The 288,358-nt window shown below is 44.3% G+C and overlaps 1 protein-coding gene across 2 annotated transcripts; it reads left to right on the top strand.

Annotated features, from left to right (window-relative positions):
- The first annotated feature begins 50,054 nt into the window (after window positions 1–50,054).
- On the top strand, window positions 50,055–203,593 carry LOC141087505 (Krueppel-like factor 5). Of its 2 annotated transcripts, none has more exons than XM_073573046.1 (4): window positions 50,055–50,309; window positions 126,478–127,366; window positions 183,852–183,911; window positions 202,554–203,593. In XM_073573046.1, exons 1-4 carry the CDS (start codon window positions 50,160–50,162, stop codon window positions 202,730–202,732), a joined length of 1,278 nt encoding a protein of 425 aa, XP_073429147.1. In that variant the 5' UTR covers window positions 50,055–50,159; the 3' UTR covers window positions 202,733–203,593. The 2 variants fall into 2 exon arrangements, with proteins under 2 accessions (XP_073429147.1, XP_073429148.1); XM_073573047.1 differs by lacking the exon at window positions 50,055–50,309 and adding an exon at window positions 125,708–125,832.
- Window positions 203,594–288,358: the final 84,765 nt, after the last annotated feature.

Genomic DNA, 288,358 nt, shown 5'->3' with positions numbered 1-288,358 from the left:
GGGCCATGAACCGGGTCACCGCCGCTGTGACACTGCTCCTTTAAGAAGCGGCCCGGTCCCGAGTATTCCCCACTGCCCTGGCGGGTGCTCCAATGTAGCGGGAAGGAAAAATGGAAAAGCCAGAATTACGCTTTTTTGGTCACTGTAATATTGCAATAAAATGCAATAACTCTACACCAAAATAGTATCAATTAAAACGTCAGATCGGCACACAAAAATAAGCCTTCACCCAGCTCCAGATCCTGAAAAATGGAGACTCTATGGGTATCGGAAAATTACATTTTTTTTCTTACAAACTTAGATAAAAAAGAAACTAGACATGTTTGGTATTTATGAACTCGTAATGACCTGGAGAATCATAATGGCAGGTCAATTTTAGCATTTAGTGAACCTAGTAAAAAAGCCAAACAAAAAAACAGTGTGGGATTGCACTTTTTTTGCAATTTCACCGCACTTGGAATTTTTTCCCATTTTCTAGTACATGACATAGTAAAATCAATGATGTTGTTCAAAGTTCAATTTGTCCCACAAAAAGCAAGCCCTCACATTGCCATTTTGACTAAAAAGTAAAAAAAAGTTATGGCTCTGCAAACAAAAGGAGCAAAAAATGAAAATGCAAAACCAAGAATACCTTAAGGGGTTAATAATGAGGTTAAAAAGAATTGGTCCTAGCACTGATCCCTGCGGTCCTCACTGCTCCCAGTACAGATCCCTGCGGTCCCCACTGCTCCCAGTACAGATCCCTGAGGTCCCCACTGCTCCCAGTACAGATCTCTGCGTCCCCACTGCTTACTATATCCCATGTAGAGAATGTATGACAACTTTGTTTCCTGTCATTTAGCCAATTCCTTACCCATCTGCATTTATTTTCCCTCAGTCTCGGCTTATAGAGCTTTAGTATAAGGCCACATGTACACATTCAGTATTTGGTGAGTTTTTTACCCCTGTATTTGTAAGCCAAAACCAGGAGTGGAACAGTCAAAGGAAAAGCATAATAGAAACATTTGCACCCCTTCTGCTTTTATCACCCACTCCTGGTTTTGGCTTACAAATACTGGGGTAGAAAAATCACCAAGTACTGAATGTGTGCATGTGGCCTTAGGCTGATATATCTTCTATAAGGGCAGTTTCACACGTCAGTGTCTCCGGTACGTGTAATGACAGTTTTCTCATGTACCGGAAACACTGACACACGTATACACATTTTCATGAATGTGTCTATGCAGATGTCAGCGTGTTTTCACGGACCGTGTGTCCATGTGCATGACGCGCTGACATGTCCGTTTTTGTGCAACAGCATGGATCACACGGACCCATACAAGTCAATGGGTCCATGTAAACACGTACCGCACACGGATGCTGTCCGTGTGCTGTCCGTGTGCGATCCGTGTGCGTTTTTAAAAGTCAAAGGGTTAACATTAAAAATCATTTTTCAAAAGCACGGACACGGACACACGGACAGCATACGGACAGCACACGGATGGTACACACGGACATACGGATAGCACACGGACGTCACATGGATGACCTCCGTATGCACACGGACACACGGACAGCTCCGGTACCGTTTTTTCCGGTACGGCTGGGGTCACACTAACCGACGCAAAATACGGTCTGTAGTTTACAGGCGTAATACGGATGAATGACCCCTAAATAGTGCTCCATATGTCATCTGTAAGCAAGGTGCGGTCGCGTATTTTGCGCATGTCAGCATCCGTATGTAATCCGTATGGCATCCGTATGGACTCCGTATGGCGAGATTTTCTCGCAGCCTTGCAAAATGGACATTTAACGGTTTTGAGGCCTGCCAACTATTTAAATCATTAGCCTGCACCCTATTTATTGGCTCAGGAACAGGTGGCTGCCTCCATTCTGTCCATTTGTGACCTTGCCTTCACTAGGTGTGTTGGGGTTGTATGTGCAGCATGGCAGACAGTCTGACTTTCAACACAACTGAGCAGGTTCTCTTCAACTGGCTTTTGTCACGCCGCTTTGGCCAACCATACCCAGTGATAGTGGATCCGCGGAGGAGGAGATGCATGTGGGTACATCCACTTTTGAGGCAACGACTCACAAGAGGTCATTTTCACCGCCTCTATTCTTCTCTGCGGGAGCATATGGCTAAATTCTACCAATACTGTCGCATGAGCCTTGCGACATTTGATAGATTCTTGGAGACAGTGCGCCCTGGGATAACCTTTCAGGACACAAGGATGCGCAAAGCTATATCTGCAGAGGAGCGACTTCTACTCATAATACGGTATGTACTACACAACCATATTCTCTATGTTCATGATGTGTTGGCCAAAGTATGTATTTTTTGCTTCTTGGAGTAACTTTTATGCCCTCATCTTATTCCACATATGTGTCAACTTACAGACCAGAATGTTATGTGTAATACGTACTGAATATCACTAACTCATTGTGCAAACAAAGATGTGTGTGTTATTTGCTCTGAAATCCTACCAAGTTTGTTATGTATGGACCTGTTTGTTTTGTAAATGTGTGCATTCTAAAATATTACTTTTCTGTTGTTCTTCAGCTTCCTGGCCACTGGCCTGTCTTATGCTGCCCTACACCATGAGTTTCTGATTGGAAGATCTACCATTTTTGGCATAGTCAGGTCAACATGTAGTGAAATCTGGACAAGACTACATCAAGTCGTCATGCCCGAGCCCAGGATGGAAGATTGGTTGAGGATATCAAGGGACTTTGAGGAGGAATGCCAGTTTCCAAATTGTATTGTGGCCCTTGATGGCAAACATATCCGGGTGCGTAAGCCGCCGAACTCTGGCTCCCAATTCTTCAATTATAAACAATACTTTTTTCTGTTGTATTGTTGGCTCTGGCCGACCCTCAATACAAGTTTATAATTGTTGACATTGGGGCCTATGGAAGGACGGGAGACTCTAGAGTCTTCAATACTTCCATTATGGCTCGGCGGCAACGCACCAACCAGTTGGATCTACCACCACCACGCCAGCTACCAGGCTCCACTCAAGAATCTGTCCCTTATGTTCATGTGGCAGATGAGGCATTTCAGTTAACACGCAATGTCATGAGGCCATATCCCCGGCGCAACCTTGACCACAGGCGCAGAATTTTTAACTTGCGCCTATCACGTGCTCGGCGACTGGTGGAGTGTTCCTTTGGCATTCTTTGTACCAAATGGCGTGTACTTCAGTCTGCCATTCAGCTGAGTGAACAAAATGTTAATGAAGTAGTGAAAGCCTGTGTGGTTCTTCATAACTTCATCAGGATACATGATTGTTCCTCCTCTGCTGGTGTTGTGCGTAGGCCGAACAATGTGCGTAGGGTGAGACCACCTATCAACCCTCAACGTAGACCACTCTCTGGCCTCAAAGTGCGTGATATTTTCACTAATTACTTTCTGGCATCTGAGGGGGAAACTTCTTGGCAAGAGCATGCTGTCTCTATGTTGTAAATTTTGGTTTGATGTGTGTCCAAAAATATATATTTCTACCCCTTCTGAATCTATGACTGTTTAATTGCATTGGTAAGCGAATGTTGATACGGTTTTTGAGAATTGAGACAGAGACTTAAAGTGTAGTAGACAAATTTTTACTTTTGCCTTTTTTTTAGTGTTTTTTTTTCTTAAAGGCAAACATATTCTTGCCCTATGTAAAACTTGGGAAATGGGCCAAATTGGCCATTTTGCAGATTTGAACATTGTTGCAAAATAAACTTTACAAACATATCCAACAAAAGATATAATGCAATAACAACATTGCAACATCAGACAATTGGATTCCAAAGTCAAAAAGAGGAGGTCTCCATCATCAAAATGATATAAAAAATATAATACAAACATTTATTATGAATGATTTCAAATCATATTAATAAGCCACCATGACAGGCAAGGCTACCTTACGCGTTTCTGAGACATATTACATGTCTGCAAAAAAGACAATATTTCAGCGCACTATACAGGGAAACTCAAAGGATCACATTACAATACTCACTTGATAATACATAGAGAGAGCGTGATGTTCTTGAGGCTGTTTGCCTTGATTTAGAAAGAAAGTTAGCTGCCCACAAATTTACGAATTTTATATGGACAGCACGCCTTTTCTATGTATTATCAAGTGAGTAGTCTATTTTGATCCTTTGACTTTACCAGTATAGCACGGTGAAATATTGTATTTCTTACAGACATGTAATATGTCTCAGAAACGCGTAAGGTAGCTTTGCCTGTCATGGTGGTTTATTAATATGCTTTGAAAACCTACATGATAAATGTTCGTTTTATAGTTTTTACATCATTTTGATGATGAAGAGCACCTCTTTTTTACTTAGGATTGTGATTTTTAGAACCAGTTGTAACACACAGTCAGCTTATGGACACTGATGTACAGTATGCATCAACAATTTGCATGTTTGTAGCCACTTATAAATTGTGGAATGTTGGGGAAGGAGAAGGCGGAAGAGCAGCCTGTGGTTGCTGCTGACTATTTTGAGCAACATCGCCCTGTGTGGGGGCATACTGTTGCCCATGATGTTGGTACTGACCTTCCTCCTGTGATTGTTGGGGGTAGTGGCCAGAGTAATACTGCTGAGGGGCTTCTTGTTGGGGCGGGTAGGCCCATGTCTCATACCCACCAATATAGCCATGTCGTCCCCAACCAGGTTGGAACCAGCCTCCAACACTGGGTGGGAAAAAGTGGCCATATTGGTGGGGTTAGCTAGAGGCAGACATATGTTGCTGCTGTAGGGAAGGTTGGGTAGGGGGAGGAAGGGGGTGAGGTGTAGGGCCACGTATTTGAGGATGTTCAGACCCTGCTTGAGCAAGCATCTGTGTGGGTGATCTCATGCGCATAACATTTCTGGGGGAAAGCTGCCACCTCTCCAGATTTTCAAAAAGCTCATATGGAGTATTGGGGGGTGTGCTTGCATCAAGCAGGATCTGAAAACATCCTCGAATACGGAGCCTCACCTCACGGGAAAGGACACGGAGATAAAGGGCAAGGCTACGTGAGTAGGCCTCCTCCCCATCATCTGCATTGACTCTAGATAGGTAATTTAGGACCCCAGTGTCCACATTGGTCCTGGTATCTTGAACAGCCATCTGCCGCCTTCTTTGTCCTCGCTGGGATGTTACAGCAGCCTGTGGGGAGCCCCGGATCTGGACAGTTGGGCTGCTGCTCATGTTGCCCTGCTCCTCCAGTATGGGTGATGGGCCAGCAGCAGACGGTCCTGGTGGTGGTGTTTATTGGGCAGGCAATGGGTTCTCGTGTGATGACTCTTCACCCATGCGTCTTGTTGGGGGAGAAGATGGGCCAGCCACCTCATCCCCTACAGGATCAATTATGGCCTCTGTCTCTGAGCCCGTTCCTCGATCCATAAGGTTGGATTGAGTTCTGTTATGAAATAGAACAGAGACAAAAATACATCAATATTTTTGGCCCTGTAAAGTATGGGTGCAATGTGGTGTGAGGTATCTACTTACGGTCTCAGATCCAGAATTGGGGCGAGGAAGGAGAGGCGGTCATAATATACGTATTTTCTTTTTACGTAGCCCGCATCCCCACTCCTGGACCGCTGCTGACATTCCCGCCGGTACTGATCCCGGATGCTGCGCCAGCGTTTCATAACATCTTCCACTGCAATGTGACAGGAACTATTATCAATTTCACATATTTGATCGGTCACATTTGCTACCAGTAGTCTAGGCATGTGGCCTTCTGGGGTGTGCTTTCTAGCCAGGGTGGCATATCTAATTGGCCCATCCAGGCCAGAAACACAGGGTCTGAATAGTTCACGTATCAAGTAACTACACTTAATAACTTGGTTGGCTAAGAGGATGAGGAGCTTGTGGCCTGGGCAAAATTATGGCAGTGTGAAACTATGTGTCACATCAAAATCTACCCGCCTCATGAGGAAAAAAGTAGAAGTACAGGAAGGGGAGGGGGGCACAATCTGTATGCATTTTTGGTTGTGAGGTAATTTTAATCATTTTTGGGCCTTGTACTTACTCAGTTTCTGCTGCTCCTCACGTGGCAGATCACAAAAGTCATGGAACATCTGGCGACATATGCGCCTCCATGATGCCTCCTTTCTTGCCCGGTTTGCATAATTGGCATCCCGTTGGTCCCAGAGTTCTGGCCGCTCCTGTACCAGTACAATGAGCATCTCCTCATTTAGGAAATATGGCGCCATGACGCTGCTGTACTCCGTGGAGGCTGACTTCCTGGATGTCTGGAGCACTGTTTGAGGTGATTTGCATGTCCAGGCTTCCTGGTGATGGATTGGGCCATTTCCTGCCCCCCCCGAGGAAGCTGACGCGAAACGCACGTCGGGGCATCGTCCCACCCCAGGTATGCACATGGCAGTTTGCCATTTATATTTTTTGACTATGGGCCTCCATATTAGCGGCTAACATGCGGTCATGGGTGATTTCACCTTATACATGGGCATTGATGCAATCATATTTATATGTGCAATCTTATTAGATACCAACTTTTATACATGTGTGCATCTATCCCTCCATAGCTATTTTGTGCACACACACATGTTTTGGATGGCTGCTATATAATATGTATCTTACCTTTTGCTGCTATATTGGTATAAAGATGATTATGCACTATATATCTTACTGCATATGGCACTTTACTTTATATTCTTTGTAGTCCATCATAATAGTGGCTGTTTTGTCTCGATTTGGGAGAGGTTATAGCTGCAACTTTGCACATATTATTTATAGGTTTTAATACTTTTTTTGCCTATTTCTTCTCTCTTTTGAGATTTACAGCCGCTGTTTGCGAACTTGCCCTTATACTATATTGATATTGATGGGCTATATCGAGCATCTGTGCCCTATTTGTGTCTCTTTCATGTTGCCCATCCATATGTGCAGTTGTGTATACCTACAGGGTGGTGTACACACCTGTTTGTTTCTTCTCTTTGTATATGCTATATGAGCTTAATAAAATTTATTGCATTTATTTCTATTGTGATGCACCTTATTCTTTGCTTTTTGGGTATTTATGTTATTTAAGAAGGGCGAGAGTTAGAGAACGTTTTTTGGACTCACCAGCCAAAAGAACTGCGTATTTCTCGCAAGTCACACGTGTGGTCCGTGTGTAATCCGTATTTTTTGCGCACCCATAGACTTGCATTGGCGTATTACGGGAGTAGTACGCTGACAATCGCAGCATGCTGCGATTGGTACGGAACGTAGAATACGCCCGAGAAATATACGGCTGTTGGGAGCAAACCCATAGAGAATCATTTGTCCGTGTGTAATGCGTGCTTTTAACGCCTCTCACTCGTCCGTATTCCTCGCCAGTGTGACCCCGGCCTACCGGAATTATCTGGACGTGTGAAACTTCCCTTATATCTTGAAATGATTACCTGAATTTATCTTTTTATGTTACTACTCAAGATTGTTAAAAACAATGTGGTCTGTACCTTGTTTGTGTGATCCTGTGTAATCATGCTTTAATAAAATATATTCTTTCTAATATTTGGAATTTATTCATGGTGATCCTGGCCATTTTTTGTACACACTTCTTTTTTCTTGAGTATTAACATATTCATGTTTTAGGTGTGGGGCTAGTGATCCCAAGTATTATTTTGTGGTGCCCTCAGACTTCTTTTATGTGATTTTATCTTTTTCCTACTACAGTCATACTTACCAGTTCTGTCAGCCAAAAAACTGAGCTGACGTTATAGTGCCATTCTACAGTATGTGGACAAACTGCGTAAAGATAACCTATACCGGTCAGTTATGGTAACACAGCAGTAAGTCCCACGTACACCTGGACAGCATGAATTTTAGTGTTTCTTTTAGCTGCCTTTTTATTTCTTTACATTCCAGCAGCAGTTAAACTGGTTAAACTGGTAAATGGGGAGGGGGAGAAAAAAGAAGAGAACTGAGGTGAAAAGAATTTGTCAGAACATTCAATTCAGCAGAAAAACAAACATTTGTGGTTTAGAATTTCGCCTGAAGCCACCTCCCTATGCCTATTTTTTGCCGCCTTACTTATATTACCTCATATAATATTATTGCAGGTTGCTTTAGAGAACAATTAATACAAATGTAGCGAATTTCACTGATTGGTATTAAGAAGACTTTCACTACTCTGCTAGGGCATGACTTTTGGATATGGGACTCCACTCCATCGTAAAACAACCATAACTACAGTAAAGCTAGACACTGGAATAAATACACAAAACACATTATTTTGGTTGTCGAAATGGCCACAGCTTTATTTAAATCACAGGATTAAAACAATCACAGTAGGAGTCAGGTGAAGTGGATTGGGATTCACCAGTAGTGTGATCTCCTTGGCTGTCTGACATACGGCACCAGGACAGACAGCCATAAAGGGGCGGCACGCGCTGGGTACCATTCATGTGATATTTCAGTTTTTCACTTGTAATAAATTTGCAATAATTTCTACATTTCTATTTTTTCAGTCAAGATGGGGTGCAGAGTGTACACTAATGAGAAAAAAATGACCTTTTTTGAATTTATCAAATGGCTGCAATGAAACAAAGAGTGAAAAATTTAAAGGGGTCTGAATACTTTCCGTACCCACTGTTTAAAGAGAAAGATATTATAAATAGAGAGTACTTAAAAACTATACACAATAAAGCATCAACATTATAACCGACCATTAAATAACTTTTATACTATTTGGACATAGGAATTGAAATAAACCTACAGCAGAAAAAGTCTATCAAGGCATTATTATTAACCGTGCCACTCCTTAGCCAATCATTTTTCGAACACTTGATGACATTTACCCTTAGCGGCTCCTTGATTCAAGGACACCCAGATGAGGTACATTGCTCTTCATTTGAATGCACTAGATTACAGCATTGTCCTGAATAACAACCTATTTTTCTTCTCCCCTCCAGCTGCTGCTTCTAGCTTGGAGGAGCCAATTTACTCTGTAGGCATGTAAAATATGACTGCCATGACCCCATGGACTTTACCCTAACATGGTCTTATAAAAGATATATTCTTCTGGAAACCAGGGGAGCATACCATGATGGTCACACCTCCACACAAGGGGGCCATACCTGAGATGGTTACCCCTCCACACCAGGGGGCCATTCCGGAGGTGGTAACCCATCCACACCAGAGACCATACTGTAATGGTCATCCCGCCACACTAGGAGGTCATGCCTGAGATGGTTACCCCTCCTCACCAGGAGGCTATACTGTGATGGTCACCCATCCACACCAGGGAGCTATACCTGAGATGGTTACCACTCCACACCAGGGGGCTATACCTGGATGGTTACCCCTCCATACCAGGGAGCCGTACTTTAGATAGTTACCCTTCCATACCAAGGTGCCATACCTGAGACGGTTACTCCTACTGACCAAATTATATGTTACTTCAATGACTCACCACAAAGGAAAACCAAATAGCTGCTTCTTTTTTTGTTAATATTGTGACAGAGTCACTGGTAATGTATTAGAGGGGAGATATGTTTCACTACGCCTAATAGCTTCAGTGATATAAAATTCAGTGTTATTTCCTCCAGCACAGTAAGTGTTGCGAGGGTTAAGTTATGTTGGGCTGGTATTAAGGGAGACATTCATAGAGTGGGTGGGAGAGTGTCCCCCAATATCTACCCCTATAGAGCTAGCACCACTGTGTGCTGACAGGAACTTGGAGAAGTCACAGACATGTGATCAGTCATATAGTGGAGGAGTCACATAGTCTAAGCTTAAATGGCTGAAGGAAGGAACTTTCAGTGTTCAGTGTGTGGGCCTGGAGAAGAAGCACTGCAGGAGAGTGCTCTATGGACTAGATAACCTGATCCATGTGTGTTCTGTCAGCCGTGAGTGGGAGGAACAGCGCTCACAGAAGGACTATGTTTGTTCTTCCACCATTTTGTTTTGTTTTTCCGTTTTGCCCAATGGGCTGTGTTTTCTTTACTACCCCCCTTGGTTTATGCTGCCTTTAATAAACCAAAGGAAGTTTTTAAAGCCGCAGTGTACCCATGCCTACCTCCGTGTGCAGCCGAGTGAGCAGCTCTACCACAATATGTATTATATAGATTGGTATAATGGCATGTGACAGTGTATCCATATGACAGCTTATTCTGAAGTTTAATTGAAAAGTCGGTGCTAGGAGTGTGGTCAAGATCCTCAGGAAGCAAGTGTGACGACTGTGGACAAACTGCATGTCCTGGGTGAAGCCGGTTATAGGGATGGAACAATGGTCAGACAAAATGGAGGATCTCATCAAGCACCTGATCCAATGGCAGCAGCACCAGAAGCAACTCCATCAGCAGCAGCAGCAGCAGTAAGTCCAGCAGGAGACAAAAATTCCTGATGCTGCAGATCCAACATCAGCAACGACAGATGGAACTCCTGTCCCCCAAAAACATCCACCACTAAGCGTATTGTGGTGAGAAGCCGCCTCACTCCCAAATGTTCGACTTTCTACATCTGTTATGGAAGTGGTTGCAACTGGAGTCTTCCATCCCAGTCTAGATGGTCGAGCGAGTTGTTATGGACAGATTCATCCACTCCCTTCCTAAGCCAGTGCAGACCATGGTTGCAGATGGAGACCCTGGAATGCGTATACCTGGTAGGCCTAGCGGTTCCAGGTGGTCGAGAAGTCCTTAAGTAAAACCGAGTGGTGTTGGTGTGGGGAGTATGAAGTCCCAAAGGTCATTGAGGGGTTGTCAAGGCTGCTGGAAATGACTTAATTTGTTGGATATGTCATGGTCCTTTTCATATAGCCGTCCATTGTCCAATGTCCACCGAACATATGGACAGCAGCATAGGAAGATGCTGTTTGTATTATGCCTATCCAGCCTGCAGTGTGGACGATCAGCCTGGTGAGGGACCATAGGCATCTCCTGTGACAATAAATGGGGTCCTGATGTCTGGACTCTTGGACTTGAGGAGTTTGTTGACCCTGGCAATGGCCACGTTCTCCCATCAGTTGATCCCCAGAAAACTCATGGGTGTCCACTGTATTTACAGGGATGCTAAGGACTACCCCACTGCTAGAGTGACTTTGGTATCCGTAATGCTAGTTCCCTTGGCACCACTCCACAGGCTCCAAGTTGCCAGTAAATTCAGAGACAAATTGTTTCCAAGGCACCAGAGAGAAGTTACCACTGAGAAACTCCTCTGCCAAGAGTATAGCTCGAAAGCTAGTTCATATTTTCTCCTGGACAGCTTGCCAAAGGAGATCCCGATGGACCAAGGAAAGCAGTTCATTTCCAAGGTAATGGGAGATTTATATAAGGATCTCCAGATTACACAAATCAGGACGTCAGTGTACCATCAGCAGATGGACGGCCTGGTGGATAGGTTCATCAAGACCCTGAAGTCCATCCTTAAAAAGCTCATGGAGAGGGATGGATGAGATTGGGATTGCCTATTCCCATTCCTGCTGTTCTCTATTAAGGAAGTTCCACAGGCCTCTATGGAGTTCTCACCATTCGAGCTGTTATATGGAAGGCACCTTCGGTGACTACTGATATTGCAAAGAAGACCTGGGAAGCAGAGGTTACACCCCACCTGTGCGTCATCGAGCATGTGGCCCAGATGCAGGACAAGATTGCAAGGGTGATGTCGATTGTGAGGAAGAGCGTCCTTCAAACACAAGAGGCCCAGGCAATTGGACAGCAAACCAGCACTCTGAAGTCCAGGTGTTGGTGTTGATACCCATGGTCGAAAGTAAATTCAAGGTCAAGTGGCAAAGCTTCTTTTGAGGCACAGTGCAGAGCTCAGAAGGGAAGAAGCGCCATATTGGAGTTAAGATTTTGCTGGACTGGTTTGAGGGTGGCATGTCACATTGGCAGAGCCACTAATGTGGCAGAACAGCAGAAGCCCCCATAAGAGACACGATTTTACAAGCTACATCCTTCAATTAATTTATCTAGGGCTGTAGTGATCATATTGACACCGCAGGTGGGTCACAGAATTTTATAACAGTGGGCAGTGAAGAAAAAAAATTATATTTTTACCACCAAAATTTTGTTTTAGCACCTAGCCCCAGATTTTATAGAATTCTACCCCTTTGGGAATTTATCTGCATGTGTACTGACAATTTTGACTCTATGGGTGTTTTCCAGAAACAAGCAGTAGTGGATGTTTCTGAGTGAAAATTGCAAACTGTCATTATAGTGACCAGTACGATGTAGTATAGTGACCAATATGTTGTAGTGACCAGTATGTTATGCCAAACTCATGCTTCTGGAGAAATGCATCTGTAAATTGGGTGGGCTCTCATCGCTACAGAAATGCCAAACATGTAGACACTAAATATGCTTTAGGCTCAGAAGTGAGGGGGTATTTGGATTCGTGAGTGCAGAATTTGCTGAATTTCTTTTAGTGGAAGTAGCCATTTTGTTTTTCCAGAGCCTTTGTGCTATCAGTAACATGGAAACCCCCTATATTCCCATTGACAGATGATGAACCTGATTGGGGACTTTTTTTGTGGATTGAGTAGAAGTGTCACACTCATGCCTTGGCTGATTGGCGCGAGCCGGGGGGTTGTGGCCCCACTGTGCCACAGACCAGACTACCCTGGAAGGGGCGTGAGTAAGATCGCTGCCTTGGTCTTCTCTGAAGCCTTCAATGGTGAGGTCAGGGTTGTGCGGCAGGCAGCTGCCAGGTGCCACTCCAGGGAGGTGTCTGGCTGTGACTGCTGATCCCACTCGGGGACAGGACACCTGGTCACGTGCGAGTGACAGGCAGGCTGAGACACAGGGCAAGCAGGCACGGCTGAGACACAGGGCAAGCAGGCATGGCTGAGACACAGGGCAAGCAGGCACGGCTTGATACACTGGCAGGCAGGCACGGCTTGGAGACACAGGGCAGGTTGACATGGATGAGACACAGGGCAGGCTGGCACGGACGAGACACAGGGCAGGCTGGCACGGATGAGACCCAGGGCAGGCTGGCATGGATGAGACACAGGGCAGGCTGGCACGGACGAGACACAGGGCAGGCTGGCACGGCTTGAGACACAGGGCAGGCAGGTACAGCTTGAAACAAAGGGCAGGCAGGCGTGGTGTACAAAGGAACAGGTAGGGACCTGTTCACACAGCAGGAGCGGGTACTGGCCAGATGGAATGGTATGTGGAGGAACAGGTAGGGTCCTGTTCACACAGGAGGCGCAGGTACAGGTACTGATAGGAGGGAGTGGAATATGACGGGACAGGTTTGGACCTGTTCACATGGGAGGAGCAGGTATAGATACAGGTAGGAGTGCGGAGTAGGTGGGGCCGCAGGAATGTGGAGTAGGCGGAGCTGCGGGAGTGCGGAGTAGGCGGAGGTTGCAAGAGTGCAGAGTAGGCAGAGCTTGCAAGAGTGCAGAGTACAGACAGGGTGGACACAGGGAAAGACACAGCAGGGAAAGGAACCACAGACAAGGAGACAGACAGAGGTAGGACAGAGTACAGACAGGGAAACAGTACGAGACAAGGAACAGGGACCGAAGTATACACAGATACAAAGCTAGGTTTAGACCAAGACAAGACAAGGAGTAGTGGCACAGGGACCAGGAAATACTGCCTCCTGGAGGCAGCAAGACAGGTGCAAGACAAAGCTGAGACAAGACAGAGACCAGGATATTCAGCCTCCTGGAGGGCAGACAGAAGTACTAGGCAAGGTACCAAGACACAGAGATTAGGCACAAAGCTTCCACAGAAGGCAAGACATAGAACAGGGCCTGGCTAACTGAGCAGCAAGAAGCTAACTGAGTTGAGACATTGCACAAGCAATGTTCTAGTGGATGGGGCAGGCTTAAATAGTAGAGGGCTCTAGGTAATTAGTTAAGGACACATTAGCCAGGTGCACCCTGACTCCATAAGAAGCAGAGAGCTCAAGCGCCGCCCCCTCTACATATACAGCCAGGAAGCATTCAGGAGAGCAGAGGAACAGAGCACAGAGCATAGGGCTGGCAGCAGACAGAATTCACAGCATGGCTTGGTGCAGTGAGCAAATTGGTGTGTGGGGGATGGGAGGCCATGCAGCGATGCCAGCAGGGTTGTTACAGTACCCCCCCTTTACGGCCCCTCTTCTTCAAGCCCACCAGAATAACTTGTAGAAGAAGGATTGGAGCACACATAGTTAGAGCCATCACGACATTCCTCGGGTAGGCAGAGGTAGGTATGACATTAGTGATCTCAGGTTGCCAAGTCTCTTTGAGTCCAGCAAGGTCAGCATCCCACACTGCAGATACAAGGACCAGGACTCCTTTCCTCTGGTTGACAGAAAGCAGGGACTTTGAAGCTTCTGTTTTGACCTCAACATCAACCAGCTCCCTGGGAACTGAAGACACTTTCACTGAATCCAACTTCAGCCCATTATGCCAAGAAAATTGGACCTCCTCCTCAAGGTTGGTGAGGAACGGAGATACGTAGGCCACAGTTCCAACGTCTTCAACCACCTGCTACATGGACGCTGGAGGCATACATACAGGGAGCATCTTCAGCCTGGTACCCTGAAAAAACTGGTCCTCCTCTTCCAGGTTAGAGGGTGAGTAAACCTATGTCTTGGTATCTTCACTCACTTGCCACATGGGAGCTGAAGGCATACCCTTAGGACCCATCTTCAGACCGTTATCCAGGGGAAGCCAATGCACCATATACCCTTCTTGCAGCGGGTTTTGGTCTGCTGCTTAGCCAGCCCATTCACACCAACATTCTTAGGTTTCACTTGGGTAGCTGCCTTAGCAGGTAGAGGAACTGGAGGGTTACAGACGGTTGTGTTCTGGCGTGACGGTTTCTTCACAGGTTTCGCCCGTCTGGAGCGCCTCTCGGATCTAGACAGGGAAGACTTCACCGGAGCAGCTGGACGATGCACATCAAAGACTCTATGGAAGGCCATCAGGAAGGCCCCTAGGTTCATGACAATAGGATCCCCTGCTTCCCAGAGGGGACAGATCCATAGTAAAGCATCTCCTGCTAGGTAGGACATGATGTATCCCACCTTGACCCGGTCAGAGGGGAAACAAGCTGCATTCTGCAGGATGTAGCGCAAGCACTTCTCCAGGAACCCTTGGCACTCAATAGTAGAGTTGAGCGACTTTTGGTTTTTTAGGGTCGCGTTTCATTTCGTGAAACCCGACTTTTCCAAAAGTCGGGTCGAGCAAGATCGTCCGATTATAGGGAAAAGTCGGGGTCGTCCCGAAACACGAAACCCAATGTAAGTCAATGGGGAATAAAAGTCGGCAGTGAGAGGAGGACAGGAAACACACCAACAGTGCCCATTTGAATGCCAAAAGCATCAATTCTTCTTACTTAAGCTTGTCAACCTTAATTAACTTCATAATACAAGTTACGCACTGAAAAATGGGGGTTATTTGGCTACAGACTGTGGGGGGGGGGGAGGGCTGGCTCCAGGTTTTCATGTGCCCTGGGCGAAAGAGCGACCCTTTAACACATACCACAACTCATCATGCTCCGATACGGCAGAGAAATAGCGGTATAGTACAATGAAAAATACCTCACTTTTTACATCTCATGACGAGGCCCATCTATTTCTCCATACAGAATCATTGGTCCCATATAATGTTTGAAACAGTATATGATGAGCTCCACATAATGCTACAGTATATGTTGGTCCCCATGGATGAAGCTCTACTGTCTTATGGGCCCAAATAATGCTCCAAACATAATGGGCCCCATTTCTAATGCTCTAGTGTATAATGGGCCCTGTAAATGCTGCTCCAGTGTCTGATGTCCACCTTTGGAATGTTCCAGTGTATGGTGGGCCCCATCTATCATTCTCCAGAGTATAGTGCTCCCCAAAAATTGCTGTCACAACATTGAAAACAATCAAATAAGTCTCCTCGCTAGGGAATCCCTGAACTTGTCTGGACAGGTGCTGTAGCTTGCTTAACAGCTCGCCAGCCATTCTCACGCCCAGTATGGATTGCACGTGATTGCACAAAGGTTAGAAAGGGTACCGTATCCCTGGATAACATGTATGGATAGCGTACACATTCAAAATATATGTCTCAGGAGGCAGGCTCAGACGGTGTTAGGCCCAGTATGGATTGCACGTGATTGCACAAAGGTTAGAAAGGGTACCGTATCCCCGGATAACATGTATGGATAGCGTACACATTCAAAATATATGTCTCAGGAGGCAGGCTCAGATGGTGTTAGGCCCAGTATGGATTGCACGTGATTGCACAAAGGTTAGAAAGGGTACCGTATCCCCGGATAACATGTATGGATAGCGTACACATTCAAAATATATGTCTCAGGAGGCAGGCTCAGACGGTGTTAGGCCCAGTATGGATTGCACGTGATTGCACAAAGGTTAGAAAGGGTACCGTATCCCCGGATAACATGTATGGATAGCGTACACATTCAAAATATATGTCTCAGGAGGCAGGCTCAGACGGTGTTAGGCCCAGTATGGATTGCACGTGATTGCACAAAGGTTAGAAAGGGTACCGTATCCCCGGATAACATGTATGGATAGCGTACACATTCAAAATATATGTCTCAGGAGGCAGGCTCAGACGGTGTTAGGCCCAGTATGGATTGCACGTGATTGCACAAAGGTTAGAAAGGGTACCGTATCCCCGGATAACATGTATGGATAGCGTACACATTCAAAATATATGTCTCAGGAGGCAGGCTCAGACGGTGTCAGGCACAGTATGGATTTGACGGCCCAGATTACACAGCGGAGGAGCAGGGAGAGGTAAAGATTGCAAATGCTGGGGCCCTGCCCAAGCAAGGGGGGCCCACTCGTGGGCGTCGGTACTGGCACTGGGCCCCTCATAGTACAGCGGTGTGTCTGACGGCGGGTGTGCACCACCACCGTCAGAGACACTTGATTGCACTATGAGGGACCCTGTGCCAGTGCCCGCGCCCAAGAGTCGGCCTACCCACCTGTCCAGGGCAACGGCACTCGCACGGTGTCGTGCGCTAGGTGGTGACCCCGGCCATGGGGGGGGAGGCAGCACAGTTAGGGAGTTTTAGAAAGTGGCATATGTTGATGTTGGACATTCAGCTGATGCAAAAGGCGAAATAGGTGAAGTACCAGGAAGAGGTGGACCAAAGCAAGCCATTTTTCTGTCACCCTATGTGTCATCAGGGGAAGGTGGGACAAAATCCTTGGAAACCCATGCGTGGTTCATTTTAATGAAGGTTAGATCATCCACATTTTGGGTTGACAGACGGGTCCTTTTTTCTGTCAGGATTGATCCAGCTGCACTGAAGACTCTTTCCGATAGCACACTTGCAGCTGGGCAAGCGAGCTCCTGTAAGGCATATTGGGCCAATTCAGGCCAGGTGTCCAGTTTAGCGGCCCAATAGTCAAAGGGGAATGACCTGTGTGGGAGAACATCGATATGGGAGGAAAAGTAGTTTGTAACCATAGTTGACAACTGCTGTCTCCTGTCACTTTCCATCGATGCAGTATTACCAGTTGTGTGAGCGGTATTTGAAAAATCAGTCCACAACATTGTCATGAAACCCCTGTCTCCAACGCCACTTCTGCTGTGTGCACCACAAACACCTCTGCCAAGCTGCCCCCGGCCCGTACGGCTCGTGTGAGAACCATCACCGCTGCTGTGTGCTGGGAATGCCTCAAGCAACCGATTTACCAGAGTTGCTTGTTTATTAGCCAATATTAGGTCAAGGTTCTCCTGTGGCATGATGTTTTGTAATTTGCCTTTATAGCGTGGATCCAGGATGCTGGCCAACCAGTAGTCGTCATCGTTCATCATTTTGGCAATGTGGGGGTCCCTTTTTAGGATCCGCAAGGCATAATCTGACATGCGGGCCAATGTTCCCGGTGTCAATGATGCACTGCGAGTGCTGGGTGGAGGAGCACTTTCTGGCAAATCCACATCCCTCCAGTCACGCACAAACCCTGTACCAGACCTTGCCACGCCAACATTTTCACTTGCCCCACGAGATGCATCCTCCTCCCCTAAGTAATCATCCCCATCATCCTCCTCCTCCTCTTCTTCCTCCACCTCGTCCAGGAGAGGTCCCTGAGCAGACAATGCTGAATGTCATCAAGGATTCCCTCCTCCTCTTCCTCCTCATCAACATTGGCTGCAGACGCCTGCTCGTTAAGGTGCGTCAAAGTTTGCATGAGCAGACGCATAAGTGGGATGCTCATGCTTAGGATGGCGTCGTCTGCGCTTACCAGCCGTGTGCATTCCTCAAAACACTGAAGGACTTTACAAAGGTCTTTCAGCTTCGACCACTGCACGCCTGTCAACTCCATGTCTGCTCTCAAAGTGCCTGGCCGTGTATCCTCCCACAAATGCATTATGGCCTGCCTCTGCTCGCACAGCCGCTCCACCATGTGCAGGGTGGAGTTCCACCTTGTTGCAATGTCGATAATGAGGCGGTGGTTGGGAAGGTGGAGCAATCGCTGCAGCTTCTGCATACGAACGGAGTGTACAGGCGACCGGCGGATGTGCGCGCACAGTCTTCGCACCTTCTGGAGCAGGGCTGTTAACTCCGGATAATTTTTGAGGAAGCACTGCACCACCAGGTTCAAGGTGTGAGCCAAGCAAGGTATGTGGCTGAGTTTTGAAAGGGCTATGGCTGCCACAAAATTACGCCCGTTATCACTAACTACCTTGCCTGCCTCAAGATGTACACTGCCCAGCCATGACTCAGTTTGTCGCTTCAAGTACTCGGCCAGCAGCTCGGCGGTGTGTCTGTCGCCCAAACACATCATCTGCAACACAGCCTGCTGACGCTTTCCACTAGCTGCTCGATAGGGGGACACATCGTGTGCAACAGTGGCAGCTGCAGATGGAGTGCTCGTACGACTGCGCTCTGTGGACGAGCTTTCGCTTCTGGAGGAGGAGGAGGAGGAGGGTCGAACGCCTACAGCCAACTGTTTCCTATACCGTGGGCTAGGCAGCACTGTCCCACCACCGCTGTCCCCTGTGGACCCTGCATCCACCACATTAACCCAGTGCGCAGTGATGGACACGTAACGGCCCTGGCCATGCCGACTGGACCATGCATCAGTTGTGAGGTGCACCTTTCCGCTCACTGACTGCTTGAGTGCATGGACAATGCGGTCTTTCACATGATGGTGGAGGGCTGGGTGGCTTTGCGAGAGAAGAAGTGGCGACTGGGTAGGTCATAGCGTGGTACTGCATAGGCCATGAGTTCGCGGAAAGCTGTGCTTTCCACCAACCGAAAGGGCATCATCTCAAACGAGATTAGTTTGGCAATGTGGGCGTTCAAACCCAGTGTACGCGGATGAGAGACTGAGTACTTTCTTGACCTACTCATAGTGTCTGGGAGGGTGAGCTGGACTTGAGAGCTGCATATTGTGGAAGTAGCGGTGGACAGGGCGGACTGAGAGAGGGTTGATGATGGTGATGGAGTTGGTGTTCTTTCTGATGGCCTAGAATCAGTCTTTCGTTGATATAACAGTGGGATTCCCTGACTGCTGTGGCCTTGCAACGACACCTCAACATTTGCTGCTGTGCTAACCGGTGGGCTTACAGTGGGGGAAACAATGTAGCGTTGCTGACTACCTTCGTTGTGATCAGTTGCACATGTGGCACTTGAGGTTTGGTGTTGTGTCCACGCTTGCAAGTGCATGCTGGTTAAATGTCTAAGCATGCAACTGGTATTCAAATTTTTCAGATTTTTCCCTCGGCTAAAGGTCTTTGCGCACTTCTTAGAGATAACCTTGGCCTGATCATGAGGATTTTGTTCAAAAAAGTGCCACACTGCACTCTTCCTACTTTGGCAGACATTTTGCGGCCTAGCACGCTGTGATCTTTTGACCCTCTGGACAAGCTGTCCAGCAACTCTTTTGATGTTTGGAACCTGTCTTTGGAGTGCTCCGGGCCTGCCAGATAACAGCTGTTGCGATGTCGATGTCTGCTGTGGATGCTCCTCATCTGAGCTATTGGAAGCAGCACCCTCTTCCCCCAATGGATGCCAATCTGGGTCAACAACTGGGTCATCCATCACCTCCTCTTCTATGTCATGTGCACCTTTCTCTGTGTCACCGTGTATGGTGGTATAGTGTGCGGGAAGGGGCACCTGAGTCTCATCAGGGTCAAAATCTGGCTCTGTACACTGCGAGGACAATGTAGTGCTCTGAGTGAATGTACCAGCAGAATCATCCATCAGCGGCTGTGCATCAGTGCACTCCATGTCAGATTCATCTTGGCCTGGGTAATTCACCATTTGACTTGATAATCCAGGCATGGTATGTGAAAACAGCTCCATGGAGTAATCAGTAGTATGGCCTGCGTCATCCTTCAATCTTGGTTGGGGTGAAGGACACAAGGAAAGGTGTGGTTCATGAACATGAGCCTCCAATGACGACTCAGTGCTTTTACTTTTTACAACTGAAGAAGAGGAGGCGATAGAGTTGGAGGCTGAGTCAGCAATGTAAGACAAAACTTTTTCCTGATGCTCTGCCTTTAAAAGCGGTTTGCCAACTCCTAGAAAACTAAGCGTTCGAGGCCTTATGTAGACAGACGATGACGCAGGGTCAGCACCTCCTGCATTCGGTCCTATTTTGCTCTTGCCACTACCATCAGATCCACCACCAACACCATCATTACCAGCTGCCAACCCCCGCCCAATTCCACGGCCTCTTCCACCAGCCTTCCTCATTTTTGGTAGAAATGTAGACAAAATCCAACAAACTATATAGTAATGTAAAACAAGGTACAAGGTGTATATAGGACAGGGGAGATTTAGAATTTCTGCACACACTTGTGGACAGTGGACACTTTTGGATTGTGTGAGGCCCACTGATATCTGAGCGCTATGTGACACGCTCGATGGCACAGCTGCCTGTGACCAAAGTGACGAGAGGATAATGGAGATTTTGAATCTCTGCGCACACTTTTGGACACTGGACACTTGTGGATTGTGTGAGGCCCACTGATATCTGAGCGCTATGTGACACGCTCGAAGGCACAGCTGCCTGTGACCAAAGTGACGAGAGGATAATGGAGATTTTGAATCTCTGCGCACAGGAGGTGCTGACCCTGCATCATCGTCTGTCTACATAAGGGCTCGAACGCTTAGTTTTCTAGGAGTTGGCAAACCGCTTTTAAAGGCAGAGCATCAGGAAAAAGTTTTGTCTTACATTGCTGACTCAGCCTCCAACTCTATCGCCTCCTCTTCTTCAGTTGTAAAAAGTAAAAGCACTGAGTCGTCATTGGAGGCTCATGTTCATGAACCACACCTTTCCTTGTGTCCTTCACCCCAACCAAGATTGAAGGATGACGCAGGCCATACTACTGATTACTCCATGGAGCTGTTTTCACATACCATGCCTGGATTATCAAGTCAAATGGTGAATTACCCAGGCCAAGATGAATCTGACATGGAGTGCACTGATGCACAGCCGCTGATGGATGATTCTGCTGGTACATTCACTCAGAGCACTACATTGTCCTCGCAGTGTACAGAGCCAGATTTTGACCCTGATGAGACTCAGGTGCCCCTTCCCGCACACTATACCACCATACACGGTGACACAGAGAAAGGTGCACATGACATAGAAGAGGAGGTGATGGATGACCTAGTTGTTGACCCAGATTGGCATCCATTGGGGGAAGAGGGTGCTGCTTCCAATAGCTCAGATGAGGAGCATCCACAGCAGACATCGACATCGCAACAGCTGTTATCTGGCAGGCCCGGAGCACTCCAAAGACAGGTTTCAAACATCAAAAGAGTTGCTGGACAGCTTGTCCAGAGGGTCAAAAGATCACAGCGTGCTAGGCCGCAAAATGTCTGCCTAAGTAGGAAGAGTGCAGTGTGGCACTTTTTTGAACAAAATCCTCATGATCAGGCCAAGGTTATCTGTAAGAAGTGCGCAAAGACCTTTAGCCGAGGGAAAAATCTGAAAAATTTGAATACCAGTTGCATGCTTAGACATTTAACCAGCATGCACTTGCAAGCGTGGACACAACACCAAACCTCAAGTGCCACATGTGCAACTGATCACAACGAAGGTAGTCAGCAACGCTACATTGTTTCCCCCACTGTAAGCCCACCGGTTAGCACAGCAGCAAATGTTGAGGTGTCGTTGCAAGGCCACAGCAGTCAGGGAATCCCACTGTTATATCAACGAAAGACTGATTCTAGGCCATCAGAAAGAACACCAACTCCATCACCATCATCAACCCTCTCTCAGTCCGCCCTGTCCACCGCTACTTCCACCATATGCAGCTCTCAAGTCCAGCTCACCCTCCCAGACACTATGAGTAGGTCAAGAAAGTACTCAGTCTCTCATCCGCGTACACTGGGTTTGAACGCCCACATTGCCAAACTAATCTCGTTTGAGATGATGCCCTTTCGGTTGGTGGAAAGCACAGCTTTCCGCGAACTCATGGCCTATGCAGTACCACGCTATGACCTACCCAGTCGCCACTTCTTCTCTCGCAAAGCCATCCCAGCCCTCCACCATCATGTGAAAGACCGCATTGTCCATGCACTCAAGCAGTCAGTGAGCGGAAAGGTGCACCTCACAACTGATGCATGGTCCAGTCGGCATGGCCAGGGCCGTTACGTGTCCATCACTGCGCACTGGGTTAATGTGGTGGATGCAGGGTCCACAGGGGACAGCGGTGGTGGGACAGTGCTGCCTAGCCCACGGTATAGGAAACAGTTGGCTGTAGGCGTTCGACCCTCCTCCTCCTCCAGAAGCGAAAGCTCGTCCACAGAGCGCAGTCGTACGAGCACTCCATCTGCAGCTGCCACTGTTGCACACGATGTGTCCCCCTATCGAGCAGCTAGTGGAAAGCGTCAGCAGGCTGTGTTGCAGATGATGTGTTTGGGCGACAGACACACCGCCGAGGTGCTGGCCGAGTACTTGAAGCGACAAACTGAGTCATGGCTGGGCAGTGTACATCTTGAGGCAGGCAAGGTAGTTAGTGATAACGGGCGTAATTTTGTGGCAGCCATAGCCCTTTCAAAACTCAGCCACATACCTTGCTTGGCTCACACCTTGAACTTGGTGGTGCAGTGCTTCCTCAAAAATTATCCGGAGTTAACAGCCCTGCTCCAGAAGGTGCGAAGGCTGTGCGCGCACATCCGCCGGTCGCCTGTACACTCCGTTCGTATGCAGAAGCTGCAGCGATTGCTCCACCTTCCCAACCACCGCCTCATTATCGACATTGCAACAAGGTGGAACTCCACCCTGCACATGGTGGAGCGGCTGTGCGAGCAGAGGCAGGCCATAATGCATTTGTGGGAGGATACACGGCCAGGCACTTTGAGAGCAGACATGGAGTTGACAGGCGTGCAGTGGTCGAAGCTGAAAGACCTTTGTAAAGTCCTTCAGTGTTTTGAGGAATGCACACGGCTGGTAAGCGCAGACGACGCCATCCTAAGCATGAGCATCCCACTTATGCGTCTGCTCATGCAAACTTTGACGCACCTTAAGGAGCAGGCGTCTGCAGCCAATGTTGATGAGGAGGAAGAGGAGGAGGGAATCCTTGATGACATTCAGCCATTGTCTGCTCAGGGACCTCTCCTGGACGAAGTGGAGGAAGAAGAGGAGGAGGAGGAGGAGGATGATGGGGATGATTACTTAGGGGAGGAGGATGCATCTCGTGGGGCAAGTGAAAATGTTGGCGTGGCAAGGTCTGGTACAGGGTTTGTGCGTGACTGGAGGGATGTGGATTTGCCAGAAAGTGCTCCTCCACCCAGCACTCGCAGTGCATCATTGACACCGGGAACATTGGCCCACATGTCAGATTATGCCTTGCGGATCCTAAAAAGGGACCCCCTCATTGCCAAAATGATGAACGATGACAACTACTGGTTGGCCAGCATCCTGGATCCACGCTATAAAGGCAAATTACAAAACATCATGCCACAGGAGAACCTTGACCTAATATTGGCTAATAAACAAGCAACTCTGGTAAATCGGTTGCTTGAGGCATTCCCAGCACACAGCAGCGGTGATGGTTCTCACACGAGCCGTACGGGCCGGGGGCAGCTTGGCAGAGGTGTTCGTGGTGCACACAGCAGAAGTGGCGTTGGAGACAGGGGTTTCATGACAATGTTGTGGACTGATTTTTCAAATACCGCTCACACAACTGGTAATACTGCATCGATGGAAAGTGACAGGAGACAGCAGTTGTCAACTATGGTTACAAACTACTTTTCCTCCCATATCGATGTTCTCCCACACAGGTCATTCCCCTTTGACTATTGGGCTGCTAAACTGGACACCTGGCCTGAATTGGCCCAATATGCCTTACAGGAGCTCGCTTGCCCAGCTGCAAGTGTGCTATCGGAAAGAGTCTTCAGTGCAGCTGGATCAATCCTGACAGAAAAAAGGACCCGTCTGTCAACCCAAAATGTGGATGATCTAACCTTCATTAAAATGAACCACGCATGGGTTTCCAAGGATTTTGTCCCACCTTCCCCTGATGACACATAGGGTGACAGAAAAATGGCTTGCTTTGGTCCACCTCTTCCTGGTACTTCACCTATTTCGCCTTTTGCATCAGCTGAATGTCCAACATCAACATATGCCACTTTCTAAAACTCCCTAACTGTGCTGCCTCCCCACCCATGGCCGGGGTCACCACCTAGCGCACGACACCGTGCGAGTGCCGTTGCCCTGGACAGGTGGGTAGGCCGACTCTTGGGTGCGGGCACTGGCACAGGGTCCCTCATAGTGCAATCAAGTGTCTCTGACGGTGGTGGTGCACACCCGCCGTCAGACACACCGCTGTACTATGAGGGGCCCAGTGCCAGTACCGACGCCCACGAGTGGGCCCCCCTTGCTTGGGCAGGGACCCAGCATTTGCAATCTTTACCTCTCCCTGCTCCTCCGCTGTGTAATCTGGGCCGTCAAATCCATACTGTGCCTGACACCGTCTGAGCCTGCCTCCTGAGACATATATTTTGAATGTGTACGCTATCCATACATGATATCCGGGGATACGGTACCCTTTCTAACCTTTGTGCAATCACGTGCAATCCATACTGGGCCTAACACCGTCTGAGCCTGCCTCCTGAGACATATATTTTGAATGTGTACGCTATCCATACATGTTAACCGGGGGATACGGTACCCTTTCTAACCTTTGTGCAATCACGTGCAATCCATACTGGGCCTAACACCGTCTGAGCCTGCCTCCTGAGACATATATTTTGAATGTGTACGCTATCCATACATGTTATCCGGGGATACGGTACCCTTTCTAACCTTTGTGCAATCACGTGCAATCCATACTGGGCCTAACACCGTCTGAGCCTGCCTCCTGAGACATATATTTTGAATGTGTACGCTATCCATACATGTTATCCGGGGATACGGTACCCTTTCTAACCTTTGTGCAATCACGTGCAATCCATACTGGGCCTAACACCGTCTGAGCCTGCCTCCTGAGACATATATTTTGAATGTGTACGCTATCCATACATGTTATCCGGGGATACGGTACCCTTTCTAACCTTTGTGCAATCACGTGCAATCCATACTGGGCCTAACATCGTCTGAGCCTGCCTCCTGAGACATATATTTTGAATGTGTACGCTATCCATACATGTTATCCGTGGATACGGTACCCTTTCTAACCTTTGTGCAATCACGTGCAATCCATACTGGGCCTAACACCATCTGAGCCTGCCTCCTGAGACATATATTTTGAATGTGTACGCTATCCATACATGTTATCCGGGGATACGGTACCCTTTCTAACCTTTGTGCAATCACGTGCAATCCATACTGGGCCTAACACCGTCTCAGCTTGCCTCCTGAGACATATATTTTGAATGTGTACGCTATCCATACATGTTATCCGGGGATACGGTACCCTTTCTAACCTTTGTGCAATCACGTGCAATCCATACTGGGCCTAACACCGTCTGAGCCTGCCTCCTGAGACATATATTTTGAATGTGTACGCTATCCATACATGTTATCCGGGGATATGGTACCCTTTCTAACCTTTGTGCAATCACGTGCAATCCATACTGGGCCTAACACCGTCTGAGCCTGCCTCCTGAGACATATATTTTGAATGTGTACGCTATCCATACATGTTATCCAGGGATACGGTACCCTTTCTAACCTTTGTGCAATCACGTGCAATCCATACTGGGCCTAACACCGTCTGAGCCTGCCTCCTGAGACATATATTTTGAATGTGTACGCTATCAATACATGTTATCCGGGGATACGGTACCCTTTCTAACCTTTGTGCAATCACGTGCAATCCATACTGGGCCTAACACCGTCTGAGCCTGCCTCCTGAGACATATATTTTGAATGTGTACGCTATCCATACATGTTATCCGGGGATACGGTACCCTTTCTAACTTTTGTGCAATCACGTGCAATCCATACTGGGCCTAACACCGTCTGAGCCTGCCTCCTGAGACATATATTTTGAATGTGTACGCTATCCATACATGTTATCCGGGGATACGGTACCCTTTCTAACCTTTGTGCAATCACGTGCAATCCATACTGGGCCTAACACCGTCTGAGCCTGCCTCCTGAGACATATATTTTGAATGTGTACGCTATCCATACATGTTATCCGGGGATACGGTACCCTTTCTAACCTTTGTGCAATCACGTGCAATCCATACTGGGCCTAACACCGTCTGAGCCTGCCTCCTGAAACATATATTTTGAATGTGTACGCTATCCATACATGTTATCCGGGGATACGGTACCCTTTCTAACCTTTGTGCAATCACGTGCAATCCATACTGGGCCTAACACCGTCTGAGCCTGCCTCCTGAGACATATATTTTGAATGTGTACGCTATCAATACATGTTATCCGGGGATACGGTACCCTTTCTAACCTTTGTGCAATCACGTGCAATCCATACTGGGCCTAACACCGTCTGAGCCTGCCTCCTGAGACATATATTTTGAATGTGTACGCTATCCATACATGTTATCCGGGGATACGGTACCCTTTCTAACTTTTGTGCAATCACGTGCAATCCATACTGGGCCTAACACCATCTGAGCCTGCCTCCTGAGACATATATTTTGAATGTGTACGCTATCCATACATGTTATCCGGGGATACGGTACCCTTTCTAACCTTTGTGCAATCACGTGCAATCCATACTGGGCCTAACACCGTCTGAGCCTGCCTCCTGAGACATATATTTTGAATGTGTACGCTATCCATACATGTTATCCGGGGATACGGTACCCTTTCTAACCTTTGTGCAATCACGTGCAATCCATACTGGGCCTAACACCGTCTGAGCCTGCCTCCTGAAACATATATTTTGAATGTGTACGCTATCCATACATGTTATCCGGGGATACGGTACCCTTTCTAACCTTTGTGCAATCACGTGCAATCCATACTGGGCCTAACACCGTCTCAGCCTGCCTCCTGAGACATATATTTTGAATGTGTACGCTATCCATACATGTTATCCGGGGATACGGTACCCTTTCTAACCTTTGTGCAATCACGTGCAATCCATACTGGGCCTAACACCGTCTGAGCCTGCCTCCTGAGACATATATTTTGAATGTGTACGCTATCCATACATGTTATCCGGGGATACGGTACCCTTTCTAACCTTTGTGCAATCACGTGCAATCCATACTGGGCCTAACACCGTCTGAGCCTGCCTCCTGAGACATATATTTTGAATGTGTACGCTATCCATACATGTTTTCCGGGGATACGGTACCCTTTCTAACCTTTGTGCAATCACGTGCAATCCATACTGGGCCTAACACCGTCTGAGCCTGCCTCCTGAGACATATATTTTGAATGTGTACGCTATCCATACATGTTATCCGGGGATACGGTACCCTTTCTAACCTTTGTGCAATCGCGTGCAATCCATACTGTGCCTGACACCGTCTGAGCCTGCCTCCTGAGACATATATTTTGAATGTGTACGCTATCCATACATGTTATCCAGGGATACGGTACCCTTTCAAACCTTTGTGCAATCACGTGCAATCCATACTGGGCCTGACACCGTCTGAGCCTGCCTCCTGAGACATATATTTTGAATGTGTACGCTATCAATACATGTTATCCAGGGATACGGTACCCTTTCTAACCTTTGTGCAATCACGTGCAATCCATACTGGGCGTGAGAACGGCTGGCGAGCTGTTAAGCAAGCTACAGCACCTGTCCAGACAAGTACAGGGATTCCCTAGCGAGGAGACTTATTTGATTGTTTTCAATGTTGGGACAGCAATTTTTGGGGAGCAGTATACTCTGGAGAATGATAGATGGGGCCCACCATAAACTGGAACATTCCAAAGGTGGACATCAGACACTGGAGCAGCATTTACAGGGCCCATTATACACTAGAGCATTAGAAATGGGGCCCATTATGTTTGGAGCATTATTTGGGCCCATAAGACAGTGGAGCTTCATCCATGGGGACCAACATATACTGTAGCATTATGTGGAGCTCATCATATACTGTTTCAAACATTATATGGGACCAATGATTCTGTATGGAGAAATAGATGGGCCTCGTCATGAGATGTAAAAAGTGAGGTATTTTTCATTCTACTATACCGCTATTTATCTGCCGTATCGGAGCATGATGAGTTGTGGTATGTGTTAAAGGGGCGCTCTTTCGCCCAGGGCACATGAAAACCTGCAGCCAGCCCTCCCCCCCCACAACTTTAGCCAAATAACCCCCATTTTTCAGTGCGTAACTTATATTATGAAGTTAATTAAGGTTGACAAGCTTAAGTAAGAAGAATTGATGCTTTTGGCATTCAAATGGGCACTGTAGGTGTGTTTCCTGTCCTCCTCTCACTGCCGACTTTTATTCCCCATTGACTTACATTGGGTTTCGTGTTTCGGGACGACCCCGACTTTTCCCTATAATCGGACGATCTTGCTCGACCCGACTTTTGGAAAAGCCGGGTTTCACGAAACGAAACGCGACCCTAAAAAACCAAAAGTCGCTCAACTCTAGTGAGGCCCACTGATATCTGAGCGCTATGTGACACGCTCGATGGCACAGCTGCCTGTGACCAAAGTGACGAGAGGATCATGGAGATTTTGAATCTCTGCGCACACTTTTGGACACTGGACACATGTGGATTGTGTGAGGCCCACTGATATCTGAGCGCTATGTGACACGCTCGATGGCACAGCTGCCTGTGACCAAAGTGACGAGAGGATAATGGAGATTTTGAATCTCTGCGCACACTTTTGGACACTGGACACTTGTGGATTGTGTGAGGCCCACTAATATCTGAGCGCTATGTGACACGCTCGATGGCACAGCTGCCTGTGACCAAAGTGACGAGAGGATAATGGAGATTTTGAATCTCTGCGCACACTTTTGGACACTGGACACTTGTGGAATGTGTGAGTTCCACTGATATCTGTGCGCTATGTGACACGCTCGATGGCACAGCTGCCTGTGACCAAAGTGACGAGAGGATAATGGAGATTTTGAATCTCTGCGCACACTTTTGGACACTGGACACTTGTGGATTGTGTGAGGCCCACTGATATCTGAGCGCTATGTGACACGCTCGATGGCACAGCTGCCTGTGACCAAAGTGACGAGAGGATAATGGAGATTTTGAATCTCTGCGCACACTTTTGGACACTGGACACTTGTGGATTGTGTGAGGCCCACTGATATCTGAGCGCTATGTGACACGCTCGATGGCACAGCTGCCTGTGACCAAAGTGACGAGAGGATAATGGAGATTTTGAATCTCTGCGCACACTTTTGGACACTGGACACTTGTGGATTGTGTGAGGCCCACTGATATCTGAACGCTATGTGACACGCTCGATGGCACAGCTGCCGGTGACCAAAGTGACGAGAGGATAATGGAGATTTTGAATCTCTGCGCACACTTTTGGACACTGGACACTTGTGGATTGTGTGAGGCCCACTGATATCTGAGCGCTATGTGACACGCTCGATGGCACAGCTGCCTGTGACCAAAGTGACGAGAGGATAATGGAGATTTTGAATCTCTGCGCACACTTTTGGACACTGGACACTTGTGGATTGTGTGAGGCCCACTGATATCTGAGCGCTATGTGACACGCTTGATGGCACAGCTGTGACAAAAGTGACTAGAGGATAAGGGAGATTGGATTGCTTTTAAAAAAGCAGTTTGCGGAGCAGTGGGTAAACAGCAATGCCAGCGTGTCAGGAAGCCTTAAAAGGCAGCCCAACAACCAACACCACTGATACACCACTATATAGCCTCCCCTTGCACTGCACACACAGTGACTTGTGTGTTGTGCAGGCCAAATCGCTAGCAGCAGAAGCAGTTTTTTTGTCTTCTTCCCTGCCTAACGCTCTCCCTACAGAATCAGCAGCAACCTCTCCCTATACTAAGATCGGCAGAAGTAAGATGGCGGTCGGCGTGCACGCCCTTTTATACCCCCTGTGACGCCCACCAAAGCAAGCCAATCACTTGCATGCCCTTCTGAAAGATGGTGGTGACCCGTGCCTAGGTCATCACGTTGCCCACAGTGTCCGTGGATCCTGATTGGCTGAAAAAGAGCGCAAAACAAACTTTTGAAACGCGACTTTGGCACGTAAGTCGCCGACCTCGTGGCCGACCTCATCCTAGGGTCGGGTTTCGTTTCATGAAACCCGACTTTGCCAAAAGTCGGCGACTTTTGAATTTTTTCGACCCGTTTCGCTCAACTCTACTCAATAGGATTCCCATAGAACCCAGGCGGGTCTGCTGGGTCGTGCTCCTCATAAGCCAGGAGTTGATTGTAGAGGGCATTGGAGACAATGATGGGTTCGGAAGTCTCAACAATCGGAACCACGCAGAGCGGAGCAAATTCTTCCAGATGCTCATACTGGCAGAGAGAAAGTTCATCATGCTCTGCGAGCGGAAGGACTTGGGACTCAGCGGGGACCATGGCCTGTGCAAACTGTCATGCTCACGCCTTGGCTGATTGGCGGGAGCCAGGGGGTTGTGGCCCCACTGTGCCACAGACCAGCCTACCCTGGAAGAGGCATGACTAAGACCTCGTTCTTCTCTGGAGCCTCCAATGGTGAGGTCAGGGTTGTGCAGCAGGCAGCTGCCAGATGCCACTCCAGGGTGGTGTCTTGCTGTGACTGCTGATCCCACTCGGGGACAGGACACCTGGTCACATGTGAGTGACAGGCAGGCTGAGACACAGGGCAAGCAGGCACGGCTGAGACACAGGGCAAGCAGGCATGGCTTGATACACTGGCAGGCAGGCACGGCTTGGAGACACAGGGCAGGCTGGCACAGACGAAACACAAGGCAGGCAGGCATGGATGAGACACAGGGCAGGCTGACGTGGACGAGACACAGGGCAGGCTGGCATGGACGAGACACTGGGCAGGCAGGCACGGCTTGAGACACAGGGCAGGCAGGCATGGTGTATGAAGGAACAGGTAGAGACCTGTTCACACAGCAGGAGTGGATACTGGCCGGAAGAAATGGTATGTGGAGGAACAGGTAGGGTCCTGTTCACACAGGAGGTGCAGGTACAGGTACTGATAGGAGGGAGTGGAATATGATGGGACAGGTTTGGACCTGTTCACACGGGATGAGGAGGTATAGATACAGACAGGAGTGTGGAGTACGCGGAGCCGCAGGAGTGCAGAGTAGGCGCAGCCGCAGGAGTGCGGAATGGGCGGAGCCGCGGGAGTGCGGAGTAGGCGGAGGTTGCAAGAGTGCAGAGTAGGCGGAGCTTGCAAGAGTGCAGAGTACAGACAGGGAGGACACAGGGAAAGACACAGCAAGGAAAGGAACCACAGACAAGGAGACAGACAGAGGTAGGACAGAGTACAGACAGGGAAACAGTACGAGACAAGGTACAGGGACCGAAGTATACACAGATACAAAGCTAGGCTTAGACCAAGAGAAGACAAGGAGTAATGGCACAGGGACCAGGAAATACTGCCTCCTGGAGGCAGCAAGACAGGTGCAAGACAAAGCTGAGACAAGACAGAGACCAGGATATTCAGCCTCCTGGAGGGCAGACAGAAGTACTAGGCAAGGTACCAAGACACAGAGATTAGGCACAAAGCTTCCACAGAAGGCAAGACATAGGACAGGGCCTGGCTAACTGAGCAGCAAGAAGCTAACTGAATTGAGACATTGCACAGGCAATGTTCCAGTGGATGGGGCAGGCTTAAATAGTAGAGGGCTCTAGGTAATTGGTCAGGGACACATTAGCCAGGTGCACCCTGACTCCATAAGAAGCAGAGAGTTCAGGCGCTGCCCCCCTATACACACATACTGCCAGGAAGCATGCAAGTTGGTGAGTGGGGGATAGGAGGCCATGCAGCGATGCCAGCAGGGTTGTTACAAGAAGCTTTTATTGGGAACATTTTACATAATGTTTGGGATCACATTTATCTGGCACTCTATGCTGAGCACTTACTTTGGTGTTTCAATCTAAATCTCCAGGTGACAGGATTGAGATGCAGCAGAGTTACTCTGAACTCTATCTGGCCTCTGTTTAGTGATGTCCTTTTTGTCAGAAGTGCACAAAGTAGTGGCTGACCGCACTTTTAGGCATGCCTAAAAAGACTGACACCGCCAGACCATAGGCGAGACGGCGTCCACAGTGCCTCCATCTGGCTCATTATAGGGAATCTTCTGCCTAGGGTTCCATTTGAATCACATATTTCAGAGATTTACACAGAAACCCCAATGTAAGTGCTCAGCGCAGCGCATAGGATAAACATGGGAGGCAGAATGAACAAATCAACAGCAGGTGACAAATTGGTTTTATTTATTTTTATGCTGTTCCTCGTGTGGTATGACTTATTAGATGACTATTGTTCGAGTCGGTGCGATTACAGCGATACCAGATTTATATATTTTTTTTCTGTTTGGCTGCAGTCACACGCTAAAAAGCGCTTTTTTTGCAAAAACTAGTTTTTGCATCGCCATATTTTGAGATATACAATTTTTTAATAATTCGGCTAACTGAGTTATGTGAAGTCTTGTTTTTTGAGGGACAAATTAACATTTTTATTGGGACCATTTTTGGACACATGACAATTTTTGATCACTTTCTATCCTGATTTTTGGCAGGCACAATGAACAAAAACCTGCAATTCAGGAACTGTTTTTTTTTTTTATTACCTTCTGCATGAAGTAAAATTTATAAGGCACCTTTATTATTCAGGTCCATACAATTACAGCGATACCACATTTATATATTTTTTAAGTTTTGGTTCTTTTACACAATAAAAACTATTTTATAGAAAAAATAATTATTTTTTATTTGCTTTATTCTGAGAGCTATAACTTTTATATTTTCCACTGATGGAGCTGTATGGTGGCTTGCTTTTTGCAGGACAAGATGATGTTTTCAGTGATACAATTTTTATTTAAATTCATCTTTTTTATTGTGTTTTTTTATACTTTTTGTTCACCGGCATGATGATAAAGCATCGTTTTTTGCCTTGTTTTTTTATTTATTTATTTTTCGTGTGGTGTTCACTAAGGGAGTTAACTAGTGGGACAGTTGTATAGGTTCAGTCGTCTTGGATGCGGCGATACCAAATATGTGTCCTTTTTTTCATAACCATATTTATTTATTTGTACAATATATATATTTAAATTATTTTGTGATTTTTTTATTTTTGTATTTTTAGAATTTTTTTTCACTTTTTTCTTTGTGCCAATATGGGACTTTCACTTTTCGCAGTCTGATCGCTGTAAAGTAGGAGAAGCTTTACTGTGCTGTACAAGCTGTCATTGCTGCACTGACAGACAAACTTGCTACAGCATGCCATGAGCATGTTGTAGCGAGTTTGCTACTTTTGGTGACCCAGATGTCATCATCACGACATCGGATCACCATGGCAGCGATTGGCCCCTTGCGATGACATCGCGAGGGCACTGATCGGAGAGTAAAGGGGGTGCCCTCCCTCTGCTTGCCTGCTAAATACTGCAATCGATATTAGTCATAGTATTTAGGGGGTTAAAGTGCCAGGAGTGGTGTGGGACCAACTCCTGGCACTAAGTGCTGAGTGTCATCTGTCAGAATCAACTAACACCTGTGGCCTCTGTTCACACGGGATGCATTATAGTTAGCACTGGGCAGCCCCCCTATATGGTGTTACTAAGAGGCTGTGAACTATATGCTCTGCATTCCCTGTGTGAACACTGCCACATACGGATTATTTTTTTGCACTGGTGTGCCACACGGCCAATCCCTGATTGTAGGCTGGCTGTTTCATTAGGTATTGCACCTGTGCAGTTGCCATTTTACTTGGGTCCGCTGCACCCTGTTAGTGCATTTGTATTGAGGCCTGTCTATACAAGTAAGCATCTCTGCCTGCTTTGGTTTTTCCTCAACTAACACCTAGTAGCGATCGCCCATGCAAATCCATACATCAAAAGTTAGTAAGTAGCAGCCGATCTTGAAATTGATAGTAAAAAATTGGAAATTTCAATGTAATTTATGAAGGAAGCAAGAACTGCCAAAATGTTTTGTAAGAGGGACTCAGATACACCTTGTATTAGATATAACAGAGAACCTCATACACGTTATATTCAAATTGTAATGTAGTGGTACTGTACTTCTAGACTCATAAAGACTATGCACTGAGGGCAAAGCCTTCAAAAAACTACAAGCAGGGTTATCCATACAATCTTAAAGGCACCAACTGTAGCACCTCATTCAAATGTGGTGTTGTGAGCAAAATATAGTTGTGGTACTTCTTCACTTATAAAACTTCTGCACAGTGCAAAACCTGACAGAAATTACAAGCAGGGTGATCCATACAACCTTGAAGGCACCAATTGTAGTACCTCATTCAAATATTGTGAGCAAAGTATAGTTGTGGTACTTCTCCACTCATAAAAGTTCTACACAGTGCATAGCCTGTCGAAAATTACAAGCAGGATCATCCATACAACCTTGAAGGCACAAATTGTAGTACCTCATTCAAATATTGTGATCAAAGAATAGTTGTGGTATTCCTCCAATAATAAAAGTCCAACACAGTGCAAAGCCTGACAAAAATTACAAGCAGGGTCATCTATACAATATTGATGTCACCAATTGAAGTACCTTATTCAAATATTGTGAGCAAAATATAGTTGCAATACTCCTCCACTCATAAAAATTCTGCACTGTGCAAATCCTTCCAAAAATTACAAGCAGGGTCATCTATACACCCTTTAAGGTAACAACTGGACACCCTCATTAAAATATTAAGAAATTGTACACCTGTAGCAGGATAATTTTGGCTTTTATTTCAAACAAATACAATTTCACACAAAGCAGGTTCCATTGTATATATAACAATAGTAATTTTTTTACCAAAATATTTTGTGAACTGTACCAGGCCAAGTGTTTTTTTGATTTTAACCAACTGTAATTTTACACAAATAATGTTAAACTGTATGGATGAATCACTGAATCCATAAAAAGGCTGGAAGTTTTTTTAGTGTTTAATATACCAGCAAAATGTAACTACAGGGTGGGCCATGGGCCATTTATATGGATAAACCTAAATAAAATGGGAATGGTTGGTGATATCAACTTCCTGTTTGTGGCATATTAGTATATGGGAGGGGGAAAACTTTTCAAGATGGGTGGTGACCATGGCGGCCATTTTGAAGTCAGCCATTTTGGATCCAACTTTATAAATGGCCCAATCAGGTGTATCCATATAAATGGCCCACCCTGTAGAACTGCATTACAGTATATGGATGAATTATTGAATCTATAAAAACTTTGGAAGGTTTTTTAGAGTTTAAAAATTGCAGCGAAATGTAATAAGAACCACGTTACAGTATATGGATTAATCATCAATAAATCCATAAAAAGTTTTGGAAGCTTTTTTTAGAGTTTAATATACCAACAAAATGTAACAAGAATCACATTATAGAGTATGGGTGAATCATTCAATCCATAAACATTTTTTCAAGGTTCTTGTTGATTTTTATACAATAAAATGTAACAGAAAGCACGTAAAATTGTATGGATGAATAATAGAATCCAGAGAAATTTCTCGCTGCTTTTTTGTAGTGTGATATACCAACAGAATTTACCACAGAGCACGGAATACAGTATGGATCAGTAATTTAATCCAGACAAATATTTCAACACTTTTGTATAGCATTATAAACCACCGCAATGTACCACATAGCACGTAATACTGTATGGATGAGTAATTCAATCAAGAATAATTTTACAATGCTTTTTGTGAGTGTTATATACCAACAAAATGTAACCCAGAATACGTAATGTTCAGAGCAATATGAGCAATATAATATCGAAACATTTTTGTACAATTTTTTGGAGGCTTAGATACCACTGAAATCTACCCAAGAAGACATAATACTCTATGGATGAGGAATATAATATCGAAAAAAATTAGATGACTTGTTTTGAGGGTTATATCTCATCGAAATCTACCCAAGAAGAAGTAATACTCTATGGATGAGCAATATAATACCGATACATTTTTGAACAAATGTTGGAGGGTTACATGCCACCAAAATGTACTCCACAGGATGTAATATGCTATGGATGAGTACGAGAATTCAGATAACTTATTCAACACTTTTTTGGAGGGTTAGATACCACTGTATGGATGAGAAATTGAGCCAAGATAAATTTTGCAACGTTTTTTGAAGGGTTTAATACCACTGAAATTTACCCCAGAGTACATAATACTCAATAGATGAGGAATTGAAACCAGAAAAATTTTTAAACCCTTTTTTGCAGTGTTAGCTATCACAGAAATTGACCCCACACCACGGAATACTGGGAATACTGTATTGGTGAGTAATATAAACCAGAAGAAAATGTAAACTCTTTTTTTTGTAGTGTTAAATATCACAGAAATGTACTCCAAACCCCAGAATACTGAATGGGTGAGTAATTTAATCCAGAAAATTTTTTAAATGCTTTTTGGAAATGTTTTATAACACCAAAATGTACAACAGACCATGTACAAAATGCCATATAATACTGTATGAATGAGGAATTGAAGCCAGATATTTTTTTAAACGCATTTTGGAAGAGTTTTATGGCACTGAAATGTACAACAGACCACGTAATACTGTATGGATGAGGAATTGAAGCTAAAACAATGTCTAAACTATTTTTTGTAGTGTTAGATATCACAGAAATGTACCACACACCACGGAATATTGTATGGGTGAGTAATTTAACCCAAAAAAGTTTTTAAATGCCTTTTTGTATTGTTAGATATCACAGAAATGTGATATGGGTGAATAATTCAACCCAGAAAAAATTTTAAATGTTTTTTGGAAGTATTTTATAACCCTGAAATATACAACAGGTCACGTAATACTGTATGGATGAGAAATTGAAGCCAGTACTTTTTTTAAACACTTCTTTTGTAGTGTTAGATATTACTGAAATGTACCGCAGACCATGGAATACTGTATGGGTGAGTAACTGAACCCAGAAGTGTTTTATAACATCAAAATGTACCACAGTGCATGTGATACTATATGGATTACTAATTGAATCCAGATTTTTTTTAAAGATCTTGAAAGTGTTTTAAATAACACCAAAATGGACCACAGAGCATGTGCTACCATATGGGTGAGTAACTGATCAATAAAATATTTTAAACACTTTTTGGAAGTGTTTTATAACACCAAAAGGTAGCACAAAACATGTAATACTCTATTGATGACAATATAGTCAATTTTTGTACCCCCAAAAAAATCTGGTCACGTGCGGCACTTTTATATTTAGCAATGGACTGTGAAGCACACTGCCCTGCCTTGAGTCTGTATTCTACCACTCTCCCTACTCCTGAAACTGTCCCTAGGCTAAATGCAGAATGTATCTGATATAAACAGCAAAGCACTTTAACCCCTTAACGACCAGGGGTATTTTAGTTTTTGCATTTTCAATTTTTGTTCCCCTTCTTCCCAGAGCAGTAACTTTTTTATTTTTCTGTCAATATGGCCATGTGAGGGCTTGTTTTTTGCAGGACAAGTTGTACTTTCGAACAAAATCTGTTATGATTGAGTCACCATAGGAGGCAAAAATAGTAATGCTAGCTAAGTCCAGAAAACCAGAGAAGTTGGCAGCTATCAGATTGCAGACCCCTGAACACAACTAGCAGTAGCCGTGGGGGGCTCCTACGATGCCCTAGGCCCCTCGATCACAGCCGGAGGACTACATAGCCTAAAGACAGAAAGGGAAATCTAAACTGCCCCAGAGTAGACCCCAAAGTAAAAGGCAGCCCCCCACATATAATGACAGTGAAGCAAGAAGAAAGAACAAAACACAGACAGAACGATAGACTGAGCAAAGATGGGGCCCACGCTAGCTTAGATAGGAAAGGACAGGAAGGCTGCTGTCTGCAATCCGTGAAAAACCCTATGAAAATAAGAGCCAACAAACTGACAGTAAAAAAGGCCCTGAAGACGCTAGGCTTCAAAAAAGCTATGTCAGTACTCAGGAATATTCTGAAGACAGAGCAACAGGCAAAAGGAGATTCAGCTCACGCCAGCAGGGAATGGCAGAATCCAGAAAAGCAAGGAAAACAAAACACTAATGCAAAAAGGCAAAGCAGAAATCTTAGCTTTAGATGAGCAGGAATCAGACTGGTTTCCTAGAAGTCCACAGAGAAATCACCCACAGGCCAGAAGGGCGTCGGCAGCCTTATATCCAGTCATTAACTCCACTCAGCCAGTCATCATCATCAGCCCCAGGTGTTTGACAATCAGGCTCACTACCTTTCTTCACCAGAAGAGGGAGTTCCTCGGGCCTCAGTAGTGAAGGGGAAAATGAACTCACAACAAACATCATTGGTTTTAACCCCTTTCTGACATCAGAGGTAATATTTCATCCATGTGATCTGGGCCAATTTGACCATGCACGGAATATTACGTCATCGCGATCGGCCGCGCTCATGGGGGGGGGTGATATTCCACACCAGACCTCCATATCCCGGCTTCCTTTGACCTTCATTATGTTGTAGGATTCCTGTTTTCCCATCTCCATTATGGGGAACTGCCCTCAAGACCCGTACTCCTCCTACGTCCACAGCATTGTATACTGGTAGGATAAGAATGCTGTGCAGACCAGGGAATTCCATCTGCCTCAAGGCTCCTGATCCTCAGGTGACAGAAGAAGAAAAATTGGAGGAAGACGTCCAAAAAATTACATAAAAATATGTAAGTTTATTACAGAAAATTTTGTTCATATAAACAATTTACTTTTACATACCATTACAATTTGCAAACAGTACAAGATTGAGATCAGGTGTGTGGTGACATGTGCAACCCTAACACATCAGGTAATTATATAGTAAAGTGCATAGTGCCGTTTTAAACCTGAGGAGTCTGCTGGGGTAGATATTATTACAAAATACAGGTAATGTGTAGAGTAAATACTGCCCCAAAAATATATGAACAATCCATGCCCTCCAGGTTCTTACGCATTGTCTGATGTTTAAGGTGCCATGACACAAAGCCCCAACATGGGTTTCTCGTTGGCTTCCTCAGGGGGCCTATTAGGGGGACCACCCTCCAGACCCATACTCCTGCGTCCACAGCATACTATACTGGTAGGTTAAGCGTGTTGTGCAGACCAGGTAATTCCATCTGCCTCAAGGCTCCAAGTCCTCAAGAGATCCTACAGGTTTCCTCTGGTCAGTCCATCACTATTTGGCCCAATGGAAAGGGGAAAAATATAATCCTCTCACATTTTTAATGGTTGGATCACTGGCTGGTGACTGTATTCTGAGGCGCTCACTGACTGGTGACTGTACTCTGAGGCGCTCACTGACTTCTAACTATACTCTGAGGTGCTCACTGGAACTCTTATTGGAATATGGGTTACAGCTATTTTTAGTTCACCCAGAGGCTCCACCTACCAAACTATCTGTCTAACAAGTGCCTCAGTGGGGAGTCTAACTCCTACTTGCGCTGCTGTACTAAATGCTGCCATACAGTGACCATAAGACAAATCCTTACATGAAATAATACTAAACTTCAATAATAAATAAAAGTACACAGAGTTATAGTAATACTCAACTCTGGGGTACTACATATATTTGCATCACATGCTGAATTACAGGATATTTCTCATTGCTGATAAACATGAACATTGTGCCTTACAGCTGTCTGTCCATGTTCTACTGCTAGAAAGAAATGATGATCTTCTTCCTGTGGTTGAACTTTTGAAGGGGAACAGGAGATCCACCCTTCCCAAACTACGGGCAGCATGACTTTGTAGAGGTCAGCCAGGGCCGTAGTCGTGGTTGAATTCATTGGGCCTTGTGTGCCCTGGCCTTCCAATACATGAATATCACGCTTCACTGTCAGCTTAGGCCTCTTTCACACTTCCGTTTTTTACAATCAGTCACAATCCGCCAGGTTTTGGAAAAAACGGATCCGAAATTTTCTTTTGAGGATCCGTTTTTTTCCCCATTGAATTTCATTAGTGGCGGATCCTGACGGATTGCTGTCCGTTGCATCCGTTTTTGTGAGGATCCGCCGTGATGTTGCTGTCCGTTTCCATCCTCAAAGATTTTGAAACGGAGCTTGTAACGTTTTTTTTCCCAGCGGATCCTCCAGACACTGAATTAACCCGAAATTCTGTCTGGGTGCCGGACAAAAAAAAAAAAAATCTCTCTCTCTCTCTCTCTCTCTCTCTCTCCTTCCCAGCCAGCGTTTCCTTTAAACTTCCTCATTTTCAGGATCCGTCTGAAAACGGATCCTGTGCCATCCGTTCACATCAGTTAAGAACGGATCCGCTTTTCTAACTTTTTGGCGGATTTGAACTGATGCAAAAAAACTGAAGTGTGAAAGAGGCCTTACTTGCCTCTCCATCCCCTGCTTCGTCAGAGTCTGTTCTCAATTCTTTATGGTCACCTCAGGCCACTTCTGAATAAACAGAGACACAGTCCAGGTGAAACTCAAAGCACAAAACATTACTTTCATGACTTTGCAGCACATCCAGATTCGTTACATCATTATCAACAGCTTGTATGTTACACGTTACTTCATCTTTCTCTGCACTCCTCTCCCTGTTACACTGCATGCTCCTGGGTTGGACCATTACCAGCGGCTCCTCAGCGTCCTTCCTCGCCAGATTCACTACGTATGGGTGTTCCCGCAGCCGTTTCGCCCCAGTTCTGAGGGCATCAGCCAAAGCAATGACCTGCCACATGGTGAGCGACCTGCTCTGCAGGGTCCCTGCACCACGATACATGCCGCCAGCCAATCAGAGACTGACATCACCATGCAAGTCACTGGCTACAATGGCACTGATATAAAGTGTTGCCCATCGCTTCCATGTTGAAGTCAGCTGCTGGCTTCTTAGGGTAAGTTCACACTAGCATATGTCTGGTCAGCGGATGGCTGTGTACGTCTTTCCTTAAGCTGTGCCTATGCTCCGCCTACTTCTGCATGCGTCCTGCATTGTCTTGCGTACCTATCTTTAACATTAGGTATGCAGGGACATGCGTTGTATCCGGATGCGTCTGCATACGGCGTTTTGATGTGCCTGCCAACCACACGGGAATGCAACATGTTGCATTTCTGTATGGTTGGCGGGCACATCAAAACACCGCATTTGGACGCATACACATACAACGCAGGTCACTGCATACCCAATGTTAAAGATAGGTACGCAGGACAATGCAGGACACATGCAGAAGTAGGTGGAGCGTAGGTAGAGCTTAAGGGAGAACATATGCAGCCATCCACAGACCAGCCATATGCAAGTGAGAACTTAGTCTTAGCTGACAACAGAAGATGGTGTAATGGGGAGTGGGAGCGGAGGGAGGTGAAGTAGAATCACTTTTTTTTGTGCGTTAAAGAACAGTGGCAGAATAGGGGACATATATACCAGGATGGGGTTCAAATACACCAGGATGGGAGAAATAAATATCAGAATGGGATATATATATATATTGCAAGGAGGCTATTGGCCACATAATCAATGGGAGGTATGTATCACAGAGATGGCTGCTCTCTGTGATGTAACCTGGAGTATTTTCTTTAGTGCATGTAAGCACTAAGGTGCCATTTGGTGTACCTGGGTCCGGGTTGCGGGTAGATACGAGAGATGGGTGGGTCTGGCTACCCACATACCTCACATCTGGGTGTGGTTACAGCCTATATAGTGGAGGCTGTTGTTTGGCACATGTTCGGTGTGTTGAGAGGGAGAAGCCCTCCTGAGTATGTGGCTCCAGACCGAGCCTGAGTGCTGGACATTACCCCAGCCTGTGTGCCCACAGGCCTAGCAGAGCAGAGCCCTGCTATGGACATTTATGTTTTGCTTTTTCCTGATCTAAAGTCTGTTTACTTTTTGTTTGTGCTTCTGGGTTTATGAAGCAATAAACCCACATGAAGTTCTAAAGGAACGTGCCTCCTGTTTTCCTCCTGTCACACCCGAGTGAATACAACCCCTACTATATATATTGAGTACAACCCCTACTATATATATATATACATATATACCAGGATGGTGACATATATACCAGGATGTGCCCAAGATGGGAGAAGTATATATCAGGATGGGCCCAGAATGGGAGACATATATACCAGGATGGGCCCAGTGTAGGGGACATAAGCACATGGTTGGGGGACATATATACCAGGAACTGGCCCAGGATGGGAGACGTATATACCCGAATGGGGACATTTTTACCAGGATGGGCCCAAGATGGGAGACATATATACCAGGACTGGCCTGGGTCCAGGATAGGGGACATAAACAACAGGATGGGGCACATATATACCAGGAACTGGCCCAGGATTGGAGACGTACAGTTGTGGCCAAAAGTATTGACACCCCTGCAATTCCGTCAGATAATACTCAGTTTCTTCCTGAAAATGATTGCAAACACAAAGTCTTTGGTATTATTATCTTCATTTAATTTGTCTTAAATGAAAAAACACAAAAGAGAATGAAGCAAAAATCAAAGCATTGATCATTTCACACAAAACTCCAAAAATGGGCCAGACAAAAGTATTGGCACCCTCAGCCTAATACTTGGTTGCACAACCTTAACCAAAATAACTACGACCAACCGCTTCCGGTAACCATCAATGAGTTTCTTACAATGCTCTGCTGGAATTTTAGACCATTCTTCTTTGGCAAACTGCTCCAGGTCCCTGATATTTGAAGGGTGCCTTCTCCAAACTTCCATTTTTAGATCTCTCCACAGGTGTTCTATGGGATTCAGGTCTGGACTCATTGCTGGCCACCTTAGAAGTCTCCAGTGCTTTCTCTCAAACCATTTTCTAGTGCTTTTTGAAGTGTGTTTTGGGTCATTGTCCTGCTGGAAGACCCATGACCTCTGAGGGAGACCCAGCTTTCTCACACTGGGCCCTACATTATGCTGCAAAATTTGTTGGTAGTCTTCAGACTTCATAAAGCCATGCACACGGTCAAGCAGTCCAGTGCCAGAGGCAGCAAAGCAACACAAAACATCAGGGAACCTCCGCCATGTTTGACTGTAGGGACCGTGTTTTTTTCTTTGAATGCCTCAATTTTTCTCCTGTAAACTTAATGTTGATGCCTTTGCCCAAAAAGCTCTACTTTTGTCTCATCTGACCAGAGAACATTCTTCCAAAACGTTTTAGGCTTTTTCAGGTAAGTTTTGGCAAACTCCAGCCTGGCTTTTTTATGTCTCGGGGTAAGAAGTGGGGTCTTCCTGGGTCTTTTCATTCAGACGCCGGCGGATTGTATGGGTTGACACTGATGTACCCTCGGACTGCAGGGCAGCTTGAACTTGTTTGGATGTTAGTTGAGGTTCTTTATCCAGCATCCGCACAATCTTGCGTTGAAATCTCTTGTCAATTTTTCTTTTCCATCCACATCTAGGGAGGTTAGCCACAGTGCCATGGGCTTTAAACTTCTTGATGACACTGCGCACGGTAGACACAGGAACATTCAGGTCTTTGGAGATGGACTTGTAGCCTTGAGATTGCTCATGCTTCCTCACAATTTGGTTTCTCAAGTCCTCAGACAGTTCTTTTGTCTTTTTTCTTTTCTCCATGCTCAATGTGGTACACACAAGGACATAGGACAGAGGTTGAGTCAACTTTAATCCATGTCAACTGGCTGCAAGTGTGATTTAGTTATTGCCAACACCTGTTAGGTGCCACAGGTAAGTTACAGGTGCTGTTAATTACACAAATTAGAGAAGCATCACATGATTTTTCCAACAGTGCCAATACTTTTGTCCACCCTCTTTTTTATGTTTGGTGTGGAATTATATCCAATTTGGCTTTAGGACAATTCTTTTTGTGTTTTTTCATTTAAGACAAATTAAATGAAGATAATAATACCAAAGAATTTGTGTTTGCAATCATTTTCAGGAAGAAACTGAGTATTATCTGACAGAATTGCAGGGTGTCAATACTTTTGGCCACAACTGTATATACCAAAATGGGGACATATATACCAGAATTGGCCCAGGATAGGGGACATAAACAGGATGGGGAACATATTTACCAGGAACTGGCCCAGGATGGGAGGCATATATATCAGAATGGGGACATATATACCAGGATGGACCCAAGATGGGAGACATATATACCAGGATGGGCCCAGGATAGGGGACATAAACAGTATGGGTAACATATTTACCAGGAACTGGCCCAGGATGGGAGACGTATATACCAGAATGGGGACATATATACCAGGATGGACCCAAGATGGGAGACATACAGTATATACCAGGATGGGCCCAGGATAGGGGACATAAACACCAGGATGGGGGACAAAATACCAGGAAGGGGCACATATATTTCTTTAATGGGGGGACTTATATACCAGGATGAAGGACATACATGCCAGGATGGGCCCATGATGAGGGACATATACACTGATAAACAAAAGGTAGCAATGTTTTGAACTTCTGACTTTCAGGCTCCATATTTCACCATCCACTGTTACTTTGAACGTGAGACTACCAACATTTAATAGACAATCACCTTGGCTATTTCATATATGAATTTGACTTGCAACTATTTAGCATATGATTAGTTATGCAGATTCTTGTTATGATGCTGCATTGTTAGTTCTGTTCTGGCATGACAAATATAGCAGTGGAAGTGGCTCATATGCTTCGCAATAGTGAGATCACAAACATCCATGCAAGCACCATGCAGTGCATGTTACACAAGTTCTGGAACGGTGGCCCGAAAAAAGGTGAAGAAGCCTCGACTTCAATATCAACTTAAGATGCATTGGCTTAAGTTTGTAAAAAAAAGTCCGAAAAGTGGCCAGTAGAAGAAGATTGGAAACGGGTGATTTCGAGCAATGAGACAAAAGTAAAAAAAACTAGGCTCTGATGGATGCAAATGGGCCTGGAAGAAACAAGATAAAAAAGCGGATAACGGATGGAGAAATTGAAAGAACTGACAATTTCAGTGATGGAAGACTGATGATATTGGCATGTTTCACAGCCAAAGACATTGAATACTTTACCAGGATCCATGGTGTTTTCCATGCTGAGCTATAGGTGAGTATCCTACAAGATGATTTACTTCGTACAAAGCATATGTTGAGACTGACGAAGAAGTGGCTCAATGACATTGAAATAGAGGTGCTGGATTGTCCCCCGCAGTCCCCAGACCTCAACCCAATCAAATACTTGTGGGTAGAAGTGAAGAAAACTCTGTATACATACTGAAGTGAGGCGACCAGTATGTACCAACTTTGGGAGCATGGAGAAGAGACCTGAGATCAGATTTCAGTCGAGACATGCTTGAATTTGATTGAGAGCTGCCCAGAAGGATTCAGGAAGCGTTGAAAGCCAAAGGTGGATTTACAAAATAATGACAAAATAATACAAATTAAAATTTTTAGGACCAAAACAGTAATAATGCAGTGACATGACAAGAATCTGCATAACTAATCATATGTTAAATATTTGCAAGTCAAATTTATCTATGAGATATCCAAGATGATTGTTTATAAAATGATGGCAGTCTGAAGTTCAAAGCAGAAGTGGATGCTGAGATATGGAGCCTGAAGGACAAGCATTGTTACTCTATTGCTCGTCAGTGTATATCAGGATGAGGGACATATGTACTAGGATGGGCCCAAGATGGGAGACATACAGTGGGGCAAAAAAGTATTTAGTCAGTCAGCAATAGTGCAAGTTCCACCACTTAAAAAGATGAGAGGCGTCTGTAATTTACATCATAGGTAGACCTCAACTATGGGAGACAAACTGAGAAAAAAAAATCCAGAAAATCACATTGTCTGTTTTTTTTTCATTTTATTTGCATATTATGGTGGAAAATAAGTACTTGGTCAGAAACAAGCAATCAAGATTTCTGGCTCTCACAGACCTGTAACTTCTTCTTTAAGAGTCTCCTCTTTCCTCCACTCATTACCTGTAGTAATGGCACCTGTTTAAACTTGTTATCAGTATAAAAAGACACCTGTGCACACCCTCAAACAGTCTGACTCCAAACTCCACTATGGTGAAGACCAAAGAGCTGTCAAAGGACACCAGAAACAAAATTGTAGCCCTGCACCAGGCTGGGAAGACTGAATCTGCAATAGCCAACCAGCTTGGAGTGAAGAAATCAACTGTGGGAGCAATAATTAGAAAATGGAAGACATACAAGACCACTGATAATCTCCCTCGATCTGGTGCTCCACGCAAAATCCCACCCCGTGGGGTCAGAATGATCACAAGAACGGTGAGCAAAAATCCCAGAACCACGCGGGGGGACCTAGTGAATGAACTGCAGAGAGCTGGGACCAATGTAACAAGGCCTACCATAAGTAACACACTACGCCACCATGGACTCAGATCCTGCAGTGCCAGACGTGTCCCACTGCTTAAGCCTGTACATGTCCGGGCCCGTCTGAAGTTTGCTAGAGAGCATTTGGATGATCCAGAGGAGTTTTGGGAGAATGTCCTATGGTCTGATGAAACCAAACTGGAACTGTTTGGTAGAAACACAACTTGTCGTGTTTGGAGGAAAAAGAATACTGAGTTGCATCCATCAAACACCATACCTACTGTAAAGCATGGTGGTGGAAACATCATGCTTTGGGGCTGTTTCTCTGCAAAGGGGCCAGGACGACTGATCCGGGTACATGAAAGAATGAATGGGGCCATGTATCGTGAGATTTTGAGTGCAAACCTCCTTCCATCAGCAAGGGCATTGATGATGAAACGTGGCTGGGTCTTTCAACATGACAATGATCCAAAGCACACCGCCAGGGCAACGAAGGAGTGGCTTCGTAAGAAGCATTTCAAGGTCCTGGAGTGGCCTAGCCAGTCTCCAGATCTCAACCCTATAGAAAACCTTTGGAGGGAGTTGAAAGTCCGTGTTGCCAAGCGAAAAGCCAAAAACATCACTGCTCTAGTGGAGATCTGCATGGAGGAATGGGCCAACATACCAACAACAGTGTGTGGCAACCTTGTGAAGACTTACAGAAAACGTTTGACCTCTGTCATTGCCAACAAAGGATATATCACAAAGTATTGAGATGTAATTTTGTTTCTGACCAAATACTTATTTTCCACCATAATATGCAAATAAAATGAAAAAAAAACAGACAATGTGATTTTCTGGATTTTTTTTTCTCAGTTTGTCTCCCATAGTTGAGGTCTACCTATGATGTAAACTACAGACGCCTCTCATCTTTTTAAGTGGTGGAACTTGCACTATTGCTAACTGACTAAATACTTTTTTGCCCCACTGTATATACCAGGATGGGGGACATATATACAAGTACAAAGATGGGCCCAACATCAAAGACCTATATACCAGGATGAGCCCAGGATGGGGGACATACTGTATATACAGTGTACATATATATATATATATATATACAGTTAGGTCCATATATATTTGGACAGAGACAACATTTTTCTTATTTTGGTTCTAGACATTACCACAATGAATTTTAAACAAAACAATTCAGATGCAGTTGAAGTTCAGACTTTAAGCTTTCATTTGAAGGTACCCACATTAAAATTGGATGAAGGGCTTAGGAGTTTCAGCTCCTTAACATATGCCACCCTGTTTTTAAAGGGACCAAAAGTAATTGGACAATTGACTCCAAGGCTATTTCATGGACAGGTGTGGGCAATCCCTTCGTTATGTCATTCTCAATTAAGCAGATAAAAGGCCTGGAGTTGAGGTGTGGTGCTTGCATTTGGAAGGTTTTGCTGTGAAGGAAATAATCGGTCAAAGGAGCTCTCCATGCAGGTAAAACAAGCCATCCTTAAGCTGCAAAAACAGAAAAAACCATCCGAGAAATTGCTACAACATTAGGAGTGGCAAAATCTACAGTTTGGTACATCCTGAGAAAGAAAGAAAGCACTGGTGAACTCATGAATGCAAAAAGACCTGGGCGCTCACGGAAGACAACAGTGGTGGATGATCGCAGAATAATCTCCATGGTGAAGAGAAATCCCTTCACAACAGCCAACCAAGTGAACAACACTCTCCAGGAGGTAGGCGTATCAATATCCAAATCTACCATAAAGAGAAGACTGCATGAAAGTAAATACAGAGGGTTCACTGCACGGTGCAAGCCACTCATAAGCATCAAGAATCAAAAGGCTAGACTGGACTTTGCTAAAAAACATCTAAAAAAGCCAGCACAGTTCTGGAAGAACATTCTTTGGGCAGATGAAGCCAAGATCAACCTCTATCAGAATGATGGAAACATGGAAACAGAAAAGTATGGCGAAGGCCTGGTACAGCTCATGATCCAAAGCAAACCACATCATCTGTAAAACACGGCGGAGGCAGTGTGATGGCTTGGGCATGCATGGCTGCCAGTGGCACTGGGTCACTAGTCTTTATTGATGATGTGACACAGGACAGAAGCAGCCGAGTGAATTCTGAGGTATTCAGAGCCATACTGTGTGCTCAGATCCAGCCAAATGCAGCCAAATTGATTGGTCGTCGTTTCATACTACAGATAGACAATGACCCAAAACATAAACCCAAAGCAACCCAGAATTTTATTAAAGCAAAGAAGTGGAATATTCTTGAATGGCCAAGACAGTCACCTGAACTCAACCCAATTGAGCATGCATTTCACTTGTTAAAGACTAAACTTCAGACAGAAAGGCCCACAAACAAACAGCAACTGAAAACCACCGCAGTGAAGGCCTGGCAGAGCATCAAAAAGGAGGAAACACAGTGTCTGGTGATGTCCATGAGTTCAAGACTTCAGGCAGTCATTGCCAGCAAAGGGTTTTCAACCAAGTACTAGAAAAGAACATTTTATTTACATTTTTTTTTAATCTGTCCAATTACTTTTGGCCCCTTTAAAAACGGGGTGGCACATGTTAAGGAGCTGAAACTCCTAAACCCTTCATCCAATTTTAATGTGGATACCCTCAAATGAAAGCTGAAAGTCTGAACTTCCACTGCATTTGAATTGTTTTGTTGAAAATTCATTGTGGTAAAGTCTAGAACCAAAATTAGAAAAAAGGTTGTCTCTGTCCAATTATATATGGACCTAACTGTATTTATATAGATGGGGAACATAAAGCGAAAGAAGGATGAGGGACATATACACCAGCATGTACCCTGAATTGGGGACATATATGCCTGGAAGGGGCCCAGGATGGTGGACTTTAGTGCAGGATTGGAGACATTACTACATAATGGGGAAGAGGGGGCAACATATACCTGTATGTCCTTATAGGATTTACTGTAGAATGTTATAAGGGGCCATACATTTGACCAACATGCAGGTGATATTCCAGGCCCAAATTGTGCATTGGGGCCCATTGGACACTAGTTACATCAATGAGTAATAGTAAATCTCCCTTTTAACTTCTGAGCTTTCATTTGGATATTTTACATATATTTCTGTCTGCACATGTGAATATAGCCTAAAGGGCATAAAACATAAACGTAAGCAATGATCTGCAGAGTAATGTTTTCCCTGCATCTTTAGAGTAATGTGCAAAAGGTCAAGGCTTCACTCTAGAAATCATGACATGAATTGTAGATTTGTCTGGTGAGGTGACTTCTACCATCGCAGCCTCTGCACTCAGACAGGTAGACCTGCAAGCATTAGAAATACCTGAACTATTCTTCACGCTCATTGGCCGTACAAGACTAACCGGATCTCTCCATTGGCTTCTCATACCTGTCACTATGTCTTCATCCAACCCCTCATCAACTCCTCCCTCTCCAGGTAAAGGAAAGAAACCCTACACAGCTCGCTAATCCTCTAATTTCCACCCAAGGATCTAACTAAGGAAAAATACAGATTTTCTCAATCTCTTTCTATCCCTACATAGAGGGTCCAGGTATGACCCTGCAGACCAGTCCTAGCAACAGTGCTGTGTATTCCCAACTAAAGCCAGTGAATATGTCTGGAGAAAGCGTGGAAGACAATGCTGTGTTCGAGGATATCAAGCCTTCTATAAGGATGCTGGAAACCCAACCTGAGATCAGCCAGGTGAGAGTAATACGAACACACAAGTGCTGGACTGCTTGTTTCTTTAAGGTTCTGTTATTTCCTGTTGAAATTACTTTAGCAGCGTTCCTTTTATTGTCTTTCTTCTGTATTTTCTCTTACTTTCATTTCTCTTGAATTCAGGTTTATTATGTATAATGAAATGTGTAAATCTATCTCAATTGGCTTACACAGATCCTCTAAACTAGCTATTATCTATCTACAGTCTATCTATCTATCTATCTATCCCATATCTATCTACAGTCCATATATCTATCTATCTATCTTTCTATCTCTATATCTATCTCTATATCTATCTACAGTCTATCTATCTATCTATCTATCTATCTATTTATCTATCTATCCCATATCTATCTATTATCTATCTATCTAATCTATCTATTATCGAGCTATTAACTATCATCTATCCCATATCTATCTATCTATCTATCTATCTATCTATCTATCTATCTATCTATCTATTTATCATCTATCTATCTATTATCTATCTATGTATCTATCTAGTATCTATCTATCTATTTATCATCTATCTTTCTATCTATCTATCTATCTATCTATCTATCTATCTATCTATCTATCTATCTATCTATCTATGTATTACATATCTATTATCATCTATATATCTACCTATGTATTATCTATCTATCTATCTATCTATCTATCTATCTATCTATCTGTCTGTCTGTCTGTCTGTCTATCTATCATCTATATATGGAAGAAATGTATTGGGGTAAAGGTTTTTGCTATTTACGCTTCCTTTTACTTCTCTACATATTGACACATGTACTATACACATATATAAAGGTATACATGTATACACAACTTTCTGAAAGGTTTGCAGGTTGTGTTAGTGCTAGGAAAATGATAACAATTCTCAAACAGTTAAACCGCTGAAGAGTTTCTTTCTTTAATAGAATTTGACCCTTTAGACTCTTATATATAAATGTATTTTCTATGCCAGCTATGATGTACTTGATGGTGACTTTGGGATTGTAAAGGGAGCGGTTCATCCGAATTCTACGATGTAATGTCTGGAGTGACGTGCACATATTGTAGACTATTCCATGTGCCTGCGGCCGGTATCACAATGTACAGATTCCTTTTATTTAATAAATGCCTGAGGACAAGATAATGCATTTTTACCAGGGAGTGGAGACAAAAGCAGCATCTGGACAGGACGGCCCTCCGCCCTACCTGTTCAACTAGATTCTTCATGCACATGCAATAGCGTAAATCTATTTGGTCATATACGGAAGAAACGTTTTTACGTGATTTTAACTCTTTTGGACAATTTACTTAGCTCAGTTGAAAAAAGAAAATATCGATTTCAGGACCACAAGAATATACAGGCGGGATATACACTGATCCATCACTGATACCTATCCATGAATCCTAAGAAAACACATTAGTTTAATGGAGGAAGTACATAAATGTAGACACGGCTGAGACGATAGGGTACATCCTGTATATACAGAATTGCAATATGCCGTGCCTTTATATAATTAGTTTCTATACATTGATTCCTGTATACATTGATTCCTATATACGGCCCCAACACTGCAGACGCTCCGCATTGGCGTTCAGCCTGCAGTCCCCGGTGTGTAAGAGGGCATGCACGCGGGAGTGGCCGGTTAATGATTAAACCTCTTCCTATTGTAATATCACAATTTTACCTCATTCCTTATTGAAGATAAGAATTATTGCAGTTACGTGTCTGTGTAGAAAAATGAAAACATGTTCAGGTGCCATATATAAGCCTGACTACGTGCCTATGAAATGGTGGCTGGATAACACAATGGTTCTGGATAGCTGATGTGCAAGATCCAATGATGTCAAGTATAGCGTGGCACTACCACAAGGTGCACAAGTAGGTTACCCAGACCGAAGTGAATAATAAAGTAACTTGCCAAGTTACTTTATTATTCACCAAGATCCAATGATGGCCTGGAAGAGTTACCCCCGGTCTCGTGCAGCCGGGATCGTTATATTATTAGATCAAATTCTAATTTTTCAAGGGAACGATTAGAGGAGAAGTTAGAGAAAATCAGATATTTACGTGAAAAACATGGACCGTAATGGGCTTTTAAAAGGATTCTGACTACTGATCCACACTGCCCGAACCATGGGGAGCATGAGTCAGTCATTGGCTGTAGTGCAGCCATGAAACGCTCCAGAGAGCCTTGAAGGGCCGTCCCAGGGGTATGCTCCTTGAGTGACTAGTCCTAGACACAACTTTCTGGCATCTTCTCCCACCTGGTTCCCTATGACTGACAGGTCTCTCCTCATACAGATACATACAGGAGCGATACCTGTCAGTCATAGAAGAATAGGGCAGGGAGACGCCATGGACAAACCATTGGTGCAACCTGTGCAGGCATACAGGGGCCAAAGAGGCAAAAAGGGCTCACCTTCACCTATTGGACTTCAATAGTCGCACACCCTGTCCTTGCACAGGGGCAGTCTTTTGTCTATTATGGCCCCTGACCCAATGTCTGATTCTTATGGCCTGTGGTTGTGACACCATGAATACATGGTCTGGTTTCTCCTTATAGACAGGCCAGAGATTTACTTTGTCTTTATGGAGTATGAAGGCTTTGCTACAGCAATGTAAGCTCCATGCAGATTTCTATACTATAATTATGCTTACTTATTACGCTTTGCTCATATAGCGCTATCATATTCCACAGCACTGTGCAGACATCATCATTGCTGTCCCCGTTACTGCTCACCATCTACCTTCCCTATCAGTATACATGCATACTCCTTGCAGATGTTCTTCTTGGTGGAATTTAGATCCAAGCGCTCCAAAGCAACAGTGCTAACCACTGAGCCACCATACAATGCTATCCACTGAGCCACCGTACAGTGCCAACCATTGAGCCACCATACAATGCTATCCACTGAGCCACCGTACAGTGCCAACCATTGAGCCACCATACAATGCTATCCACTGAGCCACCGTACAGTGCTAAGCACTGAGCCACCATACAATGCTACACACTGAGCCACCGTACAGTGCTAATCATTGAGCCACCATACAATCCTATCCACTGAGCCACCGTACAGTGCTGAGCACTGAGCCACCATACAATGCTATCCACTGAGCCACCGTACAGTGCTAAGCACTGAGCCACCATACAATGCTAACCACTGAGCCACAAATACACCTAACAAGCCCATAGAAGTCTGTGGGTAATGGATTACGTGTTCTGCATAAATATTGGCTTATCTGAAATTCAATGCCTTAGATTGATTTTCTTTGTGTGGATTACCCGGGTTTTGTGATTGCTGTATTGTCACCAAGCCTATCTTGACTTGTACTGGTAGTAGTGCAAAATGTGGAGAAAGCCATGGAGCTTTGCTGCATATTCTTTCAGTTATTCTAGAAAAGGTTTCAAGACACGGGAAAGATAATTTATAAGATAACTTAAAAACACAACTTCTATTTTATAGATTCTCTTAAATTGAGTAAAAAAACATGAAACCTGCAAAATATATTTGCGATATTCCATAATTAACATCGGTCCAGACAGTTAAAATTCCTTAAAAACAATTTTATGTACATATTGTATATTTCTTCAATTGCTTTTAAAGATGTTATTTATACATACGGATTTATTCCAATTCTGCCCCATATAGGTACAAGGCTGCAATGTCATAGTGAGAGCCAAGCGTCGTATATGTACGCCATAGCTGGTGGCATCTAAGCGGTTCAACAGAGGGAGGCTAGCCACCCTGTAACACTAAGAGGAGGCATAGATGGCACGAGCCGCTGCGCTCAGTGATTGACAGCTGCAGTCGTGTGCTCTAGTCTTGATATTCATCCCTGCAGTCTGTAAACCAGCAATGCAGCAGCCAAACCGATAGTAATAGCTGCACCATTTTGTCCAAAGCAGCCGTTCTCCTGTAAAATCAAATCATTATTGAATGTGTAGCTAAGAAAAAAGTGGCATATGGGCTCCTTGGCACAGTTTGGCATTAGCATTATATGTGTAAATTTCACTTTGAATTTCAGCTAAATTCTAAACATTTTTTCACTTTTTTTTTTTTTTTTTACACTTTTTCTTGTATCTCTTATGTGCTATAAAGATTCTTTTAGGGAGAATGCCAAAAAAGGTATGACAAACACCACAAATAAAATGCTTTGTATGTAATATGCTTTTTTTCTCTTTCGCTACAGCATTAAATATCTCTTTTATGTTATGTTTCTTTGTGCCAATAACAATTCAATGAAAAATATATTTTTCAGCAAAATTTACATATTCGATCACATCAGTTACTCCATTCCATTTATGGTTTTATGACCTGTTTGCTGCTTTTGCTGCATTATCTTAAAGTGAACCTGACAGCTGATTCATGATGTGTGAACTATGGGTAACATGAAATAAAGTCCCGGGCCGTCACTCAAGCAGGTAGGATTTATTGTGAAACTAAAAAATAAAATTCAATTAAAAGCCGTCTGGAGACCATAAAATTCAAATGACTGGCCTAAAGAGACAATCTGCAGCAGTTTCTCCCCATCCCACTCCTCTCCAGTAACCCACGGTCACTCACCGGAAGAGGGGTGGAAAAACACATTTTCTTGAAATTAACTTTTCTGTTCTGTTAAAGAAAATTGATAAAAGAAAGTTGCCTAATACAGTACATGGAATCGGTAAGGTATACCATGTTTACAAAGGATGATCACAGCACACCAAATAAGCTGATTAATATATAAAGGGAATCTGTCAGCAGGATTTCACCCCCAAACTATTTGCATGTGCACATAGCTCTTTCAAAGACAAGTGCAGCAATATTCTTACATAGCCAGTCCGTTCCTCCATTACTGGGAAATAGTTAATATGCAAATGGTTATAGTAGATATCAATCCTCCGTCACTCCAGTTCTATTCTGTGCCCATTGCTGACTCCTCGTGCTTGACTGACCGCCTCTATACTGTGTGACTTCAGGTAAAGGAGTTGTCAGTCAAGCAAGAGGAGGCAGAGCTGAGTGGAGAATAGAACTGGAATGACAGACGCTTCAGATCTACCATAGCCCTTCAGCTTCATTTGCATATCAATTCATATATTGATTTCTCAGTAATGGAGGAATGGACTGACCATGTAAAGGTATTGCTGAACTTGTCTTTGAAAGAGCTATATGTGCATATAAGTAGTTTGCGGGGTGAAATCCTGCTGACGGATTCCCTTTAAAATACCACTTTGGTGTTTTTTCATTTCACCATTGGTTGGGTATTAGTAATATATGCTCAGAGCATGTTGTACAATACTACTGTATAGTACCGTCCTGTAATGTTTCCAGAGCCGCTTTGGTCCCCCTCTGCCATCTTGTGACCGCAGTTCTGAGTTGCCAGAGATCACTGCCAACCATTACTTTCTCTCTTATTGTAAGTTTATGAGAGCTATGTCTGACACTCTTAGACTTACATTGAGAAGTGACTTCCGATCTGCACAGCAAACAATGGAGTGATCCAGCTGGTCATAACTGAGGTCATGTGGTCCAGAATAAGACCAGAAGGAAATGGCAGAGGATGCCACCAGTAAGTACATTACTACATACGCAGAACATGCATCATTTATAGCAAACTAGTGGTGAAATGTAAAAAATTTAAAAACCGAGTTATTAATTCCTAAATGTGCATGAAGTTTTCAAAGAACTGGTACATTTATATAATGTGAATGCTGTGACTTTCATTCTGGGGTGAAGATGGTGGAAAACTTAGCCTTGGGCAATAGATTAAAATACTTATAACTTGATTATACTTAATACATTCTGCTAGCGAGAGTATTTTTGATTACAGGGCAAAAAAAAGTTATTCGATTATGCAGTTAAAAAGGCTTCGGGCAACATTCCAGATCTATGATGTATGCAAGCTAGCAACATGCAAAACAAAGTATACCATAAAAAGGGAGCTGTAGTCTGCTTCACGACCAAAGCCAGGCTGCTAATGTGTATGGAGCACTTCATTTATTGGGGTCCTTCACTTAAATTGGGCTTCTCATCAACTCCAGAAAAAGTTGATGTTGCTTGCACCTTTTAAAAGGAACCTGTCACCAGTTTTGTCCTGTGTCAACTAAAACTATTATCTTAATCAGTGCCTGTGCTGCAGTCCATCAGTGGTTAAATAACCCCAGAATCCCTCCAAATAACCCCCTAAAAAAATTTTTTTTGAAGATATCTCACACTGAATGTTATTCTTGTTGGGCCACTCCAAAGAGAGGCATTTCTACGGTCTCCATCTCTCCTCCTGGCTTGTCCATCTCTCCTCCTTGCTCCTCTATCCCTCCTTCCGGGTTCTCTATCCATCCTCCCAGCTTCTCCATCCATCCTCCGGATTTCTCCATCCCTCCTCCCGGCTTCTCTATCCCTCCTCCCGGCTTCCCAAACCCACCTCCCAGGTTCTCCATCCCTCCTCCTGACTTCTCCATCTCTCCCCCCGGTCTCTCCATTCTTCCTCCCGACTTCTCTATTCATCCTCCCGGGTTCTCTAGCCATCCTCCCGCCTTCTCCATCCCTCCTCCCAGCTTCTCTATCCCTCTTCTAGGCTTCTCCAATCCTCCTCACAGCTTCTCTATCCCTCCTTCCTGTTTCTCAATCCATCCTCCCGGCTTCTCCATCTCTCATCCCGATTTCTCCATCCCTCCTCTTGGCATCTCTATCCTTCCTCCCGGCTTCCCAAACCCACCTCCCAGCTCCTCTATCCCTGCTCCCGACTTTTCCATCTCTCCTCCTGGTCTCTCCATCCCTCCTCCCGGCGTCTCTATCCATGCTCCCTGATTCTCCAACCCTCGTCTCGGCTTCTCCATCTCTCCTCCCGGCTTTTTCATCCCTCCTCTCTATCGCTCCTTCCAGCTTCTCCATCTCTCCTCTCTATTACTCCATCCCTACTCCCGGCTTCTCTATCCCTCCTCACAGCTTCTCTGTCCCTCCTCACAGCTTCTCTGTCTCTTCTCCTGGCTTCTCATCCTTCCTCCCTGCTTCTCTATCCCTCCTCCCAGCTTCTCTATCCCTCCTCACAGCTTCTCCATCCCTCCTCCTGGCTTCTCTATCCCTCCTCCTGGCTTCTCTATCCTTCCTCCTGGCTGCTGATAGCCATCCGTCTGCTGTAATTAACATAGATGACGCTTTTTGCATCATCCACATACCAGGATGAAATTTCGCGCCTGCGCAGAGATATCGCCGGCTCGTGCCTGTGCACTGTGCTCTGCTCTATTGCAAGCAGAGCCTAAGTCTTAATGGCGCATGCACATATCTGAACCTTGCATCCAAATACCTGCCTTACTGTTACTGGCTAATACCTTCTGCACACTGTCATATTTACTAGGCAGGCACATATTTACACATCTAATTTTATGTATAGAATTATAATAAAATACTAAGCTTTTACAATGCCAGCATAGTAGCAGTATATAATATACTATATATATTATAATATACATATACAATACTGTGAAAACTTTTAAGGCAGGTAAAGAAAAAAATGCTATTAAGTAAGAATGCTACCAAATATAGAATTGATAATAGTTTTTTTGATCAATTAACAAAATGCAAAGTGAATGAACAAAACAGAAATGTAAATCCCATCAATATTTGGTGTCACCTCCCTTGTGCCTTCAAAACAGCATTGATTCTTCCAGGTACACTTGTACAAATTCTACCAAATATGTGATAATTCTCATCATTTTTCTATGTATGTTAAGACACAATCATGAACTGAAACTGGAACAAATTTGGATTCTGAAAAGTATAATACACCATGGCAAGACTAAACACACAATGTAGTTATACTGCATCAGCAAGGTGTCTCCCAGGAAATAATTATGAAGCAGACTGGGGATTCAAAATGTGCTGTTCAAGCTCTTTTGAAGATGCTCTAAGAAAGGGAAAACATTGCGTACCATAGTAGCAGTGGTTAGCCAGATAAATTGTTATGGCTAAACTCCAGGGATCGAGCCCATTACCTCTAGCTGTGTGGTCGGTTTCTCTCTCTGTTGGACCATAGCCTGTGTTGTTTCTTTTTTACTTTTGCTTTGCTTTTCGGTGTTGCTTCTGTGCAGGTATTTTCACTTTCTCCTTGGTTTGTCCTAACACATCTTGGTAGGGGTTATTTATACCCTCCTAGCACATGCAGTCATGCAGTGAGTGTCTGCGGGCAACACTGAAGAACGATGGAAGTTCTTTGTAAGTTTGTGGCTGCATTTCTAAAGATGGAGTTGGGAATTTGGTCAAGAATAAAGGTGTCTTCATGCTGAGAAAAACAGTCAGTTACTGAACCGTCATGCAAGACCATCAGGGAGGTGTCTGAATGGCTCCAAATTTGTTCTGCAACAGAACAGCGACCCCAAACATCCAGCCAATGTCATTTAAGAACGATTTTCTGTGTAAGGCCGGTGTCCCACTTGCAATTGCAATGTGAGAAACTTGCGCAAGTCTCTAGCCTCAATACCCGGCACTGTCGCCGGCGGTTCGGACCGGAGCGTTCAGCTGCATGAAAATACATGCAGCTGCACACTCCGGTCATGAGTGACAAAGGGCGGTCACCAAATATTCATCTGATTTAAATTTCACTCTTGTTCATTGTCTTTGCATTTTATTGATAAAAGAGATCTATGAACACTTCTCTTGTAAAATCATTCTTTCTTTGCATTTTTTTACTCAAAACCTACATTTACACAGTATAATATATATATATATACACTCACTGGCCACTTTATTAGGTACACCATGCTAGTAAGGGGTTGGACCCCCTTTTGCCTTCAGAACTGCCTCAATTCTTCGTGTCAGAGATTCAACAAGGTGCTGGAAGCATTCCTCAGAGATTTTGGACCATATTGACATGATGGCATCACACAGTTGGCGCAGATTTGTCGGCTGCACATCCCTGATGCGAATCTCCCGTTCCACCACATCCCAAAGATGCTCTATTGGATTGAGATCTGGTGACTGAGGAGGCCATTTGAGTACAGTGAACTCATTGTCATGTTCAAGAAACCAATCTGAGATGATTCGAGCTTTATGACATGGCGCATTATCCTGCTGAAAGTAGCCATCAGATGTTGGGTACATTGTGGTCATAAAGGGATGGACATGGTCAGCAACAATACTCAGGTAGGCTGTGGCGTTGCAACGATGCTCAATTGGTACCAAGGGGCCCAAAGAGTGCCAAGAAAAAATTCCCCACACCATGACACCACCACCACCAGCCTGAACCGTTGATACAAGGCAGGATGGATCCATGCTTTCATGTTGTTTACGCCAAATTCTGACCCTACCATCCGAATGTCGCAGCAGAAATCGAGACTCATCAGACCAGGCAACGTTTTTCCAATCTTCTACTGTCCAATTTCGATGAGCTTGTGCAAATTGTAGCCTCAGTTTCCTGTTCTTAGCTGAGAGGAGTGGTACCCGGTGTGGTCTTCTGCTGCTGTAGCCCATCTGCCTCAAAGTTCGACGCACTGTGCGTTCAGAGATGCTCTTCTGCCTACCTTGGTTGTAACGGGTGGCAATTTGAGTCACTGTTGCCTTTCTATCAGCTCGAACCAGTCTGCCCATTCTCCTCTGACCTCTGGCATCAACAAGGCATTTCCGGCCACAGAACTGCCGCTCACTGGATTTTTTTTCTTTTTCGGACCATTCTCTGTAAACCCTAGAGATGGTTGTGCGTGAAAATCCCAGTAGATCAGCAGTTTCTGAAATACTCAGACCAGCCCTTCTGGCACCAACAATCATGCCATGTTCAAAGGCACTCAAATCACCTTTCTTCCCCATACTGATGCTCGGTTTGAACTGCAGGAGATTGTCTTGACCATGTCTACATGCCTAAATGCACTGAGTTGCCGCCATGTGATTGGCTGATTAGAAATTAAGTCTTAACACACAGTTGGACAGGTGTACCTAATAAAGTGGCCAGTGAGTGTATATATATATACTGTATATATAAATCGTGTTTCAGCATTCATAAGCTTTTATCATGTGTGTATATATTAAAACCTGCATGGCAACAAAAAGAGAATACAAATTTGATACACAATAGAAAAGAAATTCGGAGTATTCATCTGCAAATATGCAGACGTGGAACATGACTAGGTTTCACAATCTCACTTACCACCATTTACACCTATTGCACTGTCGCATTTACATGTTGTTTTCCTTTCCTATTTGGTCCATCACGGTTTCAGAAGAGTATTGATTGCTAGGTAATAGGGATACTGGAAACATCATATACGTCTGTGACATTATACAAAGTGGAGACACCTTCTTTCCTTATCAGTTTGACTTAACAAAATTAGACAACTTGTTTTGTTTTCTCTATATGTTACAATACAGTGGTTTATATACAGTATATATATATATATATATATATATATATATACACACATATACAGATACATAGATATATACTGTATTTGGACACACCTTCTCATTCAAAGAGTTTTCTTTATTTTCATGACTATGAAAATTGTAGATTCACTCTGAAGGCATCAAAACTATGAATTAATACATGTGGAATTATATAATTAACAAAAAAGTGTGAAACAACTGAAAATATGTCTTATATTCTAGGTTCTTCAAAGTAGCCACCTTTTGCTTTGATTACTGCTTTGCACACTCTTGGCATTCTCTTGAAGCAGCTTGCTTCTCATAAATTTTGAAGGAGTCACACTTAAATGCAACATAGTTTTTTAAGCTGGTCAGTGATGCCAGAGCAGTGTTTAGACTGAGTTTTGCGTGTTGTAGAGTTTTACTAGTAGCTACTGTTCTTTGCAGGATATCATTCCAGAAGGTGATGTTAATACCAATTTCAATCTGATTCATTTGTCTTAACAGTCCTTCTGCTTCACACTGTACACAGCTTTTTTCTTCAAAGTCATCAGCAATCTGTTTAAGTACATCTTTAATCTGCTGATAGTCATGCTTAAGGGCCTTAGTAGTATCAGCTCTGCAGGACCAACACGTTGTTGTGACATGTTTGAGAGTCAATGCTGTTGCTGAGTCAATATTTTTCCAAGCCTCAGTCAGGAGATGATGCCGATGCATTGAAACTGTGAAGAAGAGGAACAGCTTTTCAAGGAAGTCAAAAAATGTACTGCACTCGAGCAGCTTTCTACAGCATTTTTAGCAACCAGATTTAAAGAGTGTGCTGTACAAGGAATCCAGGATGCAAGATTTTTCTTCTCTCTGACTTTGGCTTGCAGGCCATTGTATTTGCCACTCAATGCAGATGCATTGTCATAACTTTGACCGCGGCAATTTCCCGGGTCTAAATCATGTCTCTTCAAAAATTCCAAGGCATTGAACATGTCTTGAGCGCCGTGGCCTTTGTTTGCCATGAATGTTGCAAAGCATTCCACAGGGCCATCTTTCTCCATATACCTCAATACAAGAATCATAGAATCATAGAATCGTAGAGTTGGAAGGGACCTCCTGGGCCATCTGGTCCAACCCCCTGCTCAAAGCAGGATTCGCTAAATCATCCCAGTCAGATGTCTGTCCAGCCTCTGTTTGAAGACTTCCATTGAAGGAGAACTCACCACTTCTCGTGGCAGCTTGTTCCACTCATTGATCACTCTAACTGTCAAAAAGTTTTTTCTAATATCTAATCTGTGTCTCCTCCCATTCAGTTTCATCCCATTGCTTCTAGTCTTTCCTTGTGCAAATGAGAATAAAGTTGATCCTTCTACAATGTGACAGCCCTTTAGGTATTTGTAGACAGCTATTAAGTCTCCTCTCAGTCTTCTCTTTTGCAAACTAAACAATCCCAAATCCTGCAACCTTTCCTCATAAGACAGGGTTTGCAGACCGGTCACCATTCTGGTTGCTCTTTTCTGAACTTGCTCCAGTTTGTTGATGTCTTTTTTAAAATGTGGTGCCCAAAACTGGACACAATATTCCAGATGAGGTCAGACCAAAGAGGAGTAGAGGGAAATAATGACTTCATGTGATCTAGACTGTATGCTTCTGTTAATACATCCTAGAATTACATCCAAAGGTTAGTTGGTCAACGTGAGCTGCATTGGGTGTGGAATACAAAGAGATGGAGTAGTATTTTGATTTGTTAACTCGAGAAATAATTTCTCTGAGGACTTGTTCACCCATTACATTGATAATTTCTTCCATAATTGTAGATGACAGGTAGTTTGTATGAATCTTGCTACGATTGGCTTGAGTTTTGATATGCTGTGCAAGAAAGTCGTCGTACTGGGCGATGAGTTCAAGAATGCCCAGAAAGTTTCCATTTCTAGGTGATCCAACCAATTCGTTATCTCCTCTAAATGCTAAGCCACGCTCTGCAATAAACTGAATAACATTTACTACTCGTTTCAATACTGACCTCCAATAATGCTCCTGAGCCTCGACCTGTCGTGTTAGCTCCGTATCAATTCGCCTAATCGCTTTTAAACTCATATTGAAAGCAATTGTAGAGTTCAGATGCTCTGCTGACTGCTCATGACTTTTTATACGTTCTTGTGAATGTTCCCAATCACAGAATCCATTAGAGACGAAAGCTGAGAAGACTCAGATGCTGTAATAAAGCACATAAATCTGAACGTGAAGCAGTAAATGCATCCTTTAGAGGGAGAGAAGCATAACCAATTCCTCGTTATGACTTCTTCATTATGATTTTGACGATGGAAAAGCCCAAGTGTGCACATTCTTGGAATATTGCGGTCCTTTCTAGTTTGCTGAACCGAGTGTGCAATGAACAAACTTTCATCACAGTGCTGGATTGTTGATACACCCCTTTTCAGCCAGTAATCTCGCATCTGTTCCGAAATAATGGATGGCCAAAGTCCAATGTCATTGCCCCCTGGTGGACCTTCAACTTTACCTTCTTCATAAGATGTGCCACTATCAGTCTCCTTTTCTTTATGTTCTTCAGTTGTACACGTTACTACTTCAGCCTTTCCTTTGCCAGGATCAACAACCATTTCCACTGAAGCATTGTCAGGTTGATCAGATTCTACAAGGTCATTACTCCTTTCTGACACTTGCCTTGAATGAACAGTGAAGAACTCGTCCAATTTTTTTTGTCTTCGCTATCTCTTCTGTTGATTTAATTGTTGCTTCTTTTGCCTTACGTCTTTTAGAAGCCACAGACTCAGACTCCCAAATTCTTGTGCGATGTCTGTGCCTATCTCCTCCACAATTGTCCATGATGGTAATCTAAAAGTAACAAAATTACCTTGTCAACCCTTGAAGTCCTGAAAGGGAGCTAAAGATTAAAATATGTACATATGTATATTGTAGAAATGTGGGCTGTCTATATCAAAGACTGCTGCTGGGATCTATGTGTCAGAGGCTGCTGCTGCTGGGCTGTATATGTATGAGAGGCTTCTGCTGGGCTGTATATGTATGAGAGGCAAGCTTTTGCTGGGCTGTATATGTATGAGAGGATTCTGCTGGGCTGTATATATATGAGGGGATGCTGCTGGGCTGTATATATATATATATATATAGTAAGGTAGCGCTGTCATTGAAGGTTGGGGACACTCGCTTGGCAGCCGAATAATCACGTCCGGCACGGGTTTTCCATAAAACAATAACAATCCAGGCGGTTTATTCAGGCATCATAAACCCGCAGCAGCAACATAAAGTTCATATAATCAGCATAGCGTTCATGACAGAGCTTCCCTCTGTTATCCCTGTGGTCACACAGGTTACGCAATGTCCCGCACACAGGCTCTTCTTAGCCTCACAGTTATATCCCCTCTCTGGGTTTACCTCATGGCTGCTTCAGCTTACTGCAGACAACCATTCCCTCCAGGGAACTATCAGGCATGTGCAACCATTAAACACAACACTTGCTGTCAGGAAGACAGCCCCATCTCTCTCAGACGGGACCTTCCAAAACGGACCAACCAGGTCCCAGCATTCACTCGATGTGACCTACCCTGGCCACCTTATATGGTCCGTAGCCATGCCCACCGGGACACATGGCTATGACCTCATCACAGGTCCTTCAACTACTCATACACACTTTACAATAGCGTTCTTAAACACACCCCCTGGGTGGGTTTGTAGGTAACTGGTCCTGCACATCTCACCAGCTACCTGGAGATTTCTCACTGACACATTGGAATAAAAGATCAGCTCTGCTGATCAGCACATAAGCAAGCCTCCATCCCAAGGCCACCAACCTTGAGATACATATCGATCCTTTAGCATCAAACTTGTGGGGTTGAACAGACAACATTACACCAGGATCTCATGACCGGGCACTCATTACACCCTGCCCCACAGGTCGAGAGAACCGTCTCCATCTGTCATACGGCCTCATCCCTACGTTAGGCCTCCCCCGCCCCCAGCGGTCAGAATATCGGTCATTGTCTTTGACCCTCCAGTCACGGTCTGTCTGTATTGTCAGTCACTGTTTAGCCACCATCCTTTCTCTATCTACACGTCTTGTAAAAAATGCTATCCCACCACGTCTAAGTTTGCTTTTCAGTGCATTAACCTCACGGTTCATTGCACCTGCTGTCTCTGTAACATCCTCCAGTTCACACTGTAATCTACGGTGCAACGTATTGGCACGTTGAGCCTCTTTCTCTGCTTCTTCCACCTGGCGTTTCAGCTGTTTCAGACGCACATCATTTCCCTCTGCCAGGTCTTTGTACTGCTCAGAACTATGCCTTTCATAAACCATTTGCCTTAGTACAACCTTCAGTTTTTTTCTCCGTACGACGTACTTGTTTGCTTGCAGATTGTCGCACTTTAATTTCCGCATCAAGCTGTTCCTCCAGTAGTGCAACCTTTGCCTTTAACTCCTTATTCTGGCAAACTAATTGCTGACAGGCACTCTCATTCTTCTGAGCATTACTACTTTCTGTCTTCAGATCAGCATTCATCTGGTCAACCTGAAGTGTGGCCTTTCTCAGCCTGTCATTGGCTAATTCAACGTTGCCGTGTTCTTCCTCCACTTCTTCCAGCTGAACAATGCGAGACTCTAACCACCTCTTTTCTTCCAAAGCCAGAGCATCTTTACCACTGTTGTTGGCAATCACATCAGCCAGTTCATCTCTTTACTGCTGTGCTTGCCTTTTAGCATGCTCTGCAGCAGCAAGCTTCTCTTGCATATGGATCATCTCTGCTTCCATACTCTCCAGTTTCTTCTTGTCTTCACTCTGTTCATCACTCAGGCCTGGCCGCTGTAAGTCTTCGTCCCACTTCTCCCGCAGAAGACCTCTTACAGTTTCTGTGAGTACTCCTACCTCTTCTCTGAGGGACTTATTCAGACCTTGCCACAATGCCAGGTGACCTTTGAGCTCGAAGACGTCTTTCTCTAGCTCTTCTAGTCTGTGCTCCCTCTCTCTCTCAGAGCCACAGTCACCCCTAGAGTCTGAGTCACGCCGATCATCCAAGAGAACCCTCCAGTTACCCTCTGACCGTGTGTCCACTCCAGTCATCTCATCTCCCAGCCCACCATCCGTCATGTCACGAGACGTCAGGTCCGTAAGTTGGGCAGATGTACCCCTTCTTCCGGTCACTTCTACAAATGACCTGTCCAGTTTAGCAGGCGTCATCGTCACAATGTCTGCTAACCCAACAGTAGGAACGTCTCCATCCTCCTGCCATATATCATCAAACAAGACAAAGTCCCGACCCCTCTCAAAGGCATGCACTAAGTTTGGTGGCATGCTACCACCTTGGCAGTTAACCCCCTTTGTCATCTCAATCAGGACTCTGTCCACCGTATAGTTCTCAATGGCCCCATGTTCACAGCGAACTCTGACGTTTTTCTCAGTCAGAGATAAAACGAGCGGAGTTCCTGTCAGAGTCACCTGACTCTTTGAGTCCAGTCTACCAGACACTCCTTCCCAGTGCAGCATCACGGTACACACCTGTGGCCCATCGTTATCTTGAAATTACATGCCGCACTCCTCAAAAGACATACACACACACTGCGGTTCCCCAGACAAGTCCACTGAGGTACCCAGTGCTGCCCCTTTTGAAAACTCGGCCCCTTTCTGGACCACCATCCCAATTTGGGTCACCGCCTCCCTCTGGGACTCCACCCCTTTTTGGGTTACCACCCCAATTTGGGTCACTGCCCCCTTCTGGGACTCCACCCCCTTTTGGGCTACCACCCCGATTTAGGCCACCACCCCCTTTCGGGATTTCCCCATGTCCATTCTGCAAGTCTTCTTAGACCACAGTTCGCACAACACAGTTTATGTCTCTTACGATACCACACAAGTCCTTGCTGGCACCACCACAGCTCCTGCTGTCACCGATCTCCGACACCTCCGGCTACAGCTCACATGCAGCTGCTGGTGTCACCTTCGTAACCCCGCCAAGTTACCGGAAGCCGCTTGTCCCCTACGTAACTCCGCCGAGTTACAGAGAGCCGCTTGTCACCTTCTTGACTCCCACTGAGCCACTGCAGCTGAGTTGAGACAAGAGAAAAAAAAACACACCACCAAAACTCACGTGTCCTGTCTGTGTGCTACTCAGGACGTTCCATCTCCACCTGAGACCGTCCAATATACAGGGTGTACCGGGTGCTATTCAGTGAGCCGACCCTCCTCCCAGGGTTTCCCAACACACTGGCCTCACCAGGTCCAGGGGCTCAGCGAGTGCTCTTCAGGACATCCATCTCCTCCTGAGACTGCCCAACACTCACGCCTCACCAGGTCCAAGGTCATACCACGTGCTCCAGGGATCCGATTCTTCTCCCAGAACCTCCCAACTCTGACCCTCCAGGACCTTGCTCACTGAACCCTCCAGGTACACAGTTTTTCCCACTGACCCCAGTCAGTACAACACGAACACCTGTCCGTTACCTGTGTTGGCCACACAGGTCCTCGGGTACCTCTCATCCACAGAGGCACCCTATCACAATCCACAGTCTCTTTCTCTGACCCCGGTCAGCATATCACATGGCTTTCACGACCGTCACCTGCTGGCTGCGCAGGTTCTCGGACCCCTCTGCCGCAGAGGTGTCCTACCTATAAGTCTTTTCCACTGACCCCGGTCAGCATGTCACACAGCTTTCACAACCGTCAGCCCTCCTGGCTCAGTGTTGCCAGCACTGCACCATGTGCTTTTGGAAACCGTTGCCCTTAGCAACCAAATTTTGCAGTCCTCTTCCGTTGCTCCTAGCAACAAGGCTACAACACTGCCCTTTGCATTTCTCCACCAATTGTAAGGTAGCGCTATCATTCAAAGTTGGGGACACTCGCTTGGCAGCCAAATAATCATGTCCGACACGGGTTTTCCATAAAACAATAACAATCCATGCGGTTTATTCAGGCATCATAAACCCACAGCAGCAACATAAAGTTCATATAATCAGCATAGCGTTCATGACAGAGCTTCCCTCTGTTATCCCTGTGGTCACACAGGTTACGCAATGTCCCACACACAGGCTCTTCTTAGCCTCACAGTTATAGCCCCTCTCTGGGTTTACCTCATGGCTGCTTCAGCTTACTGCAGACATCCATTCCCTCCAGGGAACTATCAGGCACGTGCAGCCATTAAACACAGCATTCACTTGCTGTCAGGAAGACAGCCCCATCTCTCTCAGATGGGACCTTCCAAAACGGACCAACCAGGTCCCAGCATTCACTCCATGTGACCTACCTTGGCCACCTTATATGGTCCGTAGCCATGCCCACTGGGTCACATGGCTATGACCTTATCATAGGTCCTTCAACCACTCATACACACTTTACAATAGCGTTCTTAAACACACCCCCTGGGTGGATTTGTAGGTAACTGGTCCAGCCCATCTCACCAGCTACCTGGAGACTTCTCCCTGACACATTGGAATGAAAGATCAGCTCTGCTGATCAGCACATAAGCAAGCCTCAATCCCAAGGCCACCCACCTTGAGATACATAATGATCCTTTAGCACCCTGCTCCTGTTACCACTCTGGACAAGGTTATCTGTTCATGCTGGGACACCCACACAGCGCCCCCTAGCGGACACAGTGGTCACTACACCACAACATATATATATATATATATATATATACACTCACTGGCCACTTTATTAGGTACACCTGTCCAACTGTGTGTTAAGACTTAATTTCTAATCAGCCAATCACATGGCGGCAACTCAGTGCATTTAGGCATGTAGACATGGTCAAGACAATCTCCTGCAGTTCAAACCGAGCATCAGTATGGGGAAGAAAGGTGATTTGAGTGCCTTTGAACGTGGCATGATTGTTGGTGCCAGAAGGGCTGGTCTGAGTATTTCAGAAACTGCTGATCTACTGGGATTTTCACGCACAACCATCTCTAGGGTTTACAGAGAATGGTCCGAAAAAGAAAAAAAATCCAGTGAGCGGCAGTTCTGTGGGCGGAAATGCCTTGTTGATGCCAGAGGTCAGAGGAGAATGGGCATACTGGTTCGAGCTGATAGAAAGGCAACAGTGACTCAAATTGCCACCCGTTACAACCAAGGTAGGCAGAAGAGCATCTCTGAACGCACAGTGCGTCGAACTTTGAGGCAGATGGGCTACAGCAGCAGAAGACCACACTGGGTACCACTCCTCTCAGCTAAGAACAGGAAACTGAGGCTACAATTTGCACAAGCTCATCGAAATTGGACAGTAGAAGATTGGAAAAACGTTGCCTGGTCTGATGAGTCTCGATTTCTGCTGCGACATTCGGATGGTAGGGTCAGAATTTGGCGTAAACAACATGAAAGCATGGATCCATCCAGCCTTGTATCAACGGTTCAGGCTGGTGGTGGTGGTGTCATGGTGTGGGGAATTTTTTCTTGGCACTCTTTGGGCCCCTTGGTACCAATTGAGCATCGTTGCAACGCCACAGCCTACCTGAGTATTGTTGCTGACCATGTCCATCCCTTTATGACCACAATGTACCCAACATCTGATGGCTACTTTCAGCAGGATAATGCGCCATGTCATAAAGCTCGAATCATCTCAGATTGGTTTCTTGAACATGACAATGAGTTCACTGTACTCAAATGGCCTCCTCAGTCACCAGATCTCAATCCAATAGAGCATCTTTGGGATGTGGTGGAACGGGAGATTCGCATCAGGGATGAGCAGCCGACAAATCTGCGCCAACTGTGTGATGCCATCATGTCAATATGGTCCAAAATCTCTGAGGAATGCTTCCAGCACCTTGTTGAATCTCTGCCACGAAGAATTGAGGCAGTTCTGAAGGCAAAAGGGGGTCCAACCCGTTACTAGCATGGTGTACCTAATAAAGTGGCCAGTGAGTGTATATATACTGTATATGGGGCTGCTGCTGGGCTGTATATATTAGGAGCTGCTACGGGGCTGTATATACAGTGGGGCAAAAAAGTATTTAGTCAGTCAGCAATAGTACAAGTTCCACCACTTAAAAAGATGAGAGGCGTCTGTAATTTACATCATAGGTAGACCTCAACTATGGGAGACAAACTGAGAAAAAAAAATCCAGAAAATCACATTGTCTGTTTTTTTTTCATTTTATTTGCATATTATGGTGGAAAATAAGTATTTGGTCAGAAACAAGCAATCAAGATTTCTGGCTCTCACAGACCTGTAACTTCTTCTTTAAGAGTCTCCTCTTTCCTCCACTCATTACCTGTAGTAATGGCACCTGTTTAAACTTGTTATCAGTATAAAAAGACACCTGTGCACACCCTCAAACAGTCTGACTCCAAACTCCACTATGGTGAAGACCAAAGAGCTGTCAAAGGACACCAGAAACAAAATTGTAGCCCTGCACCAGGCTGGGAAGACTGAATCTGCAATAGCCAACCAGCTTGGAGTGAAGAAATCAACTGTGGGAGCAATAATTAGAAAATGGAAGACATACAAGACCACTGATAATCTCCCTCGATCTGGTGCTCCACGCAAAATCCCACCCCGTGGGGTCAGAATGATCACAAGAACGGTGAGCAAAAATCCCAGAACCACGCGGGGGGACCTAGTGAATGAACTGCAGAGAGCTGGGACCAATGTAACAAGGCCTACCATAAGTAACACACTACGCCACCATGGACTCAGATCCTGCAGTGCCAGACGTGTCCCACTGCTTAAGCCTGTACATGTCCGGGCCCGTCTGAAGTTTGCTAGAGAGCATTTGGATGATCCAGAGGAGTTTTGGGAGAATGTCCTATGGTCTGATGAAACCAAACTGGAACTGTTTGGTAGAAACACAACTTGTCGTGTTTGGAGGAAAAAGAATACTGAGTTGCATCCATCAAACACCATACCTACTGTAAAGCATGGTGGTGGAAACATCATGCTTTGGGGCTGTTTCTCTGCAAAGGGGCCAGGACGACTGATCCGGGTACATGAAAGAATGAATGGGGCCATGTATCGTGAGATTTTGAGTGCAAACCTCCTTCCATCAGCAAGGGCATTGATGATGAAACGTGGCTGGGTCTTTCAACATGACAATGATCCAAAGCACACCGCCAGGGCAACGAAGGAGTGGCTTCGTAAGAAGCATTTCAAGGTCCTGGAGTGGCCTAGCCAGTCTCCAGATCTCAACCCTATAGAAAACCTTTGGAGGGAGTTGAAAGTCCGTGTTGCCAAGCGAAAAGCCAAAAACATCACTTCTCTAGAGGAGATCTGCATGGAGGAATGGGCCAACATACCAACAACAGTGTGTGGCAACCTTGTGAAGACTTACAGAAAACGTTTGACCTCTGTCATTGCCAACAAAGGATATATCACAAAGTATTGAGATGAAATTTTGTTTCTGACCAAATACTTATTTTCCACCATAATATGCAAATAAAATGAAAAAAAAACAGACAATGTGATTTTCTGGATTTTTTTTTCTCAGTTTGTCTCCCATAGTTGAGGTCTACCTATGATGTAAATTACAGACGCCTCTCATCTTTTTAAGTGGTGGAACTTGCACTATTGCTGACTGACTAAATACTTTTTTGCCCCACTGTATATATAAGGGGCTGCTGCCGGGCTGTATATATCACTGGATGTTTACCTGGCTGTATATATCAGAGGCTGTTGCTGTGCTGGCTGTATATAGAATAGAGGCTGAGGGGCTGTATTAAGTGTATACACAGCACTATACTGTAAACAGGTCCACACTATATACATACAGTATACACAGACACACTATAATGCAGGATATAGTGTGGACCTGTATATACAGTATGGTACTGTGTAGTACAGGAGCTGCAAGAAAGATACACAGACAGACACACACAGACACACACACGGACAGACACACACACACACAGACAGAGATCATACTCACCCACTGCGACACTGTGAAGACTGAACCATTTCACTCTGGATCTTCAATAACTGAAGATCCATAGTGAAGTCCTGCCGCGCTCAGCGGTGGAGAATCCTCTTCTTGCGCTGACATCGTGGCTCTGCCTCCTTCCTTGAAGGTAGCTGAACTGAACAAACTCTCATCTGATCTAATCCAAGATTCAGGGAGCGATATAGCTGAATAGGTAGCGCGGCGCACCTAGAAGCTTCTGTTGAGATTGGAGAAGGCTGCCGCATGCCATAAGCTAAGCATTAGGTACAGGTACTAAGGAAGTCTGGCTAGACAGGTCAGTGGATGCTGACGCAGGTGCCATGACTCTGCCACTCTGCGCCAGCCATGTAGGACCGTAGCCAGGTCCCTACACTTTCAATAATTTCTCTTTTGTTAAATGTTCCTTATCATTAGAAACGGGTCACAGCAAAGAGAGACGTGTACTTTACATGTTTTAACATATTTATCCCTATATTGATGGGAGGCCCCCGCTTGGTGGGTGGCCCAGGGTCCGGGCCCCTTGGGCCCCCCAAAATCCGGGCCTGCTTCTGAACCCCCCATAGTGTACCTAAACCACATATATCATCCACATGTTTGGCATTTCTGTAGTGATGAGAGCCCACCTAATGTATGGGTGTTAGGAACGGCGGAATGCACTAAATAAAAATAATAAAGTGCGTTCGCCGCTCGGGGTCCACCGTGCAGTAGGTGTTACAACCACTGCTGAGTAATAGCAGACGAGCAATATGGCGATATAATGCGCACGGATTCAACTTCACCCGAAGTGCGCAGAGCGGACTCTGTTCACACACAGAGGCGTCACAACAAAAACATACAGAAACGGTGAACCTGTTAGAGTCACAGGCCTCAGGTAAATGCACACACGGTATAAGGTCACAGGAGCAGGAGCTAAGACAGAGAGGCTGTGTCCCTCTAGACCTACCGTGTGTGTGGTGTCGCTACTGCGAACGCCAAGAAGGGCTGCAACTGCAGCGCGGCGCAGGACACTGCCGCTGGACAACACAGCTACAAAGCAGGTGCTATGTTGGACGCTAGCGCAGAGGTGCGGTGTGCACAGTGGCCTAAGGCTTGCCACAGACTGGCGCAGACTACTGAACTAATTCCCTAACCACATGCGTAATATCAGAGGGAAGGGGTTTCATAATAAGTCAGCCACCAGAATCATACATCCGTCACCATTCACACATAGCAGTATAGTCTATACTAGCGCATGGTGGAACGGCAGCCAGGACCTTCCGGAAGCTTCCAGATCTCCGAGATGAACCAATGAGATCTGGAGCAGGACCTGAGCACATGACTCCCGATCTCCAATGGGAAACCAACCGTCTCACGAGCATGCTCAGTAGGAGGACAGAGGGACTTAGCCCCTGGAGAGATTTGCTGCAAGGCAATCTCCTCTGCGGAAGATAAAGAGCAAGAGACCGCAGAATGTAAGGGTCTGGATCCCTGCAGAGCAGACACAGGAACCTGACTCCTAACAATGGGTGCATGTATCCAGAAGTATGGGCTGGGCATAACGTACTGGTGACTGCAAGGTACTGACTGGTCACTGCAATGGCAGGAGCTAACGTGTTGGAGTGTATATAATACTAATATACTGTACTTTATTTAAATTGCTTAAAACCAGGGGAGATAAAGTGCACGTGCAAAAGACAAACAAACATGAATACCAGTGAGTACTACACATCATCCAAAATGGCAATCCCCCCAAAAAAGAAAAAAACCTTTGAAGGTACATGTATATTTGAATTGATGACGTAATGGATCAAGAATGCTGTGTCATGAAGGATAGCCAATATCATAGTATCTATCTGTCATATAACTGAAACAGCTTATTCAATAAAGTGTGTGTAGTCCACATAAGTACCAATGCAAAAAAGCAGCAATTGTGGCCACTATGCCTTCAAAATAAATTCACAATTATGCGTCTGATGATGTGTGGAGCATTGGTACTTGAGATAACCTTGTGCAGTATGAACATGCAAAAGCATATATATCATATCCAATATTGCACATTTATAAGACCAGGTGACCAGATTGCCCATAAGTAAAGGGTCTCAACCCCATATTCACTTGGTCATAAAGCAGCACATGGCAAAAGAGTAGGGTTAAAGCAACAGTTACAGAATAACAATTGTATGCATCAATTCTGTCTTTTCAAACAAACTCTTTATCACCTTGTCATTTAACAGCACATGACAAATACTTAGAGTTGTGGCAGTGATTGCAGCCTTACAATTGTATGTATTAATTTTATCTATACATATGCATTGCATATGGCGAATGGCATTGCAATACAGGGCATCACTGCACATATCCCTGGAAACTTCCCTGAAGAGCGATTACGAAATGCATTGGCAGAAGGGAGAACACAGGGCATTTGAGTCCACTGACGATCCATAGAAGGGGCTTGATCTATACCCCTTACAATCGGGTGAAACCGTTCCTGTTGTCACACACAAAAAAAATGCCGCACTGATTTTGCCAAACATATGATTCTACATATAGGGTTTGTCTGTATAGATAAAATTAATTGTTGATCCATTACGTCATCCATTCAAATATACCTTCAAAGGCTTTTTTTCTTTATTTCGGGATGGCCATTTTGGATGATGTGTAGTAACCACTGGTATTCATGTTTGCTTGTCTTTTGCACCTGCACTTTATATACCCTGGTTTTAAGCAATTTAAATAAAGCATATTAGTTTTATATACACTCCAACACGCCAGCTCCTATTGTTGCATTTAATTGGACAAACCATCTGCTATATATCTCTCACTACAATGGCAGTTTCCAATTTTCACTCAGAAACATCCACTACTGCCTGTTTCTAGAAAACACTTATGGAGTCAAAATCATCACGACACTTGTAGATAAATTCCCAAAGGGGTGTAATTTCCAAACTGGGGTCATTTGGGGGGGATTCTGCTTTTCTGGCATTTAAGGGCTCTGTATATAGAGTCCAGAAACTAATTTGTTCTCCCAGAGTTAAATAGCGCTCCGTCCCTCCCGAGTCTCGCTGTGTGGCTAAGCAGTACTGTACAGTAACATATGGGGTATTGCCAAGTTCAGCAGAAATTGTGTAACACATTTTGGCACCATTTTTACCCATTTCCCAGTGTGAAAATGTAAAATCTGGGGTTAAAACAATTTTTTTGTGGTAAAAATGTAATTATTTTTTCTTCACTGCCCAACGGTATAAAATTCTGTGACACACTTGTGGCGTCAATATGATCACTGCACCCCTAGATGAACTAATTGAGAGGTGTGGTTTGTATAATGGGGTCACTTTCGGAAGTTTCTGCTGTTCTGGCACCTCAGGGGCTCTGCCAATATGACATGGACCCCTCAAACCAATGCAGCAAAACCTTCACTATAATATGGCGCTCCTTCCTGTCTGAGGTTTGCACAGTGCCTTAAAAGTAGTTTTTGACCACTTATAGGGTATTGCTGTACTCAGGAGAAATTGCATAGGAAATTATACTGTTCGTTTTCTCCTATTACCCCTTTTGAAAACTGCAAACTTGGGGTCAAAGTGACATTTTAGTGGAAAAAATAATAATATTTAACTTACTCAGCCCAGTTTTATACAAGTTTGTGAAATACCTGAGGGTTAAAATACTCACTACTCCCCTAGATGAATTCTTTGAGAGGTATAGTTTACAAAATGGGATCACCTGTGGGGGTTTCTGCTGTTATGGCATGTCAGGGGCACATCAAATGTGACATGGTATCCACAACCTATTGCAGCCAAAATAGCGCTCATTCTCTTTCCAGCCCTACCATGCGCCCAAGCAGTCATTTTTCAACAAACATGGGGTACCTACGTTCTTTGGAAAACAACAGTTTTGTTGGGAAAATGTGCTTTTTTATTTTCACGGCTCAACATTATAAAATTCTGTGAAGCCCATGAGTATTCAAGGTGCTCACCACACATCTAGATAAAGTCCTTGAGGGGTCTAGTTTCCAAAATGGGGTCTTTTGTGGGGGGTTCTACTGTTTAGGCACATAAGGGGCTCTCCGACATGGGGTTGGCTATTGATTCAGAGCCAATTTTGTATTCCAAAAGTCAAATAGCGCTCCTTCCCTTCCAAGCTCTGCTGTGCACCCAAACAGTAGTATTCCCACACATATGGGGTACTGGCGTACTCAGGAGAAATTGCACAACAAATTCTATGGAGCAATTTCTCCTGTTACCCTTATGAAAATGCAAAATATGGAGCTAAACAAGATTTATTTTGGAAAAATTGGATTTTTTTATTTCCATGTCTCTACTTTATAAACTTCTATGAAGCACCTGTGGGTTCAAGGTGCTCAATACACATCTAGATAAGTTACCTAAGGAGTCTAGTTTCCAAAATAGTGTCACTTGTGGGTGGTATCCACTGTTTAGGCACATCAGGGGCTCTTCAAATGTGACATAGTGTCCGCTAATTATTCCATCAAATTTTGCATTCCAAAAGTCAAATGGTGCTCCTCCCCTTCCAAGCCCTGCCGTGCGCCCAAACTGTTGTTTTCCTCCACATATTAGGTATCGGCGTATAGTGCAATTTCTCCTTTTACCCTTATGTAAATGCAAAATTTGGAGCTTTTATTTTTTTTTATTTTCACAGCTATATGTTATAAACTTCTGTGAAGCACCTGTGGGTTCAAGATGCTCAATACACATCTACATAAGTTCCTTAAGGGGTCTAGTTTCCAAAATGGTGTCATTTGTTCGGGGTTTCTACTGTTTAGGCACATCAGGGGCTCTGCAAACATGACATGGCAACCGCTAATTATACCAGCATATTTTACATTCAAAAAGTCAAATGGCGCTCCTTCCCTTCCGAGCCCTGCCGTGTGCCCAAACAGTAGATTTCACCCACATATAGGGTATTGGCATGCTCAGGAGAAATTTCACAACAAAATGTATGGTCCATTTTCTCTTGTTCCCCTTACGAAAGTAAAAAAAATAGGTCAAAAGGAAAATTTTTGTAAAAGAAAATTAAATGTTTATTTTTTCCTTTCACATTCCAAAAATTCCTGTGAAGCACCTGAAGGGTTAATAAACTTCTTGAATCTTGTTTTGAGCACCTTGTGGGGTGCAGTTTTTAGATTGGTGTCATTTTGGGGTATTTTCTGCCATATAGGCCCCTCAAAGTCACTTCAACTGTGAGGTGGTCCGTAAGAAAAATGGATTTACAAATTTTGATGTACAAATGAGAAATCGCTGGTCAACTTTTAAACCTTATAACTTCCTAACAAAAATATATGTTTCCAAAATTGCGCTGATGTAAAGTAGACATGTGGGAAATGTTATTTATTTGTCAGAGACACCGCACTGCACTTGCTCATAGAGCCAGTGCACGTGTCCTGAGTACAGAAGCAGTGCTAAGAGTTACCTGGGGAGCAGGGCAGCAGAGGTGACCAGGCGTGCTTCAGGCTAATAATGTCAGGGTCCAGTCAGTGCTGGAAAGTAAAGATGCATAGGACCTGCGGACACTGAAACTGAATAGTCTGCACGGGACCTATGGTCATGTGACTGCAAGGGGGCGGGGCTTAGTGTCCTGTATTCAGATAGGACAGGACACCATACAACAACTCAGAGTCAGGCAAAACAGAGGTCACAGCAGTATGGGCAAACGAGGCACAGGAGCGACAAACAGACGGGTAGTCAGACAGAGCCAAAGGTCATACACAAGAGGGCAACGTGGTACCAAGGGGACGAGCAGAGAGGAGTCGGGTCACAAGCAGAGAGTCATACACGAGAGGTAGCGCAGTACAAGAGGGTCAGGCAGAACTCGTAACAGGGACAGAACCAGATCACAACCGAACAAGCAAGCAAGATATCAGGCACAAGGCACACGTATACAAGAGTTCACTTAACTCAGCCGAGGGCAGGAGTATAACTGACACCGGACCCAGGTCCAGTGAGCACTAAATAGCCTCCTGCTGCCAGAGAGAGGCAGCACAATTAACCCATAGTCTAACCAGGACGGGTCAAAGCGAAATCCCGTCCTGGATCATGACAGTACCCTCCTCTCAATGGGGGGCCACCGGACCCCCAGGTCTCTCAGTGTACTTGGCGTGAAAGGCTCGGATCAACCGATCCGCATGAACTGATCGAGCAGGAACCCACGAGCGTTCCTCAGGACCATAGCCCTTCCAATGTATCAGATACTGAAGGGCGCGACGGACCAACCTGGAGTCGACAATTCGTTCCACCTCGTACTCAGCCTGCCCATCTACCAGAACCGGTGTCGGGGAAGATGATGATCCCTCCCCACTGGACCTCACAGGTTTCAAAAGGGCCTTATGGAAAACATTAGGGATCCTTAGAGATGGCGGAAGACTCAACCGAAAAGCCACCGGGTTAACTGCTTCGGTAATTACATAGGGACCTATAAACTTGGGTCCACGCTTCGTAGAGGGGACCTTGAGCCTTATATTTTTGGTGGATAACCATACCTTGTTGTGATGCCGATGGATCGGCATCACAACAAGAGGTTTGCAGCAAACCTCCATGGTTGTCATTGCCAGATTGCTATGAGCGCCGCCTCCATTTCTGCTACACACGGGCGATCTGATCATCGCCTGGGAGTAGCAGAGGCGATCAAAGTATTGCAGTCTCTAGTCTTCCATAGAGACTATTGAAGCATGCAAAAAGTAAAAAAAAGTTTTAAAAAAATAAATAAAAATAAAAGTTCAAATCACCCCCCTTTCGCCCGATTCAAAATAAAACAATAAAAAAAATCAAATATAAAGTACACATATTTGGTATCGACATGTTCAGAATCACCCGATTTATCAATATAAAAAAAGAATAAACCCAATCGTTAAATGGCGTAACGAGAAAAAAATTAAAAATGCCAGAATTACAATCTTTTTTGGTCGCCACTACATTGCAATAAAATACAATAACGGGCGATGAAAAGATCATATCTGCACCAAAATGGTATCACTAAAAACCATAAAAATAAGCCATCATTCTTTCCCAGATCACAAAAAATGGAGACGCTACAGGTCTCGGAAAATGGTGCCATTTTTTTTAAACCAATGGTTTTCTTAAAAAGTACAACTTGTCCCACAAAAAACAAGCCCTCACACAAAACGGATATTCAAAAACTATTAACTATTCAAAAACTGAAATACGCCATAATCATTAAGGGGCTAAAGATGCAAAGTTTCTTAAAGTGTCCATAGTAAAGTGAAAAAATTAAATAAAATTATATATATATACTGTGTATATATATATATATACAGTGGGGAAAAAAAGTATTTAGTCAGTCAGCAATAGTGCAAGTTCCACCACTTTAAAAGATGAGAGGCGTCTGTAATTTACATGATAGGTAGACCTCAACTATGGGAGACAAACTGAGAAAAAAAATCTAGAAAATCACATTGTCTGTTTTTTTTTCATTTTATTTGCATATTATGGTGGAAAATAAGTATTTGGTCAGAAACAAAATTTCATCTCAATACTTTGTGATATATCCTTTGTTGGCAATGACAGAGGTCAAACGTTTTCTGTAAGTCTTCACAAGGTTGCCACACACTGTTGTTGGTATGTTGGCCCATTCCTCCATGCAGATCTCCTCTAGAGCAGTGATGTTTTTGGCTTTTCGCTTGGCAACATGGACTTTCAACTCCCTCCAAAGGTTTTCTATAGGGTTGAGATCTGGAGACTGGCTAGGCCACTCGAGGACCTTGAAATGCTTCTTACGAAGCCACTCCTTCATTGCCCTGGCGGTGTGCTTTGGATCATTGTCATGTTGAAAGACCCAGCCACATTTCATCTTCAATGCCCTTGCTGATGGAAGGAGGTTTGCACTCAAAATCTCACGATACATGGCCCCATTCATTCTTTCATGTACCCGGATCAGTCGTCCTGGCCCCTTTGCAGAGAAACAGCCCCAAAGCATGATGTTTCCACCACCATGCTTTACAGTAGGTATGGTGTTTGATGGATGCAACTCAGTATTCTTTTTCCTCCAAACACGACAAGTTGTGTTTCTACCAAACAGTTCCAGTTTGGTTTCATCAGACCATAGGACATTCTCCCAAAACTCCTCTGGATCATCCAAATGCTCTCTAGCAAACTTCAGACGGGCCCGGACATGTACAGGCTTAAGCAGTGGGACACGTCTGGCACTGCAGGATCTGAGTCCATGGTGGCGTAGTGTGTTACTTATGGTAGGCCTTGTTACATTGGTCCCAGCTCTCTGCAGTTCATTCACTAGGTCCCCCCCGCGTGGTTCTGGGATTTTTGCTCACCGTTCTTGTGATCATTCTGACCCCACGGGGTGGGATTTTGCGTGGAGCACCAGATCGAGGGAGATTATCAGTGGTCTTGTATGTCTTCCATTTTCTAATTATTGCTCCCACAGTTGATTTCTTCACTCCAAGCTGGTTGGCTATTGCAGATTCAGTCTTCCCAGCCTGGTGCAGGGCTACAATTTTGTTTCTGGTGTCCTTTGACAGCTCTTTGGTCTTCACCATAGTGGAGTTTGGAGTCAGACTGTTTGAGGGTGTGCACAGGTGTCTTTTTATACTGATAACAAGTTTAAACAGGTGCCATTACTACAGGTAATGAGTGGAGGAAAGAGGAGACTCTTAAAGAAGAAGTTACAGGTCTGTGAGAGCCAGAAATCTTGATTGCTTGTTTCTGACCAAATACTTATTTTCCACCATAATATGCAAATAAAATGAAAAAAAAAGCAGACAATGTGATTTTCTGGATTTTTTTTTCTCAGTTTGTCTCCCATAGTTGAGGTCTACCTATGATGTAAATTACAGACATCTCTCATCTTTTTAAGTGGTGGAACTTGCACTATTGCTGACTGACTAAATACTTTTTTTCCCCACTGTATATATATATGCATACATATATATATTGTTGTACAGTAAAGGGTGTTTTACTGGATGGGAGATACATTTCTCCCAGCAGATTAATGTTTGGCCCGGTTTTTCCCTAAAGACAGGACTTGCGATGATGTCATGGTCACGTGATCAGCCCATGTGATGTCTACCTCACCGGTGGGAGGGGTTATGGGCTATGTAATGGAGGTTGGTTTTTGGCACATGGTGAGTGTGTGTCTGGAAGTTAAAGGAACTTGGCTGGACTTAGCCTGAACTTATACACAGGATCCCTGTGCTGCAGGACTATAGCAGCAAGACTCTCAACAACCCTGGGAATGGCACCTTGTGGATGCCACAGGACATGGCAGCCGCTTAGTTAAGCCCGTCCCGTGCAAGGGGTGAGTCGGGGACCAGTGGTTCTCCAATCTGGAGTACATTTATATTTTTCCCTTATTTTCTGTTAACCTACTGTTTGCAAAGTGATATTAAACCACTGAAATTAGGCTTTGAGCCTGTGTGTTGCCTCATTACTGCAGCCCTGCCATTACCTACCAGAGCGAATCCCTAAAATTGGTGGAGAATCCGGGCACGTCTTGGGGTAAATGTGTTAATTCAGGCCCAGCGGGTACACCAGTGGGAGTTTACCCCCTCCAAGCCGGCTCGGTCACAGTATTACGACCTTTTGCACCTGTTACGAAAATGGTTGCAGCCTGAGGTGTTGTCCCCCACGGCCATGCTGGACCGCATAGTGACTGATAAGTTTGGGAGGGCTTTGCCCCACTCCCTCCAGACATGGGTCGGACAGTCATCCCCTACTAATGCCATGCAGATGGTAGACCTCATAGAGAGGTATGGGGCTACCAAAGAGCTACAGGGAGGGACACCCCGGAAGGTAACAGGAAGGTTCCCTAAGTTTCCACCCCTGGTTCGGTGAGCGGAGCCCAAGAAAGCCGCTCAGGACTTATCTGGGGAAGTAAGGAGCCCCATAATCTGCTGGCGGTGCCAGGAACCAGGGCATATGAGAGCTGATTGCCCCCACCTGGCTGAGCCCATGGACACCAACTTTGGGTACCGCCAGTCTCACTATGCCGAACCGATGTGTGCAATGGGCACCCCAAAAGGTCCCAATATGGAACATTTGTGCCAGGTTGAGGTGGAGGGCACCCCGGCTGTGGCCCTATTGGACTCAGGGAGTCTTGTAACCCTGGTACGAGCTAGCTGGATACAAACCAGCGAGTATACGGGTCGGAAAATTTGCGTATTGTGTATACATGGAGACTTAAAAGAGTATCCCACCGCACTTGTGGTGGTCAGCACGCCAGCGGGGAGGTGGTGCCACGAGGTGGGGGTTGTGACTAATTTGCATTATGAGGTGATAATTGGAAGAGACTTTCCTTTATTTTCTATGCTGTGGCCATCTGTTGTCTCACCCACGGAGCAACTGTCGGCACCAGAGGCAACCAGGTTACATTCTCCAGAAGTAGGGCATGAACCTGGTGGCCTGGAGGAAGAAGTGCTGGCGGTAGGGGTTACCTTCCCTTTGGTGGACGAGGGGAAGAATTCTCCCATAGAAGTTTTGGCTGGAGAGGTGGAAGACTTGCCGCCGGGACCTGAGTTGTCAGACTTGAATGTGACAGGTGACAACTTTGGTATGGCGCAACTCCGAGACCCTACTTTGGCCCGGGCCAGAGAAAATGTATTGTTTGTCAATGGGGAACCCCAAAGACCTGGGGCAGCTACAGTGCTGCCACGCTTTGAGCTATACCAAGATTTGTTGTACCGAGTGGAGAAAATACGTGGGGAACTGGTAGAACAGTTACTCGTACCTCAGACATATCGTAGGCTGGTAATAGAGTTAGCGCATGCGCATGTACTTGGTGGGCATTTGGGCCAAAAGAAAACCCTAGACCGAATTCTGCAGCGGTTCTACTGGCTAGGGGTCCATGAAGAAGCTAAACGGTACTGTAATTCTTGTCCAGTGGGCCAGGTAACCAGTCCTCAGCCTCACTTTCGGAGTCCTTTGGTGCCTTTGCCAATTATAGAGGTACCATTTGAGAGAGTGGCAATGGATCTGGTGGGGCCTCTCAATAAGTCAGCAAGGGGACACCAACACATCCTGGTAGTTCTAGATTATGCTACCCGATATCCTGAGGCCATTCCTCTGTGCCACACATCAGCTAAGTTTATAGCAAAGGAACTCTTGGGTATGTTTTTGCGGGTGGGAATTCCTCAAGAGATTTTAACAGACCAGGGAACCCCCTTTATGTCAAAAATTATGAAGGAACTCTGCCATTTGCTAAATGTTAAGCAGGTGTGCACATCCGTCTATCATCCCCAAACAAGTTCATTTAATTCACCGCACACTCAAACAGACTTTATGCAAATAGGTATTCATTTTATTACATGTGGGAGCCAAACAGGAATATAGCACACAGTGGAATTGGCTCATTACTGCAGCCCTGCCATTACCTACCAGAGTGAATCCCTACAATATATATTGTATATATATATATACTGTATATAATATATATATATATATATATATATACAGGGTGGGCCATTTATATGGATACAACTAAGCAAAACGTTAATGGTTGGTGATATCAACTTCCTGCTTGTGGCACATTAGTATATGGGAGGGGGAAACTTTTCAAGATGGGCGTTGACCATGGCGGCCATTTTAAAGTTGGCAATTTTGGATCTATCCCACTTTATAAATGGCCCACCCAGATCTATCCATATAAATGGCCCACCCTCTATATACGCGTATATACAGTTGTGTGATGAAGTGTTTGCCCCCTTCCTGATTTCCTATTCTTCTGCATGTTTGTCACACTTAAATGTTTCAAACAAATGTAAATATCAGACAAAGATAACACAAGTAATCACAAAATGCAGTTTTTAAATGAAGGTAATTATTATTATTAAGGGAAAAAGAATTCCAAACCTACATGGCTCCAGGTGAAAAAGTGATTGCCCACTAAACCTAATAACTTGTCGGGCTGCCCTTAGCAGCAATAACTGCAATCAAGCATTTGCGATAACTTGCAATGAGTCTTTTACAACATTCTGATGAAATTTTGGCCACTCATCTTTGCAGAATTATTGTAGTTCAGCCACATTGGAAGGTTTCCGAGCATGAACCACCTGTTTAAGGTCATGTCACAACTTCTCAATCGGATTAAGGTCAGGACTTTGACTATGACACTCCGATGTCTTAATTTTTCCATTAAGAGGTGGACTTGCTGGGGCATTGTGGATCTTTGCTATCCTGCTAAATAACCCAAGTGCACTTCAGCTTAAAGGGAATCTGTCACCCTTTTTTGTCCTATCAGTTGCCGGCATTGACATCAGGGGCTTATCTACAGCATTCTGTAGTGCTGTTGATAAGCCCCCGATGTAACCTGAAAGATAAGAAAAACACGTTAGATTATACTCACCGGATGGGGTGGTCTGGTCCGATGGGTGTCGCAGGCCGGTCCGGCTCCTGCCATCTTCATACGATGCCGTCCTCTTCTTCCCTTCCTCTAGTAGCTCCGGCGCAGGCGCACTGCTCTGCCCTGTTGAGGGCAGAGCAGAATACTGCAATGCGCAGGTGCCAGACCTCTACCGACGCCTGCGCACTGCATCATATGAAGGTGGGAGGAGCCGAACCGGACTGTGACACCCATCGGACCGGACCGCCCCCTCCAGTGAGTATAATCTAACTTGTTTTCCTTATCTTTCAGGTTACATCGGGGGCTTATCTACAGCATTACAAAATGCTGTAGATAAGCCCCTGATGTCAATGCCGGCCAGATGGACGGACATTCTCCTTCAGGATTTTTATGGTAGTCAGCAGAATTTATGGTTCCATTTACCACAGTATATCTTCCAGATCCTGAAGCAGCAAAACAGCCCCTGACTATCACAGTACCACCTCCATATTTTGCTGTTAGTATGATGTTCCTTTTCTGAAATGCTGTGATACTTCTATGCCAGATGTAAGGGGGCATACACCTTCCAAAAAGTTTAACTTTTGTCTTATCAGTCCACAGAGTATTCTTCCAAAAGTCTTGAGATCATCAAAATGTTTTCTGGCAAAACTGAGATGAGCCTTTACGTTCTTACTGCACACCAGTGTTTATTTTTTTAGTTTTGGAACTCGGCCATTCAGTTCATTTTTGTCCAGTCTCTTTCTTATGGTGGAGTCATGAATACTGACCTTAACTGAGGCAAGTGAGGTCTGCAGTTCTTTGGATTTTGTTGTGGTGGCTTTTGTGACCTCTTGTATGAGTTGCCGCTGTACTCTTGGGGTAATTTTGGTTTTGCTGGCTAGCCACTCCTGGCCGTTCTGTTCACAACCGTTCCATGTTTTCACAATTTCTGGATAATGGCTCTCACTGTGGTTCGCTGGAGTCCCAAAGCTTGAGAAATGGCTTTATCACCTTTTCCAGACTGATAGATGTCAATTACTTTGTTTCTCATTTGGTTCAGAATTTATTTGGATTGTGGCATGATGTCTAGCTTGTGAGGATCTTTTGGTTTACTTTACTTTGTCAGGCTGGTCCTACATGAGTGATTTCTTGATTGAGAACAGGTGTGGCAGTAATCAGGCCTGCATGTGGCTAGAGAATTTGAAATCCGCTTCCCAAAGATGTGATAAACTACAGTTCATTTATGTTTTAGGGGAGGGGGAGGCAATCACTTTTTCACACAGGGCACTGTAGGTTTGGATCTCTTTTTCCCTTAAAAATAAAGACCTTCATTTAAAAGCTGCATTTTCTGTTTACTTGTGTTATCTTTGTCTAATATTTAAATTTATTTGGTGATCTGAAACATTTAAGTGGGACAATTATGCAAAAGAATAGGAAATCAGAAAGGGGAAAACACTTTTTCACATAACTATACAGTTGAAACCAGAAGTTTCCATACACTATATGAAAAGACACATATCCATGTTTTTCTCAATATCTTACATGAAATCTGAATAAACCATTCCAATTTTTCCTGAATTAGGATTACCATAATTATTAATATTTGCTAAATGCCAGAAAAATGAGAGAGACAGAGAGAATTTTTAAGGTGTTTCTATTACTGCAAAGTCAAAAGTTTCCATACATTTCATTAGTATTTGGTACCATTGCCTTAAAACTGAATGACTTGGGTGAGATGTTTGGGATATCCTTCCATAAGCTTCTCACAATAGTTGCTAAGAATTTGGACCCATTGTTCCTGACAAAACTTGTGGAACTGATGCAGGTTTGTAGGTCACTTTGCTCACAACGGCCTTTTCAGCTTGGCCCATAAATTTTCAGGAGCTCAAACTGCTTTATACTATGAAGGTGCTGGCTATATAGCTGACATCTGCCTGTAACTTCAGTAATCTAAACCAGATTCCATTGCTACAGTTTAACTATTTAAATGCCGCAATCAATCACTGCCGGTGATTGACCGCGGCATTTATATGACTTTATTGCCTTTGCACATGAGCACTGGCTTCCATTGGCCCCCTGCAATGCAATCTCAGGGAACCGATGGGTTACAATGGCAGCTTTGGGTCTACTTAAGGCCCTTGCAACCGTCATGTTAGTCCTTCTCTGAAGCTCATCTACAGGCTGGGCTACATAGGAAAAGCATGATTTCGCTATGTACAGCAATACTGCGGTATTGCAGTACATAATGTAAATGATTAAATACTCTGTCTTTCAGTGCCCTGTGGGGACTAAAAAATAAAGTAAGAATTAAAAAAAAGTCACTCCACTTTCCCTCTTCACAAATAAAGAAAAAAAAAAATCATATTTATCTTTCAAAACCTAAAATGATTTAAACTATACTTTAAATGCTGAAAAGAAAAAGCAAATTAAATCTTCAGAATTGACATTTTTCAGTCACCACACTTCTATCAAAAATTGCAATAAAAAGCGATCAAAATCTGATATATACCTGAAAATGGTGTCAATAAATGGTTCGCAGAAAATAGTCAACGGTCTCGGAAAAGGGCGACAGAAACAATATATTAACAATTTTGTGAATTTTTTCCATACTACTTTTTTCTCAACTATTGAAAACTGAATATTTTTGGTATATTCATAATTGTACTGAGAATCAAATTGTTAGGTCATTTATACCACTCAATGAACACAAAGCCCAAATACCAAAGGCGGAATTGAGGGGTTTTTTTTACAATGTCACCGCACTTGGAATTTTTTCCAATTTCCAATACTTTATATGGTAAAATGAATCTTGCTATTCAAAATTTCAACTTGTCCCACAAAAAGCAAGCCCTCACATTGGTAGGTCCTCAGAAATATTAAAAAGTTATGGCTCTTGGAAAAAGGGGAGGAAAAAATGAAAGCGCAAAAATGAATAATTCCCTGGTCATTAAAAGGCTAAATACAATCTAAGTCATGGCTTTATAAATACTCTTTCAATTTGCCTCAATAATAAAGACAAGATACATTTCCCAACGGTAGCTAAACTTAAGCTGATATAAAGATGAAATGGAATCTCCCTATTTAGCGTGCTTACTTAAAGCATTTATAAATGAGACTTATGAACAAAATTGAGTTACTCTCTAATTAATTTTGCCCCCTTTCTGACATGGACATACCGGTACATCCTATTTTGCAGTGTGTTTGCTCGCTCATGTCACCTACACCTCAAAAACATCTTTTAAATTCAACGTTTTCTTACCTTGACTCTGCAAAAACTCTTATTATCGCTTTTATTCATCCTCATTTAGGCTACTGCATCTCTCTACTGATCGGTCAACCTCTTACTAAACTCTCCCCCCTCCGATCGTCCTGAATGTAGCAGCCAGGATCGTATTCATTTCCAACCGCTACACCGATGCCTCCACCCTATGCCAGTAAATTTATCATTCTCACACCGAAAGCGCTTCACTGTTCAGCACCACCCTACATCTCCTCTCTCATCTCAGTCTACCACCCTACCAGAGCCCTCAGCTCCGGTAATGACCCAACAATAACATTCTCAATAATCAGAATCTCCCACTCCCATTTCCAAGACTTCTCACGAGCTGCACCAGTTCTCTGGAATGTACTACCCCTAACAATTAGAGTAATTCACAATACGAACAATTTTAAGTGTGCCCTAAAATGCACTTTTTCAGACTGGCCTATCACATCACCTGAATTATGTAACTTTTCCTGTTCTAAAATTTTCTTCCAAATCTGGTCCCATGCAGCATCTGTTCACACAGCCCTCCTTGCACTTAATAGTCCTATGTGTCTGTAGTGTACACATTCTGGTTGGTTAACGGTTCATGCAGCAATATGCGAATACCGTATTGTTAAGATTGACTAGAAATAAGCCTAATGCTATCGCATCGGGAGCGTGGTGAAATTAACATCTGTGTATGCTTAGTGGTGCTTGACAGGAGCAGCGGACATGTCTCACACCGTTTGCGCTTTCCAAAATATCTGTTTTATATCATCCCTCTGCATTTTTGTATTGTATCGTAAGTAAGCATGCGTGGGTACACTGCACAGTTATGGCTGTTACTGGGAATAGCGGTGACATATAGATGACACTTGCGCAGGCGCAGTTCGTGGCCGTAAGGCTGTTACTGCGGCTGCACAAGTAAAACATAGACGTCACAGCTATTCCCCACGCAGGCGCAGTAACAGCAGCGTCATTATCGCACATGCTCGGGTAGAGCAGCTAGAGCACACAGTTGTCGCTGTTACTACGAACTGCGCCTGCGCAAGTGACACTGCCGCAGTGCCTTATGGGATTCGGGGACAGCAGCCAGAAGTCCCAACTGACAATTAGTATTATGTAGAAGGCTGGACTGTACAATAGAAGCAATTATTACCATCCATCTTTCATGTCTCTCTTATTTTCTCATCGATTGTAGGTTGTGAGCAGCAGGGCCCTTTTTTCCTCTTAGTATCTGTTGAACTATGTGTTACTCTGTGATGTCTTAATTGTCTGTAAAAGTCCCCTCTGTTGATGCTATAGAAATAAAATTATTATTATTATTATTACTAAATGGACGTACCAGTACATCTTGGCAACTATGCAGCCACGGGAGCTTTTCCTTTACACTCGCTGCCAAGAGCCCAGCTTAACTGACAGCTGAGCTCCTGCTGTAACAGCTAGGGCTGGTGCTTGCGCTGTTCCTGGCTTTTTAACCCCCTAAATTCTATGATCAATAGTTGTTGCAGCTTTTAAAAGGTTGAGAGAGGGATGGGGTTTTCGTTCTCGCACCATCAGTACCCCTGCTATGTGATCATGGGGAGCCAATGGTTTGTCACGGTCACTTCAAAAGTGAAGTGGTCCCTTAAATTATAGGTTTCGTAAATGTCATTGAAAAATGAAAAATTGCCACTAAACATTTAACCCTTCTAACATCTTAACAGCAAATGTTTTTTCAAGAATGATGTAGATGTAAAAAAGACATGTGGCAAATGTTATTTTTTAACTATGATGTGTGGAATCTGGTTTATAAGGCTGTGTGCACACGCTGCGGATTCTGCGGCGGATCCGCAGCCGATTTGGCCGCTGCGGATCCGCAGCAGTTTTTGCTGCGGTGTACAGTAGCATAATATCCTATGGAAAAAAAAAACCGCTGTGCAGACGCTGCGGAATTTTCCGCGTGGATTTGCTGCGGATTCCGCTGCGGTTTGCCATCTCCTCCATTGGGGAGATGAAAAACCGCAGGGCAAGGCCGCAGGCTAATCCGCAGGTAAAACCGCAGGTATTTTGACCTGCAGATTGACCTGCGGATTTTACAAAATCCACACAGCCAAATCCGCAGAGCATTCCGCAGCGTGTGCACGTAGCCTAAGTCTAAAAAAGTAAAGTCCAAATATTGCAATTTTTTGAAATTTATGTAAAAGTTTGATATTCTCATAAATACATGCAATTCATATCAATATAAATGTATTACTTTCATGAATTCCAATGTATCATACAAATCTCAGAATCATTAGGATATATAGAAGCATTCCAGAGTTATTACTACAGAAAATGACACATGTTAGAGTTGAAAAGTTTGGCATGGTAAGGAAGGTGAAAATAGGCTTCAGAGGGAAGGGAATAATATGTGACATATCTGTGCATAATGCAGTCAAAAAGTGTCAGGAGTCCTTGTGGTGATGATGTTACCTAAGTTGCCCCCTGTGTATGTCTGCAATGTGATACACATATACTGTAATTCATGCTATAGTATACTGTAAGTTATGAAAAAATTTCCGACAAATCTACTGAAGTGCCACATGTGAGATATGAGGGACTGGTGATGTGTGCGCCTGGAAAGAATTTGGGAGAAACACCCCAATTGTATTTTCAAAGTCAATATGTGTCCAGACAATGTGTCATTGAGTAAAAGTACTGATGTCTGAAGTGCTGAATGCAAATCAAGAAGAGTTACTAAACCACTCTTGTTGTGTGTAATGCTACGTCATAGGGAGGAGTGTGTGGTCAGCATACTAATGCCATACTAATGCCTGCCCACAGAGGGCTCAAAAGCTCCTATGTACAGCAGTACAGAACTGTCTTTGTTGCTTGCTGCAGACAGATCAGTGATGTGAAACTGCAAATTCTGTTGCATTGATGCTTATAGCAGAGGATATTCCTCTGTCATATGTATCAAAAGAGAGTCATTTGCCTTTTCATATCACTGAATTATTAGCAGCAGGCAACTAACGCTGCTAATGATGCAGACCATCCTGCATCATATATCTCCTTTCTGTCCCCTGTATCAGCCCCTTCCTGCAGTATAGCTCTTCTCTCAGCCTCTGTACTAGGAGCCCCATAGAGTAGTATACTTCTCCTTTTAGCCCCTACATCTAGTCCATCCTGCAATATATGTCTCATCTGTATACAGCCCATTAAGCAGTATGTCTCTACTTTGTGTCCTCTCTACGAATAGCCCATCCTGTAGAATATCTCTTCTTTTGGTCTCCTCTCTCTATATCCCATCCTTCGATATATATATCCTCTCAGCCCCTTGCTTACCACTCATTCTACATGTATAAATACAGCCCCATCCTGCAGTACATAGCTCCTATTAGTTACTGGCCATCAGGGACACTTGTTTCATGGTATGAGCTCTGCATTGTAATAAATGAATCTCTGCCCCTTTTTCGTGACTTCATCCTTCACAGTAGAAACTCTCTTCTAGACATTACCCAGATCACATCTGAGTGCTGATGCTTGAGTGTCAACAGCGCTTCCACATCAGAGTCCCCCACAGACCAGTGTGAGAGTATGTGCGAGAGACTAATGTATAGAACTGATTAAGGTATATCCCTGCATCAAGCGGAAATATTATGTGCATGAACTAGATGTTTTCTTGCCGTTTACTGCTATTTTATTTTTATAAAAAAGTCATAAAATTGAAGAAATCAGAACTGTCAGAAACAAAACAGAAAAGCACAAAAACGGGAAAAAAATGAAATCTCTCTTCCTTAAGTCTTCCATGTTATATCTTCATGATTTTCTTCAGGTAGTATTTGTATTCAGATGATCTATTTACAACGAAAAGTATCCAATATGGAGGTTACAACAGAAAAGAGAGTTTTTAAAAACCATTCTGCCCATCAAGGGCCAGTGTAATCATAGTACTTGTCGGGCACAATACATCCTTTACTTGATACTCCAGATGAGCTCCTCAAAATAGTTTTCATAAGTCAAAAAAATTCACTTTCCCTGTTTAATCGCAAGTGGTTAAAAAACACTATCTATTTAGATGGTTGGACTTTTTGGCATATCATATTGTAATTGAGAGCCCTACAAGATGGACCAGATGGATACAGCAACATTTAGACCACGTTCACACTTTCAGCATTTGGTCAGTAGTTTATATCAAAATTTGGAAGCTAAAATCAGGAGAGGGTGATAAATCCAGAAGTGGTGACGTGTTTCTATTATACTTTTCCTCTCATTGTTCGTCACCCGGTTTTGGCTACAAACACTTAGGCAAAATACTGACCAAATACTGACCATGTGAACATGGCCGAATAGGTGTTTAAAAGCTGATGCTACATTGAGGCCATAAATTACTAATGACTGAAAGGTTACAAAAAACGGATCCTGTATATGAAACAAGTGATACATTTGTAAACTCAAACAAACCTTCCCTAAAGTAAAGACACATTAAAACTGATGTGATGTTTCTTTGTGAAGATCTGTTCATGGCGTTGGCCAGCTGGTCTCTAGATAGAGACCGGAGGTTGAAGTAGAGTAATGTAGGTTGAAATGGAGGTCTGTCCTCTTCGGTGATGACTTCCTCTTTTTTCTTGGATGCAACACTAGCTGTAAATTTGCTCAGAGACCTTGTATTGTAAGAAGTGCAATGATGAGGCCTCCATGAGGGAACGACACATCAGTCCTACTGCTGGAATGAATGTATAGCAGCAGGACCCCTTTAATCTTCACTCCAGGAAAACTAATATCTCAGAATTAAATTTCATTAATTTGGTGGTTCAACTAGTGGTGTATCCGTTTTTGCAAAGTGTCCCAGAAGCCATATTCAACACAAAAAGAACAGAAATGTTGCTACTGTGACCATCCTGCAAAGCCTAAATGTGCCACTATGGCATGAAGCGTCTCCGGACTTGTCTCCCATTGAGCACATCTGGGATATTGTTGATCCTCAAGTGCAAAAGAAGCTGCCAGCAGTGGATTTTAATGATTTGTATGAGTGCATTTAGCACAGTAGAACATTCCTCAGACAATGATTATTAATCCCACTGACAACATGCCAAAGCATTTAGGTGCATGTAATTCTACACGTAGCACTCTTAACCCATACTGAATAAATCAAGATGTTTTGATCATTTTGTTTCTGTTTTTTCATCCTTTGAATATAAATAACACGTTTCCATTCTGTGATTTCCACTTTTTCTTCTTGGTGTTACAATTTCAATGTTAAGGATGGTATATTCATTCTATGCTTCCAGAGCCAGAAACCTACGGGTATCACATTTCAGAATTGTGGTTTACCAGCCTTCACGTATGGTCCAGTAAACATTTTGCTGTTTTAATAGCATTCTATAAATTGAAAGATTGTCATTTTTTTACTATGAAAGCACAATCTTACCCAGTGGACAAACAGAATTATTGGACATACATGACCACTGCTCCAGACCTAAATTATTGGTGTAAATCTATTGAATTGTCGCAGACTTTGCTCCCAGTAAGAGGGCTGAAAATGGTTTTGCTCCCACTTGTCAGAGGCTGTGGCTATAAGGAGCCATGTTACCACCTGATTTACTATCCCAGTCAGTGTTATTGCCATCGTAATGGTAATATCTGTTGTATGTGTTATACTATTCTATGTGCTGCAGGTATGTGCGATAGATCCAGAGCAGCGTGTGAAAGATTGTGCTGTGTCCATTACTACATTTAAAGGAGACATGACACAGGACTAACATGCCCAGACAGTGCTGAGCAGCGGGACTGATGTGTGAAGTGATGGATTCGGAGCCAAAAGAGTTAACACACTGAGGTTGTGCGTGAAGTGCTGAATCATGTTGAGCTTAGAGCCAGCGTCAGCCCCGACAACACCCTCCAAATGTTTTACACATGATTATGTGCATGATCATTATGCAAGTGAGTGTTTTGACCATATCATCGTTTTTATGCATTTTTATGTATAAACTTGAATGCTGATTGGATGAAGCAGATCATGTGATGTGTGTTTGCGCATTGTGTGTGCAGCCTAAGGCTACTTTCACACATCAGGTTTTCGGCGTCAGGCGCATTCTGGCGTCGTGCCGGAGCGCCGGATCCGGCAAATGTTTAGTAAAACTGGATGTGATGGATCCGGTTTTCTGCCGGATCCATGTTGCGTTTGTCAGCCAAAACCGGATCCGTCTCATCCGGTTCATCTGGTTTTCGATCCGTTTTTCGACGGATTACGCCGGATCCGGTTTTTAAAATCGCCCCTTGTGGCCTTCCGAAAGGGATTGGCTACTGAAAAACTATATATAGCGTGTTCCTACAGCCCTTCTTTGACAGGTTGTAGAGGAGAAAGTGCAGGTTGGAGAGAAGAGCAAGTTACTGGCGAAGATGGATGTTGTGATTGGAAATATTTTGAAGAATTTGGCGGATTTTACAGCGGAGGCGAATCGTTTGAGGGTGATTGTTCTGGAGAAGGAGAGAGCGAGACAGCAGCGCATCAGGCATCGTAGACGACGTTTGTGGATCCACCCCATCACAGCCAAGAGAATGACGCGTGGGGTCTATTCTACACTCTGCATGGACCTTCGACGAAACCCGGATAAATTTTTTGGATATGTTCGGATGAAAATGGAGAATTTTGATTACTTGGTGGAGCGCATTGCACACCTCATAAGAAAAGCGGACACCTATTGCCGCTTCTCTGTTTCACCCGCAGAGCGTCTGATGGTGACTTTAAGGTAAGCCACATTTATTGGATATGCTCGCATCAGAGCACACTTTCACTGCAATCTTGTTGGTGGTAGTTTGCAGCTCCAAGTGTTATAGCTGACTTTTGTTATGTAATGCTGTGATTTTAAACTAATTGATTGTTTTTTAATTCCCCACAGATTTCTTGCAACTGGAGAATCCCTTTCGTCACTGCATTTCCAGTACAGACTCGGGATTTCCACCATATCTGGAATAGTGAAGTACACATGCCATGCACTGTGGGACTCCTTAGCTGAAGCGTTTTTACCAGAGCCCACAACAGAGAGGTGGATTGAAATTTCAGAAAAGTTTCAACAGATATGTCAGTTTCCGAACTGCTTGGGCGCTGTGGACGGGAAACATATCCACATTGTAAAGCCAGCCGGATCGGGATCGGAATATTTCAATTACAAGAAATATTTTTCAATTGTCCTCATGGCCATCGCTGACGCGGAATACAAATTTATTGCTGTTGATATTGGGGCCTATGGCCGCTCCAATGACTCTCAAGTTTTCAAACTGTCTGCCATGGGGCGTAAACTGTATGGAAACACCTTCCACTTCCCACCCCCTAGACCGCTGCCGCAAACATCTGGTCCACCTATGCCATTTGTCTGTGTAGGGGATGAAGCCTTCCAGCTGTCAGAACACCTTTTGAAACCGTACGGTAGCAGAGGATTGTCAAGAACAAAACGCATTTTTAATTACCGCCTCACAAGAGCAAGAAGAATGGTTGAATGTACCTTTGGTATTCTGACAGCCAAATGGCGTGTCCTATTGACTGCGATCAACCTCAAGACAGAAACTGTGGACGAGGTGATCAAAGCTTGCGTGGTACTCCACAATTTTGTTATCTGCAAGGAACCCATTTCCATTGAGGACACCTCTGAAGAAACCACCTTGCAAGATTACCATGACATTACCACTAGAAGTTCTGTGACGGTTTCAGTAATGAGGGACAATTTTGCACTATACTTTATGTCACCTCAAGGCAGAGTACACTGGCAGGATGACAGAGTGTGAAAGATTTGTGCCCTTAACCAAACTTGTGTACCTTCTGTACCAACAGTATATACCTTTGCCAACCAAAGTTGGCTATCTTGTCATGGTCTTACTATTTTTACCTTTAGGCCACAGGTGTGTACCTGGTTGTGTTTTATGCAAAGTATTTCACCTTTTAACAAAAGTTGTGTACATTGTTAGGAAATCACCAACAATAAACACAACTTTTTAGGTGAAATACTTTGCTTCAAACACAACCAGGAACACAACTGTGGCAAAAAGCTAAAATTTACCCACAGTTATATACCTGGTTTTGAATACCTTTTTACCTTTGAAATACCCTGTATTTAACCTTTTTTTTAAACATAGTTCGCCGCAGAAAGAAATGACAGACAACCAGTGTAAACGATAATTTAACTTTTATTTAAAATATTGTTTTTTTTGTAAAATGTTTTTAAAGTGAAAAAAACTTTTTTAATAAATGTTTTAAACCAAATGACCATTTTTATTAAAAAACACACATTATAAATCTGTGTAGTGTGGGGTGGAAATACTGCTGGATGGGCTGCGGGACACTTCGACACTGGGAGTGTGGAGAGAAGACTGGGATCGTGGTGGGGAAGGAACAGTTAGAGGTGAAGGTGTGGAAAAAGCTACAGAATGGGTGGACATGTGGGAGGCAGAAGAGGTGGTGGGCGGTGGAGTGGAGGGTTGGGCAGGGACTGTAGGAGCAGATGATGTTGATGGCAAGTTGTATGGGGAAGGAGTTTGGTACGGGGAAGGAGTTTGGTATGGGGCAGGTTGCTGGAAGTGGGGAGATGTCTGGTACTGGGGAGGTTGCTGGTACTGGGGAGGTGGCTGGTATGTAATAGGAGGGGGAGGATGGAAAGTGGCTGGAGGGGGTGCAGGTGGAGGAACTACTGGGGTGGGAGGAGGAGGTTGGGAGGTAACGTGCTGGAGAGCACCGTGGCATGACTGCATTACATGCATCTGCTGGGTAGGAGAGAGCGTTTCCATGCGCTCCACAACAGACCTGAAAAAGGTGTGGTTTGGCGAAGATCTTGCTTCTGAATGCATGGTTTGCAGAAGTGTCTTCACCTCCAGAATGCTGGAGTTGATCTGCTGAAAGCCTGCGGAGATTTGCTCTGACAAGACTTTTAGACAGTTCTGGAAAGATGCATTCAGATGCAAGAACTCTGGCGCATAAGTCTTTTCCTGACCCCTCTGCCGCTGCCGCCCAGTACCCGCAGGTGTACTAGAGGTGGCAGGGGCAGAAGGGTGGGGTAAAGAGAAAGCGATCTCCTCACCAGCAGCTTCATGTAATGTAGGTGGCCACGATGCTCCTGTGCTGGTGGATGGGACAGATGGGTCGAATGTGTGGGAAGGCTGGGAAGGTGCAGATGTACCGGGGCGGTCGAAGTGTCCCTCGGTGCCGGTCTCCTCAGGGATCACCTCAGAAGGGTCCAATCGTGCAGGCTCCCGAGTGCTGCTCACCGTGCTGTGGAAGAAAGAGAAAAAAAAACAATTAAAATAGTGACATGGCATGGCCCTGGCTGAAAAAAAATTGTTACATCTAAACATTTTTTTTTCACATGTGGTCTGTAATATTTACCTTCTGGTGACCATTGTATCCCGGAGGAACGACAGGGCTCATGCGTACTTGTACTTGCTCCTGCGTCCTCCAGATCCACTCGGGGCCCGCATCTCTTTATTGAACTCCTTCTTGAAACGATCCCTCACAGACCGCCACCGCTTCACAATTCTGTCCCCTGAAACGAGAAAGGACAAAGTGGTTAGTATACAACATCAGTGTTTCCCAAACTCCAGTCCTCATGGTCCCCAGTGGTCATGTTTTCAGGATTTCCATAGTAAATAGAAATCCTGAACACATGATCCGTGGGGACCAGAGGACTGGAGTTCGGGAAACACTGGTTTACATCAAGCAACCGGTACTGTATATACTTACGCTCTTTAATCTGGGCCCGAGCATCGAGGTCCTCCCAGCGGGCCACAAGGAGCAAACAGATTTCCTCCCAGAGTCGTCAGGTAACGATCAGGTCAGCATGGCGGCGGTCAGCCATATTCCATAGCGGCTCCCTTTCTCTGACGAGATCGATGAGGTGGTCCACATCTATTCCTCCATCCTCACCGTCTGAGTCGGGAGCACGCTGTGAAGGCTGTTAAAGTAAAAGAGAAAAATAGCAAAATTAGTCACCACACTTAAGACATGAAATAAAAAGTGTACCAAAATTTCACTTAAATATTATACTTACACGCTGGTGACCGCCGCGTTGCTGTCGCCGACGACCCTGGGAGGCACTGCGAGGACCTCTTGGCCAAGCACCAGATTGGGAAGACTAGAGAAGAAAAGAAAAAAATTTATGTGTTTGGATGTTGGCATTTGTTTGCTGTGTGTGGTCTGCAGAACATTGTTCTCTATGTGTTGTGTGTAGTGTGATGTTGTGTTTCTGCGTTTGATGCAAAAAACTTACCAATTGTGAGCCCACTCCAGGTGTCTGTCCACCCCTTCCTTCTTCTTCTGAGAGCTCCTCTTCAGCTTGTGATTCCTGTTTTGAAATAAAAGGCAATGAATAGACATATATTACAGAGATGATGGATTTTGGAAATAAAAACTTACCGTCAAACGCTGACGATGCGAGGGAGGGCTCCCAGGAGAAGATGTGCTGTCCTCTTGCTGGCCAGACTCCATGGCTGTGGGTGGTGCTGTTGCTGCTGCCAGTGCTGCCACTGCTGCTGCTGCATCTCTTGGGCGGCTGTTGAATAAAGAGAAACAAAGGGCCAATGAATATCTTGATATTCCATGGCCCTAGTTTTGAGGAATGGGGGATTTGATAATTACCGTCTCTCATCTGCTGCTGGCCTCCCCTCCTCAGCATGTTCCCTTTGCTGCTCCATTTGGGGTGGTGGTGGTGCTGATGGTGCTGCAGTGGTCTCCTGCCTTCTCCTGCGCCTGGTTGCTGTCTTGGGTGGCATGTTGGGTGTGGCTGAGGGTCCCACTGTCATGCTTTTATATATGTGTCTTGTGGGCAGAGCTACTGAGCATGCTCAGACCCAAAAAACCGGATCCGGCGCATTGCGGCGCTCATAGGCTTTCATTGTGTGAAAAAGCCGGACACGCCGGATCCGGCGTGTCCGACTTTTTCGCCAGAGCCAAAAAACGTTACAGTAGCCGTTTTTTCCAGACGCCGGATTGCGACACATTGCCGGATCCGGCGAAAACTGGATGAAACGCATGGCCATCCGGCCCGATCCGGCGCAAATGCAAGTCAATGGGGGGGAAACCGGATCCGGCATTGCATTTCGCCGGATCTGGTTTTTGTCAAAAGTGCCGGATCGCGCCTGACGGCGAAAACCTGATGTGTGAAAGAGGACTAAGGATAAAATGTCCTTTATCATGGTCAGAATTATTAGGAGCTTGTTTTCCTCAGGCAAAATGGGCCAAAAAAGAGATTTACCTGACACTGAAAAGTAAAAAAATTATTAAGTCTTACAGAGGATGCAGCTCCTGGAATTGGTGTGTGATAACAGATCCATCAAAAGTTTTGTGGCAAATAGTCATCAGGGAGCAAGAAACCCCCCCCACACATTAGACCACATTATCTGCCAAAGATGTGAGAAAAATCAAATGTGAAGCGACCAGGAGCCCATTATCCTCCGGTTCCACCATATTCAAGGACAACAGAAGTACAAGGTGTTCAGTGCTCAGAGTCACGGCCGAGATGAGGAGGCTGAACTTGACCACCACTGAGCAAGACACAGAAGTACCAGTTGCTTAGTCTCAGAGACACGGCCGAGGTGAGGAGGCTGAGCCCGACCACCACTGAGCAAAACACAGAAGTACCAGGTGCTCAGCCTCAGAGACATGGCCAATGTGAGGATGTTGAGCCCGACCACCACCGAACAAGACATAGAACTACCCGGTGCTCAGAGTCATGGCTGAGGTGAGGAGGCTGAGCCCGACCACCACTGAGCAAGACACAGAAGTACCAGGTGCTCAGAGACATGGCCGAGGTGAGGAGGCTGAACCCGACCACCACTGAGCAAGACACAGAATTGCAAGATGCAATTGTATAACGTGTAAGGGCGCACTACCAATAGGAAATATTCACAAAGAAATGTTCATCATGAAAAAAAGAGGCGCTAATAACAGCAAACTGATAAAGACAAAGAGGGAAAGACTACCTAATGGATGTGTACACTCCGAGATTAAGAATAAACACTTTATTAATGATATCAACACTACACACAATTACCGTATATACTCGTGTATAAGCCGAGTTTTTCAGCCCCTTTTTTGGCTGAAAAAGACTCCCTCGGCTTATACATGAGTCATGGTCCCTGCGATAAAAAATAAAAATGACATACCCACCTCTCGTCGCTGGGGACCAGGTGCCGGTGTCCTGAGCAGGTGGGGACACCGGCATGCTATGGGGGACAGGTGCCGGTGTCACCGCTTGCTCATGGCCTGGCACTGGCTATATTCACCTGTTCGTGTTCCACCGCTGCGCGCTGCTCTGTCTTCTGGGTCCTCTGGCTGTGATGTTCAGGTCAGAGGGCACGATGATGTAGTTAGTGCGTGCCCGTTGCCTGAACAGTCACTGACAGAGGACCCGGAAGATGGAGTGGCACACAGCTGTGGAACACGGACAAGTGAGCATAGCCAGCGCCGGGGGCCTGAGCAAGTGGCGACACCGACACTTGACCCCCATACTGCGCTAGTGTCCCCACCTGCTCAGGACACCAGCACCTGGCACCCAGCGATGAGAGGTGAGTATGTCTTTTTTTTTCTAATCGCAGCAGCATATGGGGCATATTGTATTATGGAGCACATTATGGGGCCAGTATTAACCTTTGTACATCATTATATGGGGTGCAGTTTTCTATGGAGAATTTTATGAGGCCAGAATTATCCTTTGTGCATCACTACTGTATATGGGGCGTATTTTTCTAGGGTGCATCTTATGGGGCCACCATTAACCATTGTGCATCATTATATGGGGTGTATTTTTCGATGGAACATCTTATGGGGCCACCATTAACCTTTGTGCAGCATTATATGGGGCATATTTTTTGTGGAGCATCTTATGGGGCCAAGATTATTCTTTGTGCAGCATTATATGGGGCATATTTTAATATGGAGCATCTTATGGGGCCATTATCAACCTTTATGGAGCATATTTTGCATTGAGAATCTTATGGGACCCATCATCAACCTTTATGGAGCATCTTATGGGGCCCATCATGAACTGTATGGAGCATTATATAGGGCTTCTGATTCAATATGAATATTCAAAAACATTTACCCTACTGATGTCTCCATTAATTTTACTTTTATTGGTATCTATTTTTATTTTTTTAATTTACCAGTAGCTGCTGCATTTCCCACCCTTGGCTTATGCTCGAGTCAATAAGTTTTCCCAGTTTTTTGTGGCAAAATTAGGGGCCTCGTCTTATACTCGGGTCAGCTTATACACGAGATTAAAAACAATTAAAACAATGTCAAAGACAGTGGGGTCCAAAGCCAGATGACCAACCAACATACTGAGTTAGAGTGTATTAGAAGCAAACAATATCCAACATAATGCGCAATAATCCTGTAATGTTATAGTGGAACCTTATACTCTGCAATCCAATATGGTAAACAAGGTGACAATGTATTGCTTGTAAGGTATGGAGGTCAAGGCTGTATGATGTAAAAAGAATGGGTCTGAACCAAATTAACACTTGTCCCAAAAACAGCATCATTTGGCTCGTGGCTTCGTTGAAGCAGCGATAAGGGGTGGGTCCTTTGACCGGTCCTCTGGTTGCCCTTTGTCCCATTACTGCACTTGCACTTCAGGCACATCTTTCCTGGCAAAATGCACCCTTCTTGTTAGGTATACCGCTCATTGTGACTTTAGTTTGCCCTATCAGTCACATCTTCTATGCATTTGCATGGCTCCTTCTGTTGATGGCAGCTCTGGATTCACGCTATAGTTTCTCAGTCCAGCTATAGGAGTTTCTTTCTCTCTCTCTACTTGCTGCCTGGCTCTGTGTGGGTGATTAGTGTCTTACCCCCTGCTGCTGTTTTTGGGACAAACTTGGTTTGTCTTATCACATCTTGGTAGAGACTATTTTTTCTCTCTTGGAATGTGCAGTGTTTACTAGCTATATTCCAAGTTAGATGGATGTTTGAGGTTTTATCTATTCCTTCTCCTGCGGTTGATAGCTTGTTCCCCTTCTCAGCACTCTTCCCATATTGTTACATTTAGGGTCTAGGGGTTTTCACATCTACCGAACATCTTTTTGAGTTCCTTTAGTTTTTCATGTATGACTGTGTGAACACGTCTTTAGCCCTGTGTCTCACCCTTTGTCTATGTGCATGCTATATTGTTGCAGTTTTGGGTTATACTCTGTGTATAGTTGAAAACGCAGTCAAGGACACTAAGGGTCAGCCAACGTTGAGTGGGGGTGCATAATTTTAGGGTGCCAACCTCTGCGTTCAGACAGGGACAAATCAGGGCCAGGTTAGGGATTTGCCAAGTCTGTATAGGAACCTGTGGTGTGCAGGTTTAACATCCCCATGTGAATTTTGGGGCTCAGTCGTAACAGCCTCCTCACCTCAGCTGCGTCTCTGAGCACTGAACACCTTGCAATTCTGTTAAAGACAAAGAGGGAAAGACTACCTAATGGATGTGCACCCTCTGAGATTAAGAATAAACACTTTATTAATGATATTGTAGGGAAGGTGACCTGACGTACGGACGGACGTGTCAGAATGGAGAAAGATAGGTTTGCACAGTTTAGGTAGGTGACAGTAATATAGTGGGAAACAGCTAGGAAAGTGTAGGTGACGTGCAGTACCTTGGGATGACCATTAGATGGCAGGGTGGAGTGTGAGCAAAGGACGTGACATCAGCTTAGGGCTTTAGAAACCGTTGGTCATGGGGGGCGGAGTGACAGTTAGAGTGACAGTTTCAAGGAACCGGGAGAGCTATAAATATTGAGGGAGGGTTCCAGAAGGTTCCAGTCCCCAGGGGGAGCTCAGGTGACAGGATGACTGCGCCAGTCTGTGTGCTCTGAGGAGAATCCGACCAAGGGGACTGAGGAGAAAGAACGTCAGTGGGGTGGTCCTGACAGGAAAGGACCGCAGCAGAGACGAGGCTCTGGGTGAAGGACACCGTATGTGTAACGACGAAACTGGCCAGTAAAGTGCTGATGGTGTACGGGCCTAAGGCGGCCACAGTGACTGAGCTGTCAGGATTGTCACAGTGTGAGACGGGACGGTACGTATAAATACGTCCCTAGTGTAAGCGGCCCTGGACACGGAGGGCTGAGAGAATATCGCGGTGTGCTGCGAGGACCGTCAGTCGGACGGTGAACAATAAACTTGGACCTGTTGCACCCAGAATCTGCCTCATCGTGTCTCTGTTTATATCTCTGCGCGGTAAGAAGAGGGACCACCCCCCCCAGCTCGGCACCCCCCCAGCTCGGCCCACCACCGACCCTACAATATCAACACTACACACAATTAGATTAAAATACGCGGTATTAAGAAATGGGGTATGTCAACTTTTGATCAGGGTAATTTGGATGTTTTGGGTTGTCATTATGATTTAAAAAGAGAAAACACAGTAGTGAAGTGAGTGAAGAAAAAGTTTTGGTGTTATCATTCATATTCTCTGAAAAAAGGCTGACAAAGCAAAAATTCTGCCAGAGTATGTAAACTTTTGAGCACAACTGTATAGGAGAGGGGAGTGGCCAGTTTAACCCCTGTTCTGCTAACAGAAACCTACACCTTTTAGTATGAAAGAGAAGTGCTGCTAATCAGTGCAGACGTACGTGAAATCAGATGTTGCAGGTAAACCCATGACAGTAGTAGGCAGAAATGTACAATTTGACTCAGAAGCCAGCAAAGTAGAGGTGAAGATGGGGTTGGGGCACTGCTATGAGCTGTCATTTTTAAAGATCAGTTAGTTGTTTTTTTCAAGTTGATGATAGATTCACAATCAATATCAACTCCCAAACCTGCTGCCAGTGTCATGATCCAGGATGGGGTTTTGTTCTTATTTCGTCATGCTCAGGTTAGGGTTAATTGTTTCTGCCTCTTTCTGATGTGGGGGTGGCTATTTAGTTGTGTTACGACCTAGGACCGGTGTCGGCGATAGTTCCAGTCCCTCGGCTAGAGCAGCTGACCTAGGTTACTCTGTGGGTAATCGTTGTTTCTCTTTATGCTTGATCTCTGTTGTGTATGACCCGGCTAGTTTCCCGACCTGCGTTTCCGTCTTCCGTTTTTGTACTGTTCCTTCCTCTCTGGTTTTCCTGTGGCGGCAGGGTTATTTTTGTAAAGAAAAAAGACAGTGGTCTCTGCCCATGCCTCGATTTCCAGGAGCTTAATAAGATCACGGTGAAAAATACTTATCCTCTCCCACTCATTCCCGATTTGTATAACCAATTGTCTGGGGCCAAATGGTTTTCTAAGCTGGATCTTCGGGGGGCATATAACCTGATCCAGGTATGGGAGGGGGATGAGTGGAAAACTGCTTTTCTCACTTCTGAGGGGTTGTTTGAAAACTTGGTTATACCTTTTGGTTTAACTCATGCTCCAGCAGTCTTCCAAAATTTAATTAATCATGTGTTCTCTGATTTTACTTATTTACTCGCCTGAAAAACAGTCTCACATTGGTCATCTTCATGCAGTTCTCCAAAGGCTCTGGGACAACTTTCTCTTTGCCAAGTTAGGCTACTTTCACATTAGTGTTTTTTTGTGCAGCGCATCGTGCGCAATAGAAATGCATGCAAAAACCGCATCATGCGTTTTTGCATGCGTCTGCATTTTTATGTGCAATCATTCTCTAGAGGTTAAAACCAGTGTCTACACATTGTTACGCCAAAAACGCATGTGCACGAAAACGCAGATGAACGCATGTCCATGCGCACGCATGCGCAAGCGTGCACATGCATTTTTTTACGCCTTTCGGCGGACCCAAAAATGCAACAGTTTGCGTCTGGAGCGCCTAGGCGCACACCTTGAAAAAATGCATTCGCACGAAAACGCATACGAATGCATGCAAACGCAAGACCATGCGCCCCCATGTAAAACATGGGTGCGCATGACGCATGTGCATGGACGCGCACGATGCGCTGCGCAAAAAAACGCTAATGTGAAACCAGCCTTAAAAAAATGTTCATTCTTTGGTCAGGAACTGTCTTTTCTGGGGTTCAATGTGTCTGCGGATGGGTTTCGTATGGATCCTAAGAAGGTTCAGACAATTGCGGATTGGGTTCAAACCCAAGATTTGAAAGGCCTTCAATGCTTCTTAAGGTTTGCTAATTATTATCGGAAGTTTATTAGGGTGTTCTCGCAGGTGGTCAAACCCTTCACTGATCTGACTCAAAAGGGGGCTGATATAAAAAATTGGTCAGCCTCAGCTGTGGTGGCATTTTTGTCAATAAAAAAGTTTCATGTCTGCTCCAGTCTTGATTCAACTGGATCAGTCTGAACCATTTATTGTTTGAGGTGGATGCCTCAGAGGTGTTCTCCCAGGGACCTGCCACTTTGACCAATTTGAGGCCCTGTGACTTCTTCTCTAAGAAGATCTTTCCTGCAGAGAGGAACTATGATGTTGGTAATAGGGAACTTCTGGCCGTTAAGTTATCTTTTGAAGAATGGAGGCATTTTTTGGAGGGGACGTTATATCCTATCACTGTGGTTACCGACCACAAGAATCTTGCTTACAGTGAGTCTGCCAAGAGGTTGACCCCGAGGCAGGCGAGATGGTCACTTTTTTTCCCCATTTCAGTTCTCGATCACCTTTCGGCCAGGGTCCAAAAATGTAAAGGCCGATGTTTTGTCCCGTAGCCTGGATCCAGTGTCTCCCCTGAAACTCCTTCCTCCATTCTTCATCCTGGGGTGGTAGTGGCTGACGTTTCCTCTGGCTTGGAGCAAGAGATTCGGGAAGCTCAGTCGCTGGCTCCTCCGTCTAAGCCAGTTGATAAACTGTTTGTGCCAGTTCAATTTCGTCTCAGGGTCCTCCGGGAGTTCCACGACTCAGCCCTGAGTTGACATACTGCAATCTCAGCCACCCGTAGGGCCATCACGAGTGTTTTTGGTGGTCTTCTCTAGCCTCAGATGTTGGGAAGTTTGTGTCTGCCTGTGAGGTATGTGCCCATGTGAAACGTTCCCATAACCGTCCGGCCGAGGAATTAGTGTCTTTGCGGAACGCCAGTGACTGTCTGTCCGCAGTCCCCAACATTATGTCCGCTCTCTATCTCTCTGGAATGCTCTACCGCAAGAAATTAGGACTATCCACAATTTGCATAGTTTCAGGCGCTCCCTCAAAACACATTTGTTCAGAGCGACCCATCACATTCACTAATCAAAGTCATTCTATGTGTAAGTGTGCATGTGCAGCCCATTCACTATCTCAATCCATCCCTCACTCCCTCAAGATGGCTGGACCATCATTGTAAATACACCATTGTAAATACACACCTGTACTTTGTATCTCCCCCACCTCATTGTAGATTTTAAGCTCTCACGAGCAGGGTCGTCTTATTTTGCTTTAATTATTGTACAGTTAACGTTGTTACTGAAGACTTGTGTTTTGAAACTGTTAAACTGTAAAGCGCTGCGGAATATGTTGGCGCTATATAAATAAAGATTCTAACTATTATTATTATAAAATCCATGGACAAATGAGTTTATGGTCTATCACCAATCTTCCTCCTTCCAAGGGTAATACTGTTGTTTGGGTGGTGGTGGACAGGTTTAGTATACAAGCACATCTTGTACCATTGGTGGCTTTGCACACTGCAGAGACGTTATCCAGGTTATTTGTGGATCATGTGGTACGATTGCATGGTGTGCCCTTGAGTGTGGTGTCTGATTGGGGGGTGCAGTTTGTGTCCAGGTTTTGGAGGGTGTTTTGCAGGAGGTTGGGTATTGGTTTGTCTTTTTCGTCCGCTTACCACCCAGAGACTAATGGCCAGACTGAGCTGACCAATCAGTCTTTGGAGCAAATTTTGCACTGCCTGACCACAGCTAGACAGGATGATTGTTGTGCTGCCTTGCCTTTGGCCGAGTTTGCTTTCAACAACCGTGTTAATCAATCTATGGGCACAACCCCTTTTTTCTGTAATTATGGTTTCCATCAACATTTTGGGGAATTCTTCCGTTTGGAATCCGCATGCCCTGGGGCAGATGGGGCAGTCCAGCGGGTCCAAAGGAATATTGGGGAGCCTCAGAGTAAATATAATTTTTTTGTAGACAAAAAACAGTCTGTGGGACTGGTGTTCCAGGTTGGGGATAAAGTTTGGTTGTCAACTAGGAATAAAAGGCTTAAGGTTCCTTCTGTGAAACTGGGGCTTAAGTTTATCGGCCCTTATGAAATCACGGAAGTGGTGAACCCCATGGCCTTTCGGTTGCATCTTCCACCGTCTTTGCGGATCCCCAAAGGTATTCCAAAAGGCCCTTTTGAAACCATTGGAGTCTGGTGGGGAACTGTGTCGCTATCTTCCCCGCCACCCGTCTCGGTGGTTGGTCAGACGGAGTACGAGGTGGAACACATTGTGGATTCCCGGATGGTACGTCGTGCACTTCAATATCTTGTGCATTGGAAGAGTTACAGTCTGGAGGACCAGTCTTGAGATCCGGCCCGATCGGTTCATGCTGATCGGTTGCTCCAGGCCTTTCGTGCTAGGTATCCTGGGGGACCTGGGGGTCCTGTGACCCCCCATCGAGAAGGGGTTACTGTCATGATCCAGGACGGGGTTTTGTTCTCATTCCGTCCTGGTCAGGTAAGAGTTAATTGTTTCTGCCCCTTTCTGAGGTGGCGGTGGCTATTTAGTTGTGATATGACCTAGGACCGGTGTCGGCGATAATTCCGGTCCCTCAGCTAGAACAGCTGACCTAGTTTACTCTGTAGGTAATTGTTGTTTCTCTGTATGCTTGATCTCTGTTGTGTATGACCCGGCTCGTTTCCCGACCTGCGTTTCCGTCCTCCGTTTTTGTACCGTTCTGTCCGCTCTGGTTTTCCTGACCTCCCAGCTTGTTACTGACTACGCTTCTGTTTTCCCCCTGGACACCATGCTCCCATCTGCCTTCTGACCCTCTGGCTCGTCCCTGACTACGTTCTTGCCTTACCCTCCATTTACCGCTTTCAGACCGGTCTCTGACTCCCTGGCTTGGTGCTGACGCTGCTCCCATCATCCCTTCGGGCACCGCACTGCCGGCAAGTTCTTCCCGACTTGTTCGCACGTCACTTTGCAACGCCTGCACCGCTTTCCGGCAGGTCTCCACTCACGTGGAGCTGCTGCTTCTAGCATTGCAGTGCCCCTTAGGGATTACCTCCTGCGTCATGGTCAGGCGCTGCATTACAGCCAGTTTTCAGAAGACACTTTCTTCAAGCAGTGGAGCAGGAAAAGTTTCCACCTTTCAAGAAAACTATTATTTTTATTCAGGACCATGCTTCATTGCAGCATCGAACTCTCCACTGCTCAGCTACCAGTAAAGGCCTTAAAGATGACATGGTCCTTCCTCAATCGATCTAAACCCTATTGACAACTTGTGGGCCCTTTTTTTGGGAGATTTACGGTGATATAAAACAGTCTTCTCTCTGAACAGAATCTGAAGCTGTGGTTGCTGCTGCTTAAAAAGTTGAGCATCAATAGATTAAGAAGCTGACAGACTTCATGGATGGAGCTTATGACAATATTGACTACTGATATTTTTTGGACATGTATTGAGACAATCTCAAACAATTGATATGGAAAATTTACATTTTTCATTTAGTTTCATAATAATTCTGCACACTAGTAGTTCCTCAATAATTTTGCACACAGAGATATTCTCATAACAAAGACAAAACCTAATTTTTCCTTTCTTAAATATTCAGATTTTATTATCCTTTTAGTTTCACAGATAGATCTGTAGTTGTTTAGTAATAAAACTAATCATCAAAAATATGAATAGCCTAATAATGGTGCACATGGAGTAGAGAGAGTTGTACTGTGTTGTTTTCTGCCTGAGCTGATAAGTATTTGCAGGGTGAAATAAATAAGAACGCTATGTATATAGCTAGCAAGTTGGGGTGAGTAGTACTTGCCAACTAGTGTGCTAAGCCAGGGAACCATTAAAAGCCAAAAGTAGCACTTAAGAAGCACAATTCTACTCTGTAGTCTACCCCAAGAGGAAGATATCAGTCCTCCTAGATTTAAGTGGTTTATTCTTGTGATTAAAGAGTGTGTTGACAAGGCAATGCTTGTCCACCATAAGAGCAACGAATTATAGGGAACATGGGAGAGCATATAGACTTGTTTCTGACTCTGAGGATTATGCACAACAAATATATGAGTGCAGAATATTGGTGAGCGACCGTGCTCGGCACTGCTTGTTACTCAAGCATTAAGGTGTTCGGCACTGCTCATTACTCGCTCGAGCACTAGAGTGCACGGCACTGCTTATTACTCGCTCAAGCATTAGGGTGCTTGGCACTGCTCGTCACTTACACAAGCATTAGGGTGCACAGCACTGCTCGTTACTCGCTCCAGCATATGGGTGCTTGGCACTACTCATTACTTGCTCGAGCACTGGGGTGCTCAGCACTGCTCATTACTTGATCAAGAATTAGGTTCTCGGGTACACTCGATACTCAGCTAAGTATCGAGGATGCACGAGTGCAATGCTCGAATCCCTGTCCAGCATGGTTTGCAGCTTTTAGACAGCCAATCAACATAAAGGGATTGCCTGTGTGTGTATTGATATTTACTTACAGGCTTAGTAATGGGAGTGTCTGACTGACACCTCTCAACTACTAACCCCAGGGCTTGGTGTCAGCGCCACCTACTGAGATCAACCCCAAATTCCATTACCCCAATTTCCACTACACCAGGGCAATCGGGAAGAGCTGAGACAGGGTGCCAAAATTAGCACATCTAATATGATATGCCAGTTTTGTGGCGGCTGCGGGTTGGTATTTTTAGGCTGGGAAGGGGCCAATAACCATAGACCTTACCATCTTAATAATATTAGCCCCCATCTGTTGCTTTGCCTTAACTGGTTATTAAAGATAAATTATTTATGTATTTATTGCTAAAAGCAACATGAAAAGATGGTGAAAGACTACCTTTTTCTTCTCATTTTTTATTTTGCTTTTTATAGAAGTAATTATACAGGAATAAATGTTTCGTAACATTTTTTCCCATAAAATCTATTTTCACTTTGGTTTTGTATGTTTTATTGTTAGTCCATAAAAGTGGCATAATACTCTGACAGAATAGTTCCCAGCAGTGACCTGGGAGTCAGTGATGTGCACGATTCGAGTAACGAGCACTAGTGATGAGCGAGTACCGTAATATTCGCAATCGCTATACTTGTAACGAGTACTTTGTAAAAATTGCGCATTCTTCCGAATAGCGAGAACAATTCAAGTCAATGGGAAATGCGAGTAATTTTCTGCTGGACCCTACAAAGGGATCTGAGGGCCTGAGGAAAAGGCTGAATTGGATGGGAAAGTGATGAAACAGAATGGGAAGAGCCTGGATAGTTTGCCTGCATGCATTTCTGACTCACATATGGTTTCTGGGAATAATTTTGTCGCAGTATTACGCCACTTTTACAGATACACAAGAACAGCTACCAAACCTAGATTTCTGTTGAATATGTATCATCTATCTTAGTGACAATGTGGGACAACCTGTCACAAGGGCCTCCAATGACAAATATTAGTTTGGTAGGACCACTCTACATTCAAGATTTGTCCACTGCACAACATGCATAGGGTTTGTAAAAATTAGCCCAATGGGCTAAGTCTTAGTTAGCGCAGGAAGCCACCATCCCAAGGTCCTCCAATCACAAATAGTAGTTAGACTGGAGTAGGAATACTGTCCTGGTTTGTCCACTGCACAATGTACATAGGGTTTGTAAAAATTAGATCTATGGGCTGAGTCATGGTTGACACAGGAAGCCGCCATCCCAAGGGCTACCAATCACAAATAGTAGTTAGGCTGGAGTAGGAATATTGTCCTGGTTTGTCCACTGCACAATATTCATAGGGTTTGTAAAAATTAGCCCTATGGGCTAAATCATGGTTGACGCAGGAAGCCACCATCCTAAGGGCCTCCAATCACAAATAGTAGTTAGGCTGGAGTAGGAATACTGTCCTGGTTTGTCCTCTGCACAATGTGCATAGGGTTTGTAAAAAGTTAATTAGAGTAAGTCTGTCTGCATTTTCCCTGGAGAAGCGTGTGCGCCGATCAGTGATGATTGACCCAGCGGAGCTGAAATCAGGCTCTGACATCACACTAGCAGCCATGCAGGCCAGCACCTCCAAGGTGTATAAGGAGATGTTGGGACAAGTGTTCAGCTTGGACACCCAGTAATTAAAGGGAAATGAAGCATCAGAAAGGATGCACGTATGGTCACTTAGGTACCTCAGACCATGTTCTGCAACTTCTCCCTCCTTGGCATTGTTACAGGCACAGATAGCCCTTGCTGTTGTGCTGGTTTATTGAAAATTGCCCAATTTGTGTACATTTCCCCCCCACCTCTGTTGGACCTGGTGTTCATGTCTCTCCCTATTATCCCTTGGTGTTGAAAACAGCTGCTACCTCTGCCACCAGCATTGTCTGAGGGTGATGTTTTCAGCAACTGATCTACAACAGTCCTCTTGAACGATTCCATTGTAAAACTCTTTGGTGACTCCAAAAGGAGAGAAGGAAATTTCTCTTTGTTCCGTGGATCGAGAAAGATGGCCAACCAGTATTGGTTGTTAGATAAAATGTGTATCACGCGAGGGTCTTGCCACAAACACTTACACATGAACTGTGCCATGTGAGACAAGATGCAAAAAGGCAAATGTTCTGTGTCCCCAACAGTAGGAACAGTACCCATCCTCTCCTCATGCTGACTCACCTTCTCCTCCACCTCCTCCTCTTCAGCCCATCCAGGCTGAAATTAAACTTGGGTTAGGTGTCCCCTCTATAGCATTAGGAGTCCCCTCGGTAGCGCAGAAAAACAAGTCCTTTCCTTCCTTTTCTTCCTCCCCATCACCCAATGTTGTCTCCGAATATTGGCTGGGTAGTATCACCCAGTGTGAAATCTGGCTCCATACCAACATGCTGGGCACTCAAAGCTTCATCTTTGAGATGATTGTTTCAAGAGACACAGCAGCGGGATGGTTATGCTGATAATAGCCTGATCACCGCTCACTAGGTTGGTGCAGTACTCAAAGTACTCAAGAACCTCCCAAATGTCAGCGATCCACAACCACTTGACAGTTGTTATGTGTGATGGCGGACTCTCAGTCTGATGGGCATGTTGAAGCTGGTACTCAGCTACCACCCTCTGCTGCTCACTAATCCTTGTCAACATATGATAGATTGAGTTCCACCATGTGGACAGCAGAAGGCAGGGTACGACCACAAAAACAGAGGGGAGAATGGCCTGGTGCGTGCTTGGTAGCAGGTAGTAAGAAATGTTTGCACTACTGCTTTGCCTAGGGCACTAAATGTCTTTTTCAGTGGACTAATATGGACAGGAGAAGGCAGGCTGTGACCACAAAAACAGCAGGGAAAATTGCCTGGTGCATACTTGCAACCAGGCAGGAGGAAATGTTTAGACTACTGCTTTGCATAGGGCACTAAACGCCTTTTTTAGTGGACTAATGTGGACAGCAGAAGCCAGGCTCTGACCCCAAAAACAGTAGGGAAAGCTTTAAAAAAAAGGCAGCACAAAATGCTAGTACTCTGTGTGCTGCAAAAATATTGCTTAGCCTCTAACAAGAGCTGCTTTAAAATGGACACTGGAAGAACATTTTAACCTCTCCCTACCTAATACACAATCTCTCCCTCCCTGTAGTCTGACTTTGTTGTGTGTCTTCAGCTCTGAAAAGAGCTATTTTTTGGTGGTATTATGGAGCTAGTGACCGGCACCTTTAAGCTCTCCCTGCTCGAGTATCTCTCTCTCCCTACTCTACACTGACCTAGTATACACTGCAGGTGGCCCTGAAAAGGGTTTTTGTGTTATCAAGAGGTCTAAAGACTCTCCCTAGTAGCTGAGCGATCTCTCCATATGCTTGTAGAACGCACACTCCGAATGTGCGCAAAATGGCGGCGACAGGGCATAAATAAACCCTATGACACTGGACGGCCAGCCAATCAGAGTAATGCCACAACCAAGATGTCTGTGGTATTACTGTGATTGGTTAAGAAGCCCAGCATGTTTAGTGGCTGTAAAGGAGGTGCCAAAACTGCAGGGCGGGACATCCGAATATAGCGAGGCGAGTACATAAATACTCGCAATGTAACGAGTAACCAGAATACCGTACTATCCATGCGAATAGTAACAAATACACTTGCTTGTCACTAATGAGCACCCAACCATTTTAATGCTCGCTCATCACTAGTGCTGAAGCCTGAAAATGAAGAGAACGACAGAGACAAGTGTCTGTGTGTGAGCAACTGTGTCATGGTGACTGGGTGAGTAGGCTGCAATTGTGTACAATCTGCCAGATAGGAACTACTGCAGAATACTACTGCCGAGAGAGGTGAATGTAAGAAGGGCCATGACCTGCACCTTCGATGTGCGCTGTGCTGCACTATGAAGAAGATAAGGACACTGTGTATCTGTAAATGTGCGTGCTGAAATCTTTGCCAACAGACTATCCAAGTACGAGCAAAGTGTCGCGAGTGCTATCTTGCTGCTGTATACCAACTGATACTGTTTGCCCCATGCAAGCCTTTACCTCTTAAAGAGATTTTGAGACCATCCAACTTGTTGCATACCAGTAAGAAAAATCAATTTGAACAGTTACTGGTGTATTATGCCTTACTGACATCCCCATGCCATTGTGAGCAAATCACTCCAACCAAGGCCAGTGTATGCATAATATTTAAAGGTGACAATCTGGCCCTGCTTCTCTTCACTTTTGAAAAGTGGAAAGGAAAATGCAACACCTAAAAAGTGTCAAATTTTTGCATAAATGTGGTTTGTTCCTCCTAAAGCTATGGCTTTTCTAACACAGAAAAACTGACATACTGTGGAGGAAATAAGTATTTGATACACTGACGATTTTGCATGTTTTTCCACCTACAAAGAATGGAGAGGTCTGTAATTTTTATCATACATGCACTTCAACTGTGAGAGACAGAATCTAAAAATAAAATCACATTGTATGATTTTTACATAATTATTTAGCATTTTATTGCATGATATAAGTATTTGATCACCGACCAACCGGCAAGAATTCTGGCTCTCACAGACCTTTTAGTTTTTCCTTAAGAAGTCCTCCTACTCTGCACTCATTACCTGGAATAATTGCACCTGTTTGACCTCATTACCTTTATAAAAGACCCCTGTCCACACACTCAAACAATCACACTCCACCTCTCCACCATGACCAAGATTAAAGAGCTGTCCAAGGACACCAGAGAAAAAATTGTAGACCTACACAAGGCTGGGGTGGGCTACAGGACAATAGGCAACCAGCTTGGTGAAAAGGAAACAACTATTGGCACAATTATAAGAAAATGGAAGCAACACAAGATGACTGTCAATCTTCCTAAGTCAGGGGCTCTATGCAAGATCTCGCCTTGTGGGGTAAGGATGATTCTGAAAAAAGTCAGGAATCAGCCCAGAACTACACGGGAGGACCTGGTCAATGACCTGAAGAGACCTGGGACAAAAGTATCAAATATTACCATTATTAATACACTATTCGGTCATGGACTAAAATCCTGCAGAGCACGTAAGGCATGGGAGAAGGTCATGTGATCAGATGTGACCACAATATAACTTTTTGATGTCAACTCCACTCAATGTGTTTGGAGGAAGAAGAAGAATGAGTACAACCCCAAGAATACTGTCATGAAGCATAGGTGGAAAAATCATTCTTTGGGGGTCCTTTCTACAAAGGGAACAGGATGACTGCACCGTATTGAAGGTAGGATGGATGGGGTCATATATCGCAAAATTTTGACCAACTTCCTTCCCTCAGTACAGGAAACATCTGACCTCTGTAATTGCAAACAAAGGTTTCTGTACCAAATATAAAGTTCTGTTTTCCTATTGTATCAAATACTTATTTTATGCAATAAAATGTAATTTAATTATGTAAAAATTATACAATTTGATTTTCTAGATTTTTTTTAAAAAATTCTGTCTCTCACAGTTGTGTACCTATGATAAAAATTACAGACCTCTCCATTCTTTGTTTGTGGGAAAACTGGCAAAATCAGCAGAATTTCAAATACTTTTTTTTCCCCATTGTTACATGTTTATTATATCTCCCCCTTCAAGGCATTTGCAATATGTTATTAAAGGCCTGTAAAAAGAGAAAATATGTATATCTTCATTATAGGGAACCTTTCAGGTCCAGAAATGCTTATAGTCTGCAGATATGGGGTTAATCTGTAGTTTAGTAGTGTTTTGCAGTAGACCTGCCGGCTTTTAGTACTACAGGTGTGTCGGAGCAGTTTCAGTTACCGCTCAGTCAGGCCTGGATTGGCAATATAACCAACCGGGCATTTTCCCGCTGGGCCGCTGTCACGTGGGCCGCGGGCGGCAGCGCCCGATCATCTGGCCGCTTGCCAGCGGCTGCGGCCACTGTTGCTCCTGCCGCCGGCCCTCTGCAGGCACGGCGGTGATAGTTTCCAAGTTCCTCCTGCACTGCAGGGAGATAAGCCACCACGCCCCCCCCCCCCACGCACCCCATCCTCGCCGTAGCATGAGACCCCCTTCCCCCAGCCACTCACAGCTTCGCACTCGCTTGCCTGCTCGCTCTGTTCACAGGACCTGTGATGAGGTCACAGGAGGGGAGGAGTCAGGGGGTCACATGATCAGGAGCCTATGTCCAGACCCCCGATCATGTCACCCCTGACTCCGCCCCTCCTGTGACCTCATCACAGGTCCTGTGCGCTCAGCCTTGCCTCTACCGTCTGCAAGACTCTGCTTTGCTGTTGTCATGGTGCTGGTTGAGGTAAGTATGTGTGGGGTCAGGATTTACAGTGTGGATGTAGCAGAGCTGTGTGTGTATGAGGTGTACGGAGCGGAGCCGTGTGTGTATGAGGTGTACGGAGCGGAGCCGTGTGTACGAGGTGTACGGAGCGGAGCCGTGTGTACGAGGTGTACGGAGCGTAGTTGTGGGTGTATGAGGTGTACGGAGCGGAGCCGCGTGTGTATGAGGTGTACGGAGCGGAGCCGCGTGTGTATGAGGTGTACGGAGAGGAGCCGTGTGTACGAGGAGTACGGAGAGGAGCTGTGTGTACGAGGTGTACGGAGAGGAGCCGTGTGTGTGTACGAGGTGTATGGAGAGGAGCCGTGTGTGTGTACGAGGTGTACGGAGAGGAGCCACGTGTGTACGAGGTGTACGGAGCGGAGCCGTGTGTGTGTACGAGGTGGAGCCGCGCGTGTACGAGGTGTACGGAGAGGAGCCGTGTGTACGAGGTGTACGGAGAGGAGCCGTGTGTACGAGGTGTACGGAGAGGAGCCGTGTGTGTACGAGGTGTACGGAGAGGAGCCGTGTGTGTGTACGAGGTGTACTGAGAGGAGCCGTGTGTGTGTACGAGGTGTACTGAGAGGAGCCGCGCGTGTACGAGGTGTACGGAGCGGAGCCGTGTGTGTGTACGAGGTGGAGCCGCGCGTGTACGAGGTGTACGGAGAGGAGCCGTGTGTATGAGGTGTACGGAGAGGAGCCGTGTGTACGAGGTGTACGGAGAGGAGCCACGCGTGTACGAGGTGTATGGAGTGGAGCCATATGTGTACGGGATGTACGGAGCGGAGCCAAGTGTGTACAAAGCATACAAAGCATGCTTTTCCCACGGACACAGGAGTACATGGCGGAGCCCCGAGGAGCATTTTAAAACACACACATGACGTTCCACCTGAAGTAATGTGCTGGAAGCTGACCGGAAATGAGATAATTTCTTGAGGAGATTGTGACGGAACCAGGAATGCTTCAGATCCATCACCGTGTCCTCCTCCGACAGCGCAGACAGCAGGATCACCTTGGAATCGGGGATGCCGGCCATGTGAGCGGATCATGATAGGTCCTGCATCGGGAGGCTCAGGTGGGCACTACAATGGGAGCCGGGCTGCTATAGTATCTTTGTAGAATCTTTCTTTATTTCTTTCTCTCTTTTTCTTCTCTCTCTGTTCTTTCTTTCTCTCTCTGTTCTTTCTTCCCCTCTTTCTTTCTTTTTCTTTCCTCTCTTTCTCTCTGTTCTTTCTTTCTTTTCTTTACTTCTTTCTTTCTCTCTCTGTTCTTTCTCTGTCTCTCTCTGTTCTTTCTTTCTTTCCCCTCTTTCTTTCTCTCTCTGTTCTTTCTCTGTCTCTCACTGTTCTTTCTTTGTCTCTCACTGTTCTTTCTTTTCTTTCCCCTTTCTTTCTCGCTCTCTCTGTTTTCTTTTTTCTCTCTCTCTCTGTTTTCTCTCTTCCTTAGTGCCAGTCAGTGTGCCCATAATGCCAGCCACTGTGCCCTCAGTACCAGTCAGTGTGATCAGCAGTGCTAAATGGGTGCGATTAGGTGTGGACATGGGTGTGACTAGTTGTGAAATGGGTGTGGCTGGGCGTGGCCAAAATTTGCAGCGGCGCGCTGCGCGCGCCGCAGTCTATGTCCATCTTTCGCTTCTTCAAAAGTTGGGAGGTATGATAGGGGCGGCTATGACCAGGGGGTCTGGTTGCCCAATAGAGAGCAGTTCTGCCAGGAATTCTGTAATCATGCATACAAAAGGGGACAGAGATTTGGGAGGAGTACTGTACCTAAAAGCAATAAATAGGACTGAGCTGAAATACTGGGCACAGCTATGACTACATGTTATATAGTCGTGTTAATCTCCTCTCACTTCTTGTAAACTACAAGTGTACAAAGATATTATATAGTCACCATGTGACTAGTGGACCTGTGCAACTTCAAATGCCAGGGCTGAATTTTAGTCCCAGTCCGGCCCTGCGCTCAGTACATTGTGAATGACGGCTATAACCTAGCACACAGTAATTTCTGCACACATGCACTGCTGAGCTGGCTGTCAGTCAGTGCCGTTTGGGCGCTGTTACTTGTATATCTATACATATAAATGAGATCTCCTCTGACACTGCTTTTTCTTATCTAAAAAAGCCCAACTCTTCCAACCTCTCATCATATGGGAGCCCTCCATCCCTTGTGGCAATCTACTTTCCCATCTTTGTGGGGATCAAAACTGGATCCCATATTGTTGATGTGGCCTCACAAATTATTTATAAAGGGGTAGCAATTTGTTGGGATCGTGGAATTTTATCTTTCTTTTTATACACCTTAAAATCTTGTCTGCTTTTGTGGCTGCTGCTTGGCATTGAGCACTGCTGCTCAGCTTCCTTGTAACCAGAATCCCCTGTCCTTCTCCCATTCTGCAGTCCTGAGTATTCTTCCATTTAATGTATATGCAGCAATAGGATTACTCTGTCCTAGGTGCATTACTCTACATTTATCAACATTAACCCCTTAACAACCGTCAATATGCATTAAAACGGCGCCCGCTAAGGGGCCTTATTCCCTTATTGCCATTTTAAAATGAGGACCCGGAGTAAGGGTATAGCCCCCCCGGAGTCTGAAAATCTCCGGGGGTTCAGCACGAGAACGCCGTTGTTAAATTAATATTGTCGATCACTTAAAAAAAAAGTGTACCTGCTATTAAAATAATTAAGCTCTCATCCCACATGATATATGTAACGAATGGAAACAGAGGCACAGATGGTGAAGTGCACATTCGTTTATTGAAATTTTTGTGGAACCACGGGACCACTGCCTGGGGGGCTCCAAAGGGGGCGTGACTAAGGGAGTCCCACACTTCTGTAGTAAGATCCCTCAGACAGGGCCAGAATGGAAAGTGCAGGAGATGCAAGGTGCTACCTCAAGATTGACCCCGGGTATGTGGATGCAGGCTCTACCGGACTGGTGGGCAGACAGGTACTGCAAGTAGCAGAGAACAGGACAGGAGATGAGCGGCAAAACCGGGTAGCTGACAGCCGCTGGCATGAAGAGATGCAGGAGGTGCTGACGTAGTCCCGGAAGGCGTGGGAAGACATGTAGGACACACTGAGGAGGCAAACCAGTATTAGCGAGATGCAGCAGAGCATTAACACGCAGGTACAGGAACCTGAGAACTAGCAACAGGAAACACTTGTTGCTCAGGCACCTTCCTAAGGGCAGAGGTGCATGAAATAGTATGAGACAATCAGCCATTGGCTGAAACGTATTTTTGAAAATGGAACACTGTCTCTTTAAGAGACCGGGAGTGCGCGTGCACACATCCTCAGTGGCACACCAGGGGACCTGTGGGTGGTGCACAGCGTCCAGGGAGCAGCAACAAGAGCAGGCACCGTGGGACACGGGACAGGAGCCCCTGGAGACTGAAGAGAAGCAGGGAGCAGACTGAGACCAGGACAGAGGCACTACAATATACATGTCAGAGGAGAAAGAAATGATGTACCCAAGCACCTCTGCAATCCCCCCAGTCTGTCCTGCTCCGTCCCTCAGCCCTCTGCCTAATCTTCCTGAAAAAAAAGGTAGACGCATGCGCAATGCACATGCCGATATCTGTCATCCTGCACAAAGCACCCAGCAGGTATTTTTCCTGCTAGTTTCTTTTGATCACTGTGATAGACCCTATCACAGTGATCAAAAACCAATAATTAGTATGTTAGCCCCCTGTGTTATTAGTCAAGATATTTTCTTTATTCAGTAATTTTTTTTCTTTCATTCTTTGCTGTTAGGGTTAGATTTGGGCTTAGAGTTAGGGTTAGGGATGGGCTTAGGGTTAAGGTTAGGTTTAGGATTAGGGTTGGGCTTAGTGTTATGGTTGGGCTTAGGTTAAGGCTTGTCTTAGGTTTAAGGGTGGGCTTAGGGTTAGGGTTTTGCTTAGGGTTGGGTTAGGGTTGGGGTTAAGGTTAGGATTATTTCAAAAGTAAAAAAAAAATGATGATGATATGACGACTAGTGTTGACCACAAGTGCTCGTTACTTAAGTTTGCATCAGAGTGCTCGTCTATACACCGAGTATAGTTGGTGTTCGAGTGACATGCTCGAGTCTCTTCCCTGCATAATTTGTAGCTGTTAGACAGCCAAAAAACATGCTGGGATTGCCTGCCATACATGGGCAAACTCAGCATGATTTTGGGGGTCTAACAGCCAAAAATGATGTGGGGCAAGGAATCAAGCATATCACTCAAGCACCCGCGATACTCGGAGCAGACCCGAGCACCCCGATGCAAACTCGAGTAGCGAGTACTAAGGATATTCAATATGATGACCTAATATAATCAAATTCTCTATAGCACTTTTGGATTCACAATCCTCACTATACCATTGGACCAAATCCTTGAGGGGTGTTGTTTAAAATTGAGGTCAGTTGTGGGGTTTTCTCCTGCTTGGGTGCCTTAGTGGACCTGCAAATATGGCATGTCACCGGCAATCTATTTTAGCCAATTTGTGTTCCAAAATTCAAATATTTTTCCTTCCGCCCGAGCCCTGACATTTGAACAAACAGAACTTTTTGACTACATATGAGGAATCGTTTCTCTCATAAAGTGGGTAACAAACTGGAGGATCCACATTTTGGGTTTACCTCCTACAAAAGTGTGAAATTTGGGGATAAAAAAAAGATTTTTGTGAGAAAAAAGCTTTTTCAATATGACAGCATAATGTTAACAACTGCTGTGTAATACCAAAATGCTCACTATACCCCTGGATAAAATCTTTGAGGGGTGTAGTTTCCAAAATGGGGTTACTGCTGTTTAGGCATTGTTTGGACCCTGCAAATGAGACATGGTGCCCGCCATTTCTTTCAGCCAAATTTGTGTTCCAAAATTCAAATATTGCTCCTTCCACTCCGAGCCTTGCGATTTGTCCAAACAGAACTTTTTAACTACATGCATTACTGCACTCGAAAGTGGGTAACAAACTGTGGGGTCCATTTATGATATTAGCTCAGTGCAACACCCATCTGAGTTTTACACTGTGTCTCAAATGCAGTTCCTGATTACATGTTTGGTATTGTGTATTTTGCATTCAAACAGTCAAAAGATGCATTTTCCTTTCTGAGCCCTGCTGTGTGCACAAACAGTAGTTTTTTCCCACATAGGCACAAGTGGGATATCAGCGTACTCAGGAGAAATTTCTAAACAAAGTTTGCAAACTCCTTGCATTAAACCCATAGAAACTGTAATAAAAATGTAACGCTGAGGCCATGTTCACATGTAGCATTTTTTCTACTGTTTTTCTTCTTCACGTTTTCTGCAGGTGTCTGCACCATACGACGCAATAACAATCTTCTCTGATTAATTTGTGTTTGCTGTTTTTCTTTTATATGTTTTTCCCCTGACTTGATTTGCTTTTGGTGCAGATGTGAAGTAATGTTTCTAACACTTTTTAATAGTACAGAAAAGCTTTGATTCTGCTCTTAAAAATGAAACTGTGTTTTTTTTTAATGCATTTTTGTCAAGCCAGAGGGTAGGAAATTTGCAGGCCTCCCATCTAGCCGCCATGTATCTCTGACCTGGATGCTAACTCAAGAGTCCCATGAATTGATATGCTCATGCTCTTCCCAACTGTCATGGATACAGCGAACAGTCCTGTATTTGGTTCTTTGCCCTGTAGTCCTCGATGTCTACAGAATGTCCCTCACTGCCACCGATTAACCTGGCAACTCCTCCTGCCAGGGTAGAAATGGTAACTGGGTTTGGCTTGAAGGAGTGTTTTACAGTGTTCACATGGGCTGTACTGAAGTAATAACCATTGTACACTGGGCAGAGAAACACAGATATGAGAAACTGGAACCAAAATAAGGAGTATGAAATGAATTAGCCAGTGAATATTTGAAAGAATTGTTTTGCACCGTGGTGCAGGGCGTCAGCCGTGGGCAAAGTATTTGTCAGTTGCATTTTGGCGCATTACATGAAAGTTGGGGTCCTGGCTGGTTGTGAGGTCTTGTGCTGTGTGGGCGCTACACTCATGCAGGCTGTATATAGCCGATGTTGCTGGTTTGTCAGGACCAGATGTTTTACAGTTCAATGATGGTGACCACCAGTCAAAAACAAACTTTTTACTGAATGGAAACTTGGTAGGCAATATAGACAAGAGATAGCAGGTACACAGTCTTATGGATGTTTCCTTTATAAATCTATGCATTTTCCACACAGTTTCCTTCTTTTCTATATTGTTGTCTACCTTCTCTGTTCCTCTTTACTCTTTCTACTTGTCTTGTGTTTCCTTTGCTTCTCACTACTTCACCACAACCCAGTTTGCCACTACAGTCCTGTGCAGCAAGAGTCATGTACTCGTCCCGTGGTTTCGCATCTTCTCTTCCCTATGGGTGCCAGTATGACCGGTACTTTTCTCCTTTAATGCCGATGCTCTGGAATTCTCACCAGGACACTTTACTTGTGCTCAGTCCTGTCTAGTTCCATTACCTTCAGGAGTTATAAACTCTGTGCCTTGTGGCTAGGTATCTTCTCCCAGTACTTGTCTTCTGGTAGATCACCCTGTCTCTTAGTTGGTGCAGCTCTGGATCTCGCTTTTCCTTTTGGTCTCCCCCACTTAGGAACACTCCAGAATGGGGCAAAGCTCACTTTGGACCTTAGGTCCTTTCTCTATGCACACTGGTCTCTTTCTAACTTACTAACAGAAAATGTTCACGTTCTCCTCAATTTATCACCTTCCACTCTGGGCTAGTACCAGACATTAACTCTCACTATCCTTACTGCAAACTACACACTTTATCAATACTATTAACATATTTGATTCATATCACATTCCACATTACATCACATAACATATTGCAATAAAAAATTGTCTTTTCAAGGGGAATATGGGCATCATGTCCATCTCCTTAGCATTGGTTTAGCGATCATATTAGGCTATAGAGAGTTTTGAAAAAGAAATAGATTCTGTGATAACCTCTTTAAGGGTTTGTGCACACGGTGCCTTTTATACACTGGTGAAGTTTTTCTTGCAAAATATATTTTAGGAAAATATTCGGTGTTTTTCCTGAAGCATCATTTTTTTACATACATAGTTTGCTGCGGCCGCCGTATTTTTTCAGAAATTTGTATGTATCTATAGTGAACGGCTTCTAAGAAGAAGCTGCGAGAGAAATGGTCCTGTCACTTCTTTTAACCACTTTGCTACTTTCGAAGCTTGAAGCATTTACAAGAAGTTACAAAATAGAGAACATGTGCACAGCAAGTCGTTTAGATATTGCTGTGCATATGTTCAGTTTTTGGGTGTTTTTTTGCCCTTTTTAAGGCGGATTCTACCTGAACACTATCTGCACATACACTAAAAACTGCAACACTGATTCTGTGCTAATGGTAACTGATAAGTGACCAAGGTCCTATCACGACTTCTGAGCTCAGCATTCAGTTTTCACCTGTTTTATGCTGGTGTCACATTTTGGACTTTACCAACTGTGCTTTCAGCCTGTATTATCTTGTGATTCATTTAGTTTCATATAACAGCATGTTTAACTACTTCTGGACTGCTCATAGAAATTAATTGTCCGGGCAGTCCACACTTTACCGCTACGTTCTAAAGCATCAATGCAGTTTAAGCAGGTTGCACAAAATCCTGCAGATGTGGGGGTGGGAACCCTAATGTCAGACACAGCCAGACTCCCCAGAGAGAAGATAAACATAGTTTGTTACTAGTGGTGAGCGAGTATACTCGTTTCTTGAGATTTCCCGAGCATGCTCGGGTGATCTCCGAGTATTTGGACATGCTCGGAGATTCAGCTTCTGTCACCGTAGCTGCATGACAGCCTGAATACATGTGGGGATTGCCTGTTTGTTAGAAAATCCCCACATGAATTCAGGCTGTCTAGCAGCTGCAAATTTTGCAGCTAAGGCGACAGAAACTAAATCTCTGAGCACATCCAAATACTCGGAGATCACCTGAGCATGCTCAGGAAATCTCGAGTAACAAGTATACTTGCTCATCACTATTTATTACCATATTTCCCTATACAGCGCTGAACCAGTGCACTGACTGTGCTTCCTCCTCAGAACCCAGTGAACACTCCAAGACCCAGTCAGCTCTGCAACGCAGGCTGGAGGCTGCAAAATCCTCTGTAACTGGGGATAATTTATCAATTCCAGTTATAGAGAAAATCAGATACAGTATAAGGAGAAGGTATTAATAAGTTTAAATGTCCTCCAAAGGTCTTTTAACATCTTGAGGGGGAACAGTGTGTAAAATGAATGAAACAATAAATGAATAAAAAATGTAAAAATAAAATAAAAGCAGAAATAAAAAACTAAATAAGTAAAATAAAACCTAAATAAATAAGAGACACTGACAGTCTGAATTACTGTCTCTTGCCCTGTGCCCATTGAAAAGAAATATGTCCAATATATAAAAATAATTTCTACGGAAAGAGGAATGCAAAATTCAGTCTTCGGATGTTTTATCATGTATGACTCTATGAGACTCTCTCTATGTATATGTAGTTTTTGCCTGTGCAGATTGTAATATATTAGTTTGTATAATTCTTGTTTCCTTCTATCAGTTATCAGGAGCAGCTTTAGCATGCCGTTCTTTCCATTAATCCCATTTGACAGGAAGTTTAATCCTGCATGTTATCTTTCTGGTTTACATTTATTTGATGTCCATGTACTCATTGCCTAATCCTCAGTGTTATAGCGTCAGGAAGCCCTAGCTTTGGCAGAATTAACTAGGTGTCAATATATGGCTTTTGTTTGCTGCAGGAAATCATTGGCTTCCCCTAGTCGCACTCCAGGTACCTATGGGCTGACAGAGGGAGCATTCTCCCTCTGTCAAACTCCATACTGCTGTCACTAATAACAGTGGCATATGAGGGGTTGAAATGCTGGGATCTGTGAGAACATCAATTCTAGCAGTTACATTAAGAACCTGAGTGTGTATATCAGGCTCCTGCAGCTATCGGCACCGGTGCAGCGGCAGTACCATATAATTAGCGTGTCATTATATATCCACCATGAAGCATAAACAGAAATGCTCATGATGGATATACAGCATTAAAAAATTATTTTTATATTTTCATTGATTGGACTTTTATGAACTTTTATCTGTGTTTTCAGATTGAGAACAGAGGGGACTTTTTGTCGTCGCCTCCACATGCCCAACTTCCCAGTTCAAAAATAAAGAAATAGCAAAAAATAAGCTTATTTTCTATCTGTGCATCCATAAAAGTCAGATTGATGGAAATCTAAATTAACGAACCCGATCTATGGAAATATAAAACTAAGTCCTATATGGAGAAGGTTCAGCTGCTGCCACCCCTTCATACATCCCCACCGGACGTAGGACGTACATAAATGTTACTGGACATGAATCCAAGTCAGTTTTGGCTGAAAATTAAAAAAAGGTATCAGAAAAAGGATCCATGTTGTACCTGTCATAACTGTAATGTATAAATCATCTTCACATGCTGGACCACCAATAATACATTATCTACTCTCGAATAGAGATGAGGTTCATACCACTGTCCGGTGTGAAACGCCGAATGAGGCCTTCTCCCGAAATTCCGATGCAATGTTCGGAGTTCTGTGAGAGAGATTTTTTTTCCAGAACCAAAGTTCGGGTCTCCATTATTTTCAATGGGGTTCGAGCTCTGGTTCAAATTTCGGCTACCTTTCTGGTACCCAAACCGAACTTTGGGCTAAAGTTCAGGTCTGGTATCACAACTGTAACTTCCATGGGTCCGCAGATGCAGGGAGTTGATGCAGTTGTTTTAGAGTATTCACCTCATTGTTCAGTATCAAGAAAACTTACTATTGTCAATCTGAATTGTGTTACGAAGCAAAAACACATAATCTGTACGCTTTCATACACGTATGGTTTTTGTACCTCCTTTTCTCTATTCACCAAATAAATGACCAGTTAATGGAACAATTTATTTATTGGCCTTGGGCTCAGTCTTGAGCCATTGCAACTTGATGGATGAATTCCCTGTAGGAAGATCGATCTTGTACAAGCCTAGGTAGGTCCACCATGGTATTCTCCAACATTATCTTCATAGTATCAAGACATCGGGTTGCTGGTCTTCCTCTTCGCCTGGTTCCTTCTTTTCTTCAGATCATGATGTCCTTATCCAGTGGTTGCTCAGTGGAACACTAATCATAGATTTAATGAGGTTAAGCAGAAAAAAAGGTTGCCCATTGTGATCTTTGGCGATTTTCAGGACTTTCCTCAAATGATCAGTCTTGTTCTTATCTTGAAGGGAATCTGTCACCGGGTTTTTGCTACCTAATCTGAGAGCAGCATAGTGTGGAAAAGTACCCCAATTCCAGCTATTTGACACTTATCATGCTGTTTGCTGTAGTTTTGATAAAATCCTTGTATCATCAGCAGGAGATTCTTACTAGTACAATTGCTACTATGTAGTCCATCCATGACCCCACCATTGATTGGCAGCTTTCTGCCTGTGATCATTCAACACTTTAGAAAGCAGCCAATCTGCAGCAGAGAGACAAGGGATTTTGTGAAAAAAAACTATAACAAATAGCCCAGTAAGTGACACATTGCTGGAATCATGGCCTCTGTCTGTAGAGATAACACTTGCCACATCTGTATTGCCCACATTTACATTGTCTTTCAATAACTTTCCTGTTTTAACAAGGTTTTTTTTAACAAAATGGATCGCATTCTAGAAATCTTTCACGGTCATTCAACACTGAATCATTAGAATAAGATTGTCCTCCAGTTAGAAAAAAAAAAAGAACTGTGATATATTTGTATAATATACAACTAGAAAAATGTGTAGGACAGCTTTATGGCATAAACCATTTCTATAATCTGCATTTAGCAGGTGACTCGTGAACAAAGTTCATTCAAAAGCTTGTAAAAAAGCGGAGCTATTAACTCATAAAAGGTTGAAACAGGCGACAGCTATCAAACTACTAAATAACTTGGTATACAGACGTCACTTTATTTTCTATTACGGCCAGACCTGTATCGTTCGCAAGTTTATGAGGAACAAGCTCTGTATGTATAAAGAGTCAGGCTCAGGAAAAATCTGGTTACTATTACAAAGTCTTTGGGAAAGGTAGGATTTGCCGTAAATGTGCTATCGTTACGACTCTTGGCGGATGGAATGGTGGCCATACTTGTGTTTCAACGTATATTTTGTGTAGGTAAGATAGGGAAAAGGTATTTACACCAAAATCCAATATATGTCATTCAAGTGCTAAAGGGGTTTTCCACTTTTAGAAAAGTTGACTGCAAATAATTCCTGTAATGTCCATTGCCTGCTCTTCGGATCTCTGTGGTTTGCTTGCAGTAGTTTGACACTTTGACAGCTCATATCACCACTGCAGCCAATCACTGAGCTCAGGGGCTTTTCCAGAGTCCTTAAGCTCAGTGATTGGTAGTAGGGTGATGTAACGATTCACTTGATTTCACTGATGTAACCAAAAGACAGAGACCGGAGTTGTAGTAGGGATGTGGAACCGGTGAGGGTGAGTCCTATCTGCCTTCTGCTTAATCATTTAGGGTACACTTTTCTAGAACAACTAGAGGTGATCTATCTTTCATGAAGTTAATATAAGGTCCACCAAGTTAATGGCGCTATATAAGCAACGTATAATAAATAATAATATATAAGGCCTAATTATGCAATGCTATTTTAGTCTATAACCTGTTTTACTTCTCATAGTTCAGAATTTAAACACATTGTATATTCTCTCCACAGACCAGATCAGAAATGGACAAATATCTTCTGGATCATGGCCCCGCAGTGCAAATTCTTACAGCAGACGCTGATAAAAAATACAGAAGAGAGAGCGCCTCAGTGGTAGATGAATTCTTTGAATCCGAGAAGCCACCCCAGACCCCATACAGCGTGAACATCAATGTTATTCTGCCAGACACATCTCATCTACGAACAGGTTTATATCGGCCACCAAAAACGTTCACCATCCTCCCACAAATAAAGAGTGAGCCAGGTACCGATTTCCCCCAGCCGTGCTCGGCCTCCTTGACCCAGACTTTGCCAGATTTCACCAGCGTGTTCAGCATGCCACATTCAGTGGCGGTCAACAACATATTTATAAAGCAGGAACCACCTTCTGAAATTCCATTGTCGGATGCTGGCAACCTTCAGACTCATCTTTATCATATGTCTGTAGCAAATGATGCGCTAAGTGTGGTGCAGTCCAATGCAAGCACATCAGCGGAAAGCACAGCTACTGGGAATACTATGACTAGCATCAATGGAGCCTCTTTATTAACCCATTCTGCAAGACAACATCTCGGAAAGCACGTGCAATGCTTGGGTCAAGAGGGTGCTGTGGTTTCTGGGCATTTTTATCAATCTCCATCTGTCACTTTGCCACCATCTCCTCCAAATTCTCAACCAGGCAGCCCTGAGAATCAGGCAGAGTTGGTTAATACTATATCACTACCTCCATCTTATCAAGCAACATTTGGACTAAAGCTGGTACAGGCTCCATCCATCCCCCCAATGCCACATTCCCTGTCTATGCTACCACCAGCACAAGTGATTATGACAGTCCCCAAATTCAACCGGAGGAATAACCCTGAACTTGAGAAAAGACGAATTCATCACTGCGATTATCCAGGTGAGCAAATGTTTTCTATAAATATGCGTGTGCTTTCAAGCCTTACATACACTGCTATTCTGTTCCCATATGTGAATTTAGTTCTGTGATTACCTATAATAGTGAAAATAACATTTGTATCAGGGCATATTCACATATCGGTATGTGGTCAGTATTTTGCATTAGTATTTGTACGCCAAAACCAGGATAGGAACTTACAGAAAAGGAAGCCTATAATTGGAAGATTGACATCAGATTGACACCAGTTATGTGTTTTGGAGACACTCCTGGTTTACCCATCAAATACTGATTACATGTTGATCGAAAATACCAGGGTGTGAATAAAATAATGAAAAAGGATAACCAAGAGTCCATGCCACTGTAAAAAATTATAAATGTCATTGACAATACATTAAAAAAAAGGTAAGTGGCACGCAGTAAAAAAGATCCTAGAAAAAGGCTGAAAATACTGCTTGGAACAGGGAAAGAAAATGGTGTCATGTGTATATATATATATATATATCTATATCTATATGTAGAAAGCCAGTAGCCAAGAAACTACACACATGATAACACATATGATGGGTGCACGTCACAAAAACAACAATGTCTCACATATGGCAATTGTGTATTAACGACTATACCAACATTGTAAAGCTATAATGCTTATCCAATTCTCAAAAGTTTTGTGCTAAAGGCTGGAATCACAAGATCATCTTATAAAAAAATTCCTCTGATTTTCAACCCTGAGAGTTCTCTAAGTGAAATCTTTTTATTGGTTGTTTGTAATGCAAGTGCAATCCGAGTATGCAATTTTTTTCCTCAAATGTATTGCGTTTGGAATCCACATGCAATGCGATTTTAACATGATCTTTTACATACTGTAAATACTATATGTTAAATTAAGGTTTTTAACACCAAAAAATCAAACAATCAGAGAATCGTAGAGTTGGAAGGGACCTCCAGGGTCATCGTGTCCAACCCCCTGCTCAATGCAGGAGTCACTAAATCATCCCAGAGAGATGTCTGTCCAGCCTCTGTTTGAAGACTTCCATTGAAGGAGAACTCACCACCTCTCGTGGCCACCTGTTCCAATCATTGATCGCCATAACTGTCAAAATGTTTTTCCTAATATCTAATCTGTATCTTCTCCCTTTCAGTTTCATCCCATTGCTTCTCGTGTTTCCATGTGCAAATGAGAATAATAATGATCCCTCTACACTGTGACATCCCTTCAGATATTTGTAGACAGTTATTAAGTCTCCTCTTAGCTTCTTTCTTGCAAGATAAACTTTCCCAGATCCTTTAACTATTCCTCGTTGGACATACTTTGCAGTCCGCTCACCATCCTGCTAGCTCTTCTCTGAATTTGCTCGTTTTTCAATGTCTTTTTTAAAATGTGGTGCCCAGAATTGGACACAGTATTCCAGATGAGGACTTGGTCAAGGAGGAGTAGAGGGGGATAATGACCTCACGTGATTTAGACTCCATGCTTCTATTAAAAATCGTAGAACTGTGCTTGCCTTTTTGCTGCTGCATCACACTGTTGACTCATGTGCAGTCTGTGATCTATTAGTGTGCCAAAGTTTTTTCACACATGCTGTTGGTTAGTTCTACCATATTTAAAGATATAAAAGTAAAGATGATAGCTACCTAACTAGATATATACAGTAGATTGACTGATACATTGATAGACAGCTAAATATATAGATAAACGTATATATATATATATATATATATATATATATATAAAATGATTGATCGATTGATTTATACAGTGGGGAAAAAAAGTATTTGATGCACTGCCGATTTTGCAACTTTTCCCACCTACAAAGAATAGAGACGTCTGTAATTTTTATTGTAGGTACACTTCACCTGTGAGAGACAGAATCTAAAAATAAGAATCAGAAAATCATATTGTATGCTTTTACATAATTAAATTGCATTTAATTACATGAAATAAGTATTTAATCACCTTCCAACGAGCAAGAATTCTGGCTCTCACAGACCTGTAAGAAGTCTCCTACTCTGCACTCATTATCTGTATTAATTGCACCTGTTCATTACCTGTATAAAAGACACCTGTCCACACACTCAATGAAACTCCAACCTCTCCACCATGGTCAAGACCAAAGAGCTGTCTAAGGATGCCAGGGACAAAATTGTAGACATGCATAAGCCTGGGATGGGCTACTGGACAATACGCAAGCAACTTGGTGAGAAGGCAACAACTGTAGGCTCAATTATTAGAAAATGACCTCCAGAGAGCTGGGATCAGAACATTACCGTTAGTAACTCACTACACCGTTATGGATTAAGATCCTGCAGAGAACTAAGGTCCCCAAGCTCACACCAGCACATATCCAGGCCCGTGTGAAGTTCGTCAATGACAATCTGGATAATCCAGAGGAGGCATGGGAGAAGGTCATATGGTCATATGAGAACAAAATAGAACTTTTTGGTATTAAATCCACTTGCCGTGTTTGGCGGAAAAGGAAGGACCAAGAACACTGTCTCAACCATGAAGCATGGTGGGGGAAATATCATACTTTGGGGGTGCTTTTCTGCATAGGGGATGGGACAACTGCACTGTATTGAAGGGAGGATGGATGGGGTCGTGTATAGAGAGATTTTGGCCAACAACCTCCTTCAATCAGTAAAAGCTTTAAAGATGAGTCGTGGCTGGGTTTTCTAGCATGACAATGAGCAGAAACACACAGCAAGGGCAACTAAGGAGCGGCTCCGTAAGAAGCATTTCAAGGTCCGGGTGTGGCCCAGCCAGTGTCCAGACCTGAACCCAATAGAAAATCTTTGGAGTTAGCTGAAGTTCAATGACAGTCCTGAAGAAGATATGTATGGAGGAGTGGGCCAAAATCCCTGCTGCAGTGTGTGCAAATGTGGTCAACAACGACAGGAAACGTCTGACCTCTGTAATTGCAAACAAAGATTTCTGGATCAAATATTAAGTTCTGTTTTCTATTGTACCAAATATTTATTTCATGCAATAAAATGCAAATTAATTATGTAAAAATCCTACAGTGGGTACAGAAAGTATTCAGACCCCTTTAAATTTTTCATTGCAGCCATTTGGTAAATTCAAAAAAGTTCATTTTTTTCTCATTAATGTACACTCTGCACCCCAAAAAAACTGAAAAAAACCCCAGAAATGTAGAAATTTTTGCATAGAAGCACCCCTTTGAGCTAGTACAGCCAGGAGTCTTCTTGGGAATGACACAACAAGTTTTTCATATATGGATTTGGTGATGCTCTGCCAGTCTTGCTTGCAAATCCTCTCCAGTTCCGTCAGGTTGAATGGTGAACATTGGTGGACAGCCATTTTCAGGTCTCTGCAGAGATGCTCAATTGGGTTTAGGTCAGGGCTCTGGCTGGGCCTGTGAAGAATGGTCACAGAGTTGTTCTGAAGCCACTCCTTTGTTATTTTAGCTGTGTGCTTAGTCATTGTCTTGTTGGAAGGTGAACCTTCGGCCAAGTCTGTAGTCCAGAACAATCTGGAAGAGGCTGTCATCCAGGATATCACTGTACTTGGCCGCATTCAATTGTAATCAGTTGTTCTGTCCCTGCTGCTTAAAAACACCCCCATAGCATGATGCTGCCACCACCATGTTTCACTGTTGGGATTGTATTGGGCAGGTGATGAGCAGTGTCTGGTTTTCTCCACACATACTTCTTAGACTTATCACCAAAAAGTTCTATCTTCATCTCATCAGACCAGAGAATCTTATTTCTCATGGTCTGGGAGTCCTTCATGTGTTTTTTAGCAAACTCTATGCGGGCTTTCATACGTCTGGCACTGAGGACAGGCTTCCATCGGGCCACACTGCCCTAAAGGCCCGACTGATGGAGGGCTGCAGTGATAGTTGACTTCTTGGAACTTTCTCCCATCTTCCTGCTGCATCTTTGGAGCTCAGCCACAGTGATCTTGTGGTTCTTCTTTACCTCTCTCGCCGAGACTCTTCTCCCACGATTGCTCAGTTTGGCTGGACGGCCAGGTCTAGGAAGACTTCTGATGGTCCAAAACTTCTTCTCTTTAAGGATAATGGAGGCTACTTGCTATTAAGAACCTTGAGTACTGCAGGAATTCTTTTGTAACCTTGGCCTGATCTGTGCTTTGCCACAATTCTGTCTCTGATCTCCTTGACCAGTTCCTTTGATCTCATAATTCTCATTTGGTCTGACATGCACTGTGAGCTGTGAGGTCTTATATAGACAGCTGTGTGTCTTTACAAATCAAGTCATCAGTTTAATTAAACACGGCTGGACCCCTATGGAGGAGTAGAACCATCTCAAGGAGGATCACAAGGAAATGGACACCATGTGATACTTATGACCATATGATATTTCAGTTTTTCTTTTTTAATAAATTTGCAAAAATTTCTACTTTTCTATTTTTTTTAGTAAAGATGGGGTGCAGAGTGTACATTAATGAGAAAAAAATGAACCTTTTTGAATTTACCAAATAGATGCAATGAAACAAAGAGTAAAAAATTTAAAGGGGTTTGAATATTTTCCGTACCCACTGTACAATGAGATTTTCTGGATTTTTTTTCAACATTCTGTCTCTCACCGTTGAAGTGTACCTACGATGAAAATTACAGACCTCTTCATCCTTTGTAGGTGGGAAAACTTGTAAACTTGCTAAAATCCTCATACCCCAGGTGTTAGCTAATAGCAGAAGCATGAAGGAAAGCTGTGATAGACATATAATAATATCATTGTTTTCATCCTTGTGTCCTTGGATAAGCCTATCACAATGATCATTAGCTTTCAGGCTAACAGTTGGAAGTCCTCTATGTATATATATTTTAGAATATAAATTACATAAAAAAATAGTATACATTGGCATATTTGGTATACATATAAACAGAAAAAATGCAGAAAAAAATCTACAGGTATACAAAAGAAAAAACTTTTTTTATTTTAAAAATGTTGTTTGTGAAATTGAAAATGTCATCCGAGGATTCCAAAAATTTTACTGATATACAAGTGGTGCACAGAGAAGAAAATTTTAACCACACATAATGCTGGTCCAACTTATGGGTCAAAATTGCAGAACTTGTTCCTTAGCATGGATGGGCTATATGACGTAAGGTTGCCGTGCACATCACAACATCGTGGGGCTTAGTCCCATCCAGAAGTCCTGCCCCATAATGCATGTCCTAAGGTCGCAGTGCACACTGTGACCATCATGGTGTGTTCCGTAACCTTTAGATGCTGAATCTGGGACTTCCAGACTTGACTAGACTTGCAGGGACATCCTGGGCCTAGTCACAGCTGAAAGTCCTGGCCTGCAGTGAAGATGACCAGGTTTTCAGCATGTGGGACATTATGGAGAGATGCCAAGAAGCAAATGGGGGAGAGCAAGATGCAGAGGTAGCCCAACTCTAGCTATAACCAATTATACCACCATTTTTACATACCATTGCTAAGACAAACAAAAAGGCATAACTTCAGTGGGCAAAACAGTGCAAAAAATGGATCACCGTGTAGTCAAGAAACATGACCTTAATCAGATCAATCCATATTTCTATTGTGCTATGGTGAAGGGAAGGTCAGAATTCAGCACAAGCAGCACAGGTCAATGACCCATTTCTGTGATAGGTCAAGAGTTCAAGCTTATGAAAGTAGAATAATGGGCCGTATATTGTTTTCTTAACACACCTTTTGTCTTCTGATACCAGTGGAAGGACATTTGGACACTAAGGAGGGGATCACACTACCGTGTGTGATGCAAGAAGCTCGCATGAGTCTCTTGCATCAACACCCAGCACTGCCGCCGGCACTCAGGACCGGAGCTGCAGCTGTATAGAAATACAAGCAGCCGCAGCTCCGATCCTGAGTGTCGGTGGTAGCGCCAGGTGTTGATGCGAGAAACTCTTGCGAGTTTCTCGCATCACAAACGGTAGTGTGATCCCGGTCTAAGGCTTACATTAGCATTGTGACCAGCAAGTTTATTAATTCATGGTTAGATGTTTACAATTAATCACCCTTACCAAACCATTTTTGACCGGTGACATAAAACACCTAAAACACAATAGTCATTGGAAATAAATCAGTGCTCCCTATTAAGCATCAGAATCTTTCTTTATTCATGGCCATAATGTGAGACAAATAAAGTAAATGGGTTATGGCTAATACACAAAGTATATGAAGAGCAAAATAATCATAAATCCAAAAGTTTTCTTTTCTGTGCCAGGGTGTATACGTGGAGAGAAGATCAAGAGCTTATGAAAGAAATGTGCACAGAATTTTGGGCTCTTCGTGCACATTTGTTTTGTAGGCTCCTCTCATGGCTTTAATGTGTGAACTCACTGGCGGACACAGACAGAAAAGGGCCCCCCATGTGCAAGAACAATATATGGACTTTTTGCAGTCCAGGAGCTCCTAAAAATGTAAAATTGCACCTGCTTTGGGGGTAAATATGGGCCCCTTACCTTTTGCACAGGTTGCACCAATGATATGTCCGCCCCTGTGTGAAATAAGTTTTTTTTTATCCTATAAAATTGCTAAAAAATTATAATTAAAAACACTTGATAATGAAAAAAATAATGTTATTTTTAATGTGTTTTATAAAAAATAATTAACATCACAAATCAGCAAATAGCACAAACATATTTGGTGTACTGTAAGTGTAACGACCCACACAACACAGAGGTCAGATTATCTACAAGGATCGGCACATGGCATATAAAAATGGCGTGATGGATATTTCTTCGATAAACCCATTAAAAAAAGTAATAAAGCTGTAATGCTGAGGTCGTGTTCACATGTAAAGTAAATGCCGCGTTCTATCTGCTACTTTTTTCTGCAGGTGTCTGCACCAGACGACACAATAACAATTTTCTCTGATTATTGTGTGTTCTCTGCGTTTCTTATGTGTTTTCCTCCATATTTGATGCGATTTTGGGGCAGATATGAAGCAGAGTTTTTAATTCCTTTTAAATACTACAGAAAAGCTTTGATTCTGCGCTTAACAATGCAACAGCGTTTGTCCAAGCAAAGAGGATGTGATTTCATGAGAACTGCACCCTATGTGGTCTAAAGACGCCAATGAACTGTGCCGCTATTAGAATCCAGCACACAGTATCTTACGTTATGTAACAGTCAGTATTTCTCTATATTCTTATCTCTCTAGATGTTTTCCAGGTTTTCTTCTTTTCCATTTTCTTTCCTTGCCTTTTCCATTCCTTTTCTTCCAACCTCTTAAATGTTTTATACATAAAATATCTTATACATGTACTGTAACCCCCTGTACATACCAATCTTATTAATTTTCCTTCTATCCCTTTAATTCTTTCTTTTTTTCCCATTGTCCTTAATATACCATATTTCTCCTCCCCTTCTCATCCTTAACCCTTTCCATGCTTTATTTTGTCTTTATCTTTCATCCCTTTACATTTGAGGTTTTTGCCTTTATTTTGTTTTTGTTGGTATCTGTATTACTGCGGAATTATAATCTGTCTCCCCCTGTATCTTTACCCCATTTACATAAAAAATCCTTATTAAAAACTACTATAACAGAACAGGTGCCACCTGTGCTCCCAAGGACGCTGCTGGACTATGTAGTTTTGGTGCTTTTTTTTCTCTCTTGTCTTCTGTGTGGACCCTAAAAACATGTAGAAAACTGCAGATACTTTATTAAGTGCAGAATCTTTTCTGTAATATAAAAACACATTAAAAATGCGGCTTCACATCTGCACTAAAAATGCATCAAAAAAGGGGGAGAAGATTGTTATTGTTTAGTTTGGGGCGGATCTTGTAGAAAACAGCAAACACAGTATTTCTGCAACATGTGAACACGGCCTTACAGACACAAAAAACGGATGTCGTATAGTGATGCTACATAAATAAGAGAAAGTTCTGGCTGCTCCGACTGTGAATGAAGGAGCAAAAAATAATCCCTAGGTCCTAACTAGAGATGAGCAGAACGCACAGATGACGTAGCTCCTGCTCTGGATGATCAAAAGCCGCCAGGGACACTTGAAGGTTAGAGATTCGTGGCTTCCCATATAGTCACCAGATACCACTGATCTGGACGCTGGACCAGAGACCCGGGAATCTGTTTACTCATCTCTAGTCCCAATCATCTCGGATACAGTGGACAGTCCTGGATTTCATCTACTCCCTGCAGTCTTGGGTGTCTGCTGAATTTCTCTCACTGCCAGAGCCCCTATGACATCTCCTCCTGCCAGGGGAGAAAGAAATGGTAAATGGGCGTGGATTTGGGTGTGGCCAGGGGCGTGGGCAAAGTTAGACATGGCATGACCTGTCCCTCTTTCTATTCTTCAAAAGTTAGGAGGTATGGTATTACTTTGAAACAATCCAGTGTTTCAGAGAAAACAAGCTTTGAAGAGAAGGACAATGCGTTTTGGATGACTAGTTCGAGGTCGGTCCACAGTGGATTCTCCCTGTCTCACTCCCCTAGACTAACAAGTCTCTCCCAGTGCATGTGTATAAGGGAGCGTCAGCTCAGTCTTGGGGCTTTGGATGGTGAGAAGCAGTTGGTGACCTGTCTCAGAATAATCATCCAAGATGCATTGACCTCAGCTTACTTTCTTTTTGAAGGGAATTTGTCAACAGCATTTCCCCCCATCAAACTATTTATATGCGCATGTAGCTCTTTCAAGTCTAGCAATACCTTAACACGACCGATCCATTCCTCCGTTAATGAGAAATCAATGGATATGCAAATGATCCTGAAATGCTATACTAGATCTGAAGGCTATGTCACTCCAGTTCTATTCCCAGCCTCCTCCTTCATGATTGATGGCCTCTAAACTGTGTGACTTCAAGAAAAAAGGTGGTCAGTCAAGTAGGTGGAGCTGTGCTGGGTGAGGAATAGAGCCGGAGTGACAGAGGCTTAAGATCTACAATCAGTCATTGAGCTTTAGTGTTCTCAGTGTTGAAGGAACGGACCGACCATGTGAAGGTATTTCTGGACTTGTCTTTGAAAGAGCTTCATGCACATATAAATAGTTTGGGGGGTTGAAATCCTGCTGTCAGATTCTCTTTAAAGTATATTTTCTCCTGTCAGGTTCTTTTTAAGGTAAAAAAAACTCCATTAATACAACTCCAAGCTCTACACATTTTTCTTATCAGAACAATAGGATGCCAAATTACCTCTGCGATATGCACTGGATTAAACTTTGCACTGAGGAACGTAGATTGATGACTGACTCACAGTTTGTTGTAGGCATGCTACTCAGCCACTCACAGATTTAATTGATATTCTTCAGAAGGCAGAAAAATGTAGACGTAATTCAGTTTCTTGGTAAGAATATCACACTATTAGTTCTCATTCAATTCTGTACCTGTTGAATGGAAAAAGAAAAAAACAATAGAAATAAAGAAGTAACTCTGGACTCGGAGGTCTCCATGGAGGAGGTGCTTGTTTCTGTTAAAACACTTTAAAAATTGAAAAGCCCCTTTTCAGCCCCTTTAATAAGAAACATACTGACCTCATAGGTCCATATCTGGCCCATATTTAATGTCCTTCACAACGCACAATAGAATACTTACGCTGCCTTGAGTCTCCCTTCTATAGCAGCCCAAATACAGATGAAGAGTAGACCACTTAAACCACCTCAACCCACGGTCCCATACAGGATTTCAGAATTGCATCTAAACTCCTGGCCTTAACACATTTCTGGCTTCCGTTATCCATAGGGACCAAACAGGATTCGTGACAAGGAATGGCCGTCAGTCAAGGAATAGCGAAGGTAGAGCTATACTCCTTGCTTATATTATGTCTGAAGAAGGTTTATGAGGCATGTTCTTATTGCTGGAACAAGGCCTTGTACTCCATCCCTTGTGAATATACGCAGTTACTCTTCATAAAAGGGGTTTAGGCCCCCACTCCTTACAATGGCTTTTTACCTTGTACACGGTCAGGTATGCATGATTCTCCTCCCCATCATTCCCTATAAGCAGAGCTACAAGTCAGAGATGCCCCCTTTTGCCCATCCTATTTATTTTTGCAATCGTATGCCTAACCATGCTCCTTAGGGCAGCTCCAAACATAAAGGTAATTGAGGTAGCCTTAGTTCAACATAAAAAAAACCTTTTTGTATGTGATATACTCTTCACCATATACCCCATATGTTCATGCCCAAACTACTACAGCTTCTGTCACGTTTCGCCTCCATCTCAGGCCTTACAATTAATCTAGATAAATCCGTAGCTCTCAACATTTCTCTTGATGAAAACAAATTGTCCCACTTGAAAGCTAATTCTCCTTTTAAATAGACCAGGTCCCACCTGAGTTACTTGCGAATGAAACTTATACCATCATACGTCAACTCTTTTCAAACAGTTATCCTACAACTGTCCGTTCTTTCTTTGACCTGGTGAACACTTGATGGTACCTAATGATTTCCCGGATTTGATCATATCAAAATAACATAGTTACCAAAAGCCCTTTATTTATGTAGGATTCTTCCAGTGTCTGTCCCGACCTATATCCTTTGCCACCTACAGATGAAAATTGCTTCATTTATTTGGAGTTTCTTTTCTACCAAGAATTGCCACAAAACCAGACATACTTTATATACAGTTGTGCTGAAAAGTTTTCACACCCCTGAAATATTTTTGCTTTCTTGGCCTTTTTCCAGAGACTATGTATGATAGCACCAAAACTTTTTCTCCACTCATGTTATTGATGCATGTTATCAGGCCAAAAATCACCAGGGTATGTGAACTTTTGATCAGGGTCATTTGGATATTTTGGGTTGTCATTATGATTTAAAAAGAGAAAACACTGTAGTTTGACAATAAATGGCTTCACCCAATTACTAACCATGAGTGGAGAAAAAGTTTTGGTGTTATCATTCATATTCTCTGAAAAAAGACCGAGAATCCAAAAATTCTGCCGGTGTGTGTAAACTTTTGAGCACAACTGTTCACCTAGACTAACCTGTCATGGGTGAACTACTATTAGGCTGTGTGCCCATGATGCGTTTTGTTTAGTGTTTCCGCAGCGTTTGTGCCGGATCAGACGCTGCAGAAATGCTTAAAAGATGCATCAAATTAATTAGCATGCGTTTTTGGCTTTTTGTGCCAATGCATGCGTTTTTAACCGCTCAGGAATCGCTTAGCGGCTAAAAACGTAGCATGCTCATTAATTCCCGCATTGCTCAGCGTTTTTAGCCATCCCCAATGTTCCCAGAAATAGCGTGTCAAAAAACGCATCAAAAACGCGTCAAAAAAACGCGCAAGAAACGTGCGGAAAAAGACCCGCGTTTTCTGGGAAAGGGGATCCTTTTCCTGAGCGTTTAAAAACGCTAGCGTGGGCACATAGCCTCAATCTGCAGATATGGGACTAATCTGTAGGTTGATAGTGTTCCTTTTTTTGTTTTTCTTGGACCTGCATTCTCCCCATTTGGATCAGGAGTTTTTAATTTGCTGAAGACTGCAAGAGGGGTTCAGCCTATATTTGCACTGAGATGAGGTGGAAGGTGAATTTTGTAGCTCTGTGTTGTAGCTGTGTGTCAGCCATTGTTAATGTGTTCTGGAATTATGGGGGCTCTGTTTTACAGTATGGGTGCTGTAGAGGGAGGTTTATTGTTGAGGTGATCTTACCGTGCTGCCGACGAACGTCCAGTCCAGAGCCAGAAAAGTAAATTTTAAAAGCTTTATTTGCTACGCGTGTTGGAGCAGTTCCTGCTCCTTCTTCAGGTAAACATATAACTTGTGTGATGGTTACAGCCCTTCTATACAATGCAGTGATTATTGGCTAACAAATCAAATGCTAGACTCAACAGGTGGTAATCCAAGTATGCAAATGGACCTCATCTCCATTCTTGGTCACCAGCAAATACCATAACACTGTATAAACATTACCGAACCTCTGATGAGGTGCACAAATTTTAAAATTCATATACTAGAACCACTTAAATTCCAATGGAAAAAAAACCTCCATGTCTCAACATCTTGCTTGTTTTCTTTCCTTTGGAATTTTAGTGGTTTTAGCATACGAATTTTAAAATTTGTGCACCTCATCAGAGGTTCGGTAATGTTTATACAGTGTTATGGTATTTGCTGGTGACCAAGAATGGAGATGAGGTCCATTTGCATACTTGGATTATCACCTGTTGTGTCTATAGCATTCGATTTGTTAGCCAATAATCACCGCATTGTATATAATAGTTGTAACCATCACACATGCTACGAGTATGCTGCCTGAAGAAGGAGCAGGAACAGCTCCAAAACGCGTAGCAAATAAAGTTTCTAAAACCTATTTTTCTGGCTCTGGACTGGATGTTCGTGAGCAGTGCTGTAAGATAACCTCAACAAGAAAACTCATTCTTCAACATGTTCTGTATCCTGTGGAAGATCCAGCGGGTGGAGCAGCAGCCCTATGGATTCACACATATACTACAGGGTTGTGCCTGGATGCACAACCAGTAAAAGTGATCCACTGACTAACCTTTATCATTGGTGGTCTTGGTTGATATGCACATGTTGCACTTTCTTTCCCTTTTTCATATATTATGGGGGTGGTGTGGGGCATCAGGTCACTCCCTGGGTATTTGCGCTACTGTATCAATGGTGGTTGGTGTTTGATGCTGCACCTTTAAACCCTTAGTGAAAGAGCCAATGTTGACCTTAATGACCAGACCAAACTTTACATTTCTGACAACTGTCACTTTATATGTTGTGAGTTCATTTTCCCCTTCACTACTGAGGCCCGAGGAACTCCCTCTTCTGGTGAAGAAAGGTAGTGAGCCTGATAGTCAAACACCTGGGGCTGATGATGATGACTGGCTGAGTGGAGTTAATGACTGGATATAAGGCTGCTGACGCCCTTCTGGCCTGCGGGTGATTTCTCTGTGGACTTCTAGGAAACCAGTCTGATTCCTGCTCATCTAAAGCTAAGATTTCTGCTTTGCCTTTTTGCATTAGTGTTTTGTTTTCCTTGCTTTTCTGGATTCTGCCATTCCCTGCTGGGGTAAGCTGAATCTCCTTTTGCCTGTTGCTCTGTCTTCAGAATATTCCTGAGTACTGACATAGCTTTTTTGAAGCCTAGCGTCTTCAGGGCCTTTTTTACTGTCAGTTGTTGGCTCTTATTTTCATAGGGTTTTTCACGGATTGCAGACAGCAGCCTTCCTGTCCTTTCCTATCTAAGCTAGCTGGGGCCCCATCTTTGCTCAGTCTATCTTTCTGTCTGTGTTTTGTTCTTTCTTCTTGCTTCACCGTCATTATATGTTGGGGGCTGCCTTTTGCTTTGGGGTCTGCTCTGGGGCAGTTTAGATTTCCCTTTCGGTCTTTAGGCTATGTAGTCCTCCGGCTGTGATCGAGGGGCCTAGGGCATCGTAGGAGCCCCCCACGGCTACTGCTAGTTGTGTTGATAGGTTCAGGGGTCTGCAATCCGATAGCTGCAAACTTCTCTGTTTTCTGGACTTAGCTAGCATTTCTATTTTTGCCTCCTACGGTGACTCAATCATAACAGAATCACCCGCCATACCGCAGATTCTAGGGTACTCAATAGCAGGAAAGAATTGTAAAAAAAAAAAAAAAAAAGAGTGTATATTTTTTCATCTATATCTCTGAGGCCGTAGGGGGAATATTTTTTTTCTCTCAATGGAGATAAAGCAATTGTCTGATCGTGTGGAGCAGCTTGCTGCGGAAGTGCGGGGAATTTCCGCCTACCTTGCTCATTCACATGCCGCTGAACCAAAGATTCCTACACCTGATGTATTTTTTGGGGATCGGTCTAAATTTTTGAATTTCAAAAATAATTGTAAATTATTTTTTGCCTTGAAGCCTAACTCGTCAGGGAGCTCCGCGCAGCAGGTTAAAATTGTCATCTCTTTGCTGCGTGGCGATCCCCAGGATTGGGCGTTTTCTTTGAAACCAGATGATCCTATTCTGACTAATGTGAACGCATTTTTTCAGGCCTTGGGGTTGTTGTATGACGAACCTAATGCCATTGATCAGGCTGAAAAGACCCTGCTGGCATTGAACCAGGGTCGTGATTCTGCAGAATTGTACTGTCAAAAATTCCGAAAGTGGGCAGTACTTACTACCTGGAATGATAATGCCTTGGCTGCTCTCTTTCGGAAGGGGTTGTCAGAAGCCATAAAAGATACTATGGAGGGATTTCCTGTTCCCTTTGGTCTTGACGATTCTATGTCTTTAGCCATTCAGGTTGATCGGCGTTTACGCGAACGCAGAGCTGCACGAGAGGTGTTGCCACCTGTTGAACAGATGTCTGAACCTATGCAATGTGATAGAGTTTTTTCCAGAGAGCAGCGTCAGGAGTTCAGAAGCCGTAATAAGTTGTGTTTTTTCTGTGGAGATGCCTCGCATATTATTTCTGTCTGTCCTAAACGCGAGAAACGCCTTGCACACACGTTTTCTGTTGGTGGTGTTCAACCTAAGTTTCTTCTGGCTATTACTCTGATCTGCTCCCTGTCCACATTTTCCGCCAAGGCTTTTGTGGATTCGGGAGCAGCTCTAAACCTAATGGACTTGGATTTTGCTAAACGTTGTGGATTTCCTATGACACCTCTGCAGACGCCTATCCCTTTGAGGGGGATTGATGCTACTCCTTTGGCTAAAAATAAACCTCAGTTTTGGACCCAGGTGGTAATGCGGGTCGCCCCAGCCCATCAAGAAAATTGCAGGTTTTTGGTGTTACATAATCTGCATGATACTATTGTTCTGGGGTTTCCCTGGTTACAAATTCATAATCCAGTTTTGGATTGGAAATCTGTGTCTGTGGTGAGTTGGGGTTGTCGGTGTGCCTTTAGTGAGGCTCCGGTGTTTTCCACCTCTCCTCAGTCGCATGATGTTCCTGATTATTTGGCGGACTTTTATGATGTATTTAGTGAGAATGAGTCTGCGTCTCTGCCTCCTCATAGGAGTTATGACTGTGCAATTGAACTGAGCCCGGGGTGTAAATTTCCCAAGGGTCGGCTCTTCAATTTATCTGTACCCGAGCACGAGGTTATGCGATCCTATATTAAGGAGGCTTTGGAGAAGGGTCATATTAGACCATCCTCGTCACCCTTAGGTGCCGTTTTTTTTTTTTGTAGCCAAAAAGGATGGATCATTAAGACCTTGTATTGATTATCGTGCTCTCAACAAAATTACTGTTAAATATCAGTATCCGTTACCCCTGATTTCTGATCTATTCTCCAGAGTTAAAGGTGCTTGCTGGTTTACCAAGCTTGACCTCAGGGGGGCGTATAATCTTATTCGCATTAAGCATGGGGATGAATGGAAGACGGCGTTTAATGCTCCGGAGGGACATTTTGAGTACCTGGTGATGCCTTTTGGGCTCACTAATGCCCCTTCTGTCTTCCAGTGCTTCATGAACGATATTTTCCGAGATTTTGTCGATAAATTTTTGATTATCTATCTGGATGATATTTTGATCTTCTCCAAGGATTGGGATTCTCATGTGGAACATATTCGGACTGTGTTCCGGATCTTGAGGGAGAATTCCCTGTATGTCAAAGGATCTAAATGCCTTTTTGGAGTACAGAGGATTTCTTTTTTGGGATTTATTTTGTCCCCATCAACTATTGAAATGGACCCGGCCAAGGTACAGGCCATTTACGATTGGGTTCAGCCCACTTCTTTGAAGGCCCTCCAGAAGTTTTTGGGTTTTGCTAATTTTTATCGGAAATTTATAGCAAAATTTTCTAGTATTGCCAAGCCATTGACTGATTTGACTAAAAAGGGTGCTGATGTGTTAAATTGGTCTCCGGAGGCTGTTTCTTCCTTTCAGGAGCTGAAGCGAAGATTCACCTCCGCCCCGGTTTTGCGGCAACCTGATGTCTCACTTCCGTTCCAGGTAGAGGTGGATGCTTCTGAGATTGGTGCAGGAGCTGTTTTGTCCCAAAAGGATCCTGTAACATCTAAAATGAATCCCTGTGCTTTCTTTTCCCGAAAGTTCTCTCCATCTGAACGTAACTATGATTTGGGGAATCGGGAACTGTTAGCCATGAAATGGGCATTTGAGGAGTGGAGACATTGGTTGGAGGGAGCTAAGCATCAAATCGTGGTCCTCACTGACCACAAGAATTTGATTTACCTAGAGTCGGCTAAGCGCTTGAACCCTAGACAGGCTAGGTGGGCCTTGTTTTTTTACACGTTTTGATTTTGTGGTTTCTTTTCTTCCTGGAACTAAGAATGTCAAGGCTGACGCCCTCTCTAGGAGCTTCTTTGCTGATTCTCCTGTGGTGACCAAGCCTGCTACCATCTTAGGCGAAGGGGTAGTTCTTTCTGCCATCTCGCCCGATTTGAGACGTGCTCTGGAAGAGTTCCAGGAGGACAAACCTGAGCGTTGTCCCAGTGGAAAGTTGTATGTTCCTGACCAGTGGAAGAAGAGAGTGATGTCAGAAGTTCATTGCTCTGCTTTGGCTGGTCATCCAGGTATTTTTGGTACTAGAGATCTGTTGAGTCGGTCTTTTTGGTGGCCCTCCTTGTCTCGTGATGTTAGGAATTTTGTGCAGTCCTGTGGGACGTGCTCCCGGTCTAAATCGTGTTCTCGCTCTAGTGGGTTGTTGATGCCTTTGCCTGTACCCAAGAGGCCATGGACCCATATTTCAATGGATTTCATCTCTGATATGCCTGTCTCTCAAAGGATGACTGTTATTTGGGTGATTTGTGATAGGTTCTCTAAGATGGTTCATCTTGTACCACTCCCTAAGTTGCCGTCTTCCTCTGAATTGGTGCCCCTGTTTTTACAACAAGTGGTTCGCTTGCACGGGATTCCTGAGAACATTGTATCTGACAGAGGAGTCCAGTTTGTGTCTAGATTTTGGAGAACTTTCTGTTCCAAGTTGGGAATTCAGTTGTCCTTCTCCTCTGCTTTTCACCCTCAGACCAATGGGCAGACAGAGAGAACAAACCAGACCTTGGAGTCATATTTGAGATGTTTTATTTCTGCTGATCTGATTGGGTTTCATTTTTGCCCTTGGCCAAATTTGCTTTAAATAATAGAGCTAGTTCTGCCACTTTGATGTCACCTTTTTTTTGTAACTTTGGGTTTCATCCTCGATTTTCTTCAGGGCAGGTGGAGCCCTCTGCCTGCCCAGGTGTTGACACTGTGGTGGAGAGAATGCACCAGATCTGGGACCAAGTGGTGGATAAGTTATCTCTCTCCCAGGAAAAGGCCCAGCGGTTTTCCAACCGACATAGGACCATTGGTCCCCAGTTTAAGGTTGGTGATATGGTGTGGTTATCATCAACAAATATTGCTATGAAGGTGGCTTCTCCTAAGTTTAAGCCTAGATTTATTGGACCTTACAAGATTTTGGAGATTATTAATCCGGTCTCTTTTCGTTTGGCTCTTCCTGTCACATTTAAAATCCATAATGTGTTCCATAAATCCTTGTTGAAGAGGTTTGTTGAACCGGTTGTTCCGGGGGTTGCACCTCCAGACCCTGTATTGGTTGAAGGTAACATGGAATATGAGGTAGAGAAAGTACTGGATTCCCGTCTGGCTAGGCGGAGACTCCAGTATTTGGTTAAGTGGAAGGGTTATGGTCAGGAGGATAATTCCTGGGTCTCTGCCTCTGATATTCATGCCAAAAGATTGGTGCGTGCCTTTCATCGGGCTCACCCTGATCGCCCTGGTGGCGTGGTTGAGGGTTCGGTGACCCCTCCTCAAGGGGGAGGTACTGTTGTGAGTTCATTTTCCCCTTCACTACTGAGGCCCGAGGAACTCCCTCTTCTGGTGAAGAAAGGTAGTGAGCCTGATTGTCAAACACCTGGGGCTGATGATGATGACTGGCTGAGTGGAGTTAATGACTGGATATAAGGCTGCCGACGCCCTTCGGGCCTGCGGGTGATTTCTCTGTGGACTTCTAGGAAACCAGTCTGATTCCTGCTCATCTAAAGCTAAGATTTCTGCTTTGCCTTTTTGCATTAGTGTTTTGTTTTCCTTGCTTTTCTGGATTCTGCCATTCCCTGCTGGGGTGAGCTGAATCTCCTTTTGCCTGTTGCTCTGTCTTCAGAATATTCCTGAGTACTGACATAGCTTTTTTGAAGCCTAGCGTCTTCAGGGCCTTTTTTACTGTCAGTTGTTGGCTCTTATTTTCATAGGGTTTTTCACGGATTGCAGACAGCAGCCTTCCTGTCCTTTCCTATCTAAGCTAGCTGGGGCCCCATCCTTGCTCAGTCTATCTTTCTGTCTGTGTTTTGTTCTTTCTTCTTGCTTCACCGTCATTATATGTTGGGGGCTGCCTTTTGCTTTGGGGTCTGCTCTGGGGCAGTTTAGATTTCCCTTACTGTCTTTAGGCTATGTAGTCCTCCGGCTGTGATCGAGGGCCTAGGGCATCGTAGGAGCCCCCCACGGCTACTGCTAGCTGTGTTGATAGGTTCAGGGGTCTGCAATCCGATAGCTGCAAACTTCTCTGGTTTTCTGGACTTAGCTAGCATTTCTATTTTTGCCTCCTACGGTGACTCAATCATAACAGTAATAACTCTGGAACGCTTCAATGGATCCCACAGATTGTTTTTGTGACATATTGTACTTCAAGATAGAGCTGACATTTATACTATAAGACTTGCATTTAATTAGGAAAAAAGTGGAAATTTGGCAAAAATGTTGAAATTAAATGAGAGAATCATGTCACACAAAATAGTTCATAAATAACATTTCCCACACATCTACTTTACATCAGCACAATTTTGGAAACATATTTTTTTTTTTGCTAGGCAGTTAAAAGTATTAAAAGTTGACGAGCGATTTCTCATTTTTCCAACAAAATTTCCAAAACCAGTTTTTAGGGTCCACATCACATTTGAAGTGACTTTGAGGGGCCTATACAGTGGGGAAAAAAAGTATTTAGTCAGTCAGCAATAGTGCAAGTTCCATCACTTAAAAAAATGAGAGGCTTCTGTAATTTACATCATAGGTAGACCTCAACTATGGGAGACAAACTGAGAAAAAAAAATCCAGAAAATCACATTGTCTGTTTTTTTTCTCATTTTATTTGCATATTATGGTGGAAAATAAGTATTTGGTCAGAAACAAAATTTCATCTCAATACTTTGTGATATATCCTTTGTTGGCAATGACAGAGGTCAAACGTTTTCTGTAAGTCTTCACAAGGTTGCCACACACTGTTGTTGACATGTTGGCCCATTTCTCCATGCAGATCTCCTCTAGAGCAGTGATGTTTTTGGCTTTTCGCTTGGCAACACAGACTTTCAACTCCCTCCAAAGGTTTTCTATAGGGTTGAGATCTGGAGACTGGCTAGGCCACTCCAGGACCTTGAAATGCTTCTTACGAAGCCACTCCTTCGTTGCCCTGGCGGTGTGCTTTGGATCATTGTCATGTTGAAAGACCCAGCCACGTTTCATCTTCAATGCCCTTGCTGATGGAAGGAGGTTTGCACTCAAAATCTCACGATACATGGCCCCATTCATTCTTTCATGTACCCGGATCAGTCGTCCTGGCCCCTTTGCAGAGAAACAGCCCCAAAGCATGATGTTTCCACCACCATGCTTTACAGTAGGTATGGTGTTTGATGGATGCAACTCAGTATTCTTTTTCCTCCAAACACGACAAGTTGTGTTTCTACCAAACAGTTCCAGTTTGGTTTCATCAGACCATAGGACATTCTCCCAAAACTCCTCTGGATCATCCAAATGCTCTCTAGCAAACTTCAGACGGGCCCGGACATGTACAGGCTTAAGCAGTGGGACACGTCTGGCACTGCAGGATCTGAGTCCATGGTGGCGTAGTGTGTTACTTATGGTAGGCCTTGTTACATTGGTCCCAGCTCTCTGCAGTTCATTCACTAGGTCCCCCCGCGTGGTTCTGGGATTTTTGCTCACCGTTCTTGTGATCATTCTGACCCCACGGGGTGGGATTTTGCGTGGAGCACCAGATCGAGGGAGATTATCAGTGGTCTTGTATGTCTTCCATTTTCTAATTATTGCTCCCACAGTTGATTTCTTCACTCCAAGCTGGTTGGCTATTGCAGATTCAGTCTTCCCAGCCTGGTGCAGGGCTACAATTTTGTTTCTGGTGTCCTTTGACAGCTCTTTGGTCTTCACCATAGTGGAGTTTGGAGTCAGACTGTTTGAGGGTGTGCACAGGTGTCTTTTTATACTGATAACAAGTTTAAACAGGTGCCATTACTACAGGTAATGAGTGGAGGAAAGAGGAGACTCTTAAAGAAGAAGCTACAGGTCTGTGAGAGCCAGAAATCTTGATTGCTTGTTTCTGACCAAATACTTATTTTCCACCATAATATGCAAATAAAATGAAAAAAAAAACAGACAATGTGATTTTCTGGATTTTTTTTTCTCAGTTTGTCTCCCATAGTTGAGGTCTACCTATGATGTAAATTACAGACGCCTCTCATCTTTTTAAGTGGTGGAACTTGCACTATTGCTGACTGACTAAATACTTTTTTTCCCCACTGTATAGAAGATACCGAAAAGTGACATCATTCTGAAAACTGTACCCCTCAAGGTGCTCAATACCACATTCAATAAGTTTATTACCCTTTCAAGTGCTTCATGAGAACTGAAGCAATGTGGAAGGAAAAAAAGAACATTTTACTTTTTTCACAAATAATTTAATTTACACCCAAACTTTTTTATTTTCACAAGGGTATCAGGAGAAAATGGACCACTAAATTAGTTGTGCAATTTCTCCTGAGTACGCCGATACCTTATACTGTATGTGGGAGAAATCTACTGTTTGGGCACACGGCATGGTTCAGAAGGGAAGAAGAGTCATTTGACTTTTTGAATGTAAAATTTGCTGGAATGATTAGCGGGCACCATGTCATATTTGGAGAGACCCTTATGTGCCTAAATAGTGGAAACCTCCCCACAAGTGACCCCATTTTGGAAACGACACCCCTCAAGGATTTTATCCATGGATATAGTGAGCATATTGAAACCACAGGTATGACACAGAATTTGATAACATTAGGTCGTCATATTGAATACGCTGTCATTAGTGTTGATCGCAAGTGCTAGCTACTCCAGTTTGCATCAGGTGCTCGGGTATGCACCGAATATCGCAGGGGCCGAGTGGCATGCTCGAGTCCCTGCACCACATGTTTTGTGGTGTTAGATACCTAAAAAAATATGTGGGGATCCACGATACTCTGCGATGCAAACTCGAGTAGCAAGCACTTGCACTCAACACTAGCAATCATATTGTCATAATTTTTTTTTACTTTTGAAAATCCCTCAAGTCTAACCCCAACCCTAACCCTAACACGCTTTATCACAGTGATCAAAAAGAACCAATAGGAAAAATTCCCTATCGTTGCCAGGTGCCGTCCGACAGATCTCAGCGGTTGCATTGTGCATGCACCCGCTAATTTTTTCCAGGAAAATGACGCGGAGGGCTGGAGGACGGAGCAGGTATCGGGGGTCCTCGGGGGACCCCATTTCTTTTTTCTTTAATGTGTTAGATCATATCAGAGGAGAGAGTAATGAATTTTAAATCTGACTTTTTTTGTGATCGCTGTTATTCGGTGAATAACAACCATTAAGTGGAATGGGACAGTAAAAACCAGCCCTGATCATGTACTCCAGGGTTTCAGTTACTCCTGATAGCTGAGATCCCGGAGATTTTCTGACGCTGGTGGGTGTTATACCCTTATTTTTCAGCACCGTTAAAAAGCGATGCTGAGGAATAAGTACCCTTAACATTAAAAGGCATATTGGTGGTTGTTAAGGGGTTAAGGACAAGGTCTCATGCAGAGATTCACCATGATGTGGTAGTGGCCACAGTCTGATCAGAATGTTTAACTAAGATCCTTGAGTTCAGTTTTATACCTTTTTGATTGGCTGCAATAGATCTATGTATAAGTTTTGGATGTGTGGTGCATGTCTGTTTCTACAGCTATGAGCGACCTGCTTAATTCAAATCTTATCAGATTCAGTCACCTCTAGCCAGGATATAAGCCACTCACCTAGTCATGGAGCCTTAGGGTACTGTCACACTTAGCGATGCACCAGCGATCCCGACTAGCGATATGACGCCGTCAGGATCGCTGGTGCATCGCTAAGTGGTCGCTAGTGAGCTGCCACACAGTCAGATCTCACCAGCGACATCGCTGGGGACGGGGATCGCTACTTACCTGTCAGACGCGGCGATCCTGCGTCCTCCCACCCGGCTCCACGCGTCGCTCGTCGGCGCCACAGGAAGCGCCGCAGGAAGTGGCTGACGAGGAATGGTCCAGCAGCTTCTCGCGCGATCAGCGATTACCAGCGGGGGAGCCGGTCGGAGGTAAGTATCACATGCAGCGATATCGCTAGCAATATCGCTGTAACGTCACAAAATCGGTGACTTTACAGCGATATTGCTAGCGATATCGCAGTGTGTAACGGGGGCTTTACCCCTGGGGAACCCACCTCCTGTGGTGATATTCATGGAGTCTTCATTCTCACATGACGCTTTCTGTGTGAACCAATCCTCCTGGGAGACTAAGCACCTGGCACTTTATTGCACAGGGTCACTGCTTACCTCGCTTAGATCCTTTTGATACTGCATTAGTTACGTATTATTATCTGTCCCTGTGTGTTGCACCTTTTTCATTATTAAATACTATTTAGCACCATTCGTATCTCTGCATACCCATGTCAGACTTTCACTTTATTTACATGGCTCTGTTATTTATCATGATGGTTATATGTATTGCATCTCAGTGCCAAATCTTGGTCTAAGAGCATTGTGTGCGTTTTTATATATTTTGTTAGTTGTGTCCTGACTTTTGTATTTGTTTTATAATAGAGATTTGTATTGTTAAAACTTAGGAAGTACAACCGATCTTTTGTAAGTGTCTTTCCTCTTTTTTCTTAAACAGATAAGCATGTGGACATTGTACCGGTATTGCAGGAAAAATGGATGCCAACTATGCCTGCTGCTGCTAATCTTTTAGGATTAGAAAGAGAGAAATATAATAACATTTTAAAATGATACTCATGAGTCACATGCAGGTTTAAGGTGGTTGTCCACTACTCAGACAAGTCTTCTCAGTCATTATATTTTCTCACAATAAGTTAATATCACCTATACTTACCTCCAGTGTCGGTACCTTTCCCATTGTGTTAACACTGGCTCTACTGGGCCAATCTCAGCCTCTTCATTGTCTCATCTTTCGGACAACTGAAACATCCTAAAGAAATGAGAGATGCAGTTTCCTCCAGATGTTGGATTTGTCTGAAGGTGGGGATAGTGAAGAGGCCACAGATTGGCCACAGGAATCGTGTGACATAATGTTACGGAAGACCCGGGAGAGCCAGTGCCGAACCGCTGGAATTGCGCCAGTACTGGAGGTGAGTGTATGCTGTTGTGCAAAACCCCTTTAAGTCATTGAGAATGCCTAGCTTTAAGATTATATTTGGACTCATTTTGTACTTCCATACTGTATTTCCTATATTTTATGACTACATGGAACAGGCATGGTGTTGAAGTATCTAAACCAGTGTGTTTCCCAAACTCCAGTCCTCACGGCCCCCCAGCATGCTGAGTTTTCAGGATTTCCTTAGTATTATACAGGTGATGGAATTATTATAAAGGCACCCAAAACTGCCACAGATTCACTCACCTATACAATACTAAGGAAAGCCTGAAAACATGATGAGTTGGGGGCCGTGAGGACGCGCTTTGGGAAACTCTGGTCTAAACAATTGATCTTGCACCAATTTTGCACTGTGTTTGGAGAGGTGAATGTGGGTCTCTCTCTTTTTTCTTCTATAGTAGTTGTGGAAACAGCTGATCCCATTTCAAAGTCCTCTTTAGTTCAGCGTTGGAAGATGTTCAACACCTGATTGAAATATGATGCACACATTTCACCCAAAATATATCAGTCTCATATACATTTTATTGATATTTGCCAGCTCTTCTAGAAAGTTCAGGAGGCACCTGGAAAAATGGGAATGCTCCAGGACAAATTGGTAAATACTGTATATCAGGTGTAGATATTTCCATAGACTACTGTTTGTGACTCCTCCATCGACATGACGCAGAGGAAAACTAGAAAGACCAGTCTCCTCTTTTGCAAATTTCAGTTGATCACTTTTATTCCCGAGGAACAATTCTTTTCAGAAAACACAGGGTTGTAAAATGGCAAATTTTTGTTAATACATTTGTTTTCCTTTTAAGGCATAAAAAGTCAAAGTTTTTGACAAAATTAATACAACGCAAACCTATATATTTAGTTTCAAACTTTTTTTTGAGAAGTCCTCATGAGGAATCTTACCAGACATTGAAAGCAGGAGGTAAGAAAGTAAACATGTTTATAATACAAAAACAAAAGGAGAAGGGCAAAGGGAAGAAAGGGGGAACAATGAACAGTGATCAGGTTTAAATATAGACCTCGATTCATGAAGACCGGCGATTTTCTCATCTGTCTTGATGAGGGGATGCGGTGGAGTCAGAGGTGAACGCCACAGTTCATCATGAATTAAGACAAGATATTGGGGTCATGCCCATGTCCAGCCTCATTTCCACCTATTTTAGAAGAGCTGGGATAAACTAAGTCACAAAATTTTGCCCTCAAATTTTGCAACTTTTCAAAGCAATTTATTACAAAATTCTGACAAATTGTTTTGATGAATTGGGACAACATACAGTATCATTGTTTATTTTGGTTATATAAAAGCACCACTTTGCAGAGATATTTATTTATTCGAGGACTGTGGAGCAATGATCTGGAGACTAGGTTGAATATAGTTACAAAGAGAGGGAGACAGCACTCCTAAGTGAAGAGTCTGGGTCAGCTTTTAGCTGACCCAGACTCTTATGTCATGAATATATTCAAGATTGTCATATTGGGTTGCTTCTATTCTTTTCTCATGGCCTTAGCAAAGAAATGAATGAGGTGATGTGTTATATTAGAAGGTTTATGTCCTAGATTAGAATCATTGAGGAGAGGTGATAAGTGAGATGTGTTATATTAGGTGGTTTATATCCTAGAAGAAGAACTGATAGTGAGGCAATAAGGGATGTGTAGGGGAAAGGTCTAGCATCAGTAAAGTAATATTAGTAAGTCTGCATCCACAGAACTGTCTCCAAAGGACATAACCTCTAGGTATGTTGAATGCAGGAACCCAAAACCAAGGAGGGGAGGGGAGCAGTTTCACTGAGAATATAGAAGTGTCAATTGTGACACCTCAGCCTGGTCAGACAAGCTTTAAAAAGTGGGTAAATGGTCATTGTAGCCAGGCTGGATATTTCTAATTTACTATATGGAGGTGTGGGATTTGCAGGCACAAAGTATTTAAAATGCAAGGGGCTTGCCCCTAAATGGGCCCACAGTTCAGACCATCAATTTTAATATTATAATATGATAGTCAGAATGATCAAGGGAGTCCAAGGTCAGAAGTCAGGAGGGTACCTCATAATCATAAACAGAAGAAAGAGACAAAACCGTACTCTGGTAATGCCATGTTATCATACCAGGGGGGAAGCAGATCAGAGCAGAAGGGGTTAAATAGATGGATGCTCGGAACAAGGTCTAAGGTCAGGCAATGAAAGTCAACATACAGAACACAAGGCACAGAAGAACAAACACAGTAACTGTATGTATGTCTGGCAGAGGTCTGGGAGTAACAGCTCTGTTAAATAGCTTGCAATCACCTGGAATAACAAACACCTGGAGATAACCAGCACCTCTCAGTCTCAGATTGTACGGCCGAACTGTCAATCAACACACTGAAAGTTCAGCACACCACTGTACCAGACTGGATGGCTGAACCGTGAATCAAAGCACTGACAGCTTCAGCACGCCCCTGTACCAGATTGGAAGGCTGAACTGTCAGTAACTGCATCCCAGACACACTGAGGGGTGAAACCATGACAGTACGCCCTCTTCTAGGGGGTCACTGGACCCCCAGGCTTCCCAGGAAATTTTAGATGGAAGGCCTTGACTAACCTATCGGCCTGCACATCTTGAGTCAGGACCCAGGATCTCTCCTCTGGTCCATATCCCCTCTAGTGGATGATGTATTGGGAGGAATTCCGGACCCTCCAAGAATCCACAACCCTCTGAACCTCATCCTCTAAGCCATAGTCGACTGAAAATGGAGGAGGCGGAGATGAGGGAGACAATGCCGAAGGGACAAACTCCTTTAATAGGGATTTATGGAACACATTAAGGATGCAAAGGAATGGAGGAAGCTTTATTCTAAATCTGACAGGATTAACCACCTCTAGGATCCCATATGGACCAATAAACTTTGGACACAACTTTGCCGATGGCACATTAAGTTTAATGTTCCTAGATAACAACCAAACCATATCTCCAATCTTAAAAACAGGACCCACCGAACACCTATCAGACTTTCATTTTTGGAGAGTCTGAGCAGTCCCAATATTCTTTTGAGTCTCCCTCCAGACATCCCCAAGACTCTGCACCTCCAGCCCAGGACATTGAGAACTAATCTTACAAAATTCACCAAATGGGGTGAAAACCATAAATACAGAAGAATGGTGAGGTTCCAGTAGACTGATTTACTCAACTGTTGAAAGCAAACTCAGCGAAAGGCAAAAACAAAGACCAGTCCTCCTTTCGAGCTGTCACAAAGTACCTTAAAATTTGTTGCAAAGATTGGTTTGTCCTTTCAGTCTGACCATTTGTTTCTGGGTGTTTAGAAGATGAAAATGACAAGTCAATTCTGAGGTTATGTAATGCATAAAAGCTCTCCAGAATTTAGAGAAAAACTGTACTCCCCTATCAGACACGATGTTAAGAGGGATCCCACGTAACCTTATAATATGAGAAATAAACAACCTGGAGAGTGTCTCTGCATTAGGCAATTCTGAAATAGGAAAAAATGAGCTTGTTTCCTGAATTGGTAAACTGTCACCCAGATAGCAGTGTTCCCACCAGACAGAGGCAAATCCTTAATTAAATCCATGGATAAATGAGTCCATGGTCTTTATGGAATTGGCAATAAAGCCAATTCCCCAGCTAGCTGGCTATGAATGACTTTAGCGTGTGTGCAAACTTCACAAACAGTTACTAAATCTTTGGTGGATGGCCACCAAAAAAGTCTAGCAATGGCTTTCCGTGTAGCAGTAATCCGAAGATGGACCACTCAAGATGGAATCATGAAATTCTTGTAACGTCCGCAATCTTATATACACAGGGACAAATAATTTGGAGCCTGGAGTAGCGAAAGGAGCCAATGACTGGACTTTACAAATCTCCTCTTCCAATTCCGAGGCTACCATACAAACCAAAATACCCCGAGGAATACTTTAATAAAGGATGGAGGTTCTGGAGAAGAAACTGAATTCAGACTACGAGATAAGATATTAGAAATCAAGGTCCCAGAATCTGCAGGAAGAGCGGCGAGACAGACAATCCAAGCTGCTTGAGGCCTAGTGTGAAGTTTCCACAATCAGTTATGGTTTGGGGAGCCATGTCATCTGCTGGTGTAGGTACACAGAGTTTTATCAAGACCAAAGTCAGCGCAGCCATCTACCAGGAAATTTTAGAGCACTTTATGCTTCCCTCTGCCGACATGCTTTTTGGAGATGGAAATTTAATTCTCCAGCAGGGTTGGCACCTGTCCACACTGCCAAAAGTACCAATACCTGGTGTCACGTGGACCCGTCCTGTGTGACATGACCACAGGCCGGTACTAAACAACAAGACACGGGGGAAGGGGAAACAGTTACAATGGTGGGCCCTGCGATAGGGAACGGGGACGTGGAGACCCCCTGCACTCCCCTGAGTCAGTGTCCCTCACACTCCTAACGTTCTCTATACAGGCTCCTCACTTGTCACCAATCCGGATACCTGTCACCCTAGCACACCTACACCTATCCCTTGCTAGGGAGCTGGGTGGTGCTGGCACTGGCCCCACCGCTGTACTAATATACACCAAGGAAAAATACAAACAGGGGAACATCACTTAGCTTTGCTCTGTTGCTCTTGCTCCCAGCAACAGAGTCCACCACCAGAATACAACTTTCCTCCTGAATAGCTGCCACCAAGCTCTGTCAGAGCTGCAAGGAAATCCTCTCTGATTCCTTCCTTCACCAGACTTTACACCAGAGCTCCCCTGAGCTGCTCTCTGTAGTTCCTTCCATCACCAGTCTTGGTTGGAAATGAGCAATATCACCAACAGTGATTGCAACACCTGACACTCTTTTATAGCAGAGCCAGAGGAATCAATCCTGCTTTATAATCACATGCACTAAACTAAAGAAACCAGAGTGAAATTATCGTAACGGCCACCGGGGGCAAAACTAGAACTGAAACCACCACAATGTAATGACCCTAATGGCCACCGGGGGCAAAACTAGAACTGAAACCACCACAGTGCAATGACCCAATGTTAGGAATGGCAGAACGCACTAAATAAAAATAAATAATAAAGTGCGTTCGCCGCTCAGGGTCCACAGTGCAGTAGGTGTTACACCGCTGCTAGGTAATGACAGAGGAGCAATATGGCGGTATAATACGCACGGGTTCAACTTCACCCGGAGTGCGCAGAGCAGGCTCTGTTCACACACAGAGGCGCTGCAACAAAAACATTCAAAATGCTGAACCTGTTAGTGTCACAGGCCTCAGGAAAATGCACACACGGTATCTGGTCACAGGAGCAGGACCCAAGGCAGAGGAGCTGCGTCCCTCTAGACCTACCGTGTGTGCAGCATCGCTTCTGCGAATGCCAAGAAGGGCTGCAACTGCAGCGCGGCGTAGGACACTGCTGCTCGACGACAAAGCCAGAAAGCAATGAGAAACAAAGAAATGTGGGCACCACCGAAAGGATAATTAAGGGGATCCAACCTAGACCTAAATAGTACATATGTTTGACAAAAAGGAGAGAAAGAAATAGGCCATGAGCAGGGTATCACCCTGAATAAGATATAGTATATATAATACAAATTTTATTAAACACAGCAAACAGCAACAATTCTTAAAAACATTAAAAATGGTCACAAATGTGACACATACACAAATAATACAATGCTCATAATAGAGCAACTTACCTGCTACCAACTATCACCCTCACTGAGAATGATGCCTATATCCCTCGGTCCATGTAAACAGGATTCTCAATAGGAGAATTAGTAAGCACACACATAGGTAATATAGAGCATATGAGTCAGAAACACCAATAATATACAAATACAATGAAAACATGATGTAATTCCAATCCAATAATTACAAAAAACAGTACAAGGGATAATGTAAACCCAAATAGATGCTGATCACTATGAGGTGTACAAAAAAAGATAGAAATGCACACTAAATAGACCTCATATATGCGTAGAGGTACCCCAGCCCAAGATCAGGCATAGGGAGCATCAAGGACCAGATCAGCCAGACGATTAGGGGCTAGAGAGGGTCTAAGTGGACAGAGAAAATCTCCATAACCACCCCAAATGATAACCACACATACAAATCAGAGTGGCGACACGTGTCGGGTCTCTGGCTCTACCTGCACCACTTCACTTCTCATGGGTTTTGTATTGTGCTGATTTAATACACACCAAGGAAAAATACAAACAGGGGAACACCACTTAGCTTTGCTCTGTTGCTCTTACTCCCAGCAACAGAGTCCACCACCAGAATGCAGCTTTCCTCCTGAATAGCTGCCACCAAGCTCTGTCAGAGCTGCAAGGAAATCCTCTCTGACTCCTTCCTTCACCAGACTTTACACCAGAGCTCCCCTGAGCTGCTCTCTGTAGTTCCTTCCTTCACCAGTCTTGGTTGGAAATGAGCAATATCACCAACAGTGATTACAACACCTGACACTCTTTTATAGCAGAGCCAGAGCAATCACACCTGCTTTATAATCACATGCACTAAACTAAAGAAACCAGAGTGCAATGATCCTAACGGCCACCGGGGGCAAAACTTGAACTGAAACCACCACAATGTAATGACCCTAATGGCCACCAGGGGCAAAACTAGAACTGAAACCACCACAGTGCAATGACCCTAATGGCCACCGGGGGCAAAACTATCTTTAAGCACCACAGCTTAAGGAAAAAAAAAAGGTTACTAGTCCATTTTATCTGTCATGATCTAGCATGGATCATGACACCTGTTTTACAAACAACAGTATTACTGTGCTTGATTGGCCAGCAAACTTGTCCGACCGTAACCCCATAGATTTCTATGGGGTATTGTAAAGAGGAAGATCAAAAACAATTTAAGCGGGCACCATCAATGAATAGTACAAAAATATAACCTACTGGGATCACCAAATTTACATAGAGATACCATAGATTCTAAATAGATGAAAGGCTATGCAAAGAAAAAATTTAGGATCACCACACTAATAACTAGTAATTATGAAAAAATCATGAATTTTTATTGTACATCAGGTCATGAAACACTACACACAATAAAAACATTTAAAAACAAGGCAAGGGACTATAACAAACAAGAGGTCCCATAGTCCACAATATGTCCACCAACTGCCTGGACAGTATACAAATCACATATAAATTACTATTTGGTAGTAGTATGCTGCTGGTTGTTCCATTTAGGTAAGACCATAGATTATGTAAAACAAAACCTGATACACAGTGGTTATAGTATACTCAGGTAGAGTGTAATATCATATCAAGCATAATACCTGAATAAATGACCACACAAAGAATATGTTTAATCCTAGTAGTCAGTGGCTCTAGCAGATCAAAAGTGAAATACTGAGAGATGCACTAGCCCTGATTGAAGTATAGCTATACATCACCATTTCCCTATCAGGGTAAGTATCAGAGTCCGGTCACCCAGTCATCCCAGTCAGCAGTCACACAGGCAGCCCATCAGGTGGCATAAAGAAACCCAACGCGTTCCGACACACAAGGTGTCTTCCTCAAGGTGAGTGTGAGGGTTTCTTTATGCCACCTGATGGGCTGCCTGTCTGACTGCTGACTGGGATGACTGGGTGACCGGACTCTGATACTTACCCTGATAGGGAAATGGTGATGTATAGCTATACTTCAATCAGGGCTAGTGCATCTCTCAGTATTTCACTTTTGATCTGCTAGAGCCACTGACTACTAGGATTAAACATATTCTTTGTGTGGTCATTTATTCAGGTATTATGCTTGATATGATATTACACTCTACCTGAGTATACTATAACCACTGTGTATCAGGTTTTGTTTTACATAATCTATGGTCTTACCTAAATGGAACAACCAGCAGCATACTACTACCAAATAGTAATTTATATGTGATTTGTATACTGTCCAGGCAGTTGGTGGACATATTGTGGACTATGGGACCTCTTGTTTGTTATAGTCCCTTGCCTTGTTTTTAAATGTTTTTATTGTGTGTAGTGTTTCATGACCTGATGTACAATAAAAATTCATGATTTTTTCATAATTACTAGTTATTAGTGTGGTGATCCTAAATTTTTTCTTTGTTAAGGCTACTTTCACACATCAGGTTTTCGGCGTCAGGCGCGATCCGGCGTCGTGCCGGAACGCCGGATCCGGCAAATGTTTAGTAAAACCGGATGTGACGGATCCGGTTTTCTGCCGGATCCGTCTTTTTCTTGACAGACAAAACCGGATCCGTCTCATCCGGTTCATCCGTTTTTCTATCCGTTTTTCGACGGATTACGCCGGATCCGGTTTTTAAAATTGACCCTTGTGGCCTTCCGAACGGGATTGGCTACTGGAAAACTATATATAGCATGTTCCTACAGCCCTTCTTTGACAGGTTGTAGAGGAGAAAGTGCAGGTTGGAGAGAAGAGCAAGTTTACTGGCGAAGATGGATGTTGTCATTGGAAATATTTTGAAGAATTTGGCGGATTTTACAGCGGAGGCAAATCGTTTGAGGGTGATTGTTCTGGAGAAGGAGAGAGCGAGACAGCAGCGCATCAGGCATCGTAGACGACGTTTGTGGATCCACCCCATCACAGCCAAGAGAATGACGCGTGGGGTCTATTCTACACTATGCATGGACCTTCGACGAAACCCGGATACATTTTTTGGATATGTTAGGATGAAAATGGAGAATTTTGATTACTTGGTGGAGCGCATTGCACACCTCATAAGAAAAGCGGACACCTATTGCCGCTTCTCCGTTTCACCCGCAGAGCGTCTGATGGTGACTTTAAGGTAAGCCACATTTATTGGATATGATCGCATCAGAGCACACTTTCACTGCAATCTTGTTGGTGGTAATTTGTATCTCCAAGTGTTAGGTCAGTTTTGGTATAATGCTGTGATTTAAAACTAATTTATTGTTTGTTAATTCCCCACAGATTTCTTGCAACTGGAGAATCACTTTCGTCACTGCATTTCCAGTACAGACTCGGGATTTCCACCATATCTGGAATTGTGACGTACACATGCCGTGCACTGTGGGACTCCTTAGCTGAAGAGTTTTTACCAGAGCCCACAACAGAGAGGTGGATTGAAATTGCTGACAAGTTTCAACAGATATGTCAGTTTCCAAACTGCTTGGGCGCTGTGGACGGGAAACATATCCGCATTGTAAAGCCAGCTGGATCTGGATCGGAATATTTCAATTACAAGAAATATTTTTCAATTGTCCTCATGGCCATCGCTGACGCGGAATACAAATTTATTGCGGTTGATATTGGGGCCTATGGCCGCTCCAATGACTCTCAAGTTTTCAAACTGTCTGCCATGGGGCGTAAACTGTATGGAAACACCTTCCAGTTCCCACCACCTAGACCGCTGCCGCAAACATCTGGTCCACCTATGCCATTTGTCTGTGTAGGGGATGAAGCCTTCCAGCTGTCAGAACACCTTTTGAAACCGTACTCTAGCAGAGGATTGACAAGACCAAAACGCATTTTTAATTACCGCCTCACAAGAGCAAGAAGAATGGTTGAATGTACCTTTGGTATTCTGACAGCCAAATGGCGGGTCCTATTGACTGCGATCAACCTCAAGACAGAAACTGTGGACGAGGTGATCAAAGCGTGCGTGGTACTCCACAATTTTGTTATATGCAAGGAACCCATTTCCATTGAGGACACCTCTGAAGAAACCACCTTGCAAGATTACCATGACATTACCACTAGAAGTTCTGTGACGGTTTCAGTAATGAGGGACAATTTTGCACTATACTTTATGTCACCTCAAGGCAGAGTACACTGGCAGGATGACAGAGTGTGAAAGATTTGTGCCCCAAACTTGTGTACCTTCTGTACCAACAGTATATACCTTTGCCAACCAAAGGTGGCTATCTTGTCATGGTCTCTATTTTTAGCTTTAGGCCACAGGTGTGTACCTGGTTGTGTTTTATGCAAAGTATTTCACCTTTTAACAAAAGTTGTGTACATTGTTAGGAAATCACCAACAATAAACACAACTTTTTAGGTGAAATACTTTGCTTCAAACACAACCAGGAACACAACTGTGGCAAAAAGCTAAAATTTACCCACAGTTATATACCTAGTTTTGAATACCATTTCACCTTTTAAATACCCTGTATTTAACCTTTTTCGCCGCAGAAAGAAATGACAGACAACCAGTGTAAAATAATTTAACTTTTATTGAAAAATGTTTTTTTTAGTAAACTTTTTTAAAATTTTAATAAACATGTTTAATAAAAATTTGAAACTATAAAACTGAAACCATAAAACTGGTCATTTTTATTTAAAAACACACATTATAATTCTGTGTAGTGTGTGGTGGAAATACTGCTGTAGGGGCTGCGGGACACTTCGACACTGGGAGTGTGGAGAGAGGACTGGGATCGTTGTGGGGAAGGAACAGTTAGAGGTGAAGGTGTGGAAAAAACTACAGAATGGGTGGACATGTGGGAAGCAGAAGAGGTGGTGGGTGGTGGAGTGGAGGGTTGGGCAGGGACTGTAGGAGCAGATGATGTTGATGGCAAGTTGTATGGGGAAGGAGTTTGGTACGGGGCAGGTTGCTGGAAGTGGGGAGATGTCTGGTACGGGGCAGGTTGCTGGAAGTGGGGAGATGTCTGGTACGAGGCAGGTTGCTGGAAGTGGGGAGATGTCTGGTACGGGGCAGGTTGCTGGAAGTGGGGAGATGTCTGGTACGAGGCAGGTTGCTGGAAGTGGGGAGATGTCTGGTACGGGGCAGGTTGCTGGAAGTGGGGAGATGTCTGGTACGGGGCAGGTTGCTGGAAGTGGGGAGATGTCTGGTACTGGGGAGGTTGCTGGTACTGGGGAGTTTGCAGGTACTGTGGAGGTTGCTGGTACTGGTGAGGTTGCTGGTGCTGGGGAGGTGGCTGGTGCTGGGGAGGTGGCTGGTGCTGGGGAGGTGGCTGGTGCTGGGGAGGTGGATGGTGCTGGGGAGGTGGATGGTGCTGGGGAGGTGGATGGTATGTAATAGGAGGGGGAGGATGGAAAGTGGCTGGAGGTGGATGGTATGTAATAGGAGGGGGAGGATGGAAAGTGGCTGGAGGGGGTGTAGATGTAATAGGAGGGGGAGGATGGAAAGTGGCTGGAGGGGGTGTAGATGTAATAGGAGGGGAGGATGGAAAGTGGCTGGAGGGGGTGCAGGTGGAGGAACTACTGTGGTGGGAGGAGAAGGAGGAGGTTGGGAGGTAACTTGCTGGAGAGCAGCGTGGCATGAATGCATTACATGCATCTGCTGGGCAGGAGAGAGCGTTTCCATGCGCTCCACAACAGACCTGAAAAAGGTGTGGTTTGGCGAAGATCTTGCTTCTGAATGCATGGTTTGCAGAAGTGTCTTCACCTCCAGAATGCTGGAGTTGATCTGCTGATAGCCTGCGGAGATTTGCTCTGACAAGACTTTTAGACAGTTCTGGAAAGATGCATTCAGATGCAAGAACTCTGGCGCATAAGTCTTTTCCTGACCCCTCTGCCGCTGCCGCCCAGTACCCGCAGGTGTACTAGAGGTGGCAGGGGCAGAAGGGTGGGGTAAAGGGAAAGCGATCTCCTCACCAGCAGCTTCATGTAATGTAGGCGGCCACGATGCTCCTGTGCTGGTGGATGGGACAGATGGGTCGAATGTGTGGGAAGGCTGGGAAGGTGCAGATGTACCGGGGCGGTCAAAGTGTCCCTCGGTGCCGGTCTCCTCAGGGATCGCCTCAGAAGGGTCCAATCGTGCAGGCTCCCGAGTGCTGCTCACCGTGCTGTGGAATAAAGAGAAAAAAAAACAATTAAAATACTGACATGGTATGGCCCTGGCTGAAAAAAAAATTTACATCTAACATTTTTTTTCACATGTGGTGTGTAATATTTACCTTCTGGTGACCATTGTTTCCCGGAGGAACGACAGGGCTTCTGCGTACTTGTACTTGCTCCTGCGTCCTCCAGATCCACTCGGGGCCCGCATCTCTTTATTGAACTCCTTCTTGAAACGATCCCTCACAGACCGCCACCGATTCACAATTCTGTTCCCTGAAACGAGAAAGGAGTGGTTAGTATACAACATCAGTGTTTCCCAAACTCCAGTCCTCATGGTCCCCAGGGGTCATGTTTTCAGGATTTCCATAGTAAATAGAAATCCTGAACACATGATCCGTGGGGACCACGAGGACTGGAGTTCGGGAAACACTGGTTTACATCAAGCAACCGGTACTGTATATACTTACGCTCTGTAATCTGGGCCCGAACATCGAGGTCCTCCCAGCGGCCCACAAGGAGCGAACAGATTTCCTCCCAGAGTCGTCGGGTAACGATCAGGTCAGCGTGGCGGTGGTCAGCCATATTCCAGAGCGGCTCCCTTTCTCTGACAAGATCGATGAGGCGGTCCATATCAATCCCTCCATCCTCAACGTCAGAGTCGGGAGCACGCTGTGAAGGCTGTTAAAGAAAAAGACAAAAATAACATAATTAGCCTCCACAAAAGAAATGAAATAAAAAGTGCAAAAAAACAAAGCAAAAATATTTATACTTACACGCTGGTGACCGCCGCGTTGCTGTCGCCGACGACCCTGGGAGGCACTGCGAGCACCTCTTGGCCAAGCACCAGATTGGGAAGACTAGAGAAGAAAACAAAAAAAGTTATGTCTTTGGATGTAGGCATTTGTTTGCTGTGTGTGGTCTGCAGAACATTGTTTTCTATGTGTTGTGTGTAGTGTGATGTTGTGTTTCTGCGTTTGATGCAAAAAACTTACCAATTGTGAGCCCACTCCAGGTGTCTGTCCACCCCTTCCTTCTTCTTCTGGGAGCTCCTCTTCATCTTGTGATTCCTGTTTTGAAATAAAAGGCCATGAATAGACATATATTACAGAGAAGATGGATTTTGGAAATAAAAACTTACCGTCAAACGCTGACGATGCGAGGGAGGGCTCCCAGAAGATGATGTGCTGTCTTCCTGGTGGCCATACTCCATGCCTGTGGGTGGTGTTGAAGCTGCTGCCATTGCTGCTGCTGCTGCTGCATCTATTGGGCGGCTGTTGAATAAAGAGAAACAAAGGGCCAATGAATATCTTGATATTCAATAGCCCTAGTTTGGAGGAATGGGTTATTTGATAATTACCGTCTCTCCTCTGCTGCTGGCCTCCCCTCCTCAGCATGTTCTATTTGCTGCTCCATTTGGGGTGGTGGTGGTGCGGATGGTGCTGCAGTGGTCTCCTGCCTTCTCCTGCGCCTGGTTGCTGTCTTGGGTGGCATGTTGGGTGTGGCTGTGGGTCCCACTGTCTTGCTTTTATATATGTCTTGTGGGCAGAGCTACTGAGCATGCTCAGACCAAAAAACCGGATCCGGCCGCCGGATCAGGCTTTCGCCGGATCCGGCGCATTGCGGCGCTCATAGGCTTTCATTGTGTGAAAAACGCCGGACGCGCCGGATTCGGCGTGTCCGGCTTTTTCGCCGGAGACAAAAAACGTTACAGTAGACGTTTTTTCCAGACGCCGGATCGCGACACATTGCGACACATTGCCGGATCCGGCGATAACCGGATGAAACGCATGGCCATCCGGCGCGATCCGGCGCAAATGCAAGTCAATGGGGGGGAAACCGGATCCGGCATTGCATTTCGCCGGATCCGGTTTCTGTCAAAAGCGCCGGATCGCGCCTGACGGCGAAAACCTGATGTGTGAAAGAGGCCTAAAGAGGAAGATGAGACACCAGAGCCAACAATGTAGATGAGCTGAAGACTGCTATCAAAGCAACTTGGGCTTCCATAACACCTCAGCAGTACCACAGGCTGAACGCCTCCATGTCATGCCGCATTGATGCAGTAATTGATGCAAAAGGAGCCCTGACCAAGTATTGAGTGCATTTACTGAACAGACATTTCAGTAACATTTTGGATTTTAAAATCATTATTTTCAAGCTGGTGTTATAAAGTATTCATAGATAATTACTTTGTGGTTTTCACTGGCTGTACGTCATAATTATCAACATTTACAGAAATAAACACTTGAAATAGATCACTCTGTTTGTTATGACTCTATCTAATATAAGAGTTTCATTTTTTGTATTTAAGAACTGAAATACTTCATGTGTGATTATCTTGTATCTATATTTCCTTAATCAGGCACCTTTTGACACACTTCCCCTGACGAAGCTGCACTCAGCAACGATACACATGGGGGCTGTTCCCACACCACCGCTCTTTTGGGACTTCATGCCTATTACAGCTTTTACATGAGCTTTCCTTGAGCAGACCAGATGGTTGTTACTTTTAGTATCTGATCTTAGATTCCTGCACCTCCTCATCCAGCAAGCCATCACACTCTGTTGCTCTGTCAGGTTATATAATCCTAGCTATCTCTATCCCATGAGACCCTGCATATAGCCATGCAAGCCTAAGGAGGATATTTTGGTCTTGTGGACACATGCCTAAGGCGATTATTCTGGTGCACTGTCTAGCATTTTTAGACATACACTGTATCTCTGTGCTCCAAGTAATAATTGTACTTTGGGCATTTTGATGTATGTGTATTTTCCTTGCAAGTTGTATTGTGGACATTTGATACATATACAAGTTTTCATAGTACATGCCTTTTTCATTTGCCTGGCTTTCTCGCATTACTGTGGAGCTGTCCTTTATATATGTCCCATATTGTTCATGTTTCGGGAGTGTTGAATTATTGTCATGTTTCTTTTTTTTTGTAATTCTTTATTTATGAATTTTGTTAAGAACATATCAAATTATAACTCACAGTTCCATGAATCACAAAAGATTATAGTCTTTAGGTAAACAATATGTCTGTGGGTTAGATAATACAAGACATCTGTAGCATCAAATCAGCAGATATGAAGACAATAACTATAAAGTAAAAAAATAACAAAATAACAGTCAGGTGCAGCAACTTAGTATAAACTGGAGACATGCCAGAGTATCTCTATATATAAAAGTGAATGTATGTATGTATGTGTGTGTGTTTTACCAATCACGAAGTATCTTTCATTTCACCAGAGCTGTTCAGAAGAAGCTGAGCTGTGATTGGTTGCTATAAGCAGCAGTTTTCCTTGCAACCAATCACTAAGCATCTCTCATTTCACCAGAGCTGGTTAAAAGTAGCTGAGCTGTGATTGGTTGCTATGAGCAAGTTTTCCCACTTGACAACACCTCAGCAGACACTGACATGGTGGGAGAAATCTAGCATATTCGGGAACATAAACTCCCAGCCATTGTCTGCCCCCCTGAAAGGAGCAGAGAGCACATAATAATAATAATATTAATATTAATTTTTATATAGTGCTAACATATTACGCAGCGCTTTACAGATTGCACATATTATCATCACTGTCCCCGATGGGGCTCACAATCTAAATTCCCTATCAGTATGACTTTGGAACATGACAGAAATGAATCCCCCTCTCCCTGCCCATATCCCATCACACATCCTCCATCCCTTGGCACATCTTCCCTCTTAAAGGGGTCATTGGTATGGAAGTCAGAGAAAATCCATCCAGGGCTTTGGTTTTGACCCCAGGCTTCTCTTAAGTGATCCCTGGTATGGAAGTTAGGGCAAATCCATTCAGCGCTCTGGTACTTAGTTTTCGACCTAGAAAAATAAAAATTCAAGGGCCATTCCTCGGGGGAGCTCGATCACCATGGTTCCCCAAGATACGCCCGAAAAAAATTAATATTTGGAATTCAATCCCTTCTCGTCCACTTGATCCAGGGCTCCCAGATCTTAAGGAATCGATCGTGGGAGAAAGTTTCCCAACTCGAGAGTTCCTCTAACCGAAAAATCTCTCCTACTTTTTCGATCCAGTCCCTATGTGTAGGTGGGGATTTTTGTTTCCATCTTAAAGCAATTAAGTGTTTCGCGGCACCCAACAATAAGGGTAGTAGATCGTGTTTTTTAGGTTTGAAGTTGGTAGAGGGAAGAGATAAAAGAGATAAAAGTACTTCAGGGGCAGTGAGTTCCGCGTGTACCACTCCAACGGCCTTCAAGACACCCTTGATTTCATGCCAAAACTTTAGGAGCTTTTGGCAAGTCCAAAAAATGTGGGTAACAGTACTCGATTTTTCACATCTCCAACACAATGTAGAGTCAGATAAGCCTAGGTGATAGAGCTTTTCTGGGGTGTAATACCACCTCGATAAAATTTTGTAAGCCGATTCTTGTAGCAGAATGCATCTTGAAAAGCCATGGGAGTTAGAAAAAATCGATTATTTCTCTTGTGGTGAGAGAGTGATGTTAAGTTCCCGTTCCCAAGAATGAAAGAATAATGGAGTGTAGTTGATTTTAGAATGAAGGAGGTTATCATATATCTTAGAGGTCAGTCTTAAGATAGGTGGTTTTATTTTCCTCAGTAAGTCTAACCAGTGCCAATTGAGGGAGGGGGTGTTTAATTTTTATTTGTTTCATTAATTGGCTCATGTGGATCTGTTGGAGGAAATTTTTGGGGTGTTTTTTTAGCTTCTATTGGCCAAAGGTTATTGCAGAGAATCTTATTATTCAAAAGGTGGGAAATTGGCTTATTTGGGAGAGAGGCCCAGAGATCATAGGGGTCCGTAAAGTCCGGGTTTTAGATATATGGATTTAGCCCAATTGGTATTCTATCAAGAAAATGGCAATCTGGTGGAAGGTTTGGGATCAGCAGGAGTCTGGTTAAAATGGACGTTGAGAGAATTTCGTCAAAATCAATTTTTTTGAGATGGGTCAATTTGTCCATATCAGTTTTTTTCACATCTGTACCCAGTAGTTGTATGTCAATGTGGGTTTGGGAATCTTGGTCTGCCAGATGAGTTAGCATTACCCATCTGGTCAGGTGTATGGCTTGATAGTAAGACAACAAGTCTGGAAGGCCCAACCCCCCAGCCCCTTTCAGTAGGATCATGGTCTTAAATGGAAGCTGAGCTTTTTCATATTTCTAGACATATCTTGCTATGATTTGGTTTAGCGTTTTGAAAAAAGATTTCGGTAGGGAAATTGGTACCATATTCATCATAAAGAAAATTTTAGGCAGAACATACGATTTAATTACGTTAACTCTACCCATCCAGGATAAAAAGGGGAGATCATAGGAGCTAAGGAGATTTTTTGATTTTTCCCAATAAGGTGGTAAAATTATGTTAGAAAAGGGAATGTGGATCTTCCGTGATAAAAACACCTAGGCATTTAATTTTCCCTTAAGCCACTTGAAGGGAGTGGTCTTTTTGAGTGCAGTAATATCCTCTATGTCAGTTGACACATTGAGGTCCTCAGATTTGTCAAGGTATGTCTTAAAATTAGAAAGATCTCCAAGCAAAGAGAAGATCTCAAGAAGTTTTGGGAAGGCGGTCCCCAGGTTAGAGAGCATCAGCAATAGATCATCTGCGAAGGCTGCAGCTTTCACTTCGATTCGGTTAATCCTGATGCCTGTAATGTCTTTATCTTGTCGGATGGCTTGTATCTCCATAACAAGAACAAATAGGGATGGGGAGAGAGGGCTTATTGTCATGTTTCTTACGTGTTTTTAAGTGTTTTGAATTTTGCCATGTCTAAAGGTGTCTAAATAAAGATTATATTTTATATACTGCTCAAAAAATAAAAGGAACACTTAACGAACACAATGTACTAGGATGTGTTCCCTTTACTTTTTAAGCAGTATATATATACCATTGTGTCAGATGGGTACACCATTATTTGTTTGGTCTTTCTTCTCCATTTTCAGAGAGTGTGGGACCCTTTTGATTGTCACAAAGTAGCATTGTTATGCCAAACGCCTGTGGAGAAAATCCAATCTACCCGAAGATTTCATCCATTATAAGTTTATGCTTACAATGTTTACAACACTGCCCTTCATCTCTCTAAACAAACCTATTTCAACACCCTCATCACCTCACTATCCAATAACCCTAAATGTCTCTTTGACACTTTTCATTCTCTACTCAACCCAAGAGTGCAGGCCCCAACTGAGCTGACAATCTGGCCAATTACTTCAAAGAAAAAATTGACAATATCCGAAAATAAATTTTACCCAATCCCCTCATACCATGTACTGTCCTCCCTCCCCCACTGCAACTAGCTCACTCTCTGATCTTGAACCAGTCACAGAAGAAGAAGTGATCAGACTCCTTGCATCTTCTCGCCCTACTACTTGCGCCAGTGATCCTATTCCCTCACATCTCCTCCAGTCCCTTTTCCCTGCTGTCACCACTCACCTAAAAAAAATTCAACCTCTCTCTTCCAGTATCTTTCCCTTCTCATTTAAGCATGCCATCATACATCCATTACTTAAAAAACCATCCCTCGACCAAAACTTTGCAGCTAACTATAGATCTGTCTCCAATCTTCTCTTCATCTCTAAACGCCTCGAACACCTGGTCCACTCCTGTCTTATCCACTATCTCTCAGATAACTCTCTTCTTTACTATCTTCAATCCGGTTTCCGCTCTTTACACTCTACTGAAACTGCCCTCACTAAAGTCTCTAATGATCTACTAAGAGCTAAATCTAATGGTCACTATTTTATGCTAACTCTCCTAGATCACTCTGCAGCATTTGATACTGTGGATCATCAGCTCCTCCTCACTATGCTCCGCTCAATTGGCCTCAAGGACACCGTTCTCTTCTGGTTCTCCTCCTACCTCTCTGACTGCTCATTCACTGTATCTTTTGCTGGCTCCTCCTCCTCTCATTTTCCCCTTACTGTTCGGGTTCCTCAAGGTTCAGTCCTAGGCCCCTTCCTCTTCTCTTTGTATACTGCCCCTATTGGACAAACAATCAGTAGATTTGGTTTACAGTACCATCTCTATGCTGATGACACCCAATTATACACCTCCTCTTCTGACATCACGCCTGCCTTTTTAGAAAACACCAGTGATTGTCTTACCGCTTCCTCCAACATCATGTCCTTCCTCTATCTGAACCTGAACCTGTCAAAAACTGATCTCCTTGTGTTTCCTCCCTCTACTAACCTACCTATGCCCGACATTGCCATTTCCGTGTGCTGTTCTACCATTACTCCCCAGCAACACGCACATTGTTTAGGGTCATACTTGATTCAGAACTTTCATTCACCCCCCACATCCGATCACTGGCTCACTCTTGTTATTTGCACCTCAAAAACGTTTCTAGAAATCGACCCTTTCTTACTTTTAACACTGCAAAAACTCTTACTGTTTCTCTTATTGATTCTTTTCTGGATTATTGTAATTCTCTACCAATCAGTCTCCCTCTTACCAATCTCTCCCCTCTCCAATCTGTCTTGAAAGCTGCAGCAAGGATCATATTCCTCACCAACCGTTACACCGATGACTCTTCCTTGTGCCAGTCATTACTCTGGTTAGTGGTTACCTATCCGCTCCAGAAGTAAGTACAAACTTATTACCCTCACCCACAAAGCACTCCATGGCTCAGCACTACCCTACATCTCCTCCTTCATCTCAGTCTACCACCCTACACATGCTCTCTGTTCTGCTAATGACCATCCTCAATAATCAGAAACTCCTACTCCCCCCTCCAAGACTTTTCACGAGCTGCGCCAGTTTTTTGGAATGCACTACCCAGGTTAATTTGATTAATCCCCAATACCCACAGTTTTAAGCGTGCACGAAAAAAAAAACACATTTCTTCAGACTGGCCTACCGCCTAACACATTAACCTAACTATCGCTGTGTTGAACATTCAAAATTTTTAACATAACCAGGTTCCTTGTTGTTCTGTCATCACTGAATAAGGCAGACTTTTATTTGCAGCTATACAGATCAGCTAAACCACTATACCGGAGTCCAATAAGGAGACTGTAGGTTGAATCTGTGCTTTATTGAACATGATGGTATATTGATGCGGTGAAATTACAACACAAGAATATATACACAGTCAGTACGGGGTACATTGGAATACTTATATACGTTATAAATCAACATCTGCATTACTAGCCGAGCAGGGGAAAACTAACTAAGCAGGCTAATATGGGACAGAAATTAGATACAGGAAGCATGATTACATACCAGCGATGCACACACAAGGGGAGAAGAGAAATGAGATGCTTCCAGGATGCAGGCTGAGCGAAAATGGAGAACTGGAGGGAAAATGGGGGCTGGACTAACCATAATCCTTTGCAAAAGCTTACCAGAATGCACTGCGAAGGAGAGAAAAAGAGATTCAGGAAGTGAAAGTAAAATAACACAATAACACTGCGGTTATGACTCTGGTCACTAGAGGGAGCCAGAAACAATGAAAACAATAGAATCTATGGAAAAAACTGAACATTCTGCATATTCACAAGTAATCACTGGAAATATTATCAGACAGTTCCACAGTTAATACATCTCTCCCGAGCCTATGCTTTTTATCCGATAATAAATTCACTACTTCAGAACGGTGAGTGCCATCCCTTTTGTTCTTCTCCATATCATTTCTGATTGTCGCTTGTTCATGTATAAAGTCTACAAAAATGGAGAAGGGAGGGAATGGAACACTGTGTTTGTATTTGTACGTGGAACCACGTGTGAGCCACCTCTCCTGTAGATTGTAGGGCAACTTTAGGACTATAGGGTTAACACCTTTGGCTGTGCCAAGAAATGCAAGTCCTTGCAGGTCACCTTCACATTTGGCAACTAGGACTTCCTTTGGCAGGTCACTTAGTTCTCTAAGTTTCTGGAGACCTTTGTTAGATATTTTAGGAAAGTCATCGATTCTTTTGAACAAGGCTCTCTCTATTTCCTCTGTTGAGCTGTAACACTCATCCAGCCTCTTCCAGATCTCTTTGAGGCTGATTTGAGGGTGGTTTATATTAATGTCTCTGATTCTTACTGCGTGTTTGACTGACTCTTCTTCTAGGTATTTGACTAAGAGGTCTATCTCTTCCCTGTGTTGTAGCCCTAAGTCTCTAGTGACATTTTGGAAGGAACCTTTCCAAGCTCTGTAACCTTCAGAATGGTCAGTGAATTTCATGAGTCCCTTGGCAACCAGATCACATCGTGTGAAGAACTTAGCAAATTCTGTTGTGAACCGGTTGTCAGCAGAGTATACTGGTGATGGGTCACACTGAGAGTGATGTGAGGTGCTTTCATACTTTCATACCTGTTAGTATCCTCAGGGTGACGCCAGCCAGTGTCATATTGCTTCAGTCTGACGTGTGGTGTTTTAGCAAGGCGATTCACGTTGGTTACCTGGCGAGGGGCAAGGTAGACATTAGCAGAGTTGTTTTGCTCCACGTTTTCCTGGAGCTGAGCCTCATGATGACTCTCACTCGCTTCACTGGATGTGTTGTGTTCTTGGTTATAGTTTGGATCAGGAAGTTCATTTACATACTGATTTGTGGGTTGTGGTGAATCTTGCAGTGGCAACTTTAAACTTGACGCACTGCCTCGGCTGTGCAGCTCAGGGTTGTGCACGGCTTCTAGTGATTCTGCTTCAGCTAGTGCCACAGCAGCTTCCCTTTTTACTGCTAGGCTCTCTAAGGTGGCATCCACGCGTGCCTTTTCTAACTGCGTCTTTCTCTCTAGGTCAGCTCTCTCTAAGAGTGACCTGCTCTCTAGGTCAGCTCTCTCTAATTTAAGTTGCATCTCTTGGTCAGCAAAGCTTGCTTGTATTTGGGCAGCCTCAGCATTTGCGTGGGCAATGGCGACCGCGCTGCTGATGGATGCAGTCTTTGAGGAAATGGAATTAACAGATTTTGTCCTGTGTGATTTGTGGGACATGGTGCCTTGGCGGAATGCTTGGCTGTGCTGAGATTGCTGTATCTGTATTTAGTCTCTGTGTAGCTGGTGACTTGAATCTCACTAGGTGGGTGGCTGCAGTTTCACTTGTTCCTGCAAGCTGGATGGAAGGCTGTCTTTTCACTGAATTCCCACTAGCTGGATGGCCGCTGTTTCACTGCGGTCCAGCAAGATGGAAGACTGTCTCTTCCCTGAATTCCCACTAGCTGGGTGGCCGCTGTTTCACTGTTCCGTCCTCACTGAATAAGGCAGACTTTTATTTGCAGCTATACAGATCAGCTAAACCGCTATACCGGGGTCCAATAAGGAGACTGTAGGTTGAATCTGTGCTTTATTGAACGTGATGGTATCTTGATGCGGTGAAACTACTATACAAACATATATACACTCAGTCACTACGGGGTACATTGGAATACATACATAGATTATAAATCAACATCTGCACTACTAGCTGAGCAGGGGAAAACTAACTAAGCAGGCTAATATGGGACAGAAATTAGATACAGGAAGCATGATTACATACCAGCGATACACTCACAAGGGGAGAAGAGAAATGAGATGCTTCCAGGATGCAGGCTGAGGGAAAATGGAGAACTGGAGGGAAAATGGGGGCTAGACTAACCATAATCCTTTGCAAATGCTTACCAGAATGCATTGTGACGGAGGGAAAAAGAAATTCAGGAAGTGAAAGTAAAATAACACACTAACACTGCGGTTATGACTCTGGTCACTAGAGGGAGCCAGAAACAATGAAAACAATAGAATCTATGGAAAAAACTGAACATTCTGCATATTCACTAGTAATCACTGTAAAAATTATCAGACAATCAAAGATTATGAATTAAATGTTGGACACAGAACACTTGTATCATGTTCTCATATGCCTTACGCATTTAATAGCCCTTTGTGTCTGTACTTTTACATTTTCTGGCTGATAACCGGTTCATGCAGCATTACTTGAACACCCGATTTCCTACATTATGGCTGGTCCGAACAATGAAAGCAATTGTTACCATCAACCTTTCATTTCTCCCATATTTCCTCATAGATTGTAAGCTTGCGAGCAGGGCCCTCATTCCTCTTGGTATCTGTTGATCTATGTGTTTATTGTTATGCTTAAGGTCTAATGTCTGTACAAGTCCCCTCTAAAATGTAAAGTACCGCGGAATATGTTGGCGCTATAGAAATAAAATTATTATTATTGGTTGTGGAACCACTGTGTCACAGTCTGGAGAGAGCCTAGAGGGGCATAACTGAGTGAACACCTGACTCTTCGCTAAAGCCCCTGATGTGTGGCACCCCAGAGTCTGGTTGCCACAGTGACATTGCCTCCCTCTAAGGGGTGATGTCATTCCTGGAGGCAGGGGGGTCCCTATGCCAGGTAACACAGTGTACACGTCAATTCCTGCTCCAGGCCAGAGAGGGGAGCTTCCTTATAAATTCTGGCCAGCAGGTGGAGTTAGTGAGTCAGTAAGAAGACAGCTGAGAGAGTAAACAAGGGAGTTGTCATGGAAACGGGAGCAGTTGGAGCTCATGACAGGAGAGTTAGAGTTGGTCTGTGAAGAGGAAAGGGACAGGAGCAGAGACAAGGGGCTCTGGGGAACTAAAATTGCATATAGCTGACCCCAGATTGAAGCGCTGATAAAAAAAAGGATGCCAGAGACTTGGCTGGGCAGAAGCTATACGCCCTGACTAGGGATGAGCGACTATACTCGTTAGGATTCGGTACTCGGTGAGTAATGCGGTACTCGAATCCTGGTGAGTATTTCACTACTTGCATCATAATATTCGGCACAGCCCGCATAGTCCCCGCACAGCCCAGCACATTCCCCGCACAGCCCCCGCACAGCCCAGCACAGTCCCGCACAGCCCAGCACAGTCCCACACAGCCTGGCTTAGTCCCCGCACAGTAGCTGCAAAGCCCAGCACAGTCCCGCACAGTACCTGAACAGCACAGCACAGTCCTGCACAGGCCAGCACAGTCCCACACAGCCCGGCATAGTCGCTGCACAGCACCTGCAAAGCCCAGCACAGTAAAGCCCAGCATAGTCCCACACAGCCCAACATAGTCCCCTCAAAGTACCTGCAAAGCCCAGCACAGTCCCACACAGTCCCGCACAGGCCAGCACAGTCCCACACAGCCCAGCATAGTCCCAGCATAGTACCTGCAAAGCCCAGTACAGTCCCGCACAGCCCGGCACAGTCTTTGCAAAGGCCAGCACAGTCCCACACAGCCTGGCACAGTCTTTGCACAGGCCAGCACAGTCCCGCACAGCCTGGCACAGCCTTCACCCAGTCCTCGCCCAGCCCAGCACACACACAGCCCATTAATCGCATTTCCCATAGACTTACATTGGAGTCGCTACTCGTTACGAGTACCTGAGTATTAGGAGGTACTCGTAACAAGTACAGCGAGTCCAAATACTTCACTACTCGCTTATCCCTTGCCCTGACAACTGAATCTGGAGTGCAGGGGACTGCAAGTTCCTTGGCCACACTGAATACCTGAAGGGACGGCAGCAGATCAAGAGCCCGGGGCTGACAGTGAACAGGACAGTGCCCGTGCCTTCAGGTGTTCAGTGTGGCCAAGGCCCCACAGGACCTTTGGTCACTCGGTACTGGGTCGGTCAGGTTCTTTAAAGTGGGTGTCACAGTGGCAATGACCCAGTCCGTGGCCCTGGGAGTGCAGTAAAAAGAGAGGAAAGTTATGTGGTGTTTAATCGTGAGGCCACCCATGGTGTTCTGCAATGGGTGGCCGACGCTGCGGTTTTGGTCCACTGGGGCTGATGGTGACGCAGCAAAGATGGTTCAGCTTCCAAGGGTAGAGCGGGGCCCCAGGGCAAATATATTTGTTCAGATGGTGGTGAATGTTGGGGTGCAGAGAATAAGTGAAGGACACATAGAGGTGCAGTTTTCTTTACCTTTTACTTGGAAGTAGTTGCAATCTGGGGTACCACATTACAGATGACAGATGGAGTCCAGCTTGCCTGGAGGCATTCAGGGGATTCACCCTGCAAGGTGTGGTTGGGGACCTTCCTTCTGTGCTCTCTTTTTTGGTCTCTGCTTATAGCTAAGCTGCGGCTGTTATGATTGAGTCACCGTAGGAGGCAAAAACAGAAATGCTAGCTAAGTCCAGAAAACCAGAGAAGTTGGCAGCTATTGGATTGCAGACCCCTGATCGTATCCACAACAACTAACAGTAGCCGTGGGGGGATCCTACGATGCCCTAGACCCCTCGATCACAGCCGGAGAATTAAATAGGCCTAAAGAAAGAAAGGGGAAATCTAAACTGCCCCAGAGCAGACCCTAAAGCAATAGGCAGCCCGCAACATATAATGACGGTGAAGCAAGATGAAAACACTAACACAGACAGAAAGATAGACTGAGCAAAGACGGGGCCCAAGCTAACTAGATAGGAAAGGACAGGAAGGCTGCTGTCTGCAATCCGTGAAAAACCCTATGAAAATAAGAGCCAACAGACTGACAGTAAAAAAGGCCCTGAAGACGCTAGGCTTCAAAAAAGCTATGTCAGTACTCAGGAATATTCTGAAGACAGTGCAGCAGGCAAAAGGAGATTCAGCTCACCCCAGCAGGGAATGGCAGAATCCAGAAAAGCAAGGAAAACAAAAACAAAACACAAATGCTAACAGGCAAAGCAGAAAACTTAGCTTTAGAGGAGCAGGAATCAGACTGGTGTCCTAGAAGTCCACAGAGAAATCACCAGCAGGGCAGAAGGGCGTCGGCAGCCTTATATCCAGTCCGTGACTCCACTCAACCAGTCATCCTCATTAGGCTCAGGTGCCTGATAATCAGGCAAATTACCTTCCTTTACCAGAATAGGGAGTTCACCAGACCTCAGTGACGAAGGGGAAAATGAACTCACAACAGTACCTCCCCCTTGAGGAGGGGTCACCGAACCCTCAACCACGCCACCAGGGTGATCAGGGTGAGCCTGATGAAAGGCACGCACCAATCTTTTGGCATGAATATCAGAGGTAGAGACCCAGGAATTATCCTCCTGACCATAACCCTTCCACTTAACCAAATACTGGAGTCTCCGTCTAGCCAGACGGGAATCCAGTATTTTATCTACCTCATATTCCATGTTACCTTCAACCAATACAGTGTTTGGAGGTGCCACCCCAGGAACAACTGGTTCAACAAACCTCTTCAACAAGGACTTATGGAACACATTATGGATTTTAAATGTGACAGGAAGAGCCAAACGAAAAGAGACCGGATTAATAATCTCCAAAATCTTGTAAGGTCCAATAAATCTAGGCTTAAACTTAGGAGAAGCCACCTTCATAGCAATATTTTTTGATGATAACCACACCATATCACCAATCTTAAACTGGGGACCGATGGTCCTATGTCGATTGGAAAACCGCTGGGCCTTTTCCTGGGAGAGAGATAACTTATCCACCACTTGGTCCCAGATCTGGTGCATTCTGTCCACTACAGTGTCAACACCTGGGCAGGCAGAAGGCTCCACCTGCCCTGAAGAAAATCGAGGATGAAACCCAAAGTTACAAAAAAAAGGTGACATCAAAGTGGCAGAACTAGCTCTATTATTTAAAGCAAATTCGGCCAAGGGCAAAAATGAAACCCAATCATCCTGATCAGCGGAAATGAAACATCTCAAATACGACTCCAAGGTCTGGTTTGTTCTCTCTGTCTGCCCATTGGTCTGAGGGTGAAAAGCAGAGGAGAAGGACAACTGAATTCCCAGCTTGGAACAGAAGGTCCTCCAAAATCTAGACACAAACTGAACTCCCCTGTCAGATACAATGTTCTCAGGAATCCCATGTAAGCGAACCACCTGTTGCAAAAACAGGGGCACCAACTCAGAGGAAGATGGCAACTTAGGGAGTGGTACAAGATGAACCATCTTAGAGAACCTATCACAAATCACCCAAATAACAGTCATTCTTTGAGAGACCGGCATATCAGAGATGAAATCCATTGAAATATGGGTCCATGGCCTCCTGGGGACCGGCAAAGGCATCAACAACCCACTAGAGCGAGAACAAGATTTAGACCGGGAGCAAGTCCCACAGGATTGCACAAAATTCCTGACATCATGGACAAGGTGGGCCACCAAAAAGAGCGACTCACCAGATCTCTAGTACCAAAAATACCTGGATGACCAGCCAATGCAGAGCAATGAACTTCAGACATCACTCTCTTCTTCCACTGGTCAGGAACATACAACTTTCCACTGGGACAACGCTCAGGTTTGTCCTCCTGGAACTCTTGCAGAGCAAGTCTCAAATCGGGCGAGATGGCAGAAAGAACTACCCCTTCGCCTAAGATGGTAGCAGGCTTGGTCAACACAGGAGAATCAGCAAAGAAACTCCTAGAGAGGGCGTCTGCCTTGACATTCTTAGTTCCAGGAAGAAAAGAGACCACAAAATCAAAACGTGTAAAAAACAAGGCCCACCTAGCCTGTCTAGGGTTCAAGCGTTTAGCCGACTCTAGGTAAAAAAAATTCTTGTGGTCAGTGAGGACCACAACTTGATATTTAGCTCCCTCCAACCAATGTCTCCACTCCTCAAATGCCCATTTCATGGCCAACAGTTCCCGATTCCCCACATCATAGTTACGTTCAGATGGAGAGAACTTTCGGGAAAAGAAAGCACAGGGATTCATTTTAGATGTTACAGGATCCTTTTGGGACAAAACAGCTCCTGCACCAATCTCAGAAGCATCCACCTCTACCTGGAACGGGAGTGAGACATCAGGTTGCCGCACAACCGGGGCAGAGGTAAATCTTCGCTTCAGCTCCTGAAAGGAAGCAACAGCCTCCGGAGACCAATTCAACACATCAGCACCCTTCTTAGTCAGATCGTCAATGGCTTGGCAATACTAGAAAATTTTGCTATAAATTTCCGACAAAAATTAGCAAAACCCAAAAACTTCTGGAGGGCCTTCAAAGAAGTGGGCTGAACCCAATCATAAATGGCCTGTACCTTGGCCCGGGTCCATTTCAATAGTTGACGGAGACAAAATAAATCCCAAAAATGAAATCCTCTGTACTCCAAAAAGGCATTTCGATCCTTTGACATACAGGGAATTCTCCCTCAAGATCCAGAACACAGTCCGAATGTGTTCCACATGAGAATCCCAATCCTTGGAGAAGATCAAAATATCATCCAGATAGATAATCAAAAATGTATCGACAAAGTCTCGGAAAATATCGTTCATGAAGCACTGGAAGACAGAAGGGGCATTAGTGAGCCCAAAAGGCATCACCAGGTACTCAAAATGTCCCTCCGGAGTATTAAACGCCGTCTTCCATTCATCCCCCTGCTTAATGCGAATAAGATTATACGCCCCCCTGAGGTCAAGCTTGGTAAACCAGCAAGCACCTCTAACTCTAGAGAATAGATCCGAAATCAGGGGTAACGGATACTGATATTTAATAGTAATTTTATTGAGGGCACGATAATCAATACAAGGCCTTAAAGAACCATCCTTTTTGGCCACAAAAAAAAAACGGCACCTAAGGGTGAAGAGGATGGTCTAATATGACCCTTCTCCAACGCCTCCTTAATATAGGACCGCATAGCCTCGTGCTCGGGTACAGATAAATTGAAGAGCCGACCCTTGGGAAATTTACACCCCGGGCTTAGTTCAATTGCACAGTCATAAGTCCTATGAGGAGGCAAGGACGCAGACTCATTCTCACTAAATACATCATAAAAGTCCGCCAAATAGTCAGGAACATCATGCGACTGAGGAGAGGTGGAAAAAACCGGAGCCTCACTAAAGGCACACCGACAACCCCAACTCACCACAGACACAGATTTCCAATCCAAAACTGGATTATGAATTTGCAACCAGGGAAACCCCAGAACAACGGCATCATGTAGACCATGCAACACCAAAAATCTGCAATTTTCTTGATGGTCTGGGGCGACCCGCATGACCACCTGGGTCCAAAACTGAGGTTTATTTTTAGCCAAAGGAGTAGCATCAATCCCCCTCAAAGGGATAGGCATCTGCAGAGGTGTCATCGGAAATCCACAACGTTTCGCAAAATCCAAGTCCATTAGGTTTAGCGCTGCTCCCGAATCCACAAAAGCCTTGGCGGAAAATGTGGACAGGGAGCAGATCAGAGTAATTGCCAGAAGAAACTTAGGTTGAACACCACCAACAGAAAACGTGTGTGCAAAGCGTTTCTCTCGTTTAGGACATACAGAAATAATATGCAAGGCATCTCCACAGAAAAAACACAGCTTATTACGCCTTCTGAACTCCTGACATTGCGCCTTAGACAAAACTCTATCACTTTGTATAGGTTCAGACGTCTGTTCAACCGGTGGCAACACCTCTCGTGCAATCCTGCGTTCACGTAAACGCCGATCAACCTGAATGACTAATGACATAGAATCGTCCAGACCAGAGGGAACAGGAAATCCCACCATAGTATCTTTTACGGCTTCTGACAAACCCTTCCGAAAGAGAGCAGCCAAGGCATTATCATTCCAGGTAGTAAGGACCGCCCACTTTCGGAACTTTTGACAGTACAACTCTGCAGAATCTCGATCCTGGTTCAATGCCAACAGGGTCTTTTCAGCCTGATCAATAGCATTAGGCTTGTCATACAACAACCCCAAAGCTTGAAAGAATGCGTTCACAGTAGTCAGAATAGGATCATCTGGTTTCAAAGAAAACGCCCAATCCTGGGGATCGCCACGCAGCAAAGATATGACAATTTTAACCTGCTGCGCGGAGCTCCCTGACGAGTTAGGCTTCAAGGCAAAAAATAATTTACAATTATTTTTGAAACTCTAAAATTTAGATCGATCCCCAAAAAATACATCAGGTGTAGGGATCTTTGGTTCAACAGCATGCGAACGAGCAAGGTAGGCGGAAATTCCCCGCACTTCCGCAGCGAGCTGCTCCACACGATCAGACAATTGCTTTATCTCCATTGAGAGAGAGAAAAAAAAAAAATTCCCCCTACGGCCTCAGAGATATAGAGGAAAGAATATACACACTCTTTTTTTTTTTTTTTTTTTTAAACACAATTCTTTCCTGCTATTAAGTACCCTAGGATCTGCGGTATGGCGGGTGATTCTGTTATGATTGAGTCACCGTAGGAGGCAAAAACAGAAATGCTAGCTAAGTCCAGAAAACCAGAGAAGTTGGCAGCTATCGGATTGCAGACCCCTGATCCTATCCACAACAACTAACAGTAGCCGTGGGGGGTTCCTACGATGCCCTAAACCCCTCGATCACAGCCGGATAATTAAATAGGCCTAAAGAAAGAAAGGGGAAATCTAAACTGCCCCAGAGCAGACCCCAAAGCAATAGGCAGCCTCCAACATATAATGACGGTGAAGCAAGATGAAAACACTAACACAGACAGAAAGATAGACTGAGCAAAGACGGGGCCCAAGCTAACTAGATAGGAAAGGACAGGAAGGCTGCTGTCTGCAATCCGTGAAAAGCCCTATGAAAATAAGAGCCAACAGACTGACAGTGAAAAAGGCCCTGAAGACGCTAGGCTTCAAAAAAGCTATGTCAGTACTCAGGAATATTCTGAAGACAGAGCAACAGGCAAAAGGAGATTCAGCTCACCCCAGCAGGGAATGGCAGAATCCAGAAAAGCAAGGAAAACAAAAACAAAACACAAATGCTAACAGGCAAAGCAGAAAACTTAGCTTTAGAGGAGCAGGAATCAGACTGGTGTCCTAGAAGTCCACAGAGAAATCACCCGCAGGGCAGAAGGGCGTCGGCAGCCTTATATCCAGTCCGTGACTCCACTCAGCCAGTCATCCTCATTAGGCTCAGGTGCCTGATAATCAGGCTCATTACCTTCCTTTACCAGAATAGGGAGTTCACCAGACCTCAGTGACGAAGGGGAAAATGAACTCACAACATGCGGCCCTCTCCTGCATGATGATTGCTAACCTGTATGGCAGACAGCATGAGCCTATATCACGGGCACTGTCCTGTTCACTGTCAGCCCCGGGCTCTTGGCCTGCTGCCGTGCCTTCAGGTGTTCAGTGTGGCCAAGGAACTTGCAGTCCCCTGCACCCCAGATTTGGCTGTCAGGGCGTACAGCTCCTGCCCAGCCAAGGACTCTGGTGTCTTTTTTTTTTATCAGCGCTTCACTCTGGGGTCAGCTATACGCAATTTTAGTTCCCCAGAGTCCTTTGTCTCTGCTCCTGTCCCTTTCCTCTTCACAGACCAACTCCAACTCTCCTGTCATGAGCTCTAACTGCTCCCGTTTCCATTACAACTTCCTTGTTTACTCTCTCAGCTGTCTTCTTACTGACTCACTAACTCCACCTGCTGGCCAGAATTTATAAGGAAGCTCCCCTTTCTGGCCTGGAGCAGGAATTGACATGTACACTGTGTTACCTGGCATGGGGACCCCCCAGCCTCCAGACATGACATCACCCCTTAGAGGGAGGCAATGTCACTGTGGCAACCGGACTCTGGGGTGCCACAGATTGTTTGGTTAAATTTGGCTACAGGTGGATGCCAGGTCCTACTCCAGGATGTACCATGGAGACTTGGCATCTGACCCCCAAAAGGGACAGGGAAGCAGGACTGGCCAGGAACTGGTTAGCAGGATGGTATGGCTGGAAGACCGGTTTTGGTTCAGGCAGAAGTGGAACAGAAACACGGAACGGCTACAGGTACAGATCACAGATGTAGGTTCAGACAGGGCAGATAAGGTTAGTGGCACAGGTGCAGGTCAGACAGCTCAGGAATAGGATTAGATGCAGGCAGGGTGCATTTGGGTGTGGGCTCAGCAAAACGGACTTAAATAGATGCAAGCAGCAGACAGGGTGAGCAGGATCAGAGAGAACGGGTACAGGGACATACTAGCAGGATATAAACTGAATAACTAATGTTGCTAAGACACCTTTCAATTGGGGAGGATGCCTTATATACCAAAGGTCTCCCCGGTTATTGGCTGGGGATGTTTTTAGCAACGTGTGTTGGCCCTCTAAGAGTCCAGAAGCACGTGCATTCGCTCTAAGCTCTGTCCCATGAGACCGGCATCCCTGTAGGGGGAAGGAAGAGGACATGTGGAGAGGCACCGGCTCTTCTGTAACAAGCATATTTTGGGACTCATTACCCCATGAGTGGTGGCAACATGTTGTGTAGCCAGGGTGTGCGGACTATGTTGAGGTGTGATTTATAATCACTTTATAGCCTATAACAGCGGTTGAATGCTGGAATGAGTGAGAGGAGATAAATTAACCCTTAAACGCACCCCATATCACATGCTGACAAGTGTGTATGTGACAGAAGACTATTTCAGTCTAGCATGAGTGGGCGATAGGGCATCTTTACCAGATATGCTAAATAATTCCAAGCCTGATGCAGCCTCTGAAACATCTTTCTGAAGCATAGGGGTATAATTCATGGAGATAAGTGAGCATATGTTAACCACAAAGCAAATTAAGAGAGATTTATAGTAAATAAATTCAACTATTTCCCCTAGAAAGGGTATGACAACAGTGAAACTTCCTCCAAGGGGAAAGTGAAATGACAAAATTGGCTTCCCATCTTTCCTTACACAATGAATGTAGAGACGAGATAATAAATACCTCTGCTTAAAGGATGGTATGCTATTGAACTTACACCAATGGCAACCACCTGGGAACACTGGATTAGCAATGAAGCTCACTCAGTATACTGTGGGTGAAGGGTGGGATTGTAGTCGCAAGTGGAATTGGAGACATCTCTAAGGCTAGGTTCACATTTGCAGATGGCAGAGCTGCGGAGGGCTGCGAACGTCCTCTGTGAAGCTCCGCCCAGTGCCGCACCTCTGCCTACATCTGCATGCGGCCTGTGTACCAATCTTTAACATTGGGTATGCAGGCCATGCGGATGTATGCAGATGCCTACGCATGCATCGTTTTGAAGACGCGGCGACTGCAACAAATTGCAACATGTTGCGTTCAACGCAGGTAGCCGAATCGTCAGAATGACGCATGCGGAGGCATCCGCATACATCCACAAGGCCTGTGTACCCAGTGGTAAAGATAGGGTACGCACGCTGCATGCAGACGTTGGCAGAGCTGAACGGAAGAGGTGCGGCAGTGGGCGGAGCTTCACGGAGGAAGTCCGCAGCCCTCTGCAGCTCTGCCATCCGCAAATCTGAAACTAGCCTTAAGGTGGGGAAAATGTAACTAGTTGGGTGATGTTAATTTTAAATCTGTCAGTAATGGACCAGTGGGCCTCAGAGGCCCTTGTAAAGTGTAAGTTTCAGTTTTTTTGGAGCTCTCTCCACCTATATGATTCTTTAGAAGTTTTAGAGAACTGTAAATAACAACAAGTTACTTGATGATATACTACACTAGATATTACCTTTCATCATATCTTTAGCAAACCTCTCCCATGGTCTAACTCTAACATGTCTTGTATGTGCACTGAGATATTTTTGATGAACATTATTAACAATAACATTGCAATGTAATATCTTGAAATACTGTAATAACATCTTTTGTAACAGTATTGAGTTCTGTTTTTATCGTTTTCAAACTTAATATTGACTTGTATTGTGTTTTTTATTTAGGTTGCTTGAAGGTGTACACCAAGAGCTCACATCTCAAGGCACATCAGAGAACACACACAGGTAATACAATGTAGCATAACTGAAGATCAATTTACCCTCAGTTTCTAAACCTCAGCTAATGCTGTATTTCCTGATTTTAGTAATAGTGAAGAAATTAATATATCATGAGTAGAAATGAGCTAATGGTTGGTTTGCGCATTTTTGCTCCTGAAAACTGGATTAGAGGAGAAGTTATTCTTTGCAAATTTAATGTCTATTATGATCTGAATTCTTCAGACCTCTGAGGATAAAAAATGTAATATGTTAAGAAAAAAAAAAACAAAAGAAATCCTTAAACTTACCTTACTGCTCATCTCTCAGGCCACTCATCTACTCACTGCCACCCATTTGGCCTTCACTGCATCTCCTGAACCCCCGGCACTCACACTTGAATTCCCAGAACTTCCAGCTTTTATCAGGCCCGGGAGGGAACTGTGAATGGCGTTGTGTGATGTCACAACGTGCGTCAGAACCTTCCTCGAGCATGTGCAAAGCTGTTGTGGGCCTCATAAAAAATGGAAATCTTGACTCAGTGCGATAGGCCTGAGTATTCCAGTCCGAGCAGCGGGGGAAAGAAGATTCAGTGAGGAACAGACAAGTTTTTTAACATACAGTTGTGGCCAAAAGTATTGACACCCCTGCAATTCTGTCAGATAATACTCAGTTTCTTCCTGAAAATGATTGCAAACACAAATTCTTTGGTATTATTATCATCATTTAATTTGTCTTAAAAGAAAAAACACAAAAGAGAATGAAGCAAAAAGCAAAACATTGATCATTTCACACAAAACTCCAAAAATGGGCCAGACAAAAGTATTGGCACCCTCAGCCTAATACTTGGTTGCACAACCTTTAGCCAAAATAACTGCGACCAACCGCTTCCGATAGCTATCAATGAGTTTCTTAAAATGCTCTGCTGGAATATTAGACCATTCTTCTTTGGCAAACTGCTCCAGGTCCTTGATATTTGAAGGGTGCCTTCTCCAAACTGCCATTTTTAGATCTCTCCACTGGTGTTCTATGGGATTCAGGTCTGGACTCATTGTTGGCCACCTTAGAGGTCTCCAGTGCTTTCTCTCAAACCATTTTCTACTGCTTTTTGAAGTGTGTTTTGGGTCATTGTCCTGCTAGAAGACCCCATGACCTCTGAGGGAGACCCAGCTTTCTCACACTGGGCCCTACATTATGCTGCAAAATTTGTTGGTAGTCTTCAGACTTCATAATGCCATGCACGAGGTCAAGCAGTCCAGTGCCAGAGGCAGCAAAGCAACCCCAAAACATCAGGGAACCTCTGCCATGTTTGACTGTAGGGACCGTGTTCTTTTCTTTGAATGCCTCTTTTTCCATTACGTCCCTCCTGACAGCACCAGGGAGGACGTCCCTCGCCTCCTTGCAGGGACAGGAAGAGCACACAAGAGGTTAAAAACAGTCTCCACCCCAATTCCCTCAGTGTTTCTTCCTGTCCCTGCATGGAGGGACGCACAAGAAGAGTCGGCTTACCGGAGGGGTCCAGGGGGATCGGGCGGCCCTGCCAATCCTTCCTCCTGTGAAGCGGCCCCGGCGCTGAAACCCTCCGAGGTGGGGGTCCCTCAGCCACAGAGACCAGAGGAGGCCGAGCCCCCTGGGTAGAGCTGCTTCCTCCAGCAGCGGAGGCTCTCAGCTCCGACGCCAGCAGCAGTGCGGGGACCGGAAGTCGCGTGCAGAGAGACCGCGACGCACTTCCGGTGACGTCAGAGCGCCGGAAATACAGGCCGCCGGCGGGCGGTCTGAAGAAGCAGAGTGCGGTATCAGCGAGACAGGCAGCACCCTCCTGTCCTGACATCGCAGAGGCTCTCAACAGCGATGGAGAACCAGGGCAGAATCGACCCGGATGGGGTAAGTGCGCATAGCGCAGACCGACCGACTGACACCCGGAAGGCCCAGATCAGAGCCTGACTGTCCCTCTCTTGCACTATGCAGGAAAAGGAACAACCGACAGTGCCCATTCCCATGACCAAACAGGCGGAGAAAGACCCAGGGAAGCCCAATAAGTGTCCCGTATGCAGAGTTAAGCTCCCCAGCAAGCACAAGAAGTTGCTTTGTGACACTTGTACGGCCAAAGTAATGAAAGGCGAACAGCTGTCCCTCCTATCGGAGATGAGATCGCTGATTCGAGAGGAGGTCCAGGCTTCCGTGGCCACCTTGTCCCAGCCACAGCCAGCCAGTCCAGGCCCCAGTGCTAAGCGAACCAGACTCGGAGTCGGATCAGGAAGAAGGCGAGCTGGGCACTAGCAAACCAGAGTATGGTAAAAGATACCTCTTTTCTTCGGATGATACAGACAATCTGGTTCAGGCGGTCAGAGACACAATGCAGATTGAGGAGGTCCAGAAACCTCAGTCCAGGCAGGACATGATGTTTGGGGGCCTTAGGGCGCAGAGGAAAGTAGTACAGTATTTCCAGAGAATGACCATGTGCGAGCTATGGTCCTGGAGGAATGGGAGGAGGCGGAAAAACGTCTTGTGATATCCCGGGACTGTAAGAGACGGCTCCCCTTCAACCCTGAGGACATTAAAGAATGGGAAGTAGTTCCCAAGATTGATGTCCCTGTGGCAAAAGTAGCCAAGAAAGCAACAATCCCTTTTGAGGACGCGTCTAGTCTGAGGGACCCCATGGATAGGAAGGCGGATAACCTACTAAGGCGGGCCTGGGAAACATCAGCAGCCTTAATTAAAACAAACATAGCAGCTACTTCAGTAGCAAGGTCTATGTGTTTATGGTTGGGCCAGTTAGAGGAACATTTAACTAACAAAACCCCAAGGGAGGAAATTATAGATTCTCTTCCGATCATGAAGTCAGCCACAGCCTTCCTAGCCAATGTATCGGCGCAATCTGTTAGAATTGCCACCCGGAATGGCTCTTTTGTCAAATTTGGCACGCAGAGCCATCTGGACGGGTGACGGAGCCTCTAAAAACAAGCTCTGTGCCCTTCTCTTCTCTGGGTTAAAAGTCTTTGGCCTAGCATTGGATGATATATTAGAAAAAGCATCCGATGTAAAGAAAGGGTTCCCTGAGGAAAAGAAGCCTAGGGACCAGCCCTTTCGTAGACCCGGGGGATATAGAAGGCAGCAGTACTATAGGTACCAGGGGAGCTCTCAGAGGGGTTCCTAAGGCTAGCACCCACTCTAGAGCTGGAAGATCTAGAGCCCCCCCTTCTGGATCATGTACTAGATCCAGGAGAACATGACTATACCAACATAGGGGGTCGACTCAGAGAATTCAGTTCCCAGTGGTCTCACATCACAAAAAATCAGTGGGTACTGAGGACAATAGCAGAGGGTTACCAAATAGAACTGACAAACTTAGGGGTGATAATTCCGGTTCCCCGGGCAGAAATTGGGACGGGCCACTATTCGTCCCTATTTGCCATCGCAAAGCCATTCGGAGAATCCCGTACCATTATAAATCTGAAACCCTTAAATGCCTGGGTCACATACAAAAAATTCCGAATGGAGTCAATCAGATCCACAGTCCATTTGATAGACAAGAATGCCCTGATGTATACCCTGGACCTGAAAAGTGCCTAATATCAGGTGTCAATTCACCCAGTGTCACAGAGATTCCTGAGGTTTGCAGTAAGACTTCAGAATCTGCCCTGCCACTTTCAATTTCAGTGTCTTCCTTTTGGTCTGGCCTCGGCGCCTCGAGTCTTCACAAAGCTAATTGTGGAAGTGGTGGCGTTCCTAAGAAATCGCGAATAATCATCATTCCATACCTAGACGACTTCATCCTGGTGGTGAGATCAGCAGAAGAACTACGGCGTCACAAGGAGAAGACAATAGAGGTTCTAGAGTTTCTGGGCTGGATCATAAACAAAGAAAAATCGAACCTAGTACCAGAAAGAAGAAAGATTTTTTGGGGGGTACTAGTGGACTCCAGAAGCAGAACTTCCTTCTTACCACCAGAAAAACAGACAAGGATACAGGACAGCATGAAGGAACTTCAAAAAGGCCGCGTTTCCATCAGAATAGCCATGCGCGCTCTGGGCCTCATGACATCCTGCATCCCTTGTGTCCGATGGGCCCAGTTCCATGCGAGAACACTTCAAAAAGAAGTACTGGCCGCCTGGGATCGTCACCAGATCTCCCTAGACAAGAAAATGGCCCTGTCTCCAGCATTAAAAAGATCCCTGGTGTGGTGAATGCAGCAACAAAACCTAAGGAAAGGAGTCCCCTGGATCACCTCCCCATGCGTCATAATCACTACAGATGCCAGCAAATGGTGCTGGAGGCTCATCTAGAAGGCAGAATTCTTCAGGGAGAATGGCCGGCAAACATGCGGTCCACCTCCTCCAACTACAAGGAACTTTACGCCACATGGGAGGCCCTAAGAAGAAATCAGGACAAACTAAGAAATCAACATGTCAAGATTCTATCGGACAATGTGACGGCGGTATCCTTCCTCCGGCATCAAGGAGGAACAAGGCATTGGGCACTCCAGGACCTGGCAAAAAAGATCTTTTCCTGGGCAGAAAATACGGTTCTGTCAGTAACAGCCGTCCATCTCGAAGGGTCGCAAAACACAGTGGCAGATTATTTAAGCAAGCAGAAGATCTGTCCCACGGAGTGGGAGCTGAACACAGAGATCTTTCAGAACTTATGCCAGCGCTGGGGAAGACCGCAGATAGACCTCTTCGCAACCAGAAAGAATACAAAGACGTACAGGTTTTTCTCTCTGAATCCGTTGGACAATCCAGAAGGGGTAGACGCCCTAAGCCAAAAGTGGGGGCAGACTCTCTCATATGCATTTCCCCAGATAGCTCTCATTCCAGCCATCCTCAGGAAGATTCAGGAGGATCAGGAAAGAGTGCTACGATAGCACCTTATTGGCCGAAAAGGAGCTGGTTTCCACTCCTGGGGATTATGGCAGAAGATCGACCACTCCTGCTTCCACAGAGGGAAAACATCATTCACCAAGGGCCGGTGCTTCACCAAGATCCAGGGAGACTTCACGTGTCAGCCTGGATCCTGAACGGCAGATCCTGAGGGCTCGAGGCCTGTCAGACCAGGTCATATCGACTATTCAGGCCAGCAGAAAACCCGTAACTTCTGTGATATACCGCAAAATTTGGAAAAGATTCTGTCTGGATTGTGGCAGGCCCGACTCAGCGGAAGGAAAGCCAGACATCCCAAAGATACTGGACTTTCTTCAGGCAGGCTTTAATAAAGGACTTAGGCCTAGCACGCTGAAGGTCCAGATCTCGGCATTAAGCGCCTTTCTGGACTACCCCTTGGCCTCCCATCCCTGGGTAATAGATTTATCAGGGCAACTCAGAGGTTACGTCCCACAGTCAGGAGGTCAGTCCCCCCATGGGATCTTAGTCTTGTCCTGCGGTCCCTTTCCTCACATCCCTTTATCCAGAGTCAGGAGATGCCCATCTCACATCGAACCATGAAGGTAGAATTCTTAGTGGCGATCTCCACTGCAAAACGGATAAGTGAGTTACAGGCGCTATCTATCCGAGACCCATATCTCCGAATCTGGGAGGATCGAATAATCATGAGATTAGACCCCACCTTTTTGTCTAAAGTTGCGTCAGTCCAAAACTTAAACCAGGAAATAATTTTACCTTCCTTTTGTGAGAACCCCTCAAATGACAAAGAAAGGGCCCTGCACGAATTAGACTACGCCAGGCAGTTATTGATTACATCAGGGCCACGCAGGGTTGGAGACAGGACCATAAGCTAGTTCTACTCTTTGGGGGGAAAAACAAAGGGAGAAAAGCCTCAAAAGCCTCCATCGCGAGATGGATAACATCGCTAATCAGTTTAGCCTATGTCTCTCAGGGGGTTCCTCCCCCAGAAGGGTTAAAAACTCACTCAACATGAGCTTTGTCAGTTTCCTGGGCGGAAAGAGCAGGGGCTTCAGTAAACCAAACCTGTAGGGCCGCAACCTGGTCCAGGTTGGACACATTCTGTAAGCATTACAAATTAGATGTGTTATCTAACCAACAGACTGCTTTCGGGAGAATGGTTCTCCAGGCAGTCATCCCACCCTAAGGGGATACTTTGGTGTTCTCCCTGGTGCTGTCAGGAGGGACGTCCTGGAAAATAGGCATTAGACCTACCGGTAATTATGTTTCCAGGAGTCCATCCTGACAGCACGGATAGTTCCCTTCCCAAATTAATGATGTCATATGTCATAATATGTTTCTGTAAATAAAGTGTTCAGTTGCATCATCCACGGTGTGATACTTGGAAAAACACTGAGGGAATTGGGGTGGAGACTGTTTTTAACCTCTTGTGTGCTCTTCCTGTCCCTGCAAGGAGGCGAGGGACGTCCTCCCTGGTGCTGTCAGGAGGGACTCCTGGAAACATAATTACCGGTAGGTCTAATGCCTATTTTTTCTCCCGTAAACTCTATGTTGATGCCTTTGCCCAAAAAGCTCTACTTTTGTCTCATCTGACCAGAGAACATTCTTCCAAAACATTTTAGGCTTTTTCAGGTAAGTTTTGGCAAACTCCAGCCTGGCTTTTTTATGTCTCGGGGTAAGAAGTGGGGTCTTCCTGGGTCTCCTACCATACAGTCCCTTTTCATTCAGATGCCGACGGATAGTACGGGTTGACACTGTTGTACCCTCGGACTGCAGGGCAGCTTGAACTTGTTTGGTTGTTAGTCGAGGTTCTTTATCCAACATCCGCACAATCTTGCGTTGAAATCTCTTGTCAATTTTTCTTTTCCGTCCACATCTAGGGAGGTTAGCCACAGTGCCATGGGCTTTAATGACACTGCGCACGGTAGACACAGGAACATTCAGGTCTTTGGAGATGGACTTGTAGCCTTGAGATTGCTCATGCTTCCTCACAGTTTAGTTTCTCAAGTCCTCAGACAGTTCTTTGGTCTTCTTTCTTTTCTCCATGCTCAATGTGGTACACACAAGGACACAGGACAGAGGTTGAGTCCACTTTAATCCATGTCAACTGGCTGCAAGTGTGATTTAGCTATTGCCAACACCTGTTAGGTGCCACAGGTAAGTTACAGGTGCTGTTAATTACACAAATTAGAGAAGCATCACATGATTTTTCGAACAGTGCCAATATTTTTCTCCACCCTCTTTTTTATGTTTGGTGTGGAATTATATCCAATTTGGCTTTAGGAAAATTCTTTTTGTGTTTTTTCATTTAAGACAAATTAAATGAAGATAATAATACCAAACAATTTGTGTTTGCAAACATTTTCAGGAAGAAACTGAGTATTATCTGACAGAATTGCAGGGGAGTCAATACTTTTGGCCACAACTGTAGTAGCAAAGTGACATAGTTAGCAAGGCCGAAAAAAGACATTTGTCCATCCAGTTTAGCCTATATGCCGTCAAAATAAATCCCCAGATCTACATCCTTCTAAAGAACCTAATAATTGTAAGACACAATATTGTTACGCTCCAGGAAGACATCCAGGCCTCTCTTGAACCCCTCGACTGCGTTCACCATCACCACCTCCTCAGGCAAGGAATTCCAGGTTCTCACTTCCCTAACAGTAAAGAATCCTCTTCTATGTTGGTGGAAAAATCTTCTCTCCTCCAGTCACAGAGAATGCCCCCTTGTGACCGTTACCATCCTTGGTATAAACCAGCGTTGCCCAACCTTTCTGACCTTGAGCGCCACATTCAGCTTAGAGAGAGGGTCATAAGCAACATTCAGCACTGAGAGAGGGTCGTGAGCCACTTTCAGATCCCAGCCCCTTCAAAGTAGTGTCAACCAAAGCCCCCATTACAGGTATAATGATAACCAAAGCTTTTCCACAGAAATCACTCCAAAGCAGTACAACAAGATCCAGGGGTTCCCACAATACCCCCATTCAGTATTCTCCCTTCAAGGACTCCCAACACACTGTCACATTCAGCTTTGAGCACCTCCTCTAACAGGTAGTATCATCCTCCAGCGTTCCATACCTAAAACATCTCTAAACCCCTAAGTAAATGTGCATCCAGATCTGCACTTCTGTGCATGGCTACCTACAAAATTCACCATTTTGAGATGTGCTCTTCATACCTGTTTGCTAGACCTGCACCTAATGCACCAAGCTGGCAGACAGTCACAAGCCACAATTCATGGGACCGCAAGCCACGTGTGGCTCCCGAGCTACAGGTTGGGGACGCCTGGTATAAACAGATCCTCATAGAGATATTTGTATTGTCAGGGTTTCTGAGGGATTTTATTCTGGATTATCTCAATGAGAATAACTGTTTAACTCCATATCAGCATGGGTTTATGAGAAATCACTTCTGTCAAACCAATCTAATCAGTTTTAATGAAGAGGTAAACTATAGACTGGACCAAGGTAAGTCATTGGACGTGGTATATCTTGATTTTTCCAAAGCATTTGATACCGTTTCACACAAAAGGTTGGTGCACAAAATGAGAATGCTGGGTCTGGGGGAAAACGTGTGTAAATGGGTACTTAGTGTAACTGGCTAAGGCTAGGTTCACATTTGCGGTTGAGTCCACAGCATATCGTCCGCAACCGCATGCAAAAACGCATGCAAACGCTTGAATGCGTTTGCAGTTGCGGACGATAGGCAAGTGCTATTTTCCTGGCGAATTTTTGAATTTACACAAGCACGTTATCCGCATGCAGATGACTGCGGATATTTGATGCCACAAAAAATGCAACAAGATGCGTTCGGCGCACCCCACAGCATACCGCGAAAAGGCGCAAACGCACCCGAATGCATACAAATGCATGTCCCTGCGAACCCCATGTTAAAGATAGTTACGTAGGATGCATGCGGATGTATGCGCATCAAATGCAGCGGACTAAACTGCAAATGTGAACCTAGCCTTAGTGATAGAAAGCAGAGAGTGGATATAAATGGTATATTCTCTAACTGAGTCGCTGTCACCAGTAGGGTACCGCAGGGGTCGGTGTTGGGACCTATTCTCTTCAACATATTAACGATATGGTAGAAGGTTTGCACAGTAAAATATAAATATTTGCAGATGATACACGACTATGCATAGCAGTCTATACAAGAGAAGATAGTATTCTGCTACAGATGGATCTGGATAAGTTGGAAACTTGGGCCGAAAGGTGGCAGATGCGGTTTAACAATGATAAATGTAAGATCATATACATGGGAAGAAAGAATCAATATCACCATTACACACTGAACGGTAAACCACTGGGTAATCTGGCATGGAGAAGGACTTGGGGATCCTAGTTAATGATAAACTTACCTGGAGCAGCTAGTACCAGTCAGCGGCTGCCAAGGCAAACAGGATCATGGGGTGCATTAAAAGAGGTCTGGATACACATGATGAGAGCATAATACTGCCTCTGTACAAATCCTTGGTTAGACCGCGCATGGAGTAACATTTCCCACATGTCTACTTTACATCAGCAAAATTATTTAATCCAAATTTTATTGTTAGGAAGTTATAAGGATTAAAAGTTGACCAGCAATTTCTCATTTTTTAAACAACAAAATTTACAAAACCATTTTTTAGGGACTACCTCACATTTGAAGTCACTTTGATGGGTCTATATGACAGACAAAAAATACCCAAAAGTGACACCATTCTAAAAACTGCACCCTCAAGGTGCTCAAAACCACATTCAAAAAGTTTATTAACCTTTCAGGTGCTTCACAGGAACTGAAGCAATGTGGAAGGAAAAAAGTGAACATTTAACTTTTCTGGCTTGTGTTATAATTATGGAGATTTTACGTTTCTATTTAAAAAGAAGATAAAAGAAAAATCTCCGTAATTCAGAAATGAACACAACTGTCTACGTCACAAAGTGTGTGTTGTAAATAATAGTTGTTTTTTTACACACTTTGTTGTTGTAATAATCCAATATAAGACTCATAAATGATGCATGAATACAGAAGAATGTTACAAGTGCTAGCTTTTGGGACATGAACCACTAGGAATACCCCAATCACCTCTGTACACGTTTGTCATAAGTCTACCATGTTCATGGTGCATAATCTGTATTATCTTTTGACGCCCGACGCGCGTTTCTCATTGGCTTCTTCCAGGGGCAAGTCTTTTCAGACCTACTCAAGGTGCAGCATGATAATTGCCTGCACTATTTCTTTTCATTCCCCCAAGCCTGTGCAACAATATTATGTTGAATTCCCAAGGTACCATGGCCCAGTACTGATGAATAACAGAATCTCAGAACCACCATTATGTAGTATTCCGACCTGTTTATTAGATTTGATGGCTGCTTTCTTAAAGGACTAGTATCTCATATAACTTTTCTGCAAACGAGGAGAAATACATAATTTGACAGATCATAACTGAGGCTGTCAGTTTCTTCACTAGCTCAGTTCATCCTCAGAAAGCTCCCATGTCGGGAGCAAAAAATATTAACCCCTTTCTGACATCAGACATACTATCCCGTCCATGGGACCCGGGCCCCTATGCCCATGGACGGGGTTAGGGTTAGGGCTAGGGTTAGGGTTAGAGCTGAGATTAGGGTTAGGGGTGTGTTGGCGTTAGGGTTGGAGTTAGAATTGGGGGTTTCCACTCTTTGGGCACATGAGGTGCTCTCCAAATGCAACATGGCGTCTGATCTCAATTCCAGCCAATTCTGAGTTGAAAAAGTCAAATGGTGCTCCTTCCCTTCCAAGCTCTGCCATGCGCCCAAACAGTGTTTTACCCCCACATGTAGGGTATCAGCCTACTCAGGACAAATTGCAAAACAACTTTTGGGGTCCAATTTCTCCTGTTACCGTTAGAAAAATAAAAAATTGGGGGCAAAAATATAATTTTTGTGGAAAAAAATGTTTTTTTTTATTTTCACGCCCGGGCGTTATAATCTTCTGTGAAGCACTTGGGGGTTCAAAGTGCTCACCACACATCTAGATAAGTTCCGTGGGGGGTCTAGTGTCCAAAATGGGGTCACTTGTGGGGAGTTTCAATAGTTTAGGTAGATTAGGGGCTCTCCAAATGCACATGACACCCGCAGACCATTCCATCAAAGTCTGCATTCCAAAACGTCACTACTTCCATTCCGAGCCCCGACGTGTGCCCATACAGTAGTTTTCTCCTACAAATGGGGTGTCAGCGTACTCACGACAAATTGGACAACAACTTTTGGGGTTCAATTTCTCCTGTTACACTTGGGAAAATAAAATAATTGGGGACTAATTGATCATGTTTGTGGAAAAAAATATGATTTTTTTATTTTCATGCCCAGGCATTATAAACTTCTGTGAAGCACTTGTGGGTTCAAAGTGCTCACCACCATCTAGATAAGTTCCGTGGGAGGTCTAGTGTCCAAAATGGGGTCACTTGTGGGGAGTTTCAATAGTTCAGGTAGATCAGGGGCCCTCCAAATGCACATGACACCTGCAGACCATTCCATCAAAGTCTGCATTCCAAAACGTCACTACTTCCCTTCCAAGCCCCGACGTGTGCCCATACAGTAGTTTTCTCCCAAAAATGGGGTGTCAGCATACTCAGGACAAATTGGACAACAACTTTTGGGGTCCAATTTCTCCTGCTACCCTTGGGAAAATAAAAAAAATTGGGGACTAATTGATCATGTTTGTAGAAAAAATACGATTTTTTTATTTTCATGCCCGGGCACTATAAACTTCTGTGAAGCCCTTGGGGGTTCAAAGTGCTAACCACACATCTAAATAAGTTCCTTAGGGGGTCTAGTTTCCAAAATGGGGTCATTTGTGGGGGGTTTCCACTGTTTAGGTAAATTAGGGGCTCTCCAAAGACAACATGACACCCGCAGACCATTCCATCAAAGTCTGCATTCCAAAACATCACTACTTACCTTCCGAGCCCCGACATGTGCCCATCCCCGACATGTGCCCATACAGTAGTTTTCTCCCACATATGGGGTATCAGCGTACTCAGGACAAATTGGACAACAACTTTTGGGGTTCAATTTCTCCTGGTACTCTTGGGAAAATAAAAAAATTGGTGACTAAAAGATCATGTTTGTGGAAAAAATACGAATTTTTTATTTTCACGCCCGGGCGTTATAAACTTCTGTGAAGCACTGGAGGGGTCAAAGTGCTCACCACACATCTAGATAAGTTCCTTGGGGGTCTAGTTTCCAAAATGGTGTCATTTGTGGGGGGTTTCCACTGTTTTGGCACATCAGGGGCTTTCCAAACGCAACATGGTGTCAGATCTCAATTCCAGCCAAAAACTTCAAATGGCGCTGCTTCCCTTCCGAGCTCTGCCATGCACCCAAATAGTGGTTTACCCCCACATGTGGGGTATCAGCGTACTCAGGACAAATTGCACAATACCTTTTAGGGCCCTGTTACCCTTGGAAAAATAAGAATTGAGGGTAAAAAGATCATTTTTGTGGAAAAAATATGATTTTTTAATTGTACGGCTGTATGTTATAAACTTCTATGAAGCCCTTGGGGGTTCAAAGTTCAGACCACACAACTAGATAAGTTCCTTGGGGGGTCTAGTTTCCAAAATGGTGTCATTTGTGGGAAGTTTCCACTGTTTTGGTACATCAGGGGCTTTCCAAACGCGACATGGTGTCAGATCTCAATTCCAGCCAAAAACGTCAAATGGTGCTGCTTCCCTTCCGAGCTCTGCCATGCACCCAAATAGTGGTTTACCCCCACATGTGGGGTATCAGCGTACTCAGGACAAATTGCACAATAACTTTTAGGGTCCTGTTTCCCTTGTAAAAATAAGAATTGAGGGTGAAAAGATCATTTTTCTAAAAAAGTTAGATATTCATTTTTTTTTAAATATTCAAAAAATTCCTGTGACGCACCTAAAGGGTTAATAAACTTCTTGAATGTGGTATTGAGCACCTTAAGGGTTGCAGTTTTTAGAATGGTGTCACTTTTGGGTATTTTCTATCATATAGACCCCTCAAAGTGGCTTCAAATGTGATGTGGTCCGTAAAAATAAAATGGTGTTGCAAAAATGAGAAATCGCTGGTCAATTTTTAACCCTTATAACTTCCTAACAAAAAAAATTTTGGTTCCAAAATTGTGCTGATGTAAAGTAAACATGTGGGAAATGTTTCTTATCAAGTTTTTTGTGTGCCGTATTTCTGTGATTTAAGGGCATAAAAATTCAAAGTTGGAAAAATGCGAAATTTTCAAAATTTTCGCCAAATTTCCATTTTTTTCACAAATAAACGCAAGTTATTTGAATGAAATTTTACCACTATCATGAAGTACAATATGTCACGAGAAAACAATGTCAGAATCACCAGGATCCATGGAAGCGTTTCAGAGTTATGACCTCATAAAGGGACAGTGGTCAGAGTTGTAAAAATTGGCCCGGTCATGAACGTGCAAACCACCCTTGGGGGTGAAGGGGTTAAAGAGCAATTAGAACTTTTAAACTGCTTTTATACATACAGTATATAGTTCATTGACCTTTTGATTGCAATCAGTTTTGTGGGGTCCTGCTTTTGAGACCTCTACTAATCGCTCTAATCCCCCACATCTAGAGGTGCACAGCTTAGGCAACAAGCGCAGCTTTCCTGCCTGAATGAATGGACTATGGATTCAATAATTTTTTTAAAAAAGTTTAGTTACTCATTATCAAATTCACCTTCTAAGATTTCATAAAAATCATTCCAAACATTCATCCTTTTCTGTGTAGTTTTCAGGGTCCTGTCAGTTTTCAGCATTAAAATACTGTTAATATGTATTTACATTCAATAATCTGCATTACCGGCTTACAACTAATTATTAGCAAATATTGTTTCTTTATAGTTTATTAACCAGGCTCTGTTGGCTCAGCTCCACATAATAATGCGTTGCTGGCACCTGTATACGTGAGAACTGGAGTCAGGGACATGAATAACATGTTTAACTTAGGGAAGTTCAATATTTGAACACTGAATTTGAAAACATAGAAAAATTCCAATATTCATTCATTTTTACTAAGGCAAAATGTGCATAAAAAAAGTACCGCCCAATATAACTACAGTGACTTTATTTTTGGTGGGGAAAATATAGCGCTATATGCTGTGCTTACACCAACTCTGCCCATTTTGGTAAAGAGTCTCCAATTTTTGGAGGCATTAATATTCACACGGAAGTAGGAACCTTAATATTAAACCTTCTGTAAAGTATTCATGATATTGTGTTAAAGGGGTTGTCTGGTCTAAAACAACAAGGCTGCAGACACTCTATATGACTGCTGACTTGTGAAAGCTCGCACTGCGCACACTACATGCAGTGATGATTCCCTGTGAACGGTGGTCATGTGACTGTATATACACGATGTGCACACTCCCGGCCACAACCCGACTAGACTTGACTGTTTCCAGCACGCTCAATGCCAGTGTATTGCACATGGCTGAGAACAGTCTAGTGGGAATGTGTCTCGGAGTATACATATGGCATACCTGCAGTCACATGACCTCTCGCTTCCGGCACTGACCGGAGAATCCTCACAACGTGCAGTGCGTGCTATGTGAAGATTTACAAGTCTGCAGTCATATAAAGTGATTTTCTCCTACACATGTTTTACCCTACTTGCACTGCTGTAAAAACAATGATCTCTAATTTTAAGATGTGTTTCCTGGTTTAGAAACACTTTGCATCTGACCCTAATATTTTGCCTGGACATATGGATGGGCTCGCATATGAAAGAGAACAATGCAGATTCAGTGATTTACACAGAATTTGAAACTGCACCCCTTGAGGCATTTATTAAAGTGGTTGTCTGATCAAAACCTCTAAATCTGAAGTCGCTCTGCTGTGTCCTTAGATTGCATGGCAAAAACCTGCATGTAGAGTTCCACCTGTGTATCTCTTACTGGGCTTCCTGCTGTGGTTTGATAAAGTCACAATTTTATCTGCTGAAGATCTAGCAGTTCTCTGAATGCTGAGCTGGATATAATTCTGCCTACTCCACTGATTGGCTGCTCTCTGTGTATAACCCCACCCACACCACTGATTGGCTGCTTTCTGTGTGCACTGTGAATGGGCAGCAAGCTGCTAATCAGTGGTGGGGAGGGGGTTATATAGAGTTTATAAATATGTGGGACTACATGGCAGCAGGTTTACTAGTTCTCTAGTAATAATTTACAGCTGATAAAGCAGTGATGTTTTCAAAACTACAACAAGCAGCCCAGTAAGTGACACATCATTGGAATCAGGGTCTCTTTCCCTACATCATGCTGCTCTCAGATTAGGGACAAAAAGGTGTTGATAGAATCCTAGTTTTTCAGCTGTGTTAGACTTCATTGAACTGTCATACAGGTTTTGTAAGTTTGTCTTTTACTAAATTTGATCATCCTCTCCTGAAGCAAAGGAAAAGTATACCTTGTAACAAAACGAGACCCAGTGCTTCAAATCCACTGTTGAATGAGGGTTTGTACTAATGTGATAAGCAGTAACTTCTTCCAGTGATGTCTTTCCTGTACTTAGAAAAATAGCAAAAAATGAGATTCCTCACCAGTTGTGATGAACGAACATGCTCGGATAACGTCTTATGCTCGGGTGTTTTCCAAGGATCTTGTTGTGCTCATATATTATGTCCGAGTCCCTGCAGCTGCATGATTCGCGGCTGCAAGTTATGTAAGATAAAAGCTCTCATTGCAGGAGAATGAAAGTAGATGAAAAGTCAGCTGCAAACGTCTTATTTTCATGCTGTTTAGCTAACTAAAAAGCAATTTTATTCATATTAAAATATCAATGTAATATCATCTATCTATACTATGTATAGTGTTGGAATATGTTTGGTACAACATCTCCATTCCTGTCTATGAGTGTTTAGTTGCTAGATTTGTATGCTGCTTATAACGTTTTAAAAAAAACTCCCAGAGGCTCACACAGGGAGAGCATGTGACTGTATTTCCTGTGTCTGTGTATGAGAAAAGCAGCCTGCTGCAGATGCTGCACAGATAGAGACACACAAATGATTTATTCCTGATCTGTAAAGCTTATCATATATTGTTCCTGTTTTCTCCTGAATAAAGAAGCTCTGTTGTCACATGCTTGTACAGTATCCTGAATAATCCACTGCCAAAATTTAGTCTCTTCAATTTACATAATTTACCCTGTAGTAATATCTACCATTAACGATGATACAAGCCACTTGATTCTGTATCCTTCAGTCTATGCATGTGTCTCAATATCTGCTATGTGGATCCTGAGGCACAAAGCCCAATCACCCTGACTGCCCATGGTAATGTAGAAACATATTTAACCCTACGTCATATAGGGCATCTGCCTCTTATTCGGTTTTCTGTCTGTAGAAAATGCTGCCATAGATGAAACATCACACAGATGATTAAAGAAAGCTTTATTTTTCTACATATTTGCAAAGTGCTGCTTTCTCTTTTGTTTCTGGGACTTTTTATCTAAGCTTGTGAAATAGTCTGTAAGAACTTTTACTGTATTCTTCACGTCGGTATGAAAATATTGTAGATGCTTGAAAAAGTGACAGCGCAGATGAATGGATCTTTATGGCTCAGCCTCTGCTACAAATATCCCATTCACTTGTGCATGCTATCTAAACTTACGAGACATTTTTGTTTTTTAAATAATTAATTTTAATTCATGTAATATTTGTCAATCAGGAACCTACACTGTAATGTAGGTAACATTTCACATTTTGTATGAGCAAACCTTTATTTTTAATAATCCATGTATATGTTAGTAACTGCCAGCAATTAAGGGGTTAACAAAATGGAATGCCGCAAGCTTTCAATATCTTCAAAATAATTGTAGGGCCTGCCAAACTATTGTCTGGCAGAATGTATGAAGGTCAGATCTAGGCTCCAAACAATGGGCACTGAATCAGAAAGGGGACAGCACCTATTGTGTCAGATGCTGGCATACATCTTGGAACACCATGGAAGGGCTACCCCAAACAATAGAGGAAACCATATCTTCTCATTCCCACTACCAAGGCTCGGAATATTCTTCAGCTATTTTCTAGCGCAAGAATTAAAGTATTTACATACAGTTGTATATTTAGTAGCATGGGTTATTCATGAAAACGCCACAAAGAGATGGAAAGACTAAGCATCCTTTACTAGGGATATTATTATTTATCTTATTAGCCTATGTCCAAAACACCAAATAATAATTACAACATACAAAGTCTGATAAGAGAATTACTCTCACCCTCTCAGCACATTCTGAAGCAAATGTTTTCGGTTAGCATGCTGTTCCCGTGTGCATCAGATTGCAGCACATGGACTCGTCAATGTTTGTTAATGTGCACTTGAGAAATCACAGCCAGCTAATGTAAGAGTAGACTTCACTTGTTACTACTGTGCACTGTCTACTGCCGCACAGTGCCCTGCCTTACCAATCTTATCTTCTGCCATCTACATCAGTATAGATGTCTATGGGGTGTTTCATCATTAGCTGGTCCTCACACTAGCAAAGCTCAACGCTCCAACACTTCTAGACAATGGCAGCACAGAGCTGTGTTTGTTGCCTGTTGCTGAGAGATCAAGTATGTCATACTGCAAATGCTGCTCTGTTGATGCATACAGTAAAAGATAATCCTTTGGCATATGCATCAATAGTAGCATTTTGCAGTTTCACATCTCTCTTCTCTTAACAGCAGGCAAAAATCACATCTCAACTCAGCCTTTGCATAGGGCCACTTTTTGCATTATATCTTCTTAACCCCTTTATATAGTGACCCACGCTACAATGCATCACTCCTTTCAGCCCTGATCTGCAGTATATCCTCTAAATCCCTCTATATAGTGACCCATCTTGCACTACATCACTCTTTTCAGCCCTCATCTGCAGTATATCCTGTTTATACTTTATAGCCCCTGTATGCAGCCCCATCCTGCAAAACATCACTCATTATGTTACCAGCCCACAGGGATACTGCTGATTCCTGGTACGATCTTTCTGTACGTCTCCTTCCCATTTGCTATGTGCTTAACCATTGCAGTCATACACCACAACCAGATTAGGTTTTTTTCTATACCTATATGGGATGAGCTGTGCCCTCTATCTTCTTACTGTACACCATGCAGTTATAATATGGCGCTCTTTGGCCGACCTTCATCTTTTATGATAAGCCCTGTTTGGTTATGCTAGGCTGTATGAGAGCTACAATGCATTATGGGAAGGCTAACGCGGCCATGATGGGCATCATCGGCTTGCTCTCTAAATCTTCAGCAGTTGGATTTTTTTTACAATCCCCTGAATCCAATTGCAAACTATTGAAATTTGTGATTTGAGGAAATTCGATTGGATGTGGATCTAGTGATCTCTAGAGAACACAGCCTGAGCCATAAATACATAACAAACTGAATAATATCAACTAAGGGCTGATAATGTAAAAAAAAGACCACTAAAAGAGATATGGTTCATTAAATAGATCTGATCTAACCCATTACAAATCAGATACCTACACCAGATATTTAGTGAACTATTGTAGATAAGTTATTGTTGCTTTTCCAGAACAAAACACAAATGTAACACAATGTGTGTATAAATTGAAAGGTATGTTCTTGTTATTTTTCCCAGTGATTTATTCTTCTTGACTTCAATCCTCGTGGTGGTTAGATACAACAAAGCATTGACAAGTATTGTGAGGCCAAATTACCCATACATTAGTATGGTGCGAGAAAAGGCTAAAAGTGTAACATTTTAATGACATCGTGACTTTGAGCATTTCGGGCATTGTGATGTGATGTTTTTAGATTTACAATATTTTAATTTTTTGTGTTTTTTTTTTTGGCAGGTGAAAAGCCGTATAAATGTGCCTGGGAGGGTTGTGACTGGCGGTTCGCTCGTTCTGATGAGTTGACAAGACACTACCGCAAACACACCGGCGCCAAGCCCTTTAAATGTGTAGCTTGTGGGCGCTGCTTCTCTCGATCTGACCATCTTGCCTTGCACATGAAGAGACATCAGAACTAGTCACTGGGAACGCCTCTAATGGGACTGTGCTTTGTATATATGAACTAAATACAGACATTTCCTTCTTAAAGAGCAATATGACTACAGCAGACCCAGACGGTAAAAATGCAGAAGAAGAAAACTGAAAAAGAAACCAACTCTCTGAAATATTTGTAACTCTTTTACCTTCGATGAGGAAAGATTTGTTATAATTTTCAGTAAAGTTTATGTTTTCCATGTGGGACGCTGGCTACCTCTGACAACTTAGTGGCATGCTCAGACAAGCATATTCTCTGTCTCTGCACTGTCCGTGTGCCAAAAAGGCTGCACACAGCCAGTACACGGATCACCGCAAGTAAATGGGTTATCAGAAATTGACATTTTTTACGTCAGCCATTGGTCCTTATGTTAAAATTCCGCATGCACTGATCCATTTTTTCGGGTCAGACTAGGCAATTTAACTCAATGGATGAGTGTAAAAATGTATGTCATGCAGACACCATACGATTGGCACCTGTTTTTTGCAGATCCATTGTAATCATTAAGGCTGGAGTCACACACAAGGTAGAAAAATACGGACCGTATTTTACATCCGTAATACACATAAATGGTCCCTAAATAGTGCTCCATATGTCATCCGTTGTCAGGGTGTGGCCGCGTATTTTTCTCATGTAAGCATCCGTATGTAATCCGTATGGCATCTGTATACCGTTTTTTTCTCGCAGGCTTGCAAAAGGGACATATAATGGAGCCCAATGACAGGTTTTCAAATCCAAACGAAAGAATAGATATATACACATAGAATATATATATATATACATGTCATTGAGGCACATATATATTTATATATTTATATTTCACAGAGTTCTTCATAGCAGAATATCCGTTAATTCAATTGCCGGCTTCTGTCAAATCATTCCCCAACCCGACATAAAATGACACATGGTTTACATTCAGTAAATCATTTCTTGTTTTTTTTTTATATGTCCCTGACTAATAATTAGATGAGGGTTTGTGTGCAAAATTTGGGAGGTGTAGGTGTTAATTTAAGGGGTTAATTCATTGTAAAAGATGCGTGTGATCTCGCTGTAATTTGTCAACCAGAGAGGCAAAGCAGGTAAGTGAGGGCAGCTTTTAATAGCCATGAGAGGGACCATTGTTTTTGCCCCCCCCCGCTACAAAAATCTGCCCCCAGACACCCCAGAAATGGTTCATCTATAAGATGTGCCAATTCTGGCACTTATCCTCTCTATTCCCATTGCCCTGTAGCGGTGGCAAATGGATTAATATAACAAAGGGTTAATGTCACCATTCGATTGCAAGGTGACATTAAGCCGATTAATAATGGAGAGGTGTCAATAAGACACCGATCCATTATTAAGCCTATACTAAGAAAGGGTTAAAAAACCACACACAGACATTAATTAAAAAGTCTTTTAATGAAATAAATACACCAAGTTTTTGACAAATTTTTATTTGTCTGGTAATCCAAAATAAAACCATGACCTGCAACAAAAATAACATAAAAAAATCACCAATATCCTGACCTCTCCGCCGTTCAGTCATCTCCCATGCTGCAATCCATCAGAAGGGGTTAAATAGTTTTCAATGAGGACCGTGCTAATGCGACCAGCCTCACTGTAATCTACTACAAAATGAATTGCCTCAGCCTCAGTGCGGTCAGCAGGAGTCCCCGGCTGATCTGTGAATGAACTAATGACCGTGGGAAAAAAGTCAGAAACTTTCCCACGGTAATTAGATCATCTACAGGCAGCCATTGAGGCTGCACAGAGCGGAATCAATTCATTTTGTAGTAGATTACAGTGAGGCTGGTTGCATTAGCACCAGTCCTCATTGTAAACTATTTAACCCCTTCTGATGGATTGCAGCGTGGGACATGACTGAACAGCGGAGAGGTAAGGATATTGGTGATTTTTTATGTTATTTTTGTTGCAGGTCATGGTTTTTTTTGGATTACCAGACTAATAAAAATTTGTCAAAAACTCGGTGTATTTATTTCATTAAAAGACTTTTTAATTAATGTCTGTGTGTGGTTTTTAACCCTTTCTTAGTATAGGGTTAATAATGGATCAGTGTCTTATTGACACCTCTCCATCATTAATTAGCTTAATGTCACCTTACAATCGAATGGTGACATTAACCCTTAGTTATATTAACCCATTAGCCACCACTACAGGGCAATGGGAATAGAGAGGATAAGTGCCAGAATTGGCACATCTTATAGATGCGCCATTTCTGGGGTGTCTGGGGGCAGATTTTTGTAGCTGGGGGGGCAAAAACAATGGTCCCTCTCATGGCTATTAAAATCTGCCCTCACTCACCTGCTTTACCTCTCTGGTTGACAAATTACAGCGGGAGCACATGCATTTTTTTTACAACGAATTAACCCCTTAAATTAACACCTACACCTCCCAAATTTTGCACACAAACCCTCATCTAATTATTAGTCAGGTACATATAAAAAAAAACATGAAATGAAATGGTTTACTGAATGTAACCATGTGTCATTTCATGTCGGGTTGGGGAATGATTTGACAGAAGCCGGCAATTGAATTAGCGGCTATTCTGCTATGAAGAACCCTGTGAAATATTAATATATAAATATATATGTGTCTCAATGACATGTATATATATATATATATATATGTATTCTATGTGTCTAGATCTATTCTTTCGCTTCTTTATTAAACCTGTCAGTGTGAGTTTACTGTATAGCGCACTGAATTGTTGGCTTTTCTAACAGACACCCGGTGCATATTTCTCGCAAGTCACACGTGTGGTCCGTGTGTAGTGCGTATTTTTAGCGCACCCATAGACTTGCATTGGCGTACTACGGCCGTAGTACGCTGACAATCGCAGTATGCTGCGATTGGCACGGACCGTATAATATACGCAAGAAAAATACGGCTGATGGGAGCTACAACAACTACAAGTATAATCTTAAGACCCCCATTTACAAAGCTGCCCATCTGATGTGCCTGGGGACCTCCCAGCTCTCCCCTGACAGATGACGTTGGAGCAGGATAGAAGGGCGCAGGTTGAATTCACACACTCTATCTATGGTTTTCCTGCTAAATAAGAAACTGCCTGAGATGTCTGACAAAGGCTTACTCTGCTCTCCACATTGGAAACATAGCAATGTGCTCTAATTTAGTTTAAAGGGAATCTGTCACCAGATTTTTGTTACCTCATCTGAGAGCAGTGTAATACTGGAAAAGAGACCCTGATTCCAACGATGTATCACTTATTTTACTGGGTGCAGGGCTTGCAACACAATCAGAGTTCTTAAATGTAGCATGTAGCAGAGCTCAGAGAGCTACCCCACCCACACCACAGCTGACCACACCCACACCAGACTCACTATGCACATTGTTTATGGATAGCTAGCTGCTTATCACAGGAGGGGGCGTGGTCGGACAACTACTCATGCACCAGCTAGTCACAGCACTGAAAATTTCCTAGTGATAAAACCTTCAGTGTAAGTAAACTACAGCACACAGCTTGATAAGTGACACATCGCTGAATTCAGTGTTTTAACCCCTACCTCATGCTGCCCTCAGATTACATAAGAAAACCTGCTGACAGATTCCCTTTTAAACATATTTATCTCAAATGACTCATCCCCTTAGTATAGCTTAATGTTGTAGAAGGATTCCCTAGAAAAATTTGCTTTAGAGAAGAATCACTTTTTATAAAGTGTCCATTGGAACAGTCTACATATAAAACATACAAAAACAGCACAATAAGGCATTTAGTTATGATCCAGGAAGACCGGCTATAAGTCAGTTATTAAAGATGAGCAACTAGCAACTATGGACTAAAGTACTTACAGGGAATGTGTCACTAGAAGTTTGCTACTGTTAGGTTGAACAATAAGAAATGTTCACTAGTTGCTTGCTCCTGGCACAATGGATATTGATCAATGCGCACTAAAGAAATCACACAAGAAACTGTGTTGGATGTAACCTCTCTTTGATCAATCTATGGCACAGCTCCAAGAGAGCAAGAGCGAGAGATAGAGAGCTTTATTAATCCAAACATAGGTTTATATATCCCCTGTAAGTGGGCTCGGTTAGCTCTAAAATGGGAGTGATCGGATGTATTCCATTAGTTAGTGGGCTGGGTAGTGAGCTAGTCTGTGGGCGGATCCATGAAGTCATCAGGCTGGGTTGGTCCATGAGTTCATCAGAGTAGGCATCATCTTGTATACCACCACATGGTCCACATGGTGTGTGGTGAAATAGGAAATGGCAGCCATCTTTAGTGTCACACTTTGATCTGACAAAGCTCATATAAGGTGAAATAATACACTTTGTGGATAGTTCCTCTCAATCTCTTATGCCTTGAAATTACTTAAGTATTTGATCTTTAGGCTCTCTTCAACACTACATCATCTGAGAGCAGCATAATGTAGGGTTCCAGCAATGTATCGCTTACTGGCTTCTTGCTGTGGTTTGATAAAATCACCTTTTTCTCTGCTGCAGATCTAGCAGTGCTCTTAATGCTGAGCTCTGTATAACCCCGCCCACACCACTGATTGGCTGCTTTCTGTGTACACTGTACATAGGCAGAAAGCGGCCAATCAGTGATGTGGGCAGGCTTATACAGAGCTCGTGAATATGGTGGACTACCTGGCAGCAGGTTTACTAGTCCTGTAGAGATAATTTCAAGCTGATAAAACAGTGATTTTATCAAAGCTACAGCAAGCAACCAAGTAAGTGACACATCACTCGAATAAGGGTATCTGTCTCTACATTATGCTGCTCTCAGATTAGGGGCAAAAGTCTGGTGATAGAATTCAGCTGCGATACACTTCATTGAACTGTCATACAATTTTTGTAAGTTTGTCTTTCACTAAATTTGATAATCTCCTGCAGCAAAGGAAAAGTATACTTACAATTCAATGGAACATGCGACGTGAACAAAATATGTTTATAGAAAATATTTTCAGCCTGTATATATGCTGCTCCAACAATTAATCATTTTTTCTACGAAGTTTGAATTATATGTTCATGAAAATATGAATAAAAAGGAAGTTGTACATAGCTTTAGATAGAAACATGCACCAATGTGATTACACAAACGCCAAGAACATATTCCCCTAAAATAAGAAGTCATCCGGTCAGTCTGTTGTCACTTTTTCCGACCTCTTATTACAGTTCTATTTTCCAGTTTTACTAGAAGAAAATACAACTGAGAAATAGTCGAACAAAATTTCTGACAGTGATCACTAAAAGGACTTGGAACTGGCAAAATCGTAAGAAACACAAGCATCTATTGCCAGTGGCGAAATCCAGAAAAAATGGTACGTTTCGGTCACTAAAAGACCTTCATCAGTCGTCGTCTGGATAGCGGAAAGCTAAGAGCTGGGCGCCAGGTCCAAAGCTCTTCCAGTCTGAGTGGCAGACATTGCAGACCCGCACCTGGCGCTCAGCTCTTAGCTTTCCGCTATCCAGACGACGACTGATGAAGGTCTTTTAGTGACCGGAACGTACCATTTTTTTCAGGATTTCGCCACTGGCAATAAATGCTTGTGTTGAATACACCAAGCAGAATGCCAAGTTTCTTATGATATGGATGACGGATTTGGTATCCTACTTGTGCACCACCTCTATTCCAGAAGTGCCTAGTCTTTTTTAATTTGTTTTTAGAAAAATACATTTTTTTGTATAATGAAAAGTTAGAAGTTTTCCAGTAAAGTTTTTGACCTCTTTTTTTTTTCCTATTTTTGTATACACAGTGGATATAAATCTGTACTGGTTATATTATAATGCCACAGGAGCGCAGACAGCTCTGGTATCTGCTACTGTAACTGTAAATCCTGCATCTGTGTCCATTGTATCCAGTTTTATGAGCAATTTATGGAGAAAATGCAACATATTGTAACATTTTATAATGGTTTAGCATACAAAGAATGGTCCAATGGAGGATCCTTTAAACAGGATGTTTTGGGGGAAGATGTTGCCGGTAACATTAGTGACAGAGGGTGATTTAACAATGTTATTTCCCATAATTGCCGCATGTTTAGCGCTCTAACTACATGGGTTATCATACACAGTAGTCGTTATGTAAGCGGATATATTGTATCAGAGCTCAGTTGTTGTTGCCAGATGAAATGTCGCGATATAATGATGCATTATTTCTGGTTTTAACGGAACTGCAATCAAAGAAAACGTATTATCCTCTTCTGTTCTATAAAATAAACATGGACAAAGGTGTTTATACTGTTAAAAATACAGATGGCCGCCTTGTTCTTCTTTTTCAATTGGTTACTAAATGCAACTTGTGCCGGGAAAGCCTTCAAATCAACTATGCAAAATTAGACTTGGCAAATTTTTAGATATTTCTGCCTATAACATAACAAATGCAAGATACAATGTACTTGCAAATTGTTAAAGATCTGCACGTGAAAGAAAGCCAGCGCTTTCCCAAACATTACTGCCTTGTTGGAGAAAGTCGAGCAACATAAAATGTGATATTTCTTAGAGTATCTTGAGTGTTAACTCAAAAATGGTCAATCCTGGACGGACTTTGCATCTCCATTCCTCAGGTCCCAGGAGTATACAGGAAACTGACGTTCTCTGCAGGTACCCCTGGTTTGCAAAAAGGGGGTAACTGCTGAGCGTTGAAGCAAGACGAGGGAAAAAAAGGTGTAGGTGATTTGCAGACAAATTTGGAGACAAAACTCTAGTGACATGGTGACCAGTTACAAATGTTTGCTTTCCTTCACAGGAGCTCATTTTACAAATCTCTTTCCTTTTCCCAAAATTCTGAAAGGCCAATCACAGCAACATGGCGCTATCAATGGGCCTATGAAGGTCGCCCACCGTCCATAAATTCCTGAACAATCCATGAAAATACAGCAGTTTGTTCCCGTCTGGAAAAAAAAAAATGACGTGTGTTCTTTTGAAGTGGAGAGACTTGTACAGATTATTATGACTGTATTTATCTTCCTTTTGCAGATTACAATTAATGCAGCTAACATCTTCATGTAGGATGTATAGACTGTGCACATGTATCAATTATAAACTTAATCACTTATTATGGTCATCTAATGTGTCCATAAAAATATTGGCTGTCTGTGAGAAACTGTCCAGAGTAAAATAAAAAATAAAGTTGGCAACCCTGATTCCTACAGGTATGGTAGAAAGTGGTTAGTACTGTTTAGAGCAGCTTAAATCCCCCCCAAAATGGGGTGGTCAGTCTAAACCAACTAATCACAGCAATGGGGGTCATTTTAAACTAAAGGTACCGCTGTGCCTACCGCATTCCTGTTTGGGAATGCGTCCAAGGAGTAACGCGTCTCATTTGTGAACAGTGACATGCCTGACATGCAGTGTAAGGAGACTTACAGGAGGTGAAATTACTATTGAACAATTTTCTAAGTAAATATATTTCTAAAGGTGCTTTTGACATGAAATTCTCACCAGATGTCGGTAACAACCCATCCAATCCACACAGGGAAAGAAATCACCATAGATATCTATACATTTTGTAATAATGAGAAAAGACCCAGGGAAAAAGTGTATATACAAGAAATTATTTAGAAAATTGAGCACGTGTTCAATACTAATTTCACCCATACAATGCGCCTCTGGGAAATTAAATATGCAAATTTCCTCTTTAGCGAGGAAGAGGGCTTGAACTCTAGTGCCACCTATTGGAAATATCAATTCTAAATGACAATATTGACCCTTTAAATTGACCCTGTCAGCTGGATTGTGCACAATAACCTACAGACAGTGTCAAGTCGGCGCCGTTATACTGATTACACTGATACCTGGTGATGAAATCCATTTTGTGATTGTTGTGTAATCTTTATTTTTAGTTTTCACTTAATGAGATTCTCATGCTACTGGGTGGCCTATGTGCGAGGCAGTGTGCAAGGCTGTGGCAAGGCTGTGGGGGACTTTATGTGGTGCTCTGCTTAGCTATACACCTGTATGGCTCATGACCGGTCAATGATCCCTAAGGCCTCTTTCACACATCAGGTTTTCGCCGTCAGGCGCGATCCGGCGCTTTTGACAGAAACCGGATCCGGCGAAATGCAATGCCGGATCCGGTTTCCCCCCCATTGACTTGCATTTGCGCCGGATCGCGCCGGATGGCCATGCGTTTCATCCGGTTATCGCCGGATCCGGCAATGTGTCGCAATGTGTCGCGATCCGGCGTCTGGAAAAAACGTCTACTGTAACGTTTTTTGTCTCCGGCGAAAAAGCCGGACACGCCGGATCCGGCGCGTCCGGCTTTTTCACACAATGAAAGCCTATGAGCGCCGCAATGCGCCGGATCCGGCGAAAGCCTGATCCGGCGGCCAGATCCGGTTTTTTGGTCTGAGCATGCTCAGTAGCTCTGCCCACAAGACATATATAAAAGCAAGACAGTGGGACCCACAGCCACACCCAACATGCCACCCAAGACAGCAACCAGGCGCAGGAGAAGGCAGGAGACCACTGCAGCACCATCCGCACCACCACCACCCCAAATGGAGCAGCAAATAGAACATGCTGAGGAGGGGAGGCCAGCAGCAGAGGAGAGACGGTAATTATCAAATAACCCATTCCTCCAAACTAGGGCTATTGAATATCAAGATATTCATTGGCCCTTTGTTTCTCTTTATTCAACAGCCGCCCAATAGATGCAGCAGCAGCAGCAGCAATGGCAGCAGCTTCAACACCACCCACAGGCATGGAGTATGGCCACCAGGAAGACAGCACATCATCTTCTGGGAGCCCTCCCTCGCATCGTCAGCGTTTGACGGTAAGTTTTTATTTCCAAAATCCATCTTCTCTGTAATATATGTCTATTCATGGCCTTTTATTTCAAAACAGGAATCACAAGATGAAGAGGAGCTCCCAGAAGAAGAAGGAAGGGGTGGACAGACACCTGGAGTGGGCTCACAATTGGTAAGTTTTTTGCATCAAACGCAGAAACACAACATCACACTACACACAACACATAGAAAACAATGTTCTGCAGACCACACACAGCAAACAAATGCCTACATCCAAAGACATAACTTTTTTTGTTTTCTTCTCTAGTCTTCCCAATCTGGTGCTTGGCCAAGAGGTGCTCGCAGTGCCTCCCAGGGTCGTCGGCGACAGCAACGCGGCGGTCACCAGCGTGTAAGTATAAATATTTTTGCTTTGTTTTTTTGCACTTTTTATTTCATTTTTTTTGTGGAGGCTAATTATGTTATTTTTGTCTTTTTCTTTATCAGCCTTCACAGCGTGCTCCCGACTCTGACGTTGAGGATGGAGGGATTGATATGGACCGCCTCATCGATCTTGTCAGAGAAAGGGAGCCGCTCTGGAATATGGCTGACCGCCGCCACGCTGACCTGATCGTTACCCGACGACTCTGGGAGGAAATCTGTTCGCTCCTTGTGGGCCGCTGGGAGGACCTCGATGTTCGGGCCCAGATTACAGAGCGTAAGTATATACAGTACCGGTTGCTTGATGTAAACCAGTGTTTCCCGAACTCCAGTCCTCGTGGTCCCCACGGATCATGTGTTCAGGATTTCTATTTACTATGGAAATCCTGAAAACATGACCCCTGGGGACCATGAGGACTGGAGTTTGGGAAACACTGATGTTGTATACTAACCACTCCTTTCTCGTTTCAGGGAACAGAATTGTGAATCGGTGGCGGTCTGTGAGGGATCGTTTCAAGAAGGAGTTCAATAAAGAGATGCGGGCCCCGAGTGGATCTGGAGGACGCAGGAGCAAGTACAAGTACGCAGAAGCCCTGTCGTTCCTCCGGGAAACAATGGTCACCAGAAGGTAAATATTACACACCACATGTGAAAAAAAATGTTAGATGTAAATTTTTTTTTCAGCCAGGGCCATACCATGTCAGTATTTTAATTGTTTTTTTTCTCTTTATTCCACAGCACGGTGAGCAGCACTCGGGAGCCTGCACGATTGGACCCTTCTGAGGCGATCCCTGAGGAGACCGGCACCGAGGGACACTTCGACCGCCCTGGTACATCTGCACCTTCCCAGCCTTCCCACACATTCGACCCATCTGTCCCATCCACCAGCACAGGAGCATCGTGGCCGCCTACATTACATGAAGCTGCTGGTGAGGAGATCGCTTTCCCTTTACCCCACCCTTCTGCCCCTGCCACCTCTAGTACACCTGCGGGTACTGGGCGGCAGAGGCAGAGGGGTCAGGAAAAGACTTATGCGCCAGAGTTCTTGCATCTGAATGCATCTTTCCAGAACTGTCTAAAAGTCTTGTCAGAGCAAATCTCCGCAGGCTATCAGCAGATCAACTCCAGCATTCTGGAGGTGAAGACACTTCTGCAAACCATGCATTCAGAAGCAAGATCTTCGCCAAACCACACCTTTTTCAGGTCTGTTGTGGAGCGCATGGAAACGCTCTTTCCTGCCCAGCAGATGCATGTAATGCATTCATGCCATGCTGCTCTCCAGCAAGTTACCTCCCAACCTCCTCCTCCTCCTCCCACCACAGTAGTTCCTCCACCTGCACCCCCTCCAGCCACTTTCCATCCTCCCCCTCCTATTACATCTACACCCCCTCCAGCCACTTTCCATCCTCCCCCTCCTATTACATCTACACCCCCTCCAGCCACTTTCCATCCTCCCCCTCCTATTACATACCATCCACCTCCAGCCACTTTCCATCCTCCCCCTCCTATTACATACCATCCACCTCCCCAGCACCATCCACCTCCCCAGCACCATCCACCTCCCCAGCACCAGCCACCTCCCCAGCACCAGCCACCTCCCCAGCACCAGCCACCTCCCCAGCACCAGCAACCTCACCAGTACCAGCAACCTCCACAGTACCTGCAAACTCCCCAGTACCAGCAACCTCCCCAGTACCAGACATCTCCCCACTTCCAGCAACCTGCCCCGTACCAGACATCTCCCCACTTCCAGCAACCTGCCCCGTACCAGACATCTCCCCACTTCCAGCAACCTGCCTCGTACCAGACATCTCCCCACTTCCAGCAACCTGCCCCGTAACAGACATCTCCCCACTTCCAGCAACCTGCCCCGTACCAAACTCCTTCCCCATACAACTTGCCATCAACATCATCTGCTCCTACAGTCCCTGCCCAACCCTCCACTCCACCACCCACCACCTCTTCTGCTTCCCACATGTCCTCCCATTCTGTAGTTTTTTCCACACCTTCACCTCTAACTGTTCCTTCCCCACAACGATCCCAGTCCTCTCTCCACACTCCCAGTGTCGAAGTGTCCCGCAGCCCCTACAGCAGTATTTCCACCACACACTACACAGAATTATAATGTGTGTTTTTAAATAAAAATGACCAGTTTTATGGTTTCAGTTTTATAGTTTAAAATTTTTATTAAACATGTTTATTAAAATTTTACAAAAGTTTACTAAAAAAAACATTTTTCAATAAAAGTTAAATTATTTTACACTGGTTGTCTGTCATTTCTTTCTGCGGCGAAAAAGGTTAAATACAGGGTATTTAAAAGGTGAAATGGTATTCAAAACTAGGTATATAACTGTGGGTAAATTTTAGCTTTTTGCCACAGTTGTGTTCCTGGTTGTGTTTGAAGCAAAGTATTTCACCTAAAAAGTTGTGTTTATTGTTGGTGATTTCCTAACAATGTACACAACTTTTGTTAAAAGGTGAAATACTTTGCATAAAACACAACCAGGTACACACCTGTGGCCTAAAGCTAAAAATAGAGACCATGACAAGATAGCCAACTTTGGTTGGCAAAGGTATATACTGTTGGTACAGAAGGTACACAAGTTTGGGGCACAAATCTTTCACACTCTGTCATCCTGCCAGTGTACTCTGCCTTGAGGTGACATAAAGTATAGTGCAAAATTGTCCCTCATTACTGAAACCGTCACAGAACTTCTAGTGGTAATGTCATGGTAATCTTGCAAGGTGGTTTCTTCAGAGGTGTCCTCAATGGAAATGGGTTCCTTGCATATAACAAAATTGTGGAGTACCACGCACGCTTTGATCACCTCGTCCACAGTTTCTGTCTTGAGGTTGATCGCAGTCAATAGGACCCGCCATTTGGCTGTCAGAATACCAAAGGTACATTCAACCATTCTTCTTGCTCTTGTGAGGCGGTAATTAAAAATGCGTTTTGGTCTTGTCAATCCTCTGCTAGAGTACGGTTTCAAAAGGTGTTCTGACAGCTGGAAGGCTTCATCCCCTACACAGACAAATGGCATAGGTGGACCAGATGTTTGCGGCAGCGGTCTAGGTGGTGGGAACTGGAAGGTGTTTCCATACAGTTTACGCCCCATGGCAGACAGTTTGAAAACTTGAGAGTCATTGGAGCGGCCATAGGCCCCAATATCAACCGCAATAAATTTGTATTCCGCGTCAGAGATGGCCATGAGGACAATTGAAAAATATTTCTTGTAATTGAAATATTCCGATCCAGATCCAGCTGGCTTTACAATGCGGATATGTTTCCCGTCCACAGCGCCCAAGCAGTTTGGAAACTGACATATCTGTTGAAACTTGTCAGCAATTTCAATCCACCTCTCTGTTGTGGGCTCTGGTAAAAACTCTTCAGCTAAGGAGTCCCACAGTGCACGGCATGTGTACTTCACTATTCCAGATATGGTGGAAATCCCGAGTCTGTACTGGAAATGCAGTGACGAAAGTGATTCTCCAGTTGCAAGAAATCTGTGGGGAATTAACAAACAATAAATTAGTTTTAAATCACAGCATTATACCAAAACTGACCTAACACTTGGAGATACAAATTACCACCAACAAGATTGCAGTGAAAGTGTGCTCTGATGCGATCATATCCAATAAATGTGGCTTACCTTAAAGTCACCATCAGACGCTCTGCGGGTGAAACGGAGAAGCGGCAATAGGTGTCCGCTTTTCTTATGAGGTGTGCAATGCGCTCCACCAAGTAATCAAAATTCTCCATTTTCATCCTAACATATCCAAAAAATTTATCCGGGTTTCGTCGAAGGTCCATGCATAGTGTAGAATAGACCCCACGCGTCATTCTCTTGGCTGTGATGGGGTGGATCCACAAACGTCGTCTACGATGCCTGATGCGCTGCTGTCTCGCTCTCTCCTTCTCCAGAACAATCACCCTCAAACGATTTGCCTCCGCTGTAAAATCCGCCAAATTCTTCAAAATATTTCCAATCACAACATCCATCTTCGCCAGTAAACTTGCTCTTCTCTCCAACCTGCACTTTCTCCTCTACAACCTGTCAAAGAAGGGCTGTAGGAACATGCTATATATAGTTTTCCAGTAGCCAATCCCGTTCGGAAGGCCACAAGGGTCAATTTTAAAAACCGGATCCGGCGTAATCCGTCGAAAAACGGATAGAAAAACGGATGAACCGAATGAGACGGATCCGGTTTTGTCTGTCAAGAAAAAGATGGATCCGGCAGAAAACCGGATCCGTCACATCCGGTTTTACTAAACATTTGCCGGATCCGGCGTTCCGGCACGACGCCGGATCGCGCCTGACGCCGAAAACCTGATGTGTGAAAGTAGCCTAAGTGACCTGCCCCCTATTTTACATACTGTATATAGTGATCTTTAGTGATGTACATTTTTTCTGAAAAAAAATGTCTCAAAAGTCATCGGCCGTGCCTGCTGAATGTGATTTTTTTCCAATGCATATTACATTCAGTATGTAAAATTGGGGGCAGGTCAGTGAAGGATCAGTGACATGTCAGAAGCCATACAGATGAATATGTAAGTAGAGCACCACATGCAACCAAGCTCACCGCCCCATCCACAGGCTACCCCAGCCCCGCCAACAGCCACACCCACATCCCAACCCACAGACCGCCCCAGAGCATGAGCATATCATTAACTGAAAAATGAATATAAAGCTTACACAACAATCAGAAGACGGATTTCATCACCAGGCATCATTGTAATCAGTATAACGGCCCAAACTGACACTGTCTGTAGGTTACTGTGCACAATCCTGCTGACAGGTTCCCATTTGACTTAGGATAAAAGAGTTATTTTGAAAGGATCGTTAAAGGATCAATATTGAATTTTAGGATTGCTGCTTCCAATAAGTGGTAATAGAGTTCAAATCCTTCCTCCTCCTCTATGAATAGGCAATTTGCATGTTTGAAAAAGAGAAGAGCGCTTGCTGTGCTTGTCACAAAAAGAATAAAAAGAAACAAAAACTTTTTTTTGCACTAAATTTTCATATTCATTTCTGCCTCTCTTGCACCACATTCTGCCAAAGGGAATTGTTCTTTGCATACTGCAGGGGCGAATCACCAACATGGTTACACTGAGTATTTTGAGGCTCCTCTTAGATTTGCTCGTTAGGAGTACTCAGAACTTCAGGTTGAGTGGGAGAGTCAGGTTGGGTCGTAGAGGATGGGAGAACGTCCTGTTGCACCCTTCCTGCTGGATGGCAGGACTTTGACCCAGTGGGGAATATACTCGTGAGCTGGGTGTAGAGGACTGTACTCTAAAATATGAAAAAATGCAACACCCATGGTTCTCCAGGGACCGTACTCCACACAAAGGAGAGGGAAGCCCCCAAGGATACGGGATGGACTGTTTATATTCTCGGGTCCTGCAGGTAGATGGGAATGGGGCTCCAAGGACTTAAGGTGCTACTTGGAGGACTGTGTACCAGGCACCTAGTAGGATTAAAAGGGAAATGGACCCTTATGCGGCAGGTGACCTTTGCTGCCTCCCACTGGGCTAAAAGACTTTGCTCACGATGAGCTAAAAAAACCTGTCTACCTCGTTCGGACGTTTACCTCCCTGCGTGGAGTATTATATTGTAAATATTAAAGTGTTGACTACAATATGGCTAGGGACGACCATTATTAAAGGATGGCGAGTCTAAGGGGGTTACAAAGACTGTTTTAAGCCTTACACACGTCCCGGTTAAATGTTGATAACTGTAACTGTCCTACTCTGTATATATGGTTATATATCTTAATGCTGTTATGTGTCCATTGTATATAGGGAGAGTGCAGTACTCAAGTTAGCCCACCAGAGGGGGCACATTAGGACTAAATAGAAAAAAGAGCAAATAGTTAAATTAGGAGGAGACAACTTTGGGTAAGTTGTAGGATTTCCTTAATTCTAGTTAGTAGGGCCCGGGAGCCCGGACAAGGCAGGTGGACCCCGTAACGTTAAGAAAAGAGGCCAGTCATCCGGGGCTTGGTGGCAAAAGGTCACAACAGAAAGAAAATGCAGGGCAGCTCCAATAAGTGGCAGCTAACTATGTGGGCTGATGCCCTTTTGTCTGGGGTGAAACAGACAGGGGAACTCCTGAAGATGGTTTGACTGACCCGAAGGAACGCTATGGGACTGGATCAGTCAGTACAACCCTGGAGAATTCTGGAAGAAGTGAGGGAAAGCACAGGAAAGGCAAAGAGTGTACTCTGTTATGATCCATGTGATGTAACTGTGACTGATCCGGACGTACTGAGAATGGAACCAAGTAAAGTTGTTCATGTCAAGTTGGAACTGGACTCCATCTTTCTTTGCGTGATTCCGACAGGATGCAAACCCCAGCATATCAGAGAGGATCTGGATGGATCTGAAAACGGAGCGAAAGGTATGCTGCAAACGGGACATTGTATGCATGTGGCGGGCAGTATTGAATAATCTTTGTCAGTCACAACTACGGCCCTGGCACCCTTCACAGACTCATTCGAGGAGACTCGGCCAGGGTTATCATAGATGAGGGGTAAAGCCCCAAAACACCCCTCTAAAAAATGGAGACAAACCGAATCCTGTGGCAACGAGAAAGCCCAGGATTGTGCAGTGAGATCACAATTCTTACTCGTTGCTCCTCATTTCCGGAGGAGTGAGGACAAAGTTTAAAATTCCGTTTGCAAGCCTCCTTGTACACCCAATCTTGTCTCTGCCTCTAGAAAACCTGTCCGGGAGGGCAACCGTGGGTTCCAGCTGGACCTGCCTGACTTGGATTGACACATTATTCCTTTTTTGAGGTTCGCAACTGGTTTGCTAATCACAAAGTGAGTAAGCAATTACAAAGGCTTTTTCCAAAAAAGAACCCCCTTTTTAGGAAGACAAAACCGGTGTACTTTTTTCAAATGGAAAAGCTATGGCTTGTTGTTACTAAGCCTTTTCAAAAACTAGCTCTATTTTATGAGCTGTTTCATGTTTGTGCACACTCAAGAGAGTACATTTCCCAGCATAACTAGTACTGTCTAGCACCATGAAACAGAACAGGGCAGGTAAAGACATGTATGGTAGCTTAGAGCCAGCAGTGCAGCGCTGGCAGCAGCCTGGCTGAGCATGGCTCTTTAGCACTGGTTAATCAGAATGGTGTTGAAAACAGACAATGGACAGTCACACTGACAGGTGATATAACCAATTTATTTATTAGCATCACCATGCTCTTTTTACTGGTCAGTAGGTGATGCCATTTCATGTAATGATGGAGTAATTTAATTCCTAGTCATTGTGTGCCATGACAAACTGTACACGGCTTATTTTCTAATAACACATACTCCAAACTGCAGTCAACTCCAGCAATATGGAAAACAATTCACACGTAAAAGATGCCCAGAGTCATTACCACCAAGGCCACAACCAGAGCTTTTAGGCACTATTGAGCCTCCTACAGCAACAAGAGCCACAACATCACCAGCTCCAGAGCAGACCTCAGAACAAAGAGATTTTGCCCCATGTACTGTTTTAGCCACACATCGCCTGTGCTTTCTATATGTGAGCACAATAACCTCCTTCTCTGATTACCTCACCTGCTCAGCACCGCTGTCTCATTCCTAGGTCTTGTCCACCAAAGAATCATCATCATAATCATCATCATCATAATCCCTGATTCAACTGATACTTGCCACTGGGTGGGGAACTTTCTGATCACCTTGCAACCCTGCCTAATTCCCATTTTGACATTTTCCCTGGCTCAGATGGCTGCTAACACTGACATTGTGTCTTCCACCGAAGCTCGCAAAGCTGGAAACACAGTTTGCCATTAAAATTGTGCTCTTCATGTTCTATAGCCCGCCGTCTTCTTAAAACAATGGCTGACTGTTCATCTCTTTCAATACACCGTAGGGGAAAAGGTTTTCTGGTCCAGTATCTTCCTTAGCCCTAGGGTGCCATGGGTTAGGAAACTGTGAAACAGGTGTCATTAATGGATTGGAAAATCTGCTCTGTCCACCATGTCTTAGGAAAGCAACGGAGGTGTGCTGAGCAGAACACTGATTCCAGTTGAGTCACTGTCAGAGGTAACATTATCCCGATAGGAATGAGATGAGTCATGAGACGTACATTCAATTACCCCATCCACTTCACCCCAAAGGCAAAGGAGGCCAAAAGTGACCTGCGTTTGGTGCTACAACTGTTGGGACCTATGTTGCCAACAGTGACAGTGGTGTTGCTGCTATCTGCTAAAACTTTCTTATCTGCAAGATTAAGCTTTTATCTATGACTCTACCACATCCATTGTCCATGCCATTTTTGAGTTTAGCATACATTTTGGACACATGAATAATGTTAAATTTGTATCTAATCTTTTTTGACAAATTTATCAAACCCAGAAAAATAGGTCATTATGTGTCTCCAATTTGACAATTTAAACAGATGTGACAAAACCTGCATAGTTAAATGTCTCAATTTACTGTAATATTTTATTTACTTTTATTTTAGATAGATCATATGAATTTCTCCTGGCCAAAAAAGGAACATGTAAAAACAAATGTCAGGAGGTTGAAACACTGTCACACTGCATAGTTATGTGGTGTACCCTTGCCAAAAGAGAATATTAAAATAGGAAGAGAAAATGTAAAATGTGTGTTTCTTATTTTTTTTTCACTTTTATTTTTTTGGGGGGAGATTGGTCGTGGGTTGCCAATGGGTTGGCATAACAGCCAGGCTGTCTGCTGATGAGCCCCGTGATTGTCATTGCAGATCTCCTATGAACGCTGGCCATGGAGATGATGATTTCTGCTACACATTAAACAATTTTTTTTATTTCTGGAAATTGTGTGCTATATTGCAGCGAAATGACAGGTTTATTTTTCTGACAAAAACAGTGCTTTCAGACAATAATAATAATAAATAATAATCTTTATTTATATAGCGCCAACATATTCCGCAGCGCTTTACAGTTTAACAGGTCCAAAACACAAGTTATAAGTAACAACATTAACAATTCAATAATTAAAGCAAAATAAGACGACCCTGCTTGCGAGAGCTTAGAATCTGCAATGAGGTGGCGGAGATACAAAGTACAGGTTTGTATATACAATGATGGTGCAGCCATCTTGAGGGATGGATGGAGATAGTGAATGGGCTACACACGCACACTTACACATAGAATGACTTTGATTAGTGAACGTGATAGGCTGCTCTGAACAAATATGTTTTGAGGAATGCCTGAAACTATGCAAATTGTGGATAGTCCTAATTTATTGGGGTAGAGCATTCCAATGGATTGGCGCAGCGCGGAAGAAGTCTTGGAGTCGGGAGAGGGAGATACGGATTAGTACAGAGGTTAGTCGATAGTCATTTGCAGAGCGCAGCAGTCAGTTAGGCCAATAGACAGAAATGAGGGAGGAGATGTAGGGGGTGCTGCACTGTGGAGAGCTTTGTGGGTGAGAACAAGTACTTTGAATTGGATCCTATAATGAATGGGCAGCCAATGTAAGGACTGGTGAAGAGTGGACATGTCCGAGTACATGTTAACCAGATAGATGACCCTGGCTGCTGCATTAAGGATGGACTGGAGAGGGGATAGTTGAGTAACGGGGAGGCCAATTAATAGAGCATTGCAGTAGTCCAGGCGGGAGTGGATCAATAGTACAATGAGGGTTTTTGTTGTTTCCATGGTGAGAAAAGGGCGGATTCTAGAGATGTTCTTAAGGTGTAAACGGCAAGACCGGGCAAGAGATTGTATATGAGAAGTGAAGGAGAGATTGGTGTTAAACATAACACCCAGACAGCGCCTGCTGCTGGGGTGTTATTATGGTGCCGCCCACGGAGAGGGAAATGTCAGATTTAGGGAGGTTAGTGGACGGCAGGAGTAGAAGAAGTTCAGTTTTTGAGAGGTTGAGTTTCAGATAGAGAGCAGACATGATGTTGGAGACTGTGGACAGACAGTCACTGGCATTCTGTAATACAGCGGGGGTAAGGTCGGGGGATGATGTGTATAGTTGTGTGTCATCAGCATAAAGATTGTACTGAAAGCCAAATCTGCTGATGGTTTGTCCAATTGGGGCCTTGTAGAGAGAGAAGAGAAGGGGGCCAAGGACTGAGCCCTGAGGTACCCATGACAGCGAGAGGAAGAGGAGATGACGTGGAGCCAGAGAACAAAACACTGAAGGAGAGGTCAGTAAGATAGGAAGAGAACCAGGAGAGAGCAGTGTCCTTAATGCCCAGTGACTGGAGCCTAGAGAGTAGGAGATGGTGGTCAACAGTGTTGAAAGCTTCAGAAAGGTCAAGAAGAATGTGCAGAGAGTGGTGACCATTACGTTTTGCTGTCAGAAGGTCATTGGTCACTTTGATGAGTGCAGTTTCAGTTGAATGTAGGGGGCGGAAGCCGTACTGTGAAAGGGTCAAGGAGGGAGTGAGTGGAGAGGTAATGGGTAAGCCGGGCATAAACTAGGCGCTCCAAAAGTTTTGAGATGAAGGGGAGATTGCAGACTGGTCTGTAGTTATTTGTGCAGGATAGGTCGAGAGCGGGTCTCTTTAGTAATGGAGTAACGATGTCATGTTTGAAGGAGGATGGGAAAATGCCCAAGGAGGGGGAGAGGTTAAAGATTGTAGTTAGGTGAGTTGTGACGACTGGAGAGAGAGACTGGAGGAGATGTGAGGGAATGGGGTCGGTAGTGTATGTAGTCGGACGAGAAGAAGAGAGGAGTCTGGAGACTTCTTCTTCTGTGACAGGATCAAATGTGGAAAGTGAGCCATGGGAAATTCAGGGAGGGATGGGAGTCACAGCACTTGGTGGTTGGGAGCAGATTTCCTGACGGATATTATCTATTTTTTCTATAAAGAGGGAGGCCAGGTCATCAGAACAAATGTCTGTGTTAGGGTCTTGTGCTTTTGACTTCAGGAGGGAGTGAAACATGTCAAAAAGTTTCTTGGGGTTGTTGGCTAGTGAGGAGATCAGGATCGTAAAGTAGGTCTGTTTGGTGAGGTGAAGGGCAGCGTTATAGGTTCTTAACATAAATTTGAAGTGGGTGAAGTCTTCTGGTGTGCGGGTTTTTCTCCATAGGCGTTCAGCACTCCTAGAGCATCGCTGGAGAAGTTGAGTTTGCGATGTGAGCCAGGGTTGTTTTACTCTGTGTTGGGAAGTTCTGAGGGTGAGGCGTGCTACTTGGTCAAGTGTGCTTATAAGAGTGTCATTGCAGTAATGAAAAGCCAGATCAGGACAGGAAAAAGAGGAGATTGGGGACAGTGATGAGTGTAGGGAGTCTGAAAGTGTCTGAGGGTTAATGGCTTGTAGATTTCTGAATGTGTGGTGGGTAGGAGTGAGCTGGGGTGGGCGAGGATTTGTGAGCGTGAAAGAGAGAATGTAGTGGTCAGAGAATGGAAGCGGTGAGTTATTTAGGTGGGAGATTGAACAGAGCCGAACGAAGACCAGGTCAAGGGTGCTACCGTCCTTGTGTGTCTCAGAGGTTGAGAGCTGTGAGATGCCTAGAGAAGTGGTTAGTGATAGAAGCTGGGATACAGATGTGAAAGTGGGGCTGTTAATGGGGATGTTGAAGTCTCCCAAGATAGGGGTTGGTAGTTCTGAGAACATGAAGTGCGGCAGCCAGGCTGAAAAGTGGTCAATGAAGTGGGTGGCTGAGCCTGGGGGCCGGTATATGACCGCTACTCTGAGGGAGAGGGGACGGAAGAGACTGATGGTGTGGACCTCGAAAGAAGGGAATGAGAGTGATGGAACTGGGGGGATGACCTGGAAAGTGCATTGTGGGGACAGGAGTATGCCGACTTCACCACCATGTCTGTTTGTGGGTCTTGGGGAATGGGAGAATTGTAAGCCTCCATAGGAAATGGCAGCAGGGGAGACAGTGTCAGAATCCTGAATGCAGGTTTCAGTGAGGACCAACAGATTAAGAGAGTTGTGAAAGTAGCTGTGCAGGAAAGGAAGCTTGTTACAGACCATGGATTCCAGAGGGCACAATTAAAAGATGGAGATGAGGGAGTGCAAGTAATATTAATAAGATTATTATGGTTTCGACATGAGGTAGGGTTGGGGTTGAGGTTAGGGGATGGTGGACAGGATTGGGGGAGATGTCCTCTGCAATCAGTAGGAGTAGAAAGATAAAGAGCTAGTAGTTGTTGGAATTGTAAGTAGTTTTGCGATGTGTTTGGGCAAGATGGACTGAGGTTTTTCAGGAACGTGAGGAGTGCATGGGAGCTGTACATGGGAGAGGGAAGTATAGAGGGGCTAATGTGTTAGAGTCGTGATGGAGGGGGATGGGGCAGTGGATGTGGATGGCGAGGGAACACAGGAGGATAGAAATAAAGCACATGGTTTAAAGGGAAAGCAAAGTGTGGGTTACCTGACTCCTGCCCTGACTAACTGCCATGGAATAACTGCCGCTTTGATTGATGCTTAGCTTATGGGATGCTTGCATGCTGCACCCCACACTGCGTGCTCCCCTTAGGAAACGACTAAATATATAGGCCACACTGCAGGGTCAGGAGAGAGGGATTGTGGGAGCTGGTTGGGAATAATTTGGCAGCTGGGGCCAGCACACCAGGGGATGGTTAGATGATAAAAGGCAATAGATCTGGCTACTAGGGATGAGCGACTTTTACTTTTTTAGGGTTGAGTCGAGTTTCATGAAACCCGACTTTCTCAAAAGTCGAGTTGAACGAAATCGGCCGACTAGAGCTGAACGAAACAGGTCAGTCAATTTCAAAAATCGCCGACTTTCGCCAAAGTCGGGTTTCATGAAACGAAACCCGACCACAGCGTGAGGTTGGCCATGAGGTCGGCGACCGAAGCGCCAAAGTCGCGTTTCAAATGATGCTTCCAGCGCCTTTTTTCAGCCAATGATGGAGGACACACACTGTGGGCAACGCGATGACATAGGCAGCGGCCACCACCATCTTAGAGAAGGGCATTGAAGTGATTGGCTGGCTTTATGTGGCGTCACATTGGGTATAAAAGGCTGTGACCGCCGACCGCCATCTTACTTCTGCCGATTTTAGCATGGGGAGAGGTGCTGCTGATTCTGAACAGGGAGAGCGTTAGGCAGGGAAGAAGAAAAAAAAACTGCTACTGCTGATAGCGCTTTTCACTGTACAGTTAGTGTGCAGTGAAAGGGGAGGATTTTTGCTTTTGTGCAGCAGCGCTGGTGGTGATTAGGCTGCATTGTAAGGCTACCTGCTATCTGCATTGCTGTGTGCACACTGGTGTTCAAACTGCTTTTTTCAAAAAACTCCAACTTTCATTATTTTGTCCTGGTGAGTTACTGAGCGTTCATTTTTTCACAGACCGTATAGCGGTGTATGCTCCTCACACATTAAAATGTACCAGCTGGTATCATGTACAAATAGAAGCTATCTGTGTGTTACTCTGGAAAAAAAAAGTCAAGGAGTTTGTCCATTTTTCCAGACCTACACCTTAGAGAGCTGTCCGCTTTTCAAACAGTTTCGTAAATCTGCTGTTTGATTATGGTGAAAACTAGACAGAGACAGCGTGTGTCAGTCCCTATAGAAATAGACGGATATTGACAATTTTCCATTCAGACACCGTATAGCGGTGTTTGCTCCTCACACACTACCGTGTACCGGCTGGTATCATGGACAAATAGAAGCTATCTGGGGGTGACCTTGGCAGAAAAAGCCGAGGAGTTTGTCCGTTTTCTAGACCTACACCTTAGAGTGCTCTCCGCTTTTCAAACAGTTTCGTATATCTGCTGTTTGACTACGGTGAAAACTAGGCAGAGACAGCGCATGTCAGTCCCTATAGAAATAGACAGAGACTGACAATTATCCATACAGACACCGTATAGCGGTGCAAGATCCTCACGCACTACCGTGCACCGGCTGGTATCACGGACAAATAGAAGCTATCTGGGTGTGACTCTGGAAGAAAAAGCCGAGGAGTTTGTCCGCTTTTCCAGACCTACACCTTAGAGTGCTGTCCGCTTTTCAAACAGTTTCGTATATCTGCTGTTTGACTAAGGTGAAAACTAGACAGAGACAGCATGTGTCAGTCCCTATACAAATAGATGGAGATTGACAATTTTTCATACAGACACCGTATAGTGGTGTACGATCCTCACACATTGCCGTGTACCGGCTGGTATCACAGGCAAATAGAAGCTATCTGTGTGTTACTCTGGAAAAAAAAGCCGAGGAGTTTTTACATTTTTCCAAACATACACCTTAGAGTGCTGTCCGCTTTTCAAACAATTTCGTAGATCTGCTGTTTGATTATGGTGAAAACTAGACAGAGACAGCGTGTGTCAGTCCCTATACAAATAGACAGAGATTGACAATTTTCCATGTAGACACCGGATAGCGGTGAACGATCCTCACACACTAACGTGTACCAGCTGGTATCACGGACAAATAGAAGCTATCTGTGTGTTACTCTGGCAAAAAAGCCGAGGAGTTTTTCCGTTTTTCCAGACCTACACCTTAGAGTGCTGTCGGCTTTTCAAACGGTTTCGTAGATCTGCTGTTTGATTACGGTGAAAACTAGACAGAGATAGCGTGTGTCAGTACCTATAGAAATAGACGGAGATTGACAATTTTCCATAAAGACACTGTATAGCGGTGTACGATCCTCACACACTACTGTGTACTGGCTGGTATCACGGACAAATAGAAGCTTTCTGTGTGGTACTCTGGAAAAAAAAGCCGAGGAGTTTTTCCATTTTTCCAGACCTACACCTTAGAGTGCTATGCGCTTCTCAAACAGTTTCGTATTTCTGTTGTTTGATTACGGTGAAAATTAGACAGAGACAGCGTGTGTCAGTCCCTATAGAAATAGACGGAGATTGACAATTTTCCATACAGACACCGTATAGCGGTGTACGGTCCTCACACACTACCGTGTACCGCCTTGTATCATGGACAAATAGAAGCTTTCTGTGTGGTACTCTGGAAAAAAAAGCCGAGGAGTTTTTCCATTTTTCCAGACCTACATCTTAGAGTGCTGTCCGCTTCTCAAACAGTTTTGTATATCTGCTGTTTGATTACGGTGAAAACTAGACAAAGACAGCGTGTGTCAGTCCCTATAGAAATAGGAGACTGACAATTTTCCATACAGACACCGTAAAGCGGTGCACGATCCTCACACACTACCGTGTACCGGCTGGTATCACGGACAAATAGAAGCTATCTGTGTGTTACTCAGGAAAAAAAAGGCGAGGAGTTTGTCTGTTTTTCCAGACCTACACCTTAGAGTGCTGTCCGCTTTTCAAACAGTTTCGTATATCTGCTGTTTGACTAAGATGAAAACTAGACAGAGACAGCATGTGTCAGTCCCTATACAAATAGATGGAGATTGACAATTTTTCATACAGACACCGTATAGTGGTGTACGATCCTCACACATTGCCGTGTACCGGCTGGTATCACAGGCAAATAGAAGCTATCTGTGTGTTACTCTGGAAAAAAAAGTCGAGAAGTTTTTAAGTTTTTCCAAACCTACACCTTAGAGTGCTGTCCGCTTTTCAAACAATTTCGTAGATCTGCTGTTTGATTATGGTGAAAACTAGACAGAGACAGCGTGTGTCAGTCCCTATACAAATAGACAGAGATTGACAATCTTCCATGTAGACACCGGATAGCGGTGAACGATCCTCACACACTACCGTGTACCGGCTGGTATCACGGGCAAATAGAAGCTATCTGTGTGTTACTCTGGAAAAAACAGCCGAGGAGTTTTTCCGTGTTTCCAGACCTACACCTTAGAGTGCTGTCCGCTTTTCAAACAGTTTCATATATCTGCTGTTTGATTACGGTGAAAACTAGACAGAGACAGCGTGTGTCAGTCCCTATACAAATAGATGGAGATTTACAATTTTCCATACAGACACCGTAGAGCGGTGTACAATCCTCACACACTACCGTGTACCCGCTGGTATCACGGACAAATAGAAGCTATCTGTGTGTTACTCTGGAAAAAAAAGCCGAGGAGTTTTTCCGTTTTTCCAGACTTTCACCTTAGAGTGCTGTCCGCTTCTCAAACAGTTTTGTATATCTGCAGTTTGATTACGGTGAAAACTAGACAGAGACAGCGTGTGTCAGTCCCTATACAAATAGACGAAGATTGACAATTTTCCATACAGACATTGTATAGCTGTGTACAATCCTCACACACTACCGTGTACTGGCTGGTATCACGGACAAATAGAAGCTGTCTATGTGGTACTCTGGAAAAAAAAGCCGAGGAGTTTTTCCATTTTTCCAGACCTACCGCTTAGAGTGCTGTCCGCTTTTCAAACAGTTTCATATATCTGCTGTTTGACTATGGTGAAAACTAGACATAGACAGCATGTGTCAGTCCCTATAGAAATAGACGGAGAATGACAATTTTCCATACAGACACCGTATAGTGGTGTACGATCTTCACACACTACCGTGTATTGGCTGGTATCATGGACAAATAGAAGCTATCTGTGTGTTACTCTGGAAAAAAAAGCCGAGGAGTTTTTCCTTTTTTACAGACCTACATTTTAGAGTGCTGTCCGCTTTTCAAACAGTTTTGTATATCTGCTGTTTGACTACGGTGAAAACTAGGCAGAGACAGCACGTGTCAGTCCCTATACAAATAGACGAAGATTGACAATTTTCCATACAGACATTGTATAGCCGTGTACGATCCTCACACACTACCGTGTACTGGCTGGTATCACGGACAAATAGAAGCTGTCTATGTGGTACTCTGGAAAAAAAAGCCAAGGAGTTTTACCACTTTTCCAGACCTACACCTTAGAGTGCTGTCCGCTTTTCAAACAGTTTTGCATATCTGCTGTTTGACTAAGGTGAAAACTAGACAGAGACAGCATGTGTCACTCCCTATACAAATAGATGGAGATTGACAATTTTTCATACAGACACCGTATAGTGGTGTACGATCCTCACACATTGCCGTGTACCGGCTGGTATCACGGGCAAATAGAAGCTATCTGTGTGTTACTCTGGAAAAAAAGCCGAGGAGTTTTTACATTTTTCCAAACCTACATCTTAGAGTGCTGTCCGCTTTTCAAACAATTTCGTAGATCTGCTGTTTGATTATGGTGAAAACTAGATAGAGACAGCGTGTGTCAGTCCCTATACAAATAGACAGAGATTGACAATTTTCCATGCAGACACCGGATAGCGGTGAACGATCCTCACACACTAACGTGTACCAGCTGGTATCACAGACAAATAGAAGCTATCTGTGTGTTACTCTGGCAAAAAAGCCGAGGAGTTTTTCCGTTTTTCCAGACCTACACCTTAGAGTGCTGTCGGCTTTTCAAACGGTTTTGTAGATCTGCTGTTTGATTACGGTGAAAACTAGACAGAGACAGCGTGTGTCAGTCCCTATAGAAATAGATGGAGATTGACAATTTTCCATACAGACACCGTAACGCGGTGCACGATCCTCACACACTACCGTGCACCGGCTGGTATCACGGACAAATAGAAGCTATCTGTGTGTTACTTTGGAAAAAAAAGCTGAGGAGTTTTTCCGTTTTTCCAGACCTGCACCTTAGAGTGCTGTCCGCTTTTCAAACAATTTCGTAGATCTGCTGTTTGATTATGGTGAAAACTAGACAGAGACAGCGTGTGTCAGTCCCTATACAAATAGACAGAGATTGACAATTTTCCATGTAGGCACCGGATAGCGGTGAACGATCCTCACACACTAACGTGTACCGGCTGGTATCACGGACAAATAGAAGCTATCTGTGTGTTATTCTAGAAAAAACAGCCGAGGAGTTTTTCCGTGTTTCCAGACCTACACCTTAGAGTGCTGTCCGCTTTTCAAACAGTTTCATATATCTGCTGTTTGATTACGGTGAAAACTAGACAGAGACAGCGTGTGTCAGTCCCTATACAAATAGATGGAGATTGACAATTTTCCATACAGACACCGTAGAGCGGTGTACAATCCTCACACACTACCGTGTACCCGCTGGTATCACGGACAAATAGAAGCTATCTGTGTGTTACTCTGGAAAAAAAAGCCGAGGAGTTTTTCTGTTTTTCCAGACTTTCACCTTAGAGTGCTGTCCGCTTCTCATACAGTTTTGTATATCTGCAGTTTGATTATGGTGAAAACTAGACAGAGACAGCGTATGTCAGTCCCTATAGAAATAGACGGAGATTGACAATTTTCCATACAGACACCGTAACGCGGTGCACGATCCTCACACACTACAGTGTACCGGCTGGTATCACGGACAAATAGAAGCTAGGAAGCTATCTGTGTGTTACTTTGGAAAAAAAAGCTGAGGAGTTTTTCCGTTTTTCCAGACCTGCACCTTAGAGTGCTGTCCGCTTTTCAAACAGTTTCGTATTTCTGTTGTTTGACTAAGGTGAAAACTAGACAGAGACAGCGTGTGTCAGTCCCTATGCAAATAGACGGAGATTGACAATTTTCCATACAGACACCGTATAGCGGTGTACGATCCTCACACACTACCGTGTACCTGCTGGTATCACGGACAAATAGAAGCTATCTGTGTGTTACTCTGGAAAAAAAAGCCGAGGAGTTATTCCGTTTTTCCAGACCTACACCTTAGAGTGCTGTCCGGTTTTCAAACAGTTTCGCATATCTGCTGTTTGATTACTGTGAAAACTAGACAAAGACAGCGTGTGTTAGTCCCTATAGAAATAGGAGACTGACAATTTTCCATACAGACACCGTAAAGCGGTGCACGATCCTCACACACTACCGTGTACCTGCTGGTATCACGGACAAATAGAAGCTATCCTGGGGGTGACTCTGGAAGAAATAGCTGAGGAGTTTGTCTGTTTTTCCAGACCTACACCTTAGAGTGCTGTCCGCTACTCAAGCAGTTTCGTATATCTGCTGTTTGACTACTGTGAAAACTATACATAGACAGCGTGTGTCAGTCCCTATAGAAATAGGAGATTGACAATTTTCCATACAGACACCGTATAGCGGTGTATGCTCCTCACACACTACCGTGTACCGGCTTGTATCACGGACAAATGGAAGCTATCTGTGTGTTACTCAGGAAAAAAAAGGCGAGGAATTTGTACGTTTTTCCAGACCTACACCTTAGAGTGCTGTCCGCTTTTCAAACAGTTTCGTATATCTACTGTTTGACTAAGATGAAAACTAGACAGAGACAGCATGTGTCAGTCCCTATACAAATAGATGGAGATTGACAATTTTTCATACAGACACCGTATAGTGGTGTACGATCCTCACACATTGCCGTGTACCGGCTGGTATCACGGGCAAATAGAAGCTATCTGTGTGTTACTCTGGTAAAAAAAGTCAAGGAGTTTTTACGTTTTTCCAAACCTACACCTTAGAGTGCTGTCCGCTTTTCAAACAATTTCGTAGATCTGCTGTTTGATTATGGTGAAAACTAGATAGAGACAGCGTGTGTCAGTCCCTATACAAATAGACAGAGATTGACAATTTTCCATGCAGACACCGGATAGCGGTGAACGATCCTCACACACTAATGTGTACCAGCTGGTATCACAGACAAATAGAAGCTATCTGTGTGTTACTCTGGCAAAAAAGCCGAGGAGTTTTTCCGTTTTTCCAGACCTACACCTTAGAGTGCTGTCGGCTTTTCAAACGGTTTTGTAGATCTGCTGTTTGATTACGGTGAAAACTAGACAGAGACAGCGTGTGTCAGTCCCTATAGAAATAGATGGAGATTGACAATTTTCCATACAGACACCGTATAGCTGTGTACGATCCTCACACACTACCGTGTACCGCCTTGTATCACGGACAAATAGAAGCTTTCTGTGTGGTACTCTGGAAAAAAAAGCCGAGGAGTTTTTCCATTTTTCCAGACCTACACCTTAGAGTGCTGTCCGCTTCTCAAACAGTTTTGTATATCTGCTGTTTGATTACGGTGAAAACTAGACAGAGACAGTGTATGTCAGTCCCTATAGAAAGAGACGGAGATTGACAATTTTCCATACAGACACCGTAACGCGGTGCACGATCCTCACACACTACAGTGTACCGGCTGGTATCACGGACAAATAGAAGCTAGGAAGCTATCTGTGTGTTACTTTGGAAAAAAAAGCTGAGGAGTTTTTCCGTTTTTCCAGACCTGCACCTTAGAGTGCTGTCCGGTTTTCAAACAGTTTCGCATATCTGCTGTTTGATTACTGTGAAAACTAGACAAAGACAGCGTGTGTCAGTCCCTATAGAAATAGGAGACTGACAATTTTCCATACAGACACCGTAAAGCGGTGCACGATCCTCACACACTACCGTGTACCTGCTGGTACCACGGACAAATAGAAGCTATCTGGGGGTGACTCTGGAAGAAATAGCTGAGGAGTTTGTCTGTTTTTCCAGACCTACACCTTAGAGTGCTGTCCGCTACTCAAGCAGTTTCGTATATCTGCTGTTTGACTACTGTGAAAACTATACATAGACAGCGTGTGTCAGTCCCTATAGAAATAGGAGATTGACAATTTTCCATACAGACACCGTATAGCGGTGTATGCTCCTCACACACTACCGTGTACCGGCTTGTATCACGGACAAATGGAAGCTATCTGTGTGTTACTCAGGAAAAAAAAGGCGAGGAGTTTGTCCGTTTTTCCAGACCTACACCTTAGAGTGCTGTCCGCTTTTCAAACAGTTTCGTATATCTACTGTTTGACTAAGATGAAAACTAGACAGAGACAGCATGTGTCAGTCCCTATACAAATAGATGGAGATTGACAATTTTTCATACAGACACCGTATAGTGGTGTACGATCCTCACACATTGCCGTGTACCGGCTGGTATCACGGGCAAATAGAAGCTATCTGTGTGTTACTCTGGAAAAAAAAGTCGAGGAGTTTTTACGTTTTTCCAAACCTACACCTTAGAGTGCTGTCCGCTTTTCAAACAATTTCGTAGATCTGCTGTTTGATTATGGTGAAAACTAGACATAGACAGCGTGTGTCAGTCCCTATACAAATAGACAGAGATTGACAATTTTCCATGTAGACACCGGATAGCGGTGAACGATCCTCACACACTAACGTGTACCGGCTGGTATCACGGACAAATAGAAGCTATCTGTGTGTTATTCTAGAAAAAACAGCCGAGGAGTTTTTCCGTGTTTCCAGACCTACAAGTGCTGCCCGCTTTTCAAACAGTTTCATATATCTGCTGTTTGACTATGGTGAAAACTAGACATAGACAGCGTGTGTCAGTCCCTATAGAAATAGACGGAGAATGACAATTTTCTATACAGACACCGTATAGTGGTGTACGATCTTCACACACTACCGTGTATTGGCTGGTATCATGGACAAATAGAAGCTATCTGTGTGTTACTCTGGAAAAAAAAGCTGAGGAGTTTTTCCTTTTTTCCAGACCTACATTTTAGAGTGCTGTCCGCTTTTCAAACAGTTTTGTATATCTACTGTTTTATTACAGTGAAAACTAGACAGAGACAGCGTGTGTCAGTCCCTATACAAATAGACGAAGATTGACAATTTTCCATACAGACATTGTATAGCCGTGTACGATCCTCACACACTACCGTGTACCCGCTGGTATAATGGACAAATAGAAGCTGTCTATGTGGTACTCTGGAAAAAAAAGCCGAGGAGTTTTTCCATTTTTCCAGACCTACACCTTAGAGTGCTGTCCGCTTTTCAAACAGTTTTGTATATCTACTGTTTTATTACAGTGAAAACTAGACAGAGACAGCGTGTGTCAGTCCCTATACAAATAGATGGAGATTGACAATTTTCCATACAGACACCGTAGAGCGGTGTACAATCCTCACACACTACCGTGTACCCGCTGGTATAATGGACAAATAGAAGCTATCTGTGTGTTACTCTGGAAAAAAAAGCCGAGGAGTTTTTCTGTTTTTCCAGACCTACACCTTAGAGTGCTGTCCGCTTCTCAAACAGTTTTGTATATCTGCTGTTTGATTACGGTGAAAACTAGACAGAGACAGCGTGTGTCAGTCCCTGTACAAATAGACGAAGATTGACAATTTTCCATACAGACATTGTATAGCCGTGTACGATCCTCACACACTACCGTGTACTGGCTGGTATCACGGACAAATAGAAGCTGTCTATGTGGTACTCTGGAAAAAAAAGCCGAGGAGTTTTTCCATTTTTCCAGACCTACACCTTAGAGTGCTGTCTGCTTTTCAAATAGTTTCATATATCTGCTGTTTGACTATGGTGAAAACTAGACATAGACAGCGTGTGTCAGTCCCTATAGAAATAGACGGAGAATGACAATTTTCTATACAGACACCGTATAGCGGTGTACGATCCTCACACTCTACCATGTACGGGCTGGTATCATGGACAAATAGAAGCTATCTATGTGTTACTCTGGAAAAAAAAGCTGAGGAGTTTGTCTGTTTTTCCAGACCTACACCTTAGAGTGCTGTCCGCTTTTCAAACAGTTTTGTATATCTGCTGTTTGACTATGGTGAAAACTAGACATAGACAGCGTGTGTCAGTCCCTATAGAAATAGACGGAGATTGACAATTTTCCATACAGACACTGTATAGAGCTGTCTAATTCTCAAACAGTATTGTATATCTGCCGTTCGCATTACAGTAACATCTAAACAGAGTTAGCGTGTGTGTGACACTCCGTAAATACATATACGGAGATTGTTAGTTACACAAAAACATATACAGCTGTACACTTCTGATACAGTTCCGTATATCTGCTTGTTGGTTTACGGTCCAATACATACTGTGAGAGCGTCTGTGACTAACAAAATATGTACGTAGATTTAATTTTTTTCATACACCTTACACAGCTGGACGCTCCTCATACAGTACCATCTCTCTGCTGGTATTTTTGGTACATTTTCCCAAACATGAGGAAGTATGGTGGAAGAGTCCATGGATGTGGGCAGGGGGGAGCAGCTGGTACTGATTGTGGTGGTGCATCGGATGGTTCTGGCAAAAGCACAATAGCAGCTAAGGCAGGAAGTGTTGAGCCTGCGTCATCGTCTGGCCCAAGAAGGCCTGTAAGGTTGCCTTTTCTTGGAGTAGTTAAACTGCTTTTGAAGCCGGAGCATCAAGAACAGGTTTTGGTGTGCATTGCCAAAACAGCCAACAGCTCTATTGCCTCCACTTCTGAACGTTCGAAACCTGCAAGCACGGAGTCGTCAGTGCATGGTTCTGGTCAGGAAAAACACCTTTCCTTGTGTCCTTCACCCCCACCAAAAGTTAAGGATGCAGCAGCCCACACTTCAGATTACTCTATGGAGCTCTTTTCACATACCATGCCTGGGTTATCCAGTCAAATCCAGAATTCCCCAGTCCAAGATAAATCTGACATGGAGTGCACTGATGCACAGCCACTGCTAGATGATTCTGCTGGTATATCGACCCAGAGCACTACATTGCCCTCGCTGTCTATTGAGCCAGAATCTGACCCTAATGAAAGTCAGGAGCCCCTTCCCGCACACTATACCACCTTACACGGTGACACAGAGGAAGGTAAAGAGGAAGGTGCAGATGACTTTGAAGAGGAGGTGATGGATGACCCAGTTCTTGACCCGGATTGGCATCCATTGGGGGAGGAGGGTGGCGCTGGCAATAGTTCAGATAAGAAGAAGGATCCGCAGCAGGCATTGACATCACAGCAGCGGTTATCTGGCAGGCCCATAGCTGTCCAAAAACGTGGACCAAAAACTAAAATAGTTGCAGGACAGCTTGGCCAGACGGTCAACTAAACACAGCATGCAAGGCCAGAAAATGTATACCATAGTAGGAAGAGTGCAGTGTGGCACTTCTTTGTCTAAAATTCTACTGATGAGGCAAAGGTTACTTGTAAGAAGTGCCGAAGGACCTTTAGCCGAGGTAAATAACTCAGAAATTTGAATACCAGTTGCAAGCTTAGACATTTAACCAACGTGCCCTTGCAAGCGTGGACGGACTACAAAACCTCAGGTAGCACGTGTGCACCTGCTCCGACTCAAGGTAGCCAGCAACGCTCCATCGCTTCCCCCACTGTAAGACCACCGCCACCGTTAAGCACACCACCAGCACTAAATGTGGAGGTGTCATCGCAAGGCCAAAGCACTCAGGGAATCACAATGGTTTTGCAACGCAACACTGAATCTAGGCCATCACCACCAATACCATCAACAACCCCCACTCACTCCGTCCGGTCCACCGCTACTTCCCCCTGTTAGCAGCGGATTAATCAGCGTAACATCCAGAGTCAGCAACCCAGAATGTAGATTTATTCATATCCAGGTTGAACAGCTTACAGCATGAAATATGATCAGTCTGGTATCTGCTGTGGCTTGCAGCACGGGAGCATTACAACAACAAGAAGGGAAGAGAAGAAGGAGGGGGCATCCTGTCTGTTTTTTTTTGTCACTGAACTTTGTTAACAATCTCACAATATGCACAATATATAAAACAGTACAGTAGTAGTTGTTGCAATACATACAGATCAATATGCATTATCCAACACCCCCACTCAACAACTACTTATTCTCTTATAGTCCCAGTGTGGTTCTCAATTCTTGGAACCTGGTTCGTGGCAATGGCTTTGTCATAATGTCAGCTGCCATCTTATCAGTTTCACAATAGACGAACTGAATTATGCCACGATCTATCAAATCACGTAAATGATGATGTCTGACGTCAATGTGCTTGGTTCTAGCACTGATCTTTTCACTGCATGCAGGTTTAATGCATCCTTGGTTGTCCTCATAAATCACTGTCGGCTGAGTTGACGGTGTGTCAAGATCATCCATCAATTGTCTTAGCCAAATTACCTCCTGGCTTGCATAGGCTGCGGACACATACTCCGCTTCTGTAGCTGACAAGGCAACAGACACTTGTTTCCTACTAGACCAGGAGATTAAACTTTCTCCAACTTTAAACAAGTATCCGCTTGTGGATTTACGATCATGCGAATCACCAGCCCAATCTGCATCTACATAGCCGGTGAGTTCTAGATCTCCCGTTGCAGACAGCTTTAAATTTACATCTTGCGTTTCTTTTAAATATCGGAGAAGTCTCTTAACAGCATTCCAGTCTCTTTGGCGTGGTTTTTCCACATATCTGCAAAGGATTTCAACTGTTGTTGTGATATCTGGTCGAGTCATAGTTGATATGTATAGAAGTGCCCCCACTGCCTGATGATATTTCTCATTGTTTGGCAACAGGTCATCTTCTCCTTCCAGCTTCAGGTAGGATGGTTCCATTGGGGTTGATATACCTTTGGCTTCTGACATTCCAAACTGATTCAGAATCGAATTAATTTTTGCACTTTGGTTTAGAAGAAAACTTCCATCTTCCTCTCCCTGGATTTGGATTCCTAGATAATATGTCACATTTCCAAGGTCTTTCGTTTCAAAATGCTGGTTCAGAATTTCAGCCATTTTTCCAATTTCTGCATCTTCCTGATGAACTACAATCACATTGTCCACATATAAGAGAATATACATCCACTTTCCATCTGTATATTTTGTGTATAAGCATGGATCCGCTTGACCTCTTTTAAAACCTTCTTCCAACAAGACCTTATTCATCTTGGTATTCCATGCTCTTGCTGATTGCTTAAGCCCATAAAGGGATTTTTGTAGTTTGCAAACAAGATTCTCTTCACCCCCTTTTACATAACCTTCAGGTTGAGTCATGTATAAGTCCTCCTCAATATCACCATTTAAAAAGGCAGTTTTTATATCCAAATGTCTGACATTCATCTTTTGTACAGCAGGTACAGCTAACAAAGCTCTGAATATGGTCTGTTTAGCGACTGGAGCAAACGTAGCATCGTAATCTTCGCCATACTTTTGAGAATATCCTTTTGCCACCAACCTTGCTTTAAATCTGTGGACTTTACCTTCAGAGTCATATTTGGTTTTGAAGACCCACTTGCACTTGATTGCCTTTTTGCCCTGTGGCAGCTTGGTGAGTTTCCAAGTTTGAAGTTGATGAAGCGATTTGATTTCCTCATTAGCAGCATTGATCCACTTTGTTCTTTCATGGAGAGGTAGTTCTTGCATTTCATCCCATGACTGCGGCTCTGATTCAGGTAGTGTCTTGACTATGTAGGATAGACGTTTAGCTGGTACGCCTCTGTTTGATCTTGAAGATCTCCTGATTTCAGATTCACCTGATTTTTCTGTTGTTCCTTCAGTGGTTGAAGAATCCAGCCAGACCTCTACATCCTCCTTGTTATTGTCTTCTTGTAATTGTGACTTCAGCTGGACTACTGGCGTGATGTCACAAAACTTGGGGGACACAAAGTTCTCATCAATCACTACATCTCTACTTATTGTGACCTTGTTTGTTTCTGGGTGTAGAATCCTATAACCTTTCTGGGTTTCACTGTAGCCTACCAGGATCCCTTCCTTAGCGTGAGATTCCCACTTAGTTCGCCTTTCTTTGGGAACATGTACAAGCGCTTTACTTTAGAATATTCTTATATGATGTAGTTTTGGCTTTCCGCTGTTCCATTGCTCAAACGGAGTTTTCTCTGTAGCTTTACCTGGTAGTCTGTTCTGAAGATAGCAAGCTGTCATGATTGCTTCACCCCAATATGCTGTGGGCAGATTTGCATCAAACAACATACTTCTTCCACTTTCACAGAGTGTTCGGTTCCTTCTTTCTGCGACACCATTTTGCTCAGGATTGTACGGTACAGTGGTCTGAAATAGTATTCCATTTTTCTTTAAAATGCTCTGTGTCTCATTACTTGTGTATTCAGTCTCATTATCTGCACGTAGAATCTTTGGCATTCTTCCAAATTTATTATATACCTCAGCTAGATATACTTCAAGTTTCTCTGGAACTTCTTTCTTGCTGTGGAGCAGATGGACAACTGTATATCTTGAATGATCATCAAAAAATGTGAGAAAATATCTCTTCTTCCCAGGAGTCTGAGTGCTCATTGGACCACAGACATCTGTATGTATTAAATCTAGTGTCTGTTCTGTTCTTGTAGTACTTCTCTTAGGAAAAGCTTTTCTAGACATTTTCCCTTTGATGCAGCTACTACATTTTATTATCTGGTTACATAGATCAATTGTAATGTCCTCAGCTAGTTGCTTTTGAACTAACTTCCTTATTGCTTCTGGGTCTCTGTGTGCTAGGCGCCTATGCCATACATGAATGCAGTTATTGTGCCTTTCTTCCTGAGCAGTGTACACACACTCTTTGCATTTAAGCTGGTAAAGTTCATTTGTGATTTTTCCTTCTGCTAGTGTGTGGCCCTCTTTTGAGATGATGCAGCTATCATGCTTAAATGTAACTTCATTTCCTTGTTTTGTGAGTTTCTTCACAGATAGTAAATTACTCTCAAGACTAGGCACATAGAGAACATCTTTTACTGGGATCTTCTTGCTTTGTGTTGGTGAGATTTGACAATCAATATAACCATCTCCTATACCTTGTGAAGTCATGTACTGACCATTAGCCATAATCACTTTCTCTGACTTACTTTGGTTAAGCTTAGAAAAGAAGTTCCTGTTATTAGTCATGTGACTAGTTGCTCCAGAGTCTATACACCATGCATGCTTTGAATTTGAATTTCCAGGATTGATAATTCTTGTTAGTGAGACTTGGTACTGTAAACTTCATGGAGTTGCTGCTGCTGGTGGCCATCTTTGCTGTCTTCCTTTCTTTTCTTTTCTCTGTGCTCTGGGGATCTGGGACTCTAGGACTCTGGGCCCATAACCTGTTAGCAGCGGATTAATCAGCGTAACATCCAGAGTCAGCAACACAGAATGTAGATTTATTCATATCCAGGTTGAACAGCTTACAGCATGAAATGTGATCAGTCTGGTATCTGCTGTGGCTTGTAGCATGGGAGCATTACAACAACAAGAAGGGAAGAGAAGAAGGAGGGGGCATCCTGTCTGTTTTTTTTTTTGTCACTGAACTTTGTTAACAATCTCACAGTATGCACAATATATAAAACAGTATAGTAGTAGTTGTTGCAATACATACAGATCAATATGCATTATTCCAACACCCCCTTATGCAGCGCTCCAGTCCAGCTCACCCTACCAGACACTCTGAGTAGGACAAGAAAGTACTCATTGTCTCATCCGTGTACACTTTGTTTGAACGCCTAAATTGCCTAACTAATCTCATTAGAGATGATGCCCTACCGTTTGGTTGAAAGCGTAGCTTTCCGCGACCTCATGGCCTACGCTGTCCCACGCTATGACCTACCCAGTCGGCACTTCTTTTCTCAAAAAGCCATCCCTGCCCTCCACCGGCATGTGAAAAACCGCATTGTCCATGCACTAAAACAGTCAGTGAGTGGAAAGGTGCACCTCACAACAGATGCATGGACCAGTAGGCATGGCCTGGGCCATTACGTGTCCATCACTGCGCACTGGGTTAATGTGGTGGATGCAGGCTCCACTGGGGACAGCGGCGGTGGAACAGTGCTGCCTAGCCCACGGTATAGGAAACAGTTGGCTGTAGGCTTTCGCTCCTCCTCCTCCCTCAGTGAAAGCTCATCCACAGAGCGCAGTCGCACGAGCACTCCATCCGCAGCTGGCAGTGTTGCACACAAGGTGTCCCACTATCGAACAGCTAGTGTTAAGCATCAGCTGGCTGTGATAAAGATGATGTCTTTGGGCGACAACAGACACACCGCGGAGGTACTGGCCGACTACTTGCAGCGACAAACAGAGTCATGGCTGGGCAGTCTACATCTTGAGGCAGGCAAGGTAGTCAGTGATAACGGCCGTAATTTTGTGGCAGCCATAGCCCGTGCAAAACTCACACACATACCTTGCCTGGCTCACAATTTGAACCTGGTGGTGCAGTGCTTCCTTAATAATTATCCTGAGTTAACATCCCTGCTCCATAAGGTGCGAAGACTGTGCTCGCACATTCGTCGCTCAGCCATACACTCCAGTCGTATGCAGAAGCTGCAGCGATTGCTCCACCTCCCCAAACACCGCCTAATCATAGACGTTGCAACAAGGTGGAACTCCACCCTGCACATGGTTGAGAGGCTGTGCGAACAGAGGCAGGCTGCAATGCATTTGTGGGAGGATACACGGGCAGGCAGTTTGAGGGAAGACATGGAATTGTTGGGTGTGCAGTGGTCAAAGCAGAAAGACCTCTGTAAAGTCCTTCAGTGTTTTAAGGAATGCACACGGCTGGTAAGCGCAGACGACGCCATCATAAGCATGAGCATCCCACTTATGCGTCTGCTCATGCAAAGTTTGACGCACATTAAGGATCAGGCATCTGCAGAGGAGGTGGAGGGAAGCCTTAATGATAGTCAGCCATTGTCTGGTCAGGGAACTGTCCTGGACGAGGTGGAGGAAGAGGAGGAGGTTGAGGGGGATGATTATTTTGGGCAAGAGGATGCTTCTCAGGGGGCAAGAGAAAATGTTGGCGCTCCAAGGTCAGGTACAGTGTTTGTGCGTGACTGAAGGGATGTGGATTTGCCAGAAACTGCTCCTCCACCCACCACTGGCAGTGCATCATTAACACCTGGAGCATTGGCCCACATGTGCAATTATGCCTTGCGGATCCTAAAAAGGGACCCCCGCATTTCCAAAATGATGAGAGATGACGACTACTGGCTGGCCAGCATCCTCGATCCACGCTACAATGGCAAATTACACAATATCATGCCACAGGAGAACCGAGAGATAATATTGGCTAACAAACAAGCAACTCTGGTAAACAGGTTGCTTGAGGCTTTCCCAGCACACAGCAGCGGTGCTGTTTCTCCCACGAGCCGTACTGGGCACAATGGAAGAGGTGTTCGTGGTGCACACAGCCGAAGTGGCGTTGGAGACAGGGGTTTAATGACCATGTTGTGGAATGATTTCTCAAGTACCGCTCACACGACTGCTAATACTGCATCGATTAAAAGTGACAGGAGATAGCAGTTGTCAACTATGGCTACAAACTACTTCTCCTCCCATATCGATGTTCTCCCTCACAAGTCATTCCCCTTTGACTATTGGCCTCTAAACTGGATGCCTGGCCTAAATTGGCACAATATGCCTTACAGGAGCTCTCTTGCCCTGCTGCTAGTGTGTTATCTGAAAGAGTGTTCAGTGCTGCTGGATCACTCCTGACAGAAAAAAGACCCGTCTGTTTTCCTAAAATGTTGATGATCTTCATTAAAATGAACCATGCATGGGTTGCAAAGGATTTTGTCCCACCTTCCCCTTATGACACATAGGTTCCCAGAAAACTGCCTCGCTTTTGTCCTCCTCTTCCTCGGACTTGCCCAATTCCGCCATTTGCAGCAGGTGAATGTCCAGCCAACACATCAACATATGCCATTTTTTAAACCTCCCTAAGTGGGCTGCCCACCCCCCCAATGGCTGGGGTCAACACTTGGCGCACCCGGGCAAGTGCCGTTGCTCTGAACAGGTGGATGGGCCCACAGATGGCCGATGGCACTGGCACAGGGCCCCTCATAGTACAATACAGTATCTCTGATGGTGGGGGGGCCCACTCACTGTCAGACACACAAGCATACTATGAGGGGCCCTGTGCCAGTACCATCGACCATGACTGTGCCCCCCTGCTTGGTCATGGCCACAGCGCTTGCAAGTTCCAATACTTACCTCTCCCTGCTCCACCGCTGTGTAATCTGTGCAGTTAAATTCTTCACTAGACGGCCACTAGAAATTTGGTGTATTGATCAATGATGGTTAAGATGTAGCTATGCCCTGTCCTGCTGGCCTCTACCTTTAGATGATCAATGGCTACCATTTGTAATGGATGTCAACTTACAAGCGGATGCAGTGGTGGTTAAAGATCACCTTTCACAGTTGTGATAGTCACAGCCTCCATTTTTCAATGTCTCCTGTCATGCCAATCCAATAGAATCGCCCACGGCCTGTGGCTTCTGTCTTTTGCACTCCAAAATGACCAGACACATCATGATAGGCAGTGAGGACCATGTGTACATCTCTCCCTGTGATCACAGTTTGATGGAGACGAGTAACGGTGATGTGATCCATGCTACTGCGATAAAGCAATCCTTTCTTCCCAACGAACCATTTTCGCTGTCTCCACAGACATAGTAATTGAGGGTCTGCATTGCCTCTGCAACATCTACCGGGAGGTTTTCCCGCAATGAGCAATTCCCAAATTTCTGATTACACTCAAATTTCCATCTGTACTTGTATCCATGTAGTTTCCAGTAGCGGAGAGTCTGGATTGGCATACTGAGATTGAAATATATACAAAGATTTAAAAGTGCCACAACACTGTAAACTGTTGTACGCTTCGACTACCTTTTCCTTTTTCTACTTGTTAAATTCTGGTGTAATACATACTGAGCCTGTGAGTGTCTGTGTCTGAGTCCAGAAGTATAGACAAAAATTTACAATTACCTCTAGACTGGATATACCTGGTATATGCTGATACAGTACCTTTGTTCCAAATTTTGTATTACGGTATCATCCATAGTGAGTGAGCGTGTGTGGTTTATGCCTTCTATATATACGGTGAATCGGAGATACCAATTTTTACCCTATACTCGATACAGCTTGTATCTTGTTATACAGTACCTTTGTTCGACATTTAGTATTACGGTCAAATCCATACTGAGTAAGCATCTGAGACTGACTACGGGGCTATGTTTACGGAGATTTCAATTGTACCCTATAATATATATACTTGCTATTTTGTTATCCAGTACCTTTTCTGCAACATTTTTTATTAAGGTCAAACCCAGACTGAGTGAGCGTCTGAGGGTGACTCTGGAAATATATACCGAGATTTCAAATTTGCCCAACACTGTATACAGGTGTACGCTTGTGTTACATTAAACATTTACAGCTTTTCATATTCTTGTGTACTCCATACTGGGCCTGAGAGCATTTGTGTCTGCCTCCTGAAATGTATATGGAGATTCAGAATGTTTACACTATACTATATAATATATACCTTGTATCTGGTGATACTGTACCCTTTCTCACCTTTTTATTTTATTGGGTAATCCATACTGAGCCTGTGAGCGTCTGTGTATGACTCATGAAATATATACGGAGATTTACTGTTATCCCTAGACTGTATACTGTAGACCTGTACGCTTCTGATACAGTACCATATATCTGCTGGTATTTTGAGTCAATTTTCTAAAACATGAGGAAGTATGGTGGAAGAGGACGTGGACGTGGGCATGGGGGGCCACCTGGTACTGATGGTGGTGGTGGTGCATCTGCTGGTAGTGCCAAAAACCCAATAGCAGCTAAGGCAGGAGGTGTTGAGCCTGCATCATGGTGTAGCTCTGGAAGGCCTGTAAGGCTCTGTTTTATGAGAGTAGGTAGACTACTTTTAAAGCCAGAGCATCTGGAACTGTTTTTGGCTCACATTGCTGAAACAGCCTCCAGCTCTATCGCCTCCTCTTCTTAAGTTTAAAAAAATGCAAGCACTGAGTCGTAAGTGCAGGCTTCTGGTCAAGAGCAACCACTTTCCTTGTGTCCTTCACCCACACCAAAAGTGAAGGATGCGGTCGCACACACTTCAGATTACTCCATGGAGCTCTTTTCACATACCATGCCTGGATTAATTAACAATGGGGCCCATCATATACTGGAGCATTCAAAATGGGGGACAGCTGACACTGGAGTGTTATGAATGGGTCACCGAGGAGGAAAAACAAAAACAAGCTAAGCCACAGAAAACCAGAGAGGTTGGTAACTAAGCGGATTGCAGACCCCTGATCCTATCCACACAACTAGCAGTAGCCGTGGAGCGTACCTATGATGATCCTAGACGCCTCGTCACAGCCGGAGAACTAAATAAACCTAAAGCAAGAAAAGGGGAAATCTAAACTGCCCCAGAGCAGACCCCAAAGCAATAGACAGCCCCCAAACATGTATTGACAGTGAGACAAGATGAAAACACAAACACAGATAGAAAAATAGGTTGAGCCAATGATGGGGCCCACACTAACTAGAAAGGACAGGAAAGGAAAGATGCTGTCTGCAATTGCACACAAAACCCTGCCAAAAAATGTCCAACACTTTCTGATAACAAAAACCCTGAAGTCGCTAGACTTCAATTCCCTATATCAGCACTCTGGTATATTCTGAAGACAGAGCAAAAAGAGACCAATCTGATCAGGGACAAAAAGCAAACTGGCATAAACAGAGACATAAGAATGGAAATTCAGCACAGCCCCAGCAGGGGCTGGCTGACCACAAAAACTGAGTAAACAGACCAAATCTCATGTGAAAAAATAGCAGAGCACACTTAGCTTGAGAAGGCAGGAACAGAACTGGAAACCAGAACCTCACGGCAGGAAAAAAATTACCAGCACAAAATTAGGGAGTCGGCTGTCTTAAATCCAGTCAGAGACTCCTGATGTCCACTCACAGTACTCCTCCTCAGGTGGCAGGTCTCTGCCATTTAGATCAGCTTTATTACCTACTGTTACCACTAGAGGGAGCCAGGATGTTGAACTCACGACTCCTCTGTCAACACATCCAGCTCCACCACCCTCACCAGAAGCAAGAGGTAAGCCAGAAAATGAGTTCACAACACTGGAGCATCATCCATGAGGCCCATCATATACTGGAGCATTCTAAATGGGGCAGATCAGACACTGGAGCAGCATCTATGGGGCCCATCATATACTGGAGCATTCCAAATGGGGGACATCTGACACTGGAGCATCATGCATGAGGTCCATCATATACTGGAGCATTCTAAATGGGGCAGATCAGACACTGGAGCAGCATTTTGGGGCCCATCATATACTGGAGCATTCCAAATGGGGGACATCTGACACTGGAACATCATCCATGAGGCCCATCATATACTGGAGCATTCCAAATGGGGGACATCTGACACTGCAGCATCATCCGTGAGGCCCATCATATATTGGAGTATTCCAAATGGGGCAGATCAGACACTGGATCAGCATCTATGGGGCACATTATACACTGGAGCATTAGAAATGGGGCCCATTATATATGGAGCATTATTAGGGCCCATAAGACACTGGAGCATCATCCATGAGGCCCATCATATACTGGAGCATTCCAAATGGGGGACATCAGACACTGGAGCAGCATTTATGGGGCCCATTACACACTGGAGCATTAGAAATGGTGCACATTATATAAGGAGCATTATTTGGGCCCATAAGACACTGGAGCATCATCCATGGGGCCCATCATATACTGGAGCATTCTAAATGGGGCAGATCAGACACTGGAGCAGCATCTATGGGGCACATTACACAGTACACTGGAGCATTAGAAACAGGGCCCATTATATATGTAGCATTATTTGGGCCCATAACACACTGGAGCATCATCCATAGGGACCATCATATACTGTAGCATTATGTGGAGCTCATCATATACTGTATGGAACATTATATGTGACCAATTATTCTGTATGGAGAAATATATGGGGCTCATTATTCTGTATGGCGCACAATGTGGTGGCCATAATACTGTATGGAGTAATATACTGTCCTTTTTTTGAGCTATTGTAGAATTTAAAATAGATCAGTCATGTAAGCAGTGAAGTATTTGTCATTGTACTATACCTATATTTCTGTGCCGTATCGGAGCATTATGAGTTGTGGTATGTGTTAAAGGGGCGCTCTTTGGCCCAGGGCACAAGAAAACCTGGAGCCAGCCCTACCCCCCACAACTTTAATCAAATAACCTCCAGTTTTCAGTGCATAACTATTATTATAAAGTAAATTAAGGTTGACAAGCTTCAGTAATAAGAATTGATGTTTTTGGCATTGAAATGGGCACTGTAGGTGTGTTTACTGTCCTCCACTCCCTGCCGACTTTGCTTCCCCATTGACTTGCATTGGGTTTCATGTTTCAGTCGGCCTCCAACTTTCCATATAGTCGGCCGATTTCGTTCAACCCGACTTGAGAAAGTCGGGTTTCATGAAACCCGACTTGACCCTAAAAAAGGCAAAGTCGCTCATCTCTACTGCCGACTATCGGGAAAAGTCGGAGGTCCGACTGAAACACGAAACCCAATGCAAGTCAATGGGGAAGCAAAGTCGGCAGGGAGTGGAGGACCGTAAACACACCTACATTGCCCATTTCAATGCCAACGACATCAATTCTTATTACTTAAGCTTGTCAACCTTAATTTACTTTATAATAATAGTTACATATTGAAAATTGGGGGTTATTTGGCTAAAGTTGTGGGGGGGTAGGGCTGGCTCTAGGTTTTCGCGTGCCCCGGGCGAAAGAGTGTCAGTGGGCCCCTTTAACACATACCACAATTCATGATGCTCCGATACGGCAGAGAAATATTGCTATAGTGCAATGACAAATACTTCACTTCTTACATTACATGACTGATATCTATTTTAAATTCTACAATAGCTCAAAAACCTGACAGTATATTCCTCCATACAGTATTATGGCCACCACATAGTGCGCCATACAGAATAAGGAGCCCCATATATTGCTCCATACAGAATAATTGGTCCCATATAATGTTCCATACAGTATATGATGAGCGCCACATAATGCTACTGTATATGATGGTCCCCATATAATGTGCCATTCAGTATAGGACGGTCCCCATAGAGTAGAATGAGCCACACATATTGCTCCATACAGTATGAGTCGCATATAAAGCTCCATACAGTATATGATGGGCCCCATATATTGCTCCATACAGAATGGGCTCCATATAATGCTCCATACAGAATAGGCCTCATATGTGCTCCATATAATGCTCCATACCCTATATGATGCCCCATAAATAATGAACCCCATATGATGCTCCAGTATATGATGGGCCCCATGGATGATGTAGCATGGTGGCTGAGTGGTTAGCACTGCAGCCTTGCAGCACTGGAATCCTGGGTTCAAATCCCACCAAGGACAACATCTGCAAGGAGTTTGTATGTTCTCCCCGTGTTTGCGTGGGTTTCCTCCCGCATTGCAAAGACATACTGATAAGGAATTTAGATTGTGTCCCATCGGGGACAGTGATGATAATGTGTGCAAAAAAAATTGTAAAGCGCTGTGGAATATGTTAGCACTATATAAAAAATATATCATTATTATTATGATGCGCCATTGTATGATGGGCCTATATAATGCTCCATATATAATGGGCCCCATGGATGATGCTCCAGTGTATGATGGGCCTATACACTGTGTGCAGAATTATAAGGCAAATGAGTATTTTGATCGCATCATCATTTTTATACATGTCCTACTCCAAGCTGTATAGGCTTGAAAGCCCACTGCCAATTATGTAAATCTGGTGATTTGCATCTCTTTACTGAGGATGGGTGTGGTCTAATGACATCAACACCCTATATAAGGTGTGCCTAATTATTAGGTAACTTCCTTTCCTTTGGCAAAATGGGTCAGAAGAGAGATTTGATGGACTCTGAAAGGTCAAAAATTGTGACATGTCTTGCAGAGGGATGCAGCAGTCTTGAAATTGCCAAACTGTGGAAGCGTGATCACTGAACAATCAAGCGTTTCATGGCAAATAACCAACAGGGTCGCAAGAAGCGTGTTGATAACAACAAGGCTCAAAATAACTGCCCATGAATTGAGGAAAATCAAGCGTGAAGCTGCCAAGATGCCATTTGACACCAGTTTTGCCATATTTGAGAGCTGCAACATTACTGGAGCATTGAAAAGCACAAGGTGTGCCATACTCAGGGACATGGGCAAGGTAAGGAAGGCTGGAAAACAACCACCTTTGAACAAGAAACATAAGATAAAATGTCGACTGGGCCAAGAAATATGTTAAGACAGATTTTTGTAAGGTTTTATGGACTGATGAAATGAGAGTGACTCTTGATGGGCCAGATGGATGGGCTCGAGGCTGGATCAGTAAAGGCCAGAGAGCTCCACTCGGACTCAGATGCCAGCAAGGTGGAGGTCGGGTACTGGTATGGGCTCGTATCATCAAAGATGAACTTGTGGGACCTTTTCGGGTTGAGGATGGAATGAAGCTCAACTCCCAGACCTACTGCCAGTTTCTGGAAGACACCTTCTTCAACCAGTGGTACAGAAAGAAGTTGGTATCGTTCAAGAAAAACATGATTTTCATGCAGGACAATGCTCCATCATATGCATCCAAATACTCTGCAGCGTGGCTGCCCAGTAAAGGTCTAAAAGAAGAAAAAATAATGACATGGCCCGCTTGTTCACCTGATCTGAACCCCATAGAGTACCTGTGGTCCCTCATAAAATGTGAGATCTACAGGGAGTGAAATCGTTACACCTCTCGGAACAATGTCAGGGAGGCTGTGGTGGCTGCTGTACACAATGTTGATCGTAAACAGATCAAGCAACTGACAGAATCTATGGATGGAAGGCTTTTGAGTGTCATCGTAAAGAAAGGTGGCTATGTTGGTCCCTTTTTTTTGGTTTTGAATGTCAGAAATGTTTATTTCTAAATTTTGTGTTGTTATATTGGTTTACCTGGTGAAAAAAAAACAAGTGAGATGGGTATATATTTGGTTTTTATTAAGTTGCCTAATAATTATGCACAGGAATAGTTACCTGCACAAACAGATATCCTCCTAAGATGGCCTGTAACGGGGTCTCACAAGCTGGAGTACCTCTTTCAGTACCACCCCGTGTTTTCGGAGGTCCGCTCTGTGTTGGCTGGAGTCTGAATGAATGACGCTGGCTGGAATTCCTTGGTTACATGGGCGCATATAAAAGATCACTGCTTCTCCACGTATTTCCAGTCTCACAACACTTTACTCACAGGACACAGAATATATCACACAGATACAGAGGGCAGGCCAATAGAAAAGCGGCAGGCCAGACATGCATTACAAAAGCCGCAGGTGGCCGAAGCCTGCCGATGTTTACTGTGGGAATTACAAAGGTGGGGGAGGGCGGACAAAAAGAGAATATCGTGTCCCCTCTGCCCAGGGGCGCAGCCTGTGGGCTGATGCATTAGGGACATACATCTCACATAGAACCTATTATACATACATATACAGTGGGGCAAAAAAGTATTTAGTCAGTCAGCAATAGTGCAAGTTCCACCACTTAAAAAGATGAGAGGCGTCTGTAATTTACATCATAGGTAGACGTCAACTATGGGAGACAAACTGAGAAAAAAAAATCCAGAAAATCACATTGTCTGTTTTTTTTTCCTTTTATTTGCATATTATGGTGGAAAATAAGTATTTGGTCAGAAACAAAATTTCATCTCAATACTTTGTGATATATCCTTTGTTGGCAATGACAGAGGTCAAACGTTTTCTGTAAGTCTTCACAAGGTTGCCACACACTGTTGTTGGTATGTTGGCCCATTCCTCCATGCAGATCTCCTCTAGAGCAGTGATGTTTTTGGCTTTTCGCTTGGCAACACGGACTTTCAGCTCCCTCCAAAGGTTTTCTATAGGGTTGAGATCTGGAGACTGGCTAGGCCACTCCAGGACCTTGAAATGCTTCTTACGAAGCCACTCCTTCGTTGCCCTGGCGGTGTGCTTTGGATCATTGTCATGTTGAAAGACCCAGCCACGTTTCATCATCAATGCCCTTGCTGATGGAAGGAGGTTTGCACTCAAAATCTCACGATACATGGCCCCATTCATTCTTTCATGTACCCGGATCAGTCGTCCTGGCCCCTTTGCAGAGAAACAGCCCCAAAGCATGATGTTTCCATCACCATGCTTTACAGTAGGTATGGTGTTTGATGGATGCAACTCAGTATTCTTTTTCCTCCAAACACGACAAGTTGTGTTTCTACCAAACAGTTCCAGTTTGGTTTCATCAGACCATAGGACATTCTCCCAAAACTCCTCTGGATCATCCAAATGCTCTCTAGCAAACTTCAGACGGGCCCGGACATGTACAGGCTTAAGCAGTGGGACACGTCTGGCACTGCAGGATCTGAGTCCATGGTGGCGTAGTGTGTTACTTATGGTAGGCCTTGTTACATTGGTCCCAGCTCTCTGCAGTTCATTCACTAGGTCCCCCCGCGTGGTTCTGGGATTTTTGCTCACCGTTCTTGTGATCATTCTGACCCCACGGGGTGGGATTTTGCGTGGAGCACCAGATCGAGGGAGATTATCAGTGGTCTTGTATGTCTTCCATTTTCTAATTATTGCTCCCACAGTTGATTTCTTCACTCCAAGCTGGTTGGCTATTGCAGATTCAGTCTTCCCAGCCTGGTGCAGGGCTACAATTTTGTTTCTGGTGTCCTTTGACAGCTCTTTGGTTTTCACCATAGTGGAGTTTGGAGTCAGACTGTTTGAGGGTGTGCACAGGTGTCTTTTTATACTGATAACAAGTTTAAACAGTTGCCATTACTACAGGTAATGAGTGGAGGAAAGAGGAGACTCTTAAAGAAGAAGTTACAGGTCTGTGAGAGCCAGAAATCTTGATTGCTTGTTTCTGACCAAATACTTATTTTCCACCATAATATGCAAATAAAAGGAAAAAAAAAAAGACAATGTGATTTTCTGGATTTTTTTTTCTCAGTTTGTCTCCCATAGTTGAGGTCTACCTATGATGTAAATTACAGACGCCTCTCATCTTTTTAAGTGGTGGAACTTGCACTATTGCTGACTGACAAAATACTTTTTTGCCCCACTGTAACTGCACAACATATTCTGGGTGCTGAGTGGTTCTGTAACACGTAACACGGCTCCCCTTTTCAGCAACGCGATCGGCATACACAGTCTGATCCTCAACGGATCGGTTTGGGGATGACCGAAGTTTATGGGGTTGGTACAAGTTCCGTTTGTCGACTTAGTCCATCGGCGTTACCGTTTTGTTTGCCGGGTCTGTGGTGGATGGTGAAGTCCAGAGGTTGTAGGGCTAAACTCCACCGCAGCAATCTGGCGTTGTCTCCGGAGACCCGATTAAGCCAGACTAGGGGATTATGGTCCGTTAGGAGGGAAAACTGTCGTCCATACAAATATGGTTGCAACTTCTTGAGTGCCCATACTACCTCCAGGCACTCCTTCTTGATGGCCGCATAGCTTACTTCACGGGGCAGTAGTTTCCGACTCAGGTAAGCTACCGGGTGTTCTTGGCCGTCCGGCCCGACTTGGCTCAGTACTGCCCCCAATCCAAACATAGAAGCATCTGTGTGAACCACCAGGAAACGTTTAGTTGGATCGGGTGCGGCCAATACAGGGGTATTGGTGAGGGCGTCCTTTAGTTGGCGGATGGCTTCCTCACACTCTGAGGTCCAGGTTACCTGGCGGGGTTGGTTCTTACTGGTCAGATGAGTGAGGGGCTTGGCTACGCTGCTGTAATTGGGAACGAATTTCCTGTAATACCCCACTGTCCCTAGAAGCGCCATGACCTGGGTTTTAGTGTGTGCGATGGGCCATTTGGCTATGGCCTCAATCTTGGTTCTGGTCGCTGTTTCCCACTTCCTACCTAATGCCCTAAATACTGAACCTCTGCTTTGCCCATGTGACACTTGTTTGGGTTCAGGGTGATTCCGGCCTGGTGGATCCTGTTCAATACTGTCTCTAGGTGATTTAGATGCTCTTCCCATGTCACACTGTAGATGGCGATGTCGTTCAGGTAGGCACAAGCATAGTCCTGGAGACCATCCAGAAGCCGGTCAGCCAGCCTTTGGAAGGTCGCCGGGTCATTCTTCATCCCAAATGGTATAACTCGAAACTGGAATAAGCCGAACGGGGTGACAAATGCCGACTTGGGAATACCATCAGGACTAAGGGGAATCTGCCAGTAGCCTTTGCATAGATCAATGGTGGTCAAATACTTTGCCCCCGCCAGCCGGTCTAACAACTCATCCACACGCGGCATGGGGTATGCATCCATCACTGTTTTCTCATTGAGCTTACGATAGTCTACACAAAACCTTGTAGTCCCATCCTTCTTGGGCACTAACACTATGGGGGATGCCCAGGGACTATCTGACTCTTCAATGACCCCTAAACGCAGCATCTCTTGTATCTTTTGTCGCATCCCCTCTCGTACAGACTCAGGGACGGGGAAGGGATTTTGTCGTAGGTGGGTCTGATCCTGGGTCTCAACCTTGTGTTGTGCCAGGCGAGTGTACCCCGGTCTCTCTGAAAACATCCTCTGTCGCAGCCTCAACAACGCCTCCGCCTGCTGTCTCTCCCGGGGGCCTAGGTCTTCACCCAAGTGTACCTGGTCCCATGTTTTAAACTGAGTCCTTTCCCCTAAGACATCCGGCAAGGGAAGTCCGGCTAAATCCTCTGCTTCAGGTGCACAGATGGCCACTACCTCCTCAGGGAGCTCCCGGTAGGGCTTCAGCATTTTCACGTGGAACATGCGGATAACCCTGGGGTCGTCACAATCGACGACATTAAAGTGTCGGCTATTTTCCCCACTACCTGGTAGGGTCCCTGCCATGCAGCTTGAAACTTATTCTGCTTAGTGGGCTCTAACACCAGGACCTTCTGTCCTATTTCCAAAGTGCGCTCTCTTTGTCCTCCGATCGCACCATACGCGCTGGCACCGCTGGGTCGCCTGCAGGTTCTCACGTACAACCTGGGTCAGCTCCTGCAGGCGGTCCCGGAATTCCAGCACATAGGGTACAATAGGTACCCCTTCTATGAGGCCCTCCCCATGTTCCAGTACTAAGTCTAGGGGTCCCCTTACCCGTCTCCCGTATACCATCTCGAATGGGGAGAACCCCATGGATTCTTGGGGACCTCCCGATAGGCAAACAAGAGGTGTGGCAAGAATTTCTCCCAGTCCCTGTAGGTCCTGGTAAAAGTCCCAATGAGCTGTTTTAATGTCCCGTTAAAGTGTTCACACAACCCATTGGTTTGCGGGTGGTACGGGGCGCTTCTAATGGACTTTACGCCGCACAGCTTCCACAGTTGGTTGGTCACCTCTGCTGTAAACTGGGTACCCTGGTCCGAGATAATCTCCCAGTGAAATCCAACCCGTGAGAAAACCTGGAGCAGGGCGGCCGCCACCGTCTCTGCCAGTATGTTAGGTAACGCAACTGCCTCTGGATACCGTGTGGCATAATCTACCACTGTCAATATATACTTTTACCAGACGGACTGAGTTTGGCTAACGGCCCTATCAGATCGACCGCTACTCGGCTAAATGGTTCCTCCACAATGGGGAGGGGGCGTAATTTGGCCTTGCATCGATCCCCCCTCTTGCCAATGAACTGACAACTGTCACAGGTCTGTCAGTACTGACGAACATCATAGGTCACCCCCGGCCAAAAGAAGTTTTGTGTCAGATGATGCCTGGTGCGACTGACGCCGAAGTGCCCGGCCAAGGGTATATCATGAGAGATGCGCAGTAACTCCTGCCTATACTTCTTGGGAACTACCAGCTGTTGTTTTATAGTGGGGCTCGTCCCTGTGTGGTGCTGCTCTGTGATCCGGTAGAGGAGTCCCTGCTTCCATACAAACTGTTCCCCTTCCAGTACTCCTCTCCCCTCCTGTGCCTTCCCACGATATCCCTCTAATGAAGGATCCTCAAGTAACTCCCTCTTAAATTCATCTGGGGTGGCTCAAGAAATGTGTCTGGCTAAGGGAATACGGGTAGGGCTGGGATGTCTTACCTGAGCCTCCTCTGAGTGTGATTCCGCCTCCGCAGCTCGAGCTTGTCTCCGGGTGGTCACAGGATAGGTCTCAGCCAGAGGGGCAACCGAGAATGCAGACAACATGAGCCCCAAGTCATTTCCCAGCAAGACGTCTGCAGGCAAATCCTCCATCAAGCCGACCTCAACAAGGCCATCCCCGACTCCCCAGTTCAGGTGAATCCTGGCAGTGGGCAGTCGATGTATAACTCCCCCTGCTACACGGACTGCCACTGTCCGGTCCGTCTTCTCTTGGTCCCGGACGAGATGAGGCTTCACAAGAGTCAAAGTTGCCAAAGAATTTCTTAGTCCCTGCATACGTTTCCCATTAACCCACACGACCTGTCGATGCTGTTGTCGATTAACTGCCCGGGCTGCCGGCACGGGGTCTACTTCATGCAGCTCTTCCTCCATCTCTTCCACCCCTTGGTTAGTTGTAGCCCCCAATGCCGGGTCAGCTTCGCCTTGGTAGCAGTGTACAGCAGCCAGGCTGAAGGTAGCTGTTCCTGCCTTTGGCCACTGGGTATGCTGAGTCGGGTTGGGACATTGTCTTTGCAGGTGGCCCAGCTGATGACAGGTGTGGCATCGCGCCCCAGGGGGACTGTGGTAGGCCGGATTTCTAGCTGGTCCCCCTACAATCTTCGGTGGTTTGGGGCCCTCCAGGTCCATAGGCGGGCCCCTAGTGTCCACCTTTGATCCGGACAACTGCGGCCTCCTGGCATCATGATGTTCATTGGCCAGATGAGCGGCTTCCTCAAGAGTCGTTGGCCGCCTGTCCCGAAGCCATTCCTGTGTCTCGGGGTTTAGTCCATTAAAGAATCGGTCTAACAGTAAGAGCTGGAGGACGTCTTCCTTAGTGGTTGCTTGGCTCCCTTGTACCCACTGTAGCAGTGACCGCCGTAATTTACAGGCCCATTCAGCGTGGGTATCGGTTATGCGCTTTATAAGTCCACGGAACTTTTGGCGGTAGGCCTTTGGTGTCAGCGCATACTGGGCCAAGATCACTTCTTTGATCCAGTCATAGTCCATACAGTCCTCATCCGGTACCCTGCGATAGGCGTCCGCTGCCCGGCCTGTCAGCTTGCTGGCCAGAATCTGAACCCGTTCCTCCGGCTTCACTTGATGAAGGGCACACTGCCGCTCAAAGTCCTGCAGAAAGCCATCAATGTCTTCCTCTGCCTCCCCCAACTGTCAGAAGGCAATAGACTGGATCTTTTTTTGGCTTACTGTTGAAGGTACCTGGTCGAAGGCCAGAGCTCCCCCTGCTCACTGACTCTCCTCTCTCCGCTCTGCCATCTCCATCTTGGCCAGCTCCACTTTGGTCCGCTCTGCCATCTCCATTTTGGCTAGCTCTATCCTGGTCCACTCGGCCATCTTTTCCTTCAGATCAGTACGCACATCAGCCATCATCTCTCGTATGATCTCTACTGCAGGGTTTAGGCCATAGAACGCCAGTCTGTTCTTTACTTCCCTCTGGAATTCGGTCTCCTCCACATCCACATTGGGGGGCGCAGCACTGTCGTGTTCCATGATGGCTGCTATCAAATCCGCTTTTGTTTTGTTGCTGGCGATCAACCCTCGGGCTTCCACCTGATCTCTTAATGTAGTCCTCTTTAACTTTTGGTAGTTATTTTCCATTCATTCCTTTCCTCCTGTAGAAGGGGCATCATATCCCGCTGTCTGCCACCAGTGTAACGGGGTCTCACAAGCTGAAGTACCTCTTTCAGTACCACCCCGTGTTTTCGGAGGTCCGCTCTGCGTTGGCTGGAGTCTGAATGAATGACGCTGGCTGGAATTCCTTGGTTACATGGGCGCATATAAAATTTCACTGCTTCTCCACGTATTTCCAGTCTGACAACACTTTACTCACAGGACACAGAATATCTCACACAGATACAGAGGGCAGGCCAATAGAAAAGCGGCAGGCCAGACATGCATTACAGAAGCCGCAGGTGGCCGGAGCCTGCCGATGTTTACTGTGGGAATTACAAAGGTGGGGGGAGGGCAGGCAAAAGGAGAATATCGTGTCCCCTCTGCCCTGGGGCGCAGCCTGTGGGCTGATGCATTAGGGACATGCATCTCACATAGAAACTATTATACATACATATAACTGCACAACATATTCTGGGTGCTGAGTGGTTCTGTAACACGTAATATGGCCAAATCTAAAAAAAACCCCACTCCAACTTCTAAAAATATTAAGCTTTGATATTTATGAGTCTTTTCGGTTGATTGAGAACATAGTTGTTGTTCAATGATAAAAAGAATCCTCTCAAATACAACTTGCCTAATAATAATTATGCAAACAGTGTATAATGCTCCATATATAATGGGCCCCATTTCTAATGCTCGAGTGTATAATGGGCCCCGTATATGATGCTCCAATGTATGATGGGCCCCATGGATGATGCTCCAGTGTATGATGGGCCATATAATGCTCCATATGTAATGGGTCCCATATGAAGCTCCAGTGTATAATGGGCCCTATCTATGATGCTCAAGTGTATGATGGGTCCCATATATAATTCTCCAGTGTATAATGCTCCCCATATATTGCTCCAAACATTAAAAAAAGGAAATACCTCCCCTCGCTGGGCACTGCTCTACTCTAGACTCCTCAGCGTCGCCATCATCCAGCTCTCTGCACTTGGACTGTTCAGGCAGAGGGCGTACAGATGTGACATCATCGTGCTCTCTGACCTGAATGTCACTGTCAGGAAACGTGGAAGAGGTCACAGCGGTGGGGCAGGGAGAGGTAAGTATTGCAAGTGCTGGAGCCCTGAGCAAGCAGGGGGGGCCCACTTGTGGGCGACGGCACTAACACAGGGCCCCTCATAGTGTGACGGTATCTGTTACGGCAAGTGGGCCTCCCCACCATCAGAGACACCGGCATACTGTGAGGGGCCCTGTGCCAGTGCCATCGCCCACGAGTGGACCCCCCACCTGCTCAGGGCACCGCCACTTGCCCGGGTGCGCCAGGTGCTGACGCCGGCCCTGGGGGGGGACAGCACAGTTAGGGAGGTGGAAAAACTGGTATATGTTGAGGTGTAGGCTGGACGTTCAGCAGCTGCAAGTGGAGGAATTGGAGAAGTCGGAGGAAGAGGAGGACAAAGCGAGCCATTTTGCTGGCAACCTAGGTGTCATCAGGGGAAGGTGGGACAAAATCCTTTGAAACCCATGCATGGTTTATTTTAATGAAGGTGAGATCATCAACAGTTTGGGTCGACAGCCGGGTCCTTCTTTCTGTCAAGATTGATCCAGCAGCACTGAAAACTCTTTCTGATAGTGGATCGCCTGCCAGGGCAGTGGGGTACTTGGTACCGGGCCGGTATCTCAGATGGAAGTGTCACAGTAGCGGTGACCCGGTCCGTGGCCCTGGGTGTCCATATAAAAGGGGTTAAGCATGGCTGATTAAAGTTGATGATATGTGACGCCACCTGTGGTGCTCGGCAATGAAGGGGCTAAGCCAACGCTGCAGGCAGATCCTCTGAGACAGATGGTATAAGGCAGCAAGATGTAATAGATCCCCACAGGTAGAGCTGTAGTCCCAGGGCAGTAGTAATAGGTGTTGAGGAAGAGGGTGCAGTGTTAGGCACAGAGATGTAGCAGTGCTGAAGGGGTTGCAGGAAGAAAGCAATGACACAACAGGGTGCAGTTTCCTTTACCTTTACTTTGCTTTGCAAGTGCAGTCCAGGATCCAGATTACAGATAGAATAGGAGTTGGCCTGCCTAGAAGCAACTCAGGAATCTCTCTATGCAGATGGGTTGTGTAGTCTCCTTCCTAGCACTTATCTGAGGTACATGCAGTACTGAGTTACACTGAAGTTCCTCTTGCTGGCTCTCTCTTAGAACCCCCTTGTATGGCAGACAGCTGTAGCCTCCTTCTTCTGGCTCACACGCTGCTGTTGTGCCTCCGAGTCTTAGAGCATTTACAGCTTCCTATTCCTCCGGTTTCTGCTGCAGGAACATCAGTATCCATACAACCTCGGAGACCAGGACTCCAGACCATGAGCTACGCTAGAAGTGAGCCTGAACTCTGCTTAATCCTCCAGCTCTTCTCCTCTCGTCCACACACTTCGCCCTCCTCACACGAACTAACTAAACTTCCCCTTCCCGGCCCCCAGAGAGCAGTTCCTCCCCAGATTTGGTTCAGAGCTCCCTCTGCTGGCCTGGAGTGGGAACCGTGCTGTGTGTTGAATTTATCTGACAGAGAGACCCTTTGTTGCTTCCAAGCATGACATCACACTCCCTAGGTGGAAGGTAATGCCACTGTGGCTACCATACTCCTGGGGGCGCCACATTAGCACACTACCAGCAGGGCAAGCGAGCTCCTGTAAGGCATATTGTACCAATTCAGGCCAGGTGTCCAGTTTACAGGCCCAGTAGTCTAAGGGCTATGGAGCAGGGCTGTTAACTCCGGAAAATTATTTAGGAAGCACTGCACCACCAGGTTAAAGGTGTAAGCCAGGCAAGGTATGTGTCTGAGTTTTGCAAGGACTATGGCTACCACAAAATTATGGCCGTTATCACTGATTACCTTGCCTGGCTCAAGATGTAGACTGCCCAGCCATGACTCAGTTTTTCGCTGCAAGTACTCGGCCAGTACCTCCGCGGTGTGTCTGTTGTCACCCAAAGACATCATCTTTAAAACAGCCTGCTGACACTTGCCACTAGCTGTTCGATAGTGGGACACCTCGTGTGCAACACTGCCAGCTGCGGATGGAGTGCTTGTGCGACTGCGCTCTGTCGACCAGCTTTCGCTTCTGGAGGAGGAGGAGGAGGGTCGAACGCCTACAGCTAACTGTTTCCTATACCGTGGGCTAGGCAGCATTGTTCCACCGCCGCTGTCCCCTGTGGAGCCTGCATCCACCACATTAATCCAGTGCGCAGTGATGGACACATAACAGCCCTGGCCATGCCTACTGGCCCATGCATCTGTTGTGAAGTGCACCTTTCCACTCACTGATTGTTTGAGTGAATGGACAATGCGGTGTTTCACATGCAGGTGGTGGGCAGGGATGGCTTTTCTAGAAAAGAAGTGCCGACTGGGTAGGTCATAGCGTAGGACAGCGTAGGCTATGAGCTCTCGGAACAATGCGCTTTCAACCAAACGGAAGGGTATCATCTCTAATGAGATTAGTTTGGCAATGTAGGCGTTCAAAGCCAGTGTACGGGGATGAGAGGATGAGTACTTTCTTGTCCTACTCAGAGAGTCTGCTAGGGTGAGCTGGACTTGAGAGCTACATATGGGGGAACTAGCAGTGGACCTGACGGACTGAGAGGGGGTTGGTGATGGTGATGGTGGTGGTGATGGCCTAGATTCAGTCTTTCGTGGCAAAAACATTGTGATTCCCTGACTGCTTTGGCCTTGCGACACCTCAACATTTCTTGCTGGTGGTGTGCTTAGCGGTGGGCGTACAGTGAGGGAAGCGATGGAGCGTTGCTGGCTACCTTTAGTCGGAGCAGGTGCACATGTGTCACCTGAGGTTTTGTAGTCCGTCCACGCTTGCAAGTGCATGGTGATTAAATGTCTAAGCATGCAACTGGTATTCAAATTTCAGAGATTTTTCCCTCGGCTAAAGATCCTTCCGCACTTCTTACAGATAACCTTTGCCTCATCAATAGGATTTTGGTAAAAAAAGTGCCACACTGCACTCTTCCTACTATGGTATAAATTTTCAGGGCTTGCACGCTGTGCAAATTTGACAGTCTGCCCAAGCTGTCCTGCAACTCTTTGTTTTTTTTTAATACTACGTTTTTGGACAGCTAGGGGCCTGCCAGATAACCGCTTCTGCGATGTCGATGCCTGCTGCGGATCCTTCTCCTCTTCTGAGCTATTGCCAGCGGCACCCTCTTCCCCCAATGGATGCCAATCCAGGTCAACAACTGGGTCATCCATCACCTCCTCTTCAATTTCAGCTGCACCTTCCTCTGTGTCACCGTGTAAGGTGGTATAGTATGCGGGAAGGGGCACCTGAGTTTCATCAGGGTCAGATTCTGGCTCAGTAGACTGCGAGGGCAATGTAGTGCTCTGGGTCAATGTACCAGCAGAATCATCTAGCAGTGGCTGTGCATCAGTGCACTCCATGTCAGATTCATCTTGGACCGGGGAATTCATTATTTGACTGGATAACCCAGGCATGGTATGTGAAAAAAGCTCCATAGAGTAATCTGCAGTGTTGACTGCCGCATCCTTCACTTTTGGTGGGGGTGAAAGACACAAGGAAAGGTGTTGTTCCTTACTAGAAGCCTGCACTGACGACTTAGTGCTTGCAGTTTTTGAAACTTCAGAAGAGGAGGTAATAGAGCAGGAGGCTGTTTCGGCAATGTAAGCCAAAACCTGCTCCTGATGCTCCGGCTTTAAAAGCGGTTTACCTACTCCCAGAAAAGGGAGCCTTCCAGGCCTTCTTGAGCCAGACGATGCTTTTGGCATAACCAGCAGATGCACAACCACCACCATCAGTACCAGGTGCCCCCCCACCCACGTCCGCGGCCTCTTCCACCATACTTCCTCATGTTTGGGAAAATGTACCAAAAATACTAGCAGATATATGGTACTGTATGAGGAGCGTACAGCTGTATACGGGGTAGGGAAAAATTTAAATCTTCAAATATATTTCCTAAGTCACCCACAGATGCTCACCCAGTATGTATTTCACCGTAATCCAAACAGCAGATATACGGTACTGTTTCAGAAGTATATAGCTATATACGGTGTAGGGGAAAATTTAAATCTCTGTATATATTTTCTTAGTCACACACACACGCTCTCCCAGTATGTATTTGACCGTAATCCAAACAGCAGATATATGATACTGTATCAGAAGCGTACAGCTGTATACGGTGTAGGGGAAAACTTAAATCTCCGTATATATTTCCTTAGTCACACACAGATGCTCTCCAAGTATGTATTTGACCATAATCCAAACAGCAGATATACGGTACTGTATCAGAAGCGAACAGCTGTATACGGTGTAGGGGAAAATTTAAATCTCCGTATATATTTCCTTAGTCACACACAGATGCTCTTCCAGTATGTATTTGACCGTAATCAAACCAGCAGATATACGGTACTGTATCAGAAGCGTACAGCTGAATACGGTGTAAGGGAAAATTTAAATCTCCGTATATATTTCCTTAGTCACACACAGATGCTCTTCCAGTATGTATTTGACCGTAATCCAAACAGCAGATATACGGTACTGTATCAGAAGCGTACAGATGAATACGGTGTAGGGGAAAATTTAAATCTCCGTTTATATTTCCTTAGTCACACACAGACGCTCTCCCAGTATGTATTTCACTGTAATCCAAACAGCAGATATACGGTACTGTATCAGAAACGTACAGCAGCATGCGGTGTAGGGGAAAATTTAAATCTCCGTATATATTTCCTTAGTCACACACAGATGCTCTCCCTGTATGGATTTGACCGTAATCCAAACAGCAGATATACGGTACTGTATCTGAAGCGTACAGCTGTATACGGTGTACGGGAAAATGTAAATCTCAGTATATATTTCCTTAGTCACCGACAGACGCTCTCCCAGTATGTATTTCACCGTAATCCAAACAGCAGATATACGGTACTGTATCAGAAACGTACAGCTGTATATGGTGTAGGGGAAAATTTAAATCTCCGTATTTATTTCCGGAGTCACACACAGACAGTCAGCATGTATTTGTCCGTGATACCAGCTAGTACATGATAGTGTGTGAGGAGCGTACAGCTCTATACGGTGTGTGAAAAATGAACGGTCGGTAACTGTCCAGATAAAAAGAATAAAAGTATTAGTGCTGTGTAAAAATCAGTCTGCACAGTAGTGTACACACAGCAATGCAGCTATGAGGCAGCCTAATAACCAGCGATGCTGCACACAAAAAAATCCTCCCCTGTCACTGAACACTAACTGTACAGCACAATTGCTATCAGCACAAGCACAGAATCACTTTTCTTTCCTGCCTAACTCTCTCCCTACTGAGAAACAGCGGCAGCAACCTCTCTCTACACTAAGATCGGCAGGGGTTTTATTGTCACACAAAGCAAGCCAATCACTGCAATGCCCTTCTCTAAGATGGTGGTGGCCGCTGCCCATGTCATCGCGTTGCCCACAGTGTGCATCCTTGCTTATTGGCTGAGAAAAGGCGCCTGCAAGCATTATGGGAAACACGACTTTGGCGCTCGGGTTGACGACCGCATTGCCGACCCAACGCTATGGTCGGGTTTCGCTCGGCGAAGCCCAACTTTGGCGAAAGTCGGCGATTTTTGAATCTGACCGACCTGTTTCGCTCAACTCTACTGGCTACATCTATATGCTATAGCACCTTCCACCTGATAGAGAGGCCCCAGTCACGGATATAAAACAGTAAGTATAAAATACAGTACAGCAAATGAATTATACAAAAGATTTAGCAGGCACATTAAAATATGTTGCAAAATGATAAAGCAGCGCAGATGACAGACAGCAAGTAGATGTATGGAGTTGTACCATTAGGATATATATTGCAGCAGAAAAGACAGCCAGCAGAGGTGGGGAGTTGTACAATTCAGGCTGCTTGCTAACATTGAATGGAATGAAATACATGCAGGGTGAATCAGTTCAGAGGCTGATTTATTTCATTACCATTAGGATATATTGCAGCAGTGAAGACAGCCAGCAGAGGTGGGGAGTTGTACCATTCAGGCTGCTTGCTAACATTGAATGGAGTGAAATACATGCAGGGTGGATCAGTTCAGAGGCTGAATGATTTGATTACCTGTGTGAAGAGAGAAGATGAATGTTAATTCCTTGCCATGGAGTAACTGCCGTTTTGCTTGATGCTTAGCTTCTGTGATGCTTTGCTTATGGGATGCTCAAATAATGCAAAGAAAACAAGTTCATAATCATATAGAAACAACAATACTAATGATTTAACTCAGGAAGAGTTCAGAAATCAATATTTTGTGGAATAACCATGATTTTTAATCACAGCTTTCATGCGTCTTGGCATGCTTGCCACTAGTCTTTCACACTACTTCTGGTACAAAAATGTAAGCAGTTTTTCTTTGTTTGATGGCTTGTAACTAGAGATGAGCGACTTTGTCTTTTTTTGGGTCGAGTCGGGTTTCATGAAACCCGACTTTCGCAAAAGTCGGGTCGAACGAAATCGGCCGACTATAGGGAAAAGTCGAAGGCCGACTGAAACACGAAACCCAATGCAAGTCAATGGGGAAGCAAAGTCGGCAGGGAGTGGAGGACAGTAAACACACCTAGAGTGCCCATTTCAATGCCAAAAACATCAATTCTTATAACTGAAGCTTGTCAACCTTAATTTACTTCCTAAGAATAGTTACGCATTGAAAACTGGGGGTTATTTGGCTAAAGTTGTGGGGGGTTGGGCTGGCTCCAGGTTTTCATGTGCCCTGGGCCAAAGAGTGTCAGTGCGCCCCTTTAACACATACCACAACTCATGATGCTCCGATACGCCATAGAAATATAGGTATAGTACAATGACACATACTTCACTGCTTACATGACATGACTGATCTATTTTAAATTGTACAATAGCTCAAAAACAGGACAGTATATTACTCCATACAGTGTTATGGCCACCACATTGTGCGCCATACAGAATAATGAGCCGCATATATTTCTCCATACCAAATAATTAGTCACATATAATGTTCCATACAGTATCTGATGAGCTCCACATAATGCTCCATATATAATGGGCCCCATTTGTAATGCTCCAGTGTATAGTGTGCCCCTTAGATGCTGCTCCAGGGTCTGATCTGCCCCATTTACATTGCTCCAGGACATGATGAGCCTCATGGATGATGCTCCAGTGTTTGATGGGCTCTAATAATGCTCCATATATAATGGGCCCCATTTGTAATGCTCCAGTGTATAATGTGCCCCTTAGATGCTGGTCCAGTGTCTGATCTGCCCCATTTACATTGCTCCAGTATATGATGGGCCTCATGGATGATGCTCCAGTGTATGATGGGCTCTAATAATGCTCTATATATAATGTGCCCCATTAGTAATGCTCCAGTGTATAATGTGCCCCTTAGATGCTGCTCCAGTGTCTGATCTGCCCCATATACATTGCTCCAGTACATGATGGGCCTCATGGATGATGCTCCAGTGTATGATGGGCTCTAATAATGCTCTATATGTAATGTGCCCCATTAGTAAAGCTCCAGTGTATAATGTGCCCCTTAGATGCTGCTCCAGTGTCTGATCTGCCCCATTTGCATTGCTCCAGTACATGATGGGCCTCATGGATTCATGGATGATGCTCCAGTGTCTGATGGGCTCCAATAATGCTCAATATATAATGGGCACCATTTGTAATGCTCCAGTGTATAATGTGCCCCTTAGATGCTGCTCCAGTGTCTGATCTGCCCCATTTACATTGCTCCAGTACATGATGGGCCACCACATTGTGCGCCATACAGAATAATGAGCGCCATATATTTCTCCATACCAAATAATTAGTCACATATAATGTTCCATACAGTATCTGATGAGCTCCACATAATGCTCCATATATAATGGGCCCCATTTGTAATGCTCCAGTGTATAGTGTGCCCCTTAGATGCTGCTCCAGGGTCTGATCTGCCCCATTTACATTGCTCCAGGACATGATGGACCTCATGGATGATGCTCCAGTGTATGATGGGCTCTAATAATGCTCCATATATATTGGGCCACATTTGTTATGCTCCAGTGTATAATGTGCCCCTTAGATGCTGCTCTAGTGTGTGATCTGCCCCATTTTCATTGCTCCAGTACATGATGGGCCCTATTTTTAATTAACTCAGGCATGGTATGTGAAAAGAGCTCCATTGAGTAATCTAAGGTGTGTGCTTCCACAGCCTTCACTTTTGGTGTGGGTGAAGGACATAAGGAAAGGGGTTGCTCCTGACCAGAAGCCTGCAGTTACGACTCAGTGCTTGCAATTTTTACTACTTCAGAATAGGAGGCGATAGAGCTGGAGGCTGTTTCAGCAATGTAAGCCACAAACAGTTCCTGATACTCCAGGTATAAAAGCAGTCAACCTACTCCCAGAAAAGGGAGCCTTACAGGCCTTCCAGAGTTACACCATGACGCTGGCTCAACACCTCCTGCCTTAGCTGCTATTGTGTTTTTGGCACTACCAGCAGATGCACCACCACCATCAGTACCAGGTGGCCCTCCACGCCCACATCTGCATCCTCTTCCACCATACTTCCTCATGTTTTTGAAAATGGACCCAAAATACCAGCAGATATATGGTACTGTATCATAAACGTACAGCTCTATACAGTCTATGGATAACAGTAAATCTCCGTATATATTTCATGAGGCATACACAGATGCTCACAGGCTCAGTATGGATTACCCAATAAAATAACAAGTTGAAAAAGGGTACAGTATCACCAGATAAAAGGTATATATAGTATAGTGTAAACATTTTGATTCTCCGTATACATTTCAGGAGGCAGACACAAACGCTCTCAGGCCCAGTATGGATTACACAAGAATATGAAAAGCTGTAAATGGGTTATGTAAAACAAGCGTACAGCTGTATACAGTATTGGGGTAATCTTAACATTCCAAATATATTGCTGGAGTAACAGACGTTTACAGGCTCATTATGGATTACACCAGAATCTAAATAGCTAAAAAGGTTACCGTATCAGAAGCGTTCTGCTGTATACAGTGTTGGCCAAATTGAAAATATTGGTATATATTTCCGTAGTCACCCTCAGACGCTCACTCAGTTTGGTTTTGACCATAATAAAAAATGTTGTAAAAAAGTTCCTGGATAACAAGATAGCAAGCATATATTTTTAGGTGACAATTGAAATCTCCGTATAAATAGTCCCGTAGTCACTCTCAGACTCTTACACAGTATGGATTGGACCGTAATGCTAAATGTCGTAAAAAGGTACTGTATAACAAGATGCAAGCTGTATTGAGTATAGTGTAAAAATTTGTTTCTCCGATTCACCGTATATATAGAAAGCGTAACCCACACACGCTCACTCACTGTGGATGATGTAGGGAAGGTGGACTGACAGACAAACCAGCCTGTAGTGAGAAGCAGAGGTGTAGCGCAGTGTAGGTGTGAAACCGCTAAGATAAAGAGAAAGGGTACAGTGTTTTAACTTGCCCATTGGAGGGCAGTGGAGAGTGTAGGAGTGGGACTGAATAACTGCCATTGGTCAGAGAAACTGTTAGGTGATGGTGGGCAGAGTTACCAGAACTGGAAGTATAAAAGGCTGAGGGAAGGTTCTGGAAGAGTCAGTCAGTGAAGGGAGCACAGTAAAGAGGAAGTTCTGCTGAGGAAATAGAGACAGTGGAGAGGCTCCAGAGAGGAATGAGAGTTGAGACGGTCACAGGGGGGTGGCCCAGAGGACGAAAGCTGCAGACGAAGACGGCCTGGGGCTATCATATGGACGGTGTGCTCAGACTGGTGCAGCGCTGGGGTGGTTGGGCCTAGGCCAGCCACAGTGGAAGAGCCACAGAGGACGCCATGATTATAGTTACAAAGGAAGTGAAGGTACCGGAGCCTGTGTACAGAGAAATGTGAAACGGCTGTGGTGAATTGCTGTTGTTGACAGAAGGATAGGCACTAAAAACAGACCTGTTCAATACAAACTCTGTCTCAGTCTCAAGTTTGTCTGCGGCAAGAAGAGGGTCCCCCCCACAGTTGATTATCCTACAGATGATACCTTAATACAAATTTTTGAAACAAGGTACTGTATCAGCACATAACAGGTGTGTCCAGTCTAGGGTTAAATTTCCGTGTATACTTCCGGAGTCAGACACAGACACTCACAGGCTCACTATGTATTACACCAGAACTAAAAAAGTAGAAAAAGGGAAAGGTATTCATAGCGTACATCAGTTAACAGTGTTGTGGTACTTTTAAATCTTCGTATACATTTCAATCTCAGTAAGCCAGTCAAGAATCTCTGCTACTGGAAACTACATGGATACATGTATAGACGCAAAGTCGAGTGTTAGCAGAAATTTTGGAATTACTCATCGCAGGGAAACCTCCCGGTATATGTTGCAGAGGCGATGCAGACCCTCAAATACTGTGTCTGTGGAGAAAGCGAAAAAGGTTCTTTGTGAAGAAAGGATTGCTTTTGTCGCAGTAGCGTGGATCACATCACCGTTACTCGTCTCCATCAAATTGTGATCACAGGGAGAGATGTACCCATGGTCCTTACTGCCTATCATGATGAGTCTGGTCATTTTGGAGTGCAAAAGACAGAAGCCACAGGCCGTAGGCGATTCTATTGGATTGGCATGACAGTAGACATTGAAAAATGGTGTCAGGAATGTCACACGTCTGTGACTATCATAACTGTGAAAGGTGATCATAAACCACCACTGCATCCGCTCGTAAGTTGGCGTCCATTTCAAATGGTAGCCATTGATCATCTGAAGGTAGAGGCCAGCAGGACAGGCCATAGCTACATCTTAACCATCATTGATCAATACAACAAATTTCGAGTGGCCATCCCTGTGAAGGATTTAACTGCCCAGACTACACAGCGGTGGAGCAGGGAGAGGTAAGTATTGCAACTTGCAAGTGCTGTGGCCATGACCAAGCAGGGGGGGCACAATCATGGTCGACGGTACTGGCACAGGGCCCCTCATAGTACGCTGGGGTGTCTGACGTCGAGTGGGCCCTCCCACCGTCTGAGACACTGTATTGTACTAAGAGGGGACCTGTGCCATTGCCGGCGGCCATCAGTGCGGCCCATCCACTTGTTCAGAGCAACGGCACTTGCCGGGCTGCGCAAGGTCTTGACCCCAGCCGTTGGGGGAGGGGTGGGCAGCCCAGTTAGGGATGTTTCAAAATTGGCATATGTAGATGTGTTGGCTGGACATTCAGCTGCTGCAAAGGGCGTAATTGGGCAAGTCCGAGGAAGAGGAGGAAGAGGAAGAGGAGGTGTGCTTAATGGTGGCGGTGGTCTTACAGTGGGGGTAGCGATGAAGTGTTGCTGGCTACCTTCAGTCAGAGCAGGAGCACATGTGCTAACCTGAGGTTTTGTAGTGCGTCCACGCTTGCAAGTGCATGTTGTTTAAATGTCTAAGCATGCAACTGGTATTCAAATTTCTGAGTTGTTTACCTCGGCTAAAGGTCCTTCCGCACTTCTTACAGGTAACCTTTGCCTCATCAGTAGGATTTTGGACAAAGAAGTGCCACACTGCACTCTTCCTACTATGGTAAACATTTTCTGGCCTTGCACGCTGTGCTAAGTTGACCGTCTGGTCAAGCTGTCCTGCAACTCTTTTAGTTTTTGTTCCACGTTTTAGGACAGCTATGGGCCTGCTAGATAACTGCTGCTGCAATGTCAATGCCTGCTGCAGATCCTTCTCCTTATCTGAACTATTGTCAGCGCCACCCTCCTCCCCAATGGATGCCAATCCGGGTCCAGAAATGGGTCATCCATCACCTCCTCTTCAAAGTCATCTGCACCTTCCTCTTTACCTTCCTCTGTGTCACCATGTAAGGTGGTATGGTATGCGGGAAGGGGCACCTGAGTTTCATCAGGGTCAGATTCTGGCTCGATAGACAGCAAGGACAATGTAGTGCTGTGGGTCAATGTACCAGCAGAATCATCTAGCAGTGGCTGTGCATCAGTGCAGTCCATGTAAGATACATCTTGGACTGGGCAATTCAGGATTTGACTGGATAACCCAGGCATGGTATGTGAAAAGAGCTCCATAGAGTAATCTGCAGTGTTGGCTGCCGCATCCTTCACTTTTGGTGGGGGTGAAGGACACAAGGAAAGGGTTTTTTTATGACCAGAACCCTGCGCTGATGACTCCGTGCTTGCAGGTTTTGACCATTCAGAAGAGGAGGCAATAGAGCTGGTGGCTGTTTCGGCAATGTACGCCAAAACCTGTTCCTGATGCTCTGGCTTTAAAAACGGTTTTCCTACTCCAAGAAAAGGCAACCTTACAGGCCTTCGTGGACCAGAGGATGACGCCGGCTCAACACCTCCTGCATATATTATGTATTAAACAAATTAAATCAACATATATATTATGTTAGTCACAGACGCTCTCACAGTATGTATTGGACCGTAATCCAACAAGCAGATATACGGAAAAACTCCTCGGCTTTTCCTTCCAGAGTCACACCCAGATAGCTTCTATTTGTCCATGATACCAGCCGGAATACACGGTAGTGTGTGAGGAGCGTACACCACTAGATGGTGTGTGTATGTAAAATTGTCAAGCTCCCTGTATTTGTATATGGACTGACACACGCTGTCTCTGTCTAGTTTTGACTGTAATCAAACAGCAGATATACAAAACTGTTTGAAAAATGGACACAACTCTAAGGCGTAGGTCTGGAAAAACGGACAAACGCCTCGTTTTTTTCCAGAGTCACACACAGGTAGCTTCTATTTGTCCGTGATACCAGCCGGAATACACGGTAGTGTGTGAGGAGCGTACACCGCTAGACGGTGTGTGTATGTAAAATTGTTAAGCTCCGTGTATTTGTATATGGACTGACACACGCTGTCTCTGTCTAGTTTTGACTGTAATCAAACAGCAGATATACTTAACTGTTTGAAAAACGGAAAAGACTCTAAGGTGTAGGTCTGGAAAAACGGACAAACTCCTCGTTTTTTTTCCAGAGTCACACACAGGTAGCTTCTATTTGTCCGTGCTAGAAGGCGGTACATGGTAGTGTGTGAGTAGCGTACACCGCTGTACGTTGTGTGTATGTAAAATTGTCAAGCTCCGTGTATTTGTATACAGACTGACACACGCTGTCTCTGTCTAGTTTTGGCTGTAATCAAACAGCAGATATACGAAACTGTTTAAAAAATGGACACGACTCTAAGGTGCAGGTCTGGAAAAACGGACAAACTCCTCGACTTTTTCTTCCAGAGTCTCACCCAGAGAGCTTCTATTTGTCCATGATACCAGCCGGAATACACGGTAGTGTGTGAGGAGCGTACACCGCTAGACGGTGTGTGTATGGAAAACTGTCAAGCTCCGTGCATTTGTATATGGACTGACACACGCTGTCTCTGTCTAGTTTTGGCTGTAATCAAACAGCAGATATACGAAACTGTTTAAAAAATGGACACGACTCTAAGGTGCAGGTCTGGAAAAACGGACAAACTCCTCAGCTTTTTCTTCCAGAGTTACACCCAGATAGCTTCTAATTGTCCGTGATACCAGCCAGAATACACGGTAGTGTGTGAGGAGCGTATACCGTTAGACGGTGTCTGTATGGAAAATTGTCAAGCTCCGTGTATATGTATACGGACTGACACACGCTGTCTCTGTCTAGTTTTGACTGTAATCAAATAGCAGATATACGAAACTGTTTGAAAAACGAACACAACTCTAAGGTGTAGGTCTGGAAAAACGGACAAACTCCTCTGCTTTTTCTTCCAGAGTCACACCCAGACAGCTTCTATTTGTCCGTGATACCAGCCGGAATACACGGTAGTGTGTGAGGAGCGTACACCGCTAAACGATGTGTGAAAAAATGAACGCTCAGTAACTCACCAGGACAAAGTAATAAAATTTCGATTGCTTTGAAAAAAGCAGTTTGAACAGCAGTGTGCAAACAGCAATGCAGCTAGCAGGTAGCCTTAAAAGGCAGCCTAATCACCACCAGCGCTGCTGCACACAACAAAAATCCTCCCCTTTCACTGCACACTATCTGTACAGTGAAAAGCGCTATCAGCAGAAGCAGTTTTTTTTCTTCTTCCTTTCTGCCTAACGCTCTCCCTGTTCAGAATCAGCAGCACCTCTCCCTATTGTATGATCGGCAGAAGTAAGATGGCGGTCGGGGTTCACAGCCTTTTATACCCCCTGTGACACCACACAAAGCCAGCCAATCACTTCAATGCCCTTCCCTAAGATGGTGCTGGCCGCTGCCTATGTCATTGTGCTGCCCACAGTGTGCGTCCTCCATCATTGGGTGAGAAAAGGCGCTGAAAGCATCATTTGAAACGCGACTTTGGCGCTCGGGTCGGCTGACATCATGGCCGACCTCACGCTATGGCCGGGTTTTGTTTCATGAAACCCGACTTTGGCGAAAGTTGGCGATTTTTGAAATTGACCGACCTGTTTTGCTCAACTCTACTTGTGACTATCCATCATCCTCTTGATTAAATTCCAGTGGTTTTCAATGGGATTCAGGTCTGGAGAATGGGCTGCCCATGACATGGGTTTGATGTGGTGGTTTCTTAATTTTTTTGCCAGAGCTGTATAAGAAACAGTGAAGCGCAAATTAAACGAATTATCGTTCAAAAATGTGACAAATCCTGGTAGGGCAGATTCATCCCCTTGCAATATGAATACCATATCATCTATGAAGCTATCATACCAATTAGAGATGTAAGGTGTCATGAATTGCAGGGAAGATATAGTTGGATATCACACCGCTGCCAGCAATATGTCATGAACAGGGGTGTTTGGTTGTCCCCAGTTTGTCAGGGATCCTATTTTATGACCCCACTCCAGTTCCTGTTTTGGAACTTGTGGCTCTCTGCCACCCCCTTACCCTCAGGTCAGTTAGGGAACTGCACCTAGGGTAATCAGTCGCCAGATGGGCCTCCGGGATGTGTACTGGCTATTAGGGACGCTGCAGCGAGGGAAATATAACTACTCCCAGCCGCAGCCAGGCAATATGCTTATAAAACCCGCTCTGTCACTGCCAGCTTTGCCCAACAAGCCCAGGACATGGCGCCGCCACCAGCTCCTATTCCTATGATTAATAACGGGTCAGGAGACAACCCAATCAGTAGCAAATTTAGCCTCAGAGGACGCTAACGTACGTTATAGAGCAAGGAGAAACGAAGCTAGTAATTTTATAGATTTTACTCCAAAAGGTAGGCAGTGTTTACAAAAGGTATAAAAGATATTACAAAATGAGACAATTGAAATATGTAATATAAGTAATTTCATAGCAGACCATGCGGTGCAGGCGGGAGGGCCGATACATCACAGTGCATCACAGAGCCTCTCTGTAACAGGATTCCAGAGCAAAGATGCCTGCAAAATGAGCTCCCACTATCTTATACCCCCTGGTCGTGACATCACTGATGTGGGTGGATCTATGGACACACTCCCCTTTCAGAAATGCTTAATAAACTCACAAGTATCATATCTCGGGGAGGGAACCTTGTATAGCGACAAACAAAGTATCATCTTACACAGCATGACGTTGGCATTCATTTAAGTCCAAACACAAAGTGCCTGTATGAACCGGTAAAGTAGGAATCCATTTCTTGGAGCTGGAGTCTAGAAAACTACAGGGTGGGTAGATCTATAGGAGCACATAACAAATATGTAACTTTTATACTTATAACACCAACTGGGGTCAAGATGTGCCCTAATATTTAGATCTTAAGTCAACTCTATCTTAAGGGCCCGTTACATATAGCGATATCGCTAGCAATATTGCTGTAATGTCACTGGTTTTGTGACAGCAGTGATATTGCTAGCGATATCGCTATGTGTGATACTTACCTGTGACCGGCTCCCCCACTGGTTATCGCTGTTAGCGCGAGAACGTCCTGGACCATTTCTCGTCGGGCGCTTCCTGCTGGGCTTCCTGTGGTGCTGACGAGCGACTCGTGAACGCGGGCGGGAGGACGTCAGGATCGCCTCGTCTGACAGGTAAGTAGCGACCCCCGACCCCTGCTATGTCACTGGTGAGATCTGCCAGTGTGGCAGCTCACTAGCGACCACTTAGCGATGCACCAGCAATCCATATCGTTGTCGGGATCGCTGGTGCATCGCTAAGTGTAAAGGTACCCTTAGACAAAAGAGCACATTTACCCAACTGCCTTCAGCCAGCTTAGGGCCATAAACTAGTATCACGTTACACAGAATGTGGAGCTAGAAGGAGCTGGGAGGGGAGGGGGTCGAAAAGCCCACAGCGTGTGTCTTGCACAGATCTAATGGATGTAGCAGAGCTCAGTGTGTGTGACAATGAAAAGTTCTAGAAGGGTACTTGGAATGTCAGCATATTCATAGTATCATTACATAAGTGTTACTGTCGGAATACAAAAAACAATGTTCCCAATATGACACAGTTAAATATGCAAGAAAAGGTGAAAAACGAGCACCCATCGAAGCAACTTGGGTTTGTAAATAAAAAAATTGTCAAAAACAAATAATTATGATTTAAGAAAAAAATGGTTGCATCCAATATACTGTATATTCTTGCATTACATCTGGATACAGACTGAATTTCTCTAAATGGAATCTCAATGCTTCCATAGCTATATGGCATGGTATGGAAGTGTATAAAGAGATAACATCACAGCCTATCCAGGTGTAATTTAACCCCTTCACTACCAAGGGTGGTTTGCACGTTAACTACCGGGCCAATTTTTACAATTCTGACCACTGTACCTTTATGAGGTCATAACTCTGGAACGCTTCTATGGATCCCGGTGATTCTGACATTGTTTTCTCGTGACATATTGTACTTCATGTTAGTGGTAAAATTGCATTCAAATAACTTGCGTTTATTTGTGAAAAAAACGGAAATTTGGCGAAAATTTTGAAAATTTCGCAATTTTCCAACTTTGAATTTTTATGCCCTTAAATCACAGCGATACGGCACACAAAAAACTTAATACATAACATTTCCCACATGTTTACTTTACATCAGCACAGTTTTGGAACCAAAATTTTTTTTTGTTAGGAAGTTATAAGGGTTAAAAATTGACCAGCGATTTCTCATTTTTGCAACACCATTTTATTTTTAGGGACCACTTCACATTTGAAGCCACTTTGAGGGGTCTATATGATAGAAAATACCCAAAAGTGACACCATTCTAAAAACTGCACCCCTTAAGGTGCTTAAAACCACATTCAAGAAGTTTATTAACCCTTTAGGTGCGTCACAGGAATTTTTTGAATATTAAAAAAAAAATGAACATTTAACTTTTTTTCACAAAAAAAATACTTCAGGTTCAATTTTCTTTATTTTACCAAGGGTAACAGGAGAAATTGGACTGCAAGACTTATTGTGCAATTTGTCCTGAGTATGCTGATACCTGATATGTGGGGGGAACCACTGTTTCGGCGCATGGCAGAGCTCAGAATGGAAGGAGCGCCGTTTGACTTTTTCAATGCAAAATTGGCTGGAATTCAGATCGGACGCCATGTCACGTTTGGCGAGCCCCTGATGTAGCTAAACAGTGGAAACCCCCCCCAAGTGACCCCATTTTGGAAACTAGACCCCCCAAGGAACTTATCTAGATATGTGGTGAGAACTTTGAACCCACAAGGGCTTCACAGAAGTTTATAACGTACAGCGGTACAATTAAAAAATCATATTTTTTCCACAAAAATGATCTTTTCACCCCCAATTTTTATTTTTCCAAGGGTAACAGGACCCTAAAAGTTATTGTGCAATTTGTCCTGAGTACGCTGATACCCCATATGTGGGTGTAAATGACTATTTGGGCGCATAGCAGAGCTCGGAAGGGAAGCAGCGCCATTTGACGTTTTTGGCTAGAATTGAGATCGGACACCATGTCGCGATTGGAAAACCCCTGATGTACCAAAACAGTGGAAACCCCCCACAAATGACACCATTTTGGAATCTAGACCCCCCAAGGAACTTATCTAGATGTGTGGTGAGAACTTTGAACCCCCAAGGGCTTCACAGAAGTTTATAACGTACAGCAGTACAATTAAAAAATCATATTTTTTCCACAAAAATGATCTTTTCACCCTCAATTCTTATTTTTCCAAAAGTAACAGGACCCTAAAAGATATTGTGCAATTTATCCTGAGTACGCTGATACCCCACATGTGGGGGTAAACCACTATTTGGGCGTATGGCAGAGCTCGGAAGGGAAGCAGCGCCATTTGACGTTTTTGGCTGGAATTGAGATCGGACACCATGTCGCGTTAGGAAAGCCCCTGATGTACCAAAACAGTAGAAACCCCCCACAAATGACACCATTTTGGAAACTAGACCCCCCAAGGAACTTATCTAGATGTGTGGTGAGCACTTTGAACCCCCCAGTGCTTCACTGAAGTTTATAACGACCGGGCGTGAAAATAAAAAAATCGTATTTTTTCCACAAACATGATCTTTTAGTCCCCATTTTTTCATTTTCCCAAGGGTAACAGGAGAAATTGGACCCCAAAAGTTGTTGTCCAATTTGTCCTGAGTACGCTGATACCTCATATGTGGGAGAAAACTACTGTATGGGCACACGTCGGGGCTCGGAAGGGAAGTAGTGACGTTTTGGAATGCAGACTTTGATGGAATGGTCTGCGGGTGTCATGTTGCGTTTGGAGAGCCCCTGATGTACCTAAATAGTGGAAACCCCCCACAAGTGACCCCATTTTGGAAACTAGACCCCCTAATGAACTTATCTAGATGTGTGGTGAGCACTTTGAACCCCCCAGTGCTTCACAGAAGTTTATAACGACCGGGCGTGAAAATAAAAATATCGTATTTTTTCAACAAAAATCATCTTTTAGTCCCCATTTTTTTATTTTCCCAAGGGTAACAGGAGAAATTGGACCCCAAAAGTTGTTGTCCAATTTGTCCTGAGTACGCTGATACCTCATATGTGGGAGAAAACTACTGTATGGGCACACGTCGGGGCTCGGAAGGGAAGTAGTGACATTTTGGAATGCAGACTTTGATGGATTGGTATGCGGGTGTCATATGCGTTTGGAGAGCCCCTAATGTACCTAAACTATTGAAACTCCCCACAAGTGACCCCATTTTGGAAACTAGACCCCCCACCGAGCTTATCTAGATGTGTGGAGAGCACTTTGAACCCCCAAGTGCTTCACAGAAGTTTATAACGCCTGGGCGTGAAAATAAAAAAAACATTTTTTTCCGCAAAATTATATTTTTGCCCCCAATTTTTTATTTTCCTAAGGGTAACAGGAGAAATTGGACCCCAAAAGTTGTTTTGTAATTTGTCCTGAGTAGGCTGATACCCTACATGTGGGGGTAAAACACTGTTTGGGCACATGGCAGAGCTTGGAAGGGAAGGAGCACCATTTGACTTTTTCAACGCAGAATTGGCTGGAATTGAGATCAGACGCCATGTTGCCTTTGGAGAGCACCTGATGTGCCCAAACAGTGGAAACCCCCAATTATAACTCCAACCCGAACCTCAACACACCCCTAACCCTAATCTGAGCCCTAGCCCTAGCCCTAACCCTAGCCCTAACCCTAGCCCTAACCCTAACCCTAACCCTAACCCTAGCCCTAACCCTAGCCCTAACCCTAGCCCTAACCCTACCCTAACCCTAACCCTAGCGGGAAAATGGAAATAAATACATTTTCTTTTAGTTTTATTATTTTTCCCTAACTAAGGGGGTGATAACGGGGGGTTTGATTTACGATTTATGGCGGTTTTTATGTTTGGCGGCTGTCGCACGCTAAAAAACGCTTTTTATTGTAAAAATAGTTTTTGCATCACCACATATTGTGAGCTATAATTTTTCCGTATTTTGACCCACCGAGTCATGTGAGGTCTTATTTTTTGCGGGACGAGTTGACGTTTTTATTGGTACCATTTTCGGGCACGTGACATTTTTTGATCGCTTTTTATTCCGATTTTTGGGACGCAGAATGAACAAAAACCAGCATTTCATGAATTTCTTTTGGGGGGGGTGCGTTTACACCGTTCCGCGTGCGGTAAAATTGATAAAGTGGTTTTATTCTTCGGGTCAGTACGGTTACAGCGATACCTCATTTAGGTCGTTTTTTTATGTTTTGTCGGTTTTTTGCAATGAAAACTATTTTATATAAAAAATAATTATTTTTGTATCGCTTTATTCTGTGAGCTATAACTTTTTTATTTTTTTGCGGATGATGCTGTATGGTGGATCGTTTTTTGCGGGACAAGATGACGTTTTCAGCGGTACCATGCATATTTATATGCGTCTTTTTGATCGCGCGTTATTGCACTTTTTGTTCGGTGGTATGATAATAAATCATTATTTTTTGCTTCGTTTTTTATTTTTATTTTTTAAGGGGTTCGCTAAAGGGGTTAACTAATGGGACAGTTTTATAGGGCAGGTCATTATGGACGCGGCAATACCAAATATGTGTACTTTTATTGTTTTTGTTTTTTTTTATTTTGAAAAAATGGATTTATTGGGGAATATTTTTTTTTTTTTTACTGATTTATTTAGCGATTTTTTTTAAATTATTTTTAACACTTTTTTTTTTTTTTTTTTTTACTTTATTACCTTGTCCCAGGTGGGACATCACTGTCCTGTGACAGATCGCTGATCTGTCACTTCACATATCACTGTGACAGATCAGCGATCTGTCACAGGCACTGCTGCAGACTTCCTCATGCCTGCGCTTTGCAGGCAGTGAGGAAGTCAGCTCCCTGCAGGCCCCCGTCGCCATCTTGGATCCGGGGGCCTGTAGGGAAAGAGCCCCCCGCAGCAGCGCTGCACATTGCGCTGCCGTGGGGGGCTCAGGGAAGCACGGAGGGAGCCCCCTCCCTGCCGATGCTTCCCTTTAACCCCCGGTACACCGCGATCGCGTTTGATCGCGGTGTGCAAGGGGTTAACGTGTCGGGGGCGGTCCGTGACCGCCCCTGACACATTGTGCCGGGTGTCAGCTATGATAATTAGCTGACACTCGGCCGCGATCAGCGGCGCTCACCACGTGGGCGCCGCTGATCGCGATGACGTAATATTCCGTCCATGGTAATTAGGTCCATGGTCACATGGACGGAATATTACGTCAATTGTAGGTAAGGGGTTAATGACCATATTTTGTTTGACAACTGATCTAAAATATCTTAGTGTCTTTGATGTATCCAGGTACACACTGTACCAAAGGTTGTAAGGCTATGTGCACATGGTGCGGATTCTGCTGCGGATCCGCAGCGTTTCAGGCTCTGCGGGTCCACCGCAGATTTAGGTGTGTTGTACATTACCATTGTTTTCAATGGTAAACTGAAAAACGCTGTGCACATGCTGCGGATTTTTCTGCGTGGATTTGCTGCGGGTTACAATCCGCAGCATGTCAATTCTTTGTGTGGATTCCACTGCAGTTTCACACCTTCTCCATTATGAGGTGTGAAACCACAGGGCTAACCGCAGGCTAATCCGCAGATAAACCGCAGGACTTTTCTACAAAATCCGCACAACCTAAAAACTACGTGTGCACTTACCCTAAGACCGAATCCAACCACTCTCCCAAGTGTTCATTACACGTTCCAATTCCATTAATTATCGGTTGCATTGGGGTTGCATGCACCGTTGGTAGAGCATGCATTGTAGGTGTTATAGGATTTGATGGTGTCAAATATTCACTCATTTTTTGGTTAAAATGCCTAGCTTTACACCCTCTACTATTAAGATGTTAATTTGCTCACCAAATTTTTGGTTGGATTAAATTTAAGCAGGAATATGTATTTTCATCAGACAAAAGCTTCAAAGTGTGTGCCTTGTAGGTTTCAGTATCTTAAACAACTGTCTTGCCACCTTTATCAGCCCTTTTCACTATGATGTCTTTCATGGATTTTAGCTGATGAGGTGCTTTAACAAAATTTGGACTCAGGTTTTTAGGTGAGGTGTTTTTATTGATTTTTAAGCTCATAATTTTGATTAAAAAAATGTAAAAGCCAGCCCATCACGTTACGGTGACCCTATTTTGGATGGTCCTAACTTCTAGTATTCTAGTATTGAAACCTTACCATGTGTCATATGAAGTAAAAGTGAATAAGGGCCAAGACCCAGACCAATGGATACCCAGCAATGGGGAGCTATACAAACATAATGTCCAGCTAAAAGAATAGGGTCACCTTGACACGATGGGATGGCTTTTAAGTTTTTTTTTAATCAAAATTATGCACTCCGTTATTTTCATGCACTGTTTCTATTTATTTATTTACTGCAGGGTATTTGCTCATTTTGTATTTATCTTAGGTTTTTTTAGGGTGTTTTGTTATGTAAAGGTAATTCTTCAAAATCCTTGGTGTGCATTCTCTGAACAAAACAGACATATCCAGAACATTTTATATAGCACTTTTTACATAAATTACTCAGATTTCATTCACAGAAACCGAGGAAATGCACCTGGATTTCCCATCAGTCGCAAGGTGTGTGAAAACAGTCCTGCATAGGAAGAGCTTTTTTTGAATAGTGCCGATTTATCCCTTTGTATTTGTATAACACAAAACTACAGCAAGCAGCCCAGTAAGTGACACATCACTGGAATCAGGGGTTCTGTCTCTACATTATGCTGCTCTCAGATTATATAGCAAAAATCTGTTCACAAATTCCTTTTAAATTTGCCTGATTAATTAGTATTTGTATCAATTGCATCATAATCATTTTAGTTAATATTTACATTACTAAATCTCAGGAGATCCCAGCACATACTTTCATTCCCTTCATCACCTAAGTGATATGAGTCAGAGTATTGGAATGTAAATAGCAACTATGGGTAAAAAGCATACGCCCAGTATTCTTGTTCAGATTTGCTAAAAGACAGTCAGCCAAACAAGAAAGTTCAAGCTAAAAGGCTTAAAATGCAGTCTTGTTTTCTTTAAGGAAACCAGATTTATTGTTACTTGCAACCGTAATCTCACATGTGGCCAAATCTATATGTATAATATGCAAGCAAAACATGACTGTAATCAAAACAGAATTGCCAACCCGATTAACCCTTTAATGACCGCAGATACTCTTTTTTTTCCCACACTGAGTTTCTGAAGAGTTTCGTGGAGCCAGTCCACACCAAAAAAAATCTGAAAATCATTCAGAAGTCTTTGAATATCTCTTCTCATTCATTTGGGTTGTAAAACCATTTTGATGTTCTTACAGTGGTGCTCACCATTATTGGCACCCATCATTTGTTTCATAGACTGTACGATATCTTCAGAAATGGAAATGCAAAGTTATATCCTCAGGATTTTATAATTAGTGCTCCAAAGTAACGCAACAATAAAACATTGGTTTTTCATCTTACATGTTGCAATTTCAAAGAAGAAACAGAATAAACAGCATGTGCAGCAATAAACCTCCCTAATTAATACTTGGTTTCCCATCCTTTGGCATTGATGACAGCCTCCAATCATTTCTTGTAGCCATCTATAAGCTTCTTGCCCTTCTCACTGGTATTTTCTCCCACTTTTCCTTTGCAGTATGTTCAAGTGCTTAAATGTTTGCAGGGTCCTTTTTCCCCAAAGTTTTTCAACGGTATTGAGGTCAGGACTCATTGCTGCCCATTAGGGATGAGCGAGTAGTGAAGTATTCGGACTCGCTATACACATACCGAGTATACCTTAATACTCGGGTATTCGGTACGAATAGCGAGTCCAATGATAGTCAGTGCTAAATGCGAGTAATTGTCTGCTGGACCCTACGAAGCGGTCTGGGGGCTGAGGAAAAGTCTAAAAAATGTGTAAATGTTAAAAAAAATGTATGCTGTAAACAAATGTATATAACATGGGGGCACCTGGTCAGGGGCTGCACGATTGTTTTTACACCACTCCTTCACTAGAATGCAAAAACACAATTTGAAGTCCTGTGGTTTTTTGCCGGAAGAGCGGGACTCGTACGCCACTTACGCAGTGCCAGTGATATATCAGAAGTGCCGTAAGAGCGACTGATGATGGAGGCGATCTTCTGACAGCTAAGTGTGTAAGTGGTGTAAGGAGAGCAATCTGCCCTAGGAGCTGTGCTATGGTTAACGCAGGAAGAAGCCACCCATCATCATCATCATCATCACAAGGGATTCACAATTATAAAGCTTGGACTACTGTCCTTGTTGTGCCACTGTCCAATGTGTAGGCATAGATATAGTATCTTCAAAACATTAGCCCTAGGGGCTGTATCATGGTTGATGAAGAAAGCAAGGCAGGTCTGAAGGGCCAAACAATTATGATGAGGCTAGGACTACAAGCATAGAGGTGGCAGTTCCCAGTGTCCAGGCATAGCCATAGTGTCTCCAAAAATTAGCCCAAGGGGTTGTATCATAGTTGATGAAGGAAGCAAGACAGATCTGAAGGGCCAAACAATTATGATGAAGCTAGGACTGCTAGCATAGAGGTGGCAGTGCCCAGTGTCCAGGCATAGCCATAGTGTCTCCAAAAATTAGCCCAAGGGGCTGTATCATAGTTGATGAAGGAAGCAAGACTGGTCTGAAAGGCAAAACAATTATGAAAAAGCCAGGACTTCTAGCATAGAGGTGGCAGTGCCCAGTATCCAGGCATAGCAATAATGTCTCCAAAAATTAGCCCAAGGGGCTGTATCATAGTTGATGAAGGAAGCAAGACTGGTCTGAAGGGCCAAACAATTATGATGAATCTAGGACTACTAGCATTGAGATGGCAATGCCCAGTGTCCAGGCATAGTCATAGTGTCTCCAAAAATTAGCCCAAGGGGCTGTATCATAGTTGATGAAGGAAGCAAGACAGGTCTGAAGGGCCAAACAATTATGATAAAGCCAGGACTACTAGCATAGAGATGGCAATGCCCAGTGTCCAGGCATAGCCATAGTGTCTCCAAAAATTTGTCAAAGGGGCTGTATCATAGTTGATGAAGGAAGCAAGACAAGTCTGAAGGGCCAAACAATTATGATGAAGCTAGGACTACTAGCATAGAGATGGCAGTGCCCAGTGTCCAGGCATAGCCATAGTGTCTCCAAAAATTAGCCCAAGGGGCTGTATCATAGTTGATGAAGGAAGCAAGACAGGTCTGAAGGGCCAAACAATTATGATGAAGCTAGGACTACTAGCATAGAGGTGGCAGTGCCCAGTGTCCAGGCATAGCCATAGTGTCTCCAAAAATTAGCCCAAGGGGCTGTATCATAGTTGATGAAGGAAGCAAGACTGGTCTGAAGGGCCAAACAATTATGAAAAAGCCAGGACTACTAGCATAGAGGTGGCAGTGCCCAGTGTTCAGGCATAGCAATAGTGTTTCCAAAAATTAGCCCATGGGGCTGTATCATAGTTGATGAAGGAAGCAAGATAGTTCTGAAGGGCCAAACAATTGTGATGAAGCTAGGACTACTAGTATAGAGGTGGCAATGCCCAGTGTCTAGGCATAGCCATAGTATCTCCAAAAATTAGCCCAAGGGGCTGTATCATAGTTGATGAAGGAAGCAAGACAGGTCTGTAGGGCCAAACAATTATGATAAAGCCAGGACTACTAGCATAGAGGTGGCAGTGCCCAGTGTCCAGGCATAGCCATAGTGTCTCCAAAAATTAGCCCAAGAGGCTGTATTATAATTGATGAAGGAAGCAAGACAGGTCTGAAGGGCCAAACAATTAGGCCGGGGTCACACTAACCGGCGCAAAATACGGTCCGTAGTTTACAGGCGTAATACGGATGAATGACCCCTAAATAGTGCTCCGTATGTCATCCGTAAGCAAGGTGCGGTCGCGTATTTTGCGCATGTAAGCATCCGTATGTAATCCGTATGGCATCCGTATTGAATCCGTGTGCTGAGATTTTCTCGCAGCCTTGCAAAATGGACATTTAACGGTTTTGAGGCCTGCTAACTATTTAAATCATTAGCCTGCACTCTAATTATTGGCTCAGGAACAGGTGGCAGCCTCCATTCTGTCCATTTGTCACCTTGCCTTCACTAGGTGTGTTGGTGTTGTATGTGAAACATGGCAAACAGTCTGACTTTCAACACAACAGAGCAGGTTCTCTTCAACTGGCTTTTGTCACGCTGCTTTGGCCAACCATACCCAGTGATAGTGGATCCGCGGAGGAGGAGATGCATGTGAGTACATCCACTTTTGAGGCAATGACTTACAAGAGTTAATTTTCACCGCCTCTATTCTTCTCTGCGGGAGCATCCTGTCAAATTCTACCAATACTGTCGTATGAGCCTTGCAACATTTGATCGACTCTTTGAGACAGTGCGCCCTGGGATAACCTTTCAGGACACAAGGATGCGCAAAGCTATATCTGCAGAGGAGCGACTTCTACTCACAATACGGTATGTACTACACAACCATATTCTCTATGTTCATAATGTGTTGGGCAAAGTTTGAATTTTTGCCTTCTTGTAGTAAGTTTTAGGCCCTCATCTTAGTCCACAAATGTTTCAACTTACAGACCCGAATGTTATGTGGAATATGTACTGAATATCACTTACTCATTGTGCAAAGCAAGATGTGTGTGTTATTTGCTCTGAAATCTTACCAAGTTTGTTATGTATGGATCTGTTTGTTTTGTAAATGTGTGCATTCTACCATCATCCTTTTCTGTTGTTCTTCAGCTTCCTGGCCACTGGCCTGTCTTATGCTGCCCTCCACCATGAGTTTCTGATTGGAAGATCAACCATATCTGGCATAGTCAGGTCAACGTGTAGTGAAATATGGACAAGACTATATCGTCGTCATGCCCGAGGCCAGGATGGAAGATTGGTTGAGGATATCAAGGGACTTTTGAGGAAGAATGACAGTTTCTAAGTTGTATTGGGGCCCTTGATGGCAAACAGCCGTAAGCCGCCGAACTCTGGCTCCCTATTCTTCAATTATAAACAATACTTTTCTGTTGTATTGTTGGTTGTGGCCGACCATCAATACAAGTTTATAATTGTTGACATTGGGGCCTATGGAAGGACGGGAGACTCTAGAGTCTTCAATACTTCCATTATGGCTCGGCGGCTACACACCAACCAGTTGGATCTACCACCACCACGCCAGCTACCAGGCTCCACTCAAGAATGTGTCCCTTATGTCCTTGTGGCAGATGAGGCCTTTCAGTTAACACGCAATGTCATGAGGCCATATCCCCGGCGCAACCTTCACCACAGGCGCAGGATATTTAACTTGCGCCTATCACGTGCTCGGCGACTGGTGGAGTGTTCCTTTGGCATTCTTTGTGCCAAATGGTGGGTACTCCAGTCTGCCATTCAGCTGAGTGAACAAAATGTTAATGAAGTAGTGAAAGCCTGTGTGGTTCTTCATAACTTCACCAGTATACATGATTGTTCATCCTCTGCTGGTGTTGTGCGTAGGCCGGACAATGTGCGTAGGGTGAGACCACCTATCAACCATCAAGGTAGACCAGACTGTTGCGACCCAGAGACAAACCCGCACACATTACCTCTGCCCCCCCATAATAAATCAACACAGAAACCAAGTGATAGGTGAAGGTCGGTCACAGCTTTATTAAATGCTTTGTTAAACAACCATTTTGAAGGCACATAACTTCTCTTAACACGCGCTTGCCGCTAAATGCCCTGCTCCATATCCGCAGGCAAGTCAGCCAGCAAGCCGTAATTCCGTGCCATTCCTTCTTTTACCGCTGTGACTTGTAACTACAAAAAACAGACAAAAAGGAAAATTAATAGTAAACATAACAGGGAGGGAGGGTGGGACAAGCAATTCCAGGATGTGCTCAAGGAGGAAAGAGGGAGGGCGGCCTCGGATGCACTGCTATATATCCCACAGGAAGGGGCTGTGCTACCCCCTTCCTCCTCCCATTGGTCCCATAATTTTTAACACCAACCCCACCAGAACATAAGTGGGCAGATCCAGTCACTATGATGGAAGGGGAGGGGAAGAGAGGCACAACAGTCAGTGGCACTCTCCTTAATCATTACAGTGCCAGCCAGACTGTTGCGACCCAGAGACAAACCCGCACACATTACCTCTGCCCCCCCATAATAAATCAACAGAGAAACCAAGTGATGGGTGAAGGTCGGTCACAGCTTTATTAATTGCTTGTTTTGAAGGCACGTAACTTCTCTTAACACGCGCTTGCCGCTAAATGCCCTGCTCCATATCCGCAGGCAAGTCAGCCAGCAAGTCGTAATTCCGTGCCATTCCTTCTTTTACCGCCACGGAGGATCCTGTTTCTAAACAGGACTCCGACCCCCACCCATCAATAACAAAGCCTGCTCCACACCATCCTGCAATCCGGATAGGAATATATCGAGCCCAATATCGTTTAAATGAACCCCATCAGGCCTTAACAGGGCGCTGTTATCCCCTTCCAACTGTCGGTGCCGTACTACCACACCAAACCTATCATGCACAAATTTAGAAATACGAGCATTAATCGATCTCCTTGACCGTTCAACCGCCATCCCTTCACGAGCCCCTTGCCACACCTCCCTCGGGACAATCTCGGACCACACCAAAACTAGTTTTTGAAAGAAACTATGGAACCGTTCCATATCAGCCCGCATCATCGCCAACAACTCCGCCACTTTGTAGGAGCACAGGTCATTTCCCCCCGCGTGCAGGACCAAAATAACAGGACCCCGAGCTCCTCTTGCCACCGAAATGACCTCAGGCAAGACCTGAGGCCATTGCAGGCCCCTAACGCCTCTCCACATGAACTCCACATCCCGGAATCCAAGGTGCCGTCCACCTGGGCGACACTCAGCACATTGCGCAGCCCAGAATATATAAGAAAGTCCCAGCAACCAAACGGTCGGTCTGATGGAACCTGTAAAAAAAGAAAATCTTAATACAATAAATCCGGACGAATATATCTAGCAAAGCATGCCGAACGCCACCTCCCTATCTTTTGAACTTCCGAATCTGGAAGACCCTCATTAGCCGCTTGCGTAGCAGCACCAATGCGAAAAGAATGGGTACCATACTCACCAACTGGAACTCCTAAACCCTTCAAACATTTATTAACCCCTTCCTGACATCCGACGTACTATCCCGTCCATGAGACCCGGGCCCCTATGCCCATGGACGGGATAGTACGTCTACTGTGATCAGCGGCGCCCACGTGGTGAGCGCCGCTGATCGCGGCCGGGTGTCAGCTGATTATCACAGCTGACACCCGGCACAATGTGTCAGGGGCGGTCACGGACCGCCCCCGACACGTTAACCCCTTGCACACTGCGATCAAACATGATCGCGGTGTACCGGGGGTTAAAGGTAAGCATCGGTAGGGAGGGGGCTTCCTCCGTGCTTCCCTGAGCCCCCCACGGCAGCGCAATGTGCAGTGCTGCTGCGGGGGGCTCCTTTCCTGCAGGCCCCCGAATCCAAGATGGCGACGGGGGCCTTCGGGGGCCTGCAGGAAGCTGGCTTCCTCAGTGCCTGCAAAGCGCAGGCATGAGGAAGCCTTCTGCACTGCCTTTGACAGATCGCTGATCTGTCACAGTGATCTGTGATGTGACAGATCAGCGATCTGTCACAGGACAGTGATGTCCCACCTGGGACTATTTAATAAAGTTAAAAAAAAAATTAAAAAAATGTTAAAATAAATTAAAAAAAATCGCCAAATAAATTAGAAAAAAAAAAAATATTCCCCCAAATAAATCAATTTTTTGGAAATAAAAAAAAAACAATAAAAGTACACATATTAGTTATTGCCGCATCCGTAACGACCCGCCCTATAAAACTGTCCCATTAGTTAACCCCTTTAGCGAACCCCTTAAAAAATAAAAATAAAAAACGAAGCAAAAAATAATGATTTATTATCATACTGCCAAACAAAAAGTGTAATAACACGCGATCAAAAAGACGCATATAAATATCCATGGTACCGCTGAAAACGTCATCTTTTCCCGCAAAAAACGAGCCACCACACAGCATCATCAGCAAAAAAATAAAAAAGTTATAGCTCGCAGAATAAAGCGATGCAAAAATAATTATTTTTTATATAAAATAGTTTTCATTGCATAAAACCGACAAAACATAAAAAAAGACCTAAATGAGGTATCGCTGTAACTGTACTGACTCGAAGAATAAAACCGCTTTATCAATTTTATCGCACGCAGAACGGTGTAAACGCACCCCCCCAAAAGAAATTCATGAAACACTGGTTTTTGTTCATTCTGCGTCCCAAAAATCGGAATAAAAAGCGATCAAAAAATGTCACGTGCCCAAAGTCAGCATTCCAAAACGTCACTGCTTCCCTTCCGAGCCCCGACGTGTGTCCATACAGTAGTTTTCTCCCACATATGGGGTGTCAGCGTACTCATGACAAATTGGACAACAACTTTTGGGGTCCAATTTCTCCTGTTACCCTTGGGAAAATGAAAAAATTGGGGACTAATTGATCATGTTTGTGGAAAAAATACGATTTTTTTATTTTCATGCCCTGGCATTATAAACTTCTGTGAAGCCTTTGGGGGTTCAAAGTGCTCACCTCACATCTAGATAAGTTCCTTAGGGGGTCTAGTTTTCAAAATGGGGTCATTTGTGGGGGGTTTCCACTGTTTAGGTACATTAGGGGCTCTCCAAAGGCAACATGACACCCGCAGACCATTCCATCAAAGTCTACATTCCAAAACATCACTACTTCCCTTCCGATCCCCGACGTGTGCCCATACAGTAGTTTTCTCCCACATATGGGGTATCAGCATACTCAGGACAAATTGGACAACAACTTTTGGGGTCCAATTTCTCCTGGTACCCTTGGGAAAATAAAAAAATGGTGACTAAAAGATCATGTTTGTGGAAAAAATACGAATTTTTTATTTTCACACCCGGGCGTTATAAACTTCTGTGAAGCCCTTGGGGGTTCAAAGTTCTCACCATACATCTAGATAAGTTCCTTGGGGGGTCTAGTTTCCAAAATGGTGTCATTTGTGGGGGGTTTCCACTGTTTTGGTACATCAGGGGTTTTCCAATCGCGACATGATGTCCGATCTCAATTCCAGCCAAAAACGTCAAATGGCGCTGCTTCCATTCCGAGCTCTGCCATGCGCCCAAATAGTGGTTTACCCCCACATGTGGGGTATCAGCATACTCAGGACAAATTGTACAATAACTTTTAGGGTCCTGTTACCCTTGGGAATATAAAAATTGGGATGAAAAGATCATTTTTGTGGAAAAAATATGATTTTTTAATTGTACCGCTGTACGTTATAAACTTCTGTAAAGCCCTTGTGGGTTCAAAGTTCTCACCACATATCTAGATAAGTTCCTTAGGGGGTCTAGTTTCCAAAATGGGGTCACTTGTAGGGGGTTTCCACTGTTTAGGTACATCAGGGACTCTCCAAATGTGACATGGCGTCCGATCTGAATTCCAGCCAATTTTGCATTGAAAAAGTCAAACGGCGCTCCTTCCATTCTGAGCTCTGCCATGCGCCGAAACAGTC

Source organism: Dendrobates tinctorius, unplaced genomic scaffold (assembly GCF_039654945.1).
Source record: "Dendrobates tinctorius isolate UK_male_01 unplaced genomic scaffold, ASM3965494v1 ptg000034l, whole genome shotgun sequence".
Classification (NCBI taxonomy): domain Eukaryota; kingdom Metazoa; phylum Chordata; class Amphibia; order Anura; family Dendrobatidae; genus Dendrobates; species Dendrobates tinctorius.
The sequence above is the reverse complement of the archived record's forward strand: the minus strand, read 5'-3'. Positions and strand labels throughout refer to the sequence as shown.

Bases quoted from the DNA above. Each gene is read 5' to 3' on its own strand.
- LOC141087505 (XM_073573046.1), top strand. From the start codon at position 50,160: ATGACCCTGCAGACCAGTCCTAGCAACAGTGCTGTGTATTCCCAACTA. The intron at 50,310-126,477 runs GTGAGAGTAATA...TTCTCTCCACAG, and splicing joins CCCAACCTGAGATCAGCCAG to ACCAGATCAGAAATGGACAA. The intron at 183,912-202,553 runs GTAATACAATGT...TTTTTTTGGCAG, and splicing joins ACATCAGAGAACACACACAG to GTGAAAAGCCGTATAAATGT.